General features: G+C 50.7%; 4 protein-coding genes across 4 annotated transcripts in view; 1 reads left to right on the top strand and 3 right to left on the bottom strand.

Annotated features, from left to right (window-relative positions):
• The window catches only part of KLHL12 (kelch-like family member 12), a 23086-nt gene extending 23000 nt beyond the window's left edge, over positions 1-86 (bottom strand). Inside the window, exon 1 of the mRNA XM_010584536.1 lies at positions 66-86. The gene's annotated coding sequence lies outside the window, so the exon portion shown is untranslated. The remainder of the gene's footprint in view (positions 1-65) is intronic.
• A 23916-nt stretch (positions 87-24002) lies between these two features.
• On the bottom strand, positions 24003-172984 carry LGR6 (leucine-rich repeat containing G protein-coupled receptor 6). The gene is made up of 18 exons (XM_010584747.1): positions 172788-172984; positions 118860-118931; positions 107965-108036; positions 96257-96328; positions 72158-72373; positions 63273-63344; positions 48999-49067; positions 47410-47481; positions 46118-46189; positions 44909-44977; positions 43863-43934; positions 40678-40743; positions 37532-37603; positions 35829-35900; positions 34965-35090; positions 32664-32824; positions 27142-27222; positions 24003-25240 (listed from the first exon to the last, which is right to left on the bottom strand). Exons 1-18 carry the CDS (start codon positions 172982-172984, stop codon positions 24003-24005), a joined length of 2871 nt encoding a protein of 956 aa, XP_010583049.1.
• Positions 172985-183861: 10877 nt separating this feature from the next.
• LOC104842417 (receptor-type tyrosine-protein phosphatase V-like) lies at positions 183862-218285 on the bottom strand. Its single transcript, XM_010584746.1, has 39 exons — positions 218208-218285; positions 217023-217086; positions 214484-214750; positions 213183-213452; positions 212328-212594; positions 210587-210859; positions 209691-209951; positions 208844-209116; positions 208104-208373; positions 207261-207530; positions 206528-206800; positions 206002-206274; positions 205264-205533; positions 204597-204869; positions 203511-203783; positions 202702-202848; positions 201567-201836; positions 200807-201085; positions 200433-200567; positions 200117-200327; positions 197283-197350; positions 196987-197029; positions 196603-196650; positions 196233-196326; positions 195240-195330; positions 194629-194705; positions 193671-193805; positions 192972-193094; positions 192303-192463; positions 191821-191956; positions 191190-191269; positions 190303-190390; positions 189707-189797; positions 188947-189023; positions 188457-188591; positions 187809-187931; positions 187128-187285; positions 186332-186467; positions 183862-183957 (listed from the first exon to the last, which is right to left on the bottom strand). Exons 1-39 carry the CDS (start codon positions 218283-218285, stop codon positions 183898-183900), a joined length of 6621 nt encoding a protein of 2206 aa, XP_010583048.1. The 3' UTR covers positions 183862-183897.
• Positions 218286-238434: 20149 nt separating this feature from the next.
• On the top strand, positions 238435-248766 carry PTPN7 (protein tyrosine phosphatase, non-receptor type 7). The gene is made up of 10 exons (XM_010584531.1): positions 238435-238504; positions 239968-240196; positions 240626-240809; positions 241263-241347; positions 242047-242123; positions 244887-245024; positions 245919-246029; positions 246650-246807; positions 247683-247796; positions 248346-248766. Exons 2-10 carry the CDS (start codon positions 240066-240068, stop codon positions 248437-248439), a joined length of 1092 nt encoding a protein of 363 aa, XP_010582833.1. The 5' UTR covers positions 238435-238504; positions 239968-240065; the 3' UTR covers positions 248440-248766.
• The last annotated feature ends 6331 nt before the right edge of the window (positions 248767-255097 follow it).

Below are 255097 nucleotides of genomic sequence, written 5' to 3'. Positions count from 1 at the left end.
CCCGGGGCCCGGGGCCGGCTGAGCGGTCCCGCACAGAAGCGGGAGGAAGCGGTGCCGAGCGGGACCGCGGCGGGGCGGGGGCCCGGGCCCGCAGCGGCGGGAGCGGCTTGGGCTCGCTCAGCTCTGGGGAGGTTGGAGTGAAATATTACAATTTATTTGACCCTTGTCTTGGCGGGGGGGCGGGCCTGGAGGCATGGGCAGATCCCTCACAGAGTGCCGGACACGGGCCACGCTCTGCCTTCCCGTTTTGTCACCCCTCGAGGGTGAACACCCTGGAATTGGCCCGGCCAGAGCCAAACCAGGAGTGAGACCCTAGAAGAATGCTTTAGAATCCCAGTTTTTTTTAAACGAGTGCTATTTTTGAGCTCTTCCCACACACACAACTGAACATCTCCGGCAGATTGCCTCCAGCTTACAACCCTGAGCTCTTGGTGGCTGCTGCCTCTGCTCCCCCCTGCCCTCAAGCTCGTTTCCATCCTGCCAGGTGGCTGGGGATGAATTTAAAACCTGAAGCTACGTGTGTAGTTAGGTAGTCGGTATAGAGTCATTGTTAGTGACTTGAGATAAATTCTCAGCTACACGTAGAACAAATTCTGAGTTAAGAAATCTGTACATGGAGGTTAAGGTGTTATCCTGGCCTGGAGGCTGATCATTAATTCAGAAACTTCCTCCTCAGAGAGGTAAGATCAGTCTGTTTTGAGGCTGCGTGTGGAACAAGAGTTTGGAGGATTGTTAGACCTTAGTTATACTAATCTAGCAAGCAAAGGATTGGCAAGATCTGGCAGCTGGAGATGAGAAATCAGTGTTTAGCCAGGAGGGCAGTTAACCACTACCTTCAGAACTGGCAGGTGCTCTGCCGTGTAGGATCTTTAAATCAGCATGCAGCGTCTCTTTCTCTAGGTCCAGTTCAAGCAGAAATTAATGTGCTGGAGGCAGGTACCAGTAAGTGAAACTTTGTGTCAGACTACATCATCATGCGGTCCTCTTGGAGCTTAAAATCAAGAAGGATGTTTGACCAGAGTATCAGAACAGACCACCAGTCCATGAGAGATGCAGCCTGGAGTAATGGAGGTAAAAAGACAGCATATGCCTGCACAGTGCTTACCTTCACGCTACATGCTCCTCATTTCCCAACAGACACATCAAATCAGTCTCTGCATCCACATCGTGCTGATTTTCCAAGGATATATATGAAATCTCTGGCAGTATTGAAGATCTGTTTAAAAAAATCCATGACTCCCTTTATTTTTTTTCAAGATGTTCTTTTACATCCAGGGAAAACTAAGGTAGCCACAGTAAAAAATTGCGTATTGAAATTAAACTTTATATCACAAAGGATGAAAAACATCACACAGAAAGTACTGTTATAGTGTATGTTTATGAAATAGGTACACATTCCTAGTTTTTGAATGTTGACAGATATATTGAGTTGCTCTCCACATTAATGTTCTTCATATATATTTTCCTTTTAAATAAGTATTTTAAAATAGGAAAAAGGAATTAAAACAGAAAAAATAAAACCCATCAACTTTGTAGATTTGTAAACAAGAGCAAGGTACATCATAGGGCTCAGAAGTAACGGACAAATAAACTTACCACAGTAACACTGTTTCAGAATAAGCTAATATTTGTAGAGCAGAGGCTTGGAAAATGAACATGTCATCCCTGTGTGTGAGAATGTGGTTCAACCACACAATGGTGATGCTATCTAGAACACACTGTAAGAACGCACCGTGCTCTCAAAGATATCCACAGTGTACCTCGATAAGGCCCTGAGCAACCTAATGTAATTTTGGTGTTGCCTCTGCTTTGAGTGGGGTGGGATCAGAGACCTCCAGATCTAAACTGTGCTTTGAATCTATGTTAATGTCCACAGAGCTAAACTTCTTGACTTGACTTGATAGGACTTGTTGTCCTGTCCTTGGAGTGTCCTCTGGGATTGCATAAAAAGTCCCAGCTAGTACAGTATGAGGAAGAAACTTGGGAGAACCTTATCCATAGGCTTCCTTTTGGGTTGCTCCCTCAGGCTGGCTCAAACTTGGAGACCTCTTGCCACCGGGAGGAGATGCCTGTGTTGTGGTATATTTGAAGAGGCAGTTGGGATGTCGTGGAATGGGGCTTGACACTGAAGTTGTGTTGATGGTCTGCGTGGCATGACTTTTGGGGTAGATGGCAGTGAATGTCAAGTGCGGCAGACCTGTTCAGGCCAGCCAGGGCCTGGCTCCTCCTGCCCCCAGGACTACCCTGCAGAATGGCCTGACTGAAACACAGCCCTCACAGTGACTGAGGTGTTCTCCTATCCCTGTGCTAGGATATCAAGGAAGCAGTTACCCAGCAGATGCACTGGCTTGGCTCACCACAGCTGCAATACTCCCTAGCTCAGTTTCTTCTGCACAAGCCATGCTTGGGAAGCTGCTGTTACGCTGCCACTCATGCTGCAAATCAAATGTAGTTTGCCCCAGAATTAGTATACAGAGACTGTGTCTCCAGATCATGTAGGCTAAGTACACTGAGACGAGATCTCCATGAAGCCCAGCATCTCAGGCTGTAGTCCAGCCCTTCTTCTCTCAAATGTGCTCAGTCTTTCTCTTTAGAAAGGCAAGTCAGGCCATTTCACTTGGGATCAACATTGCAGAGCCCAAATTCCCAGCCTGAGACACTTTGCATTTACTCTTTCTTGTGGATCATGGTTGAAATCTCTCCTGTCCCTTTCTTACCGTCATGTACATCACAGTGATAAAAGTTTTCAGAGCTGTCATTGTCCATCATAGTAATCTGAGAAATGCAACACTTCCACAATTGGCTGTGTATTTTGGCAAAAAGACTGTTGTGGCTGAGACGAGCATAACTGTATCATAGGGAGGCACAAGGATTTCAGGGAACAGATCAATGGATTTTGGAAGAGCTGAGAGTGCATCAAACACAGATAGGACAGAGCCATGCCAGACTTGTCTGCCTTCATACACCCCAAGAGCTCGCAGTGTCAGCATGAGTTGCAGACACTAGTCTGTGGTCTCAGAGGAGTAAAGATGTGCAAGAACTCCAGAGAGACAAAATAGATGTGCCCAGGACAGATCAGTAGGAGCTTTAGCCTAAGTACAGGCAAAATGATTACAAACCAGTTTTGATTTGTGAACAAACTGATCTTATTTGAAATACTTCTTAAGATATAAAAAGTCTTTTGGAGGCTTAAATGCAACAGAGCTAATGTACTGTTAAACATTAGGCTGATGTCTCTCATTGTTTATTCTCAGAGAAAATATTTTATGTTAAACAGTCTTTTGATTCCCCACACCCTCTCCAGTTTTGCATACCATATCTTCAAAAAAACCCCAACAAAAACAACCAAAATGCAGCATTTTTGTTCTTAAGAGCTTCCATTTTTTTTCTGGACTCTCATACATTTGGTCCCACATTGGACAAATTTGTCATGCTTGCTGGGCACACAGAATTGTTTTGTTGTTATGGGAGGAGGAATGGTTTGAGGAAGGCAGAGGAAGAAAGGTTGCAACTGGGTTGACAGTGAGTCACTTAGGTCAAAACTAACAAAAGCCACCACCAGATTTGGGAACATCCTCTAGAAGATGTTTATCCTAGAGAGGGTAATCCTCTACCAGCTAGAGGCACTCAAAGACTGCAGCACTCAAAGTGCCTACTGGCTTCAGCTAGGCATTGCATTGAGCTGCTCATCTGAGGACCTGCAAGTCTGTTTTCAATCCTTGTGCTGCTGTTTCTAGGAGAAAAAGTCAGTTACTGCATTCCAGCTCTTGTTACAAGCCCTAGGTTAAGAAATATCTTTATTCTTCTCCGGCCCAGCAGCCTGATGGATGTTCCTCAGTTGAAAACAAGGCAAGGTTTGCAGGAAGAGGTGATTTCTTATATCAGAGCAACTGACATTCCTGGAAAAACAGGCTAGTGTTTGGGCACTCAAACCCTCCTTCAAGCCTGGAGAAGAAGCAGGCCGCTCCAGATTCTTCTTCAGCAGTGGTTTACCAGTTTGGGATGGGCAAGGTTATTGTGGCTGTGATCATGGAAGAACCCAGACTCTTTGATCCTCCAGTTTTTACATGTTGATTTACAATCTGGCTTTACTGTGGAGCAAGCCAACTGGATCCCTGGGTGAGAAACTCAGGCTCGCTGTCAGGGGAGTGGTGGAAAAGGGAACCAGGCTGTGCTCTGTCCTCAAGAGGTAGCAGGGTTGTGACTGTCACTGTTATGGTCCATGTTCACCTGTAGCTCTCCCAAAATATTCCACAATACCTTCCACTCTTCCTTTTATGCTTTCTCTGTTTCAATATGCCTCTACAAAAGTCTGTGAAGAAAACATGACAACCCCACTCTGCTTTTCTTCTTTGCAAGGAAGCAATTTTGTCACTGTTTCTCATGTCTGGAATAGACTTGCTGGAGCTGTGAAGAGAGCTGGGACCCATATGGTACAGCAGCACAAGGTCACTTCCCTGGATATTGGCCAGGCTGAATACACCTGAGGGCAATGCAAATATAAATAATAATAATAATACCCAACCAACTCAGGTAGGTTAGTAACAAGACTGCCGCTGTCCTTCTGGGACAGCATGTCTTTTCATGATTGCTATGTGAAATCTGTGGAAGGGAGACTTCCAATGAGCCTCTGGTGATATTTCATAAATGTAGAGCCAGGATAGCCTTAGAGGGGGTAAGGAAGTACCTCAAGCATGGGCCTTAAAAGTCATTGGTGCTTTAGACTTGGAAGTCAAACAGAAGCTTTCCTCCTAGCCAGACATAAGGCCTTTGTCAAGGCTGGGATGATTTCCATGATCTGAGCTTTTCAAACATCCATAAGGACATGCTCAGGTCTGGGAGGAATGGTCATGTGTGTGCGGGCACTGCTAAGCATGAACAGGGAGGGTAGAGGGCAAGGAAACATGACTCAGTCTAGGGCAGATATGCTGTTGGAGGTGATGGTCAATGTGTGCAGCCCAGAGAAGGAGACAGAAGGATGCATGTCCCCTGACTGAGCAGAGATCCCCACACTGTGATCTCAGAGCTTTGCCTTCTGTAGTCAGAGAACCAACAATTCTGGGCAAGGCTCATGTCAGGGACACTTCTCCTTTTAGAAGGAGCAATCATGCAAGACTGGCTAGAGTTTCAGTTCAGCAACAAGATGGATCACGTGGGGGCCTTGGCTGGGTCATGATCAGGTGCATCTCCAAGAGAAGTTGCACCTGACCCATCATGGCTGTCTTTCTTCTAGGGCTACCCCACTCATCTTCCTTTGCTGACATTTTTTTCTGTAGAGGACTGATAGGTGGCAGGGAGTCAGTGTTGGCCTGGCTCACTGATGGACCATGACAGATGATCAGTTTGGGATTGCTGCAGTCTATGAGCATGGAAAGATTCACAGCAGATTAAATTTTTTTCCTCTGTGAACTGCAGGGTGGTGTTACCTTCAGCTGTCTGCAATATGGCTGTTCTAGCCCTTCCCCTGCAACTGGAGTCAGCAGTGGAAATCCTGTGATTATGATTGTCTTCTCTTTGCTCTTCATGGCATAAAATGGGGGCTGTGGTCCAATGAATATAGACTTAACAGGGAAAATAGTTGCAAATCCAACGTCACTCAGACAGTTTAAATCAAATCTCTGATCTTCCCCCAACACACCATTACATAACCATTATGTAAACTGTCTCAAAAGATCTATGAAATGCCTCTTGTAAAAATACCCCACCTCCATCATGGAGCTATTGTGAAAACACACTGAAGAGACCAAAAATACTGCCAAGGAGCTATCAAGAGTAAGCCCAAATCCCCACAAAGGAGCCATTGTAAATAGGACCATAAAAAATTGAGGGATCATTGTATAAATCCCTTCAAAAGGCGCCCATGAGAATGCTTCCAAAAATTACACAAAAGATTTTTAATACTGGATGCTTTGTGGGATTTTTTGGTTGTTTTTTTTTTATGGTCCTTTTAATGGGGTGTTTATGGCTGTGCTTTGACATTACAGATCACTTCCAAAATGGCTTCTATGTGGTGTTATTTGGGGCAATTTTAGAATCACCAAGATGTTCGCAGTAAATCCATATGGTTTGACTCTAGGAGAGCTTCACAACTGCCTTGATGATTTTCACAATTGTTTCATCAGTAATGCCTTATGGGCATTTTCTAAACGTCTGTTCTGTTCGACAGGATCACTGAGACATTTGATAAATTGCTTTGGTGGGGCCTTAGATCTATACATTTTCAAAATTGCCTTTGGCTGTGGTTCTGGTGTGCTGGACCTGTAGTTTAGAATTTTTTCCAGCTTTCAGAGGAGTCACAGAATGGTTCCTGGGCTGGGGCTTTGGATGATTTTTCAAATTCTTTTTGGCTCTGTCCCTTAGGTGAGGTCTTTGAGACAATTTAAAATGACTTTTGGATATCAAGGTTCCAGCATTGGGAAGTGTCTTCAGGAATATTGTAAGAAATGTCTCACACGTGTGTTCTGAGAAGCACCTTAAAAAGCATCCTATGACATCTTATGTTCATCTTCAAAACGGCATGTGTCTCTGGGGTGTGATTTAGATGTTTGTTGGACGTGATCTGTCAGGTACTTTCAGAATGGTCCGGGAGCTCATGTGCAAATGAGTACAGCATCTTCTACAGACGTTGATAAGGGTGATATAGTGGTAAGTTATAAGGATGTGATGATCCAGATAGCCATAAAGATGCAGCAAGATGCATTACTGCAGAAATGTCCCAACACCACGCGAGGGCAGAGTAGCTCCAAGTCTGCTCTAGCAGCTCTACAAAGAAAGGATCTTCCCAGCATCAGCGTTGTAAGAACTATGTAATTCCGTGCATATGTGTGCATGTATGTGGCAGTGGCTGGAAATACCCCTGGTATTTCTTCTGAAGCACCCAAGCAGGAGCTAATGGTCCCTCTTAGCTTACCAGCCATCCAGGCAGGGCAATATTTGAGTATTGTCATATCATGTCCAATACAAGGTTACTCAGCACTTTATCCAGTCTGGATCTGAAATGTCGAAGGAAGTGGCACTTTTTTGACATCTGTACATGGGAGCATGTATGGCACACAAGCTATTCCATCCACTAAGTGGGATGGCTGTGGAAGCATGTCCTTTCTGCTGTATAGCAGGGTGTGCTGGGAGAGTCCTGCATCCCTGACCTGTTCCTCAAGGTTGAATTCCCAGCCACCAGCCGTAGAAAATCTGCACGCCACGAGGGAGAGGTCGCCCAACAGCACCAAGCAGTACTTGTGAGCACAGGATCTGGAAACTGTTCCTGTGCCTAGGGCTTGACACGGTGGTCTCGCTGCTCACTGAGGAGCCCATGTGCTGGCTGTCATAGCAGGCACTGGAGCTGCTGCCACTGGAACCAGTATCTTTTCACTTTCTGCCGTACATTTAACCCCTGTTCCTGTTTTGTAACGCATTTTACCTGACTTTGCTCCCAATGACTGCGCAATTGTACCTTAGGGGACATCTACTCACATCTGCACTACTGGTGGCTGGGCACTGAGTGGAGAGCATACCCTTAATGGCTTTTGAGGAAGTGACTGTGGGACCCAATGTGTCTCTGCCTCTCTCTTGCCTTCGTCTTTATAGAGTGGGTTTTCACCCAAATCAAGACCTTCACTTTCACACAGAACCTTCAGTCTTTATCTCTTCCCTAGAATGCCATCACACGTGTGTAATCTGTACTCTTTCCCTTGCATGTCCCTTGCTGGTGGGCAGGGCTGGAGTACCAGGCTCAGGAGTCCAAGTGATTACATGGGACAAGTAATGAAAAGAGAAGGACGACGGTGTATCTAAAAGGCTAAAACAAGAGGACTAGAGTGGAGGTAGTGCACAGAACATCCCCAGCTTGGCCAGCACTCCTTGGAGGGGTCTGGTGCATGCTGCCCAGGAGGTCTCTGTCCCCATATGGGAGGACACACAGAAGAGAATTAGCTTTTTGGCCCTCTTCCCCCACAACTGAGTTTCATTGTTCTGGTATTAGGGTTAGCCAGTATGATGCGGGCCCCAGTGCAGTTGATGCAGAGGTGCCATGATTTTGTGAGGCTTCAGACAGGGATTTCATAGGCCAGCAGATGAGGGGAAAAAAGCAGAAAGAGCCTCACCATGAGGCCTAATGGTCATTTCATTTTCGATGAAAGCGGTGGGCAGGCCAGCTAGGGGAGGTGGTGGATCTGCTAGTTATGCATAAGGAAGAACTATTTGGGGATATGATGGTTGATGGCAGCTTTGGCTGCTGGAATCATGACGTGGTGGATTTGAGAGAAGTGAGGAAGGCAAGCAGCAGAGTAACAACTCTGACACCAGGAAACTGGACTTTGGCATATTCAGGGGTTAGGTGAGATTGCAATGGAGGCTGTCCTCAGAGGGCAAAGCCACCCAGGTAAGCTGCTAAATTTTCAGGGATAACCTCCCCAAACAGAAGAAAGGCCCAGCATGATCTGCAGGGAGTCAAGCAAGCATGGCAGGAGGCCAGCATGGATGAACAGGGAACTCATGACTAAGCTCAAATAAAAAAAAAAAAAAAAAGCAGCACACAGAAAGTGAAACCAGGGTTGGGCTGCCCAGAAGGAACACAGAAATTTTGCTTTAATGTGCAGGGGTGGAGTTAGGAAACGTTGGCCCACTGCTGAATGGGTTGGATGTCCTACTGACAAAGGGCATAGAAAAGGCCCCAGGCTTAACTAGCATGGCCTCCCTGGTCTCCATGCCTAGTGGCACAGTTCAGGAGAGAGAGGTACGTTAGAAGATAAAATTGTAGGTCATTTAAGGAATCTGCACATACCTGACCCTGTGAGACCAGACTGGCTGTACCTGAGGGCACTGAGGGAGCTGGATGATGTCATTGCAAGGCCATTCTACATCATTTTTCAAAACTCTTGGCAGCTGGGGAAGGGTCCTGACGACTGCCATGGAAAAGGCACGTGTCACACCCATCTTCAAAAAGGGCAAGAAGGAAGATCCAGGAAATGACAGACCAGTCAGCCTCACCACAGTCCCTGGGAAACTTTTGGAGCAGATCCTCCTTGAAACCATGTCCAAGGACATGAAGGCACAAAAAGGACAACAAGGTAACAGTCAGTGTGGCTTTACTAAAGGTAAATCTTCCCAATTGCCTTCCACAGTGAGATGACTGGCTGTGTGGATGGAGGATCAGTGGTTGCTATTTCCCCGGGCTTTTGCAAGGTTTCTGACGCAGTTTCCCATACATACTTGTGGCAATGCTGCAGCAATGAAGGTCAACGACATACTGGGCTGCATTCGTAAAAGTGCAGCTAGCATGTAGAGGGAAGTGTTTGTTCATCTCTGTTTGGTACTTAGGAGGTCACATCTGAAGTACTGTGTCCATTTTGAGGTCCCCCAGCATAAGAGTCCAGATGAGGTGGTCAGGGGCTGAAGCACAGGACACATGAGGAGAGGCCGACAGAGCTGGGTTTCAGCTTGGAGGACGGAAGGTGAAGGGGAGATCTTGCTGTCTGCAACTACCTAATGTGTGGCCATGTCAGAGGTGCACATTGAAAAGGCAAGATGTTGTGGACACAAATTTCAGCAAGGGAAATTCTGCTGCAAAGTTTTTCCCCATTTGAGTGGTGCAGCCCTGGGACAGGTACCAGGTAGCTGGTACGATCCTCATCCTTCGTGGGTCTCAGAACTTAAATGAGATAAGATGCTGAGCAACCTAATCTTGGTTTGGGGTTAGTCCTGCTTTGTGTATGGAGTTAGACTGGAGCCTTCCAGAGGGCTGGTCTGGCCAAAATTATTTTAGGTTTCTTTCATCTGTCTGCATACAGGGCTGAATTCTAGTTTAATCTAAACATCCTATTGAAGACCATAAAAGCTCCAGCATTTACTTTTAATTTTTGTATGTTATATTATAGGAGGTTTTTATATTTAAGCTTTCTTTGTCCAGAAACTCTCCAAGATCTTGTGGACAGGTTGGTTGCTGTTATAACATGTCTGGAATAGTATAAATTATTTCAAAATCATAAATTGACATTAAGGGATTTTCTGTTTGGTGGTGTTTTGTTTACTAACATGTCTTCATGTTTTGCTTACAGGCTTTTTTGTGTAGGGATAGTACTCCAGAATCTTTATGTAGTTCACCAGACCAAGGTGAAACTTCCTTTAGCTGTGTTTTGCAACTCAGAATGCTTTACAATGTTATTTCTAAACCACTCTGTGTTTTGATGTTAGATAACAAGGTCCAGGGCATATGGAACTATGTCATTTCACATTTTATTTGTTCATTAACCAAAAAGCCTAGATGGCAGTGAAGGAAAACTGAAAAGGCAGATGTCTCCATGCCTATGCACTAGTGAAAAAGCTAATGCTTTGAGAATCTTGCCTAGATACCTGCAGAGTTTTTCTGTAAAGACTTCTTTGTTGATATTGCATTTTGGACACCTGTTTCCTCTAGAATAAAAAGTTAATACCCACCTATCTCTACTGTAGGTTTAAATACGAGAGCCATAAGGCTTTTTCTTTTTACTGTAATAATGCAATGGGGCTGTTGATGTGCTTTGAGTGATGTGGTTGTTGGGGTGGGAAATGGATAGGAGGCCTTTTATGCAGGAAAGATTGCTGCCATAATGCTCTTCAAAGTTTTATGGAGCTATGTTTCTATAAGTCATAATTTGTGTCCCTGAAGTTCTGGTAAATAAGAGATCATGCTGAAGAGGAAAAATGAACTCACCAGAGAATGAAAGGTCCCCAATATTATGGACTGCCAGAAATGTAATGGAATTTATTTTCTTTTTTTTTTAAGTCCTCAAGGTCCATCACATGTATATGTGTACCCGAGGCCCCACAAAGCTTTGCCAGACAGGTTGAACATGCCTGTCCTTAATGGCTGTCTTGCTCGTGGGGTTGGCCTGCAGGTCTGAACATCTCCTGTCTGATGCAAGGTAGTAAGAAAAGCTGTAGGAGGCTCAGTCTCCGTCCAGAAAGGTTACTGTCACCTTGAAAGTTACCTGCACTCATGGGTATCACTGTGGCCCTAAACTTTGAAGTGATCCATAAAAGATGGCAGTATAATCTGGAAAGGGTCATGCAATATGCTTTGCAGTCTCATCAACTGTGGTGGATGCAAGAAATATTTCTGCTAATGGGATGGACAATCTGGGGCACAGGACTTGACTAGCAGTGGACCTGTGGTGCAGTTTGAGGGTTTTCTGGTTGGGGAGAGGCAGAAGCACACTGGAGAGGGCAGAGTGTAGTTGCACCAAGCTTGCTGGGAAGAGTGTGTGCACCCAGCAGGAGCTACCTGGGTACCTTGAGTTAGCTGAGGTCCAATTTTTATTTTTTTTTTCTCTTTCCCTTTCAAATCTGGAAACTCTCCAGCCCACACTGAAATGGCCCAGACTCACTAAGTCTGGTAAAATGAATCTCATCCAGCTCAGCAGCCATTATTTAATCTCTTCTTTCCCTGTTTCTGATTGAGCTCTAACCTCTGGTAGAATCTATTATTTTTTTTTTCCCTTTAGGAGTTTTCACTGAAGCAAAAATGTCATGTGAAAAAGGGCATTTTCAGCTTGGAAGGATTTGTTTCTGGAAGGTGAATTGCATCTCACCCTATGGTACACACATGGTGAATCAGCTGTAATTTCTGCCTTACTTTTAAGCATGTAGGAGACATTAGGAGGTGAGGGTTGGTTCCTGGACACAGTGTTTGGAACACAACCCATCAGTTTAGGATGAAGAACTTTCTATGCTGATTTTTTCCTCTTTTTCACTTGGTTGATACAATTCACTTCACTATAAACTCCCCAAGGCTTTGTTAACAGCAGTCATTAAAGACTGCTATGAAGGAGGAAAAGGGGCTTTGAGGACGTATCTTTACTCCTGATCACAGCTGAGACAATGGCACACCAGATATTTCAGGCAGAGGAAGCTGCTGCTAAGTACTGGCAAAAAGATGTCTCATGATGTGAAATCTCGAAAGCCAACTGCAGGCATTTGGGGGAGGTAAGTCAGAGGCTTTAGTTAAGTTAGAGATGGAAATACCTCCTGCTAGAGCTGCTGTGTAGAGGGAGGTAAGATTCTGTGAGTGATCTGGGGGCAGGATTTAGCATCTGTTGCTTGTGATCTGGAACACAGACTTCATGAGGTCTGCTTCTCAAACACCTCTTCCTACGAGGTACCTCTTCAGACTTCTGTGGGCTTTCTGCCCCCCTCTCCCGATAGTGACTGCTAAACGTATTTGTAGGCTGTCTGCATATAAGGGAGATTAGGAGATGATTGCCAACTGTCTGCACAGTACACCTTCTCTGATGCAAAATCTTTCTGCTGTTTCTTGTTCATGTGGGAGCATGAAGAAAGCAGTGGTGCAGCATGTGCTGATGTCTGAGTGTGGCTTCTCGTCTTTGTGTTTCACTGTTCTTTGAAGACTGGGATTTTCAGATAAACCTGAGGGACAAGGGGCTCTCCAAAAATCCCAGCCTCAATGCACTGGTTCAGTGGAGGTCTGGAAGACAGATGAGGGCTCCTGCTGTCCATTATGTGATGGGAGTAAAAGCCAAAGGACATTGCTCTACTTCAACCACAGGAACAGTCAGCACTGCAAGTGACAGTACCATCTCAGCCTCTGTTTGACAGGCATGTCCCCTGGGAACTGGAGGTTCTCTTCACATTGGCCAAGATGCAGCCTTGTCAGCATTCCCCATCATTGCTCGTGCTCTCTGCAAAGCATGCAGAGCCTCAGCCTGTCTGCCCTTACTTGGATCTCCTCAGCCTATTCCGCTAATGCTTCTGTCTCAGACAGGCTCTGGCAGGACAGACTTCACAGTCACATCAGACCCTCGTCCGCCGCAAGCCTCAGGGGCTCTGGGATGTTCCTTATTTACAAGCATTTGTCAAAAGAGAATATTGGACTCTTCAGAGCTTTGCTCACTTTACTTTCACCTGGTAGCTTCAGATCTGCAGCACAGTTTTATTTCTGTTTTCTTGTAATTTATTTTTTTTGCATGGGGTGATGAAGAAGTGTATGTAGCAGGAATTGGTTAACAGAAACAAGATTGAGATGAAACAGGAAGAGAAGTGGTGCAGCGAAATGAAGGTAGAGAGATGGGAGTGAGTGAAGGATTTGAACAACCAGCCAGTCACAGCAAGGCAGAGAAAGGCCAGCCAAGCTGTAGAAACTGGACTGGAAACTGCTTTGCCTTCTTGGCTTTTTTCCCTTTGCCCCTAATGTAACTGAACATGTGTGTGTCCCGGGTGAAATTCACTTCACTATGTTCCTCAAATGTCTTCAATGTGGTGGCAAAAGGAAATGTGAAACTCCAGCCATGTAACTTTTCCAAACCAGAAGTTTAAAAAAAAAAAAAGAGAGGAAAAATAAAGATCTAAATGTGAGAGTGGGAGAAGAAGGAAGAGGAGAGGTGGGTTGGAGGAGATGGGAGAGGAAAACAATCCAGTTATTTTAAATGATTGATTCAATTGGCAAAAATGCAGGACAAAAAACAAAAAATTAAAAGCATAAAAGGCTTTTTTCCTGAGGGCTTGGAGTAAAACAACTGCAGAATTTTTGGTGCAATTGTTTTTCTGTTTTTTAACTGGCTCCGTTATTGTGGGTTAGCAAAGCAAAGGAGAGGAAGAGCCTGGCTGTGAAGCACTGTGTAGGAGCAAGGACTCCTTTTCGGCACCCCTTTAACCTCAATGGCAAATTTGGACCCAACTTCACATCTGCTTTTTCCTTGAGGATTAGGGTAACTTTAGCTGTGTTGCTGAAGCCTGTAGTTTCCTGAACAGCTGACGTTAGGAAAAGTTAACATTGCCACCAAAACAACTCATCTGGCTCCATCCTCCTTTCTTGCCCTGGTTGAGGAAATCATCCATAATGAAACTAGCTGTCTTTGTTGTTGTTGTTGTTGTTCAGAATTAACCTCTAGGTCGTGTGGAGCAACTGCTGAGTTTTAACCCTAGACTGGCAGCAATTCAGGATCAGTTCTTCCCAGACACCGCAGTGTAAACATGGATGTAGGATGATGTTTTTGAGAGGAGGATCTAGTTTTTGCCTCTACTCACAAGTTCCTGGCCCTTCCCTTGCTCCTACATCTTGGCTGGGAAAGTTATAGTAATAAGTTTTAAAAAGTATGCTTGGTTATATGCAAACAACAAGCCCCCCTGATACTTCTGGTCAACTGTTATGTTAGGATGAGACCGACTGTGCATCTCCCCCTGCTTCCCTCCTGTCCCTCTGCAATGTGATAGGAAAACCTGGACATGCAGGCTGGGAGCATGCCATGGTGCATAAGGATGTCCCTGAGCTGGAAAATGGGAGAATCAGGACCATGGGTCATGTCCTACAGGCTAGAAGTTTTCTTTGTCTCTAAGGCTATCCCAGGCTGCTGGATAAGGAAGGGAGACAATACCTCAAAGAATCCAGTCTCTCCCCAAGCAAAGAAAATGCTGTCATCAGGAAGAGGGGAAAATGTGTGTTTAGTTTGTAGATGGCTTTGCTGTCAGCTTGATTTACACTTCAGGAAAATCAGCTAATCGGTTTAAAGAAATAGATCTTATAATATTTATGTGTGATGCTGACTGGTTGGCCAATCCCTTCTGGTTTTAGGCTGTTGTCTTTGATGTGATGTTAGTCATTACCTTCAAACACAGTGCTTTATTCCTTGTGAAGAATGTGTCTCCCATGTCCCCTGGTGGGTCTTGCTTTTTATTTTATATTTTATTTTATTTCAGAACACTTTGAAAAGTCCTGATTGTCGCAGTCCATTTGTGATGATAGTCATAAATGAATGAGCAGTTGCTTAATACTGTCAAAGGAAGTACTTTGGCAGCCTGGCATTTCTGCCGTTTTATTTTTGGGGGATAGAAACTGCAATAATGAAAGAGCATGTTTGACTTTTTATGGGAAAAAGATGTCCCATTACTCTCCATGTTTTGGATACCGATATGCCTGTCCAGAGCATGCCTTGTTTCCCTTCTTGCAGTTATGACATTATATGATATTAGCAGTAGTTCAACATAGGTAACATTCACCGCAAGATATACATGAAGAACAGTGCTGCGTCCCAGCCTTTATGCAGCCATTGCCACACCGTGCAATCAATAATGAAGTTGTAAATCCACAGAAGATTATTTGAGCACATTGAGCAAATGTCTTAATTGCTTGCTATTAAGTTCCAGAAGAGCCTACAAGGAGACTTCTTGCCATAGACTTGGTTCTTTTTAGTGTTCTCACAGCAGAACTGGCATCTTTCACCTGTTAACTGAAGCTTTACATGTTCCTCAGCTTGTCACATGCTCCTCCATAAATATCACTGACTTTGGACACTGAATGCAAGAGTATCAATGGCTTTCTCATGTCTCAAAGAAAAAAAAAAGGATGAGGCCTATGGGCAAAATGATATCAAGTGAATCAGGACAGGATTTAAATTTAAAGTAAGCCATTCTATTCCTGTTTCTTACGGTTTCCTAACATTGAAGTTCCACCAGTATAGCTCCTGTTACATATTAATGCATACTTGTAAATGAGATTGCCATCATTGGATTTTGATACTTCACAGTGCTGAGATACCAGCCATGGCAAGTGGAACTGTGCTTGTTGAGCTGCTGTGGATGCCAGAAAAAGTCCAACATTTTGGCAAAAGAAAAACACATGCCATGGGTTTACTTGGGAGGTGAGAACCACAGCTCTGGAAAGATGAGAGATAAGATTGCCATGCTAATGCAGCTTTGTGTCCTCTCTCTAACAGACAGTGTTGGATGCTGTAGAGAAATCCCTAATCCCCTTGTTCTGTGCTGAGAAGTCTTGGTTACTGCTCTGTGAATAAGCCCAGCTCTACACACTGCAGCAGAGAATAATTTTCTTCCTATCTCAGGATGATGCACAAGACAGTTTAGGATGGTAGTTGCAGGACTTTGGGGTGAGGCAAGGTGTTTTTATATAGAAATAAGTGAGTAAAGTGCACATATTCATGTTATTGAATATTTGTGTGTGTGTATGTCTGAAATCAAATATACATACAATAGCATTTACAGAGTATAGAAAGACAGACCACCCATGTAGAGTCTTTTCTTGACCATGCACAGGCATATGTAGGAAGAGAAATAATGCCACGAATCAGTACAAGCTGGAGGCTGACTGGCTGGGAAGCAGCTCTGCAGAGAAGGGCCTGGGCTTCTGGGCAGACAACAAGCTGACCATGAACCAGTAATGCACCCTTGTGGGAAGGAAGGCCACTAGCATCCTCGGCTGCATTTGGAAAAGCCTTGCCAGCAGATGCAGGGAGGTGATCCTTCCCCTCTACTCAGCACTGGTGAGGGCACATCTGGTGTATTGTGTCCATTTCTGGATTGCCCAGTACAAAAAAGGCATGAACTTACTGGAGAGAGTCTGGTGAAGGGCCACAAAGGTCATTAAAGGCCTGGAGCATTTCTCACATAAAAAGAAGCTCAGAGAGCTGGGATGTTTAGCCTGGAGAACAGAAGGCTAAGGGGGATCTTGTCAATGTGTATAAATACCGGAAGGGAGGGAATGAAGAAGAGTCAGACTCTTCTCACTGGTGCCCAGTGACAGGACAAGAGATGAAGGGCACAATTTGAAGCACAGAAAATTCCATCTGAACATAAAAAAACACCCATGAGGCTGGTCAAACACTGGAATAGATTGTCCAAAGGGATTGTGGAGTCTCCCCATCCATGGAGTTATTCAAAACCTGACCAGATGCAGTCCTGGGCAACCTGCTGTAACTGACCCTGCTTGACTAGGCAGGTTGGACTAGGTGATCTTGAGAGGTCCCTTCCAACTTCAGTGATTCTGATTCTGTGATTTTGTGATTATTCTTGGTGTAGATTTGGAATAGTGTGGAATTATTCTTAAGAATAAGTGATAAGAATGATATAAATACTTTATCTTTAAAAGCAGACTATGTCTGATAAGTTCTTACCCACCACTAGAACAACTAATGTAAAAAAAAGCATGATATTTAATTGTGATATTATTAAAATTTAGGAGAAGACAAATGGCAGGTAGCCTTTGAGCCAGCAGAATAAGCTTATCTGGATTTTAGAGAGGGAGTAGAGAAGATGATTTGGAAGTACTTGGCAAAGAAAGACAAATTCATACAAAAACTTCTGGATGGATTTGAATACAGATACCCTCTTGTGATGGGATGCAATGGAGGAGAAGTGTAAGGCATGCTAATTAGTATCACTCAGATAGATTTACTATCACAAATAGTTTATGGCACTGGAAGTTGAGAAAGGATAATAAAAATGCTGCCCTAGCTTGCAGTTCAGCACAGCATATAGTCTTGGCTCTTGCTGGGCCAGTCAAGAGATTGGTGCTTTGCTCTTCCCTTCAGAAGTATGTGTCATACATCCCAGCAGAATACTTCCCAGCATAGCAGTGGGAGAGTGTGCTGGCCAGAGGAATCAGAACAAGCTGTTAAATCTTCAATCCCTTGCAAGCCTGTCTCCTCCGCACCATGTTCCTGCCTATCACCTTTTGAAGTGGTGCCTCTCCCTCCTCTGGGTATGGGAAGCATACAGCTGGAAGCAAGGTAGATTTCAGACACATCTGTGGCTTTGACTGCATTCCTGGGAACACAGTTACCAGACTCATGTCTGAAGGCTCTAAGCGCATAGGACAGCCAACTCTCTGCTGCATGAAAGCAGTGTGGTCTTTACCCAGCAGAGAAGGAGTGAAGTGTGCTATACCATTTCCTTGGCAGGACAGGATGCCACGAGGTGGTTGTTCCATGCTCTTCCCTGGCTCCCTGCTCCATTTGGGGTCAAACCTTTCGTAGCTTCTGATCTGAAGGTGGAAACCTTTTGTAGGTCTTTTTAGCTGAGAGTCGTCCGTGAGGTCATCCATCACATCTCACCTTTTTCTGTGCCAGTCTGCCCATCTTTGGCTGTTCCATCCTGAAACTCTGACAGAGACCATAGAATGCAGCAGATACAAGGAAAACCTACACCATGGCCAGTGGAGATTGAAGATCACAATGTCTTTCACTTTGAGAACAAAAGCCAATATGTTTGGTTCTCTTGATGCTCCTGCTCTGGACTGTCTGTGCCTACACCAGCCAGCATCCCCTTCCTGGGGTCTGTGATGGAAGGAAGAGGTGTGTGGGGATTCAGGGCTGGGACCACAGTGTCCATGTGGAGAAATGTTGGGTCTGGATGGCAGGGGAAAGATCCCAGCAGGAATTACAGCTAACAAAATATTCACAGACAAAAAGTTGAGATAAAATGCCTCAGGTTTGCTTCCAGGAGCTCAAACTAGCAAACTCTGTGTGAATGAGATAGCCTGGAAGTTCCCAATCAGGTCTTGAACAGTAATGGTTCTCGGGGCATGTTTGGAAGAGATTGTCTGAAAATGTGAATATGGTTTTGTGTCACTGGAGAGTAGGGAAAAGGTATTAACCCTTTGGTAGCTCAGGGTATAACCAGAAACTGCTGAGGTCAGCTGCCAGACCTGATGTGTGGTCTATCTCAGTCTCGAAGATGGGCTTGCATTCTCCAAAACGTGTCTGTTTTCCTTTGGCCTCCAAGGAGGCTAGTACCAGATATTGCAATCCCATGCAGAGCTTGCTTCTCACCGATTGCATTCCCTTGACTGTGGCAGTGCTGCCATCCCAAGTGTCCTGAATCATGGCCCAGGCTTCCAGAAATTACAACGCTGGTGGAAAAAACAATGAGATTATAAAAATAATACCATAGGGTGCTTGCTTCACTGGCTTTGTTTCAGAGGAGTTGCACATCTACAGCCATGAGGGCTGGACAAGTGAAAAATTGACATCTGAGGGTGCCTACAAACTGTCTCTACATTGTCCTGTTAGACAATGCTTCCGGGTCCCTCAGGGCCAAAATCCTCCCTGAAACACGCTGTGTCTCCCCTTCAGGGTGTCCTGACAGTGCCTTGCTGACGTGCAGGGGAAACCTCAAAGGTGCCCAGCCCTGACAATGGCTTCCAGAGCAGCTCTGCATGTCATCCAGCTACCCAGAGGGCCTCTGCCTGGAATATGCCACATCAGCCAAAATGTAACCCGCAAGGCAGTGTGGCCTTGTCCTCCTCCCTTCAACGTGTCCCACCACTTCTGTGCCCTCTTGCTTACTCAGGCTGTTGCAGGCAGTGCCTGCAAAGTGTGCCACCATCAGCTCCTGGAAACCTCTGGTGTGTCAGAGGGGACCCAGGACCACCAGCTGAGTGGGGGGGATTGCCAACCCACTCTATCACACTGACAGAACTCTAGCCTTATTGCGTTGGGACTCACAGTCCAGCTCCACTTGTCCAACCATGAGGCGCAACTCACTGGCTTCTGTCTGGGGCTCTTTGGCAGCCACAGCTCTTCCAACCAGGAGCAATCATGCTACAGGGAGGGGGCACAGACTTAAACTTCTCTCTCAGTCCCTTAGTTGCGTACATCCCCTTCCAAAGGCTGGAATCCAGGGGAGCCCTGACTCCAATGAAGAGAGCTCATGATGCCTCAAGGACCTCTGGTTGCTGTTGTGAGGCCTATGCTAACATTTGGTGGCCTTGAAGAGGATCATCCAGAAGTATCCAGACAACGTAATATCTCACTGCCAAAGCTTAGTCCAGGAGGCAGAAGAGCAGCCTCATGAGTTCTTGCTGGTGGAGAATGGGGAGCAAGAACTTCGCTCTGTTCTGGGGTTGCTGAAGTAATTTCACACCTCTGTTGGTTGACAAGCAGTGGTTTACATAGTCCAAGCTGACTCCTGATTGTCTGTGGGACTGGGTAATCCAGGCTGGTTGTGCTGTCTGTGGAGCAGCAGGGTTTACCCTCCGTCACCTAAAGACTGGCAGAGGGCTGAGCTACCTGAAAGTGGTCAGCCTGGCACCAGTAAGGGCCAAACCAGCTGCTAAGAAGGGAGATGGTGTGGTGTAGGATTGCTTTTACTTTTGCTTTTAATAATTATTGAATTTAGTGTTTGGTAGGGTGGAAAGCCGTATGTACCCTGTTAGAGATGTGATGAAAGGCACTTTAATGAGCATTTGCCAGAGAGTTCATACTCTGGATTTATGGCCTGCAATAGCAGAGGGGAGGATGCTGGTTTCTGATTCCTGCACCTCTGCAGATCCATAAGCTCTCACTGTTTCTCAGGCACCTCTGTGGGTCAGGACAGAACTTGCTCTGTGTTTATACTTCCTCCTTTCCTCTTTAATCTTGCAAAGACCACAGCTCAGAGAGGGCATCAGGGTGTATTTACTCTGAATGGGCTCTGAGGGTCCCCTTGTGGCCCCGAGGAAGCAGAGGGAACAGGTGTCATCCCTGCTCCATGACAAGCTTGTATCCAGTTAAGCAAGGAGACTGGCCTGTGCAGAAGTACTTTGAGGAAGGGCTCTGAGCCTGATGAGAGCTGGCTCTGTAGAGTAGAAAAGAGGGTGCTGGCTGACGTATCACACAGGATCTGTATCCAGTAGCTTTGTTCTCTTTGGGGTAGACAGTTCCTGGGTAGCCGTGAGATGGGTACTGGCTTTAAGGGGCAACTGTTTCACCAGAGCTTCCCTGGAGGCAGCTTGCAAGCCCTTGATAGGAAAAGGTTCCATGCTGAACAGCAATGGAGTGCTTCTGTGCTTTTTGTGCAGTGTGTCTGCTTTCTGGGCTCAAAGCCCTTTGGGGTGGCCTGGTGCTCTCTCAGTCCCTCCTTCCCCAGAGGTGCCCTGCAGCCTGTCCTTGGCATAGGCAATGTCCCCCCTCCCAGGAGACACGATCCAGGTGTGTGCCTGAAGACACAAGTGAGGTAGAAGACAGGGTGGAGTGGGGATTGTGGGTGAGCAGGGCATAATGGTCAGGATATACATAGGCAGCCTCTACTGTGGAGGCCCTGAGAGATGGAGCGAGGTGCTGTAGGGCTCAGTTTGGCTGTGCTGGGCTGTGCTGTGCTGGGGCACAGACAAGACCAGCAGGGCTGCTGGCCATTGCTTCATCTATAAGAAGAGGGGGTGGGAAGTCCCACATTGACTACTAGGGGCCCACACACTCCAGAGGGCTTTTACCCAGCCCCGCAGTGGACTTTTCCACAGCTTCCTGGGGAAATGTTATTGGTCTTGGGAAGGACAGTGCCTGTGCCTGCATCAATCCTGTCATTATCGCAGGCTTTTCCTGGGTTGGGCACTCTCAGATGCTCTTCCTCCTCTTCAGTCAGCTCCAGAGGTGATAAGCATGAGCCCTGGAAAGCTGGCTGTGCCAGACTCCTATCAGTCTTGAACTCAGACTCACCTGTTCCTGTGTGTTCAGTACTATGAATGATGTCTGTAACGCTCTTTACTAGTTGGTCCACCCCATGGTGGTCACCACCTGAGGCACCTATGACAACATCACAGTGGGATGTGCCCAGCTAGTCTGAGACTGTATAAGGGGCAGGCAGGTTGGAAGCTGTTGGCTTTACACCACAGTCTCTCCAGCCATGGCAACCTGTCCACGCACACTGATGTGTGTAGGAAGTGTGCATAACATCCATGCCTTTTGGGAACCCTATCTACCAGCTGGGACAACCAGGGACTCAGTTTCTGCTACACTGACCATGCAACATCCTGCTTGTGTTGTCCCAAGTACTACTTAGCTTCTGCTACTATGATGTTGTGTGACTGTTCCCTGATGGCCCAGTGCCTGTGGAGAGCTCATGTGCTCCATCCATTGGGGATAGCTGTCTGTCAACTGTTCATTTGGTTAACTTAGTGCATGCTAGTGTGGCACGAATACTTCCGGCAGCAGTGCAGTGTGGGGGATTTCAGGCAAGAGAGCATTGCAGTTAATCTGTGACTTGTAGTGATGCTCATTGTGTCAATGTCAGTGCGGTTTATTTTGGAGTGTCTTATAATTAGGGATTTCCTTATGGAGTTAGGATACGTGCTGGGGAATTTGGATTTATGCTGGGGCTGTATAATCCAACTTCTGAAGGAGCATTTTATTTCTGCAAATCAAACTAGGTATGAGTCTTTCCCAGTCATGTGCACATGAGCAGCCCTAAGGAAATGGAAGAAAATGGCTCAGTGTTTTTAATAAGCCAAGCATGAGAACTGACTTTGAGCATCTGTAGGATTTCAGAAGTCTGGATCAGGATTCAAGTATCACAACAGGGCACGTTTTTTATGGTTCCCACCTGAACTGCATAGCAGAGCTTTGGATTTTGTCACTAAATTTGGGGTTCCCATCCTCTTCTCTAATCTTTGGATCTCATTCCTCTGATTTCCTGCTGATATCTCAAGTTTTTCTTCTTGAGATAAGACTACAGGGCTCATGTGCAGAGAAGGGAAGCAGAGCTAGGCTCTGGCTGGGGAGTCTGTCTTTGCATGAGAGGCTCTGTTATAGGATGTCCTTAAACATTTATGCAGCAGACTCTTTCCTGCTCATGAACCCAGACAGCTGAGCAGCAGATCACAGGATGCAACCAGGTGGGTCTTATCCATGGGGTCTGGTGAGGGACACAGATGGTGTAATTCTGCTGCATAAAGGCAGGTGGTTCGGCTCGTCCCTCTGAAGAAGAGGGGTGGGGAGGGTGGTGCCTGCTCATGTGGACACAATGCAATTTCCCAGTCCTCACTCAGGCAATACAGACAATATCCAAGCTACAGCAGCCCAGCTTGGCTGGGAGAGGCAGGCAGTCAGCCACTGAATGAACCAACAAGGTGCTTTTCACATGCAAGAGGACAGAAGCCAGCCACTGATCAGCAACGGGGCTCATTTATTATCTCACAAGAATCAATGATATACAGCTGCAGTAGTGTCAGCAGAACCAAAGCTTTGCCCAGGGCCTGAGCTCTGACTGTGGGGCTCCCTGCTGCATTGGGTGGCAGTGGGAGGGTTTGTGATGGAGAGGATGGATTTGGGAGATCCCTGAGCTGCAGGGGGCAAATCTGAGACTGTTCCAAGTGGCCTGTGTCCTCCTGATACCATCATCCCACAAGGCTGATTTCTGTTCCCTCCTTCTATACAAGCTGCCCTTAAAATAGGGGAGGGCAAATGCAGCCCCCAGTATGGCTATTCTGTATGGGGGACATGTACCCAAGAACCAACAGCCTCTTCCAGGAGTGAGGTTTTGGGGCAGTGAGGGAGCCAGAGCCCATTTTCACTGCGCCTGACCAGGAGCCAGGTGAGTACAGACAGGAGTGCCCCAGGTGTGCTACAGCGTGTGAAGGTGGAGAGAGCAATGAGGGTGGAGGCAGCCCGGTGTTCCCTTGGGTGCCTTGGCCAGGTGCTGCTGAGTGACCTCAGGCAAAGCACATAGGTTTCTCCAGAGAGGTGTTTGGATTTGGCTGCCTTGGGGTTCAGAGACCCCTTGTCAGACACTGTGGGTCAGATTGAAAGATGGTCTAAGCATTCCCAGCTCCTGGTATCTGCTGAAAGTTGGGGTCCTGCCCAACCCATGAGGCTCCCAGTGGATGAAGCCGAGCCTCCCAAAACAGAGGTGGTCCAAACCTCAGGTGCACACATGGATACACTGCTTTTAACCCACTTCTGCTCTTCCAGTCGATGTCATGGGGCAGACACAAGACCGTTTCCAGGGGTCTGTAGGACCTGTGGAGGACCCTTGAGGACAAGGCTTGAGGTCCCTATAGGTGGCCATGTCATTGCAGTTGGCCATTTCCATGTGTTCCTGCCACAGAGCAATGGCTTTGGCTTGCTAAGACATCTCTGCCTTGAGAAGACATGCTTGGCTTTGCTGCAGGCTCCTCCTGGCTTGCGATGCTGCAGGATGATGATGATGAGGGTCTCCCTGGCCCATCTCCTGAGCTAATGGGGCTCTCTCCAAGGCAGTCCCTAGTAGGAGAAACACTTGCGCAAAGGGTTTATCTCCTCCCATGTCCAGCCTTGAGTATCTGGAGGTCAGTCAGAGCCCTTCCAGGCATGTGGCAGCTGGCAGAGCGGTGCCTGTTGCCCAGGCAGATATGATGGGGGGTAAGGGTAGATGGGTTGTACTGGTACTTTACATGGAGCAGCCTGCTGTCAGCTTGCTGGCCACCCAGCGCTGGGGCTGGCCCTCAGTGTGTGGTGTGGGGCTGTTTGGCACGGCTACTCAGAGGAGGTTTATAAGTGAGACGTGTAGGGTGGTGTGGGTGGGGAGGGAAAGAAGGTTATCCGGAGGCTGCTGCTGGCTGGATCTCGGCTCTCTGAAGTGATCAGCACCTCACTGTCATTGAGGCAGGGACAATGCTCAGAGAAGCCCCTCTCCTTCCCCCTGGTGCCCACCCTTTGCTGGCAGGGGATGAGTGTCATGGAGGGGAAGCTGTAGCTGTCGAGAATGGGGTGCACTCCCAGGGAATCAGGTGTCTCAAATATGTGGTCAATGTCGGAGAAGCTCACCAGAGCCTGGGTGGAGTCATAGGAGCTTTTCTCCATGTCATCGACCCCGCAGGACTGGGGGTAGCTCCCCTTGTCCTGGCCCTTCTGCCTCAGCAGGCGGAGGTCATCTCTGAAGTGGGGGTTGAAGAGCAGGTAGAGCAAGGGGTTTAGGCAGGCAGGCAGGGGCAGGACCACAAGGAGGATGGATTTGATGACCTCTGGGGTGATGAGGAAGAGGTTGAGCATGGAAGAGAAAGTGAGGAAGGCCACTGGGCAGTAGAGGAGGCAGTTGGTGAAGATCAGCCAGGCCACATGCTTGACCATGGCACAGTCCCAGACAGCGCTGAACTCCCCCTTCAGCAGGTTGCAGTAGAGTCGGATGTAGGTGCCTGTGATAGTCAGGAAGCAGAGCATGTTTGTCATCACCAAGGCCACAGTGAAGCCCAGGGTGGTGGGTTTCCCATCTGGGATGGGATACGGGAGGCAGAGAGGGGATGCTCCATATTCCCCAATGGAGAAGAGGGGCAGAATGGCAGCCACAGAAGACAGCAACAGGCAGCAAAAGGCAGCAGCCTTGACCTTGCCTAAGAAGGGTGACTTTCCATAGCCCCGCACACAGGAGACTGAAATGCTGCACTGCACGGCAGCCAATGTCAGCAGAAAGATGGCAGCCTCAGAGGCAAACACTGACAGGAATCCCGTCACCCTGCAGCCTGCACCGGTCTCCCACCTGGCACCATATTTGGCAAACTGGCTGTAGGTCAGGGCGTCAACGAGAGCCAGCATACTGCAGGAAATACCAGTCAGCATGTTGGCTCCAGCTATGGAGCCGATGATGAACTTAACCGGAGAGAGGTAGCTGGGAGAGGCAAAGACAGCCAGAATGACCAGCCCGTTGCAGAGCACCGAGACCAGAACAATGACCCAGACTCCCAGGCGGATGATCCAGCTTTCAAACAAATGATCACAAGGCTTGAAGGGACCTGGAAGAAAACAAACCCCAAAGTTATACCCAGAATAGACCGTTTCACTCTAGTGGTGCTGCTCAGAGCAGTGGCCAGGTCCTAGCCCTTTTCTGACCCCACCAGCCCCTTGAATGCTGAGGGCTGGAAAGGAGCATACAACTTTGTCTGCCCTTTTCTGCAGCTGCCTCTTGGCTCCATCCCTACACTCCTGTGCTCACACTGGTGTGCCTCGGGCATCTCCTCAGATCTTGTATAGGGCAGAAATGAGGTACAGGGAGAGGTCATATGGGAAATGTGAGAAATGGCAAACTTATCAGAGCTCCTAAAATGTAAACAGGTTGGGGGCTGGCATTGCCACCCCATGACTGTATGTATGGCAAAGCCTTTTTGCTCTCATGTCCCACCTGCCCTACACTGGTCAATGGGGCAGAGTCTGAGCTCCAGGTAGGCATTTGCCCAAAAGAGCTCATGACCACAATGAACCACATTTCTGTGGGACTCCAGACCCACTAACACTCCTGGTGTCAGCTTGGCATTTGGGCCACTCTGCCGTTAGCTGCTTCTTCTCACATACGCCTGGGATCTTGGAGTTAGTGGTGTGGAGATGTGCGAGAGATGTCAGGATGCTGCATCCTGCTCTGATATTGCCAACCTCTGCCCTTCTACTCAAGACCTTGGCTAAGTGGTGTCTTACTGTTTCTGTATGAATGACCTCTGCACAGAGGGGATGGCCAAGATGAGATGAAGTGTTAGAGCAGGAGGGAGAGATAACAGGGTCAAGGAAGAGCTGGAGGGAGCTGGGGTGGCAGGGAAGGGACAGAGGAGCCTGAGCAAGGAGAATGTGGGAGGATGTCAGGAGAAAGAATGGTGGAGGATGGATATGGGGAGAAGGAGGAGTGAATAAGGGAAGGTCATGGAGGGGTAAAAAGGGGACTGGTGGTGGATGCTGTTTGCCAAAGGGAAAAGAAGAGACGGAGCAGAGACAGTGCAATGAGACAGAGTTGCATGTGGGAGGGATATGGATGTTACAGTGAGGGGCTCAGGGTGGGAGCTCAGCAAAACCAGAAACAGGACAGGCCAAGTTTTAGGCGGTTGAGAACAAAAGATGTTAAAGGACATTGGGAAATCTTGTTCGGCTCAAAAAGCGTGGAGGTCTTCGGCTGGCTTTCCTCAGAGAGCCAGCAACTCTGTACCCAGGCAGCAGGGCATGCCCTCTGCTAAAATCTTGTTCCTTCTTGTCTCTTTTGCAGCAAACTCAGTGGGACAGCTGGTGAAAACTCCATCCTTGCCAGTGTCCCACAGCAGCCTGGATGGAGCCAGGCCTCTCCAGCCTCCAGTTGTGCTTGTGTAACATACCACTGAGCTGTGAATGGGGACAAAATCAGAAGGCAGCTTCCTCATGTCCCAGCCAGCCTGTGCCTGCTGGCATGTTGTTGATGGAAGTAAGGAGAAAGTGGCTGGGTGCAGTCCAGCACCTCACTTCTCTCCCTTTCTCAGGAGACAGAGTAAAGTACCCCTGCAGTTTGCAGTGCCGCAAGTATGATCAGGAGATCAAGGACAAGGTCTTGTCGTGCAATATTCTGGGCTGGCTGGGACAAAGCAAAGTAAAAGTTGCAAGGGAACAGGAACTTCTTGAAAGACAGAGTCTGACTGTGGGCAGTTTGGTGGATGGAGGAGCTGGTGATACCTGGGATTCCTGGTCAGGGATACCATTACCTTGTCCTCTCCTCATAGGAGGGCAGCTGCCTCCGAGTGGGAGAAGGAACTCCTCACTTGTCCCCAGTTTGGCCAAAGCCCAACCATTTAGGCTTCTGATGTGCACATCTATGAGACACTGCAGGAAGGGTTGTGGGATCCTGGGGATTTAGAGAAGCTCAAAGTATCCCAGCTTTGTTCAAAGGGTTTCCCTGGCTGCTCACCGGGGCTTGGCGTGCACTGAATAGTGGGGTGCAACTTTGATTCCTCAAGGTCCAGCTGGAGGTCATCTGCATCTAAGTCATCTGGGGAGAAAACAATGAGAAACGGTGCTCAGAGAAGAACAAGCAGGGCCATCAGGGCTAACTGGGCCAGAAGCTTTTCCCACTGCCTGTCCTCAACCCAGACCTCCCCAGCCAGTTCCCAGCCTACAAGTTCAAAGTAGCTGCTGGTGTCCAGTTTGTCCCCTGCAGTCACTGCTGTAGAGGGAGAAGGCCTTGTAAACATTGGTAGGTTGCAATGTGGCCAACCCCCATGTTTTTAGGTTACTCCCAACATTTGAAGTGTAAGAGCCCCAGATCCCAGAGTTGTGTGACTGCAGATCCCTCCTCCCTAGCATGCTTTATTAAAAATAAAGAAATACTCTAGTCTATGTGGTTATAGAAAACAAAGCCTTCAAATGCATCTTCGAAGCTTTCTGGGCAGGCTTTGTCCAACGTTAGTTCATCAACAAGGACTTTGGAGCTTTGTTCAGAGAGAGCCATTAGCCTCTACTTGCAGCGCAACTTGTTTGTCAGCAACCACCACCACCAAAAGGCTCAGAAGCAAAAACACAAGAGAACCCAACATTTATTGCTTTATTTTATGTCCTATGATTTCTTGGGACTGTGGTGCCCTGTTTTTAACCCTGGACATTCCCATTCCTGAATTTGCTTAAAGACAGACTGATTGCCCATGCCTGCAGGCTTTGGATCTGTAGGGTTTATGCAACCAGACTGCACTGCCCTCAGAACCCAGCCTGCAGGGCCAGCATCCTCATCATGCTGGCAGCTGCACCCTGAGCCAGGCTTGGGCTCTCTGAGGGTCGGGCAGACACTCCCTGGCTGAAGGAGAAGCTGCTGGAAGAGAATGGGGCTGAGAGCTCAGCTGTGTTTTCGATGGCCTGTAGGTGTAGTTCATCACCAAGGAGAATGGCATCCTGTTAATCTAATCCAAGACATGCTTTTCTGCTCTGTTCCTTATTCCTCTTCTCAAACTACCTCTGATTCACAGCACTGTGACACAGTGAGGACAGCTGCTGTCCCACTGCACCATCCCCACCCATGGCACCAGCACAGCCTTGTGCTCCCAGTGGAGATCTTTGGAGGGTTTTCTGTGGGCGGGAGGAAGGGGAAAGGACATGTTTTTTTCTTGCTGCAGCCCACTAGCTAGGGAGCTGGATCTGTGGCTGTGGGATGAACTCTCCCTTGGATGATATGGACTGATGCTGGTGCCCAGGTGTGCACCTGGCAGCTCAGACACTGGCCAGGAAGGCAAGTTTCCACAGTGCTGAAGATATGGCTAACCTAAGTGGCATTTAGTTGCCTAATCTGTTTAGAAATGGTGCCTCTCATGAGGTCTGCTCCTTGCCTGTGTTTGAAAATATGACCGGGATTAATTGATTAAAGAATGATGACAAATAATGTGCTATCTTTAGTGCCTCCTGACAAGCATTGTGGCTTTCTCGGCTTCAGTGAGCTTTGGAAAAAAATGCCATTTTTTAAATCTGTCTGTATAAAAGTTGAAATATTACTGCTGCTTTGGAGTCTGGCAAGAAAACACTCACAGTGGGATGGAAAAATATTTCCTCCTTGTATTTTATAGTCTTATAAATCTCCAGTGTCTTTTCCATCCACAGTGTGGAGGCTGTGATGTGCAGTCATAATACTCAAATAAATGCGGAGACTTGCACTTTCTGTGCCCCCCTGCCACTCAACCCATGGTAATGTTAAAGTGTAATCTGCCCCCCCGCCCCCACTTTTCTCTTCAAAGGGCCAGAATGCACAAAGGCTGTTTTTAAGCGTAGGTTAAACATTTGCATGAAGTGAAGGAGAGATCTTTTGTTTTGCCTGGACTACTGAGCTAGCTGTGAATTGCAAAGCAATCCTTGGCAGCACAGTGGGATTCAAAGCAGAAAATGTACCTCTCTGCTGGAAATCAGTACTTCTTCCAGCCTGCGAACTGTAGAGAAAAGAAAATGACTGTTGTGTTCTAGCAAGGCAGACTACATTGTTTTTGAAGTAGCTCTTATTTATTTGAATTTTGCTAAGGTGCCTCCACTTTCTGAGGCCTTATGGAAAAACCCCACTTTGCTAGTAGTGCCCTTTCCGTGAAAAATTGTTCTCAGATAGCTGTACCAACACCGAAGTCAGAAGGAGAGGAGGAGAAATACTGGAGAAAGGGTAGAACAAAAACCAGTGGGCTGGATGATTCTTCCCCTTTAGTACTGTCTGCCTTAGCCAGAGCAGTCCCCATGTGGGGTTTGCAGATAATTGCTCTCTCCCTCAGAGTTAGTGCATGGGTGGCTGTAAGGGGCCTGGGCAGGTGCTTTTTGCAGGACTTGAGTAGCCTTTTTGAATGACAGAAGCAGGAAAAGTGTAGCTCTAAGGACCCTCCAGGGTTTGCTGGATGGTTGCAAAAGTTAATTAGTCATCTTTACAAGCTAATGGAGATGCTGGACTGGGTAAAGCAGTGTCCTATTGTCAAGGATAACCATCCCAGTGTGTTCTTTTCTTGCTTTCTATAGCTTTGTTCCATTATTGCCAACATATGTTTGTAAGTAAATACATCCCTTTCTATCCTCAAACCAGTGGGCCTGAAGGGGAGTGCTGGCACTGTGATGGAAGTGCCCCATGGCAATGGTTAGTACTTGCACTTTGCCTGTTCTCCCTCTGCAGCCAGTTTCGGGAGGGTGGAAGGAGTGAGCTGCTGGAGAGTGTTGGGTGGATGTCCTGTATGACAAGCCCCTGAGCCATCTTTGAGGTGCTGCCCAGCCACATGGGACAGGCTTGGAGCAGGGGGTATCTGCTAAATGCCACCAACTATAATCCAAAGAGGCATATCCCAAGCACCAAAAAATTTGGCCACAGGACCTTAAATATCCGTAGTGACAAGGTGACAGAGTGATGAGACATGCACTAACTACACTCCTTTGGGCTTTGGGTGGCTGTTACTCAGATGTGAATGGACACACTTGGGTGATGTCTGGGGGGTTCCTGGTCATCGGGGGCCCTGGGAGGATGGGAAAGAGCTGAGCTGGCTCTGGGGAGCATGGCACCGTGTGCACTCTGTGGCTGGAGTCAGACAGTCTCTTGGGTGCTGGGCTTGACTGAGGGATGGATGCTGGATGCAGGAGTGGAACACACTGTGGGAGGCAGCATTGCCTGGCTGCTGGAGCAGGGATGTGCCACCAGGGACCCATTTCTCGCCCCTACATGGCTGCCTGGGACAAGTCGCCTTTCACCGCCTGGCTGTGAGGTTCTGCGGACTTTTTTGTAAAGGGCTCCTCAGTGCCTTGTTGGAAGCACTATGCAAGGCTGAGAGGACATGGCTATCTGGAAGCATGCCCCATCCCTCTCACAAGTTCTTCCACAGCATGCAAGCACCCTGATGAGCCTGGCTGTACAGTGCAGGGACAGAGCCCTGAATTATTTTCTTTTAATGAAGCCACTTTATCTCTTGCATGGAAGGAATGTTTAGGAGCTCTTTTCCTTTTTAATGAGGAAGTGTTACAAGATTCATATAACACAGCTAAATACCACTGGTGGCCATCAGAAAGGAAGCACTGGGGACAGAAATAAAGCAACAATTAATTAAGTAAAATAGCAATATCATAAAACTTCATTGTCAAGACTAGACCATGCATTGCTGAATTATAAGGAGAGTCATCTGCAAAAGCCGCACACAGTAAGAAAGTATGTTCTTGTGCGTTTCACATTTGCACCTCTGTGGTTTGATATTTCAAGACAAACCCAGTGCTTAAGATCTGAGAATGTGAGCCTTTATGAGCTGCTAATAGTCTCATCTGGCACATCTTAGAATCAGTCAGTATTCCCCTCTGGTCCCAATATGTCATCAATACACATATAATTCATGAGGCTGAGACTGTCTTGGAGGCCTGGGAGTCTTTAGTAGGTAGTGGTCTGCTAACAGGGCCAGGAGAGAATATTGTTTGAGACACCAAACGCTTTGATGCCCAGCAAAAGCAGGTCTGTAAGCAGTACTATGGGCCCTGGCGGCAAACCAGGTCTTTTCACAGATGCTGTAATTTGCTGAGCAAACACCCCAACTATAAGCACAAGGACCGTTAAAGTATGGGCTGCATTAATGATGGAAAAACTGACCCAACCAAGAAGAAATTCCTGCAGCAATGACCGTAACATATGGCTCCTTTGTACTGTCTGCCCAGTGTAACCACCAAGTCTACCATGCTTCCAGGAGCCACATCATGCTGGTAGGAATCACACTTGTTAGCCTCTGGCTGGACTTTATACATTGCTAAAGCTTATTCTTAGTCTGTGAAGGATCAGGGCAGGGCAGATGGCAGGAGCAGGGATGCAGGGCTTGTGACTCACTCGCTGGCTGTGTCATAAAGTGTCTGGGTCATCCTGCCTCCCATCACTGCTGTAACACAGAGAACCCAACTGCTCTGGGTCAATATCTGTCTCCAGATCTAGTCCTGCCTGCTTAGGATGCAGGAGGAGATCCTGCAGAGCCCCTGGTTATGGCTGGGTGCACGGTCCTGCTGGGAGCAGGTGAGTCAAGCACTCCCCAGGGACTCAAGCCCTCTCCCCATCTCCTACAGGCACACAGCATGATGTGGTTTTGCCTACAGGGCAAACATATAAACAAAGGCAGTATCCAAGCTGTGTCCTGAAATGCTATTTCCACTCTCCAGCAGTTACAGAGGAAGCAAAGGGGCTCATGCTTTTCTTCACATTATTCTGAGATTCTCTTGCAAAGGGATCACACCAGCTTTCCTCTTGGAGCTGCTGTTGTGCTGTGAGTCTGTGGGTGCAGGTGGTGTGCTTTGCACACTCCTCTGCTGGCCTCGTGCAATAGATTTCATGGAGGTCTTTGCAGAAGTGACTTAGAGCACAGAATAAATTGACTCTTGAACAGAAAGCGCTGCTTATCTCTAACTGTGGAGCCATTTCTGCCCTGCATAGGCTAGCCCCTGTGCTGAGCTCATCATATTTCCCAAACGTGTCCTTTTGTTCATACCTAACCCTGACCTTTGCTGTAGCATCAGGGTATGTGCACAAAAGTAGCACAGACATAGGTCTCTGTCTCCAGCCAGCTGCACATTCCAGTTCTTTGAGTTCCTTCTCTTATTCAGATTAATCCTAGGGTCCTGCCAAAGGCTCCGAACTGCCCAGAAGTCTAATGACCAAGCCACCTTTCAGTAGCCAACTTGGGTAGCCTCCCTCTATAGTCAGCAAGGCCAAATTAGCAAACGTGTCCATGCTGTTGAGGACTGCCAGATCTTTCTGTTAGATTGTGAAGGTTTGGATGTGCCAGATCAGCTCTCTCCAATGCAGTGACACTAACTGAAGCCCATTCACAACAACTGGCCACTAGAGCTGGAGAAGGATCAGTCTGCCTTCCCTGAGGCAGGGGTAACTCCATGGCTAGCAGTAGGACCGCATACTAGCTCGCAGCATGGCCCTGCCCATGGATTGATCACCATTCAGCCCAGTTTACTTACAGTGATTATCAGCATGACCTGGAAACAATTCCATGGTCCTCTTGTGGGGATCGTCCTCCTCAGGGCTCATGTCTTCTGCCTGCCATTGGTTGGACATCTTGAAGAAGCTGCTGCAGCTTCCATAGGCACAGCACTGGTAGGCATAAGGTACCTCGAGGACTCTGCAAAGGGGGAAAGCAGAACTTTGAGGTGCATTGCTTTCATGACCTGACTCTCCATTGCTTTGCACTTTTTGCTTAATTTCGATATGTAACAAAAGCCAGTCTGTCAGGTGATGGTTATGTTGGAACAGGACTTTGCTCTGGTGAAGGACTCCACGTAGGACAGAGTGTGGACCCAAGTCACCCCATGATGTCTCTGCACTGCCCCACTTCTGGCACTTAAGACATTGTCTGTCAATAGAATGTTGTCAAACAGCAGGTTTGGAAACTGCACCAAAGTTCCTGGATAATTCCTAAAAACTTTCTGCAGTTCTCTCTAGACTGAATTAGCTTCTCTTTCCCATGCCCTCTAGCAATATGCCACGTGCATGTGGAGTCTTCTTTTTTTTACCCCAAGGACATTTTTTGCTGGGCATCCATTCTTTTGTTCAAGGTGAGTAACTTCCTGAGAGCTTGAGCAAGTGCAAGGTCCCCCTTGCTAGTTTCTGAAGGTCAGAGAGGCACCTCCAAACTTCAGTTCCATGAGTGTGGCTCAACCCTGCCAGCTCAGGCAGGAAAATCTCAGGTCTCTCAAGTGTAGCAAGTTATTTTAGTATGTCTGATTTCTACTTGAAAGTAGAATTGTTAGTTGTTAATTATAGCATATATTATGAGGTTAATTAAACAGCAGCTGAACATCATCTAGATGAAATACCAGGCTATCAGTCAGCAACTGCGTTTTCTTCAAAGACAGCAAACTCCTGTTTCTTTGCTCGAAGTCAGGAAGACTGCTGATGAGGGCAAAGGAACCTCAGGTTTTCCAGACAATTAAGGTCTTCTGACAAGATCAGTAAATACAATGAAACTCTATATTCTAAAAATATGCTTTTGTTTTAAGTTCCCAAACATTTCTGGCTGAGCCCCGGGAGGCTATGGAAACTCTGTATACAAGCTTGCTTCCTGTTATAAGCTCCAAATTAAATCCTCTTATTGAAAGGTGGTAGGGAGGTACAGGTCCTCCTAGGATGGCTAAGAACTGTTCTTAGATGATGCCTCCAGAAATATGCCCCCAAAATAAGACTACTTAATGGCAGTACCCCCAAATTTAGGAAATGTTAATGGGTCCATTGCCTGGCGTGGTTCAATGAACCACTCCTGCAGACTCAGTCTCTCTGGTACAAATCCAAACCAGCTCCACAGATGTCAATGGAATTAGTTTAGAGGAGACACACCCCTGGAAGTGCTGAACTTGACCCACTCTGCACAAGGGACTGCCATCTTGGGTGTGGAAAGCCCTCCAGAAGCTTCTGGGATCCCCTACCATTTGGAAACCAGTCATGCAACAGATCCCAGCCATGATGAGTGAAAAAAGTCAGAAGGGAAAGCCCTGTAGGCACCATTGCTGAGGCAGATCGAAGTGAGAGCTCCGCACTTTTCATCAGACCTGAGCTATTAAGCCCAATGGTGGTGCAGGGGCCTGTGACTCCAGCACAGTTGCAGGTGTCTAAATTTGAGAAGCTCCAGCATTTGGGAACCTGTACTGGATGAGTGGGAGCATCAGCTCATGCATCCTTGGCTCCAAGGGAACTAGCTGGGAAACCCAAGCAAAAGATGGCTTCACCTCAGGGGAATTTGAGTCATCTGGGCCATGGGCCCCTCAACCTGAGGGCAGGTGCCATGCTGGAGACCCACCACCAAGGGAGGGTCAGGACAGCCAGAGCCTGCAGTGTGATACTGTGCTCCAAGCCTTTTGCAGCCTCATCTTGCTCAGTTTGACCCCTTCAGGCTCCTCATTAATCCATAGCAGACAAGACACGGCCACACAAACAGAGTTTACTGAAGGAAAGCTGGATGTCATTAGCTAGGACTGGCTTCTGGGAATGTTTTCCATTGAGAGGAGCCCTGAGCTGGGCCCACTCTGTGCTTTCCACTTGTGTGTGTGTTTGGGGTGGGGGTGGCAGGCCCAGGAATGCATCACCACTCTCCTGTGGAAGACTTTAAAAGATGAGGCACGTTAGCAGCAGATGAAGCTTCCTCAACCTATTGGCCTAAAAGGATGGAGGAAAGCGTGAGATAAACAAGGAAAGCAGAAGGCTGATTGCTGTAAGCAAATACAGGCTGTGCTGAGTGCCAGAAGTGAAAGAGCCACCACCACCAGTACCTCATTTTGGGGAAGCTCTCCTTGGTGAAGGGCTCAGAGAGAGCTGGGTTGCCTTGGAGCTTCAGATAAGTCAGTCCACCCAAACCATCCAGAGGCAGCGTGACCAGCCGGTTATCAGTCAAGTCCCTGATGAAGGGAAAGCAGAGAGGGAGACTGCGGTCAGTGTTTTGCTGCTAGTGCTATCTCAGCCAAGCAGAGGCTGCCTGCCTTGATTGCTCCCTCAAACATGATGCTGAAATGGGGCTGGGTGCTGCACGGGGACCAAGATCCTCTGGAGATAAATGGATTGATGCTGCAATCCCTGGGGAAAATGAGGGGCGAGTGTTAATGCCCACGCTGAAATTTCTGGGTAGTATCTACCTCCCTGTGCACATATCTGCCCCATGCATCTCTTCCCCCACCACTTCCCCCATAATAGGTCAGGTATGACTGCAACTCCCAGCCCATAAAATACCCAAGAGTCTTAGTGAGGGGGCTGAGGACTGGGGCCCCTCCAGAACCAGCAAAGATGATCTGCAATGACTCTTGCTGAAATGGTCTATCATGCTGATCTTTCAGAAAGCATCTTTCATGCTTTCATAAAGGCAACTAAGGCACTTATGAAAGCATCAGAAAGTAGAGGTTTAAGTGTTCAGGGTGAGAGCATCTTGAAAATGGCCTCTTCTGTGCTTTCATCATCCCTTTAATATTGATAGGAAGCCTTGGGATTTGGTCTGCCCATGTTAGTGCTGAGACATGCACCTCAGCACTGCAGCCTTCTGATATCTAAATGCCAGGTGTCCTGGTAGCTTGGTGAGTCAGTCTGAGGTCCTCAGATACCTGGTCTCCATGGCCCACTCTGAAAGAAATATCACTGCAACTTACAGCTTGGTGAGAGAGTGCAGGGTCACAAAGGCTTCAGGGTGAATAAACTGGATGTAATTCCAGCTCAGGTCTCTGCAAGGCAAGGACATGCCAGTAAGAGGGGTGCAGAGCAGGGCAGTGAAGCTTCTGACACCGGCCTGGTCAAGGGGTTGGATGCAAGAAAATGTGGGATATGTAGCCCCTTGGTCAGCAGCAAGTTCTGTCTCATTGCAGCTCCCTGGAGATAAATATGTTTGGGTCTATATATGGGTGGTTTCTAACAGAGAGCACAAGAGTTTGCCTTGCAGGAGCTCCTCCACTGAGACCAATGGGAAAGGATCCTTTCTGGGTTCATTTCTGTAAATTTGGGGATTTTATGCTAACATACTAAACCTCAGAGCAGTAGACAGGTTATGCCTTAGTGCCAGAGCATCCCTGATGTGGTCACAGTGCTGGGTGCCCAGGCAAGGGCAGATAGGGTCAGGGGCTGTGTGGAAAGTGAACCAAGGTCATCTTAGAGTGTCTCCTGTCATGTAAAGTTCGCTTGGATTCATTGAGGTTCCTCCATAAGCTCTGCTTCCATCTGAGCTAGAGGGCTCAACTCCCTCTGTTATCAGCAGAGAGGAACCAGCATATTAGGAAGCTTTTCTTCTCCTAAGGCTGACTACACAAGCAATCTCCTACATATATGTTCATCTCTCCAGCTCTGAAGGGAGCCAAGTGCCCAGATATGTGCATCACACTGCAAAAGGCTGAAGTTGTGTGAGATGAATCCTTCCCACAGGGACCCAGAACATACCCAAAGGCAAATGATAGAGCTTACACGCTCAGCGGTATGTTTGTGTGACTATAGTGTGGCAGTAGCATGCTCATATTTGCATGCTTGTCTGTAGTGTTACATGTAATATGTGAGTGTTCCTGTGCAGTTATAAACATCGTGTACGTGACACTCATGGGATCTCTAGGAATGCTGGCCTATTAAATGACACTCAAATTGCTGCACCATAGGAAAAAGCTTTTATGCGATTCAGTTCACTTCCTAAAACAACCTCAGATAAAGACCATCAGCACTTAAAGGGCTCTTCCTAAGTGTCACAGGGAGAATCATGCCCTACGGAGCCTTACTAGCTTCTCAAAGGTACCAAGCACTTAAGTGGGCTGTCTACTGCACGGTCACTATGCATGTATGATATGTGCATGCTTGTGTGCACTTAATACATCCAACATATGCTTTTGAGTTGTGGGGAGACAGTCCCAAATCAAATGGGATGTTCTGCCGGGTGTTCCAGGAGTGCATAGGCAAGGATTAGCATGTGTATGGAAAGGGGTGCTAGAGCTCATGCACACCATGGTAAATCCTTGCCATGAGTCCGTGTCTGCATGGGCATTTAGGAGGCAGGTCTCAGTAATGTGTGCTGTGCAACGCACAAGTTGCAGCATGTGGTTAGAGAGTGTGGTGTGGAGTGTCCGCATATGTGGGCAGGAAGGCTGGCAGGTAATAAGTTTGTTTACAGTGGTTGTCTACATGCAGAAAGGAAGCCAGAGGGAAGGTTTGTGCCCTGTTCTTTTGTAAGGGGAAGTGGAAGAGGGACTAGATGGTAAAGCCTCCCAGCAGAGGCAGAGGGGGTGGGGTTGGGAAACTCCACACTGGCCTGGCTGGGTGCTCACAGTTCCCCTTCCCCCAGCAAAAAGCCCAGTTGTTCCCCCTGCCAGACAATACTTACATGGAGCGCAGGGCCATCAGCTGCATAAAGGTGTCTGCTCTGATTTCATGGATCCTGTTGTGCTGGAGACCACTGACAAAACAGAAACTGGTTTGAGAAAATACCTGAAGGCAGCATTCGTACTTTGTAGGGATCTTTGTCCCATGGCAGCAGATGCAAACTGTCACAGTGGAAGTTGTCATTTGCGCTTGGGAGGCCTACTCTAACTTCAAGGGGTAAACAGGATGAGCAACAGAACAGCTCAAAGCCATTCTCTCCTATGGGCTGTTCCAGCGCTCAGCCAGCCTCTCCTTTTGATGCCATCATGGCACAGTAAAGTGCCATTGATGTGCAGTGGTTAAAGGTGCCTCATTATCTCCAAAGCCATGCTGGTTTCCCACTCTGCTCCACCCTAAGCCTTCAGACTGCTTCGTCCAGAGCAAAAGAGGAGATCTCGGAGCCAGTGAGTCAGCAAACAGCTCTGAGTGACCCTTTGGGAAGGACTACATGGTGCTGCCTTTTGCCTTGGTGATGATGAAGGGGGTTTGAGGGCTGAAGGCATCTCAGGTTTTTATGAAGAAAAATCCTGATGCCTTGCTGAACCCACTGTCCACATCCTGCACATGTAATTTCATGAAGTGCCTCAGCCCCTGCACATCTCCCTTCCAGCAGCCTCCTGCACTCCCCAGAGCAGGGGAGGGGGCAGGGTAAGGGCTCACATGGTGTTTGCCGACTGACCTATACAACCCCTACATCTCTCGAGAGACATCTTGATCCAAGCATCCACTTTGTGGGAAACATTAAGTTTTTCAGTTTTCTTTTCCCTAGTGTGGAACAAGGGTGAATATTTTTTAAAATTTCTGCAAAATGCCCATCATGAATTCCCAGACCTGCAGATGTGGTCTCCCCATGTGTGACCTTCTGCAAGGGTGTCCTGGTTTCAGCTGGGATAGAGTTAACTGTCTTCCTAGTAGCTGGTACAGTGCTGTGTTTTGAGTTCAGTATGTGAAGAATGTTGATAACACTGATGTTTTCAGTTGTTGCTCCGTAGTGTTTAGACTATAGTCAAGGATTTTTCAGCTTCTCATGCCCAGCCAGGGCACCTGACCCAAACTGGCCAACAGTGTATTCCATACCATGTGACGTCCCATCTAGTTTAGGAACTGGGAAGTGGGGGGGGCAGGGGATTTCGCCGCTTGGGGACTGGCTGGGTGTCGGTCAGCAGGTGGTGAGCAATTGCACTGCGCATCATTTGTACATTTCAATCCTTTTATTACTGTTGTCATTTTATTAGTGTTATCATTATCATTATTAGTTTCTTCTTTTCTGTTCTATTAAACCGTTCTTATCTCAACCCAGGAGTTTTACTTCTTTTCCTGATTTTCTCCCCCATCCCACTGGATGGGGGGGGAGTGAGTGAGCGGCTGCGTGGTGCTTAGTTGCTGGCTGGGGTTAAACCACGACAAAGGGGAGACAGCCACAGACTAGTGCTCTACTTACAACAGCTCCCTTGGGTGTTTGTTGTGTAGCTAACCTGCTTTCAGACTCAGAAATGATCTTGACTCATCTCACACAAGGACCTGCACCTGATGGCTGTAATATCTCCGCTGGTATTTGGCCCCACATTCCTGTTTCAGAGGCAGGGGCTTGAGGCTCTCATATCTGCTCTACTACTGGTTTCTCAACACTCCATGTAGCCAAGAAGGCATTCCTTGTACATCTAGTTAAGATTTCAAGGGAGGGCCATGGGAAGCTCTGTGCACAAATTTGGGGGTCTCAGGTAGAAGAGCACTGAGTGGGAAAGCTGGAGCTTGGGAAGAAGGGATATTGGAGCAAGCTAGTGAAATATAAGTCAAGGATGTTTAGCTGTGAGGACCACCTGTGTGTTGCAGGTAAAAACCTGCACATTGGCAGTTACAGCAGAGCAACTGGCACACATAAGTTGTTTGCATGCCAGGCTGCACCACCATGCACCACCAGACTTGTTTCCAACGTATTTCCCAGCAGGAAGGCTGATGCCTGGTGGGGGTGGGGCTTACAGGATGATAACTTTGGGCTTAAGGGACCAAATACTCATTTTGTAAGAAAATGTTAATATAAGACACAGTCTGTCTGACTTAAGTAGTCTGAAAGAGGGATTTACTGCACTTTGATGTTAATCATAAGTCTGAATTTGGCATATTATAAAATATTGTAAGAAGCAATTTAGGCACAATGAGTGAAACTACAGTTTTGGAGTTCTGAAAGTTTGTCCATTTTTTGATGTATTTTCTATTTTTTTAAACATTTTCCTGGTGGCACTTTAGCTAAAATACATCCAGCTCTAACTTTGTCCTCAGAGCTCCTGAAGAGCCAGCACAGGCTATGTAACTCTCATTTTCATGTGATTTCAGTGTCCCGATGTGTGGTTTTGCTAAGGATCAATGAAATGGTCTGGCCATCCAGGCTGGGGTGCTGCAGAGAGCAGGGACAACCTCTCCAGTGTATTTTTGTGGGGATGCTGCTCCCACACATCTACTCTTCCAGGTTTCAGAATTCTATAAAAAATCATGGAGTCTATTTTATTTTTTTTTTTTCTCAAAAAGGCCAAGAACTTCTGTTAGATTTGAAATGTAGGGCCAGATCTCCAGACACCTTGAACTGAACGTGAATAACTCTGTTTCAGAGCAACAGAGGTGCCTCCCAGGGTCCAGAGAAGACCCAATACAAGTACTAAATGAGGAAAGCATCAATCTTCTCCACAGAGTGGCTAGCCCTGAGCAGTGTGGAAAAGAGCTGCTTTGTGCCCAGGGGATGAGACCACTCCTTGAAGCAGAAGGTTTTTATAGTAGAGATAAACCCCATTCTAGATTAGCTCATATTGGGACTTGAATTAGTGAAGTAAAATTCAGTGCTGTCACATCCTACTTATGTTTGCTGTGGCTGGGACCTCCGAAAAGACCCGAGAGAATTAAGCTCCTATGCACAGGGGATGTATTTTTATTCTGTATTTGCACAGGGGCAAAGTGTGGTGCTCTGGTCCACTTACAGTCCAAATAGTGAGTTATAAAGCTCAGCTTTCCCAGTGCTTGGTGAAGGTTGACTTTTGTGTTTGGGAGCTGCCTCTATCCCCAAATCAGCCCCTTTTCCCCAGAGCATAGCGCAAGTAAGGGCATCTCTTTACTCACAGCTCCTCCAGTTGCTGACACCGGTGGAAACTGGGCAGATCTTCAATTTGGTTGTATGACAGTTCTCTGCAGGGGAAGGACCAGCACAGAAATATTATGAGATCAAAAGTGAGTGCCCCTGACCCCTCCCTTGGAAAGCAGATATTGCTGGATAGGGGGATTACATGACTTCCATTTTGCACAGCTGCAGAGAGCAGTAACCCCAGGTGAGGGGGATCTCCACTCTGCACACACCTGACCCTTGCTCTGAGCATCTTTGTGCAAGGCAAGGCAAGGATTGCTCAGTGGTTTACCTACTTATCCAGCCCCAGCCCAGCTTCATCCAGCACAAGCTGCAGACTGATGGAGCTGCTTCTACAACTGGGGTGGGCTTTTTCTCCCCAGCCCCAAGTCAGCTGTGAAATGCATCCATGCCAAATTCTGGATGCACAGCCTTGCTTTTCTGTGGGCAAAGCAGAGAGGTATTTGTGCCAGAGCTCCCATCCTGCTGTTGTGGATGGGGGAACTCACAAAAGCTGCAGATGTGCTTTCAGAGCCTGGGGAGGTTTTGGCCAGCAGAGCAGCCAGCCAGCTGCCTTGCCTCCTTGCTGGCACAGCAAACCCAACTGCCCATCACCTGCTCTCCATTCAGCCTTTCCTGGCTCCTCCCCAGGGTTAGGGAAGGGGTTGTGGCACAGGCAGGGATTTGGTACAGGACATTACAGACTGTGAAAATCTTTGTTCCGAATTCTTTCAAGTGCTGCCACTTGAAAGCAATTCCCAAGAAACTCCTGTTCCCACTGCTTCATAGCCCAGTGGCATGTCAGCATCCAAGGTAGGGTGACTTGGTAGTCAGAGGAAAACCTATGCTGGCACAGATTAATGTGAATTTATTAAAACTGAAATGGTCTGGGTAAGGAGTAATGCTTAAAATCAGCTTTTTCCCTCACCAGCAAAGGCTGGATTTGTGGCTGTTTGAGGGAATTTGCCCCAGGGTAAAAAGTTGTGTATGTGGCCTCTCTGCCAACTTTCCAAACACAGTTTCCATCTTTCTGCCAATAAGTTGCTGCTAAAGCATTTCAATTATTTATTTTTTTTGCCAACCCCCTCTCCACCAGTTTTCCATGGAGGGGAGGAGAAGGGAGGAAAAAGCAAGCAAAAGTTTTGGGCTTGGCTCTGGAGACTATCACCCAGTATGGAGAAAGAGCTATGGTGTCAGTCACTTTTCCCTAGACTCTGTGTCAATCCACTGGGCTTGACAGGGTGGTGCCTTAGCTAGATGGTGATGGAAGGAGAATGCAGCCCCAGGATTTATTTCTGGATCCTCCAGAGAGAGGGTAACCAGATGCAGCCCAATATGTACCAGCAGAGCAGCCTCAGTCACTGAAACTGTGTTGAGGACACATCAGGATGAAGGTACTGGTGGCATCAAGGGACTTTAGCTCTGCTCAGGGAAGCTTCAGCTATTTCTGCTTGACAGGAAAGACAAATCTGTCTCCTGAGCCACAGAAGCTCTGGAAAAATGCCGCAGGATGATGTCAGGTTGATGCCAAGCTCAAGCTTGGCAATGCTGCCCTGCCTGAGTGTGCTGGGGTCAATGCCCACACACAGACCAGCATCGCAGCATGGCCACAAGCCTCATGCACCTGTGGTAGCTCTTACAGCCCCCGTGCAAGATCTCTGCAGAAAATCTGCAGCATGATGTGAGCAGCTGGAGGTCAGAAATGTGGCATTAACTGTATCATCTGTGTTCAGACATGTCACAGTCATAATGGCAACCTGACGAACTGCTGAGGGGCTGGCAAAGTCTGGGAAAGAAGTGAGAACAATCACTATATCTGTGGGGACATAAGGTCAATGCATTTCAAAGGCAAGAGACATGTAAACATGCACAAACATTGGCCCACATACCCTCTCTTCAAACTCTGAAAGCAATGCAATTAATGTCAGTAAAATTAACTGGGAAAGAGGAACAAGGAACAAGGTGGGGTGTCCCAATAAAACTCTTTCACAGGGAGGGGGCAGACATGAAGAACAGGCTCTGCTGTGAAGTTTTACAGTCTGATAACTTGCAGACATGTACAGAGCACTTGGGACCCTACAGCCTGGGCCATTCCAAAGGCTACACTTTGGTGACAAGATGTCCATTGAATTGGTCCAGATGTCTAAAGATGAGATATCTTCCCTACAGGGACAGCTGGAGCCAAAATGCTGTGATCTGCTAAGTTACAAATTGTATCCTTTTATTTTTACGTTCTTTTGTTTCCAATTTCTGTGATCAAGAACTCACTCCTGTTGCTTTCCTGGAACAAACTTGTTTTCATTTTCAGCTTGCTTGTATAAAGACTGATGAGAGGCAAGCCTCTTGCTTGCCCTAAGGCTGCAAACTTGTATAAATCTGGCTCATGACTCATTTCCTGAGGATGTCTTTGACTGCAGACAAGGTTGGGGATCTCAGGAATGAGGGGTGTGATTCCTGAGGAGATGCAAGAGTCTTTCCAAGATGCTGATTTCATCAGGTACCAAGTAAAAAAAAAAACCCCCCCCCCCCCCCCCGCCCCCAGTCAGCATCATTCAGTGCCTTGTCAAGCAGGTGGAGCCAAAGCAACTTAGAGACTCTGAGAAAAAACCCTGACCTGCCACTGCTGCACCATGTGAGGGGCCATGGCCATGTGGCCTTGCAGGTCCCCATCAGGTCAGGCCTGTCCCCTCCTGGAGTGTGAACAGGATTGTTCCTCCAGATGATGGGACTTGCTGGAGCTCCAACTGCAGTAAGCCAACATTGGGGCAGAGCATTGTGTGAAATGTGATTTACCCCTGGCTTTTGTGCTTTGTATATGGAGGAGCTCTGAAATGCTGCTGCTGTTCCTACCCACCACACTTTGCACCCTCTCTACCTCCCTTGCATGGGGCAGACAGTTCCCACTGGTGCAGAGCAAGGAGGAGGCAAATGTGGATATGCCTTATTGCTTGCAGCCCTGAGTCCAGAGCATCACACTGGGATGAAGCAAGCAAGTTCAAGAACATGCAGAGCTCAAGGTAGTGCCTAAGAAGGCGGTGTTTTCTGCATGGAAAAGATAATGGGAACAAGAACCACAGGATGGTCTTCCATAGCTGGTCCCGTCCCTGAGCTAGACAAGAAGAAAGCCCAGTTTCTGATGGCACTTTTCTAAAGACCAGGCAGGACAAAGAAATGTATTACTCACAGGACTCGGAGGCTGGGCAGCTGCTGGCACATCCCTCTGGGGAGTAAACGGATGCCTGCCCGGGTCAAGGTCCTAGAGGAGTGGTGGAGAGAGAAGAAACGGTGTTACTGAGAGCCAGCACCCAGACTGCGACCTGCAAGCCCAGCTATTGGTCCCAGATGGTGGCAGGAGAGACAATATCAATGGGATAATGAAATACCTGGAAGGAAACAAAAACTGACTTTGAAATGGGCACTGCTGCTGGACCTGGTAAAGACGAATGTGCCTATAAGAAATTCTGGGATGTTGCTGAGTAATGAATTCACTGCTGTCCTTGGCCACATTGAGGGCAGGTGGCAGTGCCGTCTGTGGCATGCTCTGTCAGTTCTGCATTGTCCAGACTGGTGATCTGCCTGGAGCCATGACTGCCTCAGAAACCCATGTATGGAGGATGGATAGTGTGTCCCTGGGTCCTTGAGACAGGGCATGTCACACTACTGGGCTGGAGTGCTCAGCTGTGCTCCTGGTTTGAGCACAGTGTGTGGACCAGTACCCTAGAAAGGAGAAGAGTGGGTGGCCAGAGACAGCATGTCCTCCAGGCTCCTGCTCTCCTGGGTCTGGTGGTATGAGGATGGGACTAGACTGGTTCCAGGAGCCCCCAGCCTGGGTGGCAGATACGTGGCAAATACAGCAGATGTTTCCTGCACTCCACTACCAGTGCTGGTCCCAGGATGGGCAGAGACGCTGGGTCTCAGCAGACCACACTGAAGCACTGCACCCAAAGGCTCATTCCTTCACAGATGCAGAAGGAAAGGAAGAAAAACAAAAATCAAAAAAAGATTGGAGTACACTCAACAGTACCGAGAGAGCAACTCACGGAGAGGAAAGCTGCTTTCAGGAGCCACAGGGGTGAAACGAAGCAGAGAGGCGAGTGACCAGGGAGAGGCAGGGCTGAAGACAACCAACTGCACAGCACTGTGAAAGTTGTCCTCGCTGAAACAGCCTGGACCGCCTTGAATGAGGAAGAGCACAAATAGCAGGGTAAAAGGGAGAGAGTTGCCACTCACAAAACTTCTAGGCTGGTGGTGCCTTTAAGGTCTGGGAATTCTCTGATGTCTGTTGCACCATTGAGCGACCTGCAGAGAAATGAGGGTGAAGTGAGATGGACAGAGAACACAGAAGCAAGTACAGCTGCCCAAGGTCCCAGACCCATCAGCCATGGTGGCAAATCTGCTTCCTCACATGTAAATGGGGTGATCAGAGGCCCAGATCCAAAGGTGCTCCTGTCATCAATGTGCCACTGCCAGCTGGGTGGTGGAGCAGACGTCTCAAGCAGTGCAAACACAGTAAGCCAGAGTTGGGCATTTCTATGCAAGGAGGCTTGGCAAGCTCTGACCCTCCCCCAACCACTGACATTCTTGGCATGATCTCTACCCAAATTAAATAAAAAAAATCCCAAACAATTACCATGGGGAATGTAAGCAGGCATCCCACCCAAGCCTCACAGAGTCTATGCATCTGGAGCTGAAGAATGCATGAGTATTTGAAGGATTTATTTTATTTGCCTGAGTGTGTGTTCCTGCAATGAAAGGCTGGGTGAGGCTTATAAACAGAGATTTTGAGGTTGCCTCTGCCTCTTTAGTGCTGTGCCACAACAGGTTAGCTGAAAAAACAGCCAGTCCAGGCCAGCCAATGTGGAGCAGCTGTTGTGGTCCAGATGGTGCCCACCACATGGTGGTGGCCCTGGGGCAGGCTTAGGGCCAACATGTGAAGGAAGCTTGTCACTGATGGCTGCCCAGTAAGATTATTTGTGCCATGGTGTCTGTGTTATGGGACATGTGTTCCTCTGCTTCTCCACCTTGTGGAGGAAGGCAGATGTCTTCAGTGTCCTTGGGTTTGGGCAACTACACAACAGCGCAGGGTTTGCTTGAGCAGCATGCAGCAAAAGTTGTGGCACTTGTGAGTGTGGTCTTTGCTGGTGCTGATGCAGCTCTGGATACCCTAGAAGACTCCAGTGCCTGTCAGCTGGGTGGGCAGGAGGAATAAATTGCTCCCTCCAAAATTCCCTTCTCAAAATTATTCTTCCTCAGCAGAAAACATCTGCATTGTCTATTCCTTGGCTCATTGCCATTGGGACTGGCTAGAAGAGTGGCACCATGATCATCTCTTGCACAAGGGCTCTAGAAAAAAGGAAGGGAGAAGGCCACTAAGGTGTCCAGCTCACAGGGTTTGGACCTTGGATGTTACCTCTCTGAGGATGTGCTTGGTGAACTTACAGAGTGTGGAGCTTTGGCAAGTACTGGAAAGCAGACTGTCCAACAAACTGGATGGGATTGTCATAAAAATGGCTGCAAAGGAAATGAGTAACTGGTCAGATTCTGCTGTGCATGAAGAGAAGATGCTATCACAGGTTAAGAGCATTGGAGCAACTAGTAGTATGCTATGTAGGAGGTGCTGGCTATCCTGTGAGAAATCCTTGTTTTCCAGATAAGCCCAGGCTCTCCCACTAGCCTGTTTTGGCTGAACATTGTTACAACTGAGGTCTCCTACTGCTCTGAAAGGGCCCTTTAGGGTCCTGATGAACCAGGCAGGCTAGAAAGATGCAAAGCCCTCCTTCAACCCTGCTATAGTGCTGTAGCCCTGCTGGGAAACACCTTGCACTTGATGACACCTCCTCTGATCTTACATATCCACAGCACCAGCATCTTTCCTACTTGTCACAGTCAGTGGAGAGAAGTGAACTCTTCTTGGATCCAACCAGCTTTAGGAGTTGAATCACCTCCTACAAGAAGGACTTCCCTCCACAGACTGTGAAAGACTTTAGATGGGCAGATCCAATGGAGACGTGAGTATTCTGGATGTGTCCTACCCCCATGTCACTCCAAGGATGGTGCCCAAGGAACGTGGGGATGAGGCTAGTTTGTTTTGACTGGAGCAGTGACTGTTTTCACCCAGTGTCACCATGGCTTTCCAGATGTTGGTATTTCTGTAACTTAAGTCCCAAACTGGCCAAGCAGAGCTTTTGTTACTTGCCATGGTTTCCAATATCAGTGTGGTCCAGGGAAGAACGGTCCAAAAATGTCTACCTGTGTCTGGGTCAGAGGGGAAATGAGCTGACAACTGAGTGTATTTATCTGCAGAACTTTGTATCCATGGGTCTGAGTAGACACACAATGATCTGGTGCCAGCTCCACGACACATATAGCTACTGCTGTAGCTGCCTAGCAGCTTTTCTAAGGACAAGGAATAAACACAGGCAGATGTCAACCAGGGCTTAGAAAATCCTGTTATGCACAGCAAGATTTCCATGCAGACCACCCATATATTGTTCCTTCATTGTTATCACCCTGTACCGCAGCAAAGTTCAGCTGTGGGGAAAGGAGAACCCATGGCAAAAAAACTGAGGCGTAGCTGAGAAGGAGCTAATTTCAGCTTGCGTTGGCCCATATACAACAAATGTCAAATTGCAGTCATGCTGACAACTGTCAGAAATCCCAACCAAAGACATCAGGAAATGCCCGTTTCTGGGGGATATAAGGATTTAGGAAACATTGTTTAATTTTCTTACATTGTTTGGAGAAGGGGATTCCCAACAAATGCATTCTCTGGAATAGCTTTGATGTTGTTGTTATGAAAACCGCTGTTGGGAGAAACAAATATCTTGATATTAATGGATGAGGAAGGCTTGGAGACACCTTCTTTCCTCAACACTTTTAAAGGCAGAGCAATTTCAAAACACACATAAAATAGATGTGCACTCTGTTCCAGCTGTAGCATCATCCCACCAAGTGAACAAGGTCTGTCCTTTGGCAGAACAAAGCCCTCATTCTGCTGTATTTACTCTGTGTATAATTTGGTGCTCCATATGTCACTCCACTGAACCCACCAAGAACTTAAGGGTTAACAATTTACAGGTCAGGAAACAGAAGCAAACAAAATACACTTATTTTATACCCTCCAGGAATTACAATTTTTATGGATGGTCTCCATTATATCTCCAAACCTGTTAACCAGAGTGCAGCCTATCATGAATTATTGGCCCATGTGACTTTAAAGTACTTGTAGAGCTAGCTGTGATATTTTTGGTTAAGCTTGAAAATTGCTATCAGCAAAATTTTGCAGCAGAATAGAGCTCTGTGGCCACAGTCTGATCTCCTGTACATCAAAGGCATCCACGGTATCCTGTGTCCAGGACCAAGACCAGGCTCTGGGTGATGCCCAGGTTGTTTAATCCTAGAGGAGTCTGTGAGTGATTAGTTGGATGGCTGTTTGAAATTTGCCTTTTATTTAGTGACGGGCATTTCAAAAGCCATCTCAAAGTGGATTAAGGATCTTATTTTGAGTGTCAGAGTAATGCTGATATCTGGTCTGATCAGAGAAATCTCCTGAGAATTCTTCTAGTAAAAGAAAATAGTGTCAGATTTTTACTCCAAGCCTTCCAGAAGCACCAAAGCATCTGCTTTTGTCCCACCCCAGCCTGTCACCAGTGTGACACAGTCTTAGGATCCACAGGAACCATGGATCCACATCAACTTGACTTAACCTCATCTTGGGGCTTCTAGCTTCATGGATGTTAAGTGGGATGGTTTCCCATTTTTAGTGTCTCCCAGGCTGACCAGTTAGAGGACAGAGAGCTAGCCACTAAAATGGTCATAAACTTTTGTAATTTTGTAATTTTTTTTGTAAAAATTTATTTTTATTTTTTGTAAAATAAATTTGTCCTAAGGGAGATCAGTTTCTGCACATCAGAGGAAGTGGCACAGGGCCTGCAGAAGCCATGGCCTCACAGTAACACAGGTAACTCCATGGTTGTGGTCCCAAGCTGGGGAATGGACATTAGAAGTAGCTGGAGATCAGATGGACTTTGAGTCCCTCAGATGCCACAGGAGAATGAAGAGCTGCAGGAGGAAACTCCTCCAAGGCTGATGGGGGATCTACCACTCCCCAGCCGTGGAGTGCAGAGGCTGATGGTGACATGATTAAAGCTGATGGAAACTGAGGGGATAAACTGCTTGTATGTGCATAGCAGAGAGGGCTGGGAAAGACAAAAGAGAGGCCTGGATTGAGTGCTGTCCTCAAGTCAGAGCACACGCAATGCTTTATTGGTCACACTCTGTCGGGGAATGCTTTTGAAAAGGAATAAATAGAAAATCTCACAGCTCCTGCAGTCGGCCCAGCGTCCTGATAGCCCCAGGGAATTCCAACAGCTCATTGTAGTTCAGATCTCTGAAAGACAGAGAAGGGAAAAACAATCATTAACGTTGCTGTAGGAACTCAACCGAGTGTATCTGTGCTTTGAAGGCATGGAAACTTAGTTGTTAAGCATGGGAGACAGGTTTTTCCTACCATGCTGATCCAGCCGCTGCCTGGAAACAAAATCTGACACGTTCCTGCAGCAGGAATATTCCCTGCTAGGAGCACTGTCAGGCGAGAGCCAGTCCAAGCCATGGCTGCTGCTGTCTGGACTGCTTCCCCCCTAAGTCCCTCCGTGCCTGGTGCCGGACTGTGCTGCTGCTTCACATCTCTAGAGTGCTGCATCCCCCTCTCCCAGGAACTCACCCCCAGGGGCTTTGGCTGAGAGTAATTTTTACTGCCTTTCCAGGTCAAAATGGGATTTTATGAAGGACAAGAAACACAAGAGCACCTTCAGTTGTGTGGGCCCCATGAAAGGGCTTCTATGTGCCCCCTCACCCTGCGGTGCAGAGGAGATCAGGGGACCATTCCCTTGGTGCTTCTCCTGGGGACGCTGGATGTCCCTGCTGCTGGGACATGTTGTGACTGGGACCAGTGGGAAGAGCGGGCTATGGGAAGGCCTAGGACTTTTTCTGATGGTTGGGGTGAACCCCACACTGGAAACTGTGAGCCAAAGGTGGAAGTGATGTGCAAAGAAGTATTGACACTGCTGAGCATTAAGTTTAATTTGCAGTATAATGAATTAAGTAAAATATAATATGTTGGTCATAATGACAAGTGTAGAGTTTACCTGCCCTGACTTGGCAACCGAAAGAGACATCTGAGCCTGAATGAAACCTTGTGGGCTGTATTTGTTCTCCAAGGATGGGCTGGTGCCTCCAGAAAAGGATTTATTTGAGCTATGGGGCACTGCTGGCAGCCTGGGAGGAACTGCCCACTGAAGGTACTGATCCTGCTGTTGACTGGAGGGGACCCATGGAGACTGGCTGGGCTTTAGATATGTAGCACTCCTCCTCTGGCATGCTCAACAGTTTCCTTTGAAAGGCAGTTCCAGCTGAAATGGTAAGGTTTGACCCCATCCTGGCCATCCCACAGACCAAGACACTGAAGTCTGAAAACCATGCGACTGCTTCCTACCTGCATGAAACTCACTGAGTTTTAAGTGGTAGATACTTTAGAACATGAGGGTAATTACTGGCTCCTGGAGATTACTGTATAATTACACTTAATGGACCTTAAAGTAATTACCATGTAACCTGGATTGTGGTTTATGGAACAGAAATAACCATGCATTTACACAGCAATGAGTTGCTGCCCAATTACCTTGTAATTCTCATCCTCTGGGCCCAGGCATGGTAATTACATCATGATCTCGCTTGGCCCCCCTCTCTCTTACATAGGCTTCTCCTTTACCAGTGTCCCTGCTTGGGAATTACTCTACAGCACCGTCTCAGCTTTGCCCTGTAGGTATTTACACAGTAAATCAATCCAGAGAGTCTCTCCAAATTGGGCTTCCCTTGTGCCTTCCAGGACTCCAGGCTTATATGACTTGTCCTAGGGAATACTTACCAGGCAATTACAAGGTAGGCAACAAAACCAGAAGAAAAATACTGAATGAGGTTGTCTTGGGTGGATTTTGTCTTGTGTAGCCATGACAAGTTCCATAACAGACCTTGTTACTAGATTCCCTTTGCAGCCCAGGGGATGTGGCAGGTCCTGCTATGGCAGGGTTTATCTCCTCACCCTGAGGGCTGTTTTCTCTCCTCCACTTACAGAGGGAGTCTGGCTGCCTGCACTACGTGTATGTGTTTCAGCAAATGAATCCTGCTCCTGCAGGATGTACCTTTCAAGGTCTGGAAAGGGTTCACATAGTCTAATAATAGCCAGTGCTGGCAATCAGCAGGAGAGGAGCACAGGGCTGGTGACAAGATCACAAGCTCTGCCTCCCCACCATGTCCGACCTGCAATACAGCAGCAGAGTCCCAGCACATGTGAAGCTGCTGTGCGCATCTCCAGGGCTCAGGAGTGAAACAGGAGCGATGCATCCTCTCCTCACACCAGCTCACATCTGCTAGATATAAGAGGTCTGCATCTCCAAAAGAGCTTGCTCTGACACATGCAGTTCTTGTCTGGGTCCAAGCAGATCAGTGATTTTTCCCAGTCTTCTCTGCTTGAGCCCAAAATGATCTGTTTAAGAATGAATAGTCCAACACATGACTGCTCATAAACCTCACTCTTTGCAAGGCACATGTGGCTCATTATCAGCTGCTTGGATGTTCTTAGCCAGTTTCTGTCAATGGTACCTGTCAGGCGTCCATCACTGTCACGGCTGAGTGCCTCACATTATACGGGGTGGGGGGGAGACAGGGCAGGAGTTTTGCAATGCACATCCCTTCACCAAAGCTCAGGGAGGCACAGGAGTAGATTTCCAACGAGAGAGAGCGATTAGAAGTGCAGACAGGACACTGCTGGGCATTTTGAAAGCATCAGTCAAATCCAGTTAAGCTTCAGATCACTACATTGAATGAAATCAGAGGGCATTAGCAGCGTAAGTTGACTGACAGTCCCAAATCTCTATCTGTGCATAAGGTACTTAATAACTTTAAAAGTCTCACCCTGCAGTGACTTTCCAAGGTTATAATGAGGTTTCATAGCAGTTCAGGAAGCTGCAGAGGTCACTCAAAGCTGGGTGTCTGCCTGCACCGCTTCCCTCCCTTGTGCCACAAACTGAGGGGCTGAGATGAGCCTGTGTGATGCCAAGGGTCTGACCCTGGAGGACAGGCATTGTGAGCCCTGTCCCCAGATGACACTCAGCTCACTGCCATCATGTCACCAATGCTGGGGGAAGCTTTGTCCTATGGCGTGGAGTCGAGTTTCTGCCCAGCGATACCCGACGTGCCTGTGAGCAACTGACAGAAAATATTGCCCAACAGAGGGGAGGCTTGGCTCACCTGTGATTCACTAACAGAAAAAGGGATCTTAGATCTGTAACCAATATTATTTACAAGGAATAATTCAGTGTGCTGTAACATTTGCTCCTGTCTTTCTCTAAAAATGTGTTTCCTTTCCAGCCCATGTCTCTTCCAGGCAGGCTGGTCTTTCATCAGCAGATGAACATTTTGTTTGTACCTCTGTATGTGTGCAAGTATGTACAGGACCAGTTCTTCCTGAGTGAACACACACCTTTCCCAGCCCTGGCAGCATCTCGGTGCCTCCCTCCCCGCTGCACTTGACAGATACAAAGAGCATTGTGTTCAGCAGCTCCCTCTGGGTAAAAAAGCCATCTCTGAATGCTGGCATATACTGGGCTTGTTGGAAAGTGGAAATGCAACCAGGTGTAGTCATGCTGCTCCAGTCTGGCTGCCAGCAACCCCAGTCTGTTCAGGAGAGACAATGTGCCCGTGCTCGCTTCCTGGTTTTCAGTGAGGTGATCCTCCCTCCCGGAAAACAAACCCAACTGTGCTCGTTAACAGCTCCCCTGAGTGATGCTTGCAGCCAACTGCTCTTGATCTGTGTGCTGCTCACACCACCCAGACTTGCCTCCAGCGCTGCCCTGTGCCAAGCCCTGCTGATTTTGGGGGGGGATTCCTCTGGTTGGAGGAGACTGGAAGAAGCCAGTACCTGAGATGGTCTCTTCCCTGCAGTGGGGCAGCTCTCCCCAGAGCCCAGACCCAAACCTGGACACAAGGGTGCTTCTCTCTCTGTTCTTCCTTCCCAGAACTTGAGTTGGGTTCTGGTTCAAGCAATGACCCAGAAACAGCCTCCAACCTTCACCGCAGGGGAGGCTGTGGATGTTCGTGGCAGTGGGGAAGTTTCTGCTCATTTAGTGAAATGCAGTCCTTGGGTCTTTCCACAGATGTCTGATATCAGCAGGGCTACATCCATCCCAGACATTGCTCGTCTCCACCTGCTCTCCCATGATGAATTTGGCCCAGCCTGTGTGCCCATTTGTGGGTCACCAGAGTTTCCTTCCTGGCATAAGGTCAAGGCAGATGGGATGGAGTCTGGGCTCGGTGGGTCAGGGAGGATTTTGTGTTTTGACTTCAGTAGCAACAAAATTTCCTCCACCGAGCATGGCAGTGAAATGTATACCATGTACAAAGCCTTTCCACAGGCTGGGTGGATATAGAAAATGGACATGCCATAGAAAACTCCTCCAAGTGTCCCCTTTCTTTCCCTGCCTTATCTGAGGTGCTTGGGCAATGCTTTGCTGGTCCCAACTCCACGCTCTGACACTTTCCACTGCTTCCAGCTTTGGGATGATGTGGGGAAAGCTGCAAAAAGCCAAACTTGCCGCCAGGTGACACTATCCCCACTGCACTACTCTGGCACATGGGATGGTGTGGCCGTGGGAATGGCCAGGGAGGCCTCTTGGTCCAAGGGAACTGGACCTGGCACTGCTGCGGTCTCAGCTGCTCCAGCTCTGGGGTCTGCCCCAAGGCTTTACATGCTACCTCTGGAGTCTTCCAGCTGTGGGGTGGTGCCCTTTTTGGCACACCTGGGAAAGTGGACCCAATGCCAGCATTACCTGGTGGAAGGATGCCAACACATCATGGCCACAGTTATGCCAAAACAATAGGGAAGCTTCATAACAAAAAAAGAAATAATGGGCATGGCATAAGGAAGAGAATTTTTCCCATTATCAAGGGCTTTTGGAAGCAAAATCACGCAGCCGAGGGGTTCAGATATGATGTGCAAGAGAAATGACTATAAAAAATCACTTTCCGTAGTTGGGCTCCAAGTTACCAGCTCCAGGCATCACAGTGGGATGTTGAAAGGAGCCTTGTCTGTTCTTCTAGTTAAAATGAAAACCTCTTAAAGGTCACCCGGTCTGCCTAAGACACAATGAACTGGCTGGCTTTCCATTGTTGTTATTTCTAGAGTGAGCCTATAGCTTCATATTTGGAAGATCTTAACCAACCCTGTTGTTTATTTAGAAATAAAAGTAAATTGACATCAAAGGCACAGTTATTTTGGGCTTTAACTGCCAGGGTGATTTGAAGCTGACAACATGCAGCCTGGAACTATTAATATCTTCAGTTGGGCCAAAAGGAGAGAAGGAGGGGAAAGAGTCTCAGGTCAATTTTCTGCCTGTTAGGGACTATTAGTGGTTCCACACAGGAAGCCAAAAAAAATTATATAGTACTATAAATTCTTCCATAAGCCACAAAACACCACAAATTTGCAACTAATAAACCTGAAGATGCAGTAAGATTAGAAGCTGGAGATGGGACATTTGCTGACTATTTCAGTCCCAGTGTAGTTCAAGATGTTATCCTGGAGGGAGACTTTGTGCAGCCTCTGATAAGGACTTGCATTTCCACCTGTCATGTGCTGGCATCTAATCCAGCTGCCAGTAAATGTAATTACTGCTGCTGCTAGTCATGCTGGTTACTGTGGCCAAATCAAACACTGGAAAGGATTTAATTGGTAGTCTGAAAGCCCAAGGGGGCCGTTGTGACCATGTAGTTTGACCTCTTGCCCGGCACCGGCCAGACAGCTTTATCCAGATGCCTTATATCAAGGTTGTGGCTTGTGGTTGAGCTTGAGCTGGGAAGAGCTGTCTGATTAGTCTAGAGTATGAAAAGTAGCTGTACCATTAGGTGCCATATTTCTGTTGTGTAGCATCTGCATAAACCCTGCTCTCCTGGTAGCAACTACCATGTGCGGTGAGTGTGTGCCCTTCCCCAGCACAATATGGATGATGAGATGCAGCAAGTGCCTGTAATAAGTGAAAGGAGGAAAGGGGGATGCAAAAGGACCCAGAGCACATGTCTGACTGCAGCCAGCCTGAAGCTGTGCGCCCATCCCCTAAACAGAGACACGCAAGAGGGGGATGCTCAAGTATGCGCAGGAGAGAGAAATGACCTATTGTGGGATTCACCTGCTAGGGTCAGTGGTTTTATTTGGGAAACTAATAATGTCCTAGAAAGGCCCATTTTTGGCAAATTATAAGGAGAAGCCAGGCTGTGATGTAGTGTGTTCATGGGTGTCCCAAAGGAGCAGAGATGGGCCCCCACACCGTGGGAAGGTTGTCAGGTACTAATGGTACCTGATTTCTGCCAGGAACAAGCAGCAACCTCTACAAGGATTCATTCTGACAGCCTGGCCTGGAAACATCCCAGCCTCTCACTTACACTGTTGCTGCACCATTTTACAGGGTTTATGTGGCACTGAAAGGTCTATTGCTGGGGTGGGGGGACCTGTCTGTAGGTCATGCCTTGTATGCCTGCAGCCACCAATCCTTCCTCGCACAGCTCTGTTCTCCATTTAAAAAAAGCAGCAGTGCCCAGAATGTGTCTGTTCCAACCAGTATTTCTGTCTGTGCTCTAACTGACGAAGGTACCAGATTAAATATGTTTTCAATTCCATTTGATTTATTTAACAAGGTTGAAATAAGCCTTTGAGAACGGGATCTCGTGGGGGGTCCTGGGAGCACAGGCGCTGCCATGCACATATCATTTACAAGACACAAAAGGAGCTGACCGCAAAGTGGAGCAGTGGGGACCTCGGTCGCTGGGATGCACAGACAATAACCATGGAGCTGATGACTCAGGCAGGGGAGGCACGGAGAAGGCTGCTGCACTTTGCCAGGCAGGGGAAGAGGGCAGGCTCAAGGAAGTCTGATCTACAGCAGAGAGTTTCCAAACTGTGGGAAGGAAGCTGGGGACCACTACCTACCCTGCAGTGTGCACAAGTTGCTGGTGATTAGCCCCTGACCGCTGCAGCATGCTGCTGCTGGAGAGAGGGTGCATGGGGTGGGGGCAGAGCTTCTGTGCATCAGCATATCCACAGTGAAAACATGCCCACAGCTTGCCTCTACTGCCATTTCTGCTGCCTGCAGTGTCTGTTCCTCCTTTTCGCAGGCAATCAGTTCACTCTCACACATTTCTGGAGGCAGAGGCTTCTCTCCTCTGGCTTGGGCAACTGCTCTTGCTCAGCTGCTCAGTGAAAGGGTCCGTGTCCCAGGGGAAGGCTTTGAGCAAAATGAAGCCCAGGGAGCCAGAGGAGTTGGGGACCCCTGACAGGTCACAGCAAGCATGTCTGGAGACCCAGGGGTTGGACATCTGGGGAGACTCACTGCTGTCTGTCACTGCAAGATCAATGGCTCCAGGGAGGGGGGAGCCAGCCTGGAGAGCCAGCAGTGCACAAGAGGGTGGTGTGAAGGTTTGGTGGGCAAAGGGAGAATAGGCAGAGTCCTGTGAAGGAGATGAACCTTACAATGGAGCCATAACCCATAGTAAAATGCAGTGGCTCCAGAACTACCTTTTCACCTGAACTGTCTTCACTTTCTGTCTTTTTTGTCTATAATCTTGCAAAATATCATGTCTGCATGGGCTCCTGTTCAGCCAAAGCTCAGAGCCCAGCTGGAAGGTACCCAACTGGTTCAGAGTCTAAGCTGCCTCAGTGAGGACACATTTGTGGCAGTCCAGGCTTCTGCTTTTGGGAGAGAAGATGCAGCAAAGTGGGACCAGTTGGCCCAAGGAGACCACAGGAGGGAAGTGTCTGGTCCCCATGCTCCCAGACAGTGCTTTGTGCGTTTGCCAATTCAGTTTTACAGGTGGCTTTCTCTGTTTGGAAAAGTCACCTTCCATTTACATGACGATCAGAGCAGGCAATGAACTTTATAGCTCTGTTCTTGGACCAGGTACAGGGACCCATGTAACCAGGCCCTGAGCTGTGGTCCTTCCTTCCAAAAAGCCACCTGCCCCTTTCCTTTCTTCATCCCATCAATCTGGGTACCCAAGCCTCTGCTGAAGTCCCCTCCCTCCTCTGGTAGAGCCAAGCTGCCTCTGATGAGCTGCCTGGGGACCCATGCTGACACACAGCAGGGCTGGAGCATCAGGATGCTGAGAAAGTAACAGAGCAGCTGAGCGAAGCAAACAGGACATCCTTGGAGGAGTCAAACCCATCAGCTACTTTGGGAATTGCACAGCCTGGGATTAGCATCAAGAGACCACACAAAAGGTTTCAAATTAAACATGCTGATGGAGACAAATGCCACTTGAGGAGCAAGGCAGCACTTGGCAGACAGTTTTCCAGAACAGCAAAGCCTGCCTGGCCCTAAAAGGGTTAAACAACCCTTGTATGAGCTGTGGTGGAGATATTTCCCATTTCCTTCTTCCTGCCTTCATTGCCCGAGGTGCACTTTATATTAATTTTCTTTTTTTTTTTTTTCATAGAAAATCCAACTCTCCGGAGGAGTCAGTAGGTTCCAGCTCTGCTCTGCATTTACAGACTCGACTAATTACCCGGATAATAGGGCAGCGTACTGCAAAAGCCTGTGGTAAGGGCATTTCCTGTGAGGCAAGGTTAGGCAGATAAAATGCCTGGAGCCAGAGGGTTTTGGATTCAGCCCTTCTGGGAGACGTTTTTAATTTATTAGTGCTATTTTTTTAAAATAAATTAAAATGTTTTTAAATGAATGGAGATTTTCTCTTTCCAAGTGATTTATCTCCTTTGTCTGATGAGCAGAGGAGCTGGCAGGGATGTGGATGGGGAGGGAGAAGTCAGAAAGATAGGAAGCAGCAGGGGTCATCTCAGGCAGAGGGGATGGGCGAGGGCTGTGGGGCCTCTCTGAACTGCTTCCCCATCACGTCCGCGTCAGAGATGTGCCGGAGATGCCTGAACAATCAGAGGAGCAGCACTTTTTGGGCAGATCATTGTTATTTTGGCTGTAGCCTGGAGGCCTTCAGCACTGGGGGCTGGTCCTGGGGAGCAGTTGTTCATTTCCCATCCCTGCCTCTGCCCTGGGAGCCACCTTAGCCCTGCTCTGGTGTGGGGAGATATGTTTTTGCTCTCTGCCAACATCAAGGTTCTGTCTGGTTGCATGTGCCAGGGTAGGGAGGCACCCTGGTCCCTGTTTTCAGTTCAGCCCATGTTCCATGTATGTAGGGGACTCGGCCATGTCTATGGACAGGACCACTGGGAGAGCCATAGCTCTTAGTTTTGCATCTCTCCCTTTGCTTCAGCAGCTCAAAATCGAGCCCTGAGCACATGTTGGGGGATACGTGGTAGCTTTTGTACCATGGATACATGGGGGACCCTGCATGTACCCACACCAGGGTGCTGCTCGGCACTGCCAGCCCATCCACACCCGAGAGCCCCTTGAGAGTGCAGACCTGCCGGAGCCGCTGCTGTCACCTTCCTAACCCCTATCAGAAGCCCCAGGGACTTGCCTTGGTGGGTTTCCTCACCACGTGTGTGGCAGCCGGCACTCAGGGCCACAATACCTCCTCTCCCTGCTTGGGCAAAACAGTCCTGATGGGAGAAAAAACACTTTCTCCTTTTCTTCAAAGCGGAGCTCCCAGCCTAAGGATGTTTTCAGTGAGTTCTTACTGTTTTGGTGGAAAACATGGGAAGATCCCTGCAGGAACTTCTCCACCCCTTCAGCTGCACTCTCCGCTTGCTGTCTGGGGTCTGCCCTGCTTTGCCGTGGGGACACTGGCAAGGCTGACGGTTCCCTAACAGCAGTCAAGCTGGGAAATGCTAAATGATGGTTTATGTGCTAATGTTTAGAGCTAGAACTTGGGGGCCAGCTCTGAAATTCAGCTTCCATGGTTAGATGCCCTTCCCATGGCTATCTGTGAAGTGCTCTACACGCACTCACACCCACACACTTCTCTGTACATATATTTGCCTGCATAGTTTCAGGTCACCTACCCCTTCCATCCCTTCACCCTGCAGAGAGCAGTGACCTGGGGCTTGGCCGTGTGGAGAGACTTCATGTGTTTACCTTTCCCGTCAAGTCTGATCCAGGAAACATTTATATTCCAAGGAAGCAGAGGGCTAAGTTCAGCCTACTTAATGAGATCAAAGTCAAGCACTACAAGGCATTAGGCAATTATTCATCAGCCTTTAGATTGCATTCAGACTGACTGCGAAGCTCAAGGACCTTAGGATACTGGTCAGCTTTCCAGGCAAAGGAGGTAAAGAGGAAACCTGGACACAAGACCAGCATCACTGTGGAAATTCATGTCACAGGGATCCCCCTATGAGAAATACTGTCCTCATACAGTAGTGGGGAACTTGGCTCCTATATTAGCACCATGCAAGCCTTTGGATGGCATTTTTTCCTTGTTGCTCCTCTGAAAACACAGCTCTGTCTCCCCTAGTGCCGTGCCCACAGCCCCAAGTACAAGGTCTGAATGTTTCCGAGAATCAATCTCTGTCATTGCAGCAATGCTCCTGGCTGCAGTTGACTTCTCTTTACATCAACTTTTCCATAAACATCCCTACTACCAGGCTTATGCTACAGAACAGGTATAACCTAATCCCCCTCCCCTTCTCCCTGCATTGTTAAAGATTGAGAAATTAAGTACAACATAATCAGGACATGTAAAAGTTAATATCCTTCCATCCAAATGGCAGGAGGCTGGTTATGCTGCCCAATGTCTTACAGCACACATTAAATGGCCTAAAGAGCAATATACTACAGGGCAGTTTTTACAAGGCAAAGCAGGAACAGCAAAGGGATGTGAAGAGCAGTGTGGCTGGAGTCTCAGCTTTTGGCATGCCTTGCTCCTACTTCTTGCAAGAGATGGTGCTTCCCCTCAACTTTTCTTTTCTCCTTTGTTTCACTGCCCCACTCCTCACCCAAAGCCCTGTCCAGATTCCCCCACCCCACTGCACCAGGCCATTTGCTGTGGTCCAAATGCTCCCCTTGGCCACAGGTCTTCCCCTCTGGGGATGCCTATGGGTTATGGTTGCCCTTTCCTTGGTATTGAAAGTCTCTGTGCCTAGGTGGCTCTGCTCTGCATGTCCTACAGGCACTCCCTGAGCTTACAACTTATTTAAAGGATCCACTCCATTACCCAAAGGTGCTACAGGAAGGATGTGTCACATAAGGACATTTACATTCTTATTTACTCCGTGTCTTTGGGAGACGGCTAAAAAATGCCAAGTATCACCCACTTTGACCATCTAATACCCGGTTTCATGGCTCAGCCATGCTTGGGGTTTCTTCCCACAGCCCTGCAGGGTTGCTCTGTGTCATCTCTCAGACTTATGAGAACTGGTGAAGGAATCTCACTAGGTTTCAAGACTATTTCAAAACCCTATTGGGAATCTGGCCAGAGTGGCTCTGACTTGCTTCCAGCTTGCCTGCCCAGGTTTCCTTCCCAGGAAGAGGAGGCTGTGAGGGCTGGTGAACAGCCAGATCTTGCCCTGACAGAGAAAATTCTCTTGGAGCTGCTTTCTCCAGCTACGTGCTGGTGTTTGACTGGTTGAGACCTGGCGGGTGTTGTACATCTACCTGTCCCCTCATCAGCATGGAAAACACAGAGCTACTCTTGCTCTGTACCTGGCAGAGCTGACTTCTGCACAGCAGCTGCAGGTCAATGCAGGGGAAACATGAAGTCATTCATCTGGCTTCACTTTACTTCTTTCTAGATTTTCTGCCCTCCTAAAATATCAGGGCCAAGCCCTCACCAAGAACAGAGATGCTCCACTGTGATCTGTTTTGGCAGAAATGATAGGACATGGGGTAGGTGTCTGGTGTGGTTGTGCATACGCAGCTTGCACAGCTGAGACCTGCATGGAGCAGTGGGTGCTGTTCTCTTAAAGTTTTGGCTGCATTGGATAAAAATAGAAGTTTCCCTGTCTAGCTGAATATGAGAAGGAACATTTCCCTTAGGGGAACAGAGGTTTCTGCACCTAAAACTTCCTAGGCTTTTCTGAAAACCTGAAACAATTTTTTTCCACTCAACTTCTACAGTTCTTCAGCTATTGTGCCTGGCTTATAACCAGCATCTGGCCACAAATCCTTATTTTAGGAACCCTGGAGAAGTTTCTGTCTTCACGAACTCTTACCATCCTGCTGCCTTCCAGGAGGTAACGCCCACGGGGTATCTGAGAGCACAGTTTGGTCTTCACAAGCCAAGAAAATGTGTTAAGTGCTGTCAACAGAATGTAATCATAATTTGAGTTAAAGGGTATGTGTGGAGACTGTAGCAGTCTCCATATGCACAGGAGCTGAGAAGTGGTAGGTAGATGCAGGTCTAGCAGTTTGGCTGGGCTGTTGCAGCCAAATGCTTGGCTGTTTTTTGCCACAAAGCTTGGCCAGCTTTGGTCAGCAGGGCAGATGAGTGCTGGAGATTAACACGAGGGGGGTGGCTCCACTTGAGGAACAATGCATTCCTCAAAGATCAGTGACTTGAAATACTTGCTGGCCTGGAGGTGAGAATTAGATGCTCAGGACAAGAGGAGCAAAAACCAGCTCACTCTCTCTTGAGGACACTCCTTCAGTGTGATCAGATGTGGAGGATAGTCTGGAGATCTCACCCACAGCACTGTCCTTGCAGCTGCAGGCAGCTTGTGGAGGATGGGGGATACTCACATACACAAGTCCGGGCCATCAGAGACTGGACATAGGCAGTAGTCAGGCAGAGCCCTGCTCCAAGGGGACAATCCCTGGAGGTCAAGTACTCCCAGGGCTGCCTGGTCAGCAGGGACAGGACTTCCACTGCTACAGTCCTGCAGAGAGCCCGATCCCCACGGTGCTATGCAGTCCTGTCCCTGCCGGGTTTGAGAGCAAGAGAGGGAGACGCTGAGCTCCCCTGAATGCTGCATGGCATTTCAGATGGGTAACAAAAGACAAAGAAAGTGCTAGAGCAGGAGCAGAGGGGAAGAGAGGGAAAATGAGCTTTCAGCACAAGTGACGGTGGAAACTGAATTATCTCCCAGGGCAATAGAAGCCCTTTAGTCTTTCCCACAGTAAATAAGGGGTCAGCTTCTTCTCTGCAGCTCCATCCTGCTTGGGAAGGGCAGCAGGGTGACTTTAACCACCTTGGCTACAGAATAAGGTTGCCCTGATGTAGGCTGTGATGTTGCTGCATGGTCTGCCTGGGTTATAGACCAAACAGGGTTTTCTTCCATCAGCAAGTCCTCCACTCCTTCCTGCAACTTGCCTGCCTTTGTGCTGCCTGGATGCCACAACTCTGCCCTCACGTATTTGCCTGCACCCACCAGAAATGACTGGGGAGAAAGCCAAGCTGGCACAATGATGGGGGAGACCCATGGGTCACCAGAGGAGACCATCCAGCAGCCTCCCTTCCTGCATCATCCCTGGCATGGTTCAACCTCTCCCCAGCTGAGCCCTTCTGGGTGGCCCCAGGATGTGCCAGTCTGAAAGTAAAAGACAATGTGTGTCATTGTCCTGCCTGTGAGGAGTGTGTCTAGGGACCAAGGGCTTGCCTGCTGCTTCCACTCTCACCCAATCGCTGCTGCTGGCACCATGCTGGGCACAGAAGGGCCTTGTCTCCTTGAGTGGCACTTGAATGGTGGGAAGTGTCACCTCTTTTTGCCATGACCCAGACCCCCTATTTCTTCCTGGCAAGGAGTGAGGGCCTGACTCTGACCCCAAGGTCTGCATGGAGGGACTTGTTTCTGCACAACTGAAGGCAACAGGCACCTCTTCCACTCTTTCAGATATTTTATTCATTTGCTTGCTTGTTTATGTTTCCTCCTAGGCCAATGCACGGCATGAGACCCAAGCAATTTCACACTGTCGTCAAAGGTGCGGTGTGTGCAAGGCAAAGCTGTCAAATTTAAGTCTCTCTGAGTTCAGGGTGACCCATCTGCTGCTAATGAATGTGTGTCCTGGAGGAGAGTTAATTCCTGCTTCCCATCTTCCCCTGAGGTCTCCTGTCAGATTGCCTACCCAGCCATGCCAAGGACATGGTACAAGACTAAGTCACCTGGCTAAGGGTGATGCCAGGTGATATGAGGCCACCTCGAAGAGAGATATTCCACAGATCCTGGAGGATTTTACCAGCCTTGAACTCAAGCCAGGCCTTCATTTTGGTGGAGTCAGGTGGCTAGGAGGCTTTGGGACCACATGCATGTGGTGAGGAGGTGGGGACAGTCTCTGAGCAGAGCATGCATGCAAGCTCTCTGGATTGCACCAGAACTAGACTTGTGTCCAGGGCCTTAGAGCTCCCTCCCAGCCACTCTACCCACATGCACAGACCCCTCTGCAGCAGCAGCACAGCCAAACCAGCTTGCACAGACTCAGAAAGAAAGTCCAGTCTGCCACCACCCCAGGAAGCATCATGCCCTGGGCATCTACTTGCTGGACTTGTGCCTGGAGCCAGCCCTGCTGCTGCCCTCAGAGCATGGTGATGAGTGAATGTGCAGTGGGGCTGACCCAGAGACACCAGCCCTTTCCTGCAGGCTGTGCTGGAAGAGATGAACACACACATGAGCTCTTTAGGACACAGAAGAAAACAGGTGACTTACAGGGTTTCCAAGCTGTGCAGTCCATCAAAGCCATTGGCTCCCAGGCTTTGGATCCGGTTGTTGTGCAGGTGCCTGTGGACAAAACAGAGATGGTCAGTGCAGGTGCAAGCTGACCTTTTCCTGCCAGTCTGAGTGATGGCCCAAAGGGCATCCTGCAAGCTGAGCGCAGCCTGGGCTGGGATGATGAGGGGTGTTATAAAGTCCTCTCTTGCCACATGAGACATATGCTAGGTGCAATAGTGCTTGCAGAGCAGCTACAGAGCTCCCATTTCTCCCAGGAAATCCAGGCTGATGTAGGAGTTTCCCTGAGACCTCCACTTTCACAGTTGCTGCGTGACTTTGGATGAACACGCTTAAGCAAGAAACTTCAAGAAACAACCTAGATCTCACCTTACATTGGGCCCAACCTGACAAAGCGCCATGTGGCTTCAACAGTCATTCATGGGTACTAGGTGCTAAGGGCACAGTCATATTTGGACTCCTCAGAGCCTTAGTAGCAGCAAGAAGGCTTTGAGTTCAAAATCATCCTGTTAGTCACAGTTTATTATCTTTGCTTGCAAAAAAATGAAAGTGCTGCCAGTTCCTGGATTAGCTCCAGTTTGATTGCAATGAAAGTTGTCTTGAGTTTAATGCTTCAGAGTGTCTGGCTGAAGTGTAGGGGCCATGCGACAGGCTGATGCACATTCTCTACACTAAGGCAGCATTTTTTTCCCTGTGACCCTTCATCCTGGTGCTACATGCCACGAACATCTAGTGCTTAAGGGCTCTGGATCTCCCAGCCTTAATGCTGGTGCTGGAGAGCCATGTGTTGGGGGCCACCTGGCTTGCAAAGCCACCTGGGGTATTTTTGCCTTGGAAGCTCCATAGGTGATGAGTTCCTCTGGAGTCCATCTGCTGGGTTCTCTGTTTCCATGGGCCCCTTACTCCCATGTCTCAGTTTTTTAGCAAACCCAAAACATTAATTCCTGGATTCTTCTTCTCCGATAGCCAGAGACTCTGTGTGTGTGTGTGCACACCTGAGTGTTTTTGCCATCTGGCTTCCTTTAGAGCTGGTGGGAGCCACATGGCTCATCGTGCTTCTCCCTCTGAAATCCCACTCAAGGGCACCTTGAAGTCTATATAGAGACACCTTGGAGCAGCCTGAGGAAAGTCTGCTGGAAAACAGACCTACTGCTGCCAGCCTGCACTTCTACCAGCCCGTGGTTAAGCACATTAGTGATGTCCATGCTTGCACTGGGATGGTCTGTGCGGAGAAATGCCCACCAAGGAGGTAAAGTCCTCTGTGGCAGGATACCCTCTTTGCTCTCTGTCAGGGTAGGTTTCCTCATCAGTTCATTTTACAGTCCAGGTTCTCCTTTAAAACAGAGTGCCATGTGGTTAATTTGCTGCCACACCACTTGCCTTTGGGGTCCTTTTCTCCTGTGCCCATGCTCAGGGACACACCAGCCTTTGTCCAACACTGCTGCCTCCTTCCAAGAGCCTCGGGGAGACTCCACATTGGCAAGTGGATCAATGACTTTTGCATTATTTGCTGCTTGATCTAAATCTGTCTTGGCTTGAAAAATCTCCCACTCCACCTGGATTCAAGTGTGAGCTGTTTGGCTGAGCACAGGCAGCTCCCACTGCCAAATATTCTAGGGTAAAACAGGAGGGAGCTGGGAGTGGAGGAACAGCCAGGCTCTAGGGCAGTTTGGTAGGGGCTTGCAAAACAGAAACCAGCCCAAGATGGATGTTTGTCATTGGGATGACAACATACAAACATTCCAGAGGGAGGGGAAAGATGTGTGATAAAATATGTTTGCTCCTTTGAGCAAATGGGAAAAAAGAAAAGGACGCTGGCTGCAAGAAAACTTGGTTTGATTGTGACTCTTAGGGGAGAAAAGAAGCTGAGATCAAGACCAGAATCTCACAGGAGAAATTTCTCTTCGTCACAAGAAAAGAAGTTCAAGTCCAGGTGGTTTCCTCTATCAAATGTTATGGGATAGCTTCAGATCATATTGCTCTTACTTCACTTGGCACTTCCAGTGCAAGATGGTGTCAACAACTTTGGGTCCCTTTGAGCACTGGATACTGCATTTGGCAAATCAAGGGTTTGGATCTGGAGTTGCTCTGCAATTGCAGCAAAAGGTACCACAGGAACCCCTTGCCCCATAGCTCTGTCTCCTGCAAGGGGACAGTATGGAGAGAAAGGAACCACTGAGTGCTGGGGAAGATGTGAGCTCCTTGGAGATTTATTGGGGTGGTACAACAGGACTCCTTGTCTAAGCTCAGACATGCTGAGCAGCTGACTACTATCACTCAAGCACGGAGAAGGAACAGAAAAGCAATCACCTGCTCTGTTTATATTTGGCTCTAAAGTACTTTGTTTGGAGGCAGAGCAATGAAAATCATCAGAAGGATGTTCTTGGTGACAAAATTATGAGCAACCAAAAAAAAGAGGTATAAAAGAATTTGCTGTCCAAGCCGAACTCTAGAGTTGTTACCCAACCATGCAGCAATAATAGAAACAAGAGAGCTGGAAAGGTAAACACTTGAAAAGGCGTTCCTTTCTTCTATCTTGCTTTTTTTTTCTCCCCAGGTAAACAAATTTTAACAAGTGGAATTGCAACACTGGAGGCAGTGTTTGTCAATTTGAGCTCAGCCCACATGATGTTATATTCTTCCCTGTAAATTACAGCTGGTTTGATAGCGGCTCAAGATACTTGGTTCTAGGCTATAAACAATCCTCTTGTGATGCAAACCCATGAGAATTCTTTAAGCCCTTGCTATTGGAGCTAGTATCCACCACTGTCCTCAGTAAGATCAATGAGATTTGAGATCTGTGTATCCCCCTTTGCAGGTCAGTACCGTGGAATAAGGCTGGTTTTGGGCAATCATCCATGAGAGTAGCTTTGCCCAGGAAGGAGCAGGACAGTTATTGCTTTTTTGTGGGTTGGCATGGAGACTGTTTTTCAGTTATGCACCTCCATTAGAAAACAGTGGTCTCTTTGCAAAAGCAATTTTCACAACCGACCTCTGGCAGGATGGCAGACAATTTGCCCCATGTGCTCCTGCAGCAGTGCAAGTGCTACCACATGTCATGAGACAGGCTAGCTACTTGCTGAAAGGCAGCATAAATTCCAGTGGCTGCAGAGTACCAAATGGCCACAATCCCCGAGACAGGCTAGGGAGAGACACTTTATCTTGGCTGGCATCTCAGGTGATGAGACTTTAGAAGCACACCAGAAAAAAACCCACAATCCTACAAGATTCGTTTGTGCCTCACAAAAAAAAAAAAAAAAGCACAACAATTTCTAGAAGGAAGATTTTCTGTCCTTGCCAACAATTTCTTATCACAAATTGGGCATAAATGAGATTTTTCCAAATCATCCCTACAGCACTCCTAGTAGAATTTGTTCAATTTTCATTTCACTCCCTTTTCTGTATATTTTTCCAGTGGATTAAAAGATCCTGGAGAACAGTCTTGTACTGGAATGACAGACAGTCCAACACAGGCATTAGCACTGCGAAGTCCAAGTCTGGAAATGCTGCCTCCAAGGGGACAGGGCACCTCCATCATTTGTCTTACACATAAGGGAAAGCAGGTTGAGTTAATGTGCTAAACGCTGGTTCAATAAAGGTGCTTGTCCAGATGAACAAGTGAGTAGACTCTAAGGAAAGGGAAACTATATTACATCTGCATCACGCACTGGTGAAACTGGCTCTGGAAGACTAAATGTATTTCTTGTGCCCACATTGTTAACTGGATGTTGATAATTTGGAACGGGTGCAGAGAAGAGCAATAAAAATGATCTAAGGGCTGGAAAAAACTAGGATGGAGACTTAGAGAACTCAATCCATTTAGCTTATTAAAAATAAGATCAAGGGGATGAGTGCAGTGTAATGTATAGGATTCTTCCTGGTTAGAAAATGGGTACTAAAATGGTTCTGTGATTTAATGGAGAAAAGAATAATAAGAACAAATGTCTGAAGTCAAAGCCAAAGAAAATTCAAATAGGAAATATGAGCTTTTTTTTTGTTAACACTAAGGATGATTAACCACTGGAACAAACTACAAAGAGAAGTGGTGGATTCTCCATCGCTTTCATTTCTAATGACTTCACTTTTTCTTCTCAAAAAGGACAAATGCAAACATTTTCCATCAGTTATTTGCATTAGATGATTTGAAATAAGTTCAAATCTGACATGATATGAATTCTCCCACTGGACCAGCCATTGCCATGATGCATTTCTAGCTCTATTGTGGCAAAATTGTCCTTTTCCTCAATTTGGCCATGGATAAGTAGAGAAACCTAAATCATAAATGGTACAAATTCCCATGGATTATTTCTGCCAGTGAAGGACCAGCATGAGACTTGTCTGGTGAAGAATAAAGCTTGATCAGGAGTGACATTGTCCGGGGTGCATTGGAGTGCTATTTGCTTCTTCCTCAAGTGCCGAAGAGGGAAACTCACTTTTGCCAATGCAGCATGCTCAGTCCTCAGAGGCAAAAGGCACAAGGCACTTCTGCAAATTAAAAGGCCGATGAATGGGACCCAGATGTTCCAGGCAATATTGTTCTTAGTAATAATGAATTGCACATGCCTGGCACTCCCCACCAACACTGAGGTTACCAAGAACTTCTCAGAGAGGGACTTGCTAACTCCCTTGTACAGGTGAAGGTAGAGATGCACAGGTTCATCCTGACACTGATCTAACAGACTGGCATTTGGTGTGCTGGGGAGCTCCAAGTCCCACAGATGTCAGCTGAAACTACTGGCGCTCAGCTCCCCTGGAAAGCAGGGATGAGGTGTTTGACGTTTGCTCCCAGGCAGGGAGGTCACTGAAAATCAGTGGGCCCTTTTGAAAGTTTTGGCCAGAGTAACATCAGAACAAGGACCAAAATGGGGAAGGGAACCGAGGAGCCTTGGAAACTAGTTTTCTCCCCTAGTCACTAAGCCATGCTGTTAGAGAGAGAGCTGCATCATGTCCTTACAAGATAAAAATTGTAAAAAAGAGAAATTCTACTAAATATCCTTCATTTACAGTCTTCAGATCTCAACACATTCAGCTGGAAGGTCTTGCTGGGTGACCTAGGAGGGAAGCACTTGCAGGTAAGTGGCTTGTCCTCGACTAAAACATCAGCTGAAATTCAGGTTGCATGAATGCTGCAGAGGTGGGGGGAAGCTAGTAGTACATGAGCATATGCAGTAACAGGCTTTTAAATATCTACAGGAAGGAGGTCTTCTTGTTTAGCAGCTGTCAAAAAAGCAATTTAAGTGATAGAGATGACTAGAAAAGAGAAAATGGGCTACAGAACGGCATTATGCCATTGTATAAACTGGCATTAATTTTTGTCTTTGCTACAGCAGGCGGTTCAGGTCTCTCCATCTCAAAGGTGTGGAGGAACAAACAAGTGTGATATGTAGACTAAATTCTGATTGCAAAACAGCTAACTGGATGGGGACTGGAAAACCCACAATGAGGGAAGGGTATGACAGACAGTAACGAATACAGAGATGGCACAGAGGAGATAGAGATAGAGTGCAAGAATTAGAGGGCATTAAGCAAAACTAACTGGTAGCAGCATGAAAACAACTTTCCCAGAATCCTTGTTTTCGAAGGACTTGTGTGCAGGTAGACAAGGGGCAGGGCCAGATAAGAAGAATGGACCATTTTTTTTTGCATTATGGGGCCAAGTTAACTCTCTGGCCCAAACATCACTGCATGTGAGGCAGCATATGCTGAGTCCTTTTGACAGTGGGATGTTCAGCATTGCAGGAATGTCTGAACACAGGAGTCTGTGGGGTTTCCAGCAGCTAAGGCTCCCTGTGGACCCAAACAGAGAACGATCTGGGTTTTGACTTAATTTGCTCTAACTTAAGGGATTCCCTGCCATGTGATGAAAGTACAACTACCCAAAGACTTTCTCTAGCCAGGTCCATCATTACAGGGCTGCAGAACAAACCTCTCTACTGCTTGGCCTGTTTAGGAGAGGTCACTCCGACTCTGTGTCCCAACCACATCCTAGCATCTCTGCTGAGGGTGCTCACAGCTCCTTTGGTCACACCAGGAAAGAGGGGAACTGTAGCCCATTGCAGAGATGTGGCAGCAAGGGCACATTTGCAGCACTGGGGGAATTCCTGGCTATGGTCCCAAATTAGTCCATGTGAGATTTTACTGCAGGACTAGTGGACCCCTCTGGGGACAGGGGCTGAAAGAGGTGCTGCAACTCCTGGTTCAAGAGTTGGCTTTCTGCTGATTTCAGCCAACAGAGATGAGGGACACTAATAAGAACTGCTGTCATGCACTTTATCAGACTGTCAGCACAGCAGCATGGGGGTTTCAGATGCTCGCTTCTAAATGAACAATCTTTATGCCCAAGAAAGAAGATGCTTTTTGTAAAGAAACCTTTGCTTCATCTAAATCATTAACTGAAAAATATTCAGGACTATTTCTGCTTGTAGATGCTAAGACACATTCCTGAATAGATCTGACTTGGAGGTAACATCTATTCCCATGAGCCACCCTGATCAAATAAGCCATGTCCCTTCTGCCATCAGCAGCACAGTGCCAACATGAAGTCCTTGTTATCAAAGCTGGGGAAAGGATGGTGCCAATTACCAAGACTCATAGATTTCACGATGAGTGATTTACATGAGGCTCTGCTTACTGACCACCCTGCAGCCCTAGTTAGAAACCTGCTGCAGCAGCAATAGATGGGAATAAGATCAGGGAATTCCTCAACAGAGGTGTAATTTATTAGCAAAGACTGAACCCCTTAACTTATTCCAGACTGAGGCTTGTATATTCTGATGTTGGTACTTTGTGTCAGTGCAGGATGATCACCCTCATCTCTCCCAAAGGCCCAAGGTGTGTGGAGGAGGAAAAGCACATCTCTGCACCTGGGAAGGTCGTGCCCTCAGCTGTGGTCAGCTGTGTCCATGAGTATTAATCAGGCTGTATACGAGAGATTCTTCTGTGCTCCTCCACATTTGCCCTTGGCTCTCCTCCCCCAGGTTCTCATTTTGATTCCTCTTAGGCTAGAAGTTTCCTGATGTTTATGGTAGCAGCCAGCTCTTCTCCCTCTATGTGCAAATTCAGACACTTGCAGAGGAATGCACATACGTGTCATCTGCATCCTGGCAGGGAAAGTCTCCTCCAAAACTTTACTGCCTAGCTCAGCTGGCTTTTGGGATTGTTTGCTTCTCAGCTTGGTGGGTGAGTCTGAAGCAGGGAAACATCCTTGGTAGGGTTGCAGGAAGGACGCTGGGTGACTTTCCACTGGCTGTGTGCTGACGAGGGTATGCATGGAAGCATGGGAGAGATTTATGGGGCCAGTTCTGCCAAACACTTGTGATCCCACAAAAATTTAGCATCGTGTCCCACAGTGCCTGGCAGGATCACACATATGTTCCCTTCCAGTTGTCTGTGGTGGGAAGTTATTCTCTCCCTTGTGACCTAATGGTCAATGACTTTTATTTCTTGAGCTCGCCTGTTTAATTAAGAAGTTGCTTCTCACCCAAAGTATGGGATAAGCCAGAATGAAAGCAGCGTGCTTTTGAGACTGAAATAAAACCCCAAATGTCAGCTTACCCGCCGTGCTAGCTATTAAAGCTGAATGAAGTGGTTGCATTATGATGGTCATGGGATGCCTTGCAGAATGAGCACTATTGTGGGTGAAAACTACTTATTTGACATTTCTCAAGTTGCTTTTAGCATTTCTCCTAAATAAGCCTTTATGCTTTGTCTAAACAGCTGAAGTTGGTGCTTAATAAAACTCTGGACTCTGCTATGTCCAAACACTTTCTGTGCTAGATGGCTTCAGTAAACACATTAATTTTGAAAGCAAAATAATTGCTAAACTTTCACTAAGGCACCACATGTTGAGGTTACTTAATACCCTGTATCAATACATATTACCAAACTAAAAGGTAGCATTTCATGCAGATACAGGAGCTCTAAAGTAGTTGGCAATCACACCTGAACTTGCTAATCAACACCAAAAATGTAATGACTAGCTAATTTGCACATGTAAACTTCAATTTAAAAGCTACATAATATACAAGCCTCTGTTGATAGAAAGGATGCACCTTCTGATGCAACTGCCAAAGACTTTTGCTTTCTGATTACAGGCTGCGGAGTGTTTTAGTGTGTCTCACTGCCCATGGACTAAATGTTTCCCTCCTGACCCAGGTATCTTCTGAGAGCAGCACTGTTCTCTACATTGTCAGTAAAATGTTTATGATGTGAACTGGACAACAACATGCACCCTGGGGTTGTGATTGCTGCAAAGAATATTTGATCTGCATATATAACACAGTCATGCAAATAAGCACACACAGGCTTGGACAAGGTGTTGAGGTTAGACCTTTTGTTCAAAATCATATTGGTCAAAAAGTTTTCTTGGCATGTTTTCCAAGAAAAAAATATTGCTTTTTTTCCTGACTGAAAGTTGTTGCAATTTTTTTTTTCATGTTGATAGAAATTCCTGTAGTTTTAACACAGGGATGGAGGGGGAAATAGAAATGAGAAGCTTTTTATTGCTTTAATCTTCAGGAAAAAAAATCTGCTTTTTGTTTCCAGATATTGAAATTTTTTTTTTTTAAATGCAGGGCATTTTTTGAATGATATCAGGGAGCTTTCTGGCTCTTCAGTGAAAAGTGGGGAAAATATGCAAAAAATCAAAGGACGCAATTTTAGCATTTTATATCAAACGGTGGGGATTCCTTGACTCTTGTGAACAAAACCTCTGCCTGCCACCCCTGCAGCAAAAAGCTGCTCCTGGGGAGTGGCCACCAGGTCTTCCCATGGGAGGCGGACCTCATTTGCTAGACATGGTCAGCACCTTGTCCCAGCCGGAGGATGCCATGGCTGCGAGGCAATAACAAGCTGAGAAGGCTTACAGCACCACGAGGCTGCTGAGGTTCTGGAAGGCATAATCGGGGATGTGCCAAATCTGGTTGAGAGCCAGGGTCATGGCTTGCAGTGCTGGCAGGTGGTTCAGAGCTTGGACAGGGATCTCCGTCAGAGCATTATCATCCAGCCACAGGTGACGCAAGGAGAGCAGCCCCTCAAAGCTCTTCTCGGGCACCACAGAGATAAGGTTTGCATCCAGGCGTCTGAGTGGGAAAGAAACAGGGTGGGGATAAGTGAGAGACAAATCTAGCATTGCTTTATGTGCTGCAGTGTTATGCAAAGGGAGTTTTGATGCCGAGGCGGGATGGATTGATGGCCAGGGAGATTGGATTAGGCTGTAAATAGTGATTAGCATAAGGAGGTCTTGGTGCAAGGCTCCTCCTGCCTGTGCTTGGAGATGTTTGACTGCGGCCAAGGATGATCCCTTCTTGATGGCCATTTAGTGCTGCCAACTGATGTCAGCTTCTTAAACAAAGTGATTGGGCAAAGTCCTTTCACATGGACCCACCAGATGGCCAGCTGTGGCTTGCAGGCACCCCCCTTAAAAATGAGCTTCAAAGCTGCATCCCCTGGGGCTGGGCTTGCTGTGGATCTGCCTGAGCGGATCTGCAGAGGCACAGCCCTATTTGGGTTACCCCACAGCCTGCTTAGACCCACTGCTGCAGGATGTGCAGAACAGCCAAACTGTGTGGCCAAAGCCCCATTCCAGAAGAAAAGGATTTGTCTGGAAATGTGAAATATGTGGCAGCCCTGCTTGGGGTCCTGCGTTTGATCCGAACAGCCAGAGCTACCTGCAAAAGCACTAGCAAACTAGTCAGACCATATGTCATGGCGCAGGAATTAATCCTGTGCTCTCTGTATCACACATGTTCAGGCCTTTCTTCCTCCTTGATTTGCCAAATGCTTTTTTTTTTAGATCATCATGGGAACCTTAAGGTGGTTGAATTTGAGATTTAATTTGGTGAGAAACTTTAATTTTTAAGACTTGTTTTTGTTCCAAAATAGAATGAAAAGCCAAAAAATATTAAGCTTATTATGAAAAAAAAAAAATTAAAAAACTAGGTTTGGGAATCATCTCTCTTAAAGATCTCTTATTTCAACAGTGGTGAGCAGGATACAATATGTTATCTGTAGATTTAAAAATCAAAATATTAGAGGAAAACACTTCAAATTTGGATGAAACACCAGGAACCAATTATACCAAGGAGAAAGCAAATTCTGATTTCCATCCACGGCCAACAGAGCTTAATTTGTTTTTCCAAGCTATCTAAATGAAAGATCTCTGAATTTGAATTGCAAAGAGAAAGCACTTTGTCTCTTATCAAAGCATGAGACAAGGAAGTTAACAGAACTGTCACAGCCCAGCCCTCAAATCAACAATCCTCCATAAAGGAATGTGGTATAGATACTAGTAGTTTTGACTGCATAAGGTAATATTTTTGATGAAAGTTGGATACCAGAGCAAACCCCCAGACACTGTTCCCCACTCAGCACCAGACCCTTGTCCAAAGAGCACAGACAACATTTCCTAGTTCACAAAACACTTCCTAGCACCCAGCAATAAACTTCTAGTCTGCAGGAGGAGACCCGATGCCCCATCATGTGCACAGAGCAGGGAAAACGCCAGGTGGAAGCTGTGGTGCAGTGGGGTAGGGGTGGTATTTCCTGGGTGAAATTCTCAGATAATCCTGGGAAACAGTTCTTTTCCTATGCCACAGAGAGAAGTGTTTCCTGCACTGGCTGATCTAAACTGGATGGACAAAGCTAGAGATTTGTACCTGGTCGAGAAGTGCAGCCAAACCTTCCTGAGATCTCTCTCAGACAACTGTCCTTTAAATGCAGTGTACAAGTCTTGACAAAACGTAAGCTCAAATGATACCCCAAGGTGGATTAAATAGCTATTTCATTACTACCATTTTGCCACATCAATGTATTTTTCTAAATTGCAATACATTTGCATTGCTGCAAAGTGGCATTTTCTGATGCAAGGCTGTTCAGCTGAGAGTTTTTCAGCTAGCTCTGTTTATTGATTGATGACAAAAGCACATCACACCCAAAGCTCAGCTCAGTTGCCATAGGATTTGCATCTTTGCTCAGAGAGCTGGCACAAGACAGTGTATATTTTCCTCTTGAAGAGGATAGACATGTTGCAAGTTCTGCCTCATTTTACCTCCTGTCACCAAGACTACAAATAAATCAGAGCATAGCATCATTCATCTTCCTGAGAAGACGAATCCAAAGAATAGAGAGCAGAAAAGCAAACCCTGCAGCAGCTCAGGGTACAATTAAAGACTCTATTTGAAAATTTTCATCAAAATGTTTTGGGACAAACAAGAACTTTCTGACCAAAATTTAAACTTGTGTGGGAAATGTTGATCTTTGCTTAATTTTTCTGTTCCTTCTTCAGCATAAGAATTCTGTTAGTTTTTGGCATCATAATTGTGTTTTTTTTTTAAAAAAAAGAGAAGTACTGTTTACTTTTCTCAGAGACATTCTTTCATCCAAATCCCTATATGTTTACTGAAAATTGTTTTAAAGTGAATGCTCTGTTTCAAGTTTAATTAATTAAAGAACAGACAATGAAAATATCCACTGAGAATAGTTATCATTTTTCAAAACCAAATTAAGCTTTCAGAAATGGAGACACTAAAATAGAGCCAAGGGCTGGTACACTAGACTGAGCTGTCCAGACAGACATGGTTCCTGGCAAGTGAGTGAGGTGGTCTAGCTTTATGTCCCACTTTGGTCATGAACTCCTGGGTGAAGCCACAGACGTGAACCACAGGGGAGTTTGGCTTCAGTGTGATGGTGCCCCAGGTGTTGGCAAAACCATTAATGTTGATGGATTTGCTCCATGGCTATTTAACATATGCTCAGGAAAGGCACTTTTTTACATCCATGGTCCATAGGTGTGAGAGAAGTGCCAGTGAGGTAGCATGGGTCCTTAGTGTATTTTTTGAGGTACTCGGACAACTTCTTGTCTTTGTGGATCCCTACGGTTAGTACAGGGGCAATAATGAGATTAATCTAAGGAGTTTGTTAACACTCCTGGATGGCCATTAGCTTTGGACATGCTGCAGCTCCAAGCCAGGCTCTGCTCCATGTCTCCATACCCTGCTGTCAATGAGAGGTCACCTCTGCAAGACTCAAATGAACCCCAAGTCTTCTGTTTCCTCACCTCTGCAGGGGCTGCCTGGTGGCAACGTGGTGTGTTGTGATGAGTGTGGCCACTGTCCATGAGACACTGTCTGGAGAGCAGCATGCTTGGGGAGTGTTGGTGAGCTCCAGCCACGTTAACAGATGCCTTAATCTGCTCCAGAGTATGAAAATCAGACCCCAGCCAGATTCATCAGTGGAGTGAAAGGGAGACTTTGTGCTGGTTGCAATGAGCTGGATAAGGGGCTGAGCAACTGCAGAAACAGCAGCCTGCTTGGACCACAGCACAGCAAGATGCACCTACTTGGAGCTAGTGAAGTTAAAATTAGGAACAAGGAAGTATCCAGGTGAAGGCATTTCACACACAGCATGATGGGCAGGATTCCTTATGTGCCTTTGCAGCATTGACAAGGGAACAGGGAACATGGACTAAGTGATGGCTGTGTTCCTGGTACCAAAAGATCTTCGGGTTGTTTAATTGCTCCTCAGGGAGCTGCTGGCTCTTTCTGGAATAGAGGTGCATTCTTTCTAATAAAAGCTGTGCATGTGGGGATTACTAATTGCTATGGCTTTCAGACAGCTCTCTGCTCTCTTCTGGAAGGAGAAAAGCTGAAGTTCTTGGCACAGAGTTGTTAGTAATTATATCAATTATACTAAACAAAAACCAACCCAACAGTTCTCTCCTTTCTTCAGTGTGTGACTCTGGCTCTGTAAGTGTTTTGTGTTATGATTTATATGTAAGATAATTGGGCCTATTAGTGGGTAAATGGGACAGCGCAGGCTGGGGCTGGCTCCTCACCTTCCATGGAGATGTTTTAATCTTTATTTCACCAAATCACTCAGTTGGTTTTCCTTGCAAGCATTAACCCATTTGTTGCTTACAGAGGAAGATGCCTTTTTTCATGGAGCTGCTGCACGGCTTAGAAGTGGGACTTCATCTCATGCCTGCTGTCAAGGAGTGCTCTAGGTCTGGAGAGCGGATGACACACAGTGGTCGCCAGATCTCTGCACGGACAAGATTTCCAAGTGACTTCACAGGCTCAAGCAAGGCACTGCAAAGCATTGTCCTGTCTGTTGCAGGCAAAAGGAGCTGATTTTAAGTGGGACATTCAAGAACAACAGCATAAGAAAATCACCAGCTGCCTGAAAGTCTCAGCTTCTGGCTGTAGATCTGCATCTACTGCTGATAGTTATGGGGCATTTATATGACCTCAACATGACACTTAGTCAAAAGTCCTAAAAGTGCCTGGAATCACCTCAGATTTTACTCCATTTTCTGTTTTGGGGACTACAGGGATGGGGAGAGAGGGACCTGCCTGGGAAGTACATCAAAAGTCCCTTGGCTTTTGGTCTGAGGCATTGCCTATGTCATCTTTGTTATCTGAGCAGATGTTCACATCTGTGTTGAGCCATGGTGAGAGGAGCAGGTCAGCACCAAATGCAACTATGTCTGAGCCCCACCAGCTGGTGCCTTTGCTGCTTTTGTAGCCAGTAGCAGCTCTGGGGAGCCAAAGGAACCTGTGTGGGGTGGGAAGGGGAAGTCTTTCCTTGGGCAGGGCAGTGTGAGGTAGGCTTCGTGTGGGTGCAGGGTTAAGAGCCCAGCATGCCTTTGAAGAACCACTTCATTGCTTTGAGCATTGTCTATATTTGATAAAGGCTTGAGGAGGAATTGCCTGCCTTCTTGCCAGGAACAGTCCAGAGATGATGCTAGGATCAAAAACATTCTTAGAAGGAACCAAGCAGGTAGGGAAGTCCTTTTCTAATGAGAAAAGGTCAAGAGTGGGAGATTCCTCTTTCCCAGTGTGCAGAAGATAACCCAGTGCAATCAGTGCAGCCATTCAGCAAGTCCAGGTGGTGGTGGCTATGTGCAGGTGCCAGTGCAGCGAGCATGTCATAGGTTTTGTATTAATTCTGACAGGTTGAGCTATAATCTGAGATCTTTGGTTTCCCATGCTACAGACCCAGCAGTTTCTAAGAACTATCTTGTTCCAAAAACTGCTTCCAGAACATTTCAAGGGATGTACAAGTGCATTTCCTAGACATCTGTAAGCACATGCATCCTGCTGTCTGTAACATGACTGGCAGAAGTGTGCAGAAGTGGATAACCAGAAACAGTCTCTCTGTTTCCTAACAGATGTGGTGCAAATCTGAGGCTACGGCTGGCAGAAGCAACTTTTCCCATATCTTTCCAGTTCCTTCTGGCTGTGGAGCATTTACAGGAGGAGCTGCAGCCTGGAAACCAATAAAAATGCACAATGCCATGCTGTCAGGAAATATCCTGACTTTTGCTGCTGTTCTTCCTTCCTCGCACACAGTAGAGCCAATAATAGCTGGCTGTCTGGATGCCTTAGACAAACTATGTGCAGTAACCAGTCTGCAGTATAGACTCTGTGATGTTCCTCAACTGCCCACAGCCCAGTCACAACAGGACAGTGGGACCTCAAACTCAAATCCAGCCTCCCAGTATTTTTTGCAATATATTGGGCTATTATTTCCCTTGGTAAAGTTGGAGAAAACTTGCCAAGAAAGATCATATGCAGCATGGGGTGGTACTGGGCTGGGCTGTTCTCTCTCCAAACTGGGGAGCTCCTCTGCATCTTATCTGTCAACAGCAGAATATAGGCATAAAGAAAGGATGGTCTGGAGAGAGACCTGTGACCCTCAAAGGAGTGAGGACTGACCTGGCAGCAGTGGGAGGAAGAGCTGGTTGCCCACCCCCCTCTGAGACCACCCCTTTCTGGGGGAGTGAGGTGCTTGCTGTCTTCCCTGGCCCCAGCGTGCATGTGTGTCGGCTGAACAGAGCTGATCTCACCAGAAATGTCTAATTGGTGCCTTCAGGCAATCATGTCTCTCTTCCTGTCTGAGTTTATCTTGAAAGGCTCGATTGAGTTACCTCCTATCCCATAATAGGATCTAAGTTCCTTGTAGTAACATAAGAAGGAGATGATGTCACTGCAGCTAAACTTCTCTGATAACTTACTAATGACTGTGGCCAACACCTCAGCTCCTTTCTCAGGCAAAACTCCCAGACACAGAGTCAGTACCTGGCTTGTGAGCTCCCGGGAAACTCACCGTGCAAGGAGCTGAGAGAGCAGCAAGGGAGGACGGCTCTGGAGCCCTGCAAAACACCCTACTTGAAGGAACTCTGTTCCACTCTGCCACACTCCCCTGCAAGCCAGCTCCGTGTGTGCTGCTCTTTCTGCCAGGCACAGCACCTGATGGGGCCCCGACACACAGAGGCAGGACGTTCTGAGTCCCTGAGCCTGCCCAAATAAGCCAGGGGAGAAGCAAGGGCTTCTTCCATCAACTGATATCAAATAGGAGAGAGGCAGCCAGTGACTGCAGTGCTAACCTGGAAGGTGGGAAACTGGGTTCAATTTCTGCTCTGCCTATCCTGTCCTTGTGGTAATAACACACTGCAGTTACAGTGGGAGAACGGACCTGTTGGAGTGGGTCTAAAGGAGGCCACAAAAAACGATCAGAGGGCTGGAACACCTCTCCTGTGAGGAAAGGCTGAGAGAGTTGGGGTTGTTCAGCCTGGAGAACAGAAGGCTCTGGGGACACCTTACTGCAGCCTTTCAGTACTTAAAGGGAGCTTATAAGAAAGATGGGGACAGAAGTTTTAGTAGGGTCTGTAGCAATAGGACAAGGGGTAATGGTTTTAAACTAAAAGAGGGTAGATTCAGACCAGATAGAAGGAAGAAATTTTTTTACGAGGGTGGTGAAACACTGGAACAGGTTGCCCAGAGCAGTGGCAGATGCCCCATCCCTGGAAACATTCAAGGTCAGGTTGGACAGGGCTCTGAGCAACCTGATCTAGCTGAAGATGTCCCTGCTCATTGCAGGGGAGTTGGACTAGATGACCTTTAAAGGTCCATTCCAACCCAAACTATTTTATGATTCTATGATTCTATGAATAACACATTATTGAATATGTAAAACATTGCCTTGTAGGCCTGCTCCAACACCTGGGCTCTCTGCCCTGCCACAGAAGAGCTCATAGCCCTCAAGCAAGACTTGCAGGAGTTCCCTAGCTCCATTTCCAGGCTAAAAACTCTTGTGAAAACCATCCCAGGCAGTGAATGAAGGTTCAAGATGCAAACATGTTCCCAGTTGGCTGTGAAACAGGACCTAGTGGAAAAATTTGCAGGGCTCTATTTGGACTGCAATGAGTCTTCACTCGTGACTTAATGGGACATGTACCTCTGGGATGCCCTCCATGAGGGATGCTCAGGAAATGAAATCAGAGCAATACATAGACTCCACACAAAGTGCCTTTGGTACAGACAAGAGGGCTTTGTTATCCCCAGTTGCAGACACCTCCAAAACCCCTCAGGTCAGAACCGTGCAAGAAGGATTGCCAAAATCTCTGTGCAGCTATAGAAACTGCTGGCAGTTGGGCATCTGCACTCCACCGCTGCACCAACTCTCCAACCAACCCTCTCCCTGGGTGCCTGGCATTGCCCCCCTTGCCCATGGTGCCAGGCACAGGAAAATGGAGAAAGTATAGAAAGCAGCCAGAGGCTAAACAGAGTGGCTCAGAGGCCCACCAAACAGGGTGGGTCCTGCATATTTGCTGGGAAACACAGTGTTTCTCAAGCACACAAGCTAGCTGGAAAAGAGAATGGAGAGCAGCTCTTGGGGACAAAAGGAACAGGACACACTGCTCTTTGGGGAGAGAGGGTCTGAACAGTTCATGACACCCTGAGAGATCCCCAGGGCCAAGCATGTACTGGGACATAAGAGCCAGCTCACACCTTGAATGCATTGGGGCCAGACCAGATGCATCACAACTTCCCTGTCTGGCAGTGGGGACCTGCAGGGGTGTCACAGCTGGGTTCATGTCTGCCTTGCTCCATCCACTCTCCACTCATGAGCTGACATGGAGATAGGGCTCCAGATGTCCAGTCTGTGGTGGTTGACTCAGGCAATCATTGCTATTTTGTTTTGATGGACACTTGGATGGGGGCTTCCTCCTGTTGAGGTGCTGGACTGTACCCTGGTGTGTTTGAGTGCCTCCTTGTGTTGGGTGAGCACCCACAGGATCCCCCTTGACCTTACAATGCAGCCACCTTTGTTTCAGAAATTACATAACCCTCATCCTTATAGCTCATAGACTATACTGGGGAGAAGCACTGGCCTTTGCTGAGAGCCTTGGGCCTTGATGGTCATGCATGTGGTGTGTCACCTCTCATTGAACATGTGTGACCCACAGCTGGCCAGATGTTGTCCTGGAGAGGAGTGCACAACAGCTCTCCATCTCACCAGGGCCTCAGGCCCTCTGGGCTTGGCCCCTCCACAAGTTACCAGGCTGTTTTAAACAGCATGGCAGCCCTCGAGAGCCAACACAGGGGTCTATGGGACTGTCCCCTGGCCCCTCTCTGGCTGAGGGGATCCTCCATGGGCTAGACACAGTAGTTTTTGAGCCACACCAGAGCTGCAGGGTACTGGAAAGCTCTTTTGCTCTTTCTGGCAGCTGGAGCTGCTTTTAAGGTGTAACACTGAGTCATGAAAACAGGGCATAGTCTGCTTGGCTGGGATTTGGAGCTAGCTGTCCAGAGCCCCTGCTCTGCCATGGGCTCAGTGTGACCCTGGGCAAGCTGCTTGGCTTTTCTTTGCCTCCTCCTTCCTCTGTACAAAGGGAACAGTAGCTTTGCCCTGCACTGCAAGGGGCTGTGAAGGGGGCTGCTTCCCTTCAAGAGTGGTTAGCACTGCAGATGGCTGTTAGGAGACAGATTGCTTGGACCATCTACAGCCTGGGCTAGCAGGGACCTCACAGATCATGACACTGAGCTCCTACTGCCAAAGATACCATGTCTTATAGGACCTGTCATGTACAGGGCTGGCTCCTGCTGCTCCTAAAATTTTGTTTATGTGCATCACATCACTTGGCTAAGAATTAACTTGGTGTTTATCCTACTGACACAGCTAGTGATTCCTATGCCTTACCTCATAAGGTGAGACAGTTCTGTACTTTTCATCCTTGAGGCTCACTAGATTGACCGTGCTCCCATCTACCTTGCTATGGGAGGAACTTCTTGAAGTCCACAGGGTTGTGAAAGAGGCAGAGAGTTAAAGATGAGAGCAGACTAATATGTCTTGCATAGAGGACTAAATGCTGCATAGATGGGTGCCAGTTTAAACACGTTGTTCATTTCTTGCTTGCCTTCCTACCTCCAGTTTACCTGGAGTGCTCACACATTCAATGCATGTAACATCTGGGACCCATCTTCCTCTTGCACTGACACATCTACTGTATGTAACATCTGGGACGCATCTTCCCTGGTATGTGGTTGTTTCTACTGTATGTAACATCTGGGACCCATTGTCCATCTTCTCTATTGAGTCGTCACTAGGGAAATGCAGCATGCCCTGGATACTTATGTGTATAAGCGAGTGAGTTAAGGTTCATGAGTCCCCATAATAAAGGTCAATGGGAAACACATTGAAACTTACCGTATGACTCATATGCAAGAGTGCGTGTGTGTGGATTGTGGATGTGAGCTGTGATTATTATTTCTTTAGTGTCTACAACGTTCTAGGCACTGGCAGGGCAGTCAAGATAGCATGTGCCTCTTCCTGAAAGCTATTACAGCCTGAGATGGGAACTGACAGTGCATATGAAGGTGAAATTAAATTTCTGTGTTTTTCAGAGCATCTTCTGAGGGACATTTGCTTATTGAAACGTGAGTACTGCAGTCATTGCAGTGTGGGCAGAGAAAAGTAGGAAAAATATAGATAGACAAGTGACCACCAGTTTCAGCTTGGTGAATGACCTCTTGAATGTTTATCCAAATGGAGCTCCTAGTTGCCATGCTGGATTGCTAGCAGTCAATACAGAAAAGTTTGGAGGTGACTACAGTACCTGATGGGCATAGCTATGTAGATATAACCTCTGCCAAGCTGCTAGAAAAATACAGTTCAAGCCACCCAACCTGTGCTGTGATCTCTTCACTTGGAAGCACAACCAGTGATCCTGGAGGTCCTGGGGCATGGCAAGGGTGTCACTCATCATCACCCCCTTCCAAGTGTTGCCAGCCACAAGCTCAATGAATGGGAAAATTAGAAAGTGAAGTCTCAAGAGGGGAATTGACTAGGGTGATTATCATGAACATGATGGCCCAACTCAAGATCACAGGGAGCTGAAGAGCCTACTCTCTACACATTCCAGGAAAGAATTTCAAAAGCTGTTAAAAAATGAAACTGCTGCTTTTTACACACTGTGTACACAGGTAAGGCATCTGATGCAGTCAGGGGTAGAGTGTTTATATCTGCTGACACCATTCTTGGGAGGAGATAGCAATTTATGCACACACCTATTTTTCTGTATTATTTGCCAGTTTTGCCACACAATAAAATGTTACAGTGACTGAAGTTCACTAAACTTTTAGTTGTTAGTCTGATAAACAACACAACACTCTCATCTTCCTGGGGCATGAATCCGGGAATCCTTCACAGTATGGACATTCACAAGCATGAGCCATATGGACATTTCCTTTACATAAACTTCACAATGTCTCATTGCTCAAAGCCAGGGAGTAATGGATGAAGGATAAATGGAGGCAGGGATTTATTGGGGCACTGCTAAAGAGAACTGTTCCTTGAGGATGATACAGTCAACAGCTTGTGTGTTGTCTCTAAATCTTCCTCTCAAAAAAGCTTTTGAGGTCTTTGTAGTGGGATAACCACATTGCATTTCATGCTCTTTTACTCTTAAGCAGAGAAAGCTCTAATCTGACCAGCTAAGTTCCTCCTACTGACAGGAAAAAACCACTTCTGTGATGTACCCAGTACTCATGTCAGAAGCCTTTCTCATTTCTGACTTGCCTCCAGAACAGTGGTTACAAATTCAAATCCCTCCAGCTCTGGAGTGCAGAAAAATTCCTCTCTGGTTAATGGGTAAGCTGCTCCTTGCACTTGCATTTTGGGCAAGACAATCTCCTCTGATAGGTTTCTCTGAGGGCTACTCAAGTGTGTGCTGGGTCATGTGCACGGGGCCATGGGGAAGGAGAGATGCTCAGCTCTGCTTTGGTACCCATGCTCTGATGATGTGTGTTAGCTTGGTGATCTGGTTTTGTCAGCTAAAAGTAGGGGGTGGGGAGAGGGGCATTTTTTTGCTCTCCAGGGTTAGTAAAAACACATCTCACCCAGCCTTATTCACACAGAACTTGAAACCAATTATAGGGTCTTTCCATAGCCAGAAGAGAAAACAAGAGTCCTCCAAAGAGTGATTCATCCCCCCCTAGACAGGGCTCTGAGATAACAGGGATGATTCACCCTCTGGAGATGCTGATCATTTTCCACTGCTGACTAGCTGAGATGAGTAATATCTAGATGGCTACAGTCAGAGGAGACCAATCCACCTGGTCTGCCTGAGGGAGATGTGGGCACATCAGAAGCTTACCTGAAGGGAAGGAAGGTTGTGTAGCGAGGCCATGGAGGATGACTCAGAAGAATTTGACTTCCTTCCTGGTGGTATCTTAGGATCTCCCACCATGAGGGAAGGATCTAGTAGTCCAGTCTTAGCAGAGGCATGAAGACACCAGCCTCCTGGTCCCAGCCACTCGACTTCCCAACTACATACCTGGCCCAGGCTACTCTATTGTAATGCCAAATGCCAGTGTGGCTGATCCCGCTGCTGTTCTTTGAGGGCTGCAAAGGGAAGGCAGTGAAGCTGCTTGTTGGGTCCTACCAAGGGCACAGTGACCAAGCCACAGTTTTTGCCCCTATAAAAGAGGGTGATGCATTTTCTGCCAAGTGGATTTGCCAATGGCTTTTGAAAATGTATTATTGTTCATCATTGCAGTAAAAATGCTAGTGCTCTTCAAAGGTACTGGGGAACATTCCATAAACAATATGGGGAGACAAGCTGCATGGCAGAGAAAGCTGCTGGAATAAGAAATAAGGTCCAGTGACACACTTCGTTTCCTAGTCTGGGATACTCTTGAACCCAGACCAGGGATTTGGATCAGGCCAGTGTAAGCAGAGGAACAACTCCAAAATCTGAATGTTGAACTGGATTTGTATTTTAATGCACCTTTTTCTCCTCAAACCTGGTCTGATATTGCCAAGCTATTGCTGCTGATCCTGGTCACAAGCACAAGTCTTCAGTGACAGCTCAGATTGGGTGAAGTGGAGAAAAGAGCTAGCGAGCGGCAGGTTGGATGACAGCCTGTGGTACACAGAATCAGAAAAATCTTGTCTGCTCAAACTCTATGCCAAAAAGCAGTAACTCCTCTTAATTTGGCTTATCATCCCTGAACCAAATTATGAGATGTGGCCGTAGAGGAGGAGAGCCTCAGTCTCTTCCAGGGACATCAGCCCACCTGAATCCAAAGAAAGAAAACACAACTGTAACATTTCCTCACTGCCTGTGCGCTGGCTCAACTACACAAGCTACAGGGGCCACCTTGCCATTTTCAGGTGAATCTCAGATTGTGCACACTACACCTGGGAGGAAGGATCATGGCATGTGGAGCCAGAGAGGCTCCTGCTTCCCTACCGCCAGTGAGGAATACTAACAGCAGTCAAAATTCAGCAAGGAGTCACCACACCATGGCTACATCACTGCATGAAAGTTACCTGCAGTACATCCAGATGTGTGGCACGCCTGACTGTAGTGTTCACTTGGATGTGGTAGATATCTGCTCTTTGCCCCTCCTAGATTTCTTCTTTGTAGAAATACCATTAAACACTTGCAATGCCAAAATGGAGACCAGACTTCTGAAAACAAGAATGGGGACAAAACTCCACTGTCTTAGCTATGCTCCTCTTCAGAGCTGTCTGCTAAGAAGAGGTGTCTCAGGGAAAAGAGGGGATTTCAGAGATGGGGCAGGAAGGTTTTGAGCAGCAAGTGTCCTCTAGAGTGGAATGAACTTCTTTAGCATGCTGCCTGCACTGTGACACTTTTTCTGGGCTATTTTTCCTGTCACAGGCATGCTTTCTGCTGCAAAGTGGTCTATAACAGGTGAAATTCAAGGTCCTGTGCTCTCAGTAGCAGCAACCACCAAGTATCAAAAGTACTTGTGGTTCCTTTGTTTCAGTCCATCTTCAGATTCACCATTAAGAACTACCTCACTGCTCTTACCTGACCTCTTTTTTCATTGTGCTCCAGAAAGACCCTGTAGCCAATAAGTCATGTTACAGGACTGAGGTGGTCTTGTCACAAGACAACTTCTATGCCAACAGATTGTAAGTCACTGCTATGTTATGTTGACTTTATAGATTTCTGTTTCTCCCATAGCTTTTATCCTCTAACACCCAATGGAAACAACACCTTTCTTAAACCTTACTGCATCACATGTGATTTATAGAGAAGAATATTGCTGTTAACAGCAAACTGTCAAATCTCAAATAGATCAAAGAAGTGAAATGAGGAATGAATTGACTGAGCTCTTCAGGCCATGCTGATTCCAAAGTAATTTTTTTCTTCCTTCTGTCATAAGAATTTAAATGCTTGTGAGAATCTGATCAGGTGGGAAGAGCTTTCCTCCTTTGTCTACATCAAAGTCCACATGTTCTCAGATTGCTATAAGTCATTCTTCGCATTTTAATCTCCGGCCATATGTATAAAAATAATTACCTGCCTTGAGGGACAGGGGATGAAGTAGTCTTTATTGCATTTCCATAAGATTCTAAAAGGTTCCTGCTAAAGATGTCAGAGAAGTGGCAAACCAATGGGTTGGAGGAACTGGATTATTTTAGTTGGAGGTAAAATTAACCTGTATGCAAGGAGTGTATATGTCAGGCTGATTTAGCACTAAAAGATTATGAGTCAATAAAGCTGGAGTGAAATCAGAACATAATGGGAAATGATATTTGTAGAAAACATGAAAATGCTTGCAATATTTTTAAGAACAGTGTATATGACACTGTTTGTCCTCCAGGTTGCATCCTGTCAGATCATGAAGGCATTGAATCCTTCTGCAGGACAGAGGTAAAGAGGACAGACACTGCTGTCATATAAGCATCTGAAATGGGAAGGTGACATTAGCAGAACCAGTGCTGATGGGACTGCAGTCCTCCTTAGGGAGACTGTGGGAACAACAGAATTGTGGCAGAGTGCCAAGTGAATCCTGCAAATATTTCAGAGGGATGCAGTGAACAAAGACTGTGAGGGAGAAAGAAGAACTAAAATGAGAGCAAGGACAGGATCCCAGGGAATGGGACCTATTGGGCTGTTGCCCACCACCTGTGTATTGTTGCAGTGGTAATGGCTAACTGTGTACTGGGTGCCTTAGTCACCAGGTAGCAGGAAACAGTTTGCTCTAGGTGACTAACACATGCTGACATGGAGGGAAGGTCTTTTGCTTATCTGCAGTTGCTTCCCTGACATGCTGCATGCAGGAGGAGTTGCCAAGAGACAGAAGACAGATGGAAACAAGGCCACAGGTTTTTCTCCTGGGCCCCTTTGCTTTAGCAAACACACCATCAAGCCCAACAGCAAAAGAGTCAATCCTTTTGGGATACAGGGCTAACAAACTGACCACAAGGACTGAAGCCAGTATTTGCTAGCATTATGGTGCATCTTGCCAGAGAGACAAGAGAAGACTTAAAGTGCATTGTGGAAAGGAGGCAAGAAGACCCTGACCTCACAGTGCAGAATCTTGAGGCTTCACTCCTCACGAAGGGAAGTGCTGCAGCTGCTATTGGGGAAAGGGAATATCGCAGAGCAGGGTGTGGGGCATGACTGAGAGATAGGAGAGACTGATGGCAGAGGAGGAGGTGAGTGCAACGGGGAGATTTGTTGAAAAGTGGCTGGGAACCATTCTCCAAGTCTCATGTGCCACAATGGGTTTCTGTGCCTGCAAATGCAAGGATGAAGTGAGGTATGGGCTTAGTGTGCTGGAGGCTGCTGGGGCAGCAACAGCTGTGGGGAAATCCTATGGTCAAGGCTAGTCCAAGGCCTTGACTGTCACTGATCACTTGGACGATGCAGAAATATCTGAAAATTACTTTATTGGGCTGAATGGACTTTGCAGACCTTTAGCCAAGACACCAGACTTTTAGTTCCCTCTTATCCCAAATTTTAGTATTGATGGACTATGATTTACACGCTCTCTTTCCTCTGGAACAGGGTTACCAGATGTTTAGGTGTTTCTGGACAACCCCCTGCACATGCAGGCCAGGGGATGGGCTAGAGCTGTGGTTAACTCCCTGATCCACATGCCATACTTCAGGTACCAAGGACTTACTGAGGACATCAAGTTTGATGCACAGGTCGGTATCACAGCTAGAAGTCATCTCAACTGTACACAGATGTCTCCTTTTGAACTGTGTGTCCCTCTCCAGCTGTGAATGGAGAGGACCAGGCACTGCTCTGAGTGATCCATCTACGAAGGCAGGTGCCTGCTTCCCAGGAGATGAGTTTCTCCCCCAGTGCATCTAGTTCTCTTTCTTGACTAAAGTGTGCTGCTCAGACACATGGAGATGAGCTCAGCTGGAGCCTTCCATGCTGCTGATGGCCCACCGGGGGTTAGATGACTTTATGTGTGTCAGCATCTCTGTGCCACCTATGTCCACACGCTTGGGGTCTGGGGTCCACATGAAGTGACATGCAGCCACAAGTCTCTGTGGGAGGAGAAATGAGCTACCGTGGGGCAGGAGATAAATGAATGGATGCCTTTATCCAGCAGGGAGAAATGTGACTCCAGAAGCTTTGTGCCTATGCTGCTGTGTCTTACTGATTCAGAAAACCTGCTACTGTCCTAGGGATGCCCAAAGTCTCCCAAAATCCCAGCGATTAGCTATTAGTGCAGTTCCTCCCCAGTATGGAGGAGGGAACCCCAAGGAAATGCAGAGCTCTTGGATTCATGGCCATAGGCTAGAAATCAGATCACCATGCTGAAAGCACAGGTTGGTACTGTGGACCTGAACTACAGTGGTAACTTTGGGAAAGCTGCACTGGGCCACTTAGAAATCTTATCCTCCTGGAGCCCCTGGCCTCAAAACCAGGTGGAAGAAGCTGTGATGACTGTCCTGAGGACACCATATATCCACCCATACTGGAAAAACTCTGATACTCTTCTGGCTGGCACTAATCTGTCCTTCCCCCTCCAAACTGCTGTAGGCAACACCCACCCAGAGGAGCCAGACACACGCTAAGCACTTTCCCAAAGTGCTGATCTGCGAGAAACACCAGAGAGAGCCAGCCATTCTCCTCACTTTCCATAAGTACTTGAAAAAGAAAAATCAAGAGTTTATCTTGATCTCTTAATCCATCAAGTTTCTTTTCTCTTTGCTTTCTCTACCTCTGCAAGCCTGGTAATTATAATTTATAGCACCTGCTCACTTTGAAATACCTTGGACTCCTTCTGCCTGGCAGAGGAACAGACACAGTGCCCATCTGCTTTAGTTAAGTGCTCACAAACCACAAAGTCGTTAATTAGACTGACACACGACTCTTCCAGAATACACATCGTATGTTGTTACTGCACCTATAAACCACTGGTAACCAGATACTCTGCCACGGGATCACAACTGGATCAGAGGATTACGCAAAGCCTTGGCACCCCTTGCAGGGCTCAGAGCATTGCCATCAGGTGTGCGTGTTCTTTCTAATCCTCCCCACTGGGCTTCCCAACATGCTTCCCAGTTAAAGCAAACCTGCTGGGAAGCAGCTCCCTCACACTTGGTAGGAGGCTCAGTCTCCAGAGCTTTGTATTCTCTTCTTTTGAAATCCAAATTCCTCTTTGTATTCATCTAGTGATCCCCGCCAAGGTCTCCTTCCTGACAGCTTGGGCTCCAGGCAATGATGCCTCCACATCCTGTAGCTGACAGGGAGCAGGGCAGGTCTGATTCTGGCCCCACAGGCATGGCTGCAGCTTCAGAAGACCTGTGATGAGGGGTGTTTGTAAGGACAGGTGCGTCTGATGTGGATGGGGGTATTTGGGTAGATTTGATACTTGCCTCCTCAAGCTGGCTGACATCCATGGGGCAGAGTGAATCATGAACACCTCTGGTCGGGAAATGCTGACCCCCCCATAGTGGATATCTCCCTCTGGAGGAGGAGTGGCCCAGACCACATGAAGTCCCTGATCAGTGATACTCGGTGATACGCAGTAAGCCAACCTGGAGCAGCCAAGCTTTGGATCAGCACATGAGGTGATCAGGAATGGTTGTCCTAGACCTACAAATGCCCTTGGCACAGAGTTATGTTAAATGACTGGAAACATCCATCTGGTTTGCCAGTCTTCCCAGCACCTGTGTTAGAGTTTGCAGGAGGAAGCCCTGTTAGTGTGTTTGAAATATTATTTGCCAAAACTCAGGACTGCATCTTCCTTGGTTAGAAAAGGTATGGAGGGATCACACAGGGCAATAGGAACAGCCTCTTGGAGAGCATCCACAGGGGAACACCTTGACCCTCTCACCTCACCCAAACTTGCCTGAATCCAAAGTCAGTTTTTTGGCATGCTGTCTCTCCTGTGAAGGACTGGAACTTCAGTAACTTAGGTTTCCTAAAAGCCAGTATGCCTCATCCAGGTTAGTTAAAATTAGTGTCCTCCCATTGCTGGTTCCTGCACTACAACACATCTTTTGCAGGTGACACCACACCTCCCATGGAAAATCCTGCACACCTGAAGCTCCTGGGCTGGCAGCTTTGAGAAAGCTCCTTGCCTGAAGACAGATCCTCATCCTAGCCAGGTCAGAAGGGAAGAGCAGGGAGAGGCCCCCAGGAGAGCAGTGTAAGCATGGTCTTTGTGACAACTGGCCAGTGTTTCTCCTGCCTTGTTTCTGGTCTTCTAGAGACAGGTGTGAGAGCAGGACCCAGGCCATGTTAACAGAGAGCTGCTGCTTCCTCTCCCTGGAGGTGGAGTCTTTTGTTCAGGCTGCCACAAAAAAACCCCTGTGTGGGAAGGCATGCAGGGTGCATGTGCAATGCAAGAGAGCTCCAACGTGGAACAAGGTTTCCCAGGGGCAAGGTACTCTGAGGGGTAGAGTTCATGCCCTGACTGTGCCATAGACTCTCTGATCATTCCGGACAGGAGTACCCTACTTCTCTGTGCAGCATCCCCCAATAAAAAGGAGGAATAACTTTCCTTCTGCTCTCTGATTGACAACATTTATTGGAGTTTCTTTCTGCCCGGACTTTCCTCTCCTTGACCATGTATGTACAAGTTGATGTCCTGCTGTTAGAGACTCCCAAACTTGCTGCAAACTTCCTAGCTGGTACCATGACCTCACAGCATGCATCTTCTGGAGTCTGAGGAGCATCTGGCTGCCTGCACTGTCTGGCACTCTCAGCTAGCAAGCAGAGGGACTTCAATACAGGTCTGAACATGCCTCATGCCTGGGACCCCAGCTTGGACCCCAGCAGTGCAGCAAAGGGACCCAGCAGTTCAATTCCAAGTGCTACTAAGGCTTGGGTGCATGTATCCTATCTCAGTGGGCATCCTCTCTGAATGCTCAAAAGGCAAGACAGCTGCTACCTTTGGAGACAGCTGGAGTTTATTAAACATTATTTTTCTCTCTCTTATTTCAGAGACTCCACTGACACATTAGGTTTTTGCTACATTTCAGCTCTAACTTGATACTGTGCAGGCAGTAAATACCAACCTCTCTCTGTCCCACAGTGGCTAGAAGCATGCCTTTCTGTTTTACTTTTTTGGCCACCTCATCCCTTGAATTGCCTGGTAAGTCCTACCGGTAGAGCTATGCTCAAAACAATTGTTCTCAGCTTCCACTTAGTTTGGCTGCTTCTGTTGTAAACCTGAGAGAAGCCTTGTGTATTGAAAAGTCTGTTTTTCATCTCCTGTGTCAGCTTGTCCATAAGAGATAGATACATTCCCTTCAAATCCTGCCTGAATCCCAGAATGACGAACGTGGACATCAAAAGCAAATATCTGAAAGAGCAAGAAAATAACCAGCACACAATTCCTTTCTGTCTAGTACAGCTGTCTGTTCCACCCCACTCCTGTTGGCTCCCATTTTCACCCCCCTTTTCAGCCATCCTGCCTGCACAGCATGTGTTGCCAACCTGCAAAGCAGATAGTTAATATTCCATGAAGTGCCATATAAGTCTGGTAACTCATGAACTGTCATGGCGTGCCATAAAGCCAATTACTCTTCTGAATGGAAAAAAATAGTCTCTGGGCAACATGAGTACACTGGGTCTCAGATAGCCTGACCAGTAATGCTTGGAAACCATACTCTGGGTGACCTATGGGTGTTCCAGGCTGGCTAATTTTTTGGCAACGAATACACAAGAGTCTCATAAACTTGTGGAAAATTACTCAGATATTTGAAAAAGAGGGAAAAAAAAGAAACTTTCTAATGCGGACCTGTACTGGAGGCTCTTGGCCTGAGGTTAGTAACTACATTTGGAGAAGTCATGACACCAGTGAAAACCAAGTAGAGCATCTTAGCTCTGTATCTGCCTTAAGACATAGTGACTGTCCACACTGTGCCACTCCCGGTTTTCAAATCAGGTCTCTCATTTTTATGGATCATTTTCCTGTTTGATAGGAGAAAGGAGGAAAAGGTGGCTACAGAAGAGCATTTCTAAACATGAGCTAGAAAGAGAATTACAAGACTCTGCAAGCACTGGCTTCTCCCTTGGGGAAGCAGCACAGGATGGAGACCCAGGATGAAAGCAGGTCATGCTTTCACCAGCGTGAGACACAGCAGTGGTACAATCTTGTAATACACACTGTGTGTCTTCAGAAATGTCCCTATCCACCCAGAGCAGCACTGTGCCTCATAGACATGCTTGGCTTAGTTACCAGACATGGTTCTTGGGCCTTCACCATGCCTAAGGATTCTTCGTTGTACAGTTTCTGTATAAAGAGGAGAAAGTGCAAATCATCGTCTCTTTCTGCATGTGCCCTCTGCACTTTCAAGTGGCCAAGCTAGAAGCACAGACAGGGGTTGATGCAGTGCTAATGTGAGGTGCAGCTGGCTTGTGCCTGTCCTTGGAGAATAACTGTCTGTGGAGAATAACTATCTTGGAGAATAACTACCTCCTGTACTCTCCATACTGAGGGCAGGTTTTACTGCAGCCTGTTGGTGATCTGCAATCAGGGTCTTTCTGAGAGGTACCTTCTGCCAACCCTTTAACCAGGTAGCTCAGACAGGGAAGAGGTCTCCATTGCGTGGGACACTTCTGAAGCTTTTGCTTCCAGTGACTGCTGCCCCCCCCCCCAGTTTGAAGAGTTGGACCTCGCCTACGGGCACAACATGGAAAAGCGACTGTAGGGGACCTGACTGATCTTTTATGGCTTTACCCTGAATTCTCGTAAGCACAGAAAGAACAGGATGGGTGGGGTGGGTTCACTGATGTGAGACCTACAGAAGATACTACTGTTTTGCCGCTTGCTTTTCGTTACAGAAACCTCTCTCCTGGGAGCTTTTCATCTTTCACACAGTCTATCATAAATACTTCCTCTCCTGATGACTGCTGGCTATACATACTAAGCGTGCCATTGCAGAGTCTTGAATGAGGCATGGAAACACCTTAATGTGGCAAGTGGAGCCAGGACACCTAGGTCCTACTCCTGACTTTGCTGTTGCCCTAGGGAAGATCACTTTGCCTTCCCATGCTCATGTCATTCTTGCCAAAGCAGTGCAAGCACTGACAGTGAGTGAAGTCTCCAGAAATCACTTCTGAGTGTGCAGCTAGAGATGGCTATATGCAGGTGTTATTATCTTAATGGGGAAAGATCCACAGCATCTTGCCTCACAGTTTTGCTGTGTCTACCAATTCCCACTAATTTACTGCCTGTGGCTTAGCTAATCCCTTTCCAGTTTCTCTGATCAGGTGAGATGTGATGAAGAAGATCCAGCCCAACCACAGCAGGTCCCACCTTTCTGACTTGGCGAGCAGGATACCTGTCTGACTCAGGGGGAGAGGTGTTGCCAACAGCAGATCTGCCACAAGGGATTGTACTGTTTTCCCAATGCACGTCTCTTATTTTCTGATACTTTGCTGGTTCTCGAAGCTGGGCCTCCCAAAAAGGGTGTTTGTTTAAATAGTCATCTGTGTAAAGATGGTCCAGAAGCCCTGGGCAGTCTGTGACCATAAGAACAGGTATCCAGGCTCCCTCAGCTGGAGGGGCACTTTAAGCAAAATCCCATTAAATGCTTTTTTTCTCAGCAGGAGCCTTCCTTTGAACTTATTTACTCTCACTGTGCCTGGTGGCTGGTAGATAAGCTGTGGGTCTGGCTGGTGTAGTCGAGAGCATTGGATAGAGCCATCCTGCAGGTCAGAAGTTGTTGCCCCCTCTCCCACCCTGAACCCAGGTCTTGTCATGTCTAACAGTTTTTTTCTTTTTTTAAGGAAGAGACAGGAGTGGAAGGTCACTGGCTCAGTCCCTCCTGTGCACAGTTTGTGTCTGGCACAGGAATTTGGGTCCAGTGAGAGGCTGGGAAGGGAACCTGAGCCACAGAGGTGGAGCTGGGGAAGGCTCAGAAGAGGTGGCCCTGGTCTGGGGGGTTGAGGACAAGTATCCTAAAAATGATGAGGAGAGGAGGCGTGAAGGAGCCCAGAGAGACTGGGCATGGGTGCTTGTGCACTGCTAGGAAAAGACCTGCCTGAACTACCAGGGGTGAGGGGCTGAGGGCAGGTTTGAGGGGAGTAACAGCCCAGACAGGTTGGTCCAAAGGGCCAAGGCTGCTGGGGAAAGGCAGCAGGTCCCTGCTCAGTCACCTCAGATCCTGGATGGGATCCTGCTGGCTGGGGCAGCATGCTCTGGGGGCAAATGGGACACAACTGGCAATATAAATATCTTGCCACTGCTGCTGTGGCTCTTGAAACCAGTCCTATTATGACAGGCACTAGGCATGTCCTAACCAGCCATGCCCTGATACTCAGCCCTCTGATTTTATTCCAAGCCTAGTCTCCCTCTGGTTGTCTGAAGAAGCTTGTTTCTTCCTAACATTTCCTCTTACTGTTCAGTTTCTGCAGGAAGAACACAAGATCCCAGCTGGCCCAAGCTCTCCCTCCTCACCCAACTTTGGAGACACTTGGGGGGCCCACACTGGATGAGGTGGCCTCGAAGTGCACTAAGAGCAGGTACCTCTGTGTTGATTCAAGATAAACCATCCTCCCACCCTGAGCCTTCAATGAAGCCCAAAAGTGCTGTGAGCAGCTGCTTGGAGCATTTTGCGTTTCTCATGTGCTATGTGTTATTTTGGGGGGGTGGGGGGGGCTGTTGGCTGAGGGGATGGAGTGTGCAGACACCTCAGCACTGGCTGAGGTGGCCACCCATCAGTGATGTGTGCCCCAGGCCAGGTGGCCCAAGCAGCCATGGTGTGTGCAGGCAGTTGAACCTTCAGAAGCAAAGGTTGGGTCTATCCAACCATGGGATCTGGTGGCACTGGTTGTCATACACTTTCAGGGGCATAGGAGAGACAGGCTGAGGGGGGAAAGGGGCATTCCTGGGGCAACCCCACTGCAGTGACCTTCCATGTCAAATTTCCTTTGAAAGGGAATTCACCTGGAAAACAATCTAATCTCCAAATCCCTGGACTGGGAGGTCTTGACTCTGGCACTAGTGGTGATGTCAACACATTTTAATAACAGCCACCACCATGTGCCAATGGTGTTTCAGCAACAAATGTTTCAAATCTCTCCTGGCAGAAAGAGTGTTCATATCCTGCACAGCCAACACCCCCATTGTAAATTAATATTTAAATTAATATTTACAGAAACTCCTAGTTGATGCTGGGAGGGCCACACAGGGAGAACTGTGCCCAGTTTTGGGCTGCCCAGTGTAAGAAGGATGAAGAGGAACCAGATGGGTCCAGTGGAGGGCTGGCAACTGAGTCAGGGTCCCAGAGAACTTGCCCCAATGAGCAGAGGTGGAAGGAGCTGGGTTGGTTTCACCTAGCAGAGAAGAGGTTAAGAGGAGATCTGCTAGTGACCCACAACTAAAGATGGTGGAGCCAAGCTCTCCTGGGTAGTTCCAAGGGATCAAACAAAGAGTAATGACCACAAATTGTGCTCCAGGAATTTTAGGTTGGACTTGAGGAAAAGCTTCTTCCCCATGAAGAACAGCCCCAGGCCAGGTCAACGGTGAGGGGGGAATCTCCATGATAGGAGGGTTTCAAGGCTTGGACAGACAAAGCTGCAACTGCTCCACCTAGTATTGGTGACAGTCCTGCTCCAAGCAGAAGGCCAGCCTGGAAGCCTCCAGGAACTGCTTCCAGCCAGCATTTCTATGATAAAACACACAGTAAGACTAGGACTGAAGTTAAGGGTTAGGGTTAAAGTTAGTTTTTGAGTGGTTCAGCCCAGTTCAGAATGCTCTTACAAGCTTTGGCAGTGCTGCTTACACCAGCTGGGCGATTACCAAACAGAGCTTCCCTAAATTCAGTGGCACTACCAGGGTCTGATTGCAAGTGTGTCCACACTCAGGAAAACTGCAAATATTTCAGTGACGTGTGATTTTTAGTGGATACAGTAGCACAAATCTACTGCAGATATAGTTACTTTAAAGGAAAAGCACAATCGCAGCCTCAGCTTCTTCTCATGGCTGAATCAATAGAAGTGTTTTAAAGCATTTCTACCCTGACATAACTATCCTCTATCTGGGTAACACAGCCCAACTCGCATGTTGACAGACCAGAGAGTCCTCTGTGCTCCCTGGCAGGTCCCTTCCTCACTGTGGTTGGCAGCGGAGAGGACGGAGCCCCTTCTGCGTGGATATTTTTCAGTGTTCCTTGAAATATGCATTGGCACTGGTGGCCTTTTCATCACAACAAACACACGGGGAGCTGTAATTTCAACATCCTTTACCAAGCCAGTGTTCCTTCCTTGAAAACTGCCCTCCCCTCCCTTCTATGCTAAGTGACAGTAATCTTTGCTTTAATTGGAAAAGAAAAGGAAGAAGGGACAGAACATCCTTGACAAAGGAACTAATGACTCAAATGCTGGGAAGCCTGGGGCCCCCAGGGGACCGTGCAGCTCGAAGCATTGACTTTTAATGACTTACAGAGACTGGAGGTTTGGAAGATCTCTCAGTGCCTCTGCAGGGATGCGACTCAGCTGATTGTTCTGCAACATCCTATAATTAGAAAAAAGAGAACTTTGTTAAAAAAAAAAAAAAAGCCTGACATAAAATGGAGTTTGTTGCTGCTTGTTTCTGAAGCTGTCCTGGACTCATGTTGGAAAGCTAGAGGGGTTTGAAAGCACCATGTTAGTCACCCAGGGCTCTTAAGCAAGCTTGCAGGCAGCTGGCTGGTGAGCTGCAGTCCAGGCTGGCCCAGGATCCTGCAGCAGAGGGTCCCAGGGGTGACTTCGGTGCTGCAATGGGGGATCCACTGGGACGATGTGACCGTAAAGGGGTCTCTCCACTGCACACTTGCGTCTGTTAGTCCAGAATAATACCAGTGCTTTCAGCTGAGTTGTCCTGTATTTATACTTGTATAAGACATCCTTCTCCCAGTGTGTGCCAGTGGTGGTTACCTCTGCAGAGTCTATGGAAACTAGCCTGTGGACTGTGTCAAAGGGACAGAGCATGGCCTTAGCAGTGAGGGGCAGCCCGAAGAGTACTGATCCAAGTAAGAAACTTTGCCATTACTGTGACTGCTAGCTTTACTGCAGAGGATTCAGAAGTCTGTCATGAAAGGAAAGTTGAAAAAGACAATTGTAGAGACAATCTTTAAAAAATGGAAGCTATAGGCCACCAACCTCTTCAATTTCTGGAGGAAAATGGGGACTTACCATTAAATTATTTGGATGTACACAGAAGAAAAAGTAGGGAAACAAGCAACTATCAGTAGTGTCTAGTGAAAAATGGGTTGTGTCAAAGCAATCTAGTTTTTTTCTATACAGGGTAAAAGCCCATGAGAATGGAGAAGAAAACATAGACATCATCTACCATGAATTTAGCTTTACTTTACTAAGATGTTAAATGCTGGCATGCAATGCAGGAGAGAAGACATGTTTGATGTGGTATGAAAAGGCAGCAGAGGGGCCATACTCAAATTAATAAATGGTTCCCTCTCAAATGAAGAACATGCTTAAGGGTCTACAGCATCTCTCCTGGAGATGACACTCAGCATTATTGCTAAGGACCCAGATGATAGCTGGGAGGGGAAGGTTGCTACCTCTGCTGACAACACGGGGCTGCACAAGGCACCATGCACATACCAAGAGGGGTGCAGAGATCAACTAGTGTGGGAGAGCGGATGGAAAATGCAGGTTGCTGCAGGGAGACCAAGAGAAAGACTCCGTGGATGGACAGGGATAAGCAGCTGTGCAAATACAACTGGGCACAGGCTTGCAGCCCTGCCAAAACTGTCTGGGGCTGGTGGGTATACCTGGAGACCCAAGACAAGACAGACTTGCTCTTGGGAAGGTGCAGAGATGCTTTGGGGGTGGCTACATATGGGTGTGAGGAGCAAGGACACCAGCTGTGATCCCTTTGCTCCTCTTGATGCTGGGCAGGTTTTGGCCAGGCCATGCTGTCCCATCTGGGCCCTGCCCTGCAGGACATGGGGCAGCAGGAGAGCAGCCAGAGGACAATGGGCAGAAGGATGAGGAAATGCCAGATCCTCACCTGTGGGGAAACTAGAAATTACAGGGGTGGCAGAGGAATGTAATTGGGATAATTCGGTCTAGAAGAAAAAAGGCTGAGGAGGCAGCGTGGGAATGTCAGGCACGGAGATGTGCAGGGTGCTCACACACCACTCCTCACTGGTGGGGCAGGGCAGGGCTGGGCGTGTTTGAAGTGGCTCCCTCTGCCCATGCCCTCCTCTTGCATCTCCTGCACAAAACTGGTCCATGGGCAGCACAAATGGTCTCAGGTCTCCTGGTGCACGCAAGGGGCAATCCGAGCCTCAGACACTCTGGCAGTCTTGGATCCCTGCTCCACTGACTCCTAATTTTCCTCTAATCACTCTGTTGTGCCCCACTCCCTCCATCCTGCCATTCTCAAAATGCTTCCCCTCTTCACCTTCCTGGGTGATCTTCTCACCATGTGCTCTGTGTGGACACGGGCCAAGTACAGGGACCACAGAGCACCATGAGCTTCCTTGCTGATGCACCCAGAGCCCATTCTCTCAAGGTGCATGGTGCAAGGCTGGTGGGACCCCTCTGAGAGGAGCATGACCCACAGAGGGTCGTGTGGCTGGTATGAACTGTGCTCTGACAAGTCCATGATCCTTGTCCCTGGTTCTCCTTCCATGCTTGTGAAAGGGGAATGTAAGCCCCAGTGATCAATCTCATGGGTGCTCTCTGCAGCCCACTGGGATGGAGAAGCTCATCCAGGCAGACAGCTGTCATGCAAGGACCAACCCAACTTCTGGGGCTCCTGGTCCTGCATATGGGTTTGTTTCCACAGCCGAGGTGTGCTTCATCCTGCTGCCCAGTGAAGAAGTACAACAGTTCAGGTCAGTTGAAAATCAAGAAGATGCAGAGCTGAATAAGGAGTGATACAGAGTGGGGCTTTAGGAAGCACTGTTGGGGTTTTGCTGGGACACCAGTTGGATCTCAGTGGCTCTATGAAATCTGAGCTCAGTGTTCAGAGTTGATCAGTGGAAATATCTGGAGTCAATATTAAAGCAAACCCCATTGTCATACTACTGCTGGATCCTGCTGCCTCCCATCTATCACAAGTCCCTCCTCCAACCAGTGACACAGACTGAGAAACTTTCCAGACCACCATCAGAACGGGCTGATTCCAAAATGAAGCCCTTTTGGCACAGACAAATGATATTTAAGAAAGAGGCTTCAGAGACCTCTGAAACCACTGGAGTGCTGGACAGTGCTGTTTTTCACAACAGCAGGGCAGCTAGAGAAGTTTTCAGATGCTGAGACTGGGACAAGAAGCAACGCTTCTTCACATGGCACGTAATTACTCCAATAAGTCATCATCAGAACATGATACAGAGAGGCCAAAAAATAGTTCCAGACAGGGTTAGATAATTTTATAGGGACAGGGCCACCCTGGTATTAAACAAGAAGTTATTCATTCAGCCTCAAGCTCAGGAAAGCCCCAGCTCTTCTCACTGGGAACTCAGGTTGAGCAGGAAAAGATATGCTGCATCTACCACTGGGTGTCCCAGGATGGCTTTTCTTACAGTATGGTTTTAAGGACAACCCCAGTCAGGCCCCTGGTCCCTGCAGTCAATCCTTACATGGCATGTTAAACCATTCCTGCATATTATTTTTTTTCCACAAAAGGCTCTTGCAACAACATATAGCATGATTTTGGCAAGAGCTCGAATAATTGTACCAAAACCTGGGGGATGATGTCAAGGAAGTCTCTACACACTAGCAGGAGCGCATGTCCTCACTGTGGCATCTGGGTCCTGGGGCTGCTCTGTACTGGGGTGCCCAGGTGCCACTACAAAAGGAGGATGGCAAAAGGGTTCAGAGAACAGCAGGGCACCTGGAGAGCTGTGACAGGGTCACAGGGTCCCTCTCTGTCTAAGTGGTGGCATTTCCCCTTTTGGGATGCTGGTCTTCTATGAGATGCAAAAGGCCAATGCTGTAGTTCACTGAGGAGAGCACCCACAGTGGGAGTCCTGGGCTCCAGGCCATTTCCAAGGATGGCTGATACGTTCTGCATTAAGGGGGTCACTGTATGACTTATGTAAACAGCATTGCAAAGAGGGAACAACTCTGAAAACCAGTCATCTCTTCACTTCATGTCCCTGAAAGCTTTGGGCATGCCCTGTCCCCTCCCTGCATTCATGGTCCCCCAGGAAAGGAAGCTGCATTGCAGGGTGTGTGCATGGAGGATGGTGCAGGGATCTCCATCAGGATTCTAGGTACACCACAGGATGACCAGCTGAGGCACAGACATGGTCTGTGAACTGGGACCTCAGTCCACAAGATCACAGCAACCCTGAGATCCCAGATCACACTGGCTTCAGCCTTTCTCCACTGGCATCTGTCTCTGCTCCTGCCTCTCCATCAGGTCCTGGCTCCAATTCAAACAAAATTTCTGGACTTCATTAGCTTTCCTATTGCAAGCTGCTGCTTCACAGCAGCCTGGAGACAACCTTAGTGAGCGCTTGACTTCTGCCCATGGAGCAATCTCACCACCTATCCAGCCCTATGCCCACTCTGTCTGGTGCATTTTCTCAACTGCTGAGTGCAATTTTCTCTCTTCTAGCAGCTGTATCAAAGAGTAAAGTCCTACAGGTCTGCACTGGTTGATGAGCCACTATCAAATGCAGCACCAGGCCTTCTGGACAAGCTGAGGACATTGGTGAACATGACAAGCAAAGAAGATTCACGCCAGCAAGTGCTCAAAACCAGGTCTGGATAGTGCACTGTCACCTTGGGTTGGCACTGTTCAGGTGACCATACTGGATCTTGCGGACACTGGCAGACATGGACACACAACCTGCTATCCACAGCAGTCTGACGGGAACCCTCATAAGTCACAACTCTTCAGAGGTCATGTTTTATTTTCAGAAGTAGGAGGATTGTTTGTTGGTAGAGACCATGCCTGAACGACCAGAAAAATGCTGGGATCAGGTCCCATCACACCAGGATCCTTGCACAAGACAGTCTCAGCAGACTTACAGCTCTCAGAGGTACAGGCCTGTGCATGTTAAAATGTCCCCATCTTGGGAGGCTGAAGTGACTCAGCCAGCACAGTCAAAGGGCTGTTATTGCTTGAGGCAACTGTGCCTGGAGCCTGTGCATGGGGATTAAAGACATTCCAACCTCTGCACGTTCCTCTTCCCTCCCCATGGGAGCGTCTCATGGATGGGCCACACCATTCCCTTTGTCTCAAAGCCATTTCTGTTCTGCACAGGCTCGGGGTTGTCAAAGAGGTAGGGTCTGTCTGAGGATTCCTGAAGTGTCCCAAGCCACCTGCAAGCCTGCCACCCTGGGGCAACATGGCTTTTTTGGCGATGTTTTCTGATGTGTGTTCACAACCCAGGCTAGTCAGTGCCTGTCCTGGAACACATGAGATGCTGTGATTGTAGCTCAGGGGGAGAAGAGAAGGAGGGACCAGTGGGGGTGGCCATTGGGTAGGGTCCGTCTGGCCAGGAGATGTGGCATGTGCAGAGCAAGGCCACTTTTGCCAGGCTCACTCCAGCCTACCTGTTGATGGAGACCAGCCATGGGCAGCACTGGGGCAGTATGTGGGTGGGAGTGGCTGCAGGCAGCACTGGGTCAACACGCTTGTGCAGGCAGGTGCTGGGCAGCACTCACGCCACTGTCTGTGCAGGCAGAATGTGGGCAGTGCTGGGTCTGCACACTCAGGCAGACTGGTTGAAGCTTGTTGAGGAACGGAGCAGCGGGGTGGGCCACCCCAGCTGGCTGCTGTGAGTGCAGGGTCTGCAGCCAAGAGGATGCACCCAGGCATTTTGCCCTCCACATTTTTGGGGTGAGGCAGGCTCAGGTTGTGGTTGTACTTGGAGTCTTTCCCTGAAGAATTTGGTGTGGGATTCCTTCTTGTCTACTAAGCGCTGCTGCTGCTGCTGCAGCATGTTCAGCCAGGGAAGTAAGAGGCCTGGCAATCCTGCTTGTGCGGCAGAGAATTTGATCAGGGATACATGTGGGAGGGTGGGATGTGGTGTGAGGCCATGGCAGCACAAGCTCAGCCACATGGCCAGCTGGGATGGATGGCTCCTGGTTGATGAAGCTCCAGCCAGGGCACTTGGAGGTGAGGGGCATCCAGGCAGCTCATGAGGAGGTCTGGAAGGATGGGGAAGTTTCCAGTTTTCCAGAGACTGTGATTAAACAGCATGTTCTGCCACCCTGGAAAGCTCCAAGGCTTCTTCCTAGGCTCTGCTCTCCACCCCTGACCACAACCAGACTGTGAGGGAAGGTGCAAGGTGCTCTGCAATGGGCTGGGAAGGGACACCCTGCTTCCAAGGGACATCATGGACTAAGTAGTTAATTTTGCAAGGGAAGGACCTTGGCAGAGGAGACAAACCAGCCTATGGAGCAGGTTTCTAATGATCTTGGCACTGAAGCATGGAGCATCAGCCTCTGTGGGGAGGGTGTGGGTTGGCCATGCTGCAGAGCAGAGCCCCTGGGAGAGGTGCACTTGCAAATCTTTTTGCAAAGGGATGTACCCATCAGTTGGGAGGACCTCAGAGCACCAGCTACCACTGCTGAGCATCCATCAAGGTCAGCCTGCACTCATCTGAGGGGAGCCAAGGAGGCCACATCTTGCCTTGCCTTGCCTTGCCTTTGGTTGGGGGCTGGCTCAAGGCTTGATGCATGAAGATCTCAGCATATTCCCCTGTGTCATGATGTTTTGTTGGTAGTGGGACAGTTTTGCACTTCAGTTGCTCTCTTCCAAGTCTCCCCACACATGCTTCCCTGGGTGTACCCCGCATAGTTTCTGCACAGGCCTATCTTCATGGCCACTTTCCAGGTGGTTTTTGTACAGTGAAGCAGCCGGAGGAGGCAGGCCCAAGAATCTGGTCCTGCTTCTAGTAGCTCTGGGATTCACTCTGAGGGCAGGGAGAGGACCATCTGCACAGGCAGGTTTGTGGAGGAATTCCCAGGGTGTTTCCCATCCTTTTTTAAACATAAACTAATTCTCTGGAAAGACTGGGAAAGCACCAGGCCCCTTGACAGCCCAAGATGCATGTGAGACTTCACTTGTGGACGTGCACATGACCACAATTAGCTCTAAGGCCCTAGCACATTAAAATTAAATTATGAAAATTGTTACCATCCCCAGCTACCAGCCTGTGTCCTTGGGAGACACCCCTGTCATCAGAGGTAAGATCTCTGAACCTGCTGTGAGTCAGCTCCTGGATACCTATGGGCTTCAGCTGGTCATATTTGGGGCAGCCATTCCCAACACCAGCCATGCCTGTCACCTGTCAAACCTCAGCCAACCTGTGACAGAGCATCCACACCTGTAGATGCAATCTGTCCTGAAATATCCCTGGTACTATCTGCTCCAAAACCTGCTAGTCCTGTCTTCAGATATGGAGAATATATATTTCCTTCCTTATTGCAGCAGCTGCTTGTCCTTAAACGTTTATGTCCATCCTCATTCACCTCTCCAGATAACCTCAGTTGACTCATTGTTCCTTTAGTTCATGACCAGACCACTGATCCTTCTCACTGTTTTTAAATAAAGCAATTTGTTTTTCTAGTTCACTGGGCCGCAGGATGCAGTGTCCTATCCCCCCAGCACACCTCGGCTGTGGAAACAAACCCATATGCAGGACCAGGAGCCCCAGAAGTTGGGTTGGTCCTTGCATGACAGCTGTCTGCCTGGATGAGCTTCTCCATCCCAGTGGGCTGCAGAGAGCACCCATGAGATTGATCACTGGGGCTTACATTCCCCTTTCACAAGCATGGAAGGAGAACCAGGGACAAGGATCATGGACTTGTCAGAGCACAGTTCATACCAGCCACACGACCCTCTGTGGGTCATGCTCCTCTCAGAGGGGTCCCACCAGCCTTGCACCATGCACCTTGAGAGAATGGGCTCTGGGTGCATCAGCAAGAAAGCTCATGGTGCTCTGTGGTCCCTGTACTTGGCCCGTGTCCACACAGAGCACATGGTGAGAAGATCACCCAGGAAGGTGAAGAGGGGAAGCATTTTGAGAATGGCAGGATGGAGGGAGTGGGGCACAACAGAGTGATTAGAGGAAAATTAGGAGTCAGTGGAGCAGGGATCCAAGACTGCCAGAGTGTCTGAGGCTCGGATTGCCCCTTGCGTGCACCAGGAGACCTGAGACCATTTGTGCTGCCCATGGACCAGTTTTGTGCAGGAGATGCAAGAGGAGGGCATGGGCAGAGGGAGCCACTTCAAACACGCCCAGCCCTGCCCTGCCCCACCAGTGAGGAGTGGTGTGTGAGCACCCTGCACATCTCCGTGCCTGACATTCCCACGCTGCCTCCTCAGCCTTTTTTCTTCTAGACCGAATTATCCCAATTACATTCCTCTGCCACCCCTGTAATTTCTAGTTTCCCCACAGGTGAGGATCTGGCATTTCCTCATCCTTCTGCCCATTGTCCTCTGGCTGCTCTCCTGCTGCCCCATGTCCTGCAGGGCAGGGCCCAGATGGGACAGCATGGCCTGGCCAAAACCTGCCCAGCATCAAGAGGTGCAGAAGCATCACAGCCTGTGTTTGGATGCAGTTTGGTATCCAGCCCAGCAGCCTGTCTTGTAGCCTTTGCTGGATGTCAGAGTCCAGCACCCCAAGGGAAGCTCAGTCTATAGCCTGAAGGGTGACTTGCCCTCCCTGGGTCCTCTTTTGTCTTGATTTTCAACAGAGTCAGAATGGTTAAATATAAACTCAAAGCTTTGCCTCTGTCTAAAGTGAGGAGACAGGACTTTCCTCCCTGATCCTGTCTTTTAATACCTGACATCCCAGCATTTCTCTGATCTTTTCTGCCTCATAGGCTCTTCAGATTCCCTCTCCAGATACCTCCTTCAAGATCTGTGGGTTTTTGGTGGAGATTAAAGTGCAGAGGAAAGCACATGACTGCGGGAGTGGTTACTGATCCAAAGGGAGCAAGGATCTGATCAGGATGGGGAGCAGTGTGGTGAGCAACTTGTGTCACCATGAAACGCAGTGCTCTGCACAGTGTAACTTCATGGCAGCCCCATGGGACATGGATGTAACTGGAACAAACTGATGCTCCCCAGTTACCCAGCACACTTCCATATGCTACATGAGGCACACCAGTTTACACCAATTTACAGTTGGTTACCATCCCCCATATTTGTGTAGTATCCATAGTATCCATAATGACAGTATCCTATAAATTACTGCAGTTCCCCATTAACCCCAGATGCCTCCTACAGTCTTTTGGGTTGAAGTTGCTCTTCTCAGTTTCAAAGTAAGTTCCAGGTCGCATGGAGATCTTGGAGCAGCCAGTGAGATCTTGCCCTTAGCAGGCTTGGATGGGGGTGGAGAAACACAGTGAGGGAAGAGGGAACTGTGACATGTTTGGCAGAAGGGCAAAGATTTTTGGTCACTCCCAGGGCAAAAGGAGCTTGGTAAGCCAGCCCCACGGTCTCTTCCTAGGCTCTGCTCTCCACCCCTGACCACAACCAGACTGTGAGGGAAGGTGCAAGGTGCTCTGCAATGGGCTGGGAAGGGACACCCTGCTTCCAAGCTCGGTTCTTGCCTTGGTTTTTCCAGCCAGTAAAATGGCAATAATATAATCTTTCCCTACAGGTTTTGGTGATTTTATTGGGCTGCCAATAAGGTTGTGGTGCTGCTGTGGAAGGCACCCTGCACTCACACTCCTGTCCTGAGGAGGTCAGAGGGGATGCAAAGTGGCCCATGACTCTTCAGCAAGCCAGTGCCAGGAAGGACACTTGTTCCCCCTCAGTTCCTGGGGAGATGGAGCAGATCCTGCTGAGCTGCTGTGGAGTCACCAGCCCCAGCCAGGTCACTGCTGCAGTGACCTGAAGGACCTGAATCACAGCCTGAAGGAAACACATCATGGCCTTCACCTGCCTTCTTTAGAACCTTGTGCTTTTCCTCAGACTTTTTTCAGTAGAAGAAATCAGTGAGAGTCCCCATCCTCAGCCCTTCCAATGTGATTAAGCTTGATGCTCCTAAGGTCTGTCCTGGCAAAATTTCTAGTCCTGTTCCAGCAAATTCCCAGGGACCAGCCTATCTTTTCCATGTCTCTCAATGCTGGCCTCACTCTCACAGTGACAGAGAAATAGATGAGGGTGAATGATTGCTGCTCCTGGAGGGCGCAGGGACCTGCAACTGCATCCACCAATGACCTCACTCCCATGGAGCCCATGGTATCATTATAGAAAGCAATCAGAGCATCTCCAATAGCAAGAGCATATGACAGCTGAATATACCCCTGCAAGAAAGCCAAGAAAGCATCAGAGTCTTTGGAAAGTGAAATGCTCACAGTAACATAAGGGCTGGTAGTGCTGCTGCTTTTAGGAAGTAGGAACTTCCTTAAATAAGAGGCCCATGGCAGGGCCTGGATGGGCTAGCCACTGTGAGCATCAACCCTTCCTTCCCTGGCCTTGTAGCGGGCTAGTCCTCTGCATACCTCCATGGGATAGGTTGGGGGATTAGAGTAAATTTAAGGCAAGCCTGTAGCCATAGGGGTTGGTATGACAGCCCAAGTGCCACCCTGTGTCACTGGGCACAGGCTGGCTGAGAGCAAGGCAGGTTGTCCTGAAGCACGAGGACACCAACTTCAGCTCTCACAAGACAGCCTGGAGCAAGTTTCTCCATGCAACCATTTCCCATCTGGAAATGCTCTGATCCTTCAAGCCTCTCCTTACAATGGGGTCACTCATGAATGTGTCCCTCCTGGTACTGCCCCATGGTGGAGCATGCCGGGTGTCCATAAGCCAGTCTGCATGCAGGTAGCGGAGCAGGGAGAGCATGCTCCTTTCCTTACTGCGACCCATGGGGAGTTGTGCTGTCTCTGGAAGGGAGGCATTGCTGTTGTACTCTGCATCAGTAGTTACCTGGGCCTGACACAAATAGAAATTGATCAAAAGCAGCTTTAAAAGCTCCTGCATTCCCGGAGTAGAAAGTTCCTCTTGTTGAAATTGGGTGGGAGAGCTGTGGTTTTTCCTCAGTTCCTTTGATTTGTTGCCTAATGCAGGGGATGGATAAATCTTTAAGCCCTGAGATTTAGGGCAGGATTCATACTTTACATCTTCAGAAGACGTAGTAAACAGCCCTACACTCTCTAATCCTGGGAGCAGGTTTGTACCTGCTTGCTCTGTGTAAACTGGACCAGCTACAACAATTTCACATTGTGGCTGAGTTCAAAACATCCCCTTGGGGATGAAATGTTTACTGCAGGATATTTTTAAGATGGTTCCTGAAAGAGAAAAAGAAAGGGAAAAAGGGACTCCCACCTCAATATCCTGCACAGACCCTGCAGGACTGTCACATGGGTGCAAAAAGTGGTGTGACTGCACGGGCAGTGAGACACCCTGGCCCATAGGAAAATACTCTGGGGAGGAACTTGCTGGTAACCTTTGTCACTTAGACCTTCCCCACTGGGCAGGCAGAGGTGGGTGGCCTGCCCACAATGACAAGGAGGCCTTCATTTACCAGGGCTGCCAGCTCCCAGGCATGGCCTGATGGCTGCAATGCTCCTGTATCCATCTGCACATGTCCCCATCACCCCTGTAGGCAGGCTGAGCTCAGGCTGAAGTCAGACCCTCCAAGGATCACACGCTTCCTAAGGGCAGATCAATCCAGAGCCTTGCAGAAGCCTCCTGGGCCATGCAGAAGTTTGCAGCAAGAGGAGGCTGGTTGCAAAGAGGCAGCTGAGCTGGGCAGAGCACAGGAGCTTTCCACGGCACCTGCCAGAGTGCAGATATCTGGACCTTTGGGTTGCTACAACCCAGCCCCAAGACTACAACAGAGCAGATGGGAGCCAGCTTGGGGCTGGACACCACATCTGGGGGACATTTGCTGAGTTGTATGCAAAACGTGAACCTCTGCAGATTCTCCTGTGGTGTGTTTTCACACAGCATGGAGGGCTGTGCCCTGGAGGTGACCTGCTCATGGCTTGCTGTAGCAGAAGCGCGGAAGCAGTGCAGTGGGGAGGGTGGTCCTTGGGGTGGGACACAGCTCCCCATTCACCAAGGGGCATGTTAACCAGTGTGGGTTTAACAATTGACACCACACCGCCTTGTAACTTTGCACCCCCCTCTGCATGGCTGCAAGTCCCCGTGCATGGCCAGTGCCGAGGGGCTGGTGGAGGTGGGCATTGTGGTGTCTCTGCAGAGGGGAGAGAGCTACTTACAGAATCTTCAGGCTGTAGAGGCCAGAGAAAGCTTCCCCTGGGATCCTGGAGATCTGGTTTCCAGAGAGGCGTCTGCAGCGAAAAGAAAAGCCAGTAATGTGTCAACATCCTTGTAATGACAGTCCCTTGTCTGCAGAGGCTTAACAATTCATGCATCTTGCCACAGTCCCCTTGGGGAGAAGGCTGCAACACCTGCAAACTGAGCCATGGTTGTGTGCTTGGGCAACCTTTGCATAGCATCCCCTCTTACAGCTTCGGGAACAGGCAAAGAAAATAATAGCTTATTACTCCTGCCAGACTTGAATCCAGTGTTTTCAGCATCCAGTGACAGCTCATGGCTCAAGTCATTCCCTGGATACCCACAGAGGACCCCACTGCACAGAAATTATAGCACAGGCTGCCTGTGAGAGGGACCTCTGCTCCAGGGCACTGACCAACCTACAGACCCTGCTATACACCAGATGCCTGGAAGTGAGGGTGGAGCAGGAAGAGAGCTACTTTCTGCTCATGCATGGTCCTGGGAGGACTATCCCTAAATCATGGATCCTTATCTGTCCCCTTTGTCTGTATGTGGCCTGTTTCTGCATGCAGCAGGTTCTCCTTTGTCCTGTCCATCAAAGCTCAATGCCACTTTATTTGCTTCCGCTCTCTTTTTCCCAGCCCTGCTTTGACCTGTGTGATCACAGCTAAGGCCCAGCTCCTTCAACACACAAGAGTTTGGTATCACTGCCATGAGGGGAGACTGGGGAAGGGGCTGAAGATGGGGAGTATGATGTAGGTGCCACAGTAGAGCCAGCTCATCTAAGTATGGTTTCCAAAACCAGGACAGAAAAGTCAAAAGTGGTTCTTGGTCAAGTTGTGGATAGAGAAAATCGTAAGAGGGAAGATGAGGGTAGGGATAATGCAGCCTGGGAAGGCTGATGAATGAAGATGATTGTGAACGGGTGGCAGAGGAATACAAAGTGAAGAGCAGCATCACTAAGGAAAGTGGAACCATTAGGGACACAGAGCAAAGAACACGGGACAATATTCAGAACTGGCTGAAAGAATTTATCCAAGGAAACCTGTGGGATTTACCATTGTGCAGCACCATCTGATCAGAGCACTCAAATTTTAGCAAGGCCCAGAGCAGGCTGGGGCATTAACAGGTATTTGGATTTTTCACTGACATTGGAAACTACATCACTGTTACCATGACTTTCACTGATGAGGACAGTGGTCCTGAGAGACCACGGTGGGAGCCTGTGGTGGACCCAGGAGTGAAATCCAGGACTTTTGAGTCTAGGCTTGACCTAAGGAGAATCTTATTCTCCTCCTGTTTCTCCAATGAGGACAAACATGGACCAAGACCCAGTGCCCATCGGCCAGAAATCATGAGGCAGGTTCAACAACCTGATTAAGATCCCAAGTTACTACTGCACAAGGCTGGACTTCTCCATAGTCACAGGGTAAGAAACTTGTTGTTCGCTTACTTGGAGTGGAATATTGCCTCTCCAAAAAGGAGACAGCAAACATCATTTGTGACCAGGCTCATCTTCACTCTCTCAGAAAGTCCAAACCAGGCCCAAGAGGTTGGGCACAGATGCTGGCAAGCTTGTTGTATTCTTTTAGCAGTGAAAAAGCTTATTTCTTTTTAAATGTTTTGTCAGTGAAGGAGACAGGTGTCGAGGATGAGCAGTGTAATCCAGGCTGGAAGCAGAGTGCCTTGCAGTGAGGACTCTGCAAAGGTCATGGAGAGGATCTGAGCTGTTTTGGGGAGCCACACTCACCAGTGGCAGAGCAGACATGTGTGTGTGCCCGAGCTCTCTTCCTCCCTGTGTCTTCTCTCTGGAATCTAGAGAAAATTGCTCCCATAATTAGGGCCTCTGACAGCACAAACAGTATAGGGTCGTCTCTTTAATGTGTGTGAGCAGGTTGTAACCTGCCTCTCTGCCGTATGCAAGCCGCCTGGCAGGCTGGGCTATTTGTCACTTGGGGGCTGTGATTTGGGGTAATTGCTCCTTTTGATTGCTGATTTCCACATGGGAGGGAGTGTTGTCCAGGAGACTAGAGTGCTCGCCTGGAGGGGAGGTGTTCCTGCACGGCATCTTCAGCCTGCTCCCAGCATCCGTACTACCAGGCTGCACTTGCTCTGTGGGGGGCTGTCTGTCCTCACCTCCCTGGAACTCCTGTCTGCCCCCATGCCTTTGCTGGCAGCAGTCTACATGTATTCACGGTTAAATGTGCCTCTCCTTGTTTCCTGGCAGCTCTGCACCTTTATGTTCACTTTCCTGGGTGTGTTTGAGTGTTTGCCAGGTCCCTAAATGGATCTGGAACCTCCAGGATTAGCAGGAGAGGAGTGTGGAGCTTGGATGGAGCCCAGGCTGGGGCTCCTGGCCTCAGAACAGGGTGGCAGGGAGCCCTGTGTGCTGGTGGGACATGTGCTGATCCAGCTCGTGGCATCTCAGCACCATGGGCAAAACAGAACATGAGGGGAAAAACAACTCTGCAGGAGATGCCCTGGTTTCACTGGGCACTATCTCTGGGTGAATTTAGAGGCACAAAGCATCCCCCAGCCCAGGAAAGGCAGCCATGCCTCCCTGTTGCTGCTGCTTCTGTCCTTAGCCCTGCTATACTGAGACTATTCTGTGTCCCTGGCTCACCTCTGGCCTCTGGCTCTTCTCTCTCTATCTTTACCTCCTCCCCACTGCCAGGGCAGCCCAGCTGCTCTCCCCAAGGTATAGAGCTCCATGCTGAGCCAAGGAGCGGGCAAAAGCAGGGGCACTAGCCACAACCACTTCACTCAATCCACCTCCCAAGGCAATTGCCAGTGCCTTTTGGGTCCAAGATGGGCTCTGCTTACTTGTATGCATGCAGAGACTGGGAAGTGGGAGATGTCTGTGTTTGTGCACACAGGCTGAGGTTTTGCTTTCCTAGAGGTACATGGCTGGGACGTGCACACAGGATCTGGAGGCATGGGCTTTGGAAGTTTGCTATACCTCCCAGAACAGGAGCTGCATGATGCTGTGAGTGGTAGACAGGTATCCAGGCAAGGAAGCATGGCTGTCCCATCTATCTGAGAGTAGGTCAGGAATGGGTAGGTCTTTTGGGGTGTCCTGTCCAGCAGGAGGAGTGGCCACTGGGAAGAGATGCCTGCTTCCATGTTGTTAGCTCCTGTGCCAGTTCACGTAAGAGACCCAAGACATGAAAGGCTCCCTCTGTGTGACCCTTCCTCTGTCCATGGTCACTTGGCAATCTCCCTAGTGCTTGGTTTCCTTTGTCCCTCTTACTCAAACTCTCCAGAAATCTCCCAGCGTGGCAGACAGGCACCCATGGAATAGATCTCCAGAAGCCAGATCCCACAGGAAATCCACTGAAACGATCCCTTCCTTTCTCTTTAAAAGGCAACAATAACATTGAAGTGATGCTGCCAGTGTGACTTCCCCTGAGACAGCTCTTAATGTGCTCCTTCTGTGGAGAAGACTAAAGCAAATAACCCCACCAATAAGGACTGAGAGGTGGCATTCCCTTGCACCCTAAGCACACAGTGGGAAGTAGAGCTGCTCTTGCAGGGGTGAAGGTCTGGTCCACAGCACACAAGCTCTGCTTCAGACCTGCTCAGGTCTCTGTTTAGGATAGGCAGACTTGATTCAGCTGTATGTCCTGCTGTCCTGGAGCTTACACCTTGAGATAGGGTTGGGAGAAAGGGAAAGCTCTGGATTCAAAGTCACCAATGGAAGAGGGAGAGAAGGGGCAGGTGGAAGGGGAGGGTGGAAGCTGGAGTTGTCTGGATTGCTTTGGAAGGCATGTGTGTTCAGTGGATTTTAGATTCTGCTCCCCCCAGCCCTTCCCCACTCCTGTGATTTCTGGGAACTTTCCTCCAGGCTTTGATCTACATTCCCAATACACTCCAAGTTGGAACAAACTCATGGTTTACCACCTCATGGTTGCTGCAGTTCAGTTACCACAGGATCCCACCCCCTTCTGTATCTTGGGCTTCTTGGTCATGCTACAACTTCCATGGCACGCCCAAAGGCTGTTTGTTGGGCATGATCGCTCATGTCATGTGCTCAGGCAACACAATGATGCTCTTATCATTCACATTAGGAGGCAGGAACATTGCCCATTGGCAGGACAGGACAAAAAAAGTGTGTCCATATCCCAGTGGAATTTTCCCCTTGCCAGACCTTTATTGAGCATGTCAGCCTCCCCCTTTGATCTCCTGCTCTGGTTCATTTCTCAAGCACTAACACTGTCAAGGCAGAATCTGTGCCCAGATAAGCTGCCTGTGCTCCTGTCTGAACAGTGTCATCATGCCAAGACTGTGTCATCCCCTGGGCACACAGGGGACCAAGAGCCCCATGTAATGCTTGAGTTTGTTCTTGTGCTGGTGCAAAACAGGAATGAAGCCAATTAAGTCATGCAAGTGAAAACATGGTACATTTTAGAAAAGAGCCAGGCTTGGACTCTTCCTTCCCACACAGGAATCTGCAGCTGGTCCTAGTCTGGTATCACCTGGAGGTGTCTCTAACGTGGTCTTTACTGCCTTATTCCATCCCTGAGGAGGAGACTGTGCAGGTCTGTTTCTAACTCTGCTCTCTGTACCCCCACTGAATGCCTGTTCCAACTCGATAGATTGATGGCATTCATTTCTTTTGTTTATGGTCCTCAAGCCAGTTTTCAACCCACACGAATGTTCGTATGCAAGCTAGTTTGGACTTATTTGCCAGGTAAGATTTAATAAGACACAACTCCTTAATGAACAACCCAATACAGGACACTGAATGCCTTCACTCCATCCCCTTATATTATAAGGGGGAGATCTGCTTCCTCCAAACCTTCAGAGCAGTTTTGATTTTTGCCTCTACTCTGGGTGCCCCACTTGGGGTACCCCATAACAAAGTTAGTCATTTGGAAGGCAGTTTTCAGGAAAATTGGGGCCAGCTATCCTCACTTGCAAGGATTTTTCAATTGCTGAACACTATCCCTAGCCTAAATGGAGTAGAAAAAGAACTGAAATCTCTAAATTTTCACAATATTTTGAATTTGACTTGGTCCCCTGCAATAACTTGGCTTCATTTTTCAATGTGCATGATGGAGAACACCTTAGAAGCCCTCCTCTTCTGTTCCCACCTGCACCTTAGCCAACGTCTGCCTCTACGCCATGCCAGATTGCAAAGGAATGACCTTTGGAAGACTTCATCAGAGGAATTATCCTTTAACTCTCTCTGTGCTTTTGCCCACCCACTGAATTGACAACCAGTGCTGTCCTCTGCCAAGGACCAATGTCAACCAGGAGAACAGAAAGCCCTGGATGAACCAGGGCTAGTCCACTTGTTGTTAACAAGTTGCAGCCTGGTGCCTTCTCAGACACAGGAGCTAGGCAGCATCCTGGGGGACCACGGTGTCTAAGCATTCAGAGGAGCTGCAGGTCCTCACCTACAGCCATCTGGGAATGGAGAGCTGTGTCAAGCAAGGTGGCTACCAAGGGAGCAGTTATGCTGCCTCCAAATCTCAGCATGGCAAAGCAAGGTCATGGCCCTACAAACGTTTGTCTCTCTACCAGAGACCTCTGCAGTCTGCTATGACATGAAAACCCACCAAAGCTGCTCTCCCAGGAGTACCCTACTCCAGACATGTTACTGCACTGCTCCTGGAAAGGCTTTTCACCTTGAACACTTGAACATTGCCCAGAAATGTCATCAGCCCTTTACACAGCAGAGCTGTCACTCCAGAAGGAGTCATGCCCCAAAGCCAGCATTACTGCAGTACTGCCTCTTACAAGAATGAGGCTGCCTTGGAGTGAGACTCTGTGCTGGACAATACACCCAAAGATGGATGTTTCAAATGTCTGGGAGCTGAAGTGGGTGGTTGTGGGTGCTCCAACACCAGGCAGGGGCACACTCCAGCAGTGCTGGTGCTCCATAACCCATGATGGCTTCACCAGTCCTTGTGTCCGCATAGGAAGAGGAGTGAGAAGGGGGTTTCTTCCCTGGTGTGGGGAAGGAAAAGAAGGCTGCTGTGTTCACATTCCCAGCATACACGCTTGTATTTTATTTTGTTTTGTTTTTATGCTGTTTCTTGGCCTCCAGTCCCTTGAGTTGCAAGAGCTGCCTGGGAAAGGGAACAGCCTGCAAGGGGACGCCACGATGTGGGTCCTGAGCCTGCCATGCCTGCATCGATGCAGAGGCATGGCACTCCCCGTGATGGTGAGTCCCTCTGCCCTCGGGGCCTGAGAAGAGGCAGGTGAAAGAGCCAGTGGCTGGGAAGGGGTCTGATCTTGCCGCTGTGCCCTGAAGCAAGAGGTGAATGGCAATGAACACCTGCCTTTGGCTGCAGTTTCTCTTCTTGGCACCAAGAGCTCGTGTTTGGATTCAAAGTGCGGTAACAAAGCCCTTGCCGGCGAACACATTTCAACATGTTATTATTCCCAGGCTGGCTTTCAAGATCCTCTTTCTATTCCTTCTGTACTGATTGCTCTTGTTTCTCTTGGCTCCCAGCTCTGGCTTTTCAGGCTTCATTAACTGGAATTTATTAGCAACTTTAAACAATCTTCGTGCTGCCAAAAAGAGAGAAAGAAAGAAAAGAAGAAAAAAAAGAAAGAAACAAAGAGGAGACACACTAAACTGCAGGCTGCTCCCTGCCTGTGTGAGGCCCAGGTCTGAACACCTCTATCACTGGAGGTTTTCTTCAGAGGAAAGGACCGCTAAGTGCAGACAGAGGAGAGTGCAGACTGATGGAGAGCTGTCACAGAGGAGACCTCGGTGGTGTTGCCTCTTCAAAGCCAGCTGAGACTGGAGAATCTGGCCTCTTGGCAGCCTCCAAGCATTGAGTGCTAATTGCATCCGCAACACCTTCCTGAGCAGCTCACATTAAAAACTAATGACTAACAGGTCCCGGCACACCTGAGAGGCCCATTCTCGTCACTGAATGGATGGGTAAACAGAGGCACTGGCAGGGAAAATCACTCTACCAAGACCACACAGTGAGTGAGCAGTTTGAGCTGGAGCAGTCCTGGTGCCCTCAACTGTGCCCTAACCACAGCGTTGCCTCTGATCCCTTGTGGGACACAGCCGTTTGGTCTCCAGAGGGGAGATGAGCTAACGCAGAAATGTCCTGTGGGACACAGGCGGGCTGGACATCATGGTGTGGCTTGGGTGATTGCTTCGCTGTCCTCAAGACCCTCACGTGCCATCCTGCTCTCACTTGTTCTTCACATGCCCCCCACCTGGCATGGCTGTGTGCAGAGGACTAACATACTCAGGGCTCAGGTGGGTCCAGCAACCCAGATTTACAGTGCTCCACAGTAGCCTGAAGGATGTGCAACAAGGCACATTTGTCCTCAGTGTCCATGGGACACATGTGCTTAATCTACCCATTTTTTCAGCTTTCTTTCCCCTTTCTATTATTCCTGCTCCTTGGTTGAACCCCAGCACCATGCACAAGCTAAGCCTTGAGTCCTGATCTCTGACTTTCATGAAACTTCACCTTCATGAGGAGCCTGAGATGGTGATAAAATAGAGTCAGAGAAAGAGAAGGACTTGTAAAAGGTGTGGAACACCAGCTTTCCTCCAAGGTGCTGTGACTCTGGACTACTGGGACTAGATCTAACAAGAGAAAAGATTGGCAGCAGCAGAGCAGGAGAGGGGAACTATGAGGAGCTCATGGAGGAGTCAGAGGAACATGGACTTTCTCTGACTGTCAAAAAGATGAGGGTTACAGATCACAGACACATGCGTTGAAGGGCCAGGGGTGTCAGGAGTTTCTGGGATGTTTCTGAACATTAGACCAGGGTAAAAATGTCCCTAAAATATAAGAGTTTCCAGGGGATCTCAAAAGGAGATTTGAAAATCTGTGTTGAATTTGGCAAATATTTTTGGCTGAGGAACCTGTGATTTTTTTCAGAATGTTCAAGCATCTTTTTTAAGGCATCTTTGCAATATAGCAAATACCATTTGAAATACCATTTTCTTTTCAAGTTTGACCCAAAGTAAAAGAGTAAAGGTTAAGAATTAAACTGAAAATGAAATGTACTTTTCTCTTCCAGGTTAAAAGAACTTTTTGGGGTTGACCGAAGCCCCAGGACATCACTTTTGGTTCACCTTGAATTGAATTTTGCAAGTTTTGTCTTCAGTTGCTCCAGCCTGTTACTCACCCAGTTTATCAAGGATGTAACAGGGAACATAACATATGAGCCAGGCTGGGGCTGTAAGATCACCCCAAATCCCTGGAGATGAGAAACCTGCTGAAAGGTTTCCATCTAACTGAAGACAGGCACTTGCAGCAAGGATGGCTGTAGCAGAGTCCTCTTCCTTATCAGCCCTTCTCTGCCTGGAGGTCAGTCAGATGCATGGGCAGGTCTTCCTCCTTCCCAGGAGGCACTAACACTGAGATACCTGGATTGTCCCTCATTGCTCAGCAGGTCTTCACACACTTAGCATGCCCCAGCATGGGCAGTTCTTCCATGAAGAAGTAGACAGAAAGCTTGGTCTCCTGCGCTACATGTCACCCCAGTAGACCCAAGGGACTATGTTCTGCGTAGATGAAATCTGCAGAGATTTGAGCTGTGAAACCTGAACTTTTGAGGATGTGTAAACAGGCAGGATTTGTTTGCTTGATTCTTGTGCATGTCCTGGCACAGAGGGTGATCCCATTCTGAATGTCATGGTCCTGATGTAATGTTTTGGGATGAAAGTTTGGTAAAGATATAAGTGAAAAGAGCAGCGGAAATGCCAGGCAAATTGCATTACTGGTCAATGACAGCCCTATGAATGATGTACACACTGTCTCTGTCTAGATGTTGTTGTTGAAAGAATCACTTTTAATTCCTGATAATATATAAAAATCCTTCCTTGCTGGATTTCATATAAATTACTTGATTTCCATAAATAAGATTACTGTCTTATTGCTATCAAATTCAGGCAGGAACTTGGGTATGCATAGATATATAATGCTGCAGTTTCCATTTCTTCTCCTAACTGTGATGGTTTTTCCTAGTCAAAATACCTTTGCTTTCCGAATGAGGACTTGTGGCATTTTGAACCTCTAGTAAATGTTCTCTAACAAATTCCAATTATTTTTCAAATTTTCCTGTTTAAATTTTTCTTCTCCATCTGTTTAATTCATAATTATTTTTGACTGTGGGAAGCTGGCTCTTTTGGAGCCTATGAATATTTATTCATTGCTGGTTGAGACTGTTCTGTTTGTACATGACATGTAATCTGGACCCAATTGCTTGCAGCAAGACAACTGTTAATTATATGCAACAGAGTATGGCCTCTGTGTGTGAAAAGCTGTACTACCCCCAGTGAATGATTTGGGTGTCCACACTTCAATGCAGATGTTGACAAAATGGAAAGAGAAAGGCTGCAAGATGGATGCAAGGTCTTGGGTAGCTCAAGCTCCAAAGCTAAAGAAGGATAAAAAAATTACTCCAGCTCAGTCTGTAAATGCCTAATGGGGAGGGCAGTTTGGGTAGCTGTGGTCCTTGCAAGTCTAATGAATAGAAACTACAGACAGATGAAGATGAGTTGGAAGACTATTTGAAGTTAAAAACCTATAGTATGATTTGATAATTGTGAGATTTGACCTGTTATGGGAATAATGAACATCGGTATCTTGTCTGGTCTCTTTGTATATGTGTGTCCACATCAGTGTGTACACTCATCTGCAAACTCTTTTCTGAATGCACAGACAGGACTCTGCTCATGAGAGTGGCGTCTGAGCACAGCACACTGTCACACAGTGCAGAGGCTCACGTCAGTAAGGTGTTAGGCTGGTCAGCACCACAACCTGTGCACATCACTGGAATTACACTGTAGTACTGGATGCTGATGATTCAGGGTTGCTCCACTGCAGAACATGTGGGCTAGTACATCTGGGAGATGAAAATGCGTCCTTTCAGGGTAGTGCAAACACCTATTCTGTAAGAAATTCTCACATTTTGGAAAATACCATTTTTGAACTGTCAATATCATATATGGTGGTGGCTGCAAGATCTGATACAGTAAAGTCAAAATTTTTCATTTAGACAGATTAAGCTGTAGCAAGTGTTATATATACAGTAAGTACAACACATACATCAAATGTAGCATTAATATTAGTATTTCATGCAACGTAATAATAGTGTTTTGAAGAAACTGTGTTTTCCAACAGAATCTATTGTGCTGAAAGGAGCAACAGCATGAGAATAACACCTGGAGGTATTTCTCATGGTCAAGTGGAATAAGACCATACAGGTACAATTTACCATGTAGAAATGGCCAACCTCAATATTCTGCCCACCACCCCCCCCAACCTGCTCCCATTTTTGGGGCTCCCAAGGGATTCCAGTGGTTTATAATGCTGGTGGTTAACTTTCACACTTTCAGAAGTGGGGCCACTCCTTCACTGACACACAGCCACATGCCAATCCCTGGGGATTGTGATTGCTGCTGTGTCTGAGTGTGCCTGCTCAGACTGCAGTACACATTGGTGCATGATGGGACACCTCAGCCTCTGGGGCAAATTTTTCAGACTTCAATTGCCCAGGCTCATTGCCACCTGAACGGCAATGTGTCTCTGGACTGCAGGGAGGCTGTGAGGGGGACCCTGTATGCAGAAGGGTGAATGAAGCTCCCTGTTTGCTGGCTCTGCTCCAGGGTACAGTGTTGATTTTTGCATAATGGGTTGGGTACTCTTTTATTTTGGCTTTTGACACATGCACCATCTCAGCCTAAAGGTAATGACCTCAGTCAAACCCCTAAGCTAGAGTAGCAAACAAACCCTCTCCCAGCATGCAACCTCCTTCCATCTCAGCCTGTAGCTGCAGTGACAACACTGGGGATTGCTACCAGAGCCACAGGCACCCTGTCCAGTGTCGTGTCCCATCCCCTCCTGCGACCATGCTCTGCCCGGTGTGGCCGCTCCATACTTACAGCTCCTCCAGGAAGCGCAGGTGACGGAGAGTGCTGGGCTGCAGCTGGCTAATGTTGTTCATGCTCAGATCTCTAGTGGGGAGAAAGACAGAAGTTTCTGATCAGTCACACTGTGGTTTGCACAGAATAAACCCCAGGCTCTGTGTCCCCTCTCTGCTAAGAGGGAATATGAGAAGTCCGTGCAAATGGCATTTCAGCATTAGCATCTTAACACAGCCCAGACTCTGCCTGCAAATGGATGGAGAGGAGTAACCAGAGAGACACTTGCTCCTTCAGGGTGGTCTGCCTGAACTTCTCCAGGTTGTGGAGCAAGTTAGGACATTTCCTAGCAGCACAAGCAGTATTAGTGTCTCACAATTTTTGGAGAGTGAACAGGAAGCCTGGTGATGCTGGAGTAGGACAGTATGTCCTTGGGCCCAAAAGTATCTTTCTGTGACCACTGGTCATGCCAGCCACCACAGGGAGCTTTTCCAGTACGTGGATAGACAGCTGCTTTTGAGGAGAGAGCGAGCCATGGAAGAAGGTGTACATCCTATTGGGCAGGCCTGCTCTAAGCAGGAAAACCTAGAGAACATGCCAGGAATGAGGAACGGAGGTTGACTCTGTGGGTGACAAACTCTGAGTTTAGGGGGTAGGAGGAATCTGTCTGATTGTGCTTGTCTCAGCCTTTGCCATCTCCAGCTAGAGGCTCACGTCCTGTCTGCTTAGGGTCTGACAGACCCTCCCAGAGGAGACTGTGCCATGACCCAAGGGGTTCAGGGGGTGTGCTGAGTTAAGCCTTTGGCACATTACCGAGTCACTGTGAGCTGTCCACTGCAGATTTGTCATCATCTTAGGATATGAGAGTAGCAAAGTCTGCAGCAAATGGTGCATTAGACAAGATGGTAGTTGGGAAAAACAAGGATGCTTCTGGGCTCCGAGGCTCTTCAGGAGGTCTGATACTTGATAGTTGCCACCCTGCCCTCAGGAGTAGCTGCACGTGAGGAAAACTGTGCTTGTGATGCAAGTCTAGAGCAAGCTGTGTCCAGGTGACTGCAAGTGAGCATCAATTTTTACAACTATGAGGAAAGATGAGGCTGAATTAAAAGCTGGTATGGTTAAAACCAATGGGAATGGACAGGACATATACCCTACTGCACAAAGCAATCTTAGTCAAATGTCATCTGAGGCACTGAGTAGACTCATGTGAGACAGAAGGGGCTATTTTTGGTCATTGTGTATAGACAGGACACCGCTTGGCTCCTTCAGACTGCTTAGACTAAGTGGCAGAGGCAGACAGGTGTTTCTCTTGTAATGTGAAAATAGGGAGGCACTACATAAAAATGAAGGCATTTTACTTTACTCTTTCCTCCTGTGAATCTCACAAACTTGTGAGCATAAGGAAGAATGTGCTCCCCCCCTCAATGTCAGTGGGAATTGGCATTGGACAAATGAATGGAGCAAGGAGGCTTGTGCCAAGGACAAGGACTGAAGCATGAAGAAGAAAATTCCTGCAGCACAACCCAGCCATACAAAAGGCACCTTGTATGCAGGATCTCAGTTAAAATGATGCTGTGCTGTGCAGATGGCAGCAGACTCAAGATGTGAGACTGCAGGTCACGTATCAAATGCCCTGGAGCATCACAGGTTGGCTTTGGGCTCTGGGTAGGAAATCGCTTCAGTGGAAAATAGGTTTGTTGAAAAAATTACTGAAATTCCTTTGTGTTCTTCAGTGAGAAAATTCCCAAGTTCTGCTAGTAAAAAAGGCTTAAAAAGTTTGGGGGTGTAGCCTTCTTCACTTTCCACAAAAAACTTCACTGCTTTCTGACCAGATCTATTTGGCATCAGTGGAGGTAGGTTACACCTAGGCAGTGTCTAAAGCCTACCTTTACAGTTTCTCTGGAGATATGTCCTGTGACAAAACTGTGCAGTTTCATGAGCCCTATTTGAAGATACTCCTGGCAAAGTTATATAACTTTCTTCTCTCCAAAGAAGTGGTGGAAAAATCCCCGAAAGACTTATGAGAATTCAAAATTCTGTTTTCAGAATGAATAAAAAAATAAAGTTATAGTCTGCATGGTTCTGTGTGCAATGCTGCATTCTATATTTGGATGATCCCAGGATACAACAGAAGGGTTAAAGTATTATGTTGTGCCGCTTCTATTTTTATTTCTAAATCCCTAAGGGCAGTTGCTACTTAGCACCCATTAAAACATCTTTTTTTCCTACATCAAAGTGTCTCCTGTTTATGTTGTAATGAATCAGTCTGATGTTTTGACATGTTGTGAAACAATGTAAAAATAACGAAAAATAACGTAAAATGAAAGGCTATGAAACAAAATGCAGATCTGAAACACCCAAGATCTCCTTGAAACTCTGAGGTATATTCCTTAAGTTGCCTTCTGCTGGCAGTGTAGGGAATACTCCTTGCTCACTGCAGGAGACACTTCTCAAACCTCATTGAACTGCATTTTGGGTGCCCAGTCCTTTCCTGGGCATGATGGGGACAGCCACCTGTCCCGAGGCCTTGGGTGAACAGGGGTTGTAGGGATATGCAGACCCTCAGCATCATGGCAGTATGTGGCTGGTGGCAATGGGGAGGTCAAAGGTGTTTTGACCCCTTCTTTCCTCCCCCTTGATCCATATCCTGAAGAGGAACAAAATACACTGGTTTCTGAAGAAATCTTCCAAAAGCCAGAGAAGAAATACCATTACCCTATCACTCTGACATCCTTACAGCTCCACCTCATGTGGCTTTTCTTTAAATGCCCCACTCCCCTCCCTCTTGCCCTCTTGCACCCCTGGGGCTCCTGGCCATGGATGGGTCTGAGGGAAGGGGCTCTCTCCCACCATCTCTTGAGGCAGTAAAGAAAAATCCATGCCTGATTTCCAAGGCTATTGCATGGGGAACATTTCAGGTCATTTTATTTAAAACTCACTGGCGTTTTGGGTGTTTGGATGCTGTGGTGGTTTGCAGTCCTGCAGGACTTGAGCGCAACACAGCTACACTCACAATACTGAAAAAGGAAGGCCTATAGTACACACCCTGGTAGTGGTGTGCTAGCTAATGAACAGCGGGGCAAATATGGTGCCAATGACTCATCTCTACCATCAACTCTGCAGCGTGATATCCCATAGGGGCCCCACACCAGCTCCCCTAGAGCACCTGGCTTGGTGTGGTGGAGTTCCTGGACTAGCCATGGTATAAGGACAGCATGGAGGGGATGGTGCAAGGACAGGTGGTGTGAAGGAAGAACGAGTTCCTCCAAGGTCTGGAAATGAACTTCCTGAGCACAGTCCTGGACCCAGTGATTTTGCTAGCCACAAAAGTACGAGATGTTTCTCCACAGACTGTCCATGCTTGTGTGAAAGCTGAGGCACAGGATTCTTTCCTGAAGTGTTGTGGGGGTAAATATTTGACTTATTACTCACATAAAGATGTTGTTGACTTGTTGCTGTGTTTTCCTAAGCCTCATGCTTTTCCTTTTAGTAAGGTTCCTTGTGTTATGTATGTTCCAACTGCATGCAAGAGTGGAAATGCTTCCTGTCAGAGTAATCAGAGAAGCTATTTATCTCTTCAAGTGTTTGGAGGTGGTTACTTCAGCCAGCCACATTTAATTTTGTAAGGAACCCATGGTATTTGAACCTTGTTGGATTTTTTTTTTTTTTTTCAGCAACATCTGGCAGAAGGATTAGGAATTCATGGACTAAATGGATTAGGGACTCCTCTGACCTTTCTCAGTGCTGTCACTGACTTTGACTTTCCAAAATAGCTCTCTCTTTTGATTGGTTAGCATCCAGTGGAGTCAAACAAGTGTTGGGTCACTCATATCTAAGCACGGCTATTGTAATTTGCACTGGGAAACCACTACAAAGATGGGGACCGTACTATAGCAGGCATTAGAGAAATGCACAAAGAACATAATTCAAATCCCCAAGTCTCTTAAACTCTAAAAGAAATTAGAAAGGTAGGAGAGGAAATGGGGTGCTACAGCTTCACCCAGGCTTGCAGTGTAGGACCAGCAGAGGAACTGTCCAGATTCTTGCCTTTGAGTTCATGAGACCACACTGCACTGGTGCACTGGGACAAGCCATCCGTCTCCTGTCCCAGAGCTCCTGTGTTCCTCTTTTCCCAGTGACTAGCCTGTCCGTCCTCTCTGCAAGCTACCAAATAAAAGCAGGAAACCTTTCGCTGTCAAATCATTCTGCGTGGCTGTGGTCTGAAATGCTGACAGTAAAGTGAACTACTCTACTCTACTACTCCCAGAACTGAAACTCTGTTCTGGTATCACCCCATTTACCCATGAAGCAATGTCTTTTAAGGCCTCTTGCATTAGGTGTTGGAATTACCTATGCTTTCAAATGGCACTCCACCAAAGCCATCATGGCTATAATTAGTGTGATTTAACATCCCCCCCTTCCCCAACTAATTCTAAACATTTATCGTAAGCATTTCTAACTTGTACCTGCAGGAAAACTGAGACACAGTTCATGGAAACTGAGCTCATGTGATTCAGCCTCAGACCTTACAACTCCTCTGGCCCTCGAGGGGTTCCTTAAATTATTTGCTTTGATGTCGCCTTCTTTCATGAACAACTTTTGATTATTCACTGATTAGCTGATCTTCCTTACCAAAAAATGATGTGACACACAGCATGCTTTGGGTATCCCAGCAGGACTGTCTGCCATGCTCTCTACCAGTGCTATGAGATGGTTACCACAGTGTTTTAGTTCAGGGATGATATGAGCTTTAAAGATCAAAAGAATTTATCTTTGGCGTAATTGCTCAGGCAGGTGGGATGCAGGCTGTGGTGCTGGTGCTCTGAAACATGGAGCTATGAATGTCCCTGCAGAGCAGCACAGTCCCAGCAACTCAGCTCTGGTGAAGGCACCTGTGGGACCTTGTAGAAGTGTGTGCTCTTAGGCCAAAAGGGAAGGTTTTTTTATGCTACAATATGTGGGTCTGCATGAAGGGCATCCTGAGATACTTGCCCAAGATAGGCCTGAGCAATACCCCCAGGACTTACCTCTAGGGACAGCAGATTGATGTGTCTCACACAAACTCAAAGTGTCTAAAAGCTGCCCACAAAACTGGGGCGAGATGAACCCTGCCCATCACCCCTGAAGCTCCTGTTATACCTCTTCCCAGACCATAAGCAAAGTGTTTCCCCAGAGATGCACTCTAATGTGAATTAACACAAGCAGAAGTCAACAGACCTAAAGCCACACTAGACTAGCACAATGAGATTATGTCTGCTCAGTCAGGAGGGTCTGAAGGTGAAATCTGCAGTGATACAGTTTTGGCTGAGGACGTGCACATAGCCTTCAGAGCCAGATGTGCATCTGGCTCAAGATCTGCAAAGTGCACATGACAAATAGAGAGGTATTGCTCTCCTGGAAGCCATCACAGGACTAGGAGATTTCCTACAGACAGAGCAGCTCCTAACTGTGCATGAGAGAAGACATTGCCCAGCCATCTCTCTCTGTACTCCAAAGGGGCAGAAAGTCTGGTCACTAACTTCAGTCTCCTGAGGTGCTCTCCATGGGTCCCTCTGTCACTCAGCATGACGAGAACCCTGTGTCCTCCTGCCATGAGAGCCGGGGGAAGTAGCTGCCTTCAAGCAGATCTTTGATCTACAAGGTTTCTGTAAGCTCACGGTGTGTGCTTCAAGGGGCAGACCTTCAGGGAGTCAGCAGCAGGGTACTCTATGGTCTTCTGGCTTCTTTCATACCTCAGTGAAATCCCATGCATGTGGCAACAGCTGGAAGTGATGACTGACGTTGCCCAAACCACTGGACAGGTTTTTCAGTATTTAGGGAAATGGACCTTGTGCTCCTCTTTTGTAAGGAGACAGGGTCACCCCAAAGAACATATCTGACTGCTGTCCTCAGGTTTTGAGCCTACAGGAAACTACCAAGAATCCCAAATGGTGACTGTCTTCTCAATCCCTAAATTGCTCCACTACATGAATATCTTCGCATTTTTCAAGATGTTCAGGATATTAATGTGCTCTCTTCCCAGCACAGACTCAAGCTAGCTCTTCTCAGCATTGATGCTGAACACATGGATTCCTGGACCATAAAAAAAGAACTTCCTTACACTCAGGCAGTTAAGCAGAAATTTTTATGATTGTGGGGAGAAGCTAATGACCTGGTATCCTCTTGATTAATTAATTGCACAATTATAGCATTAAGGTCTCCCAGTCCAGCAGTCTGATTTCTGGGGAAACTCTACAAACGAGACCAAAATTCCCATCTTTATCCTGGAAAGGTCCAACACTAGATCTGTTCTTGCAAGGCATGAAACATTCTTGTCTCTCTGAAATCACTAAGAGATGAGCAATGTCTCTACCTATCTTCTGGCCACTCTCATTAGCATCCAGTAAAAAACGCACAATTACACCACCTTTAGAAAAGAAGCCCAAAGGCAATAAATGATGGTTTTAGAAATTCTTCAGATTATACTAGAGTGATTCATAAAGGTTCCTGTTATCTCCTTTCCTCTTTATCTTGAAATCTCCGAGGTCACCACAAAACGCCTGAATTGCTTGGGGTAAAACTGGGGCTGAAGATAGAATAGTACTTGAAGCCATAGAACCAGCTGAAATTTTTCCTAAAAGCCTGCAGGTTGAAAACTATGCTAAAGTTAGTCTCCATAAAGAAAAGGAGAAAGGGAAGATAAAGAGATCAAAGTAGTAAGAGCTCATTTGCATTACACCATATCTGGAGGCACCAGCCCTGCTTCAATTCCATATGACTGCAATAGGCAAGAGCAGAACGTGTTTCTACTCCCACCTCTCCATGTTTGAAAATATATCAGTCATCTTAGATCATCCCCCATGTGTAGGCCCTATCCGAGATCTCCACAATGTTTCAATAATAAAGACTCAGCCAAGGCCAGTTTTGCCAGGGTGAGATTAAGCCCATCCCTGCACCAGCAGGTCTTCAGAAGTCTGGTCTGTGCAGCGAATAGCAGTGACCTACAGCAAGGACAACTCTCATGCCGCTCTGGCTACTCCACTTTCAGCTCCTCCTGTAGCTGCCCTGTGTCTGCACCATGTTACGTGCCCTCCATGCAGGAGAGCAGAAAGGGGCTGAGCAGAGCAGTAATGCATTTCTGCTCCTGGGAATGGTCGATGTGAGAACAAGAAATAACTTTTAGAAACCCTCTGCCAGGACAAGGCTGTCAATGAATATCACCTCATCCCAGGGCCCACAGGGTCTGCCAGGGGAAGGGCTCTCCCTTGACAGCAGAGGAGAAAGGAAGGTGTGGGGTACACAGCCAAGGGTAGGGAGAAGGGCAGATTACTTGGCAGAATAGGCTGCAGCCACATGGAGGAGACATGTATGAGAAGCAGCAAGGAGCTGCCTCCAGAAGCCACCGTGCTGTGGGGCAGAGATGAAACTTGGATCAGAACATGAGGGCATTTTTTCCCAAAAGGCAAAATGTGAATCTTGCTGAGTGTGGTCCTAGAGGTTTTTCTCATGGGCTCCGTCTCCAGGCTGCAACTGTCTTAGTTGCCAATGGAAAGTCTGCATGGTAATAAAAGGGGAAAGCACTTGTGCTGTGACAGGGCAGGGAGAAGATGGCTTGTCTTGCTGGATATAGCTCTTATGTGTGTGATGGACATTGACATCTTCTGGCCTACAGGTGTACAAGTGCCCTGGTGCTTCCAGTGCCCATTAGCACAGAGCTGCTTCAACGGGAGCAGGGGAGTCTCATACACCAAACTGAGGGGGAGGCTGATGGAGCCTCCTCCCAGCTCCTCTGCTGTCATCTTCCAGACAGACCAGTCAGTGCAGCAGGCTGCTTTGGATGGGATGTTGGGCAAGGACCATATTTTTCATTTCTGATACCATTCTGCAAGTTCATGCTTTTGGTGACTCCCATGAAACCGAAGTCCAGAAAGAATTGGTTTGGGTTGATCAAAATAATAAGAAATGTGGGGTTTTTTTTGTTTTTTTTTTTTCCTCTCCATCTTTGACATTAAAAGTAATCACCCCAGAAAGGACATTCTAAAGCAAAAATAATTTGAAAAGAAAAATACTTTCTACCCTGGAAGTGTCCAAGCAGGACTTCTCAGCCTCTTTAAAACTATTTTTATGGGGGTTTTTTTGCCTCACATAATGGGATTCAGAGCTGGCCAGTGTTGGAACTGGGTCAACATGAACTTTTTCCTTAGTGTGAGCACATCAAAACCAAAAGAACCTCTAAACTAAAAAGAAATATTGGGGCATGAATGAGAGCAAGGAACATTTTTTTTAAAGCAAGAAAAATGAGATTGCAAGCAAATGTCCTTTCTGCCCACTGTGTCCTTTGGAGCAGCCCCAGCCCAGCAATGTCCTGACTTTTAGCAACTAAATGGTCTCCACTAGATCCTGGAAAGAGCCTCACATTCCCTTATGTCCTGAGTGTGGGTTTGTTCCCCACCCTTATCCAGGTCTCTGCTGGGTTCTGGCTCCCCACACACTAGGCTCTTTGGGAACAGACCTAGTCACTCTCACGGCAAATGAAACCACTCACCCTCCTGGAGTAGGTGTCCTCTTAACACCCAGAACAGCTACCAGGGAAAGGTAAACCCAGGAGCATCTTCCTCTTTGCTGCCCAGCCAAAGCCTTTTGAACGAGATAATGAGCAGTAAACAGCAAACAAATACAATTGGTGCATCCGTCACATTCCCCACGCAAATGTCCTTGAAATCAACTGAGTCATAGAAATATTGTGTTTTCAAGTTGGCATCTTCTGCTTTGATTAAGGCAGGATATTTATGAAAACAAATGTGTTGAGAAACTCTTACCCAGCTCTGCTCTGGGACACTAGCCACACTCACCCGAGGCCTGGCTGGGGGGCATGGTGCTGTGTCCCAGAAAGAGCAATGCAGAAGGGTAGAAAGCAGGTCAAGGCAAGCCAAGGTTAGTTGTAAGACACAAGGCTGTTCTAGGGAGCCAGAAACTCCATAGTAGAGGCACTTGCCAGCAGACTGGAGCCGTTCTGCAAACTGCAGTGCCTGAGAAGGAAGCTTGTTTATTACAGTCTGCTCTGCCTGCTCCAGGCTCCTGCCCAGCACCTCCAAGAAGACCTCTGTGGGCCGTTTGTGCAGTGTGCACAAGACTGTTTTTTCTTCAGCGCAGTAAAGGGCTTTGCAGCCCTCCTGTGCCACTTGCGCTAACATGGGAGGAAGTGGTGGGAGCACAATGGTTGAACCCTGTTGGAGCCCAAATGCTGGGAACAGAAGTGAATTGCTTCGGAGATATTCCTGGAAAAGTAAATAATCCACCTAGAAAGCATGGCTTGTTGGACTGTACCAAAAAAGCAGACACTGAAGGAGCAGATGGATCATAGAGGGAACAGGGTCTAAGGAACTGAGTTGGTGTACAGGTGAAGATACCAGAAATCCTCTGTTTGGCAAAGTGATGTGTGAGGAGAGGTGTGACAAAGAAGATGATGCTGGTTTGATGCACTAGGAGGATGTACTTTTTAGCTACAAATTGCTGGTAAAGAATTTTGTAGAGTCGCCCTATAAAGGCAAAAGACAAAGATACAAGACAAATTAATGGAGGATAGATCTACCTGTGACTATTCAGCATGATTTTTCTAATGCTACAACTGGCTCACAGGTGCCTAAACCATGCCTAGGACCTGGGGCATGGGGGACAAACCAGGCTGAAGGCAATGCAGAAAAAGAGGTTCTTGCAAGTCGTCTTGTTGCTCCCAGTGGCTCTTGGTGAATTCACATGAGCAAACACCCGAGAGTGACAGCCTGGCCCTGCTGGATGCCAGCTTTCAGCTGGCCAGATTTCCTTTTGGGCCAGTATGGGTGGAAACTCCCACGGCCCAAGTGCTTCCTGAGCATGTCCTTGACTGGGACTGGCTTTCAGACTACCAGCTTGGTACCCAGGCCTCATTCAGAGCACTTGCTGCAAGCTCTGGTTCTCCTTTTAGGAGCAGGCTGAGGTGAAGCTAGTGTGTTCTGCACACACATGCCATAGGCATGCTTCCAACTGCATATCAGGGGCACATACAAACACTGTTATTCACATCCTTCTGTTGATTGCACAAGGCCTGCACAAAGTGCATTTGGCCCCAGATATCAGCTGGAAGTCTAAGGAGAGGCAGTATTTGAATTAGGGAAAAAAAGCTCTCTGAATACTGAATTCCACCTCTGCTTGAGAGTTGAAAGCCCTGCTGGACTCTTTCTAAGGTGCCCACAGTTAATTTCTGCACATGAGATACCCCTGCACATGTGGGCCAGAGCAGCCACCTCTGTCCTGTTTCTCTTCATTGCACTCATCCTCCCTTTACTGCCAACTTCTGACCCTTCCCACCCCCAGGGTTGTTCAGGAATCCTTGACCGCTGATGCCAATCATTTCCAGCCCCACTCCATTTACTTTCACACCCACTGAAAGGAGATGGCAGAACCCATCCTGGCAGGCAGGAAACTGATAGCCTGTAATTGACCAGAAGTGTATGTAAACCTGCTGGTTTCTTTCACATTGAGAGGATCTGGCAACACGTGGTTATTTCTGCTAGCTCTCTGGCTGGCAAGAAATCATAGAAAGGATCTGGCAGACTGTATGGTCACAGACGGTGTGTGAGTTCTACCTGAGCGGGGGGCAAAAGCTGCTGAGATGGGGAAAAACTGGGGCAAGGCACTACTGGAAGAGCACTGGGCCAGGCTGCCTCTTCCCCTGCAACTCTTATGTTGAGGGGGTTACACCAGCTCATGTATGGGGCAGAATCTGATCCCAAAGTCCTTAGACTAGTAAATAAAGTAGCGGGTTGGAGGAAATGCACTACTGAATCTCTGTGGAGTTTGTGTCTGTCTCTAACTGGAAGAAGCAGGCAAAATTTGGAAATATTTTACAGGAGACAAATTCTGATATATTTTTTAGTTGAAAATGTCAGAATGGCTGATTGAAATGCTTTATGCTGACATCAAAACATTTCATTCACTAAAAGCCAAGCCATGACAATGCAATATTTAATGACAGATAGCACCTGCACATATTAACCTGAGGCTGAATTTGAAAAAAACAAAGGTAAAATGAAACCCCAATTGAAACAAAATCCTTCACTTCAGATTCAAATGTCTCCAATATGTTTTCATTCAAAAATTTTGATGACATCTGCGTGTTGCCTGGAAACTTTTACATTTGATGAAGAGCAGTTTTTGCTCTAGGAAACTGTTTCTCAGAGAAAAACCTGGTTTTCTTGCACATCATAAGCAGATCCTTTTGCTGCTCATGAGCAAGCTACCAGCATGGGACCCTGCAGGGTGCCAGGCACTACCACTGTGGGAAACCTGGTCTTGGTGCTGCACTGTGTTTAGACATAGAAGACATTGCCTGAACAGCTGTTCCCCATCTCCCCCTGATGGAAAGATGATGAGTTTCTGTATTTCACTGGCACACTGCTTTGAAGCCATCTGTGTTATCTCCAGGGCCCCGATCTGAAAACCCATGTGCTAGGACAGAGAGGTGGTTCAAGTGTCAGGGTGAGACCAATGCACAAACAAAGAGCTGGCAGAGGGAGTAAGGCTTGGCATTCAGAGACTTTTACATGGGCTTCCTCCCCTTGCATGTGACCTCTTGGACTTGCCAAATGTTGGTGCTGCAGCTGTGTGTGCATCATTCTTGAAAAGAACAGGAATCCAGTTACTCAGGTATGGAGGCTTGTACCTGATTTGGTACTTCTGGACCAATCCTCTAAAGTTCGTGGAAAAGCACAAGAGGTTTGCTGGCCAGAAATAATAGGAAAAACTTCGATGAGAAGCCTGTGCTTTCCTGCCTGTGATTCCTCAGAGCAGACTGTTAGCTCCAGTGATAACAGATTTCTTCTATACAGAAGGTAAAAAAAGATCTTAGGTCAGAGGAAAATGAGCACTTAATGTGCCAGATGCAAGCTGATGGCTTTATGCCCAAATCCTTGACCTCATAGAGAGGGAGTGCTTCTCTAATACTTGTTAGAAAGCTCTGTGAAGACAAAGCATGCAGATCTCCAAAAGTCAAGGTCCCAAGTGGGATTTATCCAGGGAAGGTTGTGTTGGGGACAGAGGCTCTCCTGTTAGCACAGCCTGGCCAAGAGGCGAGAAGCCCCATCTCCATCTTGATTGCATGTAGCACCTTGCCCTACACCAGCATCTTCGCTCTGTCATGCTGCAGCCAACCCTGAACTCCCCCTGTGCCCCAGATCATGTTTACCACAATGGCTGCCATGGTCTGTTGAAGCCAGCCAAGCTGCTTTTCAGACTCAGCTCTCCCAAAAGAGCCCTTGTACCTTGTTTTGCTTTAAGCACTGCTTGCACCTGTGTAGATTCCCACTACCCTTGTAAGTGCTTTGCTTTGGGGTGGTCAGGATTACAGCTCAGGTCCCTGCAAGGTCTGGACCGCTACAAAGAACTTGGTAGGGCTGTAAGCATGGAGCGCATGTGACGCATATGCATGATCTTGTGACAAGCCGTGGAGAATGTGAGAAACACCAGTCTCAACCTGCAACCAGACACAGCAGTGATGAACATAGCCTCCTTGTCTCTGAACTGCTGCTCAAAGGCCAGGAGCCATGTCAACCTGGGAGCTGGCAGGAGGGACCAAGGGAGGCGTGCTCTGTCTTGAGAAACAGTCCCCAGAAACACTCAAGTGCTGGCCCTTCCCATGTTTGGTTTGGAAAGACTGTGATGTGGAAGCCTGTGTTTAAATGGCACTTTCTAAACACTCCCAGCCACCACAACCAACCAGCAAAGACAATTCAGTGTCATAAACAACCGAAAGAGCCAGGGCTGTGTTCTCATGCCTGAAATGGGTGGAAGGCTCAGTTCTGGTGTCTCTGGCGACACTGCTCTAGCCAGCTCTGGTGCCAGCTGTGTTGCAATGCTGGTGGATAGATGTGAGAAGGTGGGCTGCTCTGAATGTTCCCATTTGGCTTGTGGTGTGCTGTGAGGCAAAGTTTCTCCTCAAGCATCACTGCCCTGCTCTTACAAGTGCTGCTTTCAGAGCCACCCTGTGAACTTGAGCTTGGGCTTGCCCCTGGAGAGCAGCAACGTGAGGGGAGCTGGGATCAGCTGGGAAACCAAGCCCTGACACCAGAGTGCTGATTTAGTGTCAGCACTCTACCTTTCCTTGGCTATTGCTATTTTCAAGCAGAACAACCTACAGCTTTTCTTTTTGGCCCATGTGACTCATATTATTTGGGCATCAGCTCCCCCAACAAGGACACAACTCCCATGCTGCCTGGGTTGTATTATTTGAAATGGGTTAAAAATCTCTTAATCCAGCTACAAATCTAGATGTGAGGCATTGGGCTGGCTCTCACTGTAGGTTTTTTTCATAGGCACTAATCACCTGGGTACAGTGAGCACAACACTTGCCCAGTACAGCAAGTGCTCACCCTGCACAGGCACCAGCAGTGTCACGGAAGGGAGAGCATCCTCAGGCTTTGCCCCAGCTGAGGCCGTGGCTGCCCAGCATTTGCTGCTGTCAGGTCATGCTAGCATTAGGAATCGTGTGCCTGTCCCCTCTGCTCTGGAGCAGAGAACCCTAAAAAGCTGAGGGATGTTGGAGCTGGGGTGCTGGCAGCGGGCAGAAGTGTTGAATTCTGTCATTTGACAACTGCCAGAGAAAACCACTGTTTTAGCTGTGTGTTATCCCCAGATTTTCACCTGTGCCTTCAAAGCTGGGGTGCAGCTGCCAGCACTGCTATACTGTGAAGAATTAGGTGGGGTCTGTCTGTCCAGGCTCAGCCCCCCACCAGGGTAGGATCCAAACAGCAGCTGTTTCATCCAGCCAGCTAGGACCTTGTCTGCACTGACCCACAGCCATCTAAACAGGGACCCTGCGGCACTCTGGCATTCACCTTAGCTTCTAGCCACCATGCTAGGCATCTCCCATGTGTCTTGTGTTGTATCTGCCCACCACAGGGACATCTGAGGTACCACAGGCTATCTCAGATTGCACTTAAAGCCCCTGTGTGGGGAACTGCATCCAGCCCCCAAAGACTTTGGCAAATCTTTGGCCAAACAAACAGCGATGGTTGTGTTCAGCCCAGAGCTGGCAGAGAGACCTCTGAGTTGTCTCTCTTGTCTTTCATATGCTTTAGACCCCAGCAGACAGGTCAGCAGGGTCCTCCTCTGAGCAGAATGACTGAGAGACATGAGAGAAGGCGGAAAAGAGTTGTAGGGGAATAACAACCCCGTGCCTGTGCATTTTATCACGGATGCAGGTGTCCTGTTACATTGTGAAGGCTTGTTCACCAGCAGAGAGGTGTATTGCAAGGATACATGATGCTCCTAACTGCCTGCCCTGCCCAGAGGGAAGCAGCCCATTGTAATGATGGGGCAGCAGAACCTCCCTTAAGGTTTGCAATTTGCTTTTTAAATCTGGTTTGTGGCACTACTTTAGTCATGACTGACTGTGAGAAGCTGTTGTTGAGATAAAGGACTACCTGTGCAGGCTGGGATTTTCAAAGAAACTTAAGTAAGGCCCTGAAAATTGCAAACACCAATAAATACAACATCTGCAGAGCGGCTGCCTCAAGATGAGAAAATCATGTCATAACCTAGCACCTGCTTAGTAATGAGACAGTGTCCAGGCTTTGCTTTTCAGCTCACTCATCTTGGAGACGGTGTGCATTGTGCCAAAACAAGTCAGAGAAGGAACAACCACGTCATGACAAGGCTGAATACATTTAATGCACTCAAGCAGGAACGGAAGGCAATAATTCACTCCAGAGCAGGACTAGCTTGGGATGGTCTGGCACTGCAGATGATTTATATTTAGAGCTGGGCTTGGCAGGTGCTTTTATGGAACAGAAGTTTGGTTTTCTATTGTATTCAACCTGTCCCAAAAATAGTTTAAACTATTCTGCTTTGTGGCATGGCCAACTATTAACTATCTCAGCTGGGAAAGAAGTGCATAAAATTGCCCTCTTCTGTTTCTTGGGAAACATTATACTGGTGTTGATCAGAGATGGCCAGCCTCTTCAATGTCTTGTGCCCAAATATCTGGGTGGATTGGCAGAAACACTGGGGCCTGAGAAAGGATCTTGCTCCTCTCCTGCCCCAGCCCTCTCCCATGCTCCCCAGCTCCCTGTGCTGCAATGCCAGTGTGTTGGACTAAGAATTAAAACACCAGCTGAGACCACATGCTCCCAGTGCTGTGGTGGGAGGGTAGAAAACATGTCCTTGCAGTGGGGCTGTCCTGGCATGGGTGTCCATGATGGGTTTTGGAGAACTGGCTGTGATGGGCTGCAATATGCTGTCTGCATCAAGCCTGCAGTGTTGGTTCTTATGCAAGGTGATGGCCAATGCTAACACTCTGTAGCCTGCTGCTGGCCACCCAGCACGCGAGGCAGGGAAGGGCACGAAGGGGGCTGGTGCACCCCCAGCCCTGTCCTCACAGTGTGGAGGCAGCTGACTTGACCACTTGGCTCCAGAAATTGGATCCCTACCTTGGGCCCTGTTAGACAAGGCTTTGATGCCAGAGCTATGGGAATGGATGAGCTTCTGCTGGTGCCCAGGCCAGTGTTAAATGTTTTGCCTTCCTCATAGGCCTTTGAGTAAAGGAAATCTCAAAAAAAAAAAAAAAATTTCTCCTGCAAATGTTCCTGCCTTCCCTTTTTTCTGTGTAGGCGGATGGATTTGGACAGAGTGAGAAAGGAAATATCACCTTACTTAAGGAAGCAGAATGGGCTCTGGGGTGGGATTCACAGGCCATCCCGGCTATTGCCCTGTCTGAGTACCAATGGCTGACCTCCCATATGGGGAGGGAGTCAGGAAAAGTGACACACTCCCGCCCCGAATTTGAAATAATTCAGAAGCATAAATAAAACTTAAAATAGCTTTTTTGGGGTATAATTTAAGCCCTCTGTATCTAGGACGTTACAAAAACTGAGAAGCACTGGTCTTCTTGCTGGTACTAGGGCAGAAAACCACAAGACTGATGTTGAGTGCAGAGGTAGGATATTACTGGACAACTCCCACTGTTATCTCCAAGGGGTATGGGAGGCCATGGTATGACTCTGGGACATGAACTCTGTCTGTTGGCCTTCCCCCACTACCCAGGCACCAGAGATTTTGGGGTGCATAGACTAAGGTTGGGGTTATGCATGTCCCCAGCATGTTCCCCACCCTGATACTCCCATCCTGTCTCTGGGCTGGGGTAGGAGAAGCAATGTCCATGGAGCATAGGGAGTGGGCTGCTGCCCAGATAGTGTACCTGGTCGTCTCCACCTGATAGCCTGTTGGCAATGTCTGTGCACGGAGTGTGCTAAAAGACCCCCCCAAAACAGGTAATCTTGAAGCTTCGTGTTAGTTTTCTAACCAGCTCACTTACACAATGACCTAAGCATGTCCAAGGACATAATCTCAGATAGCTGGAACACTCAGCAACCCAGAGCCATCAAGAGAGGATGTGACAAAGTTGTGCAGCTGCAACGAGTGGACCCATATTGGGTTAAACCAACCATTTACTAAAGACTTAGCACCTGCATGGAGCAGTCAAGACTCTAAGCAATGTGGCAGCCTGAAGTTATTGTGGATCCCAACAAAATCACCTTTCACAGCAAAAAGGATGATGAAGTGTCAGCATGGCTAGTGCAGCATTTACTGATCCATGCCTGCTACACCCACATCAAGAAGGGATTGCAAAAATGCCATGCGGGCAGTTGCAAGTTGCAAAAGTGTTTCTTCCAGCTGAAAATGGATACCTTCTCACCCCCACACAGCCCACAAGACCTCACCTTTTGCACTGACTTTCTGCTGGCCTTGCCATGCACCCATGCGCTTGTATGATCTGGTGTGTGATGCTGCCTGTCCATGTTCTAATGCACTATCAAAGGCATCAGGGAGAAGTTTTTATTCTTACTGTTGGGGTAAATGAAAAAGGGTTGGGACATTTTTATGCCCTGAACAAGGGAGAGGGGGGTCACCAACCAGACATGGCTGAGAAATCTGGCAAAAGAAGTGTCAAAGCAGGTGGGGTAAGCTGCACCCAGAGGCAGAAAACAGTCACAGCCCAAGGATTCAGGTTCTGGCTTGGGTATGTGAATAGAGCTGGTGCTCAGAAGGCAAATCTTTCCTGTCACAAGCACACCATGCTTGGGACCCTCCCTATCTCTGCTTTGCTGACAAGGCAGGACAATGGAGGCAGTTCCTGAAGCAAAGAAAGTTCAAATTCCTCCAGCCAATTACCTCATGGCAGTAAATCTTCCACCTCTCTTTCCCAGTCATTGGTGAAGCCTGTCTATTGTCTGGGGAGCCTGTCTGTCTGCCCCAGCACAAAAGGGAGAACAATCAGTGGGCTTGAGTAACATCCGATGTATTAAAAGATGGAAGAATAAAGCAGGGAAAGGGCCAGGGAGAGCAGGGTGGGGAGAACTCCAAGAGGCTGCTCCAACGTGTGGGTGTCTGGCTTGCAGAGGCATCCAGCCTTGCCTGCCTGGTGCGGGTGTATTCAGGCTGGATGCTGGTCAGGGTCTTGCTGGGGAGACTGGGGCCCCTCTGTGCGGAGGTTTTCAGTGAGGGGTGCTGCTGGCCTCAAGGGGATTGCTGCCTATAGCATTGCCCAAATCCTGTCCACGCACCCTAAAGCTTTCTTCCCCTAGTCTTCTGGGAGCAGAGTGGCAAACAGCCACTGAGTGCTGGTAGATCAGCATGGTGAGCATCTCCTGGTTCCTTCTGCTGCCCCTCTGCACTGCCAGGCACTGCTCTTCATCAGAAGGAAAATATCCTGTGCTACCAAGATCCAGGCTGCTTGTTGGAGAACAATGTCTCTGAGTTATTGCCATCAATCCTGATCAACCTGAGCAGGGCATGAAGCCTGCATGTTTCCTGGTTGATTAGGGTTCAATGGATGTCAAAGGAGGTGCCCTGTCAGCCTTGCTGCTTGGTGCTGTCCTGGTTTCAGCTGGGATAGAGTTAATTGTCTTCCTAGTAGCTGGCACAGTGCTATGTTTTTGTGTTAGGTATGAGAAGAATGTTAACACTGATGTTTTCAGTTGTTGCTAAGTAATGTTTAGTCTAAAGTCAAGGATTTTTCAGCTTCTCATGCCCAGCCAGCAAGAAAGCTGGAGGGGCACAAGAAGTTGGCGCTGGACACAGCCAGGGCAGCTGACCCAAACTGGCTAAAAGGGTATTCCATACCATGTGACATCACATCTAGTATATAAACTGGGGGGAGTGGGGGCAGGGGGATCACCGCTCACAGACTGACTGGGCATCAATTGGCTGGTGGTGAGCAATTGCATTGTGCATCACTTGTATATTTTAATCCTCTTATTATTAATATTGTCATTTTATTAGTGTTATCATTATCATTATTAGTTTCTTCTTTTCTGTTCTATTAAACCGTTCTTATCTCAACCCAAAAGTTTTACTTCTTTCCCGATTTTCTCCCCCATCCCACTGGGGGGGGGAGTGAGTGAGCAGCTGCGTGGTGCTTAGTTGCCAACTGGGGTTAAACCACGGCAGGTGCCTTCATCTGAATTGCTGGAGCCAGATATGAGCGGCCTCACCCTTCCTTTAGACAGCCCAAGGCACTGCTCTTCCCGGGAAAGACCAAGGTCCTGGGGGATCAAATATGAATCCAGTCCACGGTTAATCGACAGTACACGTTTGCCCGCTGTATCCTGCACAATATCTGTGCAAGAAATGAGAAGCAGCTGCAGTAATGTCTGCTTTCTGAGGCTTTTTCAGTAGTCTGGAAGAACTAGGATCTGCACCTGTGAACTGATGAAACTGAACTGCTTTACAGTTTTAGTCCCTCCATCTGCAGTCCTCTCTCTCTCTCAAGCCAAGTTATAGCCAGACTCCCAATCCCCATCTTGCTAGACAAAATTACTGAAAGTAGGAGAAAGAAGACAATGAAAAAGAAGGATCTCCTTAAAGTAAAATGCAAGCTCTGATGAGACAAGAGAGAGCCCAGAGTTGTGCAGATCATGGGAAGACTGAGGATAAGCAAGCAAGAAGCAGACATCAGGCTTGTTGGCAGTCCTGGTGCTGGACGGCATCCCATCTGGCTGATACCTGACCACCACCTCTTCCTGCAGCTGCTATTCTACCAGATCTGCTCTGATGACCACCAGATGTATATCAAGTGGTTTGAGGGCTGAGTGCAGGGGAGGAGGAAAGCAGCTGCTGCAGAGCTCTGGACAGGTGATGTGATAGGGCATATCCCCTGCAGCATGCCCTGAAGAGCCGCTCTGTGTGCAAGAGGTGGAGGCTGGACACAGGACTGTTAAGCAGTTGCAAAGCAATTCACCGATGCCAGGACAGCACAGTATGCTTCTCTGATTTGTCTCCCAACTTTGCTGCATTCTCTTCTCTGCTCCATGCTTTTGACAGCCTGCTGGCTGCAGCAGGCACCTCTTGCCCTTTGCAGCCCCGCTGCAGTATTGTGACACCTTTTTTTCTGTTTCCTCTGGGACAGGTAAGTAAGTTACCAAGTGATGTTAGCAGGCACTTTTTGTACAGCCTGGGCTAAAGGGGTTTTCACCTGTAGCCCAGCAGGGAAGCAGAGAAAAGAGCAGCAGAGAGGAGCTGAATGCTGCTCTGTGGAGACACAGAAAGGCTCTGGCTGCATGTTCAGCCTCAGATGACTCCTCTGCCCTGTTTGAGTGGAGCTGACCTTGGACACAGAGATTGAGGCATTTGTGTGGGTAATCTAGGGAATACTTTGGGTTTCACTGCCTTCCCACTCAGGATGTGGCCACGCTCCTTGGGGTATGGGCAGACACCTTATCATGGTTGGAATGGTTGCTGGCAGCCTGATCCTGCATAAACCATCTTCAGAGCCATGGCCTGCCTTGTTCCAGGTCCCTGTGGTTCTTGCTTTGCCTGAAGGGCAGAAGGAGGCATCTCTGGATGACAGTGAGACAAGCAACATACCCCATAGCTCACGCTGGTCCAGCAGTCCTGTTTACCTCCAGTTTGATCTTGCTTTTATCTTGTGCAGTTCAATTGTGCAAAATGCTTCTGGAGAAAATCAGTGACTATGTCATTTGTCCCCTGCATTTTGGACTCAGCTTTGGGATCAGTAGCCTTTCATTGCTCCAATAGACTGAGGCACAAAGAGACAAAGTCTTCTATGCTATGCCTTAGAGCTGGCAAAGCTCCCACGACCCACTGATCTGTTGAACATTGTGGGGGGGAATCTGAAACCACCATCACAGCCACAAAGTGATGTGCTAACCCAGACTATTGTGGGGAATGATGGATGATGGCTGACAGAGGAAGGGACACTTCACTCTTGTTAGCAGACTCCACAGGTGCTGTGCAGATGCCCTCTTCTGAGCCAGCTGTCCCCATTCATTATCTTGAGCTGTTCCTTACTGACACAAACCAAAGGTCAGCCATCCTGCAGCATCCTCTGATTGGTCCCCACACTACTTCTGGCAGTTGGCAGGGCTGGGTCAAGCTGCCTTTGGTGGATGTTTTTTATGAAGTGGGGCTGGGATTGTGCCAACAACCTCTCCATTTGTCAGTGCCCCAGCAGAAGAGGGCCACAGAGGTGGGTATCCCCATCTGGCACTGCTTGCAGCAGGAACTTCTCTACGCTTCTCAATGCTTGAAATGCGAAGTGCAGCCTGGGCTGGAGATGGGGATCTGGCAGCAGTATTAGGCAATCCAAGCATCGTGACCCCTGAGCAGTGACTGAGCTTTTTGCATGGAAACCAGTGTCATGCCCAGAGGACAGCAGAGACATGGGCTGTCAGCTGTCAGCAGAAATTTTTGAAACCTTGTCTCTGTTGGAGAACTGCAGCCTTGTGCCTGCTCTGGTCCCTGCTTGCAGACACAATCCCTGCTGTGGGAAACTGAGCTCTGCCATCATGGGACATGCCTCACAGCTGTCCTAGAGCTGAGGTGGTGGCAGGACAGGGAAAGGGCACAAACTACTGCACAGGCTGGTGGGAGGGGCAGTCCCAGCCATGTATGAATGTTGTTGCAAAGCTCTTTTACAGGGTTAATCCCATTATTTAGCAGGTTTATAAGTCTCAAACAGAAGCAGCACAGCATGGAAGAAGGAAAGAACATCCTGAACACAGTTACTCAGCACTGGCTGCTACAGATAACTCCTAACTCCAACAAGAGCACGCAGAAGTGTGCCCACTGTGCAGAAGGCGCATGGGAGGAATCGCAGTGTGACATGCTTGGGGGCTGTGAGTGATCACAGGGTAATGTCTTTATACATTGTCCTGGAGCAGGGCACGCTGCAGGGAGTGACCACCTTTGCTCACAGCTGTCAGGGGTCCTGGTGCCTGGGCACCATTTTTAAGGGGACTTCTGCTTGGAAATGCAAAGGAAAGCCACAAGGCACTAGGCACGATGAGCCCTGAATCACCCTGAGACTACAATACTGAGATTTCTGGTGCCAATCTGCCTGTTCAACCTCTGAAAAAAATCTGGAATAGCTCTACTAACTTAATATCCCAATAATACTTGGATGCCTGGCAGTTCTGGGTTTCCCTGCTCCATCAGATAGTATTTCTACCTCCTTGTTATATCTACCTGCATCAGAGCATTCCCGTCACAATAGTGCAAGCAATTCCAGTCTTGCTTTCGACACCAGAGATGTCCATCTCCTGCCTTCAAATGCCCCATATGCTTGCAGAATGATGCAAATATTAATTTATCTTAAGGAGACATCAGATTTTCAAGGCAACTACCTCAGGGCACTCCAGTTCCCTTCCAGCATGGCTGTAATGTAGGTTCCAAACACATCCATCCAGTCTCCAAAAATCAACCTGATTTTAACAACCAGATATAAAAAAACATCATCCTGATAGTTGCTACCCACTCCCACAGAGGAACCTCAGACTGAAAGCTGTGTGGGTGCAGGATTTGCAGTATCATCAGGTCCTGGAGTCAGGCTGCAAGTGATGGAGCTTGGTCTGGGAGAAGCTGCTCAGTGATAGGAGACAGGGCTTCCTGGGCATGGAGGGGCAGGTGTGGGATTTCTGAGCAAGGCTGGTCGTGTTTGTTCTGCAGTGCACAGGGGAACAGGCCCCAGCGTGTGTTCTTGGTAAATAAATGAGATTACATCAAGAATACACCCAACTCCTCTAATTTACTTTTCATCCTAACAAAACCAGCCCTTCATGACTCTGGATATTGTCAACTTGCTTGGGCAAAAGGGTTAACAATGAAAAATATTGGGTTTCTTTTATTTGCCTTCTGAATTTTGAACCTTTAGGGGCCTTGGAAATGTCTTTTTCAAAGGAAAGACCCTCACTTTGTGTGATTCCAGGAGCTACAAGCTCTAAGAAGTGTAAAGGTTTGACATCACCATTAGGCACACATGTGCTGCCTTCTCTGCTGCCATAATCAACACCTGTCCAGTTCCTTGCCAACCTACCTTCCAAAAAGTGACCTGAGACACTGGTATTTGGCTTCATGGAGACAATCGCTTGCAATTCCTAATGCCTGGTGAGGATGGGATGTGGGACTTCAACACCTAGGCCTCAACAGAGGCCACCCAGCCAGTCTTTGATATCTGACATATCTCCCCCTTGCCTCCTCACCAGCCTGCCGTCCTTCAGCCATGCCGCAAGTAATATTTCTGAAAGCCAGGGAGCTTCTTGAGACCAACATGAATGCAAACAGTCCCTGTGCTTGGTGCTCAGAATTTGCAGTGTTTGCTTTTTCCCTGTTAAATGAAGAGCCCTAAGAAAAGCACCACTTCCTTCCCTGCCGCCACAGGCAAGGGTCAGGCAGCTCTCAGAGATGCCCATGTGCAGCCCAATGGCCATGTCCTACCACATGGAGGGTGTGCCTACATCAGCTGCCATATATGTGTCTATATATACTGCACAAGCAGGTAGGCTGGGAAGACCTGGCGCTGGGGAGGGAGGTTTGGATTCCAGCTGTGCCACTGGCTCTCCATGGGACACTCAGATGGTCTCTTCCCTTCACTAGGCCCTTGAGACCCCTGGAAAACAAGGAAAACTAAGCTTTACCATGTGCAAAGACCTGGGAGCTGAATCACAAACCCAACCGATTAGCAAAATGCTATGGTGAGAGCACGTCACTGTATGCTGCTCAATCACCTCCAGCAAGTGTACATCAGCTGGGAAGCCTCCTTGACTCTGACCACAAGTTGTCCCACCCTTGGCCAGGGCAGCCTGTGCAGTGGTTTCAGCAGAAACTACCTTTCCTCTGAAAGCAGCAGCCCCTGGTGCTGCAGGATTTTAGGCTGGTATCCTGGCTGGGGCTGAAGAAGGCTGTAAGGGCTTGGCTGCAGGGTGCAGGTCCCAGCCATGCCAGACTATCCTTCCATTCAGTTCATGTCTTCAAAGGGCTCTGCTCCTGCCCTGCACTATTAATATTGCTGCCTTCCCTACCACAAGCTGTAAATCCTCTTGACAGCAGAGGAGAAGAAAGCACCAAGCCAAGATCTGTTATACATGGAGTGATGCTTCCTGCAGCCGCTCTGAAGAGAGATGCTCCAGCAGGCAGAGGCAGAAAGTAGCTCCCCTTCCTGCTGGTGCTTGCAGAATGGCCTCGCATGCCTGCAGCTGGCACCACAGCTTAGCCCAAGGCTGCTTCTGCTCTCAGCCCACACCATTCTATTCCCAATTTCTGCTCTAACGCCAGCTCATGTGTGTACTATCTTCTTATCTCCCTCTCCAAACTTGTCCCCATGTTCACGCTCCCCCCATCTGCACAGCTGGCTGCCCTTCTCTCCATGGTTGGAGAGGAGCATCTGCCGGGCAGCTTACAGACTGCATTTCCCCACACGAAACCAGGACTTTGTTTTTCTACTTACACTCACTAGAAAAAAATGCTGCAGCTTTTCCCATGTTCGCTGTTGAGCTTCAAGCTCTGTCCATGCCCACCCATGCAGGGCCCTGCAAAAGCACCATTGTCCTGACCAGAGCACCTCTTGGTATCCACCACTTGTCACCAGAGGCAACTGTTACTGATGTTGGGTTGCATAGACAGCTTTTGATATAGACAAAAAAAGTCTAAAGAGGAACAAAATGAAAATGTCACCCTTGGTTTGCTGCTGAGGAGTTACTGTGTTAAAACCTGAACAGATATCCTAAGACATGGCAAATCTGTGGCAAGTTACCCAGACTGTCTCTATCCTGCAGCAGCAAAAAGGGTTCAGCCTGTTGGCTGTGCTAGGCAGTCAATGCCTCCTGCTCTGCTCACTTTTTGCTGTGCTGGGGTACTCAGGCAGCAGAAAATGGAACAAAGCAATGAACTTACTGCAGGGATGGCGAATAGGTTTTTGACTAACATCTGCTTTGCCAAATATGCTCATGGAATGACAATGCAAGACTTGGCAAATCGGCATCAGGTTTTCCAATTATTTGTGGAGGCAAAGGCTCAAAACTCTGAGAATATTAAAGTGCTCTGTTTTCACAAAGTCCCTTGGAATACATTATTCTTCATCTAAACTGACACAGTTAAATAGATTGAATTGCTTGAAATTGGTTTAGACAAAACATTGTCTTCAACTGAGAACAAATGCTCCTGTTTTTCAACTTATGAGAACAGTTGGAGTATTTTCTTCTAGGATTTTTTTTCTTGTTTCCTACAGTTTGTCCATCTCTACCTACAAAGACCACCAGCCAGGAATCAGAAAGGACCTGGTGAAAGGCCAGCTAATCTGATAAAGGCTGCCTGAAATATTCGCAATATATTTTTCAGAACAAAAGCAAAGCTTGAGATACAAGATTTGCTTTCCTTAAATATCTGTTTTCCACATGGAAAACTAATTTCCAGCATCAATGTCTTTATCACATCACAGTCACCCTGGGGGTCCAATTAGGAAAACTGTTAGCAGGATTATCTGAGCTACAGGTCCAAGCAGGTGCCTCCCATTATACAGTTCAATGTCACTGTGAAGTCAAATATGGTTTTGTTTGACCCAGCCAAGTGCTTTGACTGAGCATTGGAGGATGCCAGTCAATTCATCATGATTCAACTTTCCCAGTGGAAACTTGAGATGTTCTGGCAAACATCACTATGTTCTGAAGGAAATATTCAATTTGAGGACAAAACACATTTTTCCATTAAAAAAAACCCTAAACAAGAAACTTCCCTCTCCCATTGAGCAGCTTCTGCGCAGTGTGCTGCACTCGCCTAGGAAAACCATGCCAGGAGCTGCTTGTTTTGGAGCCAGATTTTCAGAAGAGTTTAGCTTCCTTATAGGCACCTCAGCACAGTCTGGGTTTCATAAGAAAGCAGCACCAGCAGTACCTGTCAACACAATGGCTCAGTTTTTGAGCACCCAGCACCAAATATACTGAGCACTTAAAAACTGACCTAGATGGAGATCCTTCAGAGGCACCTGGGTCTCTCTGGCCCTGGATGGAAGGGGAAGAAGGAAGCAGGAGACATGGTTACTGTGAAGTTATTGTTATTTTGGCAAGACAAGAAGAGTCAGGGAAGTGGTAGTAGAATTTGACATATCTTCTCTGTCATTTTCATGATGGGGTCAGTGACCATGGTTTTATAATCATTTCACTAGCAGTTCCCACATAGTGAGAGCACATTGCACCCACAACAGGCTTGAAAACCCCTTCTGAAGTCGAATTTTTCCACAAAAGTGCCTCACAGTGTGGGAACTGCTCTGAGCAGAGGCAGGAGGAAAAGCCTTGCAAAATGAACATTTTCCTAAGCTCCCAAGTCATGCTTGCTTTCCCAAGCATGTGAAACTGGCTGGGGCAGTAAAGCAGGAGCTGCTGGAGTAACCAAGAGAAGCAGGGATTCAAGACCAGTGCAAAGAACTGATTCATGGGTTTTATAGATCTGCTTTCTCTTTCTTTTGCTGTCTCTTTTCTAAGATCTGGATCCTGAACCTGTGAGACTATGTATTTCACTGCAGTTTGGAAGGAAGGTAGTCCCAACATCTGGTCATCTCTTTTGACTTCAGTGGACCTACCAGATAGTTTTAGAGGCTAGATCTGGTGCAGCTTCCCTCCCATTCCTGAATACTGCCTAACAAACAATTGCCTTTTTGATCGCCTTGAGGACCAAGCTGACACCTTCATCAATCTGCATGCACTGTTCACTCCATGAACTCTTTCTCATATGGTCACAACATCCATACAGCCCACTGGTGTGTGCACACAAGTATTAGTTTGTCCCTGGCTTTCTCAAAACCAAATTTTGCCTGTTTTGTTCTCTTGGTAAAGCTCTCTCATCTGGCAGAGGCACAGGTTCCTGTGATACTCTCCCAGTCCTTGGTTCCCCCCAACTTCTGCTCTGAAAATGCCTACTGAGCCTTCTTTCATTTCCTTTCTCCTAACCAGTCATCAGTCTATATCAACTGAATTTCTTTGAGAGAGTTTGATGGGGGCTTATCTTGGAGACTTTCTGGAAACTCAAGAACTAATTTCTCTTGGACCAGATGACTGTTGGCAACTTCAATGAATGGTTTCCTCTTCTCAGACCCTCCTCTTTTATCTCCTACTCTATCTACCCTTTATCATTTTATCTACTAATTCTGTTCCTTACTTCTAGCTTCACTCCATCTGATGGGCTTAAAGGTCTGTGATTCCCTGGATTGTCCCTGAAGACTTTTCAAAAGTTGGTGTTGCATTTGTCCTCTTGCATTTTTCGGGCAGCAGAACTGGTTTAAACAATGGGCTAAGCAGGATGGTCAGTAGGTCAGTAATCTCAAATTTGGATGCCTTTAGAAGCTGTGAGAGTATCATCTGGTTCTGACAATTTTTGTTATTCATCTTATCCATTTGTTCTCAAATTTGTCCACATGAAAAATGGCTTTGAGAGAAGCACCCACAGCCTGTTCTCAGGGAACAAAAGATAATTATTTAATTTTATGGTGATCAGCCTGCGTTTGAGCAGCTCTTCCCACCTCTGCCACCTTTTGCCTGCTTCTTGTGTGTTGGAAATAGTTCATATTATTATTAGTGGCTGCTCTTACACTGCAAAAGGAATTAGTTATTAAATTTTGTTTGGCTCACTCATCCCTTTTCCCAATTATGTGAGGGGGGACGAGGGACTGGCTCTCTTTGCACAATCTGCAGCCCTTTTGAATGAAGGGATAACGTTATTCATTGCTGATTTTTGTCTCCATCAATGTGTCATCAGAAGTAGTGTCATCCCAGCCATGATCTCAGGAGGAAAGGTCATTGGCACTACACTAGCCTTGTGTGAGTTAGAAAACAAGGACTTGTTATGCAAATACAATACTTGGCTATGGAGACACAAAGCTGCTCCCCTCCACCCTCCCTTTGGGCAGATGACCACGCTGGCCCTGGGAGCCAGATTTGAGTTCCTTTATCCATTGTCAGAGCCAGCAAGGAAGCACTTGGAGAACACCTCTGAAAGCCACCCAGAGGGTTTGTACATCCCTCAGCTTCGTCACAGGTGTCCTCACGTTCTTTTTGTTTGCAAGTAGGATGGCTTATTTCCATCGTACATCAAGGTTTTGGAAATCAGGTAAGACCGTTCTGAGAAAAGACATCCATTACTCTTGATCTTGAAAATTAGATTGCGGAGAATGTCTTTACAAAACTACAACTCAGAGACATCTGAAGTTCGGCAAGAGAATCCTCAGATCTTAAAATGAAAATGGTCTTTTGGACCAGAGACAGACAACCTGAGTATTTGGTCATGCCCTTTGGCCTATCTAATGCTGCAGTTACCTTGCAAAATTTTTAATTATGTTTTTAGAGATTTACTGGATTCCTTCATAATAATACTCTTGGACAACAGCATTATTTTTTTCACAGGGCATGAACCAACCTGAGCAGCTTGTAAAATCAGTCCCAGAGTATTTGAGTTGTCACAAACTCATATGCCAAATTAGAGAGGTGAAATTCTGAAAGGTCTTCCATTGAATTCCTAGGCTGCTTCACCTTCCCAGAGGCAATGGAAATGAACTCTGAGAAATCATAGACTTGGCCACGCCAAAGACAGTTACTAGGTTTCAGTGCTTTCTTAGCTTCATTAGCTTTTATCACCAATTAATTAAAGACTTCACCAAATGATCTTCCCATTCCTGGACTTATTAAACAAGGGGACGTTTGAATCTCACCACCTCAGTTCAGATGCCTGCAATGCACAGGTCTATGTCTGAGCTAGACTTTGGATTCCCTTCATAGTACCATGAAGAGAAACAAGTCCTTTTACTGTGTGATTCATACGGCCTGTTTTAGATATGCATTTTAGGTGGAGATAAATCACACCCTGTCTGTTGAGGAAATATGTGATAGTTTTAAACAGGTTTTTATAATTGTCCCATTCATAATACACACAGACCCTTCCCATCAGTTCATTGTTAAAACAGATGTTTTTCATTGTGCTGGAGGAGTAGTGGTAGCTCAGTTAAAGACCTTTCAACCACAGCTTCCTCCCTATACAAGCTATTTTTAGTGACTGACATTCGTTGAATTCAAGAGAATTAGCTGCTATTGATGAGCTACCTGCAGCAGAGCCACTCCTGCCCAGCTGGAATGGGAACACTGAGAAGGCTAAAACACTGTGAGTGCAAGACTCAACCGCTGCTAACCCACTTTGTTTCCTGATTATCATCTTTCATTTCCCTATCTTGCATTTTGGCCTGATGGGAAGATGGGGAAAGAAGGCTTTGTATTAAAAGCACAAGCTAACCGGCTCTGGTCTGCAGTCCTGGAGATCAGTTTTAAAACCACCTGGAGTTTGCCAGTGTAACCTGTTTAGGTCCCTCAGCCACCCTAAAGATGATTTTGCCTATTCGTGGCTGATAGTTTTCAACCAAAGCAAGGTACCCACACAACATGCAAACATGAGATTTCTTACTCTGGCTAGGAGACAGTTGTAAGCCCATGAGGGCCTGTTTGGTGCAAGATCTGAGCAAGCCATGTTTCTGACACTGTAGGTCGTTCAGGGGTTATAAGCTTCTCACCATGTTCTTTTTGACTGGCCTACCATGCCTGGGGACACCCGGGAGTGTATTATATATGCTGAATCCTGCAAATACATCAAGGCTGTAAAAATAGTGATGCCCCTGCATCTTTAATTGCACAAGCTCTTTCTTTAGCTTACATTTTTTATGTAAGCTTACATTTCCTACCTCCAGGGAATCAGAACAGCTTTTTTTGCCTTATTAAGGAGCTTAATTAAGACAATACACCTTCTACCCTGCACCTACCCTCCTACTATTAAGGAAGCAGCTCAGCTTTTCTTAACTTGTAGACTTGCTGCTTACTGTGATTTCTGACTGAAAACCTCAGATTTCATCCATGTTTGGTAAGAACTTCTTATCCTATTGGGAACAAAAGAGTTATTCACTGTTGCATATTCACTTTAAGGTAATGGGTAAATAAAGAAAATAAACTAAACTCTGGGATGATGGTTAGGCTTGTACTGTCTGGATGACCGGGTATATTTTTTCCTGCTTGCACAATTTCCATAGCTTTCCTCCATTCATTTATCTGTACAGCTATCTGGACTGACAGGTTGAGTTCTATCAATAATTTCACTCCCAGTTGCACTAAATTACAAGGGACCAGATTTCTCAGCTAGGCCAGACTGTGCACTGGGATTACAGTCCCTTCTGGAAAAATTAAAGGAAGTCTTTAAAGCTCAGCCAGATTTTCATTGTTGGGAGTCTCCAGCTCCATCAAAAGGAGACACAGTCTAGACAAAACACCTACAAACTTCACTCCCATCTAAAAATTCAACTGTTGTTTTTGTGGGGAGCCTTTCACAATTTCTGCTCAGATCAACCCAATAAATTACACCTTTGCTGCTTTGAGTTATTCCACTGTTTCATGAATCCCCATGAAAAGACATTTGAGAAAGCACTCCATTCCCTCTAATCCAGGTTGATGACCCTCTGAAGTGTCAAATCCAAGAAATACTGGATTCTGAGGAAATGCATAGAGAGCATTTCTTTGGTTTGGCAGTTATCCACATAGGACAACTCCTGGAGAGCCACTCAAAATCTCATGGAAGTCCTTCATCCAGCAGACACTGAGAAATCTAGGCCACGCCATGGCAGATAGGTATGGTGTTTCTATGGACGCTCCATGTCCTGGGGAACACCTCTCCAATAATGTTATACATATGTGATAAATAATGAGATGCTTGTATAACCATCCTGAAAGCTTCCTATACTCAGCTCTGAACAGCTCCTCAAAACTCTGCCTATGAATCCCTTAATGCTTCCTGCTTTGAGCACTAATCCAGCCTTTTCCTATCCCATAGACCTTATTTCTTTCTGGAAAAACTACTGTTTCCATTTTGTTCTGGTTTCAGTGGTTGCTTCGGTGGAGAGTCTTGAACCCTACTGAGCCCTGACAGTGGAGACTCAACACAGTCTGAGAGTGTCAGATGGGTTCTTGTACATTTTTTTCCCTTTCCAGCTTCTTGTAAAGATGAACAGACCAGAGACATTTAAAACAGTTGGAAATGAGGAAGGTGAACTGCTAGCTGCCAGTCTCTGCTAGCAAAGCCGGTGCTTAGCCATGCCTTTCAGAGGACAGGCATCAAGCCTCCTCTGTGGGGGCCATGAGCTCTTGCACATAGATAGACTTAATAAAATCATGGAGTGGTCATCTGCCTTGAGCAAGTGTGTTAACCAGGGAGCCATGTTCTATAGTCAGAATGAGTGTAACATAAGTGAAAAAGATAAGTCCCACAGCTAAAATCACACCTGGGGAGTAGCCCTGACACAATCACAGTCCACTGAGGAAATCACAGTGATGACTCATTCTGTTGTCTCCAAGATAAATCTGGATGAGACAGGGAATGAGATGGGAACACAGTGCTAAAGGAGATCCACCCAATCTTGAGGCTGCCAAAGTACCGTGGTCCCTGTAGTTGACAGGTCTCTAGTCTCCATGCTGGACTAGCCCACTACATCTGTGGTTTCCAGGGCTTGCACCTCTCTTACCAGAGAGCAAGCCAGACAGCCAAGTCTCAGTTCCGTGTGGGATGGGTGCAGAATGGCATGAGAGCAGAATTCCCTTTCCACTGGATGCACACTGTTAATAGGTGACCTTGCTCTGTCCCGGGCATGGTGCCCTCCAGGTAGAGGAAGGAAAGCTATTCCTGGGACACAGCTCTCTGCTATGGTCACAGGTTGTTGTTCTGCCTTCTCTCTGGTAAACCCTGCTCCAGACCCGCTGGACTGTGGCATCCACCAGCTTACCCAGGTCTGTCCATCTCTGTCTGCAAGCGCTGGCACTGGGACAGCACTTACCTCCATCCCACCAGATTCACAGTGGTGCCACTCTGGGAACTTGCTCCCAGATGGATGCAAGAGAGACGATTTATACTGAGGAAACTCACAGAAAGCATTAAGTCACTGTGAATTTTGGGGGGAAAACAGAAGCTTTTGACAGCAGAAATCAGTTTTACTGCTCACACTTGGTGGAAGTTTGAAAGCTTGTGTTTTGACATCCCTGCTGGTTGCTGTGGTGTGAACAGTGAAGTGGCCCTCAAGCAGAGTGTTTCTAATTTGCTTTTTTTTTTTTTTTTGACAAATGTGATCCAGTGCAAATCCACTTGGCTGCAGTACCTGGAAGCTGGTGGATGTGGAGGATTAAGAAGCAGGTAAATGCCAAAGAGTTGGAGAACAGTACCTGGAATTAGTAAATCACCAAAGACAATGCAGATGAGACAGGTTCATCTATTTAGATCAGTCTCTTGTAGGAGGCAGGGGAGCCAGAGGAATGCAGAGCCTGCACACATCAGTAATAATGAATTGTTCCATTGTGGCACTTAATGGGAAGGTTCATTAATTACAAGGAGTTTTTAAACTGTGGGGCTTTACCCTGGCAATGGCCAAGTTCTATGGGCAAGCCCAATGTTCCCGGATGCTCTCCCAGATTGGGAAATCATAAGCAGAGCTTGTGCAAACCTCCCACCTCTGGCTGCCATATGCAGGACCAATGCCCAAGTGTTCAGTGCTGTTTTTACTCAGCCCTTCTCCGTGCTGGTGGCTTGAGCAGCAGATGAGGCTCCCACCCTTCCCCTTCCTTGGTGCTGCTAGAGGGCAAGTGTGAGACAACAAGGGGGGCAGAACAGGGGCGGGAGGCAGGACCCCAGTGCAAGGTAGTCTGTGCCTAATCCATACCCTGACCCAGAGAAGGGACTGGGACCTCCTTCCTGGGGCTGTGGCAGTGTGTCCTCATATGCGTAATGCCACATGCATCTTGTCTGGGTCTCCAGAGTCCTGGCCATCCTCTGCCCAGTGCTTGAGGGACACTGGCACCAAATACAGCCAGCAAGAGGGGACCTGCAGAGGTTCTGAGCTGGAGAGGCCTGCCAAGGGCCCTCCCTACTGCAGGATCAGGCTGCTCCTGCTGTTCACTCTCTCCTCCCCACAGCTCCAGGTAGGGAACTGACCCAGGTGTTGCTCCACATAAAGGAGAGAGGACCCCCCACCAGCCACTTTTGCTCCCAGCTCCTTGACAGTTGCAGGATGTGGGAAGCTTTGCCTGCTGGCAGTGGATGCTGCTCCAGTGGAAAGCCCTGAGTGCCAGCCCTGCTCCCTCCCTTTTTAGATATGGATCGATGAAGGGATGACCCCAGCACCTGTGGCCCTGTATCCTGGAAGAAAGGTAGTGAAGTGCGTGGGCCACGTCTGGAAACCAGATGCCCTGCGAGTGACTCAGTGGCACTCCCTCTGCTCATGCACCAAAGTTATCATCTGCCCTGTCCAGACAAGTTGCACCAGCATGAGCAACAGCTAAAAGCCGGCAGTATCCCAAGATGACAATATCTGAGAGCCCAGTGCTGCCAGGATCCATCTGCAGGAAACAGCCCTTTCCCAGGTAATGTGTAGTGGGCACGGTTTAAGGAATTCAATGTGCATAGTGAAACACCTTCCCTGGCATGGAGAAGGCCCGCAAAGGGGAGGTAAGGACCATGGCAGGCTCCAGGTTGATGAGGGCTACACCTTCTCCAGCCCCACCAGTCCAAAGTCCACAGGGCAAACAGAGCTCTGTTCACACCTGCTGGATGTGAAGTGGGGAAGTCCCAGGTAGCACCTGGCCAAGGGAAGGTTAAATGTCAGGCATGCAGCACCTCCATTACTACAGGTACCACCCAGCTGTCTGAGACAAGGAGAGAGGGCACCCTGCTGTTCCCTGTACCTTCTCTTCCCATGAGCTCCTGCTACAATGGCCACAGTTGCCTCACAAGGTAAAGACTCCTGTGGCTGTCACTCAGCCCTGACCTCCATCCATGGAGGAGGAGCCTCCAGGCTCCTTTCCCAACAGCTTGGGATCTGCATTTGAGGAGGATGCTGAGCAGTTGTGTTCCCGGGTCTCTGTTCCCTGAGCGGGCTGTGAATGTGCCTGGCATGTCTAACAGCTCTACAGTGCAGGACCTTTGCCAAGCTCTGATTCTTCTCTGGGGATGGGCTTCTGACAGACAGCTTGTGGCTCTCGAGGTGACCTGCCACATATGGCTGTCACGGTCTGATCCTCCATCAGACCCAGCTATGACAAGGCTGACCTTAGCTGCTCTGAAAATTTGCAGTCTGTATCTCCTTGAGCTTTGGGGCACCTCCAGTGCCTAAAATAGGAATGTCAGTGCTACTCCAGGGCAAAGACAGGTCTCCTCTCAGGCCTGCTTGATGATGCATGGCTTGGGTGTATAGCAACATGTCTGCCAGTGCTCTCTCTCCTGAAGGTCTTAATCTCACAACAAAGCAACCTGGAGCTCTGCTTCAGGCTACGGAGACCAGTGGTCACAGCCCTGGAGGTCTGTGGCTTATCCAAGACCTGGACTAGCCAAGAAGGAATTGTCAACTTTGAAACAAGCAGGATTGTGAGAGAAATAATGGGTAACAGGATAGCAAAGCTCCTCCAGTACAGCCATAGGACTCCCTCATGTGCTAAGCAGAATTGCAGTCCTGCAGCTAGGACAGATCACACCCCTGCCAAGATAACTTGAAGTCATAGGATAACAAAAAGCCCTTCTAGGTCTAATCATGAACCCGGTGAGTTTGATGAAAGTTCAAACTGTGGCAGAGAACAGGAGCAGCTAGGACAGCCCAAGGCACCTTTGAAACCTCCTGATGTCACCAACTCTGATCTCAGACACAAAACTTCCCAGTCATTCCCTCACATCTGCCAGGCAGAAGAATGAGATAACTAGCCATTAATTATTATTTGGATCTTTAGAAAAATCATGGTACAGATGGGTCCTGCCCTAGAAGGCTTGTGCTGTAACCAGTTGTGTGGGACTGTGGGAAAGACTGTGGGACTGGAGCTACAGGATATAAATATTACCTTCCTGCCTCCAAAAAGTTGTGAGTAATATGGTCAGGGAGGAGGTCACACAACTGATGAACAACATTACAGAAATAACTGGATATGAAGTGAATAAATTGGATTGATTTATAAGAATTGGTTTGATTTATCAAGATTTAGCACAATCCTGCCCACAACACCAACAATGGTCTACACCATGATCTAGAGGATCAAGACCAGCAATGGGATTAAATAAAGGATTATTTTAATCTGACTGTGGCCATGAATTCATGCAGTGATAACAGGATCTGGGAACAGAGCCTTGACCTCCACACCAGCCTGCTAAAACCTGCCAGAGAGAAGTACAAGCAGGTAGATGCTGGATTCTGGCAAATCACTGGAGGTGTGAACTGGTTCTGGCTGGGATGGACTTAAGTTTCTTCATAGCAGGCCGTAGGGTGCTGTGTTTTGGATCTGTGACTATGTTGATAACACACCAGTGTTCTGGCTATTGCTGAAGAGTGCTTGCACAGCATCTTTTTCCCACTCTGCTCACCCCTAGGAGTAGGCTGGGGGCATGCAAGAAGTTGGGAGGGAACACAGCCAGGACAGCTGATCTGAACTGATCAAAAGGATAAGCCATACTATATGATATCATGCTCAGCAATAAAAGCTACAGGGAAAGGCAGAGGAATGGGGGACATTCGTCATTATGACATTTGTCTTCCCAAGTAACCATTACCTGTGGTGAAGCCCTGCTTTCCTGGGAATGGCTCAGCACCTATCTGCCGATGGAAAATAGTGAGTGATTTCCATGTTTTGCTTTGCTTGCACATCCAGTTTTGCTTTACCTGTTAAAATGTCTTTATCTTGACCCATGAGGTTTCTCACTTTTGTTCTTCTGATTCTCTCCCCCAGGGAAAGTGAACAAGCAACTGTGTGGGTACTGAGCTGCTGGTTGGGATCAACCCCCATAAACTGTCATGCAGGGAAGCTCTCTGGGGCAATGCACAGTCAGTCCCTATGTTTATTGCAACTCATCCAGTCTCTTGCACTTTTCTCTGGATGGCAACACTGCAGCCAGAATGAGAACTGTGTTATACTGTTTTCTGATCGCCTCTTCTAAGAAGTCCTAGACCATACCATCTCTTCTTTTTCTTGGACTGTAGCAAAATGACGCTTGAGCAGCCACTCAATCAACCTGGTCTGCCTTCCTTTTGGGACAACCTTATCAGCCTGCTCTTAAGTCCCTAATCCTGGGCTGCCTGCAAAGAAAGAATGCAGAACATAGAGGGAGAGACTCTGCTCCCCATCTGCTTCATCAGGCAATATTTTCCGGTCCTACAGTCTCACAGATAGATGTGGGCTCTATTACTGCCCCAAAACAGTTGAGTTGCCCACCTAACTTGTTACTCTCTCCCAGCCATGGCTTTATTATATTATTTTATGGCACCATTCTGAGTTGTGGTTTATCCTTCCTTTTTGAGCTGAATCTTATTGCGGAGCAAGCCATCAGTCAGCGAGCTCAATAAATAATGTTCCCGTCCACACACAACCCAGACCCCTGGGCCAGAGGCAGCATTCTGCATCTCTTTGGAGGTAACAGAAATGGTCCCTGGAGAAGGCACTGTGTTGGGTGAGAGAGATGGATAAACTGTTGGGATCCCAGGGGATTGCTGCCTGGAGACATTTGTTTCCTCTTGCAGGAAACTGTAATGAGCAAGGAGCAAAAATCCGACAGTTGTTGACACTGTCAAATGGAGCATAGCGTTTTTATCGGAATTGAAAATTGCTGGTGGTTTTCAGCCATTTTTGGCTGAAAATTATCTGTGTTCAGACCAAAGACTTCCTAAAATGAAGCATTATGGCTGAAAGCTTTTGAAAAATGCCTTTTAGACTGCTGGCCTTTTCATGAGGAAATTTTGAAGGCAGCAGCCATGAAATCTCAACCAGCAGAAACAGAGGATCCAATCCAAGGGATCCATCTTGGTTATGGGGACACAAGGCGGACAGGATTCTGTTGGTCTTTCCTTCTACTGACACAGACCATGCAGGCAGACTTCCCTTGTGGTACCAGTGCTGGAGCAAGTGATACAATCTGTTCATTTCTGAACCCTTTCTTGGGGAACTACTGATCCTGCCAGCATCCTCCCTACCGTAAACCAGAAAAGCCTGGGTGTCTGTGGCTAGAAAGCATCCAAGCCCTGCGTCCCAAGACAGTGTGTGATTTATGGACGAAGAGTGTCCGAGCATTTACGACACCAGAGGAGGAGAGCTTCTGCATGCTGTTTGTAGCAGCTTGGCTTCTTGGCTGAAACTCACAGCCCAAGGTAAGAGATGAATACCAGCTGCATTCCTCACCACGCTTGCCGCCTTCTAAGGGCAACAAGATGCCTGCAGGGATTTGGGCTGAAGTGCTCTCCAGCCAAGCCCAGCAATGGCCTGGCAGGGGGTTGGGAGCTCCTCTGGTGGGACAGGCTGCATTTCAAAGATGCCAAGAGTTGGCTTGTCTCAGAGTGATCTCTGCTACCCTGAGTAACTAGGGGGTTTCCATTAACTGCAGCAGACTCTATGGTGTCACCAGGAAGCCACAAGACGTTAGAGCATGAGCGTGACGGCTCTTGCCTTGTCTCACTCTCCGGTGGGTGGTCTCCGCGCACCAAGAAAAGCCTTTCTTCTGCTGTCAAGTGGGTAACAAGAGTCTTCCTGTCTCCAACACACATTGCTGCTGGAGCGCCTGGCTGCATGGTTCACACTGAAGTGGTGAGTCACCATTGCTCCTGACTCTGCTGGGGGAAAATCTCCACTTATCAGTACAATTGGGAAAGAGCAGGGCAGGGCTGGGCTGGGGAGCTGAACTCTCCTGCCAAGGAGTCAGACCTCACTTGTGGGAGATTAGCAATGGACAAACTGCTGTGGATGGACCTGACTCATCGCACCCGATGTAAGCCAGCCTTTGCTCTGTGGCCCCTGTGGTTCAGGTAGATGCCCTGCTCCTGCTTCTGCATGCCTGATTTCACAAGGCACAGGGAGTAACAAGGCAGAGGCAATATTTGACCAGAAGAATACAAAAATTCCCAGGAAGCCAGCATGCGTGGGATGTCTTGGTCAGAAAGCTTTGGCTACTGGGCAAACTGACAGGAAAAGGAGTGGAGGAAGGAGCACAACAGCCTATGACATGGGGAAACCTGAGTCCCAGAGCCAGGCATTCACAGAGCTGAGCAGAGACCTGCCCAGGGATGCACAGAGTGGTCCCCAGGGCTCCTCCTGTTTGCCAGACTGGGACACAGCAACTGGCTCAGGCCACTCACTAGACACACATCTGTGGTTTACAGCCCTTTCAAAGATTTTTGGCATGCATCTTATCAGGGGAAATATTTTTATGTCTGGATATTCGGATGCCTCGGATGATCCCTTGCTCCAGGGACACCTCTGGTAGTTCAGGGCTGTTGAAAATCTGCCTGTCTTTACTCAGTGGAGAGTTTTGCTTAACAATGCTCAGCTACATGGCTGTGCCAAGTCCTTCCCAGTGTCAAGGCTCTGTTCTCCAAGCAGCATCTGCTCTGCAGATGAAGTCTGGTTTGATGTGAATGTAGCATCTAGCATAAGCTTCTGGACATCTCTTGAGAAAGATGTTTTTTCTAATGCTCTTGAGCTGATTCTGGAGTCAAAGTGGCTCTGGCTGGCCCTCCATATCCTCCTCTGCTCCTTCCAAGACAACCAGGCATAGTTATAACACTAAGGCTTTATGAACCATTCCTTGTGGGGGTTTTAAAACTAAGGCTTTATGAACCATTCCTTGTGGGGGTACAAAAAGGTACCTGTCAGAAACAGCATCAGGTGAGAAGGAAGCTCCTTTGCAGAAGCGCTGTAACTGGCTACCACCAAGCAGCTATTTCCTGCACATCTATCTCTGGCAATAAAACAGTTCTGGCAGTTGTTCCACACCCTTATGGGAAAAGTCTGTCAGGAAGAAGCTGCCCTGCTGCACATTGTGCTGGGCATTGAAGTGATGCCACAGAAACAGCAAGAAAGAGGCTGTGAAAGAGCCTGTGTGTACACTAGCCTTGCAGATAGAATTATTCACCATCCCATCTCACAGCCACAGTTGAAATGAAAGTTCTTCCATGCTAGAGCATGAGGCTGTCTACTGGTTCATGCAACACTGCAGGAGAATGGAGGCCTGGATGCTTGAAAGGAGTCTCTGGGTGCATCAGTGCTCCAGGGACCAAGTCCAACAGGGAAGGTTTGGTTCTCGCTGGAGCTCATCAGCTAGATCCCAGTGCCACATCAGATCTAGCCTGTCCCAGCCAGAGCCAGAATTGCTCCCTCAGAAAGGAGGAAGTCTCCTTCAGGGAGGGGGTCCAGTTCTAGTGAAACAGTCCTTCCCATTCCCACCTGCCTCCTGTGCCTCTGGCTCAGCTCTTCAGCAAGACCAGCTGAGTGCAGACCTGCCTCTGCACTCTTATAGGTGATAGCCCCTGAAGCTTGAAAGCCAAGGCCTTTTCCCCAAATCCTTGAAATCAGTGGAAAAACTCAAGCTGATTTTGCTTGGGCTTTCAAAGCTGATGGAAATCAGAGTAGATTAAATCCATCCCCCACCTTCCTCAGGAGAGGCAGCTGGAGCTGCATGCTAGGGTGAATCCTGATGCTTTGCAGAGCCTGTGACACAGGAGAAAATCACCATGGATGCCGTTGTGGGGAGCCCCACTTCAGTGCCTGGCTTCACTTAAATTCCCCGTTGTTAATGAGATGTGAGTGCAGAACAGGGCAGGAGAAACAACTTGAGGCTGATGGCAAAGGCTGTGCAGAGCCACAGACCCTATGAAGGATCAAAGCTGATCCCTGTCTTCCTTTGTGCTCTGCTTCCAGGCTGCTCGGGGAGAGATGTGATTGATGGTTGGAAAGAGGATGATGAGCTCAGGATGCTGGATCTGGCCCCGTCTCTGCTGGAGTGCAGGAGGATCAATGTGCACATGAGCTTTCTCTGCTGCTCAGCGACACTAGTTTGCTCCAGTTTCCACCCCAGCCTCTAAGCCCTGCTAAGAGTCACCAGTTCTTGTACTTCTCATACTGGATGGCTCAAGTGCCAGGGACTTATTTTGTGATGGCTACAGTCTGCCTAGCAGCAATCAGAGTGTCTCAGAAAGAATGATGAAAATGTCTGATGTCTGATGTCATTTTTTCTGCAAAAACTGCTCTGGAATATCTCCTCCTGGAGACACCCTTCTGAGAGTCAGAGCAACTTGTATTTGGGATTCATGCCTGTATACAGGACTTCTTCCATAAAAGCCCCAGAGCTGTCAGCACAGGGGAGCCAGCCAGCTCTGCTTCCCCATCTAGACAAAACCTAATTCCAAGCTGGAATTTCCTTAAGACACATCTCATATTTCAGGATCTTTTGGTGCTACCTTCATCTCCAGTCCACATATTGCAGCCCTATAATAATAATAATAGTAATAATAATAGCAATAATAATAGCAATAATAATAATAATACCTTTTGTATGTACATAGCACCTTTCATCCAAGGATCTAAGTCACAATTACAGCCCCACACATTCCTGTATATTACAGCCCTATAATTCTAAGACTGCTCAAGTATCCAGACTTCAAAGGGAATGTGGATTTCCCCTCCAGCCCAGTCACAGTGCCCAACATGATGGAGATGTTTCAAAGATGTTTCGAAGGTGTCTTGGCAGTAGCCAGAGATCATTAGAAGAGCCAGAGGAGCTTGCTGAAGCCAAAAGGGACCTTCGTGGATTCTTTCCTCCCCTCTCCCAGCCACTTTCTAGTCTCCCTGGAAAGTCAGCGCAGCCCTGGGATGAGGATGATGCTCCCATGAGACCCTGAGTCCAGGGTACAGACTCCCATGAGTCTGTACAGTGGGAGGTGAAAAGATGGAAATGATGTTGAAAGGAAAAACAAGTGATGGCACAAGCTCAGCTGGGTGACTTTCCAGGTCAGGCAGAACCCACAGCATTTAGGTCAAAAGTAAATTCACAGGAAAATTATGCTCCACTGAAAAAAGAAGGGGGGACATGGTGGAACATTTCATTGTAAGATCTTTTTTTAAAGGATTTAAAGATTTTCATATAACTAAAAAATGAAACAGAGTATTCTTTTTTGGGTCAAAGCAAAATGTTTCAGGGATACCCAGAGCAAACATGTTTTGTTTTGGTTTGGTTTAATTTTAATTGCATGGGAAACCTGAAAAAAAAAATCTATTTGTTTAACCCAAGCCAATCTTTCCCCTCCTTTTTTTGGTTTAGCCAAAGAGCTGAAATAGCTGTTATTTACCCCCATATGCTGAGGAAGAAATATGCTAAAAGCAAAGTAGTTTCCTATAGAAAACAGATTAAATTAAAGAATTGGGGTTTACAGAAGCTCTGGCCAAGCTGCAGTTTACCAGATGGGTTCACTTCCTCTATGAAGTTCACCAGTGCTGCCCACGAGCTTTTAAACAGCTGCTGGATGTGACTTCAGGGGAGTATTTCAGTAGCTGCACTGACTTGTGGCTGCATCCATAAGCAAGGAGTGATGAGGTCAGTGGACATGAAAGGCAGGCTACAAATCTAAGAGTTTAGTATTGCTTTTTTTCATGTTGTGGCTGAACAAATGTAAAGCTCAAGAATTTTTTAATAAACTTTTAAAAGGTATTTTAGCTCAAGAGGTCCAGGCATGTGACTGAAAAGTGCTGACAGTGCCCAACAACTCTTCTATAGCACTGTTTTAATCAGCTGATCTCAGAGCGCATTAGAGAAGGGGTTTTTAGTAGTGCTTTAAAGGTGGGGAGACTGAGGCACAGGAAGAGGAGACCACTTGCTTAGGGTAAACCATAAGGCTGGGACAGACCTAGAAAACAGTCTAGGTTTCTTGTGCTACACTCCAGTCTTCTGTATCTCCCACCTCCACAATACAAGGGAGCCAAAAGCTCATGGGGCACCTGTCTGTTCCCAAAAGTCTGAGTCTTTGTGTCCCTCCATCTAGGAGAAGCCCTTTCCTCAAAGCATCTGCAAGATGGTCAGTGGAAAGTCATCCTCTGGAAAAGGAGTGGGTCTACCTCATGTTATCACCAGATGAGCCAGAGCACCTCATGGAGGAGCAGGGCAGTTTTCACAGCATGTGCTACCTCATCTCAGACACACCACGCTAACCAGCATGGGCTGCAACATGTTTCCTTTCCCCTTTCTGCAATAAATCAAGGCTTCCAGCATTTGTGCTTTTGTCACTAATAAATCTTGTGCTGTCTTACACCACATGAAAGCGCAACAATACCTTAACCAACAGGCACTTCCCCGTGCAGGGCTGCAGCTGCAAACACAACCTGCAGCACAAGAACCTGCTGTTTTGGCCCTGAGCTGAAGAAACATTAAGGACAGCATATATAGCAAGGCTGCCCCTGTGTTGAGTAAGGCCCCGCATGTTATTGCCAGAGCATATGTAAAACTGCTCTGTGCAACAGGCACCTCGTTAATCTGTGAAACTCATTGCCACAGAAAATTAGTGCAACAATAGAAGTCTTACCTGCACCTATAATCAAGGTCCTGTCTTGGCTGTGATACCTTCGGTTCTGCAAATAGAACACACCTGACCCTAAAGGTATGTCTGTCCTTTGGTACCTGGGGCACACACTGCTCAGGCAGGCGACCTCCCAGTCTTGGGACAGAGCCTCGGGACAATATCTGGGACAAGAGCTTGGGACAACAACTTGGGATAATATGACAACTCCCATGCCCCTATGCACAGGGAGAAGAAAGCCTTACAGTGCAGCTACATGACTCTGCACCTGTATTGGGTTTGTGTGGCAAGGTTTTGATAGTGGGGAGGGTTACAGGGGTGGCTTTGGCGGGGAGGGGAATCCTACACAGTTGCAGCCGAAGAAAGGAGTGAGAATATGTGAGAGAAACAACTCCACAGACACCCAGGTCAGTGCAGAAGGAGGGGGAGGAGATGGTCCAGGCGCCAGAGCAGAGATTCCCCTGCAGCCCGTGGGGAAGACCATGGTGGGGCAAGCTGTTTCCCTGCAGCCCAGGGAGGTCCACAGTGGAGCAGATATCCACCTGCAGCCGCCCATGGAGGACCCCATGCTGGAGCAGGTAGATGCCCGAAGGAGGCTGTGACTCCGTGGGAAGCCCATGCTGGAGCAGGTAGATGCCCGAAGGAGGCTGTGACTCCGTGGGAAGCCCATGCTGGAGCAGGCTCCTGGCAGGACCTGTGGCTCTGTGGAGAGAGGAGCCTGTGCTGGAGCAGGTTTTCTGGCAGGACTTGTGACCCTGCGGGGGACCCATGCTAGAGCAGCTCATGGAGAACTGCCTCCCATGGGAGGGACCACACAGGGGAGCAGGGGAAGAGTGTGAGGAGTCCTGCCCCTGAAGAGGAAGGAGCGGCAGAGACAACATGTGATGAACTGACCACAACCCCCATTCCCTGTCCCCCTGTGCCACTGCATGGAAGAAGGTAGAGAAATCAGGAGTAAAGTTAAGCCCAGGATGACGGGAAGGGTGGGGGGAAGGTGTTTTAAGATTTAGGTTTTATTTCTCATTATCCTACTCTGATTTGATTGGTAATAAATTAAACTAATTTCCCCAAGTTGAGTCTGTTTTGCCTGTGACGGTAATTGTTGAATGATCTCTCCCTGTCCTTATCTCGACCCACAAGCCTTTTGTTATATTTTCTCTCTCCTGTCCAGCTGAGGAGGGGGAGTGATAGAGCAGCTTTGGTGGGCACCTGGCATCCAGCCAGGGTCAACCCACCACAGCACCTCCTTCTTCCCTTGGGACATGTTGACTGAGCAGCAGCAGAAGCACTGTTTTCATGTCCGTAGTCAGACTGACTCAGAGTGCTGCCTGGGAAGTCAACAAAATGCTCACACAGCTATTGCCTTTCTCAGCTCCCAGGTACTGGGAAACCGCTGGGGACACTGCCAGGTGTGCAGCTGCAGAAACAGAGGAGAAGCAAAACTGCGGATATTGTTCCCTGCAACCAGAATTTCTTCCTGTGTTCTCTGGGAAAGATAGAAGATTAATTTCTGTTTAAAAGTGCAAATGCCTTTCCTGCCCATTTCATGCACACCAAGATGAAAATTTGCTTTACTAAGGTTAAGAAATGCCCAGAATTAGGTATTCTCTGGACGTTGCAGGATGCAATTACACCCAGAGTCATCCCTACACCAGATAACCTTCTTGGGAAGGTGACTTGTGCCTTCAAATACTGCAAGTCCCTGAGATCCCTGGTGCTTGGCCACACTGTCAGCAGCCACTGTGGACTTGGCTCAACTCATTGCTCCATGCACAAGGCATTGCTGGTTCTAGTAGGTGGCACCGGGCATGGGGAATGTCCCAAATGCTGGTGGTCTGCAGGGCTCAGTGTCATGTCACAAGACCTTTCAACACGTGTGTGGGGCATCCTCCCAACAGCCCTCCATGCATGCACCCCCTGCCATCCCACCCCCTACCTGCAGAGGAGACCATGTTTCTGCTCCCCTTCCACCCCTGCAGTTCCCACCACAGCACACACAGCCCTGACGGGATGATGCACGGTGCTCACGCTTCACGTTCCCTTTGAATGAAGGGGAATGTTACTAATTGGTGCCCCATGGGGATGTTCAGTGCTGGAAACTATCCTGTCTCCCTGGAGTCACTTTGTAGTGGGACCTGTGGCTGCTCACAAGAAGAGACAGCAGGTCCCTTGAGCAGGTCCTACCTTTACAGGTGTGTCTGACTTGCTCCACTCCCATGGGGGCTGCTTTTCATTTCCAAATCCTTCAAAGAGATTTAAACAGCTACAGGAAGGACTGCAAACAAAGCAAATAGAGATGGAGGGCTGCTGATACCTTGGGAGACTCTGTCATCCCATGGAGGGGAGGAGACTGGAGAGCTGCCCTCCTTCATCACTGTCAGCAAAGCCTGTGCTGGTGGATCTGGGTGTGGTCTTCCATTACCCCTTCTTCAATCCTTGACATATCTCTGCAAGACTAGAGGCACCACCTGAACTTCATTGTGTCCTCCCATTGCTCCCCACCATTGGCACAGCTCCTGCCTCCACTTGGGTTGGAGCCTGGCTCTGTTTTGTCTTGGCTGCAACACGAGATGTTTGTGCTTGGTCCTGCTCTTCTTTGTAAAGACTATTTCTGACATGTCTTCAGCTCCTATCAAACTCAAGTCCTTCTCCGAGACCTCAGGCTCCTCCCAGCCCTGACAGTCCTCCCCTATCCCTTCCCACTGCTTTTCAGAGCACTGCTGTGGTGATCCCTGTCCTGGCCCCAGCTCCTCTCTGGCTCCCCACAGCCTCCCCTGGCTCCCTGGCACCCAGGCAGGACCCTGTGCTGCCTGCAGGGAGCTCAGCATTGGGCTGCCCTTGGCGTCCCTTTCCCTACCCAGAGCTATTTCCCTGTGGTGCATGGAGGTGGCTCAGGTTCCCATTTCAGGGTCCCCAAGGAGCCTGGCCCATGTTGGATGTCTTCTGAGCTGTCTCAGAGCAGCCAAGAGGAGGAGTGTCCACCTGTCCCATGGGTGGCTGGCTCGCTGAGACCCAGCCCAGCTCCTCCAAAGAAGGACCTGGGGGACCAGCTTGTTCCACAGCAGTGGAGGCATTTTGGCACCCCAGCTGAAGTGTCTGGGCTCAAAGGCAGCAGCACCCACTGCCCTGCTGTTGGCGGAGGGTGCTCCCCACCCCTGAAAGGGGGTGATGGGGGTCCCTCAGACACCATTGCAGAGAGCTGGGAAGCGCAGCACTTCCCTTTCCCTCCTCCACTGTCTTGCTGCTCCCTGACCCAGGCAGGTGCAGAGCGGGAGAGGCATTTGCAGTTCCATTGCTGCCTTTTGGCACCAGAACCTCTGCCAGAATCAAAGAGCTTTTCAAAGAAAACCCTAAACTCCTTTAATCGCCAGCTAGAGCTCTTCCCGCACAGATCTAAGGGCCATGAGCTCAGTGTTTTCGTTGCCCTAGGCAGATTTATGAGCTTATTTTTCATGGAAGGGAGGGAGAGAGGGGAGGCTGTGGCATATTACTTAGCCTGGGGGGTGGGCAGGGAGGAGAGGGGGGAGGATGGAGGAAGGCGTTTGCAGTGGAAGTGCACGATGTTGCAGAAAGCTGGGCTGTGCTGCGGCCAGTGTTCTCAGGCATGGTGGAGAGGCACAGCAAGGTTGGATGTGAGCGAGGACCAGCCTGCTGTGGCTGAAGTCCAGAGCATGTGGTGGGTGAGCAGCACCTCCCTCCCACCAAGGCTCCCTGCATGGTGGTGCCAGCTGGAAGGGAGCATGCGGACACGGTGTGCCTGTTGCCACCCAGCCTCGCTCACTCCGACAGATGGGATGAGGAGTGGGGCATCCCTCAAAGCATGAGCGGGAGGGACTGATCTCCTCCAGTCCCAACCAAGCTGCCCTGGTTGCAGTTTGCAGAGTGAAGGAGGGAGGAGGCTTGCTGGCAGTCACATGTGGCTATCCACCCTGCAGCACAGCCCCATCCCGTGCACATTTGCTCTAACCACTCTGCTGCGCTGCCTTCCCCACCACGCTCCTTGTCTGTACACCTGCTCCCTTCTTGCCAGGGAACGCAGCACTCGCTGCCAGCTGTGAAGCAAGTGCAGTAAAGCTCTGGCTGCTGCCTCTCCTGCAGAAAGACCTGGGCACCAGTTGTTGACTTTGGGATGGGGCAGATCCTGCAGCCCTACTCAGACAGTGCCCCACCAAGAAGTGGACATCTGCTCACATCCAGCACCCCAAACACCCTGCTCCCACTTCTGAACAGCCCTGCAAAGGATGCCTCTTCCCTTGTGAATGGAAATCTTGGGAAGGTCTCAGCCATGACGTGTGGTACTAAAGCCACAGCCCTCTGCCTCATCACCTGCAGCACTGCCTGTCATAGCTGGAAACACTTGGGGGCTGCAATCCTTTTTTGTGGACAAGCCGCTCTCCAGAGAGCACAGCATCCCGTGAATCCCAATAGTACTCACACTGGGATAGCAGCAGCCAAGTAAAGCAAAACACTGCTGGACCCAAAGCGTTTCTAGCTCATGATATACAGAGGTAAAAGGGAGCAGAGCTTATGGCAGAGAAGGGGCTGGGAGATGATGAGGCCGGAGGAGATAGGAAGAGCTGTCGTGAACCTGAAAGTTTCACCTCATTGGAAATTCAGCAACTTCAACATTTCCTTTCCCTTGAACACAGAACAAAGAGCCAACATGTCAATATTTAGTATAGAATAAAAAAACCCAATATATTTTGCTTTAGAAATATCAAGATGCTTTGCTTTGATAGTTTAGGAGTCCTGCAATGTGAATATTAAATTACCTACAGGTAAACGTAACACCAGCAGGTGAAAATATGTAAATGAAAACTTTTTTAAAAAAGCCACCATGAAGTGAAAACATTGAAATAATCTCTCTTGATTCAACTTGTTACTACATTTCTCCCATTCACAGTCCCATGAACACTGATCCATTTCCATTAAGCTATTCCTGTTCAATGAAATGAGGTATTGCTTGGAAAATCATCCCACCAAATGAGCTCTTCAGGCAGCTCTAGGACTGACCTCACTATTAATAGTCCTGCAATTCTGGCTTTGCTCTGAGCACCACCAATCCGCCCAGGACACTGGCTCCCTCACTGTTACTTTGTCTGCTACCTGGGGGATTCAGTGTGTTCCTGCTGCTCTGCCCTGACCCTCAAGCCCAAGCTCAACCACCGTGCAGCATCTGCAGCATCAGGCTCATGACAGTAATGCAGGGATGAAGGTCCTCTGCTCTCTGACTGCTAAACCAGCAGCACTCTGAGCAGTGCTGTGGGCCAAGGGACTGGGAAATTTCAGCTGTTGGCTGGGTTAAGAGTTACACAATGCCTAGGGGATACAAAAGGCCATTTGTAAGCACATGCTCAGTAGCTGTGGCTTTTCCAGGTTGCTTTTCAGTTTCTCTCACAACCCACTCCCAAGCTGTGTCTGATCCCAAATCTGCTCAGTTTGGTTTTCTCCCCTTTATAGGCTGGGGAGCACAGGGACAGGAATTACACTGCTTCTGATTACCTTTCATTTGCCTTCTCCAGAAGGAAAACACCAGCCACAGTCAGTGTCAGACTCATTACCAGCAGCTCTCCCTGATACCTGGAACTCTGGCAGATCTTGGTTTGGCCCAGCCTACTTGGGTATCCCAAAGTGTCAGCATTCATTAATGCTTGAAGACACTCCCCCATGGGATCTTCATTGCAACATGCCAGCAAAAAGCCACTGTCAGCCACAGGAGACCCTGAGGTGGTAACTGGGCTGCTGGGTAATTGGAGTTGAACCCAGGCAGCCTGACCTTAAAGTCCCCTTGAAGTCCTGCTGGCAAGGATGCAGTAAGGATGCAGAACATGCCTGTGTCCTCGAGGAGTGCCTGTACAGAGTCAGCAGGCTCTGCAGATGATTTTTGTAGGGGACCCCTTTAGAGGAAACCAAATCCCTGAAGGTGGGAAACTCTTGTTATCTCTGATGTTTTAGGGGTGAAAAAAAAAAAAGTGCCTCAAAGCTGTTAAATGGTGAACATAAACCCATGAACCCACTGCAGAGTGTGTGTCAGAGCCCAGCTCTTCTAATGCCTCTCACCAGCCTTATCTCCCACATCTGGGACCCCAAGCTCATAAACATTTCCCCTTGGTCCTGCTATGGCTGCCATTCTCCCAGGCATGCTGGGCATTTCCAAGGGGGAGACTGGACTTCTGACTGTACAGGGCAGGAGAGGCATTTCCCATTAGTCTTCCAGCAGGGAAGAAGATCAAGCAGAGAGCCATCCCTTAGGGCATCAGTCTGGCCACCAGGACCTGGGAGTGGCTTTGGAAATCCTGTGCTCTATCGTGACTTGAGAAGTGGAAGGGTCTGGGAATTCTCTGGGGTGAGTCTGCACTTTGGTGGTATGTTTGGATGGATCCTGGTGCAATGTTGGGGCTCCTGTGACCATGGCATGAGGACGAGTCTGTGGATGGGCCTGGCACTGGGCAAGCATCAGCCACAGCATGGTGACTCACTAATCTTTGCAAAATTACCTGGGGCAGGAGAGCAGGGATGCCCCCCAAGAAGGACTTAGTTTACATCTTGCATTGGGATTTTGTGCTTTCTGCATTTTTGGCTGCTCCCTCTGTTGTCCCAGGTTGTGTGACTGTCACCTAATACCCAAAGGGACACAGAGGTCCCTGTCATCCCTGCAGGACATCCCATCTCCTTGTCAGCCCCCTGCAAGCCCTGCCATCCCTTCAACCCCAACACCCCTCCCCACAGCTGCAATGTCTGCCCAGGCTCCTACAGGTCAGCCACCAGTCCTGTCCCTCTACTAGTGTCCCATCTCCTCTGGCAGCTCTTGGGGTGCTTCCCTTCTTAGGGGGGCTGTGGTGGGGCCTGTCCTCCTTTTTCCCAAGGTGGGGGCTGCAGAGGGGCAAGCCTCGGGGGCAGACAATTAGGAAGGGGTTTGGGCTGAGGGGAGCTGCCTTCAGCATTTGCTGCTTGTCTTGCTTCAGGTGTCAGCTGCGGCTCTGTAATCAGCCTTCAAACCCTGCTGCCTCACCTACCCAGAGTCTTGTGAGTGCTTAGAAAATGCAAATATCAAGAAAGAGGCATCTGCCACTGCCTCTTTCCCTGCACTGGATGCAGCATTGTGTGACCAGGGAAGTGTCTGTCCAGCTTCATGTCAGAGTATTCCTGCCTCCTGTGGACCCCTGTCACGGGTCCGTGTGGCACCTGAACCCAGAAGGTAGCTCAGAGGACAACATGGGTGATGTGGGGCCCCCAGACTCCCAGTGGGATGCTAAATTCCAGGCAATGGCTCAAAATGTCTCTGCAAGGTGAGAACAGCCCTGAGAGCTCCTGATCCCATTCACCTCAATGGAAAGAGCGTGGGGAATGAGAAGCTTTCTGTCTGAGCAGCCTCCTGAGATGCCTGGTGATATCTGGGAGCAGCCAGACTCTCTGCTGCTTTTTTTTGCCCCAAATCCTGCTGTCACAGCAACAGCCCGACAACCTCACCACCTGTCTTGTGCCCCAGGTCTTTTCTGGCTTTCCAGGCCAGAGCAACAGCATTGCATGCAGTGAGCTGTGCAGTGGTTGCCTGGCTTCACTACAAGGTGTGCATGGGGCTTCCACTGCAGTATTCCCATTACCCTGAGTGCTCCCCTCTCTCACATCGCAATACCCCCCACTCCACCCGTGCCCTATGCACTGCTCATACAAGTAGGTTTGATCAGTCTTCACAAGAGAAGGAGAAATGAAGGAATGTTATTGCTGTCTTTAACTACTGACTGGGAGGGTCTAGAGAAGACAGAGCCAAACTCTTCTTGGAGTTGTGCAGGGGAAGGATGAGAGGTAATGGGCACAAACTGGAATAGGGGAAATTGCAATTAGATATTAAGAAAAACAATTCCCATGAGGATGGTAAAAAATGGGAAAAGGGTGAGGGAATCTTAGAGATACTCAAAACCCTACTGGACAACGTCCTGACCAACTTCACAAGCTGGACCTGTTTTGAGCAGGGGTGTAGATCAGAGACCTCCAGAGGTGTCTTCCTGCCTAAGATATTTTATGATTCTGGGCAATCCTTCCAGATCCTCCCCATGTCCCCTAAGTCCAGACTGGGGATAAGGCACTGCAGGTTGTATAATTTCCAACCTATACGTGTGCAGGTTGGCCAGGGTGGGTGTGTGTGCTGTCTGCACAGCTGACCTGAAGGCATGACCATGATGTTACTGCTGTCACCTTTCCATCTGTGGGTACTACTGAGGGTGTCCTATGCTGAGTCTTCTTTGATCCCTATTTCCTGCTAGCTGTGGTTGGACAGGCCAGCATGTCGCTAGGAGGGACCTGGCAGGCACCAGCAACACGGTGTCATTTTTTTGGTGAAACAGGAGCAGCCTCAGCAAATTGAGAGTATCCCTTCACCCCCCAGTCCCCCCTGCCAGGGGCTGGTAGCCAGATGCAGGGATGCAGGTGGGGGTCAGGATGCCATCCTGGGTCAGAGGGCTGCACTGAGCACCTGCACCCAACCACAGCCCTGTTCCCAGTCCTCAGGCAGTGGGTGACAAGCATGGGGACAGCCAGGGACTGAACTCCCCCAGCCCATGTAAAGGGCACTTCCATAGGCCAGGAAATCTGAGCTGGGGTTGCTCAGCCAGGTCACACGCAGGGTTTGCAGTGGTGCCAGGTATCGAAGCTAAGCTAATACTCTGAGTACCAAGCAGCTCTTCCCATTTTCCTGTTCTTCTCCATGCCCCTTTGTGCAGTCTCCTCTCTGCTGCACGGGAACCTTCCCCTTTGCAGCTCCAGTCTCCTTTTGCACTCTCAGCTTGCTGCTGCCCTCTCTAGAGAGCCCCCATCGGCTCCAGCCCATCTCTGTTGCCAGCCCCAAAAGCAACTCACGTACCTATGATGCTGGCCATGGAAGACAGAGACATATTTGACACAGTGCTGTCAGGACTTACTGGCATATCAGCCAGAGGTTGAACCTGCTCTCTGAACAGCTCAACTCTTTCAGGTTGATACAGGCCCTAGGGTCTCTGGATGTAGCTGAATAGGAGAGGGTGTGCTGACCTTTAGTGTTTCATGGCTGGACTCTAAGGCCAGACTAAGAGACAGTTCACCCCCCCCAAATATGTCACGCACTAAGAAGTTCTTTGCCAGCCACCGTGTGACGAGCCAGGCAGGATGGTCTGTGCTGCTCCAGAGAAATGGGCTGTTAGAGCCAGCATGAGCCCTGATCAAGTTCTGGCTGCCTGCAGGAGCAATGCAGACAGCAGGGACCTGTCACCTAACATGGACAACCCCCAGCTGAGCTAGCTGCCTGGCTTCTCTGCAGGGCTGCCAATGAGACACCAGCGTGTCTAAGTGCCTACTGGAGAGGTGCCCCTGGGAAGAGGTGACTTGCTTCTCTTCCATCTCCCTGACCACAGCTGCAAGCTCAGCAGTGATGCCTCCATTGGAAAAGCTAGGTTTTGGATGGGTGGGGTCAGGTTCAAGTTAATGGAGGTGCAAGAGTGAGCAAGGACAGGGTTCTTGGAGAGAGACAGGCATGGCAGAGGCACAGCGTTGTCAGGATGGGGCATGAATGCGAGCTCATTAGTGGTGAGGCAGTGTCTAATCAGAGGTTATTACGAGGATCCTTTATTTTGCACCTGAGGGAGTCCTGCTCTTTACAGAAAGGATACCAGTAATTTGCTTAGAAGACAGGGCATGGCGCAAAGGAGCTGGAAAATTTTGGAAGCAGCTGCCCTTCAGCTCCATGCTCCTCATTGCCATTACAGGGCTTGCTTCTCAGTACTTTCAGCTCAAAAAAAAAATAAATCTAGGCATTTCTTTACATACCTCAATGTGGATTTAAAGCCTGAATTTACATGAAGAGCTTAGATGTCTCTTCAATGTCCACACTTTCTACAAAATTTGTGCTGATTCGCTTTGAAACAACAGCCGTGACTGCATTTATAACTGAGAAACTAACCTTACTTGACTTGCTGAAGGTAGCCCAAGAAGGTAGTGACAGAAACAGGGAGAAAACCCAGCTCTCCAGTCCTCCTCCAATAATTCCCAGTTCATCCTGCCTTCCTACCTCTGTTACATCTTATTTGTTAATTCACCAGTACTGTTTAACGGATAGGCAGCAAATGTGCTGTCTTTCCCCAAATAGGTCCAGCCCTAAGGGGAGGAGGAAAACTCTGGACCCTCCAACACCCCCCTGGCTCAACCCCGCGGATTTTGCACCCGAAGGGTCCCTCCAGCCTGGCTTTTCCCGCACGGTGATGGGCTGGGGAGGTGGCACTGCTGGTGCCTCTCCGGCAAAGGGCTGCCATTGGCGCCACCGTGTGAGTGAAGCCGGCCGGTGTAGCGGCCCACGGGAGAGAACGGAGCCGTGGCCAAAGGACTACTGGACATGCTCCCAAAGCGGTGGCTACTGCAGGGCTGTCCCGAAGACCTAGTGCCAGCGAAAGCCAGACCTCTGCCAGAAGCAGCTGCGGAGTCACCTGCCGCAGCAGGCTGACAGCATCCTTAAGCACCTGCCCACTGGGGTCCATGCACAAGGGATCTGCAGCCCAGGGCTCTGTGTCCCTGCTCCGACCATCATGGACAGGGTAAATGCGGCAATGAGAACCGTTTAATATCGAGGTGTCCCTTGGTTCACGCAGTGGAGCTCTCTGCAACTCCCAGCCCAAGGGACATCTCTGTAGTGATGCATGTTCTCTGCAGAGCTGGAGCCACAGGTGCCCCGTCTTGTGATGACTGCAAAGGTGGAGTGGATGCCTGACAGGGCTGCCACAAGTCCTTGCAATAGCATCAGTGCTGCAAAGCTCTACAGCCTCCCATGCTTGCAGCCCATGTGTTTTTAACCACGTCCATCAAGACATGCTCAAGGGCTGTAGTGACTCTTCACTCATAGGCAGCTGGCTCCAAACTGAATGCCAGGGTGTGTACAGAGGGGATAGCTCTATACAGGACATACCTTGTGTGACAAGTGCTCTGTGGTTCCCTCTCCAGGGAAGTACAGCTTGTGTTACACATTCTCTCATCTTTCACACCCTCCAGTGAAAATTGTCCTTTCCTGTCATAACTCTTTCTCAGCTGACCCAATACAGCTCTGGCCATCCAGTGGCTGGCACAAGCCAAAGCAATGTGCTCCTCAGGCAAGCAGGATGAGCAGAGAAACTCTTATCCAGCTGTGGCAGCTTCAACCTGGCTTTGCAAAGTCCTTCCTGAATGGGTTAGGGTGCTTAGCTTTAACAGTTGAGTAACTGCATCTCAGGACAATCCAGGAACACCAGAAAACCAGCAACACAGTCTGTATGCCACCCCTGGACACAAGCCTCCTCTCAGCACGATGAGCACAAAAAGAACATCCCCAGCACTGCCTGGGGGCTACCAGTTGTCCTCAGCGATAGTGGTACACATGGCTTCCCTAGGCAGCACCTTAGCTGCATCCCTAGTTGGGAAAGCTAAGGTTCTTAACCAGCCTCTCTGCTGCACAGCTGAAGTTGGTGGCTGCAGCACTTTCTGCGAATAAACAGACCAAGCATCTTCCCCAGAGCATGCCAGGGCCAGCTTGTCTCCCTGAGAGAGGTGTTTCCTCTCCTGGTCAAACCCTGAGATCCTTCCATAGAGTCCCTTGCTCACCCTGGGGGCATCCTCAGTCATCACTAGTCAGATGGCACCACTGAGACCATCTCGGGCTAGAAATGAACCCACCAGTCCCTGTGGTAGTTTAACCCTTTGGGGTATTAATACCAGAAACAATGGGAAACATTCAGGTAATTAAGAATTTTAAAATAAAATTAAAAAAAAAAGGAAAAAACAACCTACTAACCCCACCACCACCTCCTAAAAGACTTCAATATTCATTTTAAAGAGACTGCTTGGACACTGCTGGTGGCCAGCTCAACCCAAACCCCCAAAAGCCATGACTTATCATAGCTATTGAAATGTTTGACAGAAGGATCCCAGAGCAGTTTGCACTAATTGCTCAGTATAAATACTCCATTATGTTCTCAGACAATCAGAATCTACCCAGCAAATCAGCTTCTCTGATCCACTGTAATCAAGAAGCAAAGCATGCATAACATCGCAATATAAACAGCGTTTGCAGAGGGGCACAGGGAGGAGGGGGAGCTGGCTTAGCTTGGCAGGTCCTGGAGTAATAGCTGCCTTTTCTGTTGTTGTTTTGGTTTGTTTCTAATTTCCAGATGAAATTTAATTTCAGGAAAATGTGGCACAAACTTCCAAGCTGGAGGAAAGCTGAAGCTGACGAAGGGGTCCAGAGAAAGTGGTACAAAAGAAACCACAAGGGCTGTACTTACAGGTAAGCTGTTAGAGGGCTCAGGTTGGCAGGGACCTCCGAAAGCCCCAGCTCAGAGCAATCCACTGAGAGCATGATGCCATCCTCTTCGCAGTGGCACTGGGGAGGGCACGAGGGCGCAGCACCTTGCTCCGCAGGCACCACCTGGAAGTGGGCAGAGGAGGCCAGAAGAATGCCCCAGAAGAAGAGCTTGTCCATCCTCACGGTGGCCGCAGCTGCAGGGACTGTGCGAAGTACCGCTGGCTTGCTCTGACCCCAGGGCTCAGCTGGATGGAGGGGAGCGATCCCGCCGCCTTGCACACAGCAAGCAGGGTATCTCCTGCAGGTCGGAGTGTCGTAAGGATGCAGCCAGGGAAGGGAAGGCATTGTTGAATGATCTTGGTTATTGGGTTTCAAGGGCTGGGCAGGGGCGTGAGACACTCCAATGGGAGGAGTTAAACTTTCTACTCTTTCTCTCTCTCTCTCTCTTAGAGCTGGCAGGAATTTCATTCAAAGGGAAGAAAGGGAAAAAAAAAAAAAAAAAAAGAAACCTCAACAAATAAAGACCTGTTCATAGCTCGGGGACCTGTGCTTGTTTTGTAACAATGTTTTTGTGAGGTAGCAGGGCAGGGGAAGGCAAAGCTGGCTCTGGCAGGGCAGAGGAGTATAAGCAGGGAGGCAGGAGTACCCAACCAGCACTTCAAGGGCTCCAGACTTTGGGACGCTGAAATATAACCCCAGATAAAGGACTCTGTGTGTCTGTGCTGGCTGCTAAACCCAGCTGCAACTGGAAAGTCAGGGTGCAGCTGGGGAGAAGGGAATGAGGAGCTCACAATGAGCTGTTTGCTGGGAGTGACCATGCCCAGGGCTGTAGGTCTGTCTGTCCTGTGGTCCGACCCCACTCATGAGCAGCCCTGTTACTATCCCCATGCATGGGTCAGGGGCTGGGTGGGAGATGCAGGGGCGTGGAACAGCAGTGTCATGGTGCTGAGCTTGGTGGGGGACCTCTCAGAGAGCTCTCCAAGACAGTGGGACATGGTGCTCTTGTAGCTGTGCTGCTTGCTATAGTTTTGCCCAGATCAAGGTCGGGTGCATGTGTGAGCTGCATTTGCAGGATCTGCACAGCATTGATGCCAGGAGCAGGTGGCTGGTTTGCTCCAAGAGCTCTTTCTAACCTTGGGTAAAGTGGTCAGAGGTCAAAGTAGAGGAATAGTCTGCTGAGTGGGGGTTTGAAGCCACGTCACCTGGAGCTCCACCGTGCAGAAGGGAGCAGGTCTGGCTTAGCAGGGGGGTACTGCCTGTGCCAGCCCAGCTGAGGGCCTCGGGGTGTCCTGAAACATGTGGGATGTACATCAGAACAGGATTTCTTGTTGCTTGGGTGTCAAGGAGCTACTGCGTTCTGGGGCAGCAGATGCACCTGCTTCAAAAAGGTTGCTGGATCTGCAGTGGGAGAAGGCTTCAAAGGCCAGCTCTGTGTGGCCTCTCTGCTCCTTCCTCCTGATTGCAGCCACTGGCTGTTCAGGATCACTGTGATGCCCCTGGCTGGAGTGATGGCTGTCCTCCCATGGCAGTGGGTTCAGTGATAGGGGCTGATTCTGGCCCCACAGCTTGAACCACGCTGCTTCCCTCTCTACAGGGCAACACACCTTGTCTGTAATGGGGACGGCAGCTGAACACAGGTCTCTCACACTGAAGAATGACAGCTGACCACTGGGCTTTAGCTGGATCTGGACTCCCATCAGAGCCAGTGTGTTCCTCCCTCTGCCTCCCCTTCAGCCATGGCTGGAGGAAATGAATGGGGCAGAGAAAGAAGGGCCCAGGTTTGGGTGGCTGCAAAGTGCACCCACAAAGTCACCCTTCTGGCTGTGGCCATACCATTGTAAGATGCTGCATGGCTGAAGCACAGACTGGGAGATGGTTTTCACAGTCCCATTTCCTCTGAATGTGCTTTTCCTTCTGGCAAAAGAGTTTCCTAATTGATACCCCCGTTATCTCAGGATAAAAGAGGTAAGAGAGTTATCTGGGGTCAGGAAGGTGAGCCTGCAAAGTGGGAGACTTAAAAAGCTCCAGCTAACCCCAGGCTGGGGTGCCTTGAGGCCTTTGAGTCAGAGCGAAAAAACTCTCCTATCTCCTCCAAAAAAAGTCTCAAGATTGAGCTCAGAGTTCGGGACTGATGCACAGACTATAGCTGAGGGCTCCTGGCCCGGGTGATGCAGGATCTGAAACTATTTAATTTGCAAAGTCCATTCAGATCCTGCAGTTTCAGGACTGAAACCCTGAAGTCTGGAAACTTTGTCACTGAGTGCAGAGGAGCAAGGATTTTGGTCTAGGAGCAGGAACTGATTTAACTGGAATTAAGCTCCTTCCATCATGAACAATTCTGGAGATGTCGTTATTTAAATGTTTGCAATGTGTTTTCACAGCTCCAAATGTAAAACACTGCTTGGTGGGGACACAGGAAGCCCTCCTTGGAGAGCGGGTTGCTCCTTGACAAGCTTCACCTCCAGCTCTGACATGGGGCTTTAGCATGTCCTGAAATGGCTGGATTTGCTCCGATAGCAGCCAGGAATTTGGTGTGAATCTGGAGAAAGTGTCAGGCCTATCACTCTGCTCCTGGCTGCAACAGCAGCTTTTATCTACGATTTCCCCGTCCCTCTCTCTCCAGCCTAAGCAGCCAGACACCAACTGCATTGTAAGCTCCTGACAATTTCTTGCTCAGTGAATTCTCCTTGAGGATCCAGGGCTCTGGCTGAGCACACTATTAATAGAGCTCTTAAAAAAAAAAAAAAAATCACACTGAAGAGATTCCTATTGAAAACTGCTATTCTGCTGAAATAGAGCCATTTCCTCAGGAAGGCATTGACTGCAATGATATTTTTCACATTGTTATTGGAGCAACACAGCCTGAAGTTGGAGGGCTGTGCTCTGCGTACCTCACTTTGCTTTGACTTTTCTGTTTGCTTTTTACTCCAGCTTGGCTGTGGTGTTTTATTTCCATGTCGCATTTCTTTGAGACCTGATAATAAACGTTAATATTCAGAGTGTTCACTTATTCCAGGATGTCGCCAGCTCCTGGCAAAACCAAGAGTCTGGACATCAAGTCGTTTGGACCAGAGAGCTTTGATGTTTCTATGGTAAACCTGGAATTTCTGCATAAGTCCCTCTGGGGTGGAAGTGTCACTTTTCAGCCAGCTCTCACTGAAATTGCAGTTTGCTGTGAGTAGTGCAGGCTGCACTGTGCCCTTATTAAAGGCACTGGGAGCTCCAGATCCAGCTTATTCCTATTAAGGCCAGGGGATGTTTTCCTGCAAAGCTCACACGTGTTTGTGTGTTGTCCTCTAGTGGCAGGCTGAGGTTTGGGGTGATAAGAGCACTGCTCCACAGCAAGCTGAGCAGAACGACCTGCTCACCTGAGCTGCTCACCTGCTGCAGCTGCACCAGCCGGGCCCCTCAACATGCTTTGCTGCATCCCCTGTTCACAGAGACCTGCTTTTAAAGGATGGAGCTGAGACTCTGGGATCAAACAGGGGGGTTTGTGGCTAGGCGTGATGCCTTAGCATGTGGTACATCTGGGCGGCAGGTGACATCCTAGGTGATATTTCTCCTGCTGCTTCCACACTGCATGGCTAACAGTTCTTCCTACAGCTTGCTAAAAGCAGGAAAAAAAAACTTGGGAAAATTTAGAGTACAGTCTAAGTAAGTGGGGAACAAGGTCCAGCTAGTGCAAGCACAGTTATTCACTCTGCTCATCAGGGGCACAAAAGAGGCAGGGGTGGTGGGAAAGGGCTGCATTACTCACGCCAGCACAACATGCTTGAGGTGGTCTGGCTCTGGATCTCAGCCTTGGACCTGAGGAGAGCTGGGACTCCAGGTACCAGTGCTGGCCAGATCCTCTCTGTGGACCAGAAATTAAATGCCAAACAAGCTTTGGGCTGTGGACTGTGGCTGGCAAGGCTTTTTAGGGCTGTTGGAGTTTAAAAGCTAACAAAGTTGTTGTGGAGGTATATCTGGGGCAGAGCTGCAGCTAAACACTTATGACAGGTACTGATGTCCTCTCTCACAGAGCCAAAATGACTCTGTGGGCCCGGACAGGACAACTTGCTGGGCTTTGACCTTGTCACTCAGCAATGCTCTTCCTGAAGAGCGGAGGGAGGTGATGGGCAGTGTGGTGCTGGCTCTCCTCCCAGGGTGCTGCCAATGCCCTGGACATCCAGCCAGGGACCGTCCCAAGCTGGAAGACAGGTTGTGCTAGCTGAGTTAAAGGGCTAGAGGCTGTTTATTTCTGTCCTCAGCATGTGCCAGACCCGGGGCCCTGGAACAAACCCACAAGAGTGTCTTCTGCCCTGCTCCCATGGGGCAACTTTGTGCCCTCTTTTCATTCCCTTCCAGATTTTAGATGGTTCAGGATCACCGCAGTAGAATCCCAGTTTGGCTGTTGATCTCCAAGGACAACCAGTCCCTACTGCAGACCAGGAGGACTCTGTCTGTTTTTCACTGCCAAGGTCATGGCAGGAACCGAGACCCCACTGTGCTGCACACTGGAGAGGACAACAGAGAGGCAGTCCCTCCAGAAGGGCTTGCAGGGGAAGGAGGAGATGCAGAGACCCCCAGGCAGTCTCACAAAACACAGGGACACCAGAGAAAAATAGGCAACACTAGGACTGGCCTGTGTCTGCCAGGGCATGCACTCATCCACCTCATCTATGACACCTCTGTGGAGGTGACACTCACTCCTGGGACATGATCTCTCCATAAGATAAGCCCTCCAGACTTTCTTACCATCCCTGGCTTCTCCTGAAGCTAGTCCTTCAGGTTCTGGGGAGAGCAGGATGCGGCCCAAACCAATAGGGGTGGGCTGAATGCAGCAGGAGCCAAGAGTATGGTGCTTCACATGTGTCTGTAAGCCCAAGGCATACCCCAGGGAGCCATTCGAAGTCAGGTGCAGGGGCAAAGGCCAGAGGAATGTTCCCGGTGCCCCTGCTCCCATTGGGGCCGTCCAAAGGCTGAAATACCACAGCCAGGCTGTGGGTGAGTCTGGGCCCAGCAAGGACTCCCAGAGGCTTTCCAAAATGTAAATGCAAACACTTGCAAACAAGCAGAAAGTCCCAGTGCCCAGCATGCTGATCCAGCTGCCTGACTGGGGCAGGGGAAGGACAGGGACTGGAGATGTCCGTGCTCCCTAAGAGCAGGAAGGGCTGGTGCCAATGAAGTCACACAGAGAAGGATGGTTCCTCCCTGATGCCCAGGGCAAAGAACAGCACAAGCCTCAGATGCACTTCAACTCCTTGCTCTGGGAGGTGCTGCTTGCAAAAAGCCATGGGGCAGCCTGGTGGCTCCATGCCCTGCAGAGTAGGGACAGATGTGCAGAGCTAGGTAGAAGACCTGTTAGGTGGACCAGAACCCTGGTGCAGTGTCCTACATGCTTGAAGGCCTTCCTTTCTGGAGTGCCTGCATCAAATGGGTCAGGGACCCAAAGCCATGGCAAGCCTAGCACATGCAAGAGCAGGGTGTTGAAGAGGGAACTTCGGCTCTGGTCCTGCTTGGCTGTCCCAGGAGGAATTCCCATTCTAGTTCAGACCTACCTTGAGTCTGTCTGGCCCCAGCACTTGCTCACCAGGAGGTGGCTGACAGCAGTAGCTGATGAGAGACGATGCTGGAGATCCTGGGGAGGAATAGGCTGCAATCCTGCTGCTTGCGGTGCTGGTACAGCTCAGGTGGAAGAGGCAGTGAGCAGTGGGCATCCACACACAATGGCTACAGCTGGGGCAGCCACAGCCTGGTGCCAGGCACCTAATATCACAGAGGTATCCAGCTTGGGATGTGGCAGGGTGCCATGGGCTCCCTGTGGTGGGAGCAATGCCCTGTTACTGTGTTGTGCAAAGATGTGGCAGCTGCTAGACTCTCTGTGCCCTGGAGGGAGCAGGGGAGAGGGGAGAGCCTAGGGCAGAGGTTCAGCACCGGTGAATGAAGAAGCTGTGGAATCAAGGAGCTGTACTGCTCTGGCAGTCACCAGCAGGCTCCTGTGGCTGTGGGTCCCCAGAAGATCCAAGGGTTGGGTATACCTGCTGTCCTGTCACTTGGCAATGCTAACCCAGTCTGCCCCTGCTCTGGCAGCCACAGAAGTGGGGGTAGGGGGGTGGAAAATGGAGACCAAATGGACATGATCCTGCTCATCTTCAGGGTCTTGACCTCTGCATGGGGACTGATGGAGGAGGGTGGTGGCTGGATGCTGCCAGACTGGAGCAGGCTAAATATGAAGAACAACATGGCAACAAGTCTAGAACTCACTGGGCGGCCCAAGCTGGAGGCTTGTTTTGTTTTACTGTTTTGTTGTCTATCTCTCCCCCTCTGGGTTTCGTGGCTCTGAGCTGCAGGGCTGGAAAATTATTCATCCAAACCGCAGCTCCCACGACACCCTCTGTAAGCATCTGTGGCTCCAGACTCCACTGCAGCAGTGGGTGGGAGGTTGTAAATTCATCATCGTCACCAAGTCAGCCTCCTGTTAGACAGGACGTGAAATGTGGAGCAGCGGGCTGTGCCACAGACGCAGCCATACTGAACTCACTGGGTGAAACCCATCAGCCAGTTTGTGTGACATATCCCTGTCCCATGCCTGTCCAATTGGTGAGAAGGTTCTGTCATACCTGCCAGAGCAGCTGTGCTTTAGCTGCAGATGTCTGCAGGTTCACCTTGCCTGCTGGCTCTGCTGGAAACACTGTTGTGTTGTGCTAGCCGGATGCGAGGGCTGTGGGATCACTTGCCCCTGGACTTCTGGAAGCTCTGCAGACAGCAACATACCTCCCCCACCATGGCTTTCGCTTGCTTCCTTATGACTTGGAGCCAGCAACCCTTGCAACTCTGTGCCATGAGCCCTGGGTCCATGCATCAGACTTCTCTGGCTGTGTGTAGCTGTGCTCCATGCTGGGACTGCCATCTCTGTGCATGGACACACAGGAGACCCATAAGCACTTCCCCAAGAGGCTGTAGAAAGATCTGGTACAGCAGCCCACCTGGCAAGGCAGATGGACAGAGATGTGCTGAACAGTGATGAGCCCAGTTGGGACAAGAGGTGGTGTGGGGCAGGTGCCAGCAGAACTCACTCCCCATCTTGCTCAGTCGCTGCCATCAGCTAAGGGTGAACTGGGGGGTGGCCAGGTTGTCTCATGTGGATGTTGTCCTGCTCTTCTCCACGAAAGGCAAGCACCCACAAGCAGTCCCTGGGAATGTTCTCCCATTCTGAGGCCTCTTTCCTGTGCCATAAGCTGTACAGCCAGACCCAGACCCTCTCCATCGGGAATATGGCTTTGAGCAAAGCCCCAAGCATAATGACTCTGAAAACCACAGGGTAGCTCTGATTGCAGAAAAATAGAAAAGAGAGGATTGGGGGTTCCTTCCCCTCCTTATCCTTGGCAGCTGCCCCTTTCTGAGGATGCAGTCCTGGCCAGGCTGTTGGGAGACCCTGGTAGCTGCACTTGGCAAAGCAAGGGAGGGCTTGTCTCTGCAGAACCCGAGGCTACTGTGGGGTGATGCACAGCCAAAGGGGCAGTGACCACCCATCCAGGGTAGGAAGCCAGAAGTACAAGCCCCACACACTGGCTGCCAGGGTCTAGAAAGCAAAACCTCTGGTAATCCTGCTTCTGTGCCCCTCACAAGGCTCCTGCTACCTCATGGCAATGGCTCCTCCTTCACATCTTCACTGTCGCTGTGATTGGCCCCACTTTGCAGATCAGGGTGCTCCACAGATGTTCTTGAAATCCTCTGAGACTAAAAGCATTAGGTGTTTTACACATTATAAACCATGCTGGGACATACAGGTACAAACGCTTGTCGGTGTTCAGTGGAGACTGCACACTTTGAACAAAAGCCTGTTGGGCACCATGCTAAAGCTCACATCTACGCATACCTTAGAGTTGTAACCGTGCTCAGCATCTGGAGTTTCAGGGCCATGCATAGCAAATGAGAGCCACAGGCTGTGTCCACAGCACCAGCAGGGAGATGCTGGAGTTGGATCCAGGTCTGGTTCACCTCCCCCCTGTTTGAGGGAATGAGCACCAGTCTTCTTCCTACATCAGCAGCTCCCTCTCATTCCTGCGCAGGGACCTCTGCCTTCATGTGCTTTGCAGGTCAGCTGTGGACCTGACAAGGGGATGGGATTCAGCCTCCAGTGTGGAAGTATCAGCACTTTCACTGTCCTTGTAGGGCTTTGTTAGAGTGGACTTGCAGGTCCTGGCAGAAAGGCTACTGTCTTGTAGCCCAGGAACTCTTTTTAAGGCTGACTGGACCTGGAGGGTGAAAGCTGGACATCAGGGTTGGTTTTGGTGGAGATCTAAGAAGGATGGGCGTGTGTGCATGTGGCAGCAGGCCATATGGTCTTTGAGATTGCTCCTTCTTGGGGGGTCTTGGGATAAAACCCACAACACTGGTGAGATTCTGTGCTGCTGGGCAGGTCTAAACCTCACCAGCCTATCAACTCAAAACTCTGGACAGACAATGGGCACGTCATTCTTTGGACCAGATTTGATTTTGCAGCTTGCTTGTCAGGCCTCCAGCATGCACTGGTGTGTTCTCCTGTGGTTCCCCAGAAGAAAATGGCAGGTGGCTGCTGCTACAAACTGCACACACCTCATAAGCAGCAAACAGCTTGACCCCACCAATCCTGCCTACTGGGCTGGGGGTCACTGGGAGCAAACATTTCCTTGCTGTGACACTTATCCTGCAGCACAAGCATAGTTTAGGAGTTACTGGTTACATGAAAGTCATAAAGCCACCAGGCTTCCTGTCACCATATGGGCAAGTGACAGACTCCTCCCAAGACAACATTATAAATCCTTTTGTGCACATAAGAATATCCACTGAGTTTTGCAGGCCTTTTCCATGTTGCGAGTATTCACACATCCTCCTGGAGAGCTCTTGGTATGTTGTCATCCAGCCAGAAGCAGAAACACTACAAGTCAGTGCGGTGGTCACTTGTGCAGGCTGAGCAGTGAGTGACCTGTCACATCGTGCTGGTGGGTGACCCTGGGACAAAGATGTAGTCACATGGAAACATTTTCAAACAGCAACTAGATCCATGACAATCCAGGTCAGGGTGGATGAGGGCGGTCATGGGCAACTCAGGATACTCTGACCTGTGATGAAGACAGCACTGCACACACGGGGTGCCCAGGGCAGGGGGAAACAGTGGGGGGGAAACCAGCCCTGTATGGGGCTAAAGCTCTGCACCATCTTGGTCTCCTTTAGCCCATGAGTGCTGCAGCTTGGAGCTGGGAGCAGAGCAGGGAATGCAGGGAAGGAGAGGATGGCAGAGGGGACTGAGCAGCAGAGAAGCCCTGCCTGCAGTATGGAAGATACATTGTGTGCATGGAGAGACTGCTCCTACCTAGTTGCCCACTATCTGTGTCTATGCAGGGGCAGTGAGGGCAAAGGACAACAAGCAGGTTCCCACCCCTGCTTGAACACATTGCTGGCAGCTGCACTGCACTGGTGGGTGGTGGGGATGGCAGTGGGTGGGCACAGCAACTGCCAAAGAGGAAAACATTACCTGGGGAGAGGGGGAAAAGATGCTGGGCATCAAACCCAGTTGCAACTAAGGCATCATCCCAGTGCTGGGATGGCTGATGGTTGCCCATGCTTAGGTGCCCTGAGTGTCCCACTCTGGGGTGCAGACAGCAGGATCCTTGTTTTGGAAGAGGGAGAAGCTGTTTGTGGAAACACAGGGGCAGTAGGATGAGTGGCCAACTCAGTCCCCCACCTGGGGCTGTCTACTCCTTGCAGTAGGTTTTGGAATCTCCTCATCATAGCTGTTGTGTCTCCTCACCCACCTCCAAGGGAGGTCCTGTAGGACACGGTATTGTGGGTAGGAGTGTGGGCCCAGAGTGGGACAGGGGTGCTGCTTTGAGACTGTACCATAACCCCATGCTGCCTAAAGGGGTGAAGGAGGGTAAGCGGGTTCCCAGATACAGTTTTTTCTACCCCAGGAATATGTCATTAAATCATTTGCTTTTTTTAAACTCTTCCTTCTGACCTGCACTTGGAGCTTAATGAACCAAGTTGCTACTTGCAATTTCAGCTTGTGCATGGCCATTCCTGCTTGCAGAGCAGCGGTGTCTCTACATGTGGCTGCATGGACAACCCAATTCCCAGAGCAGCAGCCAGTGCTCTGCAGTGAGCCACAGGGCTGCCAGCTGCTAGCCAGCATGTCAGCTGGACCACGTGGCTTTGCCCTGGTCCTTGGCTCTTGGGAGCCAGCAGGTTCGTAACTTCAAGCCCAGACTTCATCAAAAAATGTGTCTTTTCCTTGTAAGCCGCGGATGGGTTGGAGGCTTACTGCAGAAGTGTTGCCTCAGTAATAGAAGCAGATAAGAGTGAGCAGAAGCTGCTCTGTACCATGGGCTGCAGTATCTGGAGTGCCCAAGGGCACCCCATCCACTGCCCATGGCTAGGGACACAGTTGCCCTTTCAGGAACAGCTGCTGTGCTGCAGCAGGGGGAGGCCTCGGCATCACTGAGACCCCACAAAAGCCAACCCACCCTTACAAGTACTCTTTCCTAGGGCTCTTTATTGTTTGTACCTAAGACTGATCCACCAGCCAAGACAAGCCATCTCCCACCATGCTCTGCCCAGAGTGTTGACTGAAACCTCAACATGCCCAATGCCCATGGGCACATGGAGACCACGGTGCCCAGTGCTTGTGTCAGACCTCAGCAGCCTGCAGGCACCAGGGCTGTCTGGGAGCAAGCCCAGGGCTGTCCCTTCTGTGCTGAGGGGCAAGGGCACCGCAGAGTCCCCACAGCTGGAGCTGCGTACCATCATGGGGTTAACAAGCCTTCCAGGCACCAGGAATCCCAGGAGATGGCCAAAGCAGGGGAGCATCCTGCCCAGCCCCTTGCCATGTCTGCACCCAGGGGCTACAGCAGTGCATGGCAGGACAGCACTGCCCACCTGTTCAGGAGACCCATGTCACTGCTAACACCGTGTGGGACGCGTTGGTGACAGTGCCGGGGTAAGTCCCCTCTCGCTGCAGGGCTCACTCTGTGCCAGAAGCCCCATGGTGCTCTCACCCCAGCTCCTGGCTCCGGACAGGGCCCTGCAGAGGTGGAGGTCAGGATAGTGCCAGGAAGTGCCGAGCGGTGTTAGGGCTGTTTCTGAGCGATGATGTCCCGGATACAGGTGTACAGGAACATGTACTGGTCCTGCAAGACAGCAAGGGGGGTCTGGAGTCAGGTTTCTGACAGACACCTCCTGGTTGCAGGACTAACCCTGCAATTTGCTTTTAAAGGTCCCAAGTGGTCCATGTTTGTCCTGTGTTACCAGAGTTGCCCAGAAAAGAAGAATCAGGCCTGGAGCTGTAGTTACACCACATTTGTTTCCTCCTGCTTCACCATCCCCATGATGGGCATGAGAGGAACAACCCCATCGGAGATGTCATCTAACTTCCTCAAAGTCCCCCAGTGGCTTTAGGTCATGCCATGATGTTTGCATTCAAAACAAGACTGAAGAGCAACTCCAGTGATGCTGCAGGGCAACGAGCTGGGAGAGCTCTGCCCTGCTGGAGTGCACAGGATCTGGTAGTGACCTGAGGCCAGGAGGGAAGACTTCTGGAGCAGAAGTTTCCCTTGGTGGTAGTCTCAGTGTACCTGAGTCAAGTGCTGACAGTGGATCAGGGTAGATCTCTGCAAGCTCTAAGAGGTAGACAAAAAGATCTGGGTGGTTTTAGTCCGGTTGCATTATTTCTCTATTTTTAAGATCACCAAAATTATCCATCAGTACCAAATGTGGGTCCAGAGGTCTCAAGTCCACTGTGAATTTGATATGAGGTTCTGCTCAAATGCCAGGCTCCTCCAAAATGATGCTAGGCTACAAAATACCCAGGACTGACCACCGCCATGGTAGGGCTCCATGAAAGGCAAGATGTTGGAAAGGTAAATTAGGTTGTACTCAATGCACAAGGCTGGAGGGCAGGGCCAGCCTGCAAATGATGTGGGTCAAAATCCCATGGTAGCTGGGAAGGGGGGATTAGGGACTTGACAGAGGGGCCTCCTAACAGCTCACTAATGCGCTGGCTAAGCTGCAAGTCACGAGGAGCCTCCTCCCCTGCCGGCGGTGGGTTTAGCCCCACTGAAGGGCTGGGAAAGCCACAGATCACACAATGGCTGAAGTTTCAGGTCACCAGAGCATGTTTTCAATGAGCCTGGCCTGATTGTGAAATCTGGAGTGACAGCCCAGGACTGACTTCAGACCAGGCACACTCAATGCCTGGCCAAATGCAAGAGCACATCCCCAGAGACAAGCGCTGCACTGGAGCTGGAGGTGCTTAAATACCCTGTGGTTATCCATGGACAATCCCTCAAAGGTTCATCTTCCCCCTTGTTTGGCTACTACCCCCCCCCCCCAAAATCAGCTGATGCCCCCAGCATGACAGCAGCATGCTCCTGCCAGAGATAAAGGGGTCCTTGGCAAGCCAGTGATGGAGAAGGCTGGCAGCCACATGGCAGTGGCGTGGGGCTGGAGGGCAGCTCTGCCTGTCCTTCACTGGCTGTGCTGGGACCACAGCGACCACTGCTCACAGCAAGGTGGGGAGGCAGCTGCCTCTGCTCCCCCTCAGCACAGCAGCAGCTTTTGATTGGTGCTTGCTGTGCCTTTATGGGCACATTGTGTCTCTGCTCCGCAAGAACGCTTCTGAAATACAAAGAAGCTCTGAAGCAGGGGCAGCAGATGCCTTGCCCTCCTCTGGCTCCCACCATGTGTATGGTTCACATTAATTAAGAATGCGATTAGCTGCTTGCAGGCGGCTCTGCAACTGGGAAGCCCCAGAGAGATCTGCCCCAATTTGCTGTCCCCTGTGGGGAGGGTTTCCAGGGATGCCGCATCAGCTCGTTCAGTGGTTGTAGCAAATGAAAGTGCTGTCCAGAGGGCATCTGCGCCACCAGCACCCATCAGGAGTGGCACGCTGGAGGCCTGTGAGCTGGGCTGGCACAGCATGGCAGGGCATGGCTGTGGCATCATCAGACAGTGCCACTGCCCACACAGCTGCATGGCAGCTGCAAACGTGGCAGAGTGTCCCATGGACCCCCTTGCAGGAGGCCCCAGCTCTGGCAGCAGGCAGGGGCTGGGAGCAGGCTCTGGGTGTGGGCGATGTGGCAGGGAAAGGCACCAGGCAAGGGGAAATCCAGCAGATTCTGAGTACCCAGGCTGACAGGCATGTCCAGAGGCTGGTGAGCAGGCAGGTTTCTCATGTAGTATGAAATCAGTGCTTCATGCTTTCCAGGGCAGAATGGGAAGAGTGCCTTGCATTTATCATAAGCTCACATGCAATTTAACCTATTTGAACTCCAGAACTGAGGAGATAGAAAGCTCTTCCTTGGGAAAAGATAATGCCCTTAGCTCTCAGTGGCTGGCAGAGCTGCAGGGTGGGGAGGAAGCACGGAATTAATCCCTCCATAGGCTGCACAGGCTCCCAGGTGGCAGGTAGCACCTGGGGAGTGGGCAGCATGATGCCAGGTCCAGGCAGCACAACATGAATGTTCTGTTCTACCTGGCCCACCACCCTTCCTCTTTCCCACCTACCAGAGTCGGGGTCATGAGACAGCAGCTTCTTGTCATCTGGAGGGTCACCCCATAGACATCCACAATTCTCTCAGCTTTCATCTGGTGCAACAGGCAATCCAGGGAGATCAGCATCCCCATTTGGCTCACACCACCACTGCAAGGGACAAGGGAGGGTCATTGATGCCAGGCCAGGCTGAGCTGAACCTCTTTGGAAGTGGGCACCAGCCCAAGAAGTCAGAAGCACCATGAGAAAACATGCAGCAACTGAGTACAGTGGGGATAGAGGACTGTGAGCACTGGTCTAGGTGGCAATGAGGCCTGTGCTGACTGGGAGGATGGGACCCCAAAATGCCCACTGAAGGAGCCTGGAGATCCAGCCTACTCTGCCCTGCTGAGCTGTGCATCCCTCCCCCAAGCCAGCTCTGCTGATGTGCCAGCTGTGTTGGGTCCTGTGGGACTGTGAGCTCTCCCTGGCTGCAAGCAAATGAGGACGTCAGGGCTGCTCCCAGGATCCTAGCAGTCAGCCCAAAGATAGCCTGGGCACCTCAGCCCAGGAATGCCTGCTCCATCCATGTTTGCCCCTGGCCCAGCCCTGTTTGCCTTCCCTTCTCCCATATGCTTGGCAGAGCACTGCTTCATCTGACCCCCAAGCTCAGAGACTCTCTGGCTCCCATGGACCTACTCTCAACATGCCCCAAAACCTTGGGGTCCTTGGTGGAGGGCACAGGGCTGGTGGCCATGCCAATGCACTGTGCAGCCTGATGTGTACTAGCTCTCCGAGGCTGCCCATGTATGGAGCAGTAATGTGATGTACCTGCAGTGCAGCAGGAGAGGACTGGCTCTCTTCCGGTGGGGCATGCAGCGTCTGACAGCAGTGAGGAGCTCCACCAGGCTCTGGACATCTGGCTGCTTCTTGCTGCTCCAGAGCGTGTATAGGAACCATTGTACCTGCCTCTCCTTTGCTTTCTTCTCCTGGTGAGACACAAAGAGTTGACATGGATGTCGGGGAGGGATGGGTGAGTTTGGATGCAGAGAGGTCCCAGGTCTCCAATCCTTAGGCTGTCAGGTGCTTTCCTGAGCTAACTGCTAGCTTCCATAAAGCTGTCCAGGCAGTCTCTGCTGGGGCATTGCCCATCACCCACACAGTGGGTATGGTGCCTCTGGCAACCTGCTCTCCTTCCCCACAGCACCCCAACCTGCCCCTTGAGAGGGAGACTAAGAACTGTGTGGTCTTTTTCAAAGGTCAGAAAGACCTATCAGCAAGTGGTGGGGGAAGCCTCCAAGGCCTCTCCTGTGCCTCTCCTATGTCCACTCAGCAGATGTTCTGGATGTTGTAATCTAGATTCCCTCCTGCATTTGTGGACTGCTGACACTCTGGTCTTGCAGCTCAGACAAAACTCCATGGACCTTTCAGCCCCTGCCCCTACAGACCTGTTTGCTAGCAGTGAAGAACATCCCAGGCAGTGGGAGACAGGCCAACCCCATCAACACATACGTGTTTCATTTTGAGCTGGATACACCTCCATCCAGAGACAAGCTTCTCTGTGCCACACTGGATGGTCAGCATCTTTGTGCAGAGAGAGTCTCCTTCCAGGGGCCAGCACGCCTCACTTGGGACCTGTGCACAACAGCAAGTTTGGCTTCATGTTGATGGTTGCCATCTTTCAGATCAGTCACCATCTTAGGGATCTGTGGTGGGGTTGGACCGAGAGCACCCCCAACATCACTCCATGTCAGTTCCTCCACTAGCTAAACCCTGGGGGAGTTTTGGAAACAACAGCAGATTGCAGCCAGCTTCCCTGTTAACACAGCTGCTTCACAGTGGGAATCTGCTCAGCAAATGCCCTCCACCTCAGTTGGTCAGAGGCAGGAACTGCTGTCCTTGGGTGCCATGGACATGTAGCTCAAAGAGTACCAGCTGAGTCCAGAGCCATGGACTGCATGGTGGGCAGACAGAACCTGTCTCCTGCGACAAGCTGTGGGAGCACTTTGACAGAGGGAAGGTTCAGCTTTAGCTAAGCTGGATCTGCACTCAGGCTTCAGGACACAGTGAAAAGAGTTCAAGTTTCAGAGCTATGCTAGCTTCCAACTCCATTAAACAGATCCCTGCTTTGCCATGGCACAGGCAGGCACGGCACCTCACCTCCCCCTTCTCCTGCCGTGGGAGAAGTGTTAGGATGGTGTGAATGTCCTGTTCCCACACCAGGGTCCAGAAGTCCTCCATGGTCAACTTGTCAGGCCCCTGGACAGCCAGATACTCCCTGCTGGAGCTGCAGCCCTGTGTGGGGAATGAGAATGTCACTCTCCTGCTGCAGAGGGTGGCACCGGTACCCCATCAGCCCAGGTGGCTGCGGGAGAAGCCAGGAAAAGAAGGGAAGCTCAGCAGGTCAGGAGGCAATGAGAGAAGAGAAAGCATTGCAGAAGGGAAGTGAGGACAGCCCAAACTGAGCAGGTGAGGGAAGATGCATCCTCAGTCTTCACAGTCCCTTCTTGTCCACAGCAGCAGTGACCAGTGGAGCAGTGCAGGAACCAGGCAGCAGGGAGCAGGGGAACAGTGAGGAAGGGGGAGCATCACCTGCTGCCTGTGGGACCCTGGCACAGGGGTGGGCATTACTGCTGGGGTTATGACTCACCGGGACACGCCACACCTGTAGGAGACCTGAGAAAGGGCCCTGTTCCAGCAGGGAAAATTTCACTCTGGAGCGATCATCTGCAAAATATGTGGGAGGTGGAGGGATCCAGGGCAGCCTTGTGCTCACACAGCTCCTGCAGACCACCTGCCAGACTCCGCACAGCCACACAAATCCAACCCCCCATTCACCATTTCTCTGCAAAGGTGCTCCCCTCTGCAGTGCTCTTCTGCAGCCCATGGATGTTGGTCCCCAGAAGACAGGTCTCTATCCCAACCTCCTGCTCAAAGCAGATACGTGTAGTGCAGGTTGCTCAGTGTCTTAGCCAATGGAGAGCTGCATATCTCCCAGGGTGGAGAGCCTGCAGATGCTCTGGGCCCCTGTTCCAGTGTTTGGCCACCTTCATGGGAATGTATTTTTCCTTACACTGAGTTGGATTACTCTTCCAAATCATACCCATTATCTCTTGCCCTTCCATGGTGCACCTCTGAGAAGACTCTACATTTTCTCTGTGCCATCCCAGCAGGTAGCTGAAGATAGCAGTAAGATCTCCCCTTCACCTTCTCTCCTCCAGGCTGAACAAACCCACCTATCTCAGTCCCATACATCATGTGCTCCACCCCCGAAACACCTTGGTACCCTTCTGGTGGACTCACTGCAGTGTGTCAAAATATATTCTTGTACTGTGGAGCACCAGCCCTGGTCCAGCCTAGCTCCACTCAGGTACAGGAAGGAAAAGGATGCAAGGCATCACAGCACTTACACGGGAGGATGCCAGAAGAGGGCCGTGTCTGCTGGCTGCCTGAAGATGGTGTTGCAGAGCTGGCTTCCTCCTTGACAACCTCTAGGAGGGTCTGCCAGAGTGAAAGAGTGGAGAAACCAGTGAGTGGGGAAGGGTCAGGAGGAGCAGGAGGAACTGGGGACTCCTGGGGACACCTGGCCTCAGCAGAGGGGAGGTTATAGCTGCACATGCAAAAGCCTTAGCAGGGGTTCTATGGGACCACCTCTGGGGGTGGGCTGCCAGGTCTGCTCCGTGCTGTCAGGAGATGGCTGCATCTCTCTGTAGGAGAATGGTATTCAGGTGGGTCCCTACCCTGCATGGGGTCTGGGAAGGAGCGGGTTGTGGACAGACCCTGATCAGTGCAGGATGCATGAGGGAGCTATGTGCCTGGGGACGCAATGCCATGGAGAGTGGACACTGCCAGGACAGCCAGGCACATGGAAACTGGGGCATGGGACCCACTCAGGAGGCACTTATTGGGTGTCCCCCAGCCTGACCAGGCGCAATCACTCCCCAGGTCCCCCCAGCACATATGGCTATGGCAGCACTCCCTGCACCTGGCCCAGGACAGCTCTCACCTCGTACTCTCTCAGGAAGCCCACATGGGACTTGGCCGCCTTCTGGGCATAGTGCTGAGCAAAGCTTTTCAGCGGGATGGGACAGGACCTGGGGAGAGAAGCCGGGGATAAGGATGAGGTTGAGCAAACTCAGAAGCATCCAGGCTGTGTCTGCAGCAGGTAGACAGGGTTGTGAGCAGACCTTCACCCTTCAAATTCTGGGGCCCTCGCAGGTCCCCAGCCCAGCTCTGGCCTGTGTCAACCTGCTCTCTCCTAGACAAAGGCAGGTCTCAGGTGTGGCACAGTCCAGAGCCCTTTCCCAAGATACAGCATGGACAAAGGCATCCTGTTCTGCATGAAGGAGGAGACAATTTGACCATAAAGATAGATATATGACCTCCAGATGTAGCCTCAGAGACAAGGAGGTAGGTGGGCAAAGCCATGCCCCACCTGACCCTACTTCCTCCCCTTGGCCTCCGTTGGAAGGGACATCCCAAGGCCACCCAGCTGCCATGAGCCCCTCCAGTTTGAACTGATCTCTAGGGCATCGCTGTAGGTTGGAAAGCCAGGGGCTGAGTGAAATGCCTTCCCCAGGACAGCTCTGCAGCTCTTTGGCATTGGCGTAGCCCAGGAAACTGGCACTGGAGGAAAGTAGGATGTGGTCCCCCAAGCCCTCCTAGTGTGCCCAGTGACTCACACCTAGTTCTGGGCTGGGCTCCCCATGCTGCAGGGAACAACCAGCCCTCAGCTGCCCCCCTCAAAACACTGGGTAGGATGGCTGGATGGGCTTCCCTGTCCTTCTGTCCTGGAGCCAAGGCTCAAGCTGGGGTCAGGATCCCAGCTTGCCGCCTGAAGGGGCTGTGGATCAGGGTGGGTAGAGTGGCAGGCAAAACATAGCAGGCCCTTACCTCTCCGTCCTTGATAAACCCAGGAGTGGTTCCTCCAAGATCTTGTCCAGTATACAGCTGTGCAGAAAAATATACTGGGACTGGAAGGCAAAGGCAGACAGCATGGAAGAGTGGGTACGACACTGCCTAGTGGGCAGAGGGTGTCCTACATTCATGCCCAAAAAAAAGCCCTGGCTACTTCAATCTCAGAGCCCCTGGATCCCTGCACTGGGTCTGCCTGTCTGTCCTGAAGGGTAGTCCTGACACCTTGCCCGAACCCTGAGTACTGGAAATATTAGATGGGCTGTGGAGCATCACAGGCCAATGATATGGTGTGGGTTAAGAATTGCCCGAAAAGGGCCTGATGCTGTTCCTAGGTGCTCTGGGGTGTTTCTGAGCTTCCTGGGAGGGCTCTGAGACTGTGTGTTGCTGCTGTGGGTCTAGCAGGGTATGAAGCTGCTGGAGACCCCCACAGCCAAGCAATTTCCACTCTAGTTGAGCTGCTGCTTTGAGAGGCACCATGACACAGTGTCAGGTTGGGGACCAGCCTGGGGGTACTGGGGCTGGCCAGTCAGCTCATCTGTCTCCCAGCCCTGCTAGCTTTTACACCATGGAGCAAGGGGCCTGGGGGAAGAGGGAGCAGAGGTCTTACCAGCGTCTGAATCATCTGGTAACGGTTCATCCGCAAGGCATAAACAACACCAAATGTGTCCACCACTTTCTCCTGCTTCATCTGCTGCAGCAGCCGGTCCAGGGCAATGAAGGTGCCAGTGCGGCCTACCCCGGTGCTGAGAGCACAGAGAGCAAGGGTTAAGCATTGCCTGATCCCATAGCCATGGGCTCCTGTCCTGCTGCTGAACCCTGGGGCACTGGTCCCAGCAAAGCATGGGGCTGAGGAGCCATTCAGACTGCCCTGGATTGGTGCTGACCATCTCCAGCTGCCCCATCCCCAGGGGCTGGGGGGCAGGCTACAAGCAGACCTGTAATCCCCAATGCCCAAGCAGGAGACTCTCTACAGACCAGCTGTGTTTCCCAGGCACTGCTTCCCCTCCCAGTCTGTGTACGACTAGGACCCTTGTCCCCCATACCCTCTGCCATCATCCCCTCCTCCCATCCCCCAGAGCAGAGCCTTGCCTGCAGTGCACAAGGGTCGGCCCTGCATCCTTGGTGCTCTGGATGTGCTCCCGGACCAGCTCTCTGAAGGTCATAATGGAAGTAGTAGACTCAGGGATCCCGTGGTCGGGCCACGCTGTGTAGTGCAGGTGGGACACATGCCGCTCTGCCCGGAGACCCTCCTGCCGGGGGATGTTGGTGGTTGGTGTGCAGCCCACCAGGACAGGGGCATGCTTTCACCCCGCAGCCCTGGGAGCACCTGGGGACTTGGGGACACCCAGCTCATCTCCAGGGAACAGCCAATGCCAGGTCTGCTGCACTGCCTGGTGGCTCCTGCTCCTCTGTCCTGCCTCACAGTCCCCTGCCACTGTGAGGCACGTGGAGGTGGTAGGGAGGAGAACTGCCTTTGACTGCTGGGGAACATGCTCTTGAAGCTGCAGTCTGTGTCCCAGTGCAGGGACGTGGACAGGAGAGAGCAAGGGTGGACAGCAGGGGTGATACATGTTGGACACTTCTGTGTTACCAAGTCTGAAGTGACAGACTGCTCCTCAGGGGACTGCGCCTTTTTTAAACCCCACTAATGGCAGGGAAAGGAAATTATACTACCACCACCAAGGAGAAAAGCCACTGAATCCCATGCAAACCCCCAGCCCTTGACAGGTCCCTGAGTCCTCTTGGGTCCTTACTCACGTGCCACAGTTTGAACTCGCGCATGGTCCACTCCTCGGAGCTGCTCTGTGTTAGCAGGTGGACCCGGACCTCCCCGTAGGAGACTGGGGCAGATTCGGATGGCCAGTAATGATCACAGAGGACCTAGAGCACAGGCAGGACAGGGTCCCAGTGAGGGGTCAGAGGGCCCAGGTCCCACTGGGTGACCTCCCGGCTCCCTGGGAGCATCTGGAGAGCAGCAGCTGTGCAGGGAGCCAAGGCAGGTCTTGGGGAGCAGGCAGCGGTGCTTCCCCTTCCCACTGGGAGCTCTGCATGGCTCTCCTCCACCTCCCCTTCGTTTGGATCTCAGGCTCCTCCAGAGAAAAGGACCTGTATGGGTCTCATCATCCCTGGAGACTGGAGGAACAGTCCATGTGAGGTGTCTCATCCAGAGGCAAGTGTAATTTCAGATGCTGCAGAAATATCTGAGTGTGATGGGCATGGTTCCAGCTAAGCTCCACTTCTATCCCTTCCTACCCCAAGCTTACGCTGAGCTGCACACATCAGCCTCTGTTCCCCCCACACTGCCTGTTGGGGAAGCTTTGTGGCCTGTGCTCACCCTGGAGCCACATCCAAGCAGGGGTTGGTGGAGGGCACAAACCCAGCCCTAGGCTCAGCTCACACGACCAGATCTAGTCTTGGCTGAGCCTGGCACATGGAAGCCTGGTGGTGCCAACCTACCCGCCCATTCTCCATGCACACTGTCAGCATGATGATGTTGCAGACGTTCTGCTCCCACACCAGCCTCCAGAAGTCCTCTATTGTTTTCTTCAGGGGCCCCTGGGTGGCAATGAACTCCTGCTGGGATGTATAGCCCTGAGGAAGAGGCAGACAGGAAGAGTTGGCAAGTTGCCGAGGCAGGTGGATCCTGCCCTGAGACAGATTCAGTGCCTGGTCTGCTTTTTTGGTAGAGGTAGAAATGCCTGTTGCCCTTAGGCCATGCGGGCACAGTTCCCAGGCAGCTGATCTCAGAAGCAGCTGATTTCACAGGAAGCATGTGCTGCCCAGCATGTGCTCTCTACATATTTGGAATAAAGATGTCACCCCCATTTCCCTCCAAGCAGTTCCTCATTCAGCCTAACCAGGGGAAGACAGATCTGGGTCTTTCTTGTGCTCCCCAGTCATTGCTGAAGGTAGGGTGATCATGCAAGGTCTCAGGCTGCTTCTTTGCCTTTGCCCCTTTGACACACACATGCCCCGCGGATCCACACACCCGTGCGTGCATGCTGTGTGCCCTGCCTGTTACCTGGGAAAATCTCCTGGATGGGGTATGTGGGCACAGCTCCAGGGTTGTTCAAATGCAGCTGCACAGACCAGAAGGAGAAAGAGCAGGCAGACAGACAGGGCAGTAAGCTGGGAGATGATGGGAAGAGGATAGTCCTCAAGAAGAAAGCAGAAAGCCTTGCCAGTCTCCCCACATTCACACCCCTGCATTCACAGCACTTGCCATCTGACGATCTCCATCAACCCCTGCTAAAGGTAACTATGCATCTCTGCCTGACCCCCAACTGCTTGCCAGTCTGTGCCAGCTGTGGCTTCAGTGGCAGTGGCACCAGCCCTCAAAATCTCAGTCCAGGCAGAGTTTCTCTGATGGTGCCCCATGGCCATGTCTCTGTGGGGAAGGCAAGTGGGCACTCACAGGCATGAAGTTGGCATTGATGTAGTCTGAGTGTGGATCCTCCCCCAGCTGGCTCAGCTTGACCCGAGAGTGATCATCTGAAAGACAGCATACACACATGACCCCCCAAGGCAGCCCTTCACCAAGACAGTCATGCCCTCTTCACTGGGAGAAGCCCCAGCAGCTCCATGTATGCAGCTAGCAGTGAGGCCCTGTGCTTGGCCAGGCACCTTCTCCCTGGAAAGGTGACCATTGCCTGCCAGCTGGGTTAGCAGAGGGGTCAGAAAGCAGAGCAGGTATCATGAGGCTTATCAAAGAAGCCATGGGACACTCATGGTCCCCCTTTGGTCTCCAGCTGGGACCCACCCCTGAGCTGCGCTGACCCAGCACCTGCCCAGCAGTCTCCTGGAGGAGCTGAGGAGGATGGTGGCTCAGCCCTGGCTCAACTCATAAGCCCTGAGTGTCCAGCAGGAAAATGGAAACTGAGGCCTATTTCAAGACTCCTTCTTCTCCCAGGAGAGCAGCCAGGCACTGTGAACCCTGCAGTGATGCAAGGTGAGCCTGTCCCTGTGCATTGCAGTGTGAACTCCCACCCTGGACGCTGGAAGGAGGAGGGAGGAGACAGCACTTACAGGGCAGCACATGGGGATATCTGTTCTTGGAGACATTTGCTGGTAGCTCAGCCTCCACCTTTGGCTGCTCCTTCCCAACTTCCTTCAGCTCCTGTAGGACAGGGGAGAAGATAAGCACAAATGTCTCTCTGGAGAGCTCCTGGCCAACCCAGCTCCCTGCTCATGGCCAACAGCTCTGTCTGGTGGTCCAAGAGGGTCACCCATGCACAGGGAACTGCTCTACTCCTCCCTCAGCATGGCTTGTGAACTCTGAGCCGTAGGTGTCTTTTCGCAGTGCCTTTTCCAACAGCACTGTTTGTATTTAAAAGAAAACAAGCCCAAGAACAAGTATTGGGGAACAAAACCTTCTCAGAAATCAGAAATCTACCAAGAAGCTCAGAGCATTTTGTGCTGAGAAAACAGAAATATCTTGCACTGCTTCTGCCTCTGTCCTCACTCAGAGGGCCAGAGAAGGGTCATCCAAGGAGGGTTTGAAATCGCTTATGGGACTTTCAAAGGTGCTGGCAGCAGAACGATTCAGAGCCTGCAGATGTTGGCAGTGAGAGCCACTGAAGGTAGCCTGAGGTGAATTTCACAGCCTGGCCTTATAGCTCTGAGAGTATTCCTTGACCTTCCTTTGGGCTGCAGGCTCTTTTCTAACACTGTCAAGGTGGATCTCATTGCAACACCACTCAGTATCTTCGCCTCCAGTCCAGGCCTGGGGCCCTTAGCTTTGTCCACCAGCAGCTATGACAGTGCTAGTTCACCTCACACCACAGACAACATGTTTTTCTACCAGAACTTGAACAAAACAGGTTTTGAGCAAAGGAATTGCTTGATCACTTAGTCCATCCAATCTTTGGCCTCCAAGATTGCTTAGTAGGGTGGTTGGATTCCTAGAGACATGGTTACTGTCCCGGGAGATGAGGAGTCTATACTGACCACCCAACAGCTGGGGCATGAGCTACTTAGAGGAGAAATTAAGTCTCATCTCTAGCAGGAGTCTCATCTCACCTCAAACTCCTGGAAAAAAGCATGGTTACCACTTGCTGTCTTCATCTCATAGTACTGCTTGAAGTTCTGTATGGGAATTGGCCGACATATGTTCCTGCATGAAATGGAAGTCCAGAGGAAAACTTGCCTTAGTTATTGGGAGGTCTGGCAGGCTAGTCAGGAGGAGGACAGAGGAGGTGTGGACAATGCATTAACTTGGAATGGAGCTGGGCAATAAATACAGAACATGGGAAAGCCTAAGATTTAAAAAATAACTGAAGGAGAGGAGACAGAGTTGGATTTTCCCTGAGTCAAAGCATGAGAAAGGAAGTGGGTGAAGGACTCGGACCTGCAGTGGGGACACGCAGACAGGGAAGAATCCAGCACTCACCTCAAGCTGTAGGTCACCATTTCCTGGGGCAGGCTGCTTTTCTTGGTTCTAGAATCAAAGCATGGGAGATGTTACTCTTCACTGCAGTGCAGGGACAGATGCTGTGAGCATATTGTGCACTGCTGGCTCATGGAGCACTTGTGAGCAGACAGCTCACATCAGGCACACTGTCTTGCACATGTGTAGGGTTCTGTGAATTAATTGCACATGGGCAGCTCCCCTCTGCCTTTTGCTTCTGTGCTTGCCAGGCACAACTCCACTAGTGGGTGTCCTAGTTTGCCTAAATCTCTTTTTATACCCTCCCACTGCTCTTTCTCCTGGCTTGGCACTGAAGGTTGGGCTTCTCAGCCTGCACCCCTTGGGTAAAAGGTGGCTCATCCTCACCTCTTTGCTCTGAGCTGTTTCCAGTAGACCAAAGCAAAAATAGCTGCAAGTGTCAAGAGAAATCCCACAATGATTCCAGTGATTATTGGCATTGATAGTGGAGTTGTGTCTGCACTGGATCCAGCAGCTCGAATAAAAAAGAGATAGAACGGACAGAAAAGTCAGTAAATGGCTGCATTTACTGTATTTATTTTATTTGCTACAGCCTATGATCTCCCTCTGGCTTGCCATTGTCAGACTGTTAATTATCTCTAACCTACGCAGCCAGGTGGGGAAGATGCCATTCTCTATCTTACCTGAGAACATGGTGAATGTCACTGCAGGGGCTACTGGGTCATATTTGGTGAAGGCAGCGATGCTGAACCTAGGGCAAAGCAGAGTCCTACCATCAGGGGCAGTCTGAACTGAGCACAGCAGCCATGCAGCCAGCAGCAGGAAGACCCAAGGGAACAGGACAGCTGCCTCTGTTTTGAAATGCTGTGTTGGAAGAAGTTGGTTTTCTGGTAGGGGTTTAGGGAATGTGTGAAAATGGTCTTTCCTCCCTTTTCTGCCTCTTGCACAAGTTTGTTGCACTTGGGAGAACATGAGAAAATGTTCAGAAAGCACAAATGGGAAACAGCTGTCCTCCGAAGAGTTATTTCCAGAGACAAGTTAAGTTTCTGCTCTTATAGGACACAAATAGGGAAAGACAACAGTAAGTAGGGAAAATCAAGTTGGGTTGAGTCACTCTCTTAGTTCATGTCAATCCATTAATTGGGTTGACTTGAAAGAGCTGAGCCCAGGTAACTTTTGAAACAGAGACACCTGAGCTGGGAGGGCTGAGCCGTGACCCAGACCCTTCCTTATGCACACAGAAGTGGCTGGTGCATCCTCCTCCCTGTGGAGATCTGCCCTACATCCTCCTCCTGGCAGTGTGCACACCAAGCCTCACAGCTCCCTGCAGAGCTGAATTCCTTCTAAGCAGGTAACTTGGAAGGGTAGGTCTTCTTCTGCCCTAACTACAAGCTAAGGCTTTCAAATGTAGCTTCGGATTTTAGCAGCCAAAATTGGTGGAGCCTCGTGTGAGTCCCCTCTGGCAGCACCCTGGACCTGGCTGCCAGAGCAAAAACCTCTTTGTAAACTGAGCCTGCAGATGCCATGGCATGAGAGATAAGGGCTTGTGGATAAATAACTCACTGAAAGATAGGAAACAAGGGCTGGCTTTCAGAGTGGAGATGGGCTGTCAGCGGTATCTGCTTTTCACCACACTACTAATGATTAACTAGGAAAGCAGCACAGTGTACTGAGGATACAGGTTGTTTAGGGCAGCCAAAATTAAACCAAGCTGTGAAGAGGTGCAAAAGGATTTTCTAGTCCTGAGTAACCGGACAGTTAAGTACATGTTATTGAACCATGGTAGGTAGACTAATGACAGCCTGATGGCTCTGAATTAGCTGCTACCCTGCAGGAGGTCAATGTTGGAACGAAAATGGCAGCTGGGAAGCAGGGTGGGCACATATACCACCCTCAGACTGGGCAGACAGTATTTGGGGGGTGGAAGGGTATCCTGGTGTGTTTCTGCTGTTGTTAAACCCCACTCGAGACTGTTGGCAGACCTTGGGCTGAGCCAATGCTAACGCAGACCCAGCTTGTGCCCAGGCTGTCCTGGCTGGAGCAGAAGGCCAGATCTGAGGCTGCTAGGGTTAAGCAGTAAGGCTTGCCCTGCCATGCCTGAGGGCGAGTCGGGCAGGAGCCGTTAGCAATAAAGAATAGATGGGCTTGATGGGCAGTCTCAAACCTTCTGAATCAATTGGAGGCTCTCCCGTGCCAGATCATAATGCAGTTCTCCTGCCAGGCATGATAATACAGTACCTAGGGAAAGCCCAAAGAGCTGTTTCCTCTGATGATCCTACTCTCGGTGGGATTTCCAAGGGAATGGCTTTCTAGCAATTCCCTTTTTTTCCCCAAGACAAGCAGCCATTTCCCACTCCCCTGATGCAGCCCAGCATTAACACCAATCTCTATTCTCTGCCAGTGCTGCCCCAAAGAGTGGCTTAAGAGCCCCTGTTTGGCAACATGTAAATCTAAAACAACTTTACAAGAATCAGTGTAAGTTCTTCATGTAAGCATGGAGTCTGCACATAGCAAAAGTAGAGAGAGCGAAGCAGTAAAGAAGAAAGGAAGGAGAGCCAGCAGGTCCAAACTCAACATCAAGGACCTTGACTTCACTCACCACAAGACTTAAGGGCAGACATAATTCTCACTTTACTCCTAGGGAAAAGTGAAGTTCTCTCATGCACGCACTCTCTCACGGTCTTTCTTTCTCTGTTCCCAACACTCTCAGCGACTTCTATCACTAGTCAGCCACCCTTGCTGTAAGTTCCTTTAAACTGAAATGGGACAACCTCCCAGATTCTGGGGGATCCCTTTGTCAGAGAAATGCCTGGGGATACAGTCCCTGTTTGATGAAATTGTGAGCTGCTAAATTAACAGAGGACTAACTAAAGATATGATTCTTTGTTTGCAGTAGAAAACCTGTTTTACCATCAACTATTTTAAAGGTAACCTATAACAAAATATGTATGCTTGTACATTCGTGTTCCTGGATTCTACCTACTGTCAAATAAGACTCTAAATCTATGAATATAGTGATCTGTGTGTGTGTGTGTCTCATGGGGAACTTGGACCTCAGCCTGTGCATTTGCTACCCCCAACCTTTGAGCCCCCATTTGTGTAGGCACCACTTGAACTAGTTTCTAAATCAGTTTAATTTTTGCACTCTCTAAGTCTGCATGTGGCTCTGAGTCACATGCAAAAGTCCTACAATTAACAGCATCCATTTTAGTTCTTACCCTGGAGGTGGACAACTGCCCAGCTCCCAAGGCAACACATACAGCCCTTGTCAGTCTCAGCTTTCACCTCTGCTCTCCCTCTCCCTGCTCACCTACACTGTCTAATATTCTCTGGTATGCCAGCTCTTGCACCCCTCAAATGCTGCTTGGTGGAGCAACCCGTTGGGTCCACTGCTGGGGGTCTGGGGAGTACGAGGGTGAGGCAACATCCAGGGAGCTGCTGGCACCTTGCAGGGACATGTGCAGTCCCTTTTCTTCTCCAGCGCCTTCCTCTCGGGAGGATTGTGGACATCTCTCACCTGTACTGTTCGTTGGCTTTCAGCTTCCCGTTGCATGTTGCCCTGGACTGGCCGCACTCCTCTGTTCCCACTGACACTCGCCAGGTTTCAGGGGAGCTCCTGGGGCTCGGATGGAAGGGATTGGGGATTAGCACAGCCAGGTAGGAGTCCTCTGTCCCATAATAGTGGTCATACCATGTGCTGGACATGATTTCCTGGGTGGGCCTCAGCACTGAAGGGGAATGTACAAGGTGACAGTGGTAGTCCCAAAGTGACATCCAGGGGGCCTGCTGCCCTCCAGGCAGCCACTGCAGATTGGATGTGCAGGGGCACTTACATGAATCATTAGTGGTAGCAATGACACCGTAATACTCGATCTGGCCGTTCTCCTCGCTGAACAGGTCAGATGAAATGATAACTGTGGAGCTGGCCTCCACCTGGAAGATGTCTGCTCGCAGGGGTGGAGGCAGGGCTGGAAGAGGAACCAGCAAGCACAGCCTGTTAGTGTGTCCCTGCTCCCACAGACCCACCATGCATTGCTCAGCCTGTGACTGGTCCCAGCATCACGGCCCAGAGCCCTGACCCACTGCAGTTCAGTGCAGGACCACATGGGGCTCACAGGCAGCTGAAAGAGTCCCCAGGTGTAATTAGCAACGCTGGGTGTCTTCTCCTGGGGTCTGTGGCAAGGTTGCGGGAAAGAAAGGGACTCACCCTCCACTGTTGTGTTGCAGAGCAGAGTCACAGCCTGGCTTCTCATTGTGTTCATGCCCACTGTGCTCACAAAGATTCGGTAGGATGAGTTTGGCCCCAGCCCCTGCAGACTGGCCTCACTCGTAGGGATGCTCACGACATACTTGGAGGTGGAAGGTCCATCAGAGAGTCTCTCTGCCACCACCTCATAAGCCTCCACATCTCCAGGAGAGCTGGTCCAGTTCAAGTAAAGGCTTCTTGACTCTGGTAGGCATTGCACATCCTCCACCGGGTTTGGCTCTGCGAAGGAGATATGGTAGGCTCTGAACTTACTGGATCAGAGAAATCCCAGTCTCAGCCCATGCGTCAGCCCAGAGCCACTGTGGTCCTCTACTGCCTGCCCCTAGGTCAATGAGAGAGGAGCAGAGCTGGGCATCTGTGATCTGGGAGCCTTCTGTGCGAAGGGCCACAGGACAAGGCTAATTGGTCAGGGCCTGAGCAGATGTCTTACAGGAGAAGCAGACCAATGGAGATCTCTGCAGAGTCCACTTTGCTTCACAGGTAACCAGGCCACAAGGTTATGGGAAATCTCTGTGATGGGGCTAGCTTAGAAAGCTGATGCCTACCAGAGGATCACCTTGTTAGCTTTCCTTATCTCCCACCATGAAGACTTCCCATGCTTCTGTTGACACCCAAGGGCTGATCCAGTCTTGAGGCCACCCAGGTGTTTCTCCCCCTTCCAGCCTGCACTCCCCCCATCCCTACGACAGTGTGTACCCACCCATTGGCACTGCCAAGGGTTTGGTGCTGCTCCAGTAGGGCCCAGCCACGCAGCTCAAGGAGACAGAGTAGTTCCTCCCTGGGATCAGCCCCTGGAGGAGGTGCTGGACTTGCCCTCTGTCGAGGGCCTGCCGCCAGGGCAGCGTGCTGTTCCTGGGATCCCGCAGCCATAGCTGGCATTCGTCCTGCTCTCCAGAGACGCTGCCCCAGGAGATGAGCATCGTGTTGTTCCCTTCAGCCACCGCAGAGAGATTTTTGGGAACTGAGGGGGCTACAATGAAAACCACACCAGGGGAGAGTTACTGGCATGCATGTACTCTCTTCCATACAAGAAGGAAGCTTCATATGTTCAGTGATAACATTTCTGCAGCTGCTCACTGCCACTACCAGAAATGACCTTTAAATGGCAATTGGAGGACATGCAGAGTGAGGAGCACGAGGAGATGGGTTCTTCCATCTGCTAATTAGCAAGTTTCATTAGAGACTTGCCTGAAGGGCTCTGCACATGACTCCCAGCACCCTGCCAGGGGCTGGCTGAGTGTGGGAGCAGAGACCTCTGGATTCCCCAAGCAAAGTGCAGGGACTGTGGGCACAAGCACATGAAAAGGCTTATTGTGCTTATCTGCAATTTCCACATTCCTTTAAAAAAAAAAAAAAAAAAAAAGCCCAGCCTCCCCTTATCCCCCATGCCAGGAATTTTCTGAGTGCCTGGGAGAAAGGCAGCAGGGATGGTGGGGTGTCCCCCCCTGGCTGTAAGACCTTGTGGTCTCCCAGGCAGTGGGTGTCCTCTACCAGAGCAGCACTACTGCCATGGGGTCCCTTACTCTTGTGCAGTCACCCATGCCTGCCTGGAGGAGCCAGCTTGTGTGAACAGCGGGGCCACGAGCTGGAGGTCTGCCTTCTGAAACAGCAGCCATGGCTGCCGGACTGTCCAATGGACAGCAGTTTTGCCCTGCTCTCCCCTCCACAGGGGGGTTGCATAGCCTGTATTCTCATTGCTATGATGGTACCTACAGCTTCCAGGCAGCAGTTCTAGCCATGTCCCTGCCCCTTATCACTGCAGGTGCTGAGCCTACCCATTTGGGTGAGGCTGAGCCTCATGCGTGTTGCAAGGACCTCTAGCTCTTGCCACTTACTTGTCCAGTCGCTGATATTCCCCGCGGAGGCTGCGTAGGGCCCTGCCATGGACACCACTTCCAGCAGGTATTTGTGTCCTGGAGCCAGGCCAGAAAAGGTGAATTTGCTGGTGCCTTTCCCAACAGATACATTGGCTGCCACAATACCTGATCCCCAATGATACAGGAGGAGCCTGTAACTGTCTTGTCCTTGGGGTTCCGCTCGCCAGGATGTGCTCAGCCTGTTGGGATACCCCTGGTTTGTCATGTACACATTACGGGGTGCCAGGGGGTCTGGAGAGACAGGATGGGAGACATGTCAGTGAAGGGTCTGAGGACATTGCCTGAGTATCTTGGCAGTGTCATCAGAAGGGATGCACCATACAGGACAGAGCACTTTGTCTTGGCTGGATGGCTGCATCCACCAGCCTGGAGGCAGCTAAAAGCAGCTTCTGCAAGCTTCAAGTGGTGCCTGTCTGAGCAGACAGCCCTGTCCCAGCTGGAGCAAGACACCGAGATGGGTGAGGAGGGACCACCCAGTCAGCTAGAGGGGGGGGGGGGGGCGGGAAGTGAATGCCCCTGTTCCCTGCTCCCTCCTCCATGCCTCTCCTCTGAAGCACAGCCCCCAGAGCTTCAGCTGAACTAATCCAGGCTAGTGGAGCTGATGGTGAGGATGGGCAGAGCTCTGCTCAGTGCCATGGCACTGACAAGCCCTTTGGTCTAGGCAGGGCTCGGGGAGTGCCATGAAGGTCCTTGGGGCCATGTCCTTTGCCATGAGCTTTCGTGACTGCCCAGCAAGGCATGCATCACCTTCAAAACAGGGTACTCACACGTCCAGTTGCTGACATTCCCTGCAGGTGTCTGGTAGGGCCCAGCCGTGGACACCACCTCTAGCACATACTTGCTTCCTGGGGCCAGTCCCATAAAGGTGAAGTTGTGGGTGTCTCTCCCAAGCAAGGTCGTAGCTGCCACAGTGCCCAGCTGTGCATGGTACAGGGTCAGTGCATAGCCGTCTCGGCCCCCGGCTGCTGCTCCCCAGGACGCGCTCAGCCTGTCGGGGTGCCCCGTGCTCAGCAAGCGCACAGCAGCTGGGGGCAGTGGGCCTGGGGAGTTACCAGACCTAATGTTAGGGACTGGAGACCATGCAGAAGGAAACAGACACTTGATGGGACATTGTACAGCAGGACAGATGCTCCCTAAGGGCTGGGACTCATAGACACCCTCTGGCACACTCCTCCTCCTCACTTTTCTCTTTTCTGTCCCCATCCCACCTCACCTTTAATACTGCTCACCCTCTGTGGTCCCTCACATGACAACCCTTCTTCATCTAGGTCACCCTCATCCCATAGCCCAGCTGGAGCGCCTTTGCCACTGCTGCTTGAACGCATGTCCTCCAGCACCCAGCTGGCCTGCAGCTGCTTGGGCAGAGCTGGCACAGCATCAATACTGTGTCCAGCCCTAAAACCTTTCTGGGTGGGGAGAAGTGCTGGACTAGTCCATCTCCAGAGCAAAGACCTCTTCTCCCGGGAGGACTATGGATTAGCCTTTTGTACTATACTGATTCATTTCATGAACTTTTATGGTAATGTGTTTTCTAACTGCTGGAGGAGACTCAGTGAGGGTGTGAGTGCTTCTGTACACAGGCTGAAGGGGCAGGGGGATGTTCCCACATGGGCACAGCTGGGCAACCCTGCATGTCATCAACATGTTCTTGTGCAAGTCTACAATTGAACGTCCATGTGCATGAGGGTGACAGTGTGCCCCTGCACTAACTGCTGCGTGTTGCACCCGTGAACATGTGTGTGCACATCTCCAAAGGCACCAGATCCCCTGTAAACCTCCCAGCCCTCCTCAGGACTGCCCAGTGGGGCAACATCTCCTGCCCCTCTGCAGGGGACACTCCTCCAGGCACTCACGTGTCCAGCCACTGATGTTGGGTGCCGCTGCCTGGTATGGTCCAGCTGTGGCACTGGCCTCCAGGGAGTACTCGTATCCTGGGGTTAGGCCCATGAAGGTAAAGTTGTGGGTGTCTCTCCTGAGTGAGGCTGTAGCTGCTATGGAGCCCAGCTGTGCATGGTACAGCGTCAGTGTGTAGCCATCTCGCCGCCCAGCTGTGGCTCCCCAGGATGTGCTCAGCCTGTCAGGATGCCCCATGCTCAGCCAGTGCACAGCAGCCGGGGGCAGCGGGCCTGGGGAGGAAACACAAGTCACTGCCAGGAGCCACATCTGGGCTAAAGGAAAGGAGATGCTCCATATCTGTATCAAGCCTGTGCTGCAGGAGGTGGGTCAGCCCTGCAAGGTCCTGAGGGCTGGCTTTGCCCTTGTTTCTGTGGCAGCTGCCTCCTCCCTGGTGCTGCCTGAGCTTGTGGATGCCTGTGGATGGCTACCAGGGACATGGGTGACCAGGCCACAGGGCCATGCACAGACTCCCCTTGCTGCATCCAGCAGGGCATGAGCACTGGGCGCTTGCATGGGTGGGAGAGGAAGACAGGATCTGGCTGCACGAGTATAGCCTCTGATCTGAACCCAGAAGGGGGAGATCTGGTGGAGGACACAGGGCTGCAAGGAGAGCATCATACTCACGTGTGCAGTGGGTGAGGTTGGGGGTGCTGGTGTGGAAGGGCCCAGCTGTGGCACTCACTGCCACACTGTAGTGGGTGCCAGGGCTCAGGTTCCTAAAGATGTGACTCCTGGCATCCCCACCCAGTACCATGTGCCCAACATGACTGCTGGAGGCTGTGTCATAGACATCCACTACGTAGCCTTCTGCTCCTTGCCCCATTGCTGCCCAGGAGGCCTGCAGCGTGGATGCAGAGGGGCTGCCCAGGGTGAGGTTGGCAGGGGCCAAGGGATCTGGAAAGCAACAGGGAGACAGTCAGCCCCTGTGTGCCACTGCTTGCTGCTCAATGCTATGAGCTGGCTGCTCTGCCCAGTGATCCCTCGTGCTCTGGCAGTGCTGGACTCCAGCCCGCAGCTCCCATTGGGCGGTGGGCAGGCTGGCCACCAGAGATCCTCCCAGAGAGAAGCATGGGGACAAATGGGCAGAGAGTGCACGTGGCTCTGAGCGCAATATCCCAAGGGCTTGCAGCTGGACATGGCAGGGATGATACCCAGAGCCTTTGAGGTGGGTAGGGGGGATTGGATCTCTGTCAGGGAAGGAATGAGGACAGTGAACAGAAAGGTGGGACAACTATGTAGAAGCTAGGAGCACAGTGGGGATGGTTTGGGAAGGGGAAGGTAGTGGTGGGTGCTCTGCAAGGCTCAGATGGAGGCTCTGGGGCACACTGCAGTGCTATGTCCAACCCAACCCATCAGACTCACATGTCCATTGGGTGACATTGGTGGAAGAGGCTTCAAATGAACCTTTCACAGCAGTGACCTGCACAGCAAACCTGCTGCCTGCCTCCAAGTGAGTCCAGGTGATGTTCTGGGCATCTGGACTCAAGGTCTGGACCCGATCCCTGCCCTGGTTGCTGAGGCTATACAGAATAACACGGTAGTGGTCCCTCCTGCCGGGGGGCTTGTTCCAGCACATGTAAAGCTCTGAGGAGCTGCCTGGGTTAGTAAGGATCAGGTTTGTCGGAGCAGCAGGAACTGCGAGGAAAGAGAGACACGAGTCAGAGAGAAAAAGATCCAGTTCTGAACATGCAGCCATGTCTGTTAGGCACTCTGTGCCCTTGTGATACAAGAAGGCTGCAAGAGGCCAGAGATGACTGCAGGCTAGCATCACTGGAAACCAGGCCAGGGTGCTCTCCTCTCCCTGGGTGCCAACACTGATCCCCATCCCATTCTGGATCTCCTTGCAGTGCTCCCACACAAATCACCCATGGGTGGTATGCATGCTCACCTGTGCAGCCAGTGATGTTCTTGGGGAGGGAGTGATAGGGTCCGGCTACTGCCCAGATCCCAACAAGGTAGCAAGTTCCTGGTTCCAGCTGTGCCAGGGTGACATTGGTGCTGTCCTTCCCTGCTTCCAGGTTCCTTTTTGGTGCAGAAGAGCCCTCCTCTTTCACACTAAGCAGATACCTATCCCTCTGCCCAGGAGGAGTTTCCCAGTGCACAGTCAGAGCCCAGGCAGTGCTGACAGGGCTTGCCGACAGGGAAAGAGGAGGTAGTGGGACTGCAGGAGAGAAACAGCGTTACAGGGGACAAACCTGGGATGCTCAGGACTGACTCTAGTTTGGGAATGAAGCTGGGAGCTGTAGGACTGTGAGCATCTATCATGCTGTCTAAAGACTGCTGAGAGCAGTGGGTTGCTCCCAGATCAAAGTTGCTCTCTGTGTCCCAGGTCATAACGGTGCATCATCACCATGACCTGAGACCCCCTTGTCCCAAAGTGCTGGGGCAGGCTCACAGCATGCCCCATTGAGCTGCTGGGCTCAGGATGAGTGAGGGTCCCAAAAAGAAAGCCAGCATCTTGAGTAGGAGACAGGCACCAGTGGGGTTGCAGGGACATGGTATCAGAGCTCTCTTGCAGAACAGCCCTAGGACCCCTCCGTCTTGGTCCCCAGCCCCTCGCCAGGTCAAAGCCAGGCTGGGTACCAGGGATGGGGATGGGTGCAGAGAGGCTGCATTCCTACCAGTGTAGCCAATGGCAGTCTGAGAGGAGATGCGATGAGGCCCAGCCTGAGAAATTATCTCCACACGGTATCGGGACCCTGGCACCAGCCCCTCCAGGTCAAGCTGGGTGACTCCACGGGGGACGGACACATTCCTGATGATGGACAGGGACTCAGCCACCGAGAGCTGTACCAAGTGGTCTCTGCCACCGCCTGACTCCACCCAGCTCACATGTAGCTCCTGGGGTCTCCGGCCAGGCTGTACACTCACGTTAGCCAGAGACAGTGGATCTAGGGGAAAACACAGCATGGAGATCCATGAGATGGTGGAGGAAAGCAACTGCAGAAGCCAGGACACAGCCTGCACCTCTGCACAGGGCTAAAGGAGAAGTGGTGTCAGCTGACTGCTAGCTCTCCCGTTGTCCTGGGGGACATGCAAGTGGCCTGTGTGTGTCCCCAGGACACTGCTAGCAGGCAGGTGCTGTACTGAGAAGAGAGCACTCAGCTCCCCAGTGGGCTGCTCTGCTCCATGGACAGCAAGCAGCAAGCCCATATGGGCTCTGTGCTTCCTCTTGCGCATCCCTCTCCCACCAGTCCCAGGCTGGCCTTGAGATCATGAGTGGTCTAGGTGCAAGTTTCAGCTTGACTGTGGAAAGCCTGAGCTGGGGAAAAGGGTCTTCTGGGGCCCAGAAGCCAGCACACAGCACCTAACTCATGACACGTGCTCCAATTCCCAGAGGCAAGAAGCGTGCAGGTCTCACCAGAGCCCTCCCTCTGCCCAGATATGTCCGCTTCACTGCCAGTCTTGCAGGCAGTGCCAGGATGCCCCAACCCTGCAGGAGGCTGGGGACACTTCTCACTCACATGTCCACTCGGTGGCAAAGTGTGACGAGGATCTGTATGGGCCAGCAAGGACAGTCACCTTCAGGAAGTACTGAATGCCAGGGGACAGCCCCAGGAACGTAAAGTTGTGGGTGTTTGGCCCCACTGAGATGTTCCTCTGCGCTGGATGGCTCTTGCTGTAGAGCTGGAGGTGGAACTGGTCCACATCGCCAGCAGCCTTGTCCCAGAAGGCAGAGAGTCCCAGCGGGCGTCGGGTGTTGGTCAGGGTCACGCCAGCTGGAGCCAGGGGGCCTGAGAGAGAAGAGACATCCAGGCAGTAAGAGGCAGTTGTGGTGGACCTCCCACAGTGTGGAGTGTGTGCCTGCACGCACTTGTCCTGGGGACCCTCCACTGCCTGTCTCTGGTGGGCTCAGGTGAGAAATGAGCCCTGGCATATCAAACCCCAGAACAGCCTGAGCTTCTGCTCCACAACAAACATGAGGGCGGGTGCCCACCTTTCCTGCTGCGTGACTTTTGGAAATGTTTTCTGTTCAGTGATGGGTTTCTCCTGCACTGAAGACCCTTTTACTTCCAACCTGGCTGAATGTGGCTCTGGTTGGCCTTCCACTCTTTGTCTGTCAGTGCATCCCTGCCCCTAGTTCCTCCACCTCTCCATACACGGTCCACACTCTGCCGTGTTTCCATGCCGTGAGCCTTTTGCTCTTGTTGGCAGGCCACGGTTGCAATCTGCAGTTGAATTGAGGTAGGGGTATCACACTCACACGTCCAGTCTGTGGCTGATCGCACAAGGGATCTGTAAGGTCCAGCCATAGCAGCCATCTCCAGTGTATACTGTCGCCCAGGGACCAGGTCCTCAAAGGTGACATTCATCCAGTTGGTCCCCACAGTCATGTTCCTGACCCGCTCCTGGGACTTGGTTTCCCAGAGGGTGCCTGTGTAGCCAGTACTACCAGCGGGAGCTGCTCTCCAGGAGGCTTGCAGAGAGGTGCTGTGGCCCTGATTGCTGAGGGTCAGCTGCTCCGGGGGCAAAGGATCTAGGAAAGGAAAGGTCTAGATTCACAGCTGCACCCAGACTGGGGTCACCTGGGAGAAGTGCAATGCCAAATGTGCTGGGGCTGGAGGCCCTTCCCTGGGAAAACCCACATCCAGGTGCTCTGGCCACCCACAGGGTCTGTGCAGGCCACCGTCACCCCTGCTGACAACCACACACCAGTTTGGCAGGGACTGGGCCAGCCAGTGTTCAAACTGACATGGTAAGAGAGGACTGCTCTGGTGCTGGAGGATGTGGTGGGTGGGATGGTCTGGACCAGAGCAGTGGAGAGGTGGTTCAAGGCAGATGCAGCCTGAGCAGTGCCACAGGAGGGTGGTCTGAGGGAGGAAGAGGAGGGCACTGGGCTCTGCTGACCCTTGTGCCGGGTGATTGGGATACAGACCAGGGTCAGACACATCCAGCAGTGCCTCTGCTTTCCTCCTGAGCCTTTTGCCCTTTTATTGCATGAAGCTGCAGAAGACCCATGTTATCACATGCTCTGAGGCACGACATCTTGGGGAAGGGCAAGATCCAGTGGGAACCCCAGGGCTGGCTGCGGTGGGGGCTGTGGCACTCACATGTCCAGTTGGTGATGCGCCGGGGTGAGGATGTGTAGGGGCCAGCCACAGTGCTGACCTCAAAGGTGTAAAGGGTCCCAGGGCGGAGGCCCTTGTAGGTGAAGTTGGTGACACCTTTGAGCAATGAGCTGTTCTTCACGGGGTGCTCCATGGGGCTGAGGGCCAGCACATAGCCTTCTCCCATTGCCTCCTCCCAGCTGGCTAGTAGGCTGTAGGGGCTCCCCTGGCTGGACAGACTCACACCAGATGGTGCTAGCGGCTCTGCAAGGGACAAGGATGGAATTGTGCACGTTACTGTGGAAGGCAGTGCATCAGTCAGCCAGATTGCTCCCACAACACTCTGCAGTGGTCCCCCCTGAAACATGGGCAGTCAGGGCTGCAGGGAGAGCCTTTTACTGCTGGGGACCCATGGGCTGGGTGAGTGCCTGCCCACTGTTTAAGGCTCCTCTCCTTCCTTCCCAGGGTGGCAGCTCTGGGACAGCACCAACTGTGGCTCTGCAAGTCACTCAGAAGGGACTGGGCACAGGGAGATGCTGCGCTGGAGGGGACTGGTGGTGCTTCACTACCCACCAAACCAGCTGCTGTGAGAAGAGGGAGGGGAAGCTGTCCTGAAGTCTGCCAAACACTGAGTCTGAAGGTTACTGAGTAGGATCTGGTCTTGATTTGTGCCTGACACTACCTGACACAAGTCTGCCAAGAAGGAACTGTGGGGCAGCAGATTTTGCTGCTCTGACCCACAGCCTGCTCTTGAGACCAGCTGCCACTGCACTGCACAAACCCATCTCTGCCCCTGCTGCAGTCCCCCTCACCATCCCACCAGCTTCCCTCTGGGTATCAGCCCCTCCATCAGGCAGCAGAAATGGCCTCAAAAGGACACGCTCAGGCTTTCTGCTTACGTGTCCAGGCTGCTGCACTGCGGGCTGATGCCTGGTAAGGCCCAGCCACCGCCGTCACCTGGACAGAGTATTGCTTCCCAGGGCTCAGCCCATGGAAGGTGACATGACTGTTGTCTCCGCCGACGGAAATGTTCCTTGTTGGAGCACCATCCTCTCCCTCCTGCAGTGTCACCAGGTAGAAGTCTCTCTCTCCCGCTGGGGCGCTCCAGAGAGCCTGCAAGGAGCTCTGCTCCTCTGCATTGCTCAGGGTCACATTGCCAGGGCTCAGGGGGTCTGGAAGGGAAGGGAACGGGGATTGTGTGTGTCAGGATTATGGGGTGTTCTGTACCCCATACACTCCTGAGCCTCATTCCCTGCTTCCTTATCTGCAGGATTACATCCAGCCTTAGACATCCTTTTGAAGCATGCTGTCTCCACTCCCTAGCACAACCATTCGTGGTCTAGCAGAGCCCAGACAAAGCTGGCAGCCCTGCTGGGAAATTCCTAAAAGTCCCCCTCCTCTCCATTCAGGAGCTGTCATGAGCTTGCTGATATTCCCAGGAACTGGCCTGGACCGACTCCTGGCTGGATGCTCCTGGCTTGTGCATCTGGCACTGGGGACTTCTGTTCAGTCAGGTAGGTCAGAGCCGCAGACAGCAACAGCAGAGATTGAGTCAGACTCACTTCATAGCAGAAACAAACCAGCTGGGGGTGTGGAGATCTTCCAAAATCCCAGCTGCAGAGTCAGCAGTGAGCAGGCTCCAGCTTCCCAGACTGGCAGGCAGAGCAGGAAAGAGCTGGAGACTTGTCACCTGGTGGCACCCAGGTCCTTGCAGCGTAGGCCTGACCAGTGTCTCTGCCCAAGGCCAGGATGAGTCACTGGCCACAATAGCTGTGATTTTGCAGCTTGGCACCTCCATAATTTGTTCCTCCTCACTAGAGAGGGCCAACACTTTCTTGTCATTCGGCATGAGTCTCGCTCTGTCCAGGCTAGGCTTGCCCTCTCCATTTCCCCCTGGTTTTCCTGGGAACATCTGGGAGAGCAAGCCTGGGGCCAGAACTGTTTGCAGTGTCGGCAGCAACCCCCGACTCTGGCGGTAGAAGTCACCCTCTCTCATGGCCCTTGTCAGCCTGAGGCCAGAAGGTGGAGGCAGATGGGTTGAATGGTGCAACTAGCTGGGGTCTGGGAGGCCTATCCTCAATTTCTTGACCTGCCAGAGACTGGTTTCCTTGGCTGTGTTTGCACAGCACCTGGCATATTAGGGACATCCACCAGGATGAGGTTATCAGGAGCTATGAAAAATATAGCCTTGACAGCAATCAAAGAGGACCAAAGATCCATTTCCCTACAGAAACCTCCAGCTCAAACCAGCTAAACTGCTATCGCCTTGCCCCCTGTTTTCTCTGCTGCCCTTGGACAGCCCTGAGGCACATGAGAGCCCAGCCCCAGCTGCACAAACACCACTGGGAACTGCTGCCCTTCCATCTCCTCCTCAGGGAGAGGCCACTGGCTGATCCCAGTGCATCCAGGGGAGAAGGAGGCCAGCACTGGGAATTCACCTGCCCAGGGGACTCACTGGCCCCACTATCGCAGTGCCCCAGAGCTGGGTCCTAGAGCAGCTTTCGGCCAGGTCCAAGCAGAAGAATTGCCCTCTGCACCCGGGGCTCTGGCAGGAGACCTTTGGATTCAGAGGCTGAACCAGAGGCAGGGATAAAGCCAGGGCCACTGAGGTCCTCCCTCATCCCTGGCAATCATACTCACATGTCCAAGCAGTGGCATTGGGCCCTACCACGGTGTAGGGCCCAGCTGTGGCACTGAGCCCCAGCCAGTACTGGGTGCCGGGGTGGAGATGCTGGAAGGTGTAGCTGGTGAGGCCCCTCCTGGCTGACAGGGTCGTGGTCACCGTCTGGGTGAGGAGGTTGTGGAGTGCAAGGTGCAGCCAGGCGGCCCCCGCAGCACCCATCCAGGAGGCGATGAGGCTGGTGCTGGAGCCCGGGCTGAGCCTCAGCTGGGTGGGGATGGTGGGAGCTGAGGGGAAAAGCAGGAGGCAGCAAGGTTCAGCACTGGGGCTGGGGCTCCCGGACCCTCCTCTCTCCCCAGGGTCTCCTATGCCCACAGCTCCTCTCTGTGCTGGCATGGGGGGGTGAATGTCTGGCAGGCGTCTGCTGAGGGATGTCTCTCCCATGTCCCTTCCCAGGCAGGCTGAGGGGCTCTTGAGGTCCCTCCATACTGTCATGCTCTTTCAGGCTCCAGGGCAGAGGGGGTGGCAGCCTGGGTAATGCAACATTTCTGCAGCTCCCACCAGCCAAGATCTTTTGCCAGGATCCCCAGCTTGCCCTTCTCCCATGGGGACACGGAGCACACAAACCCAAGCTGTGGGTCCTGCAAAGCAGGTCTGAGGTGCAAGGTTTAACCCCCTTGGCCCAGCACACTGGGGTCACAGAAGAGATGTGAAAAACTCCCAGCTGTTCCCCATCCTACACAAAGTCCCCATCCTGAGCCTGGAGACCTCATCCCTGTCTCTGCTAGCCCAGCCGGCACATGTGCTGCACCCCTCCTGCCAAACCCTTTCTCCCACCCCTGCCCTCTTGGCCAGGCACACCCATCACTCCCTACCTGTCCACTGGTGGATACTTGTGCTTGCCAGGCTGGATCCAGCCAGCGTGCTGACCTTCAAGGCGTACTCGCTGCCAGCCAGCAACCCGTCAAACAGGAACGTGGAGGCGTTTGGCAGGATGGACGCATTTCTCACAAGCGTCTGGGAGTCGCTGTGGTAGAGGGCAAGGTGGTAGCCCTCCCGCTGGCCGTGGGCGTGCGCCCAGGAGGCATGCAGCATGGCAGAGCTCCCGCTGCTGCTCAGGCTCAGGTTGCGGACAGGTGAAGGACCTGCATTGGACATAGCACAGATGGTGTTGGCTGGTTGCCTGGGGATGCCTGGCCTGCCAGGTTGTTCAAGGGCTGGTGGGACAGTGCCCTCACCTGGTGAGGTCCTGCCAGCCAGCTCACAGGACCCAATCCCCCAAGCACAGCCCCATCACCTCCCTGCCAGCTCACCAGTCTCCCACAGGTTGTGTGGGCTGCACCATCCCCTTTGGATCAGTCTCTGCACAGTCACTCTGAACTGGGCAGGGAGGTTCAGTCAGGGACAACACACCATGTGCATGCTGAGAAACGTGAATCCATCAGCGCTTACCTGTGAGCTTAGCTGCTGCCAGGTCCTCTGTTCCTGCTGACTCTGGGTCCTGCCACCTGCCTTTCTGTGAGCGCCAGCCCCTGCTCCCTGCAGCCACCGCTATTGTCTGACACCATCCCTTCTGCTGGCCAAACCCCTCCCTCCAGCTCTACTCTCCTTTTCTAGGTTTTCCACCTTCACCTGCACTGATTTACTGAAGGATCTTCTGGAGACATGCAGGCAAGGGCTTCCATCCTCACCTGAGCTGTGGGCTCACCAGCCCTTCCCCCCATCCTAGGCATCAGCCAGGGATGGCATAGAGCAAGGCTTGGTGGGTGAACCAGTGATTGAGAGATGCACCAAAACCATTGAGTAAATGCTACTTCCTTGTAGGTCTTTCTAGACCTCCAGGCATGGCATTTTCCACTCCTTGGCTCTCTGCAGTCCACATCATAGGTTGGACCATCATTAGCTATATTATTGCAGGAGAAGGTACAGCATGAACCCTGCCCGTGTAAGGTGCAGGGACAGGACCCTCCCTCCACATGGATGAGGGAATGACCCCTGGGGGTCTGGGGACCAGGGAAGGACCCTGATAGCTGTGGAAGTGAGGAAAGGCCTGACCTCCCCATGAACTCATGGGACTCCACACAGACCTGTACTTCGCACCCTCCAAAGCAGTGTGATGACCACTGGTAGGAGCACTGAGACCCTTTGACTCTGCAGTCCCTGGGGAACCCCTTACTTGTCTGTGCTGTGACTGTCTGGCTGGTGGTCTCCGTGCAGGCAAGCATGGCTGTCACCTCAATCTCATAGCGCGTGCCAGGGGTCAGCCCGTGGAACCAGAAGCTGGTAATGTTGGGTCCAGCAGATCCATTCTGCAGTGGTGTGCCTGACCCCAGGGAGGAGAGGGCGAGCGAATATCCCTCAGCACCCCCCTCTGGCTCATCCCAGGACAGAAGGAGGGAGTCCGACCGGCCATGGTCACTCACGCTGAGGTTCAGGAGGGTCCCTGCAGAGGCAAAGCCAAAACCCTCAGAGAGGTTCAGAAACATCCATGGACTGGGCTCAAAGGCACCACATGAAAGAGATGCTCCTAAGCATGAAGCATCTCCTCCACTGGAGAAAGACCAGAGGCTTCAGGCCATCACATGCTTTGTCCAGCCAGCCTTGGTTTATGGCAGAAAAGTTGCCCTGGCTGGGTATAATCCATTGCTCACCACCTTGGTTGGTTTGAGCCCCCAATAAGATGTTGAAGGGCTCTGTGTCCACCTTGCAGGATGAAGACAATGGCTAGTGAGGGAGCAGGATGGATATAGCAGTGGGGCCATTATGCTCCCTGCAATAGTCTCTGTCTCTGTGTGGGCTCCGACAGAGGAGAGGGTAAAGGCTGCTTTGGAGGGATCCAGGCACTGATTCCCCACTGTCCTGCCCAGTGCAGAGATGACATGGGAAGAGCAGGACACTGCGTACGTGGAGAAAATGTGGGGCCAGATTTGCACAACCCCCTGCTGAGGTGTGTCTCTGCCTTGGTCTTGCTGCAGCAGCCAGGTCAGCATGCTGTGGCTGCAGGGCCAGTGCTGTAGCATCCAGATGAAGAGCATCTGGGGACAAGGAAGTGGCATATGGGGCTTGGCCTAATTGGTGGTCAATGGCCAAAACTGCTATTGAATCCCTGCCCTTAGAGTTGCTCAGGAACCACCTACACAAACAGGAGCCAGACAGAGCCTGTCTGTTGGGACCAAGCTGGCAACGTGACCCTTGCAGGCTCTCTCTCTGCCTCCCCATGCCTCCACTAGCAGATTGTCACGCACTCGCCATCCCCAGCCTCGCTGTGAACCATGAGCTCTCTATTGCTTTCAGCCTTTGGGAAACACCAGAACAGCTCTAGTACTAATAAGACATTTGTGTAATAATTAGCACTTAAAATTTATGACATGCAACATGTTGTAACAGGCTTACCTGTGATCTGGCATGGCAAGAAAGCTTTAAACAAGCATAGCTATTGCCCCAGAGGTCTGCCCAGGGGCTGCCTCTACACAGCAAAAGGGAAGCAGTGTGAGGTGAGCCCCAGGGGCAGGGGCAGCTTTTGGACTGCTCAAGTGTTATGCGCGGCCTTCCCACAAAGCCGGACAGTTTCAGAACTACATGCAACTTCTGTTTCATGCAATGCTGTTGTTTGGAGCCTGCTGCCATGCTGAGAGCTTCACTCAGCAGATGAGTGCAAAGGGAATTGGGGAAGTTAAATGGACACAAAAGAGGAGCAGGTAGTACATCTGGGAAAGGCCTCCTCAGTGCCATCAAGAGCAGATTTAGGAACAGACTGCTCAGGAAGGGTTATGTGAATGTAGTTGGATGCCCATGGGTCAGGTGTCTACACCTGGGCCAGCTGTCCTGGGCTCCCCTTGCTGTCAGCAAAGACCCAGTGGCAGCAGCTCGTGGAGCACAGGGTATGGCTAATCCCCTCCTGAAGACAGCCAGCGGGCTTGTGCCCTGCATGGAGTTCAAACAGGGATGGTTTTTTCAGTGCGGGCTCTTTCTTATCTCATGAAGGTATGAGTTCTCCACCCATGTTTGTCTGCGTCTCTCAGGTTCCCAACAGACTGCATCACTTGCCTCCATCTGTCACTTGACAATCATCATCTTCACCTCTGCAGTACAAATGTACTAATATCTAAAATGGGCCAGAGGCATCCTCCAGCCCTGAGGCCCATGATCACAACACTGTGGACGTACCCATAGATAAGCTCCGCAAATCACATCACAGCTAGCCACACCCCATGTCCCGACTGGTGCCTGCAGATCATCTGGGAGAGTTTTCACTGGCATGGGCCAGAGCCATGCGGGCATCGCACTGGCTCCAAGCACACAGCAGCACTTGCTGGCTGCAGTGTGAACACAGCTGTGCTGCTCCCCAGTCAGCTCAGCACAGCCATGGGGCTGCCCCATGGAGTACGATCCTGCCCAGCCACGTGCAGGGGCTCTGTGCAGGGCACCTATGGCTGTGCTGCTGCTGAGCCCACTTTATGCTTCGTGGGAAGGAAAGAGCTTGGATCCTTGTCTGTCTCTCACACTGCCCCCATAAGGCTGGTTGCTGGACGAGATGGGGCTGACTCCCTCCCCTTCCCTGGCCATGATCTGCGGCCTGCTGTAAGTCTAAAGTGGAGTATTTACAAAGCTACTCTTAACTCCAAGAGTTCTGGCCCAGCACATCCGCTCATCTCTCTGCTCCTGGGCAACAAGACCACCCTCTGCAGCCTGAGAAACTCTTTGCTTTGACTTACCTCTATCACTGCGTGCATCCTGTCCCTCCAACCCTGCCCGTGCTGTCTGGTTGCAGCCCTCGCCCTGGGGGATTGAAGGTGTCAAGTAAGAGAGGGGCAAGATGAAGTGGTCTGAGCTGAGACCAACACCTGGGAGAGGTGTCCTGTGCCAGGCCAGGGGTCAGGCTGGCCAGGCACAGGTCCCACCCCCCCATGGCATCTGGGGGCTGCGACCCTCTGGGGACTGTGAGCCCTTTTCCCAGGAGAGCCCACGTCACTGCTTATGTCGCCCTTCCCTAGCCAAGGCAAGGAGACAGACTCAGCAGACGTAGCTTGTGGGCTGCCCTGGCCTTTTGCATGGCTGCTGGGACTGCAAACCAACATGGTGCCATGCCCACAGGGGAAGACATCCTACCAAAACAGCCAGGGCACAGGGGGAAAATTTGGGGAGGGAGGGAGCTCTGGACAGGCCCTAGCAATCTCATTCCCTCTACAGGCACTGCCTTTCCCGCGATGACGGGGGGAGGATGGAGGGACCCCAGACCTCAGTCCAGCTGCCATCCCCCACAGGCTGCAAAGAGAAGGCTTGGCCTGAGAGCTCCAGAGCATCCAGCACCCTCCACACCACAGCGAGCGCTGAGCATGCTCGTGGGACACCCGTCTCCCCACAGTCTGCTTGCGAGCAGGGTGTGCCCTGCTTTAGGTTGAGGCTAGTTCCCTCCACATTAAAGGAAATATCTCTGCCCACTCCCTGTCCCGCAACAAGCCTCAGAGGAGCAATCATCTTTCTTTAGTTATTTCCCCCTTGGCTCTGCTGGCTGACTCATTGCTGGCTCCCCCACCAACTGCGGTGCTTTAGGGAGTGCATGCGTGGAGGGGAGCAAAGGGGCTCCGGACCCCTGGGAGTAGCAGCCAGCCGATTCCTGGGGCGAGGAGCTGTGCAGCCATGACAGCAGTAACACGCTCTGATCCCAGTTGCTGGGGTGGGAGGGCATGGCAGGGTGTGGGGGGGGAAGAGGAGGAAAGAGCCAGCTTGTAATTGCAAACGTCGCTAATTTGGTGCAGCTGCATGGCTGGAGAGGCAGCCCAGAAATATGCCGTCATTCCTCAGTGGGGTAGGACTATGCAAAGCCCCTTGCTGCCAGGGAGCCTGCAGCCAAGAGCCTGCATCGACAAAGGGGGGGGGTTGAAGAGACAAGGGCTTACCTCAGCCAGGGTTCCCAGGAGCCGCGGCACCCATGGGACAAGCAGCAGCAGCAGCAGCAGCAGCAGCGGTGGTCTCATTGGGACCAGGGTGGCTGCAGATTAGAGGGATGACAAGTTGGGGGGGGGTAGCTCCTTAGCAGTGGCTGTCCCCAGCCAGCCCCTTCTCCCATGGCAGCGAAGGGCTGTGTCCCCACATGCTTTCCAAGCGCTGGTGACAGGATGACATCAGTGGGGACCTGCGTTGCATGCCAGCGCGTTGCACATCAGCCCTACCAGCTGTACTTGGGCAGGAGCAGAGCGTGCCTCCGGGCTGGGAGAAGTCCAGTGTGTTTGTGTGCCTCTTGCTGTGTGCATTTGCTATTGTTCCCGCGGATCTGTGTCCCTCTGCGGTGACTCTGCAGCTGTCCTTGTGTGTGCGTGCTGCGGCCAGAGAGCTGCTTGCCGGGGGGCTTGGAGGGGGGGCTCTCGTTGTGGCTGGGTCTCTGCACGGCTGGAGCCCGGTCTGGCCATCAGAAGGAGTTCTGCAGAGTTGTGGGAGTTGGTGCCGAGAGGGGAGGAGAGGGGAGGAGACAGGACAGGACAGATGGCGGCTCTGAGCTGGAAGGGAGTGCCGAAACCAGCCCCCAGCAAGGGGAGGAAGGGCGGACCGCAGGCTCTGGCAGCTGGGCTTGGATGCGGGAGGAAGACTTGGCACGCGTGTGGATCCAACCTTGCGGCTGTCTTTGTGCCCGGCACGTTCGTGCACCCTTTAGCTCTGTATGAATGCATTTCTGCACGGGGTGCTGATGGGGAGTGGGAGGTTTGATCACGCTGGGCGAGGAGGGAGACGTGTGCCTCTGTGTGATGCCCACGGCACAGGGGCAGGCAGATCGGAGCTGGGGGGTGTGTGCACGTATTGTGAGAGGTTCCTGTGCACTGCATCCTACAGGCGCAAAGATGCCTGGACCGTCCTTTGCCCATTTGAGGGGTTGGCTGGGTCTGAGCTGTGCCCTGTCTGCTTATGGGTTGTAGGAGTTGTACTCTATGGTGCTGCCATGGGGAGCACACTGTGCCCCCTGAGCTGTGTGCAGGGCCATGTGTTGTGTGGTGCTGTGCTGTGTCTGTGCAATGCGTGGCAGGATGCCAGCTCTGATTCAGAGCAGAGATGCCATTAGCTTCACATCAGCGCTGGAGATCTGGGACAGTGCTGGAAGAGGTTCAGTGATGCATCTATCCCGGAAGCCAGCGCAGCCTGTGTGGCCGTGGGAGTCTGTCCCAGTAGCCAGCATGGCCACCAAGGGGGGCTATTTGAGCTCTGCTTATTGCTGTGAGCTACCGAGCTGTCAGAGTGGGACACATCTCCCAGCTGGCCCCAGGACAGCAGATTCTCTCCCCCAAAAACTCACAGGTTTGTCAGGTGGGACCTGTGACAGACAGATCAGCCCCCAGTGCCTGGGCAAAGACATGGGAAAACCCTAACCCCTGCACGTAAATGAGAAGAGAGGAGGACACAAGGGCCCTAGTCTGGGACCCATCTCCAACTCCAGGTCCTTCCCCCAAACCTGACAGCCCCCAGGCTGAGGGGCCAGCTGGGAAAGGGGACGGAGCACATAAGTCCCCTTCCCTTTGCATGGGGGACAGTTAATTCCCCAGGTCCTGGCCAAATGGGACTGGTGCCAGGAGTCCTGGTCCGTGGTCACAGTCACGTCTCTGCAGAGGTCTAGTCCCCTGCCTGGAGCGAGCTGAGGGTAAAGGAGCCCTGGCTCTGCTGCTCAGCCCAGCAGTGAGGGCTTATTTGTCACCTTCGTCTCCTCTGTTAGGGACTTAGACATGCCCCCAACACAGAGACAGAGCTCAACAACCAGAGGCCCTTCGAGTCACTCTGTCCCCAGACTTGCCCTCCCCCTGCACCCTGGACATGGAGATCAGGGTGGGAGCAGAGGCAGTACCTTGGCTCCAGTGCAGGCAAGCTTTTTCATCCTTAATACTGGCAGCTCTGGGGAGGCCTGAATGTCAAAAATGCAAGTGGTGTATCTGCCTAAGTGATGGAGACCCAGGGTAAAAGCTCTGGCTTTTAGGGATCCCCTGATAAGCGCTTGCGACTGAGGTCCACCAGCACCTGGGGTGATGGGGATGGCCCTTCAACCAGTGCCGCAGACAGCTGAGGACACCTATCCCTGCTGCCGGATGTCAGCATGACTGGGGGCTGGCCGTCCCCCCAGAAGCTGAGTGAAAGGTGGGTGCTCATGGATACTGGAGGTGATGTCCTCCAGACACAGATGATTGGAGAGGGAGTCCCCCTCCGCAAGCTAAGGCTGAGGAAGGTTTGGGGCTGGCTGCTGCTGTCTCCAGTGGGCTGGGGACTGTTTTAAAAGACCCCTTTCCAGACCTGGACAGCTGCAGCCAGCTGGGAGGAGGCTGGAGCTCCCTGCTGCAGTGAGGGCTTGCCAGGTTTACCCGGGGCCCAGGGTGGGATCTGGGGGGTTACAGCTGGCTGGTCCACAAATGCATTTGCAAAGAGGCTTTCGGTGGATGTCCCCATGTGGGTCCGTAGCAGGGTGCAGGCTGTCAGGCAATGCTGCCTGCCATGGCAGCGCAGGGAGAGGTGACCCCACATTGGATGGGGAGTATGGGGCTGTTCACTGCCATGAGCAGCCTGGATGGTCAGGATGGCTGGGACAGAGACAGAGCAGGCAGGGGAGGCCAAGGCAGATGGGACCGCGTGGGATCCCCGGAGCGTGGCAGGTGATGGCAGAGCTGAACTGGAAGAGCCCCTGGCTGGTGAAGCAGGGGTAGGAGGTTAGGATGGAGGGCCTTGGTGGGCTGGGAATTGTGATGTGGGGGGATGGGGCAGGAGGGACCCTTGATTATCAAGGAAATCCCTGGGAAGAGGTTTTGCATCCCCCAGTGTCTGAGGCAGGTGACAGGAGGCAGTGTCCTCTGCAGTGGGATAGACAGGAGATTTTCCCAGGCTACAGAGTCAAGGTGGGGCTCCTGCAGCTTCAAAGCACACCAAAGAGCAGCTCCAGGCCAGCAAGAGGACAAACCCACTCACTGGAGTCCTGGGAAACTCCAGCTGGGCTGAGTCTGCCCTACCCAGCTGGGGAGCAGCTGAGCCCGCATGTACTTGCTACACCTGCCTGCCTGCATCCCCAACACTCCTGCCACCAGCCTCTTTGCAAAGCTGGTCATCTCCATCTCCAGTTACCCTGACTCAGTGGGATGGAGTTGCAAGGGAGGCAGGTGGGATGTGGCATCTCAAGAGCTTCTTGGAAAACAACTTCTGCTGCCACGGCCCTGCGTGGGGATACAATTCCACCACCAAAGAAGTTTCTCCAGGCATTGGCTTGCCCTGGGACCAAAGGGTCTGTCCTGCTCTCCTTGGTCTCTGGGCTGGGAAGCCTAGCAGGGACTCCTGGAGCACAGTGCCTCTCACCCCCCAGAGCCCCCTGCCATGCTGTGCCACTGCCCCACACCTCCCCATCCAGGAGGAGAGGAGACCCCCCACCCAGCACGAGGACGGGCTGTGGGGGAAGCCTCAGCACCAGGCCTTGCAGCCCACCGGCATGGGACTGACCTCTGGGCATGCACCCAGAGGTGTCCGAGCAGCTTTCCCAGCCTCTGCATGCTGCTGGTGGCCTGTCACAGGGCATGCAGAGCTGGCACCCCACTGGCCATGAGGGCACATCCATACCAGCCCCACTGATTTAAACCTGGGGACCCGGCAGTTGTGCTGCTTCAGCATAGGGAGTTTGGGCTGTGCCTGCAGTGAAAACAGCCCAAAGCGCTGGTGGGAGCCAAACCCAGGCCCTGTCCCTGGCGCCGCAGGGCTCAGCAGCCTCCCATACTGGACAGAAGAAGCTGCTCATTACATGCCAGCACTACCCTCCCCGCAGCCACCCCACTGACACTGTGCCACCACAGGCAAGGACAGAGAAAGAGCCTGCCGTCAGCTGGGATGCCAGATCTCCCCTCTGGTCCCCCCGACAGTGAAGCCTTTGGTTGTGCCAGACCCAAAAACAACTGCAGAAGGTTTCTCCACCCAGCAGCTGGAACCAGGCCTGGAAACTCAGGGGCTGCCGAGTCATCACATTTTCCGTGAAGCAGCAAAGGCTACCACAAGGAGCAGGGGGATGGGGGATGCCCTGCTGACCATGAACGCTCGAAAGTTATGCTGGCCAGAGCTGGGGTGGGACCAAGGGGTCTGTGAAGCCGAGCCACTGCCTCCTGCAAGGGGAGAGCCTCAGGCTGGGAGATTGCTCTTGCCCCAGGCCCCAGTGGGATCATCCAGTCTAGAGCAGAGATGGGAAAGAGGACCTCTGACAGCATGCCCATCATTGTAGTGTCAGGTCTTGCTTATACTGAGGGACAGTAGCCACAGTGCAGTGGCAAAGGCCCTGTCTAGCAAAGGCTCCAGGCAGTCCTCCTAGGCAGTGCCAACCTCAGACCAGAGCAGAGTCCACCCCTAGTCTGCCTTTGTACAACATGCACTGGCCCTTACGCCAGGTACCCTGGGCACGGAGCTGGTGGCACAGGGTTTGTCCCCACCGAGGTATATCCCAGACCTAAGCGTGGTCCTCCACACCGGGGGGAAGTAGGGGACCTCCCTGGAAGCACCAGCTGGGGTGAGGATGAGCAGAGTGGGCAGCAGAGTGCATGCCTGCAGCACCCAAGCATCCCCAGTGTCACAGGGTCTGTGCGTGGTGACAGCCAGTGGGCAATGTTCCCAAGGCTGGGCACGGGCAGAGCCCGGCAAGGTCCCTGCACACTGCTGCAAGGGGACAGCATGTGGGTAAGGACACTGCCTCTCTCCGAGGTACTCAGACTGCCACCCAGAGAGGGCACAGCCATGGCCCTGCACTATGCCATGAGCAATGCTGTCACTGCACGGAGGAGCCTGTACCCATGTCGGGACATGCAGCCCTGCTGTGTCCGTGGGAGCTCTGCCACCCCTCCCTGCGCAGGACCCCTTGCATCCAACCTGACAACCTGCGACAATGTGTTGTCCAGGGGCTCCTTGATATGGGGCACTGGTGCCACTGGGATTGGGCTGGGAGCAGCTCTGGGGCTCCTGTCCTGCCTCGTCCCAGCAGCAACATCCCTCTGGTCCCTGTCCCCTGAGTCCTGTCTCTTCTTGTGCCCACCAGTACTGCGAACTGCTCCAGGCCATGGTTTCCCCCCTCTGCCACCTCTGAGGTGCTGAGTGCTGCCTGGGGCTGTGAGGGAGGAACAAGGGGAACAGGCTGTTCCTGGGGCAGAGCCGGCAGAGGATGCAGGTGCCTCTGGGACCTCTCTCTTTACAAGGTTCACACGCCACCGTTCTCCAACCCTAAACCCTAGAGCACTGGGATGCTCTTCCTTCAACCCCTTGCAAGTGTTTAATCATTTCCACATGGAGCCCTGCCAGCACTGCTGCCTGCCTCCTGCCCTGTGTTTTCAAACCTTGGACCTCTTCCCATTTTGCACAGAGGGGAGGGCAGGCAGGCAGTGAGGGACCTGACCCCTTCTGCAGGGCAGAGCTGTGCCCATGGCAGGCACAGCCTTGCTGGCCAAGGTGTGGGATGGCCAGGAGTTGCAGGAGTGACGCCTGTGCTTGGGTGATGCTCTGTGCTCCCCCCGCTTGCTGCTGGAAACCTGGCAGCAAAGCCCAGGGTGCCTGCGGGTGCAAACCAGGCACCTGCAGACCTGGGAAGAGCAGGGCTGTGGGTGACTCAGAGCACGCCCAAAGCCGGCAGAGCCGGGCAGACCTGCTCTGCCCCCCTCTGGGATGTGGGTGCCGCCCCTGGGGCTGAGCAGGCTCAGGAGTCCCCTTCCTCTGGCTGGGGCAAGAGGGACCAGGCAAGGAGGGCTGATAGCAGCCTGGAGAGTGCCTGCCCCACAGCTACTGCAAGCAGCGCTAGGGCAGCACCTGGTTGGCCCCCAAACCACCCACCCCATTGCCAACAGCCTGCGGAGCCCTGCGGGGCTCTGCTCCCGCCCTGAGCAAAGATGCCCTGTGCCACCAGGATGCCACGTTCATGGAGCCAAGAAGTAGCCATGAAGCATCTCCTGGTGCCAACCCATGCCTTGCCATGCTGCGGAGCCTGTGCACGAGATCCCCCCTGCACAGGCACAGCTGCATAATGCCAAGCTCCACTTCTGGCACAGCCAGGCATGGAGGCTGCCCATCCCCTGCTGCCTGCCCTGGGGCCGTGGGATGGAGTTTGCCCGCACCACGCCAGAGCACAGGAGGGTCCGCGCTTCTTTCCCCACCACATGCATCCCGGCTTTGACCACACCACTGGGAAGAGAAAGTGGGGCAAGGAGTGGGACCAGTACCTCTCCTGGTGGATATTCCCAGCGTGGTCCACAGCCCGTCCCCGTAAGCCTGGTGCATGCAGTGTCAACTTGGCGCACTCACGCTTGCTTGCCGTTTACTCCTGCTTGTGCACGGCCCTGACGCTCAAGTCTGGGCTGGTCCTGTGGGAAGGCCCGCCTGGGCTCGCCCAGCGTCTCAGCTGCAGGATGCCAGGGAGGAGGGATCGACTGGATAGAGATGTCTCCTGCAGCCCTGTGACAGCAGGGGTCTGCACACCAGGGAGGGTGGGAGACGCGTGCTGTGCCACAGGCTGGATACAGCTCACGTCCCCCTGCACCTCACCTGGGTTTGCACCATGTGCTGCGGGGCCAGCACGGGTGCTGGGGGCACCCTGTGATGGGATCCATGGAGATGGCGAACATCCCTTCATGCTGCTGTTGCAAAGGAGATGGGAGAGCCCCAAGGCTGTGGTGAAGCCAGCGCAGACACCCAGACCCACGCTCCAGCCCTGAAGGTGTCTGTGGGCTGTGATTGCTAAAGGCTTTGCAGCTCTGAGCCCCATCAGACCAGCCACCATCCCGGAGTGAGAGCATCCTGGTCCCTCTCAGTCCCACATCAAGGGGGAGATGGAGAGGAGCCATTGAGTTGGCTCAGAATGTGCAGAACATCCCAAGAGCTTGTCCAGGATGGCACTTCTCACCCTGGTGAGCAGGTGGCCAGCTGGCCCCTGGGGGCAAGGAGAAGGGTCTTGCCAGTGGGTTCAGAGGAAAGCTGGGACCATGGGAGCACGTCCCAAGGCACCCACTCTCCCTTCTTGATGGATGCGGCAAGAGGAGGTGCAAGAGCAACGGCAGTGAGTGTGAGGACTCCTGTCTTCTGCAGTCCTAGCTGAAAACAAGGCCTGGAGCTCATGTTTCTGGTCCCCTTGCAAGATGCTCGCAGGATTAGCTTGGCTTAGCCCCATGTGGGAACAGCGGGTTCCTGCATCTGCTGTGCAGCGCATGGAGGGGGACTGCTACATCTGACCCTTTCCAGTCCCAGGAGGGTCACACACATTTCAGCTGCCACTCAGGGAGTTCAGGCTTCCCACCACAGGCACCGGTCCCTGCTGGTGGCTCCCCCCTGCCTGCCCCCGGTCCTTGGCTGGGCAAAGCTCTCTGCAGAGAAAAGGGAGAGGGAAGCAGGTGCTGGCTCAGTCCAAACCAGTCTGCCTGCATGGCGGGGAGAGGAGAAAGCCCTGGGCACTGCTGCTATGCACAGCAGCTATGTGAAAACACAACCTCCAAATTTGGAAAGTGGCTCAGTTTCCAAATACCACCATGAACTGAAAAACTCACCTCAAAATGAAACCAGCCCCAGCCCCTGGTTCAAAGTTTCCTGTATAAAAACAAACCTGCCAGACGACTGCATTTGCACACAAAAGGTTTTGGTTTGGGGAGGAAGGTCTCTTTTTTGGAGGAGTAAACACAAGGCCTGCCCATCCTCCATGCCCCTGGGCGGGAGGCCTGCCTGGCAGCTCAGGGCGAAGGCAGGGCATTGTTCCATCTTGCTGCCTGGCTGCTTTCCCTCTCACACATCCCCTGTGAGCAGACCACTGCCTGCAGCTACGCCAGCGTCCCTATACTGAGCTGCCAACCAGCTTGCCCTGCAAGCACGGACCCTGGAGGCTGTGCCAACTGAGGCTTTTCGCATGTGTCCCTGTAGCTGTGATGCTTTGGAGGGTCCCCGGGCGTGGGGACAGGTGCAGGATGGGGCTGTGCAAGGGCAGAGCTGGTCCTTCAGCAGAGGGATCAATGTCTGCCTGTGGCTCTCCTTGCAGAGCGGCGGTGCTGGGGAGCTGCAGCATGGCACCCAAGGGTGCTCCCCTCCCCGCAGCATGGCTGAACCTTGGCAGTGCCTGCTTCTGCAGCTCCTCAGCTTCTCCCTGGCATCTCCTGCAGCACCCAGAGCCAAACACAACACAAGCCCGTCTCTTTGGCTGTCAGCAGTTTCTGCTGCTTTCTGGGTCCAGCCCTCAAAAGAAGGCAGCTCTGCTTCTTCACAGGAGCAGCTGAGGGGCCCCCACCCCAGCTCTATTCCGCCAGCTCAACTGCAGGCCCACCCCAAGACCACCCTCCCCAGGCTGATGCATGTTTGGGGCTGGCACAACTGCAGCCTGGCTGCTCTCTGGGGTGCTGCCGTAGGTGGCATTCACCCATCGCAGTGGAAGCTGCTTCTTGGGACACATCTTGGCCATGGGCGCGGGTCTCACGGCTGGTGATTGCTAAAGGCTTTGCTGACACAAGCTTGGCCTCACCAGGCGGGTGCTGCAATTCTGGAGCAGAGGTGAGGCAGTTGAATAGGGATGCAGGATCAGCACCCTCCACCATTGCTTGCTGACAGTTTTGCTCCAGATTCCCATGAAGCATCTTTCCCTTCAGCCACAGACTCTGCTTCTTGACGTAGGATGGGTTGACCATTCATTGGGTGTCGTAGAGTGACACAGAGTTCAGCCTTGCCTGTCTGGTGGTCTGCGATGATGCGTCCATGGAGTTGAACATCCTGGCTTGAGGTTTTAGGAACATGGAGGGTCTGCGGGGCTTGGAGACCTTCCCAGATGCCAGACTTGGAGAGCTGGTCCCTACCCAAAGCACTGGCAGAAGCTATTTTCACCTCTGCGCTGGGACACACCTGCCCTGCCTCAGTTTACCATCCACGCACTGGGAAGCAGAGGTGCTCTGCTGCTGGAGGGAAGGGAGGGAGAGCAGGGAGCAGGCTGGTAACGGCATCAAGCTTTTCTGACCCTCCTCATCCCTCCCTGGGCTGTCATTAGCAGTGAGTTTGGCATTTGGGCTGTGAAGCCACGCTGTCCTGCTTCTCCCATGGGTGGTGCAGCTGGGTTGGGCTGGCTGCAGGGTCCGGGAGGGACTGCCCCAAGGCTCGGGGGGATCAGCTGGGCTGCCATTCGGCTTAAGCTGCTTGGCTGGGAGAGCCTAAAACAACAAACATTGCAGAATAAGGGAACGTTTCACTGCTCTTTCCTGGTCTAGTGGTTTCCTGTTTTCTAAGCAGCTCTTCCAGCATCACTGGGGCAGAGGACTTGCCTGTACAGAGCCTGGTCCCAGAACAGACCCTCACCGGGGAGACAAGTTCCTGCTGCTTGACATCTGGCAGAGAAAGAGGTCGCGAAATATTGGCTCTAGGATCAGCTGCGACCTTTACTGGAGACCTGCAGCAGGAGGCAGCATTATTCTCTTCCCCTCTGGGCTGAAAGCATCCATGAATGTGTGGTCTTACGTAGGTCAAAACAGTCTGGACATCACTTGTTTACACAGACTTGCTGGTATTTCTTATGGTCAGCTTTCCATGACCTGACAAACTCATCACATGCATGGCCACCCACTCAAGAGCTCCTGGGCTCAGTGGTGCTCTGACGGGCTGTGCTGTGAGCAGTAATGGCTTGGTGCTGTGGTTCATGTGGGATGCTGGTGAAGGCAGGGGCCAAGGGCAGGATGCCTTGTGGCACACCACTGCTGTATTTCCCAGAAGTGTGGAGCAAATGTCTCCATTTCCATCACCCCTGCTCCTCCCAGGCCAGGCCCTGCACCCAAACTGTGCATTGGGGTCCTGAGCAGAGCTCTGTACAATTTTGGTGCTGTTCTAGCCTTGGGTCCATCCTTTCTTCCCCAAATCCTGTCTGCAGCTGCACACACAGGTAAGGTCACCCTGCCTGGCAGTGCTGCCCACCCATTGCCGCTCCTCTGCTCCAGCCCAGAGCCCCCTGCCCAGCTTCTACCTCTGCCTGTCACTGACCTCCTCTCTGTCTTGGACAGTCCCAGAAGCAGGGGTGGTGGAACCATCCCACCAGGTCTCCAGGGAAACACACAGATATTTTTCTCAGTTGACAAACATCATCTTTCCCCTCCTTTGCTGAACATTACTAAAAAGAGGCTGTTGGCAGAGAGTCTGCCCTGAAAGCCAGCCTGTAAGTGTCAGCCCCTGGGGACTCTCTGACCCATGCAGAAGAGGCAGGCAGAGAGGATGCTGACACACAGGGTGGCTGTCACTGCCTGAATCAGTGCTGGCTCCTCGTGGAAGACAGGATCCATCTGGACCTCTGCAGGGTCCATCCTGGATCCTTATGCACTCAGCCATCCCTGACCATGAGAGAAACATAAACCAGGCCCTTGCAGGGATGGAGAAACAGGCAGACACAGGGGGCTCCTGTCAGCACCCATGGGCCCAGACCCAGCCAGCGCTGCAGGATGCAGCCCAACACATAGCATCTCCTCCCTGGCAGGAGCAGGCAACAGGGCCCCTGCCCAGCACATGCCTGCAGGCTGCTGCATCTGAGCTCTGTGGGCTCCCCCTGGCTGGACTCCAGCTCCCCAAAGTAGAGCGACCCCAAAGCCCAGCTGAGGTGGCCTTGCTGATGACTCTCACGTCTGGGGAGAAGCTCAGGAGATCCACAGAAGAGGGACAGGCAGAGCTGCTTGGGGGCTGTAAGAGGTGCAGATCCCCCCTAGCAGGGGTGATGCTCACCAAGCGGGACATCATCTGCTGTGGTGTTATGGTGCCAGGCTGGCTGGTGGCATGGCAGGGCGGGGGTGACCTGCCCCAGCTGAGAGCAGAGCTCACTGGCTTTGCACCCCTCTCCACAGCCCCATGGGTGCTCAGCCCGTGCTTCCCCATCCTCTCCCCCACTCGCCAGCAGCACGGGTCCCTGCTGCCCTATCCTGGTATAACAGACCTGGGCCCCAGCACTACATGCAGGCTCTGCATTATAGAGGGGCCCACCCTTTCCCAAAATGCACACACAGTCCAGCAGTCCTTGTAAATAGGGCGCAATGTCCCCCATAAACCAGAGGTGAGGTATGGGGGAGAAGCTGGACCACTGCACAGTGACCTGCCCACCAGGCACCATGGCTGTGACATACTGCTCTCCCACGGGGTGGCAGACCCAGTGACTTATTCAGGGTTACTGCAAATACTGCCCTGATGCCAGCTCCGTGGCTTGACCCCTGTGCCCAATCCAGGCAGGAACAGGGGAAGGGTGTTTGGCAGCCCTGGGTGATGGAGAGGTCTGCTGTCTGCTGCTGCAGCTGATCCAGGTGCTGGTAAGGTGCGGCTTTCACAGGCAAAAAGCCCAATGCCTGTGCTGTATCAGGGGCTCTGGTGCCACCAGCTGCTGCCTTGATTTATCCTCCAGTGCTGAAAGCCCCGTGGCTCCATCCTCTGCTACCTGCACTTGCTGGCAGGAAAGGTGCCCCCTGCCCAGAGCAGCTGGGGTCACCCCTTGGCCCCAACAGCAGAAGAAAAAAACCTAACAAGCCTGCAGCTTCTTAGCTTTTCCTCCAGATATGGGACATTTGTGGCTTCCAGCACCATGGCTTCCCTACCATGAGTGGACAGGAATATTTCTGATACCTGGAGCTGGGATAAAACAGACCCCGTGTGCTGTGAGCTCCTGCAGCTCAGACCTACAGTTGCACAAGCTGCAGCAAGACTAAGGGGACTCAGGAGGCCTCGCTCAGCAGAAGCAGTGCACGGCCCAACGTGGCAGCTTCCTGATTTTCTGAGGCCAGAAAGAACATCCAAAACAGCTTTCAAGAGCAGACAGGCCCACATACTCGCACGCACACATGGCTGCATGCTGGAGGAGCCACACTGTGCAGTTCCCCATCGTCTCTGCATTGCTGCCCTCTGGCTGCCTTGGCCCATCTATGGCTGGAGAGATGGGACCTACTGTCGTTGCCACGGGGCTCTGGCTCTTGCAAGGTGCACCGCAACTCAAGAACCTCCCTTTGGGAGCAGATCAATGTGTTTTAGTGCAGCACCAGCCAGGCTTGGGTAGCCTAGTGCCAAACTACAGGATAGAGGACTTGAATTTAGAGAATTTGTCTCATTTGCACATGCAATGTATCTCACATGATCCTGGCTGCCTGGGTGCATGTCCTGTCTGTAGGACATGCCCTCCTGTGCTAAGACAGGATTGTCTCAGTGGGATTCAGGGTGAGGAAGCTGAATCTCTCTCTGTGCTCAAGGGGGATCTTGCAGGTTGCTGTATAATAGCAGTGGATTCGCATTTGCTGGGGGGTAGCAAGGCTTTTCTGTGGGCTCTCCCACCTTAAAAAGATACTTCAATAGAATGCAGGAAAACAGCATGGAAAGCTCTGGAAAACACAGCTCTCAGTAAAAGAACTGACAGGTCTCAGCTCTACAGTTTGCCTAAGAAAAGAGGAAGAGGCCACTGGGGTGAGTTATGCAAGTATCTGTGTGGAGAAGATGCCTCCTGTCCAGCAGCAGCAGCCGCCGACATGCCAGCAGCTGAGAACTGGAGGAGCCAAGCTCTTGGGTTGGCTTCACCCTGTACCACTGGTCTTTCAAGCAACCCTAGCTCATCCCCACCTCCAAGACTCCACGTAGAAGCTGCTGGCACATCCTCCCTGGCCTGCACCATGCAGCAGCAAGACCCTTTGGCCGCAGGTAGCTGCATCCACAGGTCCAGCCTGGTCTGGGGCCAGATGGTACAGTCAACATCACATGCATGGGCTGTTTTTAGCGAGGTTAAGAAACTTAGCCCCCGTGGAGTGACAAACTCAGCATCTGTTTGACTTGCTGCACCTATTTCTGCACCGGACGTTGGCTGAGAGCAGGCTATTTTTAACCATCCCTGGTTTACTATCTTCTTTCTTGCTGTTATCATGGGCTAGGAGACGATCTGTGTGCTCCTTGCGAAAAACTCAGTGCCGATCCCAGACCAGATAAACCTGCGGAAAGCCAGCACCGCTACCCCGGAGCCCAGCAGCGCGTGGGCGCAGGCTCTCTCGCAGCAAAAATGGAAGTGACTACTTTCTAACCGCTTCCTTTCTTTCTGGGTCTCTCTCTCCCTCCTGCCCCTCCTGACAAGTTCGTTTCCTGTTATTGATAACGGCCCAGCGAGAGGTCACCGCGCTTGGTGTCCCCACGAGAAAACAGCCTGGGGGCTGGAGACAGCAGGACTGTGTAAAGCAAACCCAACCGAGCTTTGCTGGGGCGGGCAGCAAGGCTCAGTCCATGCGACTGAGTGCAGAGGTCCCTGCTGCTACAGGATGCAGCGTGCCAAAGGGACCCAGGATATGAACAACATGATGAGTCTTCAGGATTTTCAGGCCTTTTTGTGCCTTTTTCATAGGGAGCTGCTTTGTCCTGTACGCTCTGGGGATGGAGTGTAGCTGGGGGGTTTCTTGTTCCTGGTAGCCGCCTTCTAGCCCACACACCTCGCAGTGTTTTGCAAGCAGGCGCTGTGGTCTAGAGCCTCCTGAGAAGACATGTGTGTGTCTCTTGGCCTGGGGCAAGCCACTGTTTGCTGCCACCCTGCCAGACTTTCTGTGCAAGGCAGACAACTAACTCCCTGGGGAAACTGAGGCACACAAAGGTTTCCAGGCAGCCTTTCTAAAAGCACAGTTCTCTTGAGGCAGCCGGAGAAGTGCAGGACAAGCCCAAGTGACACGTGGATGTGCAAGATCCTGCTGCTGGCGCTGGGGCTGTGTCCCCTTGAGGTGCAGCAGTGTGTCCTGGGTGACCAAGTAGCCCCATGGCTCTTGCTGTGCCTCCGTGACTTCTCCTCTGGCATTTTTTGGACAGAGAGTCAAAGTCTCAGCACCTTGGCCCCACATGCTGGCTTAGATCCCCTCTACTCTCACCACTTGACTTAGGAGCAATCCTCCACGCATGAAGCTAAAATGAATGCGGAGAGCTTGTTCTCACATGAGGAGAGGAATAAACCATGCTGATGTAAAACACCTTCACACTAGGAGAACTCCTTTCCCAGGGGAGCTGTTCCTCTGCCATCGCACCCCTCTGTAGTACACAGCAGCACCAACTAACTGCATCGTTTCTAGCCCCACACCAATGGTTCATGCCTCTGTCTTTCTGTTTTCAAAGTTGGAGGAAAGCTCAGCTTGTTTGCAGGACATGTGGGAGAATATCTAATTCCAGAAACCAAAAGTGGTTCTAGTCAGCAGTCATTCAAAGAAGAAAAAAACCCCAACAGTTAAGCAAGAAATCCGGGTAATAAACCATCCTTTTGGTTCTCCTTGAATAGAGGGCAGGAGTGCAGGGACTGGCAAGATCAGCGGTGGATGCATTGAAAAAAATGAAACAGCAATTGCTTAACTGCTGCCAGCCAGAGCCGGGCAGCAGCAGGAGCAAACTCTGCAGACCATCACTGGCAACGGGGAGGAAGGTCACGCGTCTGCTTCCTCCGACTCTCCCTCCCCAGGATCAGCTCCATCCCAGCGGGATGCCCGAGGGTCCGGGCTTGCATGCAGCGCTGCTCTGCAGGCTCTGAGCTCCCCGCAGCCCCGCCAGCACGGGCTGCGTGTGGCAGACGTTTGCACACCACGGCACAGAGTGACGGGGCTGTCCTTGGGAATGCGCTCTCACGGAGGAAGCCGGAGTAGCGAGACGTTGTTCTCCGGGAGAAGGAATCTGCAGAGGTGCTTCACTCAGCTCCCGGGTCCTGGCTGTCCCCAGGCCAGTGGGCACGTGACGCGGAGCCCCCCCCTCCCGATACCGTGCCGTAACTGGGCTGTTCGCACCCCCTGCAGCCCGCTCTGCGGGATGCTCAGGCTAATTGCATAGTCTTTCTCACGCCTGCCGGGAGCTGATCGGCCGGTTTTAACAGAGTCTGCTGAATCCCGAGGCAGCTGCTTCACCTTCAAGCCCATGAGCGATGTTTAGGCAGCGAAGGAGATGGGCTAATCTCCAAAGCCCTGCAGGACGTCCTGGGCTCCCAGTCGTGTCAGCGGGAGCAAGACCAGCCCTTTCTGAGCACTGGACCCAAAGGTGACAGAGGCCCAGCGAGACGAGGCCGTGGTGCGGTAGGCAATCCTGGGGGAGTGAGACCGCAGGGGCAGCGTCTGCGTTTTGGGTGCTAGTTCAGTGCGTGCCTGGGCTCAGGTGATTTTGGGGCTACACTGCTGTTTGGAGAGGGTGAGGAGAGGTGCTGGGGCATGTGGATCAGGGCAGGGTGGCTGGGAGAGGAGGCTTGTGCTCAGGAGGCTGGAGGGCAGAAATGGGCGTGAGGACTGGTTGGGCTTTAGAGGGAAGAACAAGTCCCAGTCTGAAGCTGGGAGCTGCTCTTTGCACAAGGGGAACTGACTATGAGGGTATGGCCAGAGGATGCTCCGGGTGCAAGATGACCCCATGGAAGTGGAGTTGTAAAATGCAAGTGAACAACCAGCAAGTACCAGTCAGGATAAATGGGATAAATCCAGATCTGCTTCCCCAAAGCACCAGCTCTGTAGGGTCCCCATGTCCTGCTGGGCTTGCTGAAAATAAAACCACAGCCATACAGCCCCTTCAAGACCCCTGAGGCTTTGCCACAGATCTCTCCAGTCCCTACTCATGACCCTAATGTACAGGTGTCGACAGACAGGGGACACATGGAATTCCACGCATGGCACATCTCTGGGCACCTCAGGTTGGGCCAGGGTGAATGGCAGATGTGGTGACAGCTGAGACCCTTCCCTCCATGTCTGCCCCTCCATCACCAATCCTCTGCTGTCCCAGCACCACTCTGGGCATCATCATCACCTCCTGAAACACAAACGCCACGCTCACCCACCCTGCTCGCCTTGTTGGGCATTGGGGATGCTGTGCAGGTGGGATGCCTCCAGGGACAGGAGAACGCTGGGGCTTCTGCACCGAGGCAGGGGAGGGATCCAGCAGCAGGGACCATATTCTCCCTGCAGCAGTCCTGCTCTCCACGTGACCTGTAAGAGCACAAGGATGGAGGCCACCCTTGAGGGATCCAGGCACTGACACCCCACTGCCTCCCATGTCAGAGCAGAGAGGAGTGCTGGGGGCAAGGGACATTGCTGTTCTGGGCCCTGACCCCTCCTGCCCCACCAGGGGAGGGAGGGAAGATGGTGAAGGACACAGCTGTGGCCCTATGGGACCCACCTCAGAGCCATTTCCTTCAGTGCTGCTTCCCCCCATCCCCTTCTGGGCTTTGCCCTCCAGGGACTGCCAGGTTCTCCTTTGCCTATGGCAGATAGCAGTGGAGGTGGCTGCCCTGGAGTCCTGGTCCTGCTTTGACACCAAACCATCCCTGGGTGGGGGTCTGCCCCCAGCCTGGACACCCTCTTCCCTCAAAGCCAGGCCCTGCTGCAAGTCCTCCACGGCCCCAGTAGTCCCTTGTAGGACCCCATGGCTCCCCCATGCTCTGCATCCCAGGCCAGCCTGATGTATCAAGTGCAGAGCTAGTGGTGCAACATGGGGTGAGCATGGCTGAAGAGCAATGCAGGGCCCCTTGCCTTGCACTCCTGGCCAGAGCAGCTCCTGGCTTTTTCCTCACTGCTGCACCCTTCTGTGGACCCAACCTTTGTCCCTCAGGAGGAGCAGGGTGGCAACATCATTTTCCAAGCTGGGGTGCAGGGATGGCCAGAATTAGCGTGCACAAAAGCACATTTGTGTGCACCTCTGGGACCTCACTGCTCTGCAGAGGCCAGCAAGGTATTTGCATGCCCTTTACCTGCATGGGTGGACACCGATGCGTAAACAGGGATGTTCACTCTGCACGTGTGGGTGCACATCCTGCCTGTGTGCTCCTGCAGGCGGGCAGGCAGAGGTGCACGTGCCATGCCCAGGCAGGCAGCAGCCACGTGGGTTGGTGCAACGAGGCATGGGGGGAAAGTTGCTGCAGGAGTGGCACTGAGAGCTGAGAAGTGCCCTGGGTCAAACAGTGTGTTCCTGCTTTGTCTACTCCTGGTCTCCCTCATGTCTACTATACCTCCACCGGCTCATGCCTCATTTTCCACCAGCACTTTGTCTTTCGTGCTGTGGGTCTCCACTGGGCTGTGGCCTCCCACGCTGTCTCTTCCCAAATGCACCTCCGTTGTCATGTCTCAGCCTGCTGGTGCTTCAGCAGAGGGGAGGAACAGGAGCCATGCTGGCCAGGTGGGAGTTTGCTGGGGTCCATTTGTGCACCATCAGATGCATGTAGGGGTCAGGAGGTCTCAGCAAGTCCAGATTTTTCTGCCCCTAGGAGCCTGGGCTATGGCACATCCCTGCACCACATCTTTGCTTCCCTCCTGTGTTCCCTCCATCCTGGATGAGTCCCCAGTGCCAGGACAGTCCTTTTAGTCTCCCTCTGCTTTCTGAAAAAGGAAAAGCCAAAGGGGGTCAGATGAGGTTCCCAGGGGTACTGTCCTGGGTGTCTTTCTTGGTCCCAGCCAGCACAGACACACACATGGCCAGTAGAGCCAAGCCAGTGGCATGGGGAGGTCCATGAGTGGCAGAGGGAAAGTGTTGGAGGGTTTTCTGGGGTACTTCTCTGAGCATGAGTACCTTGTTGTGTTGCTTCAGAGGCAGAGGATACGGTGCGTCTCAATATCTCAGTTTCCTCCTTTTACCCCCGTTCATGGTCTTACTGAGGCACAGGACTCACTAGGTCCCAGGGCAACCAAACAAGGTCATTTTGCAAAGGGAATGCATCTGCATCCTTCTCTGCAGCTTTCAGGGGGGTTTCATGACCAAGGCAGACCCTGGCAGAAGGAGGAAGGGACTTACTGCTGAGAGGATCCCAAATCTTTTGAAATGACCATCAAATCTCTTAAATCACACTGGGCCACAGATCACTAAAATGGACAGCACACTGGGAGCTCTTGGCCTCCATAAAAGCTTTTTTTCCACACCACTTTTGCAGCTTAAGCTTGTTTCTTGGACAAAATCATATTTTGGTGAAAGATTTCCATTCCCTTTGGGGAAAAAGGGCCAAAATCCAGCTCCCAATGGCCAGTGCTGCCCTCTGGTCTCCTGCTCACTGTGCTCCGTGCAGAGGAGCAGGATGTGCCTGTGGTGCCTCTCAGGTACAGCGAAGGCCTCTGGACAGCTCAGCTCTGGGGATCGGAGCCCCGTTTTCCCTGCACCTTTGGGTGCTGCTAGGTTTTGTGGATGTTCACTGGGCCCTGCAAAGGTCTGTGGAGGTCCAGCTGTCTCCATCCTCCCTATCACAGGTGCCCAGCAGCTGGGCAGGTTGGGAGTGAGTGTGGGTGCACAGATATCACCAACACATGCCCAATGACTTGCGTGTGCTGGAGGCTCAGTGGTATCTGCCTCAATGCCATGCTGAACTTGTCCCTTGCTTGTCCCAGTGCCAGAGGAACAGGGTGGTGAGGAGGCAGCAGGTCTGTGCAGGGTCAGGCCAGCAAAAGGCAGGAAGGGCGGCCCCAGCTGTTTGCATCTTGGCTGCATCCTCAGGGACCCCTTGAGCTCAAAGCCACCCAGATGGGAGGGGCGCCCACTACACTAAGAGGGCAGATACAGTCCCAGCCTCAGCCTTGCTGAGGAAGGAAGCTTCTGCATTGTCTGACAGGCTGATACTTCAGGAAAGAATCCTCTTTGTTAACTCTGGTCCCTAATGAGGGCAAGTTTTGCGGCCACCTTAAGTACCGCACTGCCAGTCATCTTAGGAACTCTCCTCAGTCAGAAGATGAAGCATGGGAGGGAAGGGCAGTGCTGGGGATTGTTTGTCCGTGGTAGGACTGTGTCTAGGCCCTTACAGCCAAATTCTTTCATCCTGCATAGGACAGGGAGCAATTCTTCAGTCTATCCTCAGGCCTGATACAGAGTCCAGTCTAGGTCTGCAGAGTCCGTGGCACCCCAGGATCTGCTCATGAGACACAGATGCTGGTGGCCGTTGTCTCCAGGATAAGGTTGCTCTGCTGTTGGCCAAGCCCAGCACTTTGCTCTGGAGCTTGGGCCCTCTGATCTCTCAGCTCTTGGGTAAAAGGTGGCACTGACAGGATCTCCCATAGGCCACCAGTGAAGATTTTGTTCTGGCACCCTGGCGCGCCCTTGCACACATGTTCCTGCAAACACACAGACATGCACCTCTCCAGCTTGGTGACCAGCAGTGCTGGCACTGCACATCCTAGGGACAGCCCTGGTCACCTCAGTGAGCTGGACTGGAGGTGGCCCAGGGTGGGGGACTCCCCAGGGCAGCAGAGAAGACCCAGTGGAGCAGCCAGGGGGAGAAGGTGTTTGGGATGCGGTGTCCATGGTGGCTGGTGGGGGGACAGCAGGAGCTGCTGCACTGCAGTGGGGTGGGGGCAGAAAAGGAAGGAAGCATGCAGTGTCTCTGCACAGAGCCCGGGCAATAACAAACAGGAAGAGTGGCAGGGCTGTGGCAGGCAGCAGTGGCCATCGGCAGGAAGGGTGTGCAGTGCCCCAAGGGCAGACCTATCCTACCTGAGCCAGACCCTCCAGGGACCTTCCTCCCTAAATATGCCCCCTTTCCTACCCTGCTGGGGAGGGGGAGCCCACATGTCTTCCCCCAAGGTGCCAAGTGATGATCCCAGGTGCAGAGGGGTGGCAGGTGGCACCCACAGGGACGTGGGTTAGGGGGACGGTGGGGTGTCACGAGGAGCACACTGTGCATGGCCGAGCATTGAGGGTGGGAGGTGCAGAGCCCTGGCTCACCCCGCAGTGGGATGGGGAATGGCTGGTGCACAGCCTGGGCAAGGGGATACAGCTAGGGTGGCAGGGACATGAGGACTCATCCTGGCTCCCTGTGGGGCAGGTGGGGTCTGGTGTCCCCAGAGCAGCACCACTGCACCACGTGAAGCATCCCACCTCAACCGTCCTGCCAGTAGCCCCAGCCCCATGGCCAGGTCTCGCCTGTCCCTCCATGCCCCGTGGGCTGGCACTGCACTGGCCACGGCCGGTCACAGAAAGCACCGAGAACATGCCACCAGCCCTGCCAGAGGTGCCCACGGAGGCACCCCAGGATTTTGGGGGAGGCAGGGGTTTGCTGGTGGGGAGCAGGGCTGGGGCTGCAGGCAGCCCAGCGGAGGAGCTGAGCTGCGGCGATGTGGCCGGTATGTGTGTGGGCGGCAGGCAGGGTGGGGGAGAAGGAGGGAGAGGAAGCGGCAGAGGCAGCAGCTCCTTTGATAAGCAGCTTCCTGAACACTTTCAAACCGTGGTGTTAGACCGACACGCGCGGCGCCTGCGGGCCTGTGCCAGGACCGACGGAGCCGACGCCGCGGGGCAGCAGGTAGGCAGCTCCCCAGCCCACCCATGCCGCCCGCTGGAGAGGGGACCCCCACCAGGCAGTGCTGGGCCTTGGCACCCACAGGCGGTGGGCATGTGCTCGCTGCCGGGCAGCTCTGGGCTGGGCTGGGATGCTGGGCAGAGTGATGGGGACACTCTCCCTGCAGGTGCCGGCAGCTGGGGCTCTTCCCAGGGCCCTCCTGCCTGCCAGGGGCTTGGTTGTGGCATCTCCCAGGTGTTTCCTGGTTGGTGTGTGAGGGACGTCTGCTGGGTTGGAGCCTGTTGCTGTCTCTGGTCAGGATCTGTCCTGGTGCTGTGGCTCCTGGGGAGAAGATGCTCTTGCCCTGCCTGGCTGGGGGACACCCCGGCAGTACAGAGCCCCCAGGCTGCCCTGCATGGGCCATGGAGATAGTGTGCATGGCAGCGGTGGCATTGCCACCCCAGCAATGCAGCTCGGTAGCGGGGAGTCATGAGGAACAGCTCCTGCCCTAGCCACATTCCCAAACAGCACAGCCACAGTGTGGACCTGGTACTCTGCAGGACCTCCCTGAGCAGATGGTGTACCTGGAATCCCACTCTTTGCCCACCAAGAGCTCTGACTCTGCAGCCTGCCCTGTCCCTTTGGGTCTGTCTTCTCCTCATGGAGGGAGCTGGGGACGAGAAGGAGCCTCACGATCCCAGGGTGCTGCCTGCACCATGAGGAGCTCTGCCCAGAGGTGAACCAGCATCACCTGCATCTCCCTGTCCCTGCCAGGGGCTGTCCCGGGGCTGGTGGTGGTGGAGCCCTGGCACCCTCCTCCATCTAGGCTACCTCATCGCCTCTTGCTCAACCACGGAGATAAAGCAGTTTCCTCTTGACAGTTGCTGAGACCTGTGGGATGGAGGAGGCTGTCCCAGGGTCATCCCTCCCTTACCAGAGCCATGAGGCTGTTGAGGGTGCCTGGCTCCGTATGTCCCAACATCAGGAGCTGGCCAGGCTCCCTGTGGTGCCTACAACCCACCTCATCTCACCTGCCAAATGCTGCTGTGCTCATGCAGGTCCCAGCTCTCCTTCCTCCCCACCATGTCCCCAGGCTGAAGCAGGCATACAGGGGAAGGGCTGGAAACACATGGCAGCATGTGCTTCCATGGAGGTGGAGAGCATTTTTGGCTCCCCCAAAACCAGACCATGCTCCGCCAACACAGGGCACGGGTGTCCTCTGCTCGGTGCAAGCAGGTGGCTGTTGGTGCCATGCCCAGGGTCACCAGTGGGTGCCTGTGTGGGCTGCAGTGCTGCGGGCATCCCGGAGGTTGAACATGCTGGGAGCTCTCCCAGTGCCACTTGCCTGGATGCAGGGGCTGGGGGCCCTAGTTCCAGGGCAGCTGAAGACTTAAAACCTGTCCCTTGCTTAGGGACCATCCATTGGGGAGTGCAGGTGTGTCCACCCAGCCTCATGGTATGTCTCAGATCTGCCTTTTCTTTTCCAGCTGCTTCTACTCCAATGGCTCCTTGATTCCCCAGGAGCTGAGGGCCCCCTGTGTCCACTCCCTGTGCTTCATGACGAGGGCTTTGTGGCTGCCGCAGCATGGTACAAGCCTGCTTGGTGTGCTCCAGAGTTCATAACGGCAGCCTGCCAGCCCGGGCAGCCGGGGCAGACATGGACAAGACAGACAAGCCCAGTCCCTCTGCCAAGAAGCATGTGCGTCTTCAGGAGAGGTAAGCATGGCTGATGGGGTGGGCTGCCCATCTCAGCCCAGACTGTGAGTGCCCATGGCACTGCTCAGCCCCAGGGCTTGGGCTCCCCCAAACTTCCTTCTCCCAGCCCAGCCCTGCCAGCCCTCTGCCTGATGACTTGTGCAGATGCCAGGTCTGAGTGTGGAAGCAGCCCTGACCGCCCCCCAGCCCAGCCCGGGCCAAATCTAGACACCACCCTTTGGGGCCTTTCTGGCAAATGACCAGCTAATTCCTTGTTCCTCAACCCCCCCATCTTCTGGGGTCTCTACCTGCCCCCTTTCTTCATCCTCTGTTATTCTCTGCCTGGCTTTTGCTTGGTGTGGGGTGGTTTTAACTGATGATATGGCGGGATGGGCTGTCCCCCTGTCCCAAGGTGGCAGAGGGTCAGTCAGGGACCCTTTTGCCTCACAGAAGGGGGTCCAACGTGTCGCTGATGCTGGACATGAGCTCGCTGGGGAGTGTGGAGCCCATCCAGCCTGTCTGCACACCACGGGACATCACACTGAAGTTCCTGAGGACATCCAGCCACGTGCTGAGGAGAGAGGAGCTCCAGCAACATGCCCAGAGCCTGACACAGCTCCAGGAGGAGTTTTCGGTGCGATGCTCCCTTCCCCTCTTGCTTCTCACATGAGGGACGTCAGGGGCTGATGGTGGTGGGGACTGGCAGGGGTGGACATCTCTGAGGGAGGCTCTGAGGCCAGCTGTGCCCCACAGCACCTGTGGCAGGGAAGTTGATGTGGGCAGAGATGAGGGGAGCCCTGGGTATCCCCTGGCTGCCTGCTCCCTGGTGCACACAAGTCCCATCTGTGTCCTTGGAAAGCCTGTCCTGCCCTCCCATGACAAGCTCTTCTCCCAAGGTGGCCTCTCTGGAAGGTGTCCCACCACATCTGGGGTAAGGACAGGGCTCATCCCAGGAGCTGACATCTGTGGTGAAGCTGCTAGGTCTCTGGGCCAGCCTCTCATTACCTGGGGGACCAGCTCTGCCATGACAAGGGGATGCAAGTAGCAGCAATGGGGTTTTCCTCATAGTTGTTCTTTCCCCCTGCAGAAAATCCCACCCAACTTTGTTAGTCCGGAGGAGCTGGAGATCCCTGGACGTGCCTCCAAGGACAGATACAAAACCATCCTTCCCAGTATGTGCCACTGCATTCCCTTTGCCTCACATTTGCCCAGGTGCCATGTGCAGGGAAAGGTGGGGTGTGTGTGTGCATGTGTGGGGGTGGGGGTGTGCATGGGTGTTTGTGCCTGGGAGAGAGGTGACTTGGAGCAGCCCTGGCACTGGGGTGGGCACTCCTGAGTGCTCTTAGTGCTCCTGCCGTGCTTGTTCTTGCTCCCCATGTTGCAGGACCTGCGTGCTGTGTAGCAGGGGGTGTACACTGTGTTATGGGGTGGTGTGGAGAGCTACTCCTTGGGGTGTATTCCCAGGGCTGCAGCACATGACAGCCCAGCCTGGGTTGCTCCCTATCACCATGGGGCCTTACATGTCCCAAGGGCATGTCACTAGGGGTGTAAAGGCTGAGAACATTATAGGAGGACTTGTCTGGGCTCTAGGCAGGCACTGTGGGAAGGCCTTGGGAAGTTACTGCCTGGCGGGTGAGTTACCCCACATACTCACTGTGGTACAGGCAGGCTTGGGCATGACTGGCTGTACCCTGCCATGGTAGTGAGGGTGAAGTGGGGCAAGAAGGGGCCGGAGGGAGGCTGCAGACAGCTCTGAGCATGGCATCGAGCTGGAGGACTCAGGCTCCAGGCTCTGGAGCCGAGGCAGAGAGGATGGTCGGGGTCAGGCTCTGAAAGACTGTCCCTGGGGTAATGCCTGCCATGTCTTTCAGATCCTGAGAGCCGGGTCTGTCTCAGGAGGGCAAGAAACCAGGAGGAAGACAGCTACATAAATGCCAACTACATCACGGTGAGTGTCCTCCTTGGTTGGAGGTCTCCCAGGTCCTGCAGCCCATGGCTCACAAGGCATCGGGCTGCAAACTCGGTGCTGCAGGTGCCACACTGGGACCCTCATGCCGGGGCACTGACTGTCACCCACTGTCCTGTGGCTGCCCTGGGGTAACAGTATGAACTTTTCACCCCTTTCTGAGCTGGAGAGATGTGGCTCCATCCGTGCAGGGCAGACACACTGTCCCTTTTGGTGGGAAAGTCTCATGAGGTGACTGCGCTTGGCTCCTGCTGCTTGGGCACCTGTATGGGCTCCCTTGCAGTGGCTTTCCCATCTCTTCCTCATGCACTAGTCCATTGTCTGGCAAGGTCACAGGAGGCAAGCTGCCAACGGAGCATCCCAGCCTGGTGCTGTTCAACCCTTACACATCCAGGAATTTCCTGTCAGCTCAGGGGGTTTGTTGCAATTTCCCAAGAAGAAAGCTAACAAAGGGGAGAGCATGGCTTATCTTTGACGCCCGATGGGATCCCCTTCCAGAGACTGAGAAGTCGCTAGACCCAAGGGTGTTACTTCAGGCAGCCTGATTTATGATAGTCATATCCTGTGCAAATGACCCCTTCCAGGCTGCAGTCTCGATTGTGCTGAACCATATATCACTCTAAAACAGGCTTTTGTGTCAGCCAGGTGCCAGCTTTGCCTGGTTGGTAGGCTTCTTTCTGAGCAATTAATCTCATTTCAGCATCCCTCCCCTTGGGACAGGCCAGGATGCTGGGAAACAGAGGTGGGTCAACAGCTGCTCTGGGTGCGTGGCAGTGAGGACAGTGTGGGAATGTGGGGCTCAGAAAAGAAGCCCGCAAAAGTGCCATCTAGTATGACAGACAGACCCGTGGAAGGTGGTCTGAGGGTGCAGGATGGAGCTGGAGGGCATTTAGTAGCATTTCTTTTCTGATGGTCCTTATGGGTGGGATACAACAAGGCAGCAGCAGTGTGAGCTGCCAGCACCCTGCGGTGAGGGTCAAAGTCTGACTTAGGACACAGGAGCTCCATGCCTAAAACTGTTGGGAGGCTTGCTGGCCCGAATGAGGGTATGAACATGGGCAGCAGAAGCCTACTTTTAGAGTAGTCTTCCTGAAGCAGCCTGGCAGCATGCAGCTTCACATCGGGTGACACCATCACCCTGTCCACATGCATCAGGGTGTATGTGAGCATGTAGCATCCTCTTTGTCTCACACAAGTGCTAACAAAAATGCACAAACACTGCCCATCCCTATCTCGCACACATATGCACATATATGTGCACACACCTGAGCACACGTGTGCCCACACATCCCTGTGTGGAGCTGGTATTTCCTTATTCCTTCCTTCCACTTACCTCTCCAAGGGTGTCATGGTGCAGGAATTTGTGGGAACATCAGCAAATTAGCAACCCAGCCTGCTTCTGGCATGCTTGGGAGGCACAGGGAGTCTGGAAGAGCTCTGCAGGCATTTGATCACATCAGCCCCTATCTGGGATTGAATGTTTTTTCCTGCTGACGGTATCCCATGAAATGTTTTCGAGCATGAGGAGCAGGTAGGGGGAAATTCCCAGTGTTGACACCTCCAGGTCTTACTGTAAGTCTGCTTCTGAATGGAAAATCATGTTTCCTAGGTAAAAGAAATCATCTTGAGGCATGAGAAAAGGGCTATACAAAATGTTCCGGAAAATGTTCCTGTCCCTTGGCTGGGCCGGTGCAACTTCTTGTAGAACCAAACTGTTAACATGATTGCTGGAAAGACCTGGATTAAATCACAGGGGTTTGGGTGTGTTTTTGACTGAGATCTCTTTAGATAAAGCCATAAAGCTCTGCCTGGAGTGCTGTGTACTCGCTTTTCCAAAAGCTGTGGGCGCTGTGGGTGCCTCCTCCAGCATCCCCAGGGCATCCTCAGCTTGGTCCCTGACTCCTTGCTGTATTGCCAAATGGCATCTACAGCTGGGAGCTGGAGTAACACATTACTGACCCTGGGAGAAGGCTCTTGCACACCTCTGCCTGTGCCTGCCCTCCAGCTCCTGCCTGCTGCTGCTGCATGCTTTCCTCTCTGCTGGGCCAGCAGCCCTGCCCATGAGGCCATGGTGTGAAGCAGGAGCTGAGCAGGACTCGGAGCACCTCCCAGCTTTTCTATTTCTTTGGCAATTTTATACTGGGGGAGGAAGTGACTATGGAGGCAGAGGATCCTTGGAGCTGTGAAACCGAGCCTGGGGCAGAGGCACGGCAGGGGCCTGTGCCAACCACCCCTCCAGGTGTCCCCAGAGCCAGCCTGCCTGCTGCTGGGCACTGCCACATCCCCTCCTGATCCTGGCGGGGGGCAGGACTGGTGGGACCCAGCTGGGACTATCCCCGGTCCCAGCCAGAGCAGGGCTTGATGACTTCTGCTTGTCCTTGGGGAAATGCCTGCGGTGAGGAGTGCTGCTCCCTGCCTGAGCTCTGCCTCACCAAGGCATCCATCACGCTGGCTGTTGTCACACCGATAACCTGGGGATGCTTGCAAGGAGCTTGGGTGCACATGGCTTGCTTCATGGGCTTGCTCCTGGATTGTGGGACTGGGAGGGTGGAGATGTCTGATAGTTCCTGATCAGGTCTATAAAAGCATTTCAAGGACAGGTTTAGTAGGAAACAGCCTGTGTGGCCTGGCCTCTCACCTGTAAAGGAAGAAAAGCACCATGAGGACTGGAGTGGCCTGGAGACAGGCTTCCCTCACACATCAGGGTGTCCCCCCAGCATCACTGATGTACCATGTGCTCGGCAGGGCTACGCAGGGCGGCCCCGGGAGTACATTGCCACCCAGGGACCCATGCTGAACACTGTGACTGACTTCTGGGAGATGGTGTGGCAGGAGGAGGCGCCCCTCATCGTCATGATAACCAAGCTCCAGGAGCGCAAAGAGGTACCATTGTCCCTCCCCAGGCCCAGGCACAGCACCCCAGCCAGGAGCAAAGGGTGGGGTGGGGTAATAACAACAGTAAAGGGTTATGCGAGACCAAGTATGTGGTCTGAGCACCTCCTTGCTTTCTCTGCTTTGCTCTCAGAGGGTCCCCCAATCTATCAATAAATCACACATGGAGGAGGAGAGCCCCAGGGCTGTACCCTTGGCCTCATCCAGCAAAGCTTCTCCTCCTCACGTGGCCTCTTGTGCTCTGGGCATACTTTGCCAGCTGGATAATAGGATAAAGAGATTAAAGCAACCCCTGGGAGAGGGAGCAGAAGCAATGGTCAGCAGTGTCCTCTGGCTGCGAGCAGCTCTCCTCCTGGGCTGGGAGCTCTCAGCAGTGGATCCAGGCTCGGATGAGAGCTGGCAGCACTGTGCCCTGCGTGGCAGCCACCCTCTGCCTTGGCTGGGATCCCTGGCTCCCCATCCAAGCCGCTCCTGCCTGGGGGAACTCACCCTCTCTTTCCTGGCCACGTCCTTTCTCCCTTCTCTCCCCAGCTGGCGCAGCATCACTGTGCCTGCCTCCACTGGCAGGCTGGGTCCTTCTGGGTCTGGCAGGATGTGAACTGCCCCAGACACAGCTCCCCTGGGGCTGGGGACAGCCATGCAGCCCTGGGGTCTGAAAGCCGTATGGCAGGGCATGGGAGAGGGTGCAGGGGGAGCAGATGTGGGAAGAGGGATCTGTCCCTTCCTTAGCTTCCCCTCTGTATCACTACACATCCCCCTTCCCTGTTCCCCCACACCTCCTCGAGTGATGCCTTTTCCCCAGAGCACTGAGCAAAGCATAGCTCAAACATCCAGTGGGTGCCTTGAGGCATCTCCACAGCCACAAACCCTGCCTTGTTCTTTCAGAAATGTGTCCACTACTGGCCTGAGAAGGAGGACACCTACGGCCCCTTCACCATCCGTGTGCAGGGGGTGAGCGAGTATGTGGAGTACGTGGTCCGGGATCTCTCCATCCAGGTGGGTTTGAGCTCCATCCTGGGGTCAGAGGGGGAGACCAGCAGGGCCCAGCAGTGCCCCCGACACCCCCAGGCTCTCTAGTGGGATGGCAAATGCTGCGTGACAGGAGAGCAGAGGGTTCATGTCTTGGAGAGCTGGGTCTTATGAGCCACCTGCCAGAGGAGGGTCTGCAGAGCTCCTGCCTGCCCGAGGAGGCTGAGAGGGAGCAGAACCCAGCCCTGAGGTGCAGAGGAGAGGGGATCAGCTGGGGAGACCTTCTCTACTAGCCCGTTGTTGTTTGCACTGTGCTGTTGGGCTCTGCTCCACAGGCTCTCCGTAGTCACCCTGGGCTGACACTGGCCAAAAGGATCTTGCTGGCTTTGCCTGGACTGTGTGGACAGTATTGGGACACTCTGCATCTGTTCCCATCTTCTTGGATGGGACACCTCCCAGTCCTCCTGGCCCAGGGGTCTCTCCTGGGCATCTGGCAGAGGCTCAGAGAGTGATTTGGGAGGAGAGCAGATGAGATGGGCAGAGGCTGCCCAGCCTCTGCTTGAACTGGACTCCATGCCTTCATTTGGCCCAGCCCAGCGAGTCTGCGCTCCCACATCCTGATTTCTCTTTCTTCTGTGCTGGAAAAGCTTGAAGGTGAATGCCGCCAGGTCAAACACATCCTCTTCCCTTCCTGGCCGGACCAGCAGACACCCGAGTCAGCCAAGCCCCTGCTGCACTTGGTGTCCAAGGTGGAGGACACTCTGCAGGCTGCAGCCATCCCAGGGCCCATCGTTGTGCACTGCAGGTAAGAGCTTTCCCCTCACCTAAGCCCATGTGTGTTCTTCACCTTGGGGTCAATCTGCAAATGCTGGAGAGGAAAATCCCACATGTGAATGCTCATAAGCTGGTCCTGCTGTGGTGCAGAAATCCCAGGGCACGGCATCCCCATAGCAGACTTGTTCAACCAGCAACTCCTGTCCTGGCATCAGGATGGTAGCATTACCACAGTGCATACTGCTCCGTAAAGAAATCTGGTTTGCACCTCGGTCTGCGGACAGCAAGGTGGGAGCAGGAGAGTTCTGCAAAGTCAGGACTCAGCCACCAGACCTGTGGCAGATCCACAGCTCAGGCTCCTGCTTCCTCTGCCACTGAGCATGGCCTGTGGCTTGGCTGTGAAGCTATTTTCCAGGGCAGGCCTCCTGGAAGAGGTGGCCTCTGCATATTTTCTCTCACTGCTGAGTGAATTTGGGGACAGCGGAGCAGAGCACCCAGTCATCTCTATGCAACACACTTGGTGTGCAATGCCGCAGGCTGGCCTGCCCCAGTGCAAACTGCTCAGTGCCTGGGGTGAGAGCACAGCTGGGAGGGGAGGTAAAGGGGCTGCAGAGACCCCTGCATTGTGCAGGGATGGGGGGCACAGACTGGTTTTGTGCTTCCAGCGCAGCCTCAGCTGGGCCGTGCAACATAGCAAGACCTCCTTGCTATGGCAGAATGACACCAGCCCATGTCTTTTGGTGCCTGGCTAAGAAAGTTGGTCTGGCAGCTAGCACCAGGACCCCAGCATCCATCTAGGAAGAAATCATGGCAGCAAACCAATCCAGGAGTATGTCCAGCTTGGACAGATTAAGGTCCAGGCACTGGATACTGTCAGTGCTCAGCACAGCCATCTCTGTCCCTCAGCGCAGGCATTGGCCGGACGGGCTGCTTTATCGCTACCAGGATTGGGTGCCAGCAGCTGAAGGACAAGGGGGAGGTTGATATCCTGGGAATTGTGTGCCGTCTCCGCATAGACAGGTGGGTACTCAGAGCAGGCGGCTCCTTGGAGGGTCCTGCTGGGTGCCAGGCCTGGGAGGAGGGATGTGGGAGGCATGTGGGGATGGGCATCATGAAGGGGCATGGGGACAGTTTTTGATAGAAACCAGAAGAGTTGCTGAAAGATGCAGATTTGTCAACAGCAAATGATTCCCCAGTGCCAGGCTGGTTTTCGTGTCAGGGCTGTTAGAGCTCTGGGGACCTGAGGACGTGAGTGAAAGGAGAGTGGCTCTGAACCTGACAGCCAGTCTGCCCCTTCCAGCTCAGCCACTAAATCCAGAAACACTCCATTTTGCCACTTTTCAAGAAGAACCAGTAAAAATTAGAGCCAAATCAGTTGCTAATCTGCATGTTGAACAGCCCAGCAGTGCTTCTGAGCCCAAATACTCTTTGGGCAGCTCTGGCGCCTGTTTCAGAGGTACCTGGACGTGGTGGGTGAAGCAGGAATATTTGTGCCCCAGGAGCAGGGAGCTGGCTATGGGGTTGTGGGCTTTGGTGAGGTTGTCAGTGGGACCTGCCTTTCCCTTGCAGAGGCGGGATGATCCAGACAAGCGAGCAGTACCAGTTCCTCCATCACACACTAGCTCTCTACGCTTCCCAGCTGCTGGAGGCAGGAGGCCACTAGTGCAGGGCTCCCACTGGGCTGCCAGCTCCTCACCCCGACCTCTCCTGCACCAGCCTCGGGGACACCTCCACCAAAACCCCTCCTGCTGCCACCGGGCCACAGAGCAGCAGCATGAGCATCCGTCAGGATGAGCACAGCCAAGAAAACCCACGGGGATTGTGGCCTTGTGACCCTGGGGATGAGCAAGGTTTGGCAGGTTCACATGAGGGATTCAGTGGGTGCTCGAGGTGGCCATTGCTGCTGGCTTGAGGCAGATTTCACCCACAGAAAGAAGCTTTGGCTTTTGAAACATGCAACTTTTTATCCTCAACCAGAAGAGCAAGCTGTGCAGAGGAACTGAAGCTGGGTGAGCACCGGGAGCACAGTTTACCTTTTAGCTGCACAGAAATGTTTACCCTGTTAGACACAGAGCTGGTAGAATTACCCTGCAAATAAACAGAGCCTCTCTCCTGACTGCGTATCGTCTGTGGGCAGAGGATGTGCTGCGTGCAGGGCTGGGCTTGCTCCGAACTTGTGCCATAATGCTCTTCTTCCTAAAGATACACCTTGATGATTTAGTACAAAAGGTGCACAGTTGGTTGCCTTCGTTACGTGGCTTGCTTTCCTCTCTATCTTCAGCCAACACCTTCTCAACAGCCTTAAAGTAAGGCAGGTTCCTAAGTGCGTTTGCAGTTTTGCAAGCAATGTGTTCCCAATGGCCTTTTGTTACATGAGGGTGGGGGTTTTGCATTCTTGTTTTTTTGCTGAAATCAGAACAAAATAATATTTGGGTTTCGCTGGGTTGTTTATTCACTGATAAATTCGGGGGGGGGGGAGAAGAGGGAGAAACATTTTGGCACAAAGCATGGAGTTGGAAATATTCTGTAAAATATTTTAAAGCTGTTCGAAACTGGCCTTCAGCTGACAGGTGTTGCACACACTCTTGGGCAGCGAGGACTGATAAGGAGCTGGGGGCTGCCTAGCCCGTGCCTGCCTGTGCCCACAAGCCCTGATGTGGCCTGCTTGGTGGTTGAGATCCAGGGAAAAAAGGGTCAGTCCTCCTGCTGAGAGAGTCTGAGCTTGCCTCGGCTCCCCGGGCATCCCCAGATCAGGGCTGTGTCCATGGATCCCCCTCCACCACTCCGTGGGTCCCCAAAATGCAGTTGAATGGCTGCCCAATGGTTTTGCCCTAGTGCCTGTTGTTCAGGCTCTGTGGCTCTCTTGGGAGGAGAAATGATTGAATGAAAAGAGAAGTTTTATCCTTAACTCTGCAGTTCTCCTGACTTGTCATCAGTCCAGGAGGGGCGTTCCTCTGGCCTGTGTCATCCCCCCCCAGTATCCCATCCTCACTGCTCCTCTCCTTGCTCCTAAAAGCAGCAAGTAAGCAAGTGAATCAGCCTTGTCCAGGGATGGGTAGTGGGCCAAAGTCAGCTGCTTCTCCTTAATCTCGCTGGGCATAAGTAGCAAACCCAGTGGCAGACCAGGCATGTCCCACTGTGCAAAAATACCCAATATTACAGAAATTATCATGTATTGCTGAGCCCTGGTAGTCCTTATTAGTTGTTCTCATGTGTTTGCAGACTCTCCGGATAAAGTACTTGCCAGGGCTCTTGCTATAGCACAATAAAGCCATGTTAAGCATCTGCTCGCTGCAAGGAGCAAATCCTTTTGCAGAAATGTCTCAGAGAGTGGATGGAAAAGTAACAGACAGTGAGAGACTCTCTGCTAGCACAGCCCCCTCCCATGGCACCAGGAATAAACCCACTCCCTGACCCCACAGCAGGAAAAAACCCAGATCTGAAGTAACGTCCTTCAGTCTACAGTGTCTGGATCTCCCCAGTGGAGCGATCTCCCCATATCTGCCACCAGGTCAATCCTTCCTCATGCCACTGAGCCTGCCCAGCCAACTGCTGCAGGGGGAACCTTGGTCTCTGCAGGGCTCCTGCCTCATGCCTGCGCTCTTGGAGAGACTGCAAAGCCTCCATGAGTCCCCTGAAGGTCAAAACATGGCTCAGGACTTTGGCCGCTCAGTTAATTTTATGTCACATTGTTGCCTTTGATGGTGTCTCTGAAGCCACTGCTAGAAGTTTTGAGTTCATCTAAGACAGGCTCTAATTCAGCTGGCCCACAGCATCCTCCTCCCCAAGTCTTTCCTCCCCACATTGCCATCAGGCAGGGGAACTTGAAGAGCCTGCAGGCTGTACCAAGGCACAGTATTTTCCTGTGCTCCCTGGACAGCAGGACATGCACCATTTTTCTCATGCTTTCAGTTTATTATCAACATGAGAGTTGTTAGGGCAGGCTTGCAGCAAGAGCTGCATTGAGGGTCTCTCAAGGCATGCAGGAGCAGCACTGGGACCAGCTGCTGGGCAGGGGGTGTTGTCACCCCCTCTCAGATTCCCCACCGGGTGCTGGGAGTTTTGCCAGTTCAGCTGTCTGATGCAGATTATGATCAGTTAAGCAGTTTTCCTGTCTTTCAATCTCAATTTCTACCAGCTCTATCTGTTCAAGACAGTTCTCAGGCCATTACGACTGCACTATCTGAGTATCTCTCCATGTCTCTATTTATTTCCCAAGCACTCCTCAGGGCTATGCTGGACTATTGCCTGTGTTATTGCAAAACCCCATCCCGCGGCTTACCTGATGTCAGGGGTGAAGCAGGGTGTTTGATCTGGTCTGGCTGTGTCAGGCTTATCCCTATGTCCTGAGAAACTGCTTTACCCTGTCCATAAAGAGCATGGGATGCCTAGTAGTCAAAGGAAAAGAATTGCTCCAAAATCTCATGTCTCCCCATGCCCCGGGCTGAGATTAAGCCCCTGAGCTTGGCCAGGGGTTTCAGCAGGGGCAAGATTGCTCCTGTTCCTCATTCCCCTCCCTTAAAAACCTGGTATAGACCCCGCTGTCTTTTTCCTTCTCATGGTGTTTCTGTGCTTTGCTGGAGGTGCAGCCCAGACAACCAGGCAGGGAGCTCTGGTACTGGAGGCCCTGGGCTGCAGACTCCTGCAAACCATGTCCCCAGGAGGCCAGGTCCTGCCCAGGGTTCAGGAAAAGTCCGTTCTCCACGTGACTGTAATTTTGGCCTGGGATTTCCCAGGCTGGTAAACCATTTCCCTACCCTTGCGACAACTCACCATGCTGGAGGTTGCCTAGGATGAGAGAAAAAAACATGGTGGCCACATGCTGCACATCACCGTAGCGACACGCACAGGCATTGCTGGTGGGAAGGAGACCCAAGGTGCTCCAAATTCTCTGCAGCTGATGGAGAGTGCCAGTGGGTTGCATGGTGTCCCCATCTAACATAGCACACCACAGCAGGCTGCAGCAGGGCACCGCTGCGGCCAGCTTCTTGGAAGAGCAGGGCATTGGGGTAGGATGTGCCAAAATCTAGCGGTTTGGGTATGCAATAACAGCTCTCCACTCAGATGAGCAATGTAACCACAGACGAGTCTCCAACAGCATTCTCACGGACTCCAAGTAATCAATGACCAAGCCATCACCCAAAAAGGAGAAATTTCAAGGCATGCTTTGACATTTCAAGGACAGCACTGGGGTCCCAGGAGCTCACAGAGGCCCCGTGAGAGCACTGGGAGCAGGTGGGACCCCGCAGAGGATGAGTTCCACCCAGCAGCACCTTACCCAGCACCAGAGGGACAGGCTGACCTGGTGGCTGGGAGCACCAGTGACACTGTGGGGTATGGGATTGGCATCTGTTCGTGCTGGTCTTTGGTAATCCAGTGGTTAAACCATGAGACAGGGGAACATGGAGAATGAGCCATCTGTTACCCACATTAGGACGGGCACAGCCCTGACAATTCAGTTTCTTTAAGGAACTTGGTTGAGCAACCACATCAAAACCTTCAGGGAATTTCAAATATGCTCTTGTCTGGAGAGGTCCTGGAGTGGTGCTGGCTCTTGCACAAGATGCTCTGCCCAGTCCCACACTCCTGGCATGGAGAGCATGGGGTGACAGCAGGGGCAACAACACTGTAGAGATGCAGCCATGCGGACCAGATCCAGCTTGTGCATCCCTGCATGTATCGCCACGGCTCCTCTGCAGGGAGCAGAGCTTGGGCTCCTCTGGTTCAAAGCAGCAGGAAACAACCAGATGTTTCCAAACCTGCCAGGGCTGGTGTGAGTCCCTTCCCTTGATGGGGATAAGGGAAATGGTGATGAGCAGAGGGGAGGCCGGTACATGAAAAGGGTCTTTTTTTCTCATTTGCTCATGTCTCTCCCCTCATGGGGATGGACTCGCCCAGCTCCCATCTCTGCTGTGAGGGGTGTGTTTTGTTTGAGCATTGGATGGACAGTTTGTCTGGCAGGGACTGCAGTAACACACGTGCTATCAGGAGGCAATCTCTGCTAACAACTTGAGTTCCACAGGCATTTTGGGTGGGAAGCCCCAAACTGGTGCAGGGAGACATTCCCTGGGCTGGAATCTGTTAAAAAAAAAGCCATCTTCAGGCAGAAATTACACACAAGAATCGGGGGACGATGAATTTTTCACTGGTATGAGGAGGAGCTACAATGGAGTAATTACAGAAAGCAGTGATATTCCTGTTTCCTTAGGCCTCCCTTTGAGAGCATGAGGATCTTTAGCAGTCTGCAGCATCTCTGAAAGCAAAATGTTTTTTGTCTCTGAAAACAAAGGCAGCTTCCCAGTGACTTACAGTACATGATGGAAACTCTTTCCCACCATTAATTGTTATAGGCTCTGAGACACCCACTGTGAGGCAGAGCCAACCACAGCTCAGTTTCTCTATTTTCTGTGTGCACACTTTTGTCTCAGGCAGCCAGGCAGCCCCACCAGTGAATTCAGCATCCTCATGTCTCATGGGAGCGTGAGCAACCTCCTCTGCATGTGGGCTTTCCCTAACAACTGCTAGAATAAAGGTCCTGCCTCTTCACCCCAGTGTAAGGGAATTGCAAATGCCCCTGTGTATCAGCCCTCACTTTAGGACTGGCTCAAATCCAGCCTGGATGTAAATGAGCCTGGTTGGCATCGCACAGCTGGCCAGGGCAGCCAGCAGCGGACTGCCCTGAGCACTCAGCATCAAGGTGGCAGGGCAAGGCAGAGTGAAAGCACAACCAGCACAAGTACCTAGAGTGCAGGAGCAGCTTGGCATCCCCTTGCAACTGGCTAAGCAAGAGAATGAGGGGGTTTTGAGGCTGCAGGGCCCAACCTGATCTCTAAAGGCTGGTGTTGCAGCAGGTTGTATAAACGTCTTACAGAAACATCCCTTGAGAAAGTTGTGCCTTTGAATTTTGTCTCATTCTGCATATGGAAAAGTGCTCATCAGCTCTTGTGACATCTCTCTGGAGTCCTGGCTCTGCAGAGGTCTTGTCTTGAGAAATCAAAGGGTAAAAATATGAAAGCACGTGCAGCCCATTACCTGGGGAAACTGAGGCCCGAGGGCAAAGTGCCAGGTCAAAGCCCAGCCTCCAAATCCACAAAACCAGTGACTGTCCCATCACTGAAAAGAAAACAGCAGGTGGACAAGGTCCCCTTTGTGCCCATGAGGTCCCCTCACACCACGGTGCACTTCTCATGGGGCTGGACCTCCAGGTCACCCTCATCCCACCCGTTAGTGTCCCCTGAGCCTCGGGACCTGGGGTCCCTGCTGGGACCTCACCCTTGCCACCACCGGTGTCACGCTGCCACATGGTCCTTTGGGAGCACCTAGCACTTCCGCACGGCCACTTTCACCAGCCCTGAGGAAGGGGCACCCATGGCAGAGGGGTGGTTCCTGCTGCACCACCCAAACTGCCTTGGCCCCTGGCCAGGCACTTTTTCTCCTGCCATGGCCATATCTCAGGCAGGTGATAACAGGTGGACCATGGCGTGGCCTGCAGAGGGGCTGGAGGGCAGGGGAGCAGCCCTATGGGCTGGCCTGCTGCGTGCACCGGCGAGCCCTGTGGGACCCCCAGGCACATGGGGGAGCTGGGGTCCAGGGGAAAAGACTTGTCAGGGTGCAGGATTGCATGGGTGCAGCTGGCATAGTTGGAGGGGGCAGGTGCCAGCTGCTGCAGAGGCTCTGTCCCAGAGTGCAGGATACACGCCAGCCCATGCAGGGTGCCAGACACGTGCTGCGTGGTGCAGGGGTTACTGGGTGCAAAAGAGCAGAGGGGCTAATCGGGGGGTGGGGGAGGCTGGGTGTGGAAGGTGCAGGACTCAGGAAGGTCAAGGGCTGCCGGGTGCGGGGCCAGTGCAGGGTGCAGTGGTGCAGGGTGCAGGGGTATTGGGGGTGCAGGGTGCAGTGGGTGCTGGGTGCAGAGGTGCCGGGAGCAGGGATGGTTTTGGTGCAGGCTGCAGGGGTACTGGGGGTGCAGGGTGTGCAGGTGTGCCAGGGGTGCAAGGCGTGTTGGAGCTGCTGGGTGGGGGGGCTGCAGGGCACAGGGGTCTGGGTGTGCATGGTGCAGGGGTCCAGGGTGCAATGGTGCTGGAGCTGCAAAAGTCCTGGGGTACTGAGGGTGCAGGGGTGCAGGGTGTAGGGGGTGATCGGTGCAGGGGAACTGGGGGCGCAAGGTGCAGGGGTGCTGGGGGTGGAGGGGTGCTGGGTGCAGGGTGTGCGGGGTACCGGGATGCAGAAGTGCTGGGTGCTGGGGGTGCAACGTGCAGGGGTGCAGGGTGCCCGGGGTGCAGGGGGTGCAGGGTGCAGGGGGTGCTGGGTGCAGGGGGTGC

Source organism: Haliaeetus leucocephalus, unplaced genomic scaffold (genome assembly GCF_000737465.1).
Source record: "Haliaeetus leucocephalus isolate CR32 unplaced genomic scaffold, Haliaeetus_leucocephalus-4.0 Scaffold1000, whole genome shotgun sequence".
Lineage (NCBI taxonomy): Eukaryota > Metazoa > Chordata > Aves > Accipitriformes > Accipitridae > Haliaeetus > Haliaeetus leucocephalus.
The sequence above is the reverse complement of the archived record's forward strand: the minus strand, read 5'-3'. Positions and strand labels throughout refer to the sequence as shown.

Coding starts and splice junctions, on each gene's coding strand:
- LOC104842417 (XM_010584746.1), bottom strand. CDS start 218,285: ATGAGACCACCGCTGCTGCTGCTGCTGCTGCTGCTGCTTGTCCCATGG. Junction 209,952..210,586: donor CAGTGCAGCAGCCTGGACAC/GTAAGCAGAAAG, acceptor TGTCCCTTGCAG/AGCCGCTAGCACCATCTGGT. Junction 192,464..192,971: donor GCGAGTTCAAACTGTGGCAC/GTGAGTAAGGAC, acceptor ATCCCCCGGCAG/GAGGGTCTCCGGGCAGAGCG.
- PTPN7 (XM_010584531.1), top strand. CDS start 240,066: ATGGTACAAGCCTGCTTGGTGTGCTCCAGAGTTCATAACGGCAGCCTG. Junction 240,197..240,625: donor CATGTGCGTCTTCAGGAGAG/GTAAGCATGGCT, acceptor TTTGCCTCACAG/AAGGGGGTCCAACGTGTCGC. Junction 241,348..242,046: donor ATACAAAACCATCCTTCCCA/GTATGTGCCACT, acceptor CATGTCTTTCAG/ATCCTGAGAGCCGGGTCTGT.
- LGR6 (XM_010584747.1), bottom strand. CDS start 172,984: ATGGACAAGCTCTTCTTCTGGGGCATTCTTCTGGCCTCCTCTGCCCAC. Junction 37,604..40,677: donor TGTCAGCAACTGGAGGAGCT/GTGAGTAAAGAG, acceptor CTGTTTTGTCAG/TGGTCTCCAGCACAACAGGA. Junction 25,241..27,141: donor TCAGTGCACGCCAAGCCCCG/GTGAGCAGCCAG, acceptor GTTTTCTTCCAG/GTCCCTTCAAGCCTTGTGAT.